This window comes from Amblyraja radiata, chromosome 6, assembly GCF_010909765.2.
Source record: "Amblyraja radiata isolate CabotCenter1 chromosome 6, sAmbRad1.1.pri, whole genome shotgun sequence".
Classification (NCBI taxonomy): domain Eukaryota; kingdom Metazoa; phylum Chordata; class Chondrichthyes; order Rajiformes; family Rajidae; genus Amblyraja; species Amblyraja radiata.
In genome coordinates, this window is record NC_045961.1 from 18,001,598 (window position 1) to 18,213,995 (window position 212,398).

The 212,398-nt window shown below is 45.9% G+C and overlaps 4 protein-coding genes across 12 annotated transcripts; 2 read left to right on the top strand and 2 right to left on the bottom strand.

Moving 5' to 3' along the window:
• Window positions 1–34,376: 34,376 nt before the first annotated feature.
• mrps31 (mitochondrial ribosomal protein S31) lies at window positions 34,377–49,999 on the bottom strand. 2 transcript variants are annotated; one of them, XM_033022251.1, is made up of 7 exons: window positions 49,869–49,998; window positions 48,187–48,498; window positions 42,751–42,909; window positions 38,143–38,289; window positions 37,030–37,103; window positions 35,749–35,892; window positions 34,377–34,916 (listed from the first exon to the last, which is right to left on the bottom strand). In XM_033022251.1, exons 1-7 carry the CDS (start codon window positions 49,922–49,924, stop codon window positions 34,684–34,686), a joined length of 1,125 nt encoding a protein of 374 aa, XP_032878142.1. In that variant the 5' UTR covers window positions 49,925–49,998; the 3' UTR covers window positions 34,377–34,683. The 2 variants fall into 2 exon arrangements, with proteins under 2 accessions (XP_032878142.1, XP_032878143.1); XM_033022252.1 differs by lacking the exon at window positions 42,751–42,909 and having other exon boundaries at window positions 49,869–49,999.
• Window positions 50,000–52,977: 2,978 nt separating this feature from the next.
• Window positions 52,978–88,492, top strand: slc25a15 (solute carrier family 25 member 15). 6 transcript variants are annotated; one of them, XM_033022256.1, is made up of 8 exons: window positions 57,643–57,813; window positions 65,328–65,337; window positions 70,024–70,149; window positions 71,206–71,464; window positions 73,428–73,568; window positions 75,816–75,988; window positions 82,706–82,864; window positions 87,937–88,492. In XM_033022256.1, the coding sequence occupies exons 3-8, from the start codon at window positions 70,080–70,082 to the stop codon at window positions 88,056–88,058; spliced, it is 924 nt and encodes a 307-aa protein (XP_032878147.1). In that variant the 5' UTR covers window positions 57,643–57,813; window positions 65,328–65,337; window positions 70,024–70,079; the 3' UTR covers window positions 88,059–88,492. The 6 variants fall into 6 exon arrangements, with proteins under 6 accessions (XP_032878149.1, XP_032878148.1, XP_032878146.1 ...); XM_033022258.1 differs by lacking the exons at window positions 57,643–57,813; window positions 65,328–65,337 and adding an exon at window positions 52,978–53,092; XM_033022257.1 differs by lacking the exons at window positions 57,643–57,813; window positions 65,328–65,337 and adding an exon at window positions 53,008–53,134.
• Window positions 88,493–89,288: 796 nt separating this feature from the next.
• LOC116974112 (phosphatidylinositol 3,4,5-trisphosphate 3-phosphatase TPTE2-like) lies at window positions 89,289–186,798 on the bottom strand. Of its 2 annotated transcripts, none has more exons than XM_033022253.1 (19): window positions 186,675–186,798; window positions 177,174–177,262; window positions 173,475–173,552; window positions 158,216–158,263; window positions 153,902–154,063; window positions 151,645–151,764; window positions 146,749–146,848; window positions 140,536–140,599; window positions 139,601–139,665; window positions 122,927–122,987; window positions 117,630–117,711; window positions 117,449–117,537; window positions 103,000–103,061; window positions 102,162–102,242; window positions 100,644–100,749; window positions 96,926–97,023; window positions 93,213–93,308; window positions 93,049–93,119; window positions 89,289–90,265 (listed from the first exon to the last, which is right to left on the bottom strand). In XM_033022253.1, the coding sequence occupies exons 1-19, from the start codon at window positions 186,765–186,767 to the stop codon at window positions 90,154–90,156; spliced, it is 1,677 nt and encodes a 558-aa protein (XP_032878144.1). In that variant the 5' UTR covers window positions 186,768–186,798; the 3' UTR covers window positions 89,289–90,153. The 2 variants fall into 2 exon arrangements, with proteins under 2 accessions (XP_032878144.1, XP_032878145.1); XM_033022254.1 differs by lacking the exon at window positions 186,675–186,798 and adding an exon at window positions 182,468–183,122.
• A 3,193-nt stretch (window positions 186,799–189,991) lies between these two features.
• On the top strand, window positions 189,992–208,898 carry LOC116974114 (fibrinogen-like protein 1). 2 transcript variants are annotated; one of them, XM_033022261.1, is made up of 8 exons: window positions 189,992–190,291; window positions 194,102–194,179; window positions 195,255–195,450; window positions 199,929–200,088; window positions 203,069–203,166; window positions 204,911–204,999; window positions 205,082–205,272; window positions 208,328–208,898. In XM_033022261.1, the coding sequence occupies exons 2-8, from the start codon at window positions 194,120–194,122 to the stop codon at window positions 208,515–208,517; spliced, it is 984 nt and encodes a 327-aa protein (XP_032878152.1). In that variant the 5' UTR covers window positions 189,992–190,291; window positions 194,102–194,119; the 3' UTR covers window positions 208,518–208,898. The 2 variants fall into 2 exon arrangements, with proteins under 2 accessions (XP_032878152.1, XP_032878153.1); XM_033022262.1 differs by lacking the exon at window positions 194,102–194,179 and having other exon boundaries at window positions 190,165–190,291.
• Window positions 208,899–212,398: the final 3,500 nt, after the last annotated feature.

A 212,398-nucleotide genomic window follows, 5' to 3' on the forward strand; every position in this document is an offset into this window, starting at 1 on the left:
TGCCAGAAATGTACAGCTCTCTCTGTACTGCCCAGGGCAGGTTTGCTGTATGATTTTACCGGGTTGCATGCAAAAGCCAAGCATTTCACTGTACCTGGGTACATGTGACAATAAAGTATCACTGAATCATCGAATAGAACCAGTGTAAACGGGTGATCGGTGTGTCTCGATGGTTGCTGAAGGGCCTGACTCCATGCCCTAATCTAAAAACTCAATATAAAACTTAATAACATTCACTCAAAATACTGCAGATGCTGGAAATCTGAAATAAAGTCAGAACATGCTGGATATTTTCAGCATGTGTGGAGAGGGAAGAGATAATAGTTTGGATCAGTTAGCTTTTGTATGATGTTGCTATCAGTTGATCTGCTATTTCCAACACTATCTGGTTATATGTGGTTAAGAGGAGAGGGTTTGTTAAAGAAATAAGAGGGGGAAAAGAGATCAGACAAAAACAATCTGGGAGCCATTGCACATGGAAGCATGAGGCAGGAGAGAGGAAGCAGAGGTGGAGAAAACCAGAATTATAGTGAAGTCATCTCGATGGAGGAGATATGGCATTGGAAGCTTCATGGTTCTACATGGGTGCTGACCTCCCCACCATCGAAGATCCATCACAGGTACTGACCTCCCCACCATCGAAGGTCCATCACAGGTACTGACCTCCCCACCATCGAAGGTCCATCACAGGTACTGACCTCCCCACCATCGAAGGGATCTACAGGAGGCGCTGCCTCAAAAGGGCAGCCAGCATCATCAAAGACCCACACCACCCTGGCCACGCTCTCATCTCGCTGCTACCATCGGGAAGAAGGTACAGGAGCTTGAAACCGTGACCTCCAGGATCAAGAACAGCTTCGTCCCAGCAACCATCAGGCTCTTGAACACTGCACAACATTGACCTCAGCAACTATGATCTTCTGTGGACTGTGTCTTTGGTTACATTACGGACTGCAGTTTGTGCATTGTTATGTTAACTTTGTATTACGGTTATACATTTATTGTATATTGATTATTGTTTAATTATCTGTGTTTTATTGTGTCTAAGGGCCTGTTAAGCTGCAGCAAGTAAGAATTTCACTGCCCCATTGACAGTACATATGACAATTAAACACTCTTGACTCGTGAAATCAGACTAGGAGACGACTGCAGACCCAGCAGGTAACAAGGGCTAGGATGAAGAATGGAATCAATGACTGTTCAAGTTCAAGTTCAAGTTCAAGTGAGTTTATTGTCATGTGTCCCTGTATAGGACAATTAAATTCTTGCTTTGCTTCAGCACACAGAACATAGTAGGCATTTCCTACAAAACGGATAAGTGTGTCCATATACCATAATATAAATATATATACACATGAATGAATAAATAAACTGATAAAGTGCAAATAACAGAAAATGGGTTATTAATAATCAGAGTTTTGTCCGAGCCAGGTTTAATAGCCTGATGGCTGTGGGGAAGTAGCTATTCCTGAACCTGGTTGTTGCAGTCTTCAGGCTCCTGTACCTTCTACCTGAAGGTAGCAGGGAGATGAGTGTGTGGCCACTGAGACTTGTGGTTGTATTTCAGTCAGTCCCTTCGGCCCACTTTCTCTGTGTCAACCAAGTTGGCATATGGAGCTCAATCCACTTACTTGCATTTGGTCCATAACCCTCTAAATCCTAACAGTCTATATAAGCTAGGGTACTGTCCGATTCACCTCTATCGCATTGTGGACATTGGACTTTGTCTCTGGAACTGATGCGCTACAATGCTGAGAACTATATTCTGCACTCTGTATCTTCCCCTTTGTTCAACCTAGGTTTGACTTGATTGTATTTATGTCTAGTATTATCTTATCTATTTGATAGGATGCAAAACAAAGCTTTTCACTGTATCTCGGTACATGAGACAATGATAAACCTGAACCTAATCTGTCCAAATGTCTTTTGAAAGTCGTAATTGTATCAGTTTCTACATCTTCCTCTGGCAGCTCATTCCAGATACGGACTACCCTCTGAGTGAAAAAGATTCCCGAGGTCCCTCTTAAATCTCTCCCCTCTCACCTGAAGTCTTTGTCTAGTTTATAATCCTCTACCCTGTAGAAAAAGACTGTGAGCGTTCACTTTATCCGTGCCTCTCATGATCTTGTACACCTCAAGGTCACCCCTCAGCCTCCTACGCTTCAGAGAAAAAAGTCCCAGCCTATCCAACCTCTCCCTGTAAAGGGCCTGTCCCACTTTCACGACCTAATTCATGACTTTGTCCTTGACTCATACTCGCAGCATGGTCGTCACGAGGTCGTAGGTAGGTCGTAGCAGGTCGGGATGCTAGTCTTAGGTACTCGTGGCATCAAGTAGGCCACGGCGTTTTTCTAGCCTGATGAAAAATGTCCACGAGTAAAAAAGGTCATGAATTAGGTCGTGAAAGTGGGACAGGCCCTTTACTAGTGGACATTTTTCATCAGGCTAGAAAAAACGTCCCGACCTACTTGATGCCACGAGTGCCTATGACTAGCATCACGGCCTTCTACGACCTCGTGACGACCATGCTGAGAGTATGAGTCAAGGGCAAACTCGGCAGAGTTAGGTCGTGAATTAGGTTGTGAAAGTGGGACAGGCCCTGTAACTCAAGCCCACAAGCCCAGGTACTGTAACATCCCGGTGAATTCCTTTTGCATCCGTTCCAGCTCAACAACATCCTTCCTGTAGCTGGGTAAGCAGGGGTCAAGGAAAGAGCGTTCACATCGTGGCCCTGTTTCAATCAATCTTTCCACCACCACGCACAAGAAGCACAAGAAGCGACAAGGCAGACGCCATTGTATGCGGATGCAGAGAAGTGTGTTCAGCTCTGGCTGAACAACTTATATTCTTGATGTGGACTCGATAAGAAGAAGAAGCTGGGTAAGCAGAACTGCGTACAATTCTAACAGCATCATAGAGTGGTACATCACAGAAACAGGCCCTTCGGCCCAACTAATGCATGCTGACCAAGGTACCCCATCTGAGCTGGCCCCATTTGCCCATGCTTGGTCTAAACCTCACATTTGAAATAATTGTAATTTATGGTTTAGAGACACAGCGTTGATACAGGCTCACCGACCAGCGATCACCCCACACACTAAAACTATCCTACACTCTGGGAACAATTTACTATTTTTAGTTACCGAAGCTACAAACCTGCATGTCTTTGGAGTGTGGGATAAAACCGGAGCAAATCCCAGTGGTCACAGGGAGAACGTACAAAACTCCATACTGACAGAACCCATAGTCAGGTCTCTGGTGCTGTGAGGCAGCAACTCTACCGCTGCGCCACTGTGCTAGTCTCTGCCTGCAAGCTACACTATTTCTGTACAATGCAATCATGATTTAATAAAGAGTTTATTATTTTAATTGGTGCAGATTAAACCTGCTGCAGCCAACCCCACGTGGGACTGTAGTGGAGTGTGAAATGTCTCTACGGTGACCTGGGCTAAGGGACACATCCAGGTCACAACCCTACCTACACTGGATATTCAGTGGTACCTGGGGGATTTTGAGTATCAAGTACAAAAGTTGGGACACCATGTTACAGCTCATTGGTGAGACCACACTTGGAGCACTGTGTGCAGTTGTGGTCACCCAGCTACAGGAAGGATGCCATTAAGTTGCAAAAGGTGCAGAAGAGATTCACCAGGATGTTACCTGGACTTGCGGGCTTGAGTTGCAGGGAGAGGTTGGATAGGCTGGGACTTTTTTCTTTGGAGCGTAGGAGAGTGTGGTATAGTAGCAGTTATTACAGAGGATTCCATCCTTAGAACACAGGACAGTACAGGACAGGAACAAGGTCCTTCAGCACACAATGTCTGTGCCGATGGTGATGGCAAAACCGACTGTTATCAGCTTGCATGTGATCCATATGCCTCCATTCCCTGCATATCCATGTGCCTATCCAAAAACCATTATCGTATCTGCCTCCACCACCGTCCCAGGCAGCTCGTTCCAGGCACTCACCACGCTCCGTGTAAAATAAAACTTGCCCTGCACATCTCCGATAACTTTGCCCCTCTCACCGTAAAACTAGGCCCCCTAGTATTAGCCACTCTCATCCTGGGCAAAAGGTTCCCACTGCCTACCCTATCCACGCCTCTCATAATTGTTGTATCTACCTCTCTCAGTCTCCCTGTCACTTCTAAGTTTGTCCAATCTCTTGCTGTAGCTAATACCCCCCTAATCCAGGCATTATTCCGGTGCACCTCCTCTACAAAGCCTCCACCCCCTTCCTGTATGGGGCGACCAGAACTGTGTGAAATACTCAAAATACTCAGGTTCCCGACCCCGGGGTCAGATCGCCCGGCACGGGGGAGCTGAGATCCCCCCCCCCCCCGGTGCAGGAGCTTGATCGCCCCAAACGCGGAGGGCACAAACGCCTCCGGGAGTCAAGATCGCCCCGTTAACGGAAGGCTCGAGGCCCCCGAAGAACAAAAAAGGAAGAGATCGAACTTTTTTTCGCCTTCCACCACAGTGAGGAATGTGGAGGATGTTTATGTTAAAATGTGTTTTGATGGTTTTTAATGGTATGACTGTATGGCAAATCAAATTCCCCGTATATGTTGCAAAACATACTTGACTAATAATGTATGACTATGATTATTATGATTATGATGATAATAATATATTTGGAAGGTCGGTAGTGGGAATGGATGGTGGTAGGAGGGAGGGTGCAGAATCTTGAGCTTCTCATTGACACAGTGGGGAGTAGGAGGTGGGTGTATGGAACAAGCTGACAGAGGAGGTAGTTGAGGCTGGTGCTATATAACAACATATAAAAGACACTTCTACATTTGTACAGGAAAAGGTTTAGAGGGACTTGGACCACATGTTGGAAGGTGGAAGAGTCCAAAGAAAAATGTCCCAGCCTATCCAACCTCTCCCTGTAGCTCGAGCCCGCAAGCCTAGGTAACATCCTGGTGAATGGTGGAGGTCCTGGAGCTCCGTGGCCCATAGGGGGAGCTGCCGAGCCGGTTCCCCGCGGCCGAACACAACACTCGGCTGCGGCACGTGCCCCCCAGGCAAGAAGGGGGGTAGGGAGAGGAGAGGGACGTCCATTCACTGGTCGACCCACACACCCAAGGCCCATCAGCAGCCTGAGGCTCGCCTGGAACGGGCACCGCTCATAACAACATCAGCGCAGACTGGAGTTTGAAAATGGCGCCAAAACATGGCGCGTGACTGACTGGACTGACTTGCTGAATGGTTAGCACGCTACGAAAGCTTTTCACTGTACCTCGGTACACGTGACAATAAACTAAACTAAATCAAACTATAGGCAGGATCAGTAGACTTTTTCTGTACACTTGCTTATCGGGAACGTCGTACTTAGGAATGGCAATACTCTGCTGGACTGTTTGTGAGAAAATAATCTCACTGTGCCTTTGCACTTCACCCATATGTCAATAAAACAAAGAATTGACCATTGAATCTTTTCTAATAACGGGAAAAAAGCCTATACTCACATTCTGGAAAAACGCTCCTATACCAACAATAAAAATGTGGATTTCAAATATGTTCGAAACATTACACCTGGAAGATATGAGACTCCTCCTTGCAGGCAAAGCAGACCACTTCCAAAAGATGTGGTCTGCATTTATGGACTTACTACAAGTATAAGGTGCATCAGTAATTTAAAAAATAAATGATGCCAGGATCTGATAACGGGGGATGAAAAATATGGTTGGTATATCCTTTTTTGCGTGGTTTTTTATAATAGAGCGACTGTTTCTCTTTCTTTCTCTCTTTTCTAGGGTCTATTTCTTAACTTTCTTCTCTAACTCTTTTTCTAATGGGCTTTTTTTTCCCCAACACTTTCTTGCACTATCACGACTCTTTCTCACTTTCCTTACTTCCTTTATTTCTATCTTTCTTAAAGCTCAAAAAATGAAGGGGTACAACAAATGTAATAAGATATATGTGGTGTGTATTACTGTAACTTATTGAACTTCTAATAAATAAATAAATAAAATTTAAAAAATAATATTTTCTGCACCTTTTCCAACTTAAAGGAACGGGGTACTGATTGGGGATAATCAGCCATGATCACATTGAATGGCAGTGCTAGCTCGAAGGGCCGAATGGCCTACTCCTGCACCTATTGTCTATTAATGACTTCTGGTGAAGTTGGATGGTGACTTGGATGCTTCGATGGGGCATCTTGGTCAATGAGTTGGGCCAAAGGGCATGTTTCCATGCTGTATCTGGTGGAATGAGGGAAAGATAGGGATTGTCCAAGCCTACAGGAATAGATACTTGTCTGAAGAAGGGTTCCGGCCCGAAACGTCGCCTATTTCCTTCGCTCCATAGATGCTGCTGCACCCGCTGAGTTTCCCCAGCAATTGTGTGTACCTAGGAATAGATACTTTCTTTGTCCATTCACCAGTGAACCTGGTGCGAAAGGAACTGCACCCAGAGAATTAGGAAAAAGGAGAATATTCGATGAAGATAACTACCAGGCAGCTGTGATTGCCACATATGTTTCTAGTTTCAATTTAAAAATAGAAATATGAAACATTACATTTCTTCCTCGTTCTTTGAGTATAACTTTGTTTTAAATGGTGGGACTTTCTTCAAAGGAATAACACCCACGAAAAGATAACAACAGACGAAAATATTATTTTCAAACTGTTAATTTCAGTAGTATTTCCAGTGACATAATAACTTGAGATGGCAACATGTTGTGATAAAAGTGTGAGAATGTCAGAGTGGCCATGACCCCTGACACTAAGTGTTCTTGTTCTTGGCTGTGCCTCAACACAAAGCAATTTGGAGATAGATTGACATATGTTTAGTTTAGTTTAGTTTAGTTTAGAGATACAACCCTTTCGGCCCACCGGGTCCGCGCCGACCAGCGATCCCCGCACATTAACACTATCCTATACCCACTAGGGACAATTTTTACATTTACCAAGCCAATTAACCTACAAACCTGTACGACTTTGGAGTGTGGGAACCGAAGACCTCGGTGAAAACCCGAGCTCTTCGGTCACGGGGAGGACGTACAAATCCCGTACAGACAGCACCCGTAGTCAGGATCAAACCCGGGTCGATGGGGCTGCATTCGCTGTAAGGCAGCAACTCTACTGCTGTGCCACCAAAGCAACACTTGGCCTTCGATCTTACTGCTGAACAATAGCCTGTCAATATGTGCTCTCTCTGCCTATAGTCCTTGAGTCATACAGCATGGAAACAGGCCCTTCAGCCCACGCCGACCAACAAGCCCCATCTACACTAAAGATAGACACAGAGTGCTGGACACAAAATGCTGGAGTAACTCAGCGGGACAGGCAGCATCTCTGGAGAGAAGGAATGGGTGATGTTTCGTGTCGAGACCCTTCTTCAGTCTGAAAGAAGAGTCTTGACCCGAAACGTCACCCATTGCTTCTCTCCAGAGATGCTGCTGGTCCCGCTGAGTTACTCCAGCATTTTGTGTCTATCTTCAATTTTCTTGGCCCCGCTCTGGGAGTAGGAGTGGGGGCAGATCCGGACCGCAACGGCCGAGAGGCCCAGGCTGAGCTGGGCGATCGTTTGCCTGCTTCTGCTACTGTTGGAGGTGAGACGTTGCGTCGCGCCAGGGTCTTGGGCCTGTCCCACTTTGGCCGTCAGTTACGCGACTGGCCGGTAGCGCGCAAAGATTTTGTTTGCTACAAAAATTTCAGAGCCCCGCGCGATCTCGTGCACAACTACATACCCTGCCGCGCCTCTCAGTGGGACCGGCCCCACGCGGCCACACGATGCCCGTGCGCCTCAACGCGACGACGAGGTCGGGTAATTTGCGTGCCAAGAACACGTAAGTGGGACAGGCCCTTTAGTTCTTCGTCGGTCGTGGGCCTCGAGCCCCCGTTGATGGGATGATCCCGTAGCCGGCGGCATTCGAGCCCTCTGCGTCGAGGCGATCAGCTCCCGCATCAGGCGGTTGGGTTGAGAATGGGTGACGTTTCGGGTCACCCATTCCTTCTATCCAGAGATGCTGCCTGTCCCGCTGAGTTACTCCAGCATTTTGTATCTATCTTCGGTTTCAGCCAGCATCTGCAGTTCCATCCTACAACACAAAGTGCTGGAGTGACTCAGGCAGCATCTCTGGAGATAAAGGATAGGTGATGTTTTAGGTCAGGACCCAAAGGGCCCATTTCCATGCTATATCTCTGAACTAGACAATGCACTCCATGCCTTCACTGGAAGGCAGCAAACCTGCTCCAGTGCAAGGACTGAACCTGCACCAGTGCAAGGACTGAACCTGCACCAGTGCAAGGACTGAACCTGCACCAGTGCAGCTGAAGCTACTGAACGTGCAGCTGAAGCTACTGAACCTGCACCAGTGCAGCTGAAGCTACTGAACCTGCACCGGTGCAAGTACTGAACCTGCAGGTGGCTGATTTAGAGCTCCAGGCAAATTCAATTCATGGTAATCGCCAATTAGGCCTGCAGTGCGTGCTAACACCAGGCAGGCCTACATTGCACGGCACTCATTTAGCGCTTGTTTACACTCTTTCATCAGCATAATCCCCGGAAAGAAAGTTATTTTCAGCCGAGACACTAAAAACAGGCATGAGTCTGAACAAATAACTTTGAGAGAGAGAAAAATGAAAGAATAGCAAAATTATTTATTTTTCCAGGGTGCCACGAAAATGGGTCCAAGTCCGGATTTAAGGAAGAACAGGGCAGTTGTGTTGTCTACAGGCATGGCCATAGTGAGAGGGCAATGGAGTAAAATGAAACATTATCTGGGCTGCCGGAATTAGAAGGGGATTAAAACTAAAAAGATTAAAACTAAAAGACTGAGCATTAGAGTCCACACAATGATAAGAAAATCCACAAGCATCAGAAAAAAATAAATAAGGGGAAGGGCATACAGGGGATTTATTGGGATTTTGCCTAGAATTGAAAAACATTGAAGCCGTGTAGCTGGGGTTGTTTTCTCTGGAAAAGAGGAAGCTGAGTGGCGATTTAATAGAGATAGTAAAAGCTACAAGGGCTTAGGATAAATTAAATCGGAGGGACATTTTTTTCCTTTGGCAGAGGGGCGAATAAAACAACAGAGATGATGAATTTAGGTATCGTTCAACGGATTAGAGGGGAGATGATGAAAATTGTGCCAGTGCAGTGTTGGAGTCCAGGGGTCACTGAGAGAGCAAGGGGCAGAGCTGCCTCTACAGTGACACAGAACCTGCCCATCTACCGAAGCGCCCTACACACTGGAATCACTCAGCGCAGAAACATTTCAGTGACAGAAACCCTCATAAAGTTTAGTTTAGTCGTATCCCTCAGGGTAGAGGATTCTAAAACTAGACGGCACAGGCTTAAAGTGAGAGGGGAGAGATTTAAGAGGGACCTCAGTCAGGAGCAACTTTTTCACTCAGAGGGTAGTCCGTATCTGGAACGAGCTGCCAGAGGAAGCTAAAGAAGTGGATACAATAGAAGAGTTTGCCCTCGACTCATACTCGCCACATGGTCGACATTAGGTCCTAGAAGGTCTTCGTAACTTTCCTTCATGCTCGAGAGTAGTCCCCGTGTACTCGAGGCCTCAGCTAGTTTGCGGCGTTTTTTTCAACATGCTGAAAAATGCCCGCGAGTAAAAAATAGGTCGCCACGGGAAAAAATCGATATTTGTTTACTTGTAGGTTTAGTCGAGGTAGGTCGTAGTAGGTCATAATGCTATATCGTAGGTGGTTGAAGGCAATCAAAGGCAAAGCTCGTTGAGAAAAAAAAAGTAAGTAAATCGACCGGTAATGTTAAATGCTCGCTAAAATGGCTTCTTCAAAATGTCTCCACTCCTTCTCCCCCCTACTCCACCCTTCTCTCCCCTTCTCTCCCCTTCTCTCCCCTTCTCTCCCCTTCTCTTCCCTTCTCTTCCCTTCTCTCCCCTTCTCTCCCCTTCTCTAACCTTCTCTACCCTTCTCTCCCCCCCCCCCCCCCCCCCTCCGCGCTCTCTAAAGGACTTACCATAACTGTGCAGCCGTCTTTTATCTTCCTGTTCATCGCGGGTGTGAATTTCAGACAGTGCTCCCCCGCTTTCCCTTTTGCGATGTGTGTGTGTGTGTGTGTGTGTGTGTGTGTGTGTGTGTGTGTGTGTGCGTGCGTGTGCGTGCGTGTCTGTGCGTGTGTGTGTGTGTGTGTGTGTGTGTGTGTGTGTGTGTGTGTGTGTGTGTGTGTGTGTGTGTGTGTGTGTGTGTGTGTGTGTGTGTGTGTGTGATTGTGTGTGTGCGTGTGCTGACCGTCGATCCAGCTCGCGGTTTCATCGCTGACGGTCGATCCAGCTCGAGGTTTTTCAGGCGAGTGCCCTCGAGCTTGAAGGTCGAAGACAGATGCTGAAAAGTCGCGTCAGTGGGACAGGCCCTTTAATGGATTGATTGTAATCATGTATTGTCTTTCTGCTGACTGGTTAGCACACAACAAAAAGCTTTTAACTGTACCTCGGTACGTGTGACAATAAACTAAACTGAATTGAGGTTTATCACCCATGCAGAACTCATTGACTTCATCAACTTCACCAACAAGTTTCATCCTGCACTCAAATGTACTTGGACCATCTCCGACACCTTCCTCTCCTTTCTTGATCTCACCGTCTCCATCACAAGAAATAGACGACTGACTTACGTCTATTACAAACCCACTGACTCCCACAACTATCGCGACTACACTTCTTCCCAACCTGCTTCCTGCAAAGACTCTATCCCCTACTCCCAATTCCTCCGTCTACGCCGCATCTACGCCCAAGGTGAGGTGTTCTATACTAGAACATCCGAGATGTCCTCATTCTTTAGGGAACGGAGGTTCCCCTCTCCCATCATAGATGTGCCCCTCACTCATGTCTCCTCGGTACCCCACAGTTCCACCCTTGCTCCCCCTCCCCCTAGTCGCAACAGAGACAGAGTCCCCCTAGCCCATCAGCCGTTGCATACAACACATAATACTCCGAAATTTCCGCCTCCTCCAACGGGATCCTACCACGAGCCACATTTTCCCTTCTCCACCCCTTATCTCATATTTCGCTTGGGCACCTTACAGGGCAGTGGTATGAATATTGATTTCTCTCACTTCAGGTAGCCCCGGCATACCCTCTCTCTCTATCCCTCCCCCACCCAAGTCGCTTCTCATTTTCACCGTACAAACAGCTAACAATGGCCTGTTTCCTTTATCATCATTACATTTTTGCATATCTTTCATTCATTGTTCTTTATCTCTCCACATCACCGCCTATATATCTGGTTTCCCTTATCCCTCACCAGTCTGTCGAAGGGTCTCGACCCGAAACGTCACCCATTCCTTCTCTCCAGAGATGCTGCCTGTCCCTCTGAGTTACTCCAGCTTTTTGTGTCCATCTGAGGTTTATTATTGTCAGGTGTACCGAGGTACAGTGAAAGGCTTTGTTTTGCATACTATCTAGTCAGATTGGGTAATACCGTACATAAATACAATCATCAAACTCTTAAGGGCCTGTCCCACTGTACGAGGTAATTCCCGAGTTTTCCCGAGTTTTCCCCCGATTCGAACTCGGAGAATGTCCGTAGCGGGTCCGTAGGAGTTCGTGGATGTCTCGTAGCGGCTTGTACGAGTGAAAAGTAACAATATTTTTCATCACGAGTATTTTTTTACTCGTGGACATTTTTCACAGTGTTGGAAAAACGTCACAAGTTTACGGGATTTCCCGAGTACCTACCGTTACTCGTACGAGCCGCTACGGGACATCCACGAACTCCTACGGACCCGCTACGGACATTTTCCGAGTCGAATCAGGGGAAAACTCGGGAGAACTCTTGAATTACCTCGTACAGTGGGACAGGCCCTTAACAATAGGTAGAGCAAAGAGGAATATACGGAGTGCAGAATATAGTTGTACGCAGCAAGTACCTCTAAAGAACTAGATTGATGTACAGCAACTAATAGCGTTGGTGAACTGTTGTATGCATACAGATACCTTAATGTCCACTTATAAAGCACTGGTGCGTAATTCCTATCCAGTCTAGAGAGAAGACACTCCTGTGTAAAAATGTTCCATAATTCTATATTATGCATGTAAGTATAATAATTATAATATGATATATGGGTGGCATGGTGACAGTGGTAGAGTTGCTGCCTTACAATGCCAGACACGGGTTTGATCCTGACTATACAGATGCTACGTTTGCCCTGATTCAAACTCGACGTACCCGCTACGTAATTCTACGTGCTTACCACGAGTTTGATGCGGACTCAGTTGGCTGAAGGGCCTGTTTCCATGCTGTATCTCTAAGCTGAGGTACCTGCAGAAATATCAAAGCGGATTAGGTTCAGACAGAAAGTTCTGGAGTAACCCAGTTGGGAAAGATGTTACAGAAGCTTGAAGGCGTGCACCACCAGACTCAATGATTTAATGATGCTATTTCTATCTTTACATGTACCTCGGTTCAGTGAAATGCTTTGTTTTGCCTGCAACCCATTAAAATCATGCAGCAGACCTCACCTAGGCAGTACACAAGAGCTAACATGTTTTGGCTGCAACAAAGTTCTCCCCCTCTGTTATCAGGATTCTCAAGCTCCTCCCATAAGGCACAGTGTAGTCCCGATCTTCCAACCTACCTCATTGCGGATGCTGGACTTTTTCGCTGTAACTGTAATGCTATAACTTGTGGGACTAGTGTAGCTGGGACATTGTTGGCCAGTGTGGGCAAGTTAGGCCGAAGGGCCTGTTTCCACACTGTATCACTCTATAACGTTGGAACACTGTATTCTGCACTCTGGTATTTTTCTTTTTGCACTCGTATGACTTAATTGTACTCATGTATATATGATTTGACGGGATTACATGCAACAAAGTTGTCTCACTGTACCTTGGTACACCTGGCAACAGTAAACCAAATATTGCAGTTTAAAATAGGGGACCCCATGCTATTTCTGGGAGCTAAGTATTTATGATGGAAAAACCTTAAAATAAATATGAAAAGGCATGAACAAATATAATGAGTTTTCTGTGACAAATATCTAGGGCAGCTCAGTGGTAAAGATGCTGCTTTACCGTGACAGAGACCCAAGTTCAATCCTGACTATGGGCGCTGTCTGTATCAAGTTTGTATGTTCTCCCTGTGACCACTTGGGTTTTCTCCGTGTGCTCCGGATTCCTCCCACACTCCGAAGACAGGCAGGTTTGTAGGTTAATTGGCTCCTGTAAATTGTCCCTAGGATAGAAATAGTGTATGTGTGATCATTGGTGGGCATGGACTCGGTGGGCCGAAGGGCCTGTTTCCACACAGTATCTCTAAACTAAACTAAACTATAGACGACACAGGAACTGCAGATGCCAATTTGGGGGGGGAAACACACAAAGTGCTGGAGTAACTCAGCACGTCAGACAAATCTGTGGAGGATGTGAACAGGAGACATTTTGAGTCGGGACCCATCTTAAGAATGATGGAGTAGGGGGGAGAAAGCTGGAAGAGAGGTGAGGGCGGGATAGGTGGATAGTTTTAATCAAGCAAGTTCTAAAACGGCAAAACCTTTTGTATTGAAGTTTATTATTTGTAAAATGAAAATCAACGCCTACCAAACAGGAGATGAATGCAGACCTAGTTATAACAAATCCGTGCCTGAGATAGACAGTAATGCAGGGGAATAGTTGATTAGTTACGTTTCCCTGTTCAGTACAATCATCTCCTTAAAGCAGGATCTGCTGGGAGAACCCATGACCTTACTGTTCCGACAGGTCCAAGCTCTCTGCTTATAACTCTCACTCACAGAACCGACAAACTCACATCAGGTTTCTCCACGATAACTAATATCAATTTATCCACTAAATCATACAATCATGGGTTGTCATGCAGTGCCCTCCATAATGTTTGGGACAAAGACCTATCATTTATTTAAGAAGGAACTGCAGATGCTGGAAAATCGAAGGTAGACAAAAATGCTGGAGAAACTCAGCGGGTGAGGCAGCACCTTTCTTCTTCTCACATCAGTCTGAAGAAGGGTTTCTGAAGACGCTGTATCTCTAAAGTCTAAAATCTGGACCCTTCTTCACAATGTTTGGATTGGGAGGGAGAAAGTTGGAAAAGAGAGGTGGGGGTGGGACAAAGCCTGGCAAGTGATGGGTGGATACTGGTGAGAGGGTTTTGGTTAGCTGATGGGTGGAGTAAGTGACAAAGGCTAGAGGTGAAAAGGAGACAAAGGGGTCTGAAGAAGGGTTTCGACCCGAAACGTTGCCTATTTCCTTCAATCCATAGATGCTTCCTCACCCGCTGAGTTTCTCCAGCATTTTTGTCTACCTATCATTTATTTATTTGCTTCTGTACTCCACAATTTGAGATTTGTAATTGAAAAAATCACATGTGGTTAAAGTGCACATTGTTAAAGGCCATTGTTATACATTTTGGTTTCACCATGTAGAAATTACAGCTGTGTTTATACATAGTCCCCCCATTTCAGGGCACCATAATGTTTGGGACACATGGCTTCACAGGTGTTTGTAATTGCTCAGGTGTGTTTCATTGCCTCCTTAATGCAGGTATAAGAGAGCTCTCAGCACCTAGTCTTTCCTCCAGTCTTTCCATCACCTTTGGAATCTTTTATTGCTGTTTATCAACATGAGGACCAAAGTTCTGCCAATGAAAGTCAAAGAAGCCATTATGAGACGAAGAAATAAGAATAAAACTGTTAGAGACATCAGCCAAACCTTAGGCTTACCAAAATCAACTGTTTGGAACATCATTAAGAAGAAAGAGAGCACTGGTGAGCTTACTAATCGCAAAGGGACTGACAGGCCAAGGAAGACCTCCACAGCTGATGACAAAAGAATTCTCTCTATAATAAAGAAAAATCCCCAAACACCTGTCCGACAGATCAGAAACATTCTTCAGGACTCAGGTGTGGATTTGTCAATGATCACTGTCCGCAGAAAACTTCATGAACAGAAATACAGAGACTACACTGCAAGATGTAAACCACTGGTTAGCCGCAAAAATAGGATGGCCAGGTTACAGTTTGCCAAGAAGTACTTAAAAGAGCAACTACGGTTCTGGAAAAAGGTCTTGTGGACAGATGATACAAAGATTAACTGATATCAGAGTGATAACAAGAGCAAAGTATGGAGGAGAGAAGGAACTGCCCAAGATCCAAAGCAGACCACCTCATCTGTGAAACACGGTGGTGGGGGGTTATGGCCTGGGCATGTATGGCTGCTGAAGGTACTGGCTCACTTCTCTTCATTGATGATACAACTGCTGATGGTAGTAGCATAATGAATTCTGAAGTGTATAGACACATCCTATCTGCTCAAGTTCAAACAAATGCCTCAAAACTTATTGGCCGGCAGTTCATTTTACAGCAAGATAATGATCCCAAACATACTGCTAAAGCAACAAAGGAGTTTTTCAAAATGGCAAATTCTTGAGTAGCCAAGTGAATCACCCGATCTGAACCCAATTGAGCATGCCTTTTATCTGCTGAAGAGAAAACTGAAGGGGACTAGCCCCCAAAACAAGCATAAGCTAAAGATGGCTGCAATACAGGCCTGGCAGAGCATCACCAGAAAAGACTCCCAGCAACTGGTGATGTCCATGAATCGCAGACTTTAAGCAGTCATTGCAAAGGATATGCCCTGAAATGGGGGGACTATGTATAAACACTGCTGTAATTTCTACATGGCGAAATCAAAATGTGTAAAAATGGTCTTTATTAAAATCTGGCAAGGTGCACTTTAACCACATGTGATTTTTTTTTCTATTACAAATCTCAAATTGTGGAGTACAGAGGCAAATAAATAAAGGATGGGTCTTTGTCCCAAACATTATGGAGGGCACTGTATTGCAGTCAGTCGGGTAACATTCATCCAATCCCCACGTTGTACATAACATCTTTTATCTGGTGACTCAGTTCTAGAATGTAGTGGCAGAGGAGTGGTGCAAGGGAGATGAATCAGGACATTGCCCTAGGCTGCAGAGTTTTAGTTAAAAGAACAGGCAAGAGAGTGCCAATGGTTAAAAGTGTTTCATTGTCATATATCTCAGCAACAGAACAATTACATTCGTACTTGCTGCAGCTTAACAGGCCTGTAAACACAATGAAACACAGATAAATGTACAATAATCAATAATACAATAAATAAATAATCATAATACTCAGTAACCGTAATAGAGCAAAATCAAAGTCCGTAGTGCAATCAAAGACACAGACTGTAGAAGATGCGCAGCACAGTGGAACAACAGAGGAGTTGCTGCTATACAGCGCCAAAGATCCAGGTTCGATCCTGGCTGCAGGTGCTGTCTGTACATAGTTTGTACGTTCTCCCTGTGACCGCGTGGGTATTCTCCAGGTGCTCCGGATTCCTCCCACACTCCAAAGATGTACAGGTATGTGGGTTAATTCGCTTCTGTAAATTGTCCCAAGCGTGTAGGATACAATTAGTGTACGGGGTGATCGCTGGTCGGCACGGACTCAGTGGGCCGAAGGGCCCGTTTCCACTCTGTCTCTCTAAAAAAAAAAATCATACATGCTGAGGTGGCTGGGAAGAAGCTGTTCTTGAACCCGGAGGTCACGGTTTTCAGGCTCCTGTACCTTCTTCCCGATGGTAGCAGCGAGATGAGAGCGTGGCCAGGGTGGTGTGGGTCTTTGATGATGCTGGCTGCCTTTTTGAGGCAGCTGTTAGGCTGGGTCTGTTTGCCTTGAAGAAGACGAGGTTAAGAAGGGGGAAGAACAAGGTGTATAAAATTTATGACAGAAATAGACAGGAAATAGACACCAAATAGACAGAAAAGGACAATTTGTAATGTCCTTTTACAAATAAAATGAGAGGACATAAATTTAAGACAAATGGTAGGTTATTTAAAGGTGACATTTTAGTGCTGAGAGTGGTGAGTACCTGGCGTGCAGAGAGGGTGGTGGTGGAAGAGTAACTGATGGTATCTAAATGTAAAGGCTGAAAAGTACAGCACAAGAGCAAGCCCTTCAGCCCATTATGTCCACGCCAAACATGTTTCTGTGCCAAAAGGCACACAAAAACACCTGAAAAAGGGCCCCCGAACCAAAACACCACCTATTCATGTTCTTCAGAGATGCTGCCTGAACCGCTGAGCTACTCCAGCACTGTGTCCTTTTGTATATTAACCAGCATCTGCAGTTCCTTGTTTCTATGCTGTATGATTCTATGCTATACTTTTCTGAGCTATGCTATTCCATATGATTCTATGCTATGTAATTCCTATGCTGTGTTATAACGTGTGATTTTTGTGCTGTACTATTCCATATTATACTATGCTTTCCAATGCTATGACCTATGCTATATTATTCCGTGCTATATTGCGCAATTCTGTATGATTCTTTGCTAGCTCCTCCGTACAATTCTATGCTATGCTACTCCTTGCTATGCTGTTCCCAATGATTCTGCACTAGGCTACCTGTGCTATGACTCTACTACACTAAGGCGGTCACTGTGCCACAGCGGTAGAGTTGCTGCCTTACAGCGCCGGAGACCCGGGTTTGATCCCGACTACGGGTGCTGTCTGTATGGAGTTTGTACGTTCTCCCCGATTTTCTCCGAGATCTCGCGGTTTCCTCCCACACTCCGAAGACGTCCAGGTTTGTAGGTTAATTGGCTTGGTAAATGTAAAAAAAAATGTTCCTAGTGCGTGTGGGTTAGTGTTAATGTGCGGGGATCGCTGGTCGGCACGGACCCGGTGGGCCGAAGGGCCTGTTTCCGCACTGTATCTCTAAACTAATCCAAACAAGGCGTGATAATGTGGTCACTAGCAAGCACAAGGAATGATCTTTGGACCGATAAAAACTGAAGATCATCAAAGTGTTACAGAGAGAGGGTTGGTGATGTCCCGCTGGGAATGATGGAGGATGGCTCTGCCCGATATGAGACGGCGGCCTGGAGCAAACGCCGATATAGGAAAATGGAGACAAATGATGATCATGATGATGATATTTTATTGTCACTTGGGCCTAGCTAAGTGCAGTGAAATTCTTTGTCTTTGCATACAAAGTACACTAAAGGGTTGCCACAAAGGTGCCGACAAACGCACGGGTACTCATGAACCGGTAACACCGCTTCTCTGGGAACCCCACCTTGTTACATATGAGCCTCCAGCACCTCCTAGTGAAACTTGCCATCTCTCATCCATAACATGAAACGTTACAACCATCCCATGCTACTCACACATAGAGTCATACAGCGGGGAAACTGGCCCTTCAGCACAACTTGTCCACGCCGACCAACATGCCCCATCTAAGCTAGTCCCACCTGCCCGCGTTTGGCCCATATATCTCTAAACCTTTCCAAAGAAAAGGCTTGGAAAGGTTTAGAGGGTAGTCAGTACCTTTGTTCTCAGGGTGGAAATGGGCACAGCTTTAAGGTGAGAGAGGCAAAGTTTAAAGGAGATGTGCGAGGCATGTTTTCCTACACAGAGGGTGGTGGGTGCCTAGAACGCACTGCCAGGGGTTGGTGGTGGAGGCAGATACAGTAGTGACATTTAGGATACTTTTGGATAGGCACACGGATATTCGGAGAATGAAGGGATATGGATCACATGCAGCCAGGGAACAGTTGGTCTTGGTCGCATATTGGGCATGGACATTGTGGGCTGAAGGGCCTGTTCCTGTGCTGTACTGTTCTATGTTCTATGTACTATACCCGATAGTCAGAAGCAGCCTGGAAATTCATGTTGAAGGAGTTCAAGTACGTTGTTCGGACAGCTTTAATCGAGGTGAACATCAAGTCCATCTGTTTCACTCTGAACGTGTGTGAATGCAGACCAAAGGTGTCTGCAGTCTCAGAAAAATAGTTTAGATTATTATATTGAGGTACAGTGAAAAACTTTTCTCAGCTTGCTATCCAGTCAGCGAAAAGACTATGTTTTGTTCAGTTTAGTTTAGTTTATCAATGTCACGTGTACCGAGGTGCAGGGAAAATATTTTGTTTGTGTGCTGCCCAGTTAAAGAAGACTTTAACTGATTCATGATTACAATCGAGCTGTCCACAGTGTACGGATAAAGGATACAACATTTAGTGCAAGATAAAGTCCGATTAAAGATAGTCCGAGGGTCTCCAATGAGGTAGATGGGAGGTCAGGACTATTGAGGGAGTGCAGCGTAGGTTTACAAGGTTTATTCCCGGGATGGCGGGACTGTCATATGCTGAGAGAATGGAGCAGCTGGGCTTGTACACTCTGAAGTTTAGAAAGATCAGAAGGGATCTTATTGAAACATATAAGATTGATAAGGGTTTGGGCATGCTAGAGGCAGGAAACATGTTTCCGATGTTGGGGGAGTCCAGAACCAGGGGCCACCGTTTAAGAATAAGCCATTTAGAACGGAGACGAGGAAACACTTTTTCTCACAGAGAGTTGTGAGTCTGTGGAATTCTCTGCCTCAGTGGAGGCTGGTTCTCTGGATACTTTCAAGAGATAGCTAGATAGGGCTCTTAAAGATAGGGGAGTCAGGGGATATGGGGAGAAGGCAGGAACTGGGTACTGATTGGGGATGATCAGCCATGATCACATTGAATTACGGTGCTGGCTCGAAGGGCCGAATGGCCAACTCCTGCACCTATTGTCTATTGACTGCTCTGTGGTTGGTGGGAGGACGGTTCAGTTGCCTGATAACAGCTGGGAAGAAACGGTCCCTTAATCTGAATCTAAAATGTCAATACATTTCTATGCATAGAGAACACAATCAAGAGACATATGTACTGAATTTATTTCAGGATTTATGTGGCAGGAACCATGTCTTACTGGCCCTGAATAGACTCTGTTTATTGTGGATGCCATTAAAGCTGTCTTTGTCTCCAGCAAGTGATTGAAGAATTTCCCTGTGTACTTAGTGCAGATATAAAGCATCTTTGTCTCTGACCCACATACGCAATTTATTTTTGTATGTGGGAGAGATAGTCACATGTTACAGGTTATCCGTCTAAATGTGTAATTCGATCTAGTGCAAACGGTAGCATTGAGAATGTGTGGAACAAATTAAATTTATCCGCATGTTTATAAATATCCTTGCCTTACAATGAGGCTCTTTAAACAGGAGTGGCTGCAAATAGCCAAAACAACATGAAGATCCCTGTAGATGTCTAAGATCACTTGATTCAATAAAGACAAAAAGCTGTACCCTTGGACGCAGGAACTGCAGATGCTGGTTTTCAAAAAAAGGCACAAAGTGCTGGAGGGACTCGGCGGGTCAGGCAGCATCTCTGGAAAACATGGATAGGTGACGTTTTGGATTGGGACCATTCTTAAAATTGATATCCATGTTCTCCAGAGATGCTCCCTGACCCGCTGAGTCATCCATGTTCTCCAGAGATGCTCCCTGACCCACTTTGTGTCTTTTTAAAGACTACACTGGTATTTTTCATGGGATCTTTCAGATTTCAGAACGTCTACCAAATACTCTACCAAACCTCTCCAGGTGTACGGTAGAGAGCACACTGACTGGTTGCATCACGGCCTGGTTCAGTAACTCAAACGCCCAGGAACGAAGGAGACTACAGAGAGTGGTGGACATGCCTGGTCCATCACAGGTACTGACCTCCCCACCATCGAAGGGATCTACAGGAGTTGCTGCCTCAAAAAGGCAGCCAGCATCATCAAAGACCCACACCGCCCTGGCCACGCTCTCATCTCGCTGCTACCACCGGGAAGAAGGTACAGGAGCCTGAAAACCGTGATCTCCAGGTTAAAGAACAGCTTCTTCCCAGCAACCATCAGGCTCTTGAACACTGCACAACACTAACCTCAGCAACTATGATCTTCTATGGACTGTGTCTTTGGTTGCTCTACATACCAATTTTGCACTGGTATGGCTACCTAGTATTACTGTTATTAATTCATTATATTATTGATTATTATATATTTATCTGTGTGTTATTATGTTTATGGGCCCGTTAAGCTGCAGGAAGGAAGAATTACACTGTTCCTTTCTCTGTATATGACAATTAAACATTCTTAACTGCTCGATGTACTTACAGCTAGCTCATTGCCTATTTTCTTCCCTTGTGATACAATCTCGCAGTGTAGGAAGGAACTGCAGATGCTGCTTTACACCGTAGATAGACATAAAATGCTGGAGTAACTCAGCGGAACAGGCCGCATCTCTGGAGAGAAGGAATGGGTTGAGACCCTTCTTCAGACTCAGTCTGATGTGCAATCTCTCAGTTTGGGAATCAGCACATTGTTCAGGAATAGCTTAGGAAACAGCGGAGTGTAGAGGCTTCATGAAAGGACCGTTAATGGCCATGTACAAAACAAAGGAGGAGTCTTATCCATGACCATACATGACCACAGCCATATACAGCAGGCCCTTTGACCCAACTCGTCCATGCTGTCCAAGATGCCCCATCTATTCTAGTCCCACCTACCCATGTTTGGTCCACATTCCTCTAAACCTCTCCTATCCATGTACCTGTCCAAGTGTTTTTTAAAGGTTGTTGTAGTACATGTCTCAACTACCTCCTCTGGCAGCTCGTTCCATTTACCCACCACCCTCTGTATGAAAACGTTGCCCCTGAGGTCCCTCTTAAATCTCTCCCCTCTCACCTTAAGACTGCGCCCTTTAGTTTTCCCTTGTCCTGGACTTTCTTTAGAATCCTCTACCCTGGGGAAAAAGACTGTGAGTGTTCACTTTATCCGTGCCCCTCATGATCTTGTACACCTCAATGAGGTCACCACTCAGCCTCCTACGCTCCAAACAAAACAGTCCCAGCCTATCCAACCTCTCCCTGTAACTCAAGCCTGCAAGCCCAGGTAACATCCTGATGAATCTCTTCTGCACCCTTTCCAACCTAGTGAGGTAAAAGACAGAAAGAAAACAATTTACATTTTCTTTGCTGGGTTTGGTTTGCAAATGTTAAGTATCAACCGTGGCTTATCATTTCACTTCCCAAATCAGTGCGTTGCAGATTTGAGTTTTACTTTAGTTTCTTGTCACGTGTACCAAGGTACAGTGAAACCCTTATTATTGCTTGCTATCCATTCAGCGGAGAGACTACTTTTATAGGTTCTCAGAGCGGAATAAAGCCATTTGGCCCATTAAGTCTATTCCCCATTCAATCATGGCTTATCTTTATTTCCCTCACAACTATATTCTCTTGCCATCACCCCATAACACCTGACACCCGTATTAATTATGAATGTCAATCTTTGCCTTAAAAATATCCATTGACTTGGCCTCCACAGCCGTCTGTGGCAATAAATTCCACAGATTCACCGCCGTCTGACTAAAGAAATTCCTCCTCATCTCCTTTCTAAAGGTATGTCCTTTTATTCTGAGGCTGTGCCCTCTGGTCCTACACTCTCCCAATAGTGGAAACATCCTCTCTATGTCCACTCTATCCAAGCCTTTCACTATTCGGTAAGTTTCATAGATACATAGATACATAGAAAATAGGTGCAGGAGTAGGCCATTCGGCCCTTCGAGCCTGCACCGCCATTCAATATGATCATGGCTGATCATCCAACTCAGTATCCCGTACCTGCCTTCTCTCCATACCCCCTGATTCCTTTAGCCACAAGGGCCACATCTAACTCCCTCTTAAATATAGCCAATGAACTGGCCTCAACTACCTTCTGTGGCAGAGAGTTCCAGAGATTCACCACTCTCTGTGTGAAAAATGTTTTTCTCATCTCGGTCTTAAAGGATTTCCCCTCTATCCTTAAGCTGTGACCCCTTGTCCTGGACTTCCCCAACATCGGGAACAATCTTCCTGCATCTAGCCTGTCCAACCCCTTAAGAATGTTGTAAGTTTCTATAAAATCCCCCCTCAATCTCCTAAATTCTAGCGAGTACAAGCCGAGTCTATCCAGTCTTTCTTCATATGAAAGTCCTGACATCCCAGGAATCAGTCTGGTGAACCTTCTCTGCACTCCCTCTATGGCAATAATGTCCTTCCTCAGATTTGGAGACCAAAACTGTATGCAATACTCCAGGTGTGGTCTCACCAAGACCCTGTACAACTGCAGTAGAACCTCCCTGCTCCTATACTCAAATCCCTTTGCTATGAATGCTAACATACCATTCGCTTTCTTCACTGCCTGCTGCACCTGCATGCCTATTTTCAATGACTGGTGTACCATGACACCCAGGTCTCGTTGCATCCCCTTTTCTTAATCGGCCACCATTTAGATAAAAGTCTGCTTTCCTGTTTTTGCCACCAAAGTGGATAACCTCACATTTATCCACATTATACTGCATTACCACATTATCAATGAGGCCCCCCTCATCCTTCTAAACTCCAGCGAGTACAGGCCCAGTGCTGACCAACGCTCATCATATGTTAATCCAATCATTCCTGGGATCATTCTCGTAAACCTCCTCTGGACCCTCTCCAAGGCCAAGCATATCCTTCCTCAGATACGGGGCCCAAAATTGCTCACAATACTCACAAAATGTGGTCTGACCAGCGCCTTATAGAGCCTCAGCATTACATCCGTGTTTTTGTATTAAAGCCCTCTCGAAATAAATGTTAGCATTCCATTTGCCTTCCTTACTATACATTCAACTAACAAATGACCTTTTGGGAATCGTGCACCAGCGCTCCCAAGTCCGATTTCTGAATTCTATCCCCATTTAAAAAATAGTCTACGCCTGTATTCCTACTACCAAAATGCATGACTCCACACTTTGCTACGCTGTATTTCATCTGCGTCTTCTCAGCCCATTCTCCCAACTTGTCCAAGTCCAAAGAATATCACTGTGACTTGTCCCATGTGACAATAAAGTATTAATTCATTCATTCTGAAAAGTCTCTGCTTTCTCTTCACCATCTGCCCCTCCATCTAACTTCGTAACATCTGCAAACTAGGCCACTGTTTCAATCCCCTCATTCAATTCATTAATATACAACGTGAAGAGCAGCCCTGCGGAACTCCGCTCGTCACTGCTGCCAAACAGAAGAAGCTTCCCTTTCTTGCCACTCTTTGCCCTCTTCCATCCAGCCAACCTGCTATCCATGCTAGTATATGCCTTCTGATACCATGGGCTCTCATATTCTTTCGCGGCCTCACAAGCGGCACCTTAGCAAAGGCCTTTTGATTGTAATCATGTACAGATTTTCAGAAGGCCTTTGCTAAGGTGCCGCTTGTCCAGTGTATAGATATTGGATAAAAGGAATAACGTTCATTGCATAAAGTCCAGCAAAGTCCGATTAAAGATAGTCCGAGGGTCTCCGATGAGCTAAATGGGAGGTCAGGACCATTCTCTAGTTGGTGGGAGGATGGTTCGGTTGTCTAATAACAGCTGGGAAGAAATTGTTACTGAATCTGCAGGCGTGCATTTTCACACTTCTGTATCTTTTGCCTGATGGGAGGGGGGTGGGGAGAGGGGAGAAGAGGGAGTGAGACTTGTCCTTGATTATGCTGCTGGCCTTGCCGAGGCAGCGTGAGGAGTTTGAATCTTTGCATAGACAAAGCTAGGGTTAAACGTGTAGAGAGTGTTACACAGCCAGTGGTTCTGCCATGTCTCAGCTGACGAGTTAAAGAGAGACCGTGTGTTTATAGTTTAAGGTAGACAAATAAGCTGGAGAAACTCAGCGGGTGAGGCAGCGTCTATGGAGCGAAGGAATAGGCAACGTTTCGGGTCGAGAGTAGTTTAGTTTAGTTTAGTGATACAGCACGGAAACAGGCCCTCCGGCACACCGAGCCTGCGCCAACCAGCGATCCCCGCACATTAACACAAGCACACTAATGACAATTTACACTTGTACCAAGTATCCAAGCCAATTAACCGACAAACCTGTATGTCTTTGGAGTGTGGGAGGAAACCGAGGATGTCGGAGAATCTGTTCACTATTAATCACAAGGCATAATTTTCAGGAGCCATGGGGTTACCGCAGCTGATAATAATCTTTCTTTCGTCACCGCTGGTGCTGAAGAAATGACATTGCTGCAGGACATTGTCTGGTCTTTTCTCCCTTTACAGATGTTTGCCTGTTTTTATTTCAGATCACTAACATCTGACTTGTGTTTTTGCATTATTATCTCACAGTTGCTTGTTGGAGATTGAGGTCCTCAAATTCAAATGTCACATTTACAAAATCACAGCAGAGATTCCTCCTGAAAAGTTGTTTAGAGTCAGTGAACCCCTCTGGGATGTATCGAAAGAGGACTGAAACAAATTGAAGAAACTGGACAAATGCACATTTAGTTTAGACATACAGCTTGGGTTAGAGGCCCTTCAGCCCACTGAGTCCACGCCGACCATCAATCACCCGTTCACACTAGTTCTATGTTATCCCACTTTCTCATCCACTCAACTGCACATTGAAACATAGAAACATAGAAATTAGGTGCAGGAGTAGGCCATTCAATATGATCATGGCTGATCATCCAACTCAGTATCCTGTACCTCCCTTCTCTCCATACCCTCTGATCCCTTTAGCCACAACTAACTCCCTCTTAAATATAGCCAATGAACTGGCCTCAACTACCTTCTGTGGCAGAGAATTCCACAGATTGACCACTCTCTGTGTGAAAAATGTTTTTCTCATCTCAGTCCTAAAAGATTTCCCCCTTATCCTTAAACTGTGACCCCTTGTTCTGGACTTCCCCAACATCGGGAACAATCTTCCTGCATCTAGCCTGTCCAACCCCCTAAGAACATTAGGAGTAGTTTACAGAGGGCCAATTAACCTATAAACCTGCACCTCTTTTGGATGTGGGAGGAAACCGGAGCACCAGAAGGAAACCCACACAGTCACAGAGAGAAGGTGCAAACTCCACACAGACAGCAGCCGAGGTCAGGATGGAACCCGGGCGTCTGGCACTGACTGGCAGCGGCTCTACCCGCTGCGCCACTGTACCGCCCGAATCTTTAGCCGACTCCAACACCCTGTGGATCACGGGCCCTGCCACCAAGGGGCATTGGCAACAGGAATAGTTCAGAAATAAGTTGAAACAACCGTGAAGCACTGTGGTATTTATACTGCTACACATGACAATATTGGAATGTGATATAACTGCAGGCAATTCCATTTCTCACTGTCAATTCTTTAACAAACATCTCTTACTGGACTGAAGATGTGTTTACAAAATCTTTCATTTCCCTTATTGCTTAGTTACCAAATTGATGTGTCTGTTCAGCTAATTCAAGCAAAGAATAACTTATTTATTTTTACCCATCACACTCTTGGTCACTGTATACCATCTCAGGTGCAATAAATAACAAAACCTAGAACAGGGCACAAGGACAGGCTATCCAGTCCATGTTCTCCAGAGATGCTGCCTGGCCCGCTGAGTTCCCCCAGCACTTTGTGGTTGCTCTGGCAGAGGGATGTAGAGTTTCAGCATATCTTGCAAAGTTTGTTTGTTGAAGGCTTTCTGAATATAAGAAATGTACCAGAGGTAATAAAATAGTTAACAGCTTACCATATGGAGCAAAATACAACGTGCTGGAGGAACGTAGCGAATCTGTGTAGGGGATGGACAGATAACGTTTTGAGTCGGGATCCATTACGATATTGTTCAATCCATCTGGGAATAACACACAGTCAAAATCTTGTAGAAACAAGGAGCTGCAAATGTTGGTTAATACACAAAAGGTCACAAAATGATGGAGTAAAGGGCTTGTCCCACTTGGGCATCATTTGCGCGTCACGCAGGTGACGTGCGACGATTTTGTACATCCCAAAATCCTGGGGCGCCCCGCGCATCACCGCCTACGTCACCACGCACCATGCACGCATCACGACACGTGCGTCGTGACGCGTGAATGATGTCATGTAAATGACGCGCAAATGACGCCCAAGTGGAACAGGCCCTTAACTCAGCAGGTCAGACAGCATCTCTGGAGAACATGGATAAGTGACGTTTCAGGTCTGAAGGGTCCTGAGACTGAGTCCCGAGGCAGGAGAATGGTGTTGTGAGGGAAAGATAGAGCAGCCATGATTGAATGGCGGAGTAGACTCGATGAGCTGAATGGCCTCATTCTGCTCCGATGATTTATGAACATCCATGTTCTCCAGAGATGCTGTCAAGGATGTTGAGTTACGCCAACAGTGTGTCCTTCAGAGTCAACATCTTCCTCTCTTATTAATTCCTCCAAATGCATATTCATTATTGCAAAAGGTATTTAAAATTAAAAGCTCTCTCTGTTTCCCTAGTCTCACAGAATATTTCGATAGACTGCAGCTCCACCCTGTGGTCAATAACACTGTGGGGGCAGAACCAGGAAAAGCAAAAAAGCTAAAGTTCTGGATGTCAACAAACACTGTCAAACTTCTCCAGGTGTACGGTAGAGAGCACACTGACTGGTTGCATCACGGCCTGGTTCAGTAACTCAAACGCCCAGGAACGAAGGAGACTACAGAGAGTGGTGGACACTGCCCGGTCCATCACAGGTACTGACCTCCCCACCATCGAAGATCCATCGCAGGTACTGACCTCCCCACCATCGAAGGTCCATCACAAATACTGACCTCCCCACCATCGAAGGGATCTACAGGAGGCGCTGCCTCAAAAAGGCAGCCAGCATCATCAAAGACCCACACTACGCTGGCCACGCTCTCATCTAGCTAGCCATCGGGACGAAGGTACAGGAGCCTGAAAACCGTGACCTCCAGGTTCAAGAACAGCTTTTTCCCAGCAACCATCAGGCTCTTGAACACTGCACAACACTAACCTCAGCAACTATGATCTTCTATGGACAGTGCACTACACAGTTGCACTACGGACTTCGGGGTTTGCATGGTTACCCAGTATTGTGGTTATTAAATCATTGCATTATTGATTATTCTACATTTATCTGTGTTTAATGCCCATTTAGCTGCAGCAAGAATTGCATTGTTCCATACTGTTTATATGACAAATAAATATTCTTAACTGCGCAAAGTACTTACAGCTAGCTCATTGCCTATTTTATTCCCTTTTCCACGATTCCCGTGGTACAATCAGTGTAGGAAGGAACTGCAGATGCTGGTTTACACTGAAGATAGACACAGAATGCTGGAGTAACTCAGCAGGACAGGCAGCATCTCTGGAGAGAAGGAATGGGTGACGTTTAGGGTTGAGACCCTTCATCTGACACGGTTTGATGCACAATCGCTCGGTTTAGGAATCAGCACATGGTTAATAGCTTAAGAAACAGCGAGTATTACAGTTATTAATTTACTGTAATATTGATGGGCAGTAGGCAGGTGCTATAGACCTGCACGGGAAGGTAGGCGCTCCCACCCCCACGAGTCTCGGGCAGATGGGGCTCGTCAGCCTGGGAAGGCAGTCCATCTAGGAGAGGGAAAACTCTGATTTAAATCCTCCACTGCCTTGTGGCCATTTCCAGTCATGGAAAAGGCTCCTGGAGTAAACCTCAAGAAAATCCGGAGTCGGAGCCCCTAAGGCAGTTCGTCGTTGTCTACAACCTCGCTCTGGCAGCTCCTGCAACGGCGCTGGTGCCAAACTGTAACGGCGCTGCTGTTCCCTTGGATCGATCAGCGACGTGGAGAGGGGGGACGTGCTGCATGGGCAACAGCCGGTCCTCCATATGACATCGCCCAGGCTTGCATCCGACCAGGATGTATCACCCATGGTCAGTCATGACCGAAGTGGGCTACTACTACTAATATTGATTATTGTACATGTATCCGTGTGTTATTGCAGTCACATGCCCGTTATGCTACAGCTGATAATTGCATGACAATTAAACCATGACTTGTTGCATCGTCACAGCATCAAGGACAGCCCCACGACAAATTGTAAACTCTGCATCTATTCCTGATCCAAGCCGATGTTCTTTGCCAGTGTGACCATCGAGCAGAAGCAGCCTACATGTGAAAGTGTAGTAGGAATGAGCGTGCCAAGGATTCATCAGTTCCAGGAGCAGTAGTAGGCCATGTGACCCATCGAATCTACTCCGTCACTCAATCATGGCTGATCTACCTTTCCCTCTCAACCCCATTCTCCTCCCCGTGACCCGACACCCGTACTAATCAAGAACCTGTCAATCTCCACCATGAAAATACCCAATGACTTGGTTGCCACAGCAGTCCGTGGCAATGAATTCCCCAGACTCACCACACTCTGACTAAAGAAATTCCTCCTTTCTAAAGGTACGTCCTTTCATTTTGAGGTTGTGACCTCTAGTCCGAGACTCTCCCACTAGTGGAAACATCCTCTCCACATTCACTCTATCCAGGCCTTTCACTATTCGGTAGGGGATCATGACACAAGCCTCCTTGTGGCGATCCCCGGAAAAGACAACACGATGCACTCAGTGAAGCGTCGGGTGACCAATTCTGTCAACATGTTGGATGATGACGGAAGCCAACAGCGAGCTATGCGTCATCTGACACATGAACGAACAAACTATTCGTTAAGTTTCAATGAGGAGGCCCCTCATCCTTCTAAACTTCAGCTAGTGCAGGCCCAGTGCCGTCAAACGTTACACATACATTAACCCAATCATCCCTGGGATCATTCTCGTAAACCTCCTCTGGATCCTCTCCAACGGCAGCACATCCTTCCTCAGATATGGGGCCCAAAACTCCTCACATTACTCCAAATGCGGCCTGAGCACTGCCAGGTCACCAGCAACGCTGCCTTGCTGACAGCGACAATGCTGCTGAACAATGAGAGTGGGGTCAGAGTCAACCTGCAGCCAGACACCACCCTGTCTGGGGGGGGAAGTGTCACTAAATCAACCTGACATCCTATGTATCCACTATGGAATGTCTTCTAGTTCTACATTACTGGTTTACAATCCACCAGGCAGCCTTCAAGTAAATAGACAAGGAGACATTCGTGCAGAAATCTAAAGGGCCTGTCCCACTTGCGCGTAATTTACACTACATCATTTACGTGTCACGACGCACGACGTGCGCATCGTGACACGCACGTGATGCACGCATGGTGCTTGATGACATAGGCAGTGACGCCCGGCCGCGCGCGGCTTCGCAGAATTTTGTGATGTACAAAATCTTCACGCGCCATCTGCGTGACGTGCAAATGACGGCCAAGTGGGACAGGCCCTTAAGTTATGAAAGCCGAGTTTCTAACGTAGAAAGACAGGTCAACGAGGGAGGTGTTACTTTGTCTGTTCTTTCCACGCGCTGCCTGATCTTTCTAAGCACTTTATAGGTTTAGAGCAAGGATGTCAAACTTATTTAAAGTCACGGACAACATGTGACTTCATGCTCGCTGGATCGCGTCGTGCATGGGCGAACGCAGCCAGATCCGCAACCGTGGACAGCTGCAGCCCGCTCTGGCATCGGGGAAATCATCCCGCGGGCCAGATTGGACCCCTTCGCGGGCCAGATGCGGCCAGCGAGTTTGCCACCCCTGGTTTAGAGGAATAAGGGCCAAAAACAAGAAGGCGGGACTTGTGTAGATGGGGGCGTGTTGCTCGGCGTGGGCAAGGTGGGCCAAAGGGCCTGTTTCCGTGATGTATGACGATGAATTCCAGAATTTTGTGTATTTTGGCAGCTGGAGATTCATAGGCGGCCATTCAATCCATCATGATTATGCTAGCCCTGAGAGAGGCCCGTCTAACCCAGCACAATGTTCTCTTCAGATATGGTACACACCCAACTGCCCATTGTCGCTTATTGTGGGATTTGACTCTACCATGTTTTATGTAGTCTAATCCAGATAGCAAATCACTAGTTTAGCGCAAGAGAATTTTCCCCTGCCCAGACGCTCATTTGAAGTAGAGTCCCGACCCAAAGCCTCGTCTGTCCATTCCCTCCACAGATGCTGCCTGACTCACCGAGTTCCTCCAGCACTTGCTTTGCACAATATGATAATGTGTAAACCCAGACCGATTTAATTTTCTCTACGGCACTTTATATTCCACAGCCTTTTCAAACACACCTTTGCTATGAACAAAACACAGTGCTGGAGGAACTCAGCGGGTCAGGCAGCATCCGAGTTTGAGTTTAGTATATTGTCACGTGTACCAAAATACAGTGAAAAGCTTCAGTTGCGTGCTAACCAGTCCGCGGAAAGATAATACATTACAATAGAGCCATCCATAGTGTACAGATACATGACAAAGGAAACACCGTGAATAATGTTTACTGCAAGATAAAGCCAGTAAAGTAGCAATGTTACAAAATTTTGAGATTTTAAAAATCAAGTCTGCAATTTATCCCATCAGATAAAGCATAAAAATAAGTTTAATTTGACACCTAATTCACTTTCATATCTCAAGTATTTAAAAAGTTATGGCCATTTTCATACTCGGAAATGAGCATCTTGTTCCCTATTGATTTTCTATGGACATAACAAAAAAGCTGTGATCGTGAACAGTCAAAAGCCCATAACTTTCTTAAAAATTAAGAGAACTGAATGAAATTTTCAGTTATCATAGATTGAAGCATTCTGAAACAAATATAAAATAATCTTACTTGGATGACCTGAAATTAAAGCATATAATTAGTTAGTTACCTAATTGTAGCTAATTTCAGACTTCAATTACTAGATCTAAACATCTATCCATTTCTTAATAAATGATTAACATTTTTAAATAGTCTAAATGTCCAAATAATATTCACAAATAATTCACAATAAAACATGATTTTTAAATCTCATTTACATTAATTTATAGGCCAAATGGAAGGAATTCAGTGTTTAATTGCTGTAAATAAATGCCCATTTAAATCAGCTTTCTAGTGGGTCCCTGTGGAACGCGCTGGTTTAGAACGTTCACATTGCGGTAGATTTGTACCCTCAAATGCCCAGAAAAATACTGCGGGATATAATGGGGCCAAAATGAGCTACTCGCAATATTAAACTTTGTATAAAGGGATCTTTAGAAGCCCTTTTTAATGTAAAAATATACAGCATACCTTCAGTTGACTGCTTTATGAGACCCTGCGGTTGCTGGTGGTCGCGGGTTTAGAGATTGATTTTTAAACTACTATAACTATTATACGAGGCCTTTAAAACTAATAATAGCTTTTGCGACGGGGTCTTCCAGCGATTTTTCGTTAATAATTAACTAGGCTGAACATCTGCGATTTGAACAGCCTAGAGAAAATCGCGTTTTAAACCCGCCCCCCTCTAAACGGCGCCAAAATCGCGCACACCCGCAGTGACAGATTTTCAGCGACGCTTCAGGTAGGCTTTGCAACATACCTAAGTAAAGTCCAATCAAAATCGGTAGGCGGCGCGACTCTCGTCAGCAGCGGCCTCTGCAGTCCGTCTGCGTTTTTTATTATTTTATGTCTATGTTTTTATGTAGTTTTTGTTATTTTTTGTTGGGGTATGTGTGTGGGGGGGTGGGGGTGGTGTGGGGGGGTTGGGGGTAACTTTTAAATCTCTCCCTGCACGGGAGACCCAACCTTTTCTTTGTCGGGTCTCCGTTGTCGTTGGGGCTGCAACGAGGAGCGGCCTCCAACAGGAAGACCGGGGACTGTGGTGCCGACTACTCACCTCACCGTCGCGGAGCTGGCCGAGTCCAGAGCGGGTGGAGCTGTGGTGGACGCTGCTGCGGCCCGACCCCCGGAGATTCGGTGGCTGCAACTGCGGGTTTGGCGGACGGCGACACCGGGAGCCCGCGGGTCCCTGGAGGGAGTCCGCTTTTCAGGGCTCCCGCAACGGCGACTTCTCCCGCCCGAGTTGCGGGGTTGAAGAGCTCCTGGAGCGGGGCATTACTGCACCGCCCCGCGCGGCTTGGAATGGCCGCGGGAGTTTGCGAGCGCGCGCCGGGGGCTCTAACACCAAGACCCGTTGTGCGGCCTTGCATCACCCGGCGTGGCTTTAATGGCCACGGGACAATTCGCCATCGCCCGCCGGGGGCTTGGACTTTGACTCTGACATCGGGGGGGAGAGTGCAGTGGAGAGATAAGTTTTTTTGGCCTTCCATCACAGCGATGTGATGGATGTTTATGTAAATTATGTTGTGTCTTGGGTCTATTTGTTTGTAATGTATGGCTGCAGAAACGGCATTTCGTTTGGACCTCAAGGGGTCCAAATGACAATAAATTGAATTGTATTGTATTGTATCAAAGATAGTCCGAGGGTCTCCAAAGAAGCAGATCGTAGTTCAGGACTGTTCTCTAGTTGTTGGTAGGATGGCTCAGTTGCTTGATAACAGCTGGGTGGAAACTGTCCCTGAATCTGGAGCTGTGCATTTTCACACTTGTATAGTTTTTGTCCGATGTGAGAGGGGAGAAGAGGGAGTGACCGGGGTGAGACTGGTCCTTGATTATGCTGCTGGCCTTGTCGAGGTAGTGCAAGGTGTAAATGGCATCATTGGAAGGGAGAATGGTTTGCATGATAATCTGGGCTGCGTTCACAACTCTCTGTTATTTCTTGCGGCCTTGCCTGCGATGTTGCAATGCATCCAAACTATACTGTGAGGGAATGGACATACAACGTTTCGGGTCAGGTCCAGACTGCGACAGATTCCAGCATCCACAGATGTACTGCTAATTATGTTACATCTACAATCACGAGTCTTAGCCTCACTCCTTTTGTGCTCTGGCATCAAAGACCTCCTGCTTTTGAAAAACTCCAATAGGTTTAGTCTTGTATGCTTGTAACCTTCATTGTGTCGAAGTTAAGACAATGGTGCTTCTGTGGCAGTACAAGACTGTACACCTCATGGTGCAGGATGACATTTCCAACGTAATGGGTCACTGACTGCATTCAATTCAAGCCAAGTAACTGGATTCTGAAGAAAATTTACCAACTGAACGATTTTGACCATGACATTAGCAAATAATCAAAAGTTGATTTTTTTTTTTAAATGAAAAAATGTGACCTGTTTTAATCTCTGTAGTAAAGAGAACATGTGAATATCATATCCCAGTGTGATTGTTTTCCACAGAGTGAAGCCAATAAGAACATTATTTATGTAACTGAGGTGTACCAAACAGTTAAGGACAGAGAGTGCTGGAGTAAAGGCCCTGCCCCATTTTCCCGAGTTACTCAGGAATTCTCCCGAGTTCTCCCCTTGATTCAAACTCGGAGAATGTCCGTAGCGAGTCCGTAGATATTTCGTAGCGGCTCGTAATGCCAGCCGTAGGTACTCGGGGCATCAGGTAAGTCGGGACGTTTTTTCAGCGTTGAAAAATGTCCACGAGTAAAAAAAAAAAGCGCTGAGTACCCACGGCTGGCTATTACCGTAATTCTCCGAGTTTGTATCAAGGGGAAAACTCGGGAGAATTTGTGAGTAACTCGGGAAAGTGGGACAGGGTCTTAACTCAGTGAGTCAGGCAGCATCGCCGGAGATAATGGATGGCGAAAGTTCCCGGTCGATATCCTTCTTCAGACTGAAAATTATCTGAAGAAGGGTCCTGACCCAAAAACGTCACCTACCCATGTACTCCAGAGATGCTGCCTGACCTGCTGAGCCACCCCAGCAATTGGTGTCTTTTTGTGTATTAACCGGCATCAGCAGTTCCTTGTCGCCACGGACCGAGAAATGACTCGAGTTTATACTTCCCTGCAGTAATTCGGAGAAAGCAAAAATAATTCAGAGATTGTATTTGGATTTATTTCTGCATCGGATGGTTATAACACTTCAAAGTGGTTTATTAACTGGGGAACAATCCATTCCTAACCCAAGTTATTGCATTTACATTGGTTTCCAGTAATATATGATCACTGCACATGAATTCACATACACATTTGCGGAGGGAAGGAAGATTTCTGGCAATCAGTTTACAGTACAACAGCGGTCAAGACCGCACACCTTTCAATGGCGTTATAAAAAGATGCATATCTACCGCAGCAATTCAGGGTGTTACGTACCACCAAGTGTAAACCAGACGCCTGGATTTCAGTTAACGTACACTTCACTTTCAGTAAGAACATCTTGCTTCTGGTGGAAGTACTGGCGAAACCAATCGATGTGTTCAATCTTCCTCTGCACCGATAAGTAGGGATTCTTGCTTAACCCATTGGCGACCAGGTCAATGAAGTGGCGGATCGAACCCTCCTCGGGGAACCCGTGCAAGTGTTTATCCAGGAATACGTGCTCATGGAATTCCACACCTTCCTCTTCTTCCAGACCTGCAATATCAGCGGGAATTTTAAAACTAGATCATTACCAAACTGAACAACAAAAATCTTGCACTAAACTTTATTCCCTTTATCCTGTATCTGTACACGGCTCGAATGCATCAGGTATAGTCCTTTCACTAATTGGATAGCATGCAACAAAAAGCTTTTCACTGTATCTCGTTACACGTGACAATAAACTAAACTACCTCGGCATAAATCTCCTCAAGGTATGCCAACTTTGAAGAAGTTCTCCACCTCTCTCCAACCAAGTCTGAAGAAGGGTTTTGACCAGAGACATCACCTATTCTTTTTCACAAGATGCAAGTACTATATCATTGAAAAGACACTTGGACGGGTGCATGGACAGGAAAGGTTTAGAGGGATAATGGGCCAAAGGCGGGCAGGTGTGACTAGTGCAGATGAGGCATGTTGGTCGGTGTGGGAAAGTTGGGCCGATGTGTCTGTGCTGTGTGTGTGTGTGTGTGTGCGTGGTGGCCCAATAAATAAAAACAGAGAGAGAGAGAGGCAGAGAGGCAGAGGGACAGAGACAGAGACGCAGGGGCAGAGGCGCAGGGGGAGAGGCAGGGGAAGAGGCAGGGGGAGAGGCAGAGGCAGAGGCAGAGGGAGAGGGAGAGGGAGAGGGAGAGGGAGAGGGAGAGGGAGAGGGAGAGGGAGAGGGAGAGGGAGAGGGAGAGGCAGAGACTTTGTGTAGTACTATAAATACCATGTAACGGGTGGCATGCATATTTGTGTGGTGAAGGTTATGTGGCATGAATTAATAAGGGTTAATCTACACATGTGTGTTAACTGGACACAGAATGAGCATGATAAAGGCACGTACCGGCCTCATTGTCGATAGGGAAGTGCCGGAGCTTCCCTTCCTTTGTCCACTGGATCATCTCCTCAAATCCATTGCGAGGCAAGTGCTCAGTGACAGCCGCTATCCGCCCGGCCTGCTCCACATCCCATAGTGACGGCTGCAGCACTAGCCAAACATAATCCAATTACCAAATGGACAGATACCACTATCTCCAGACACCACCATCTCATTTCAGACAAGCAGAAAATATACAGTTATCTGTACTTTTACACTGTTTCAATTTCAAAAGATACAAAGCTATCTTATTACATTTTCCTTGACTTGTCACCCAGGGTAATTGGAGAAATGAGCAACTCACTGCAAAGCAGACCTTCTATTCAAACTTTCTTGCTGCCTGGATGACGGAGTATTAGCTACAGGGAGAGGTTGGACAGACTTGCATTGTTTTCTCTGGAACATTGGAGGTTGCGAGGAGACCAGATAAAATTATGAGGCATAAGTAAGACACTGAGAACCTTTATCCCAGGATGGAAAAAGCAAAGACTAGAGGGCATAGACAATCAGCAATAGTTGCAGAAGTAGGTCATTTGGCCCTTGAGCCAGCACCGCCATTCAATGGCTGATCATCCACAACCAGTACCCTGTTCCTGCCTTCTCCCCATATCCCTTGACTCTGCTATCTTCAAGAGCTCTATCTAACTCTCTGGCCTCAAGGTGAGAGGGGAAAAGTTTAAAGAAGATGCACAGGGTAGATGGTGACGGGGGTCTGAAACATGCTGCCAGGGGTGGTGGTGGAGGAAACTATGATAAGAGACTTTTGGAGAGACATATGGATATGCAGGGAATGGAGGGATATGGATTATGTGCAGGTAGGTAAGAGTTGGTGCTGGCATCATGATCAGTACTGACATTGTGGGCCGAAGGGCCTGTTCCTGTGCTGTACTGTTCTATGACAAGGAAGAGGAATTCAGAAAAGATTTGTTGATATATAAATAACAGATTATTGTGTTTTTGTGTGTTCTTTTCATTGTACCGCTGCTGACAAATTCATTTCAATTGCACTTTATGTGCAAGTGACGAATAAAACTGATTGATTGATTGATTGATTGACATGGAACAAGCTTAGTGATCTAAATGTCCCAACGCACTGGTATTTTTACTCTGCCACCTGGTGAGGAAATGCAACAGATCTATTAGTGACAGCACGATAAGACAGGAAGGAATATCTCCCCATTTAAAGTCGAAATGGTCAAGCATTGATAATAGAAATATGAAAATTAATGCAAGAAAAATGCAACCAACCAATTCCTGGTAGGTTTTCTGATTCCGTTGGTGCAGGGAAGATGTTTAACCTCCTCCCAGTGTAAAGCTCCTTCCTGAATAGAGAAAGAAGATGTGTGGTTTGCGGCCATTCCCAACAAAAACAGAGATAAAATGCTTGCTTCATAGTCCAGTTAGCTTGCTGGCGTTAAACAAAAATATGTTCAAATTTACTATCCCTGGAAATTGATCATTTTGAAATTTGTCATTTAGTTTCAAAAAACCCAAATCGCAGAGAGAAAAAAACAAAACTTTCCTTAACTCAATTTCTCTGGGGCATCACGACATTGATAATAGTAAAGTAGCTTGCTAATGTTATCAGGTCAATACAGTCAAATACAGCAGACCCCACAGATCATCTCTGGCTATCTTGCCCCCACAGTTCCCATCGTTCCCCAGCTCCACACTGCCAGCTTCTATCCCCTTCCACAAAACCCACAAGCAGGACTGCCCTGGCAGACCCATTGTTCCTGCCTGCTCCCTGTCCCGCTAAATTCATCTCCACATACCTCGATTCCATCCCACCCACCCCTGTCCAGTCCCTTCCCACCTCCATCCGAGACACCTCACACTCTGCGATATTTCAATAACTTAAAATTCCTAGGCCCCTGTTGCCTAATTTTTACCATGGATGCCCAGTCCCTTTTACACCTCCCACCCGACGTCAGGTCACACGGACCTCCGGTCCCTCCCCGAATTTACCATGAACCTCCAGTCCCTTTACACCTCCATTCAAAATGCATCTGAACCCGGGCCTCTGACGCTGTAAGGCAGCTGAAGGGACGAAGGACAGGGAATTATGGATGATACTGTGGAGGGTAATGGATAGGGTATGAATGAGGAATTGCAAGCTAGTTAAATAGTGCAGACAGTGTCTCGGATGTAGGTGGGAAGGGACTGGACAGGGGTGGGTGGGATGGAACCGAGGTATGTGGAGACGAACTTTAATCCTGCTTGTGGATTTTGGGAAGGAGATAGAAGCTGGCGCAGTGGCTGACTTGTCTCCGTTTATTTGTCCCCTCACACGAGTTTGAAATCAAAACATTTGTCTCAGGCAAGGGGCGATGTTATTATCAAGATGATTAGTAGAAGTACCTCTTCCTCAGTGCGCTGAGCTCACTAGTAATTCCTGCATGGTGAACGAAGCCTTGCCCATCATCATCGAAGCGGATTTGGCTGGTGGCTCTGGTCGCGGCCCGTGTTCCAGCAGCCCGCCCAATCTTCATGTTTGCAATTATATCACTGAAAGCAGCATCGTTCAAACAAGTTTATTTCAACAAATGCAGGCATGCTTTTTGCTTCTTACAAACCCACAATCAGAATATCTTGTCCTTGTAGATGAAAACGATACAATGCTGGATAATAATTAACAGCTCGGGCCGACTGAGAGAGTTAAGCTGCTTTACCACTGATCCCAAAGAAAACCATGTGTTGTTTCCACGGAATGTACCTAATTCCAGGATTTTAATAACAACAGGGGAACAAATACGTTGAATGGTACTGTTTATTTCAGGGATGCAGCGTGGAAACAGGCCCTTCGGCCCGTCGAGGCTGTGCCGACCATCGATCACCCATTCACACTTTCTCATCCACTCCCCACACAATTTACAGAGGACCAATTAACGCACTTCAATGAGTGGTGTGGTTCTAGAAGGGGCGAGAGGGGAAAGAAAGCCCATCACATTTCCGAGCATTCAGTTGAACAACTGATGAAACAATGCTGACGGAGCTTCAGGCTGCACCAATCCACACTGCTCCTCATAAAACCAAGGCAGGTAGCCTTAGAGCCTTAGAGTAATCCAGCACGGACACAGGCCCTTCGGCCCAATTCCTCCATGCCAACCGAGAAGCCCCATTTAAGCTGTGAACTAGGTAAGTACCCCAAGCAACGTTCATGCAGCCTGACCCGCTGTGTTACTCCAGCACTGTGTCTTTTTTTTTTATAAACCAGCATCTGCAGTTCCTCATTTCTACACTAACGTCTTTTAAATGCTGTTATAATACCTGCCCCAGCTACCTCCTTTGGCAGCCCATTCCATTTTTAGTAAAGCCAAGGCAGGTAGCCTTGCTTAGTGCAATAAGCTTTATTTCTTTGATATATTTAAACTGTACCATATATCCAAACAAATAAAGATTGAAGTAGCTGACCCACCACGGTTTGATCACATTTCTACCATTGTTTATTGTTCAACAGTGTTAAACAATTAACGGTAAATGGACCCACTACAATTCTGGGTTTTCTTTAATAGGCACATTATGTTTCAAAATTATTCTCTCTAATATCTATCACATTTTGTTTCCCAGGAATGGATATTCAAAAGGTATAAAATGTTTCCAGTTCAGCTGAAGGTTTGGAGACTTTACAATCCACACACGCAGATAATTGTTCATAAGTGATGGGAGCAGAATTAGGCCATTCGGCCCATCAAGTCTTCTCCGCCATTCAATCATGGCTGATCTATCTCTCCCTCTCAATCCCATTCTCCTGCCTTCTCCCCATAACCCCAGACACCTGTACTAATCAAGATTCTATCCATCTCTACCTTAAAAATATTCACTAACATGTCCTCCACGGCCTTCAGTGGCAATGAATTCCACAGATTCACCACCCTCTGTCTAAAGAAATTCCACCTCATCTCCTTCCAAAAGGAAAGTCCTTTCATTCTGAGGCTTTGGCCTCCGGTCCTTGACTCTCCCACTAGTGGAAACTTCCTCTCCATATCCACTCTACCAAGATTGGTAGCAAACAGAAATAGCAGAATAGCACAAGGCTCTTTCAGAACTTTATTCTTCATGGACATTCCTTCACTTGGTTGTTTCAGAAGATGTTCAATTTTGAATTATATCAAAGAAGCTTGCCTTTTTAATTATTTATCTTACAGCACGCCAATAGAAAAGGTTTTTTTTAAAATGTAGACAAATTGAATTAATACGTCTGTGGAGACAGTTTTGGATGCATTGAATTCCAAAGAGAAGTCATTTAGATTGCCTGTGTTAATTTGGTCTGCTCCATGGTCGAGACATTGCAATCTGGTGCAGCCAGGATTAGCTATCTAGTTGTTGTTTTTCAGTTGTTATTGGTGGCAGATTGTCAAATAAATCAGGTCATGGCATTATCTACGGAGGCACACACAAGTGATCTGCACTAAACCATGAGTACTGGACACAGTATCTGGCATATGGCAAATTAGACTACTTTAATAAATATTAAGTCACAGTAAAATTAAAAAAACAGCTATGTTTTGTAGTGCAGTGCATTATCATCCACCCGTTATTTTACAGAAAGTCAATCCTGAACTTGATGCAACTAGGAAAACTTGTTCAATCTTTTCTGATTTGAAAGAAATGTTGATGCAAGTGAACACACTCATTACTCTGGGTAACCGTTTGAAAATGATGATATTTCAGTTCTGATTTACAAAAACATTGGGGATTTGCGGTTATCACCAGCTTGCAGTGCTATACTGAATCGATTTGGTACACAGAGGCAGCGGAGAAGGACGACTCGAGATGGCTCTGGATCAGGAGAGGAGGACCATGGGGAGGAGCGAATGCCACCTGAACACAAGTCGTGGTCTGGTCAACCACGGCTGGGTCGCCTGGGTGAGGGTGTCTGATGTTGAAAGACCCGAAACACCCAGGTTACATCACTGATGATGTGTACAGCAGCATCGAGAGATGTATTTTTTTTAGCAGTTCATACAATAAGACTACGTTTCAAATATATCTAAAAAAAAAGCACAAAACACATTTTAGTATAACCCAGTTTTTCTGTAGAATAAATAATGTTTTCACAGAACACCCAAATTTATTCCTCTCTCCTTTGTAGCAACTATTGGCAAAAAAATAAATCATTTAAACACGTCATAGTTTTTTCCCCCCCCACACAGAGCGGCTGGAGGAGGTAGTTGAGGCAGGTAGTATAACAACATCTAAGACACTTGGACAGGTACATGGATAGTGTACCTCCAGTTTAAATTCCAGTTGGAATATTTTGGAGGACCAAGTAACCAAGAACCAAGATAGGAATGGTTTAGAGGGATATGGGACAAACGTGGTCAAATTGGGACAAGTGGAGATGGGGCATCTTGGTCAGCATGGGCCGAAGGGCCTGTTTCCGTGCTGTATGACTCTAAGTGTCAGTCAGAGACAAACAGAGCAGAAGGATCAGCTGACCATTACTCCATGCTGAAATGCCAACAAATAACAATACATTTCTGGCCACTGAAGCACTTCAACTGTCCGCCTCTCCAATGCAATGATCAGGGACTGGTGGCAGCAGATCTGTGCACAAACCTCCCGCTTAGACAGCATTCTCTGGGACTATCAGCACTTATAGTGAAAAGTGGGTAAACTTTATCAAGCCTCATACATTGTCAGTGAGTGAAACTAAGTCCTGGAGTAACTCAGCGGTTCAGGCAGCATCTCTGGAGAACGTAGGTGACTTTTTCAGATCAGAACCCTTCTTCAGTCGAATCTGAAGAAAGGTCCCAATCTGAAACCTTGTCTGTCCATTCCCTCTGCAGATGCTGCCTGACCCACTGAGTTCCTCCTCCACTTTATGTTTTACTCAAGATTCCAGCCTCTGCAGTTCTTGTCTCTCCATTTTGTACGTGGTATAGTTCTCAACCATTTTTTAAAAGGTCCAATGTATCCCACGCACCCACGTCTGTTTGGAGGTGTAGCATATATTACTGAGGCACAAGAAACGGCGGGTGCTGGAGTCTTGAGCAGAACACAAAGTGCTGGAGGGAGCATCTGCAGACTGAGTGGAGGTGATCCATCTACGGACACAGTCTGCCAGTCAATTTCCTCCACAGATGCCCCCTGAACCACAGGTTACTCTGGCACTTTGTGTTTTGATGAGCATATGTGGCTGAGAAGCCTGTCTCCACCCCGCTATTTTTGAAGATGGAAGTCCCGACACACTGAGAATATGATATAGAATGAAGGTGTCACTCCTCGGCCAGGCGAAGCTGCAGATTGCGACCTTTAATAGACATTTGGACGAATATATGGATAGGAAGTGTTTAGGTGGGGGGGGGGATACGAGTCAAATGCAGGGAAATGGGACTAACCCAGTATGCCAACTTGGTCGGCATGTGGGCGGACGGGCCTGTTTCTGTGCTGTAAACCTCCATGACTGCATTACATGAAGACAAACTAGTTTGATGTTAGTGCTCCGGAACATGTGGAAATCAGAGCCCCAGTCATAGCGACTTGTAGATTGAATTTGGAAAAAACCCGTGAGCAGGGAAATACGGGTCATGTTGTGGGGTGAGGGTGGGGGGGGAAGGGTGGGATAGATTGAGATAACCAATCAAAAAATGAACTCTACACACACTTCACACTCTTTAGACTTTAGAGATACAGCGTGGAAACAGGCCCTTTGGCCCACCGTGTCTGCGTCGACCAGGGATCACCTGCACACTAGTTCTATCCTACACACGAGGGCCAATTTATAGAGACCAATTAACCTACAAACCTGCACGTCTTTGGAGTGTGGGAGGAAACGGGAGCTTTTGGGGAAAACCCACGCGGTCACAGGGAGAACGTGTAAACTCCGAACTGACCGCACCTGTGGTCAGGATTGAACCCAGATGCCTGGCGCTGTGAGGCAGCAACTCTGCCACTGTGGTGCCCAGTCCATTTACAGATCACTTCACTGAATGCCCACAGCCGTGTCCTCGTCTCCGGACTTACCCGATGTTGCGGGCATCTCCATGCCGATGTGCCTCCGTTTCCGATTCGTGTTTTCTCAGTTGTTGGAGCAGCTCGGACTCGACCTGCGCCTTGTGGCGAGGCATGGAAGATGCGACCGCAGACGCCGCTGCAGCAAGGTCCCGGCTTACCGTCTCGCCACTGAAACAGACGTACAAACGCGCACCAATTATTCACTCATCGCTCTATGTGGCAACTCCAGAATTATAAAAATTAAACCAAATCTTGCAATGTTATTCTCTTAACTTCTTGCCTGGACAGGTGTCGTTTCTGGCCCCAGGTGGGAATGACGGAGCCACAACAGGCCTCTGTATCTCAGTACATGGAACATTGAACAGTACAGCACAGCAACAGGCCCTTCAGCCCACAATGTCTGTGCTGAACATGTTGCCAAGACCAACTCATCAGCTTGCACATGATCCATATCCCTCCATTCCCTGCATATCCATGTGCCTATCCAAAAGTCTCCTAAACACCACTATTGCATCTGCCTCCACCACCACCCCCCATAGCACATTCCAGGCACCCACCACCATCTGTGTAAAATAAAACTTGCTCTGCACATCTTTAAAGTTTACCTCCTCACCTTAAAGCTATGCCCTCTGGTCTTTGATATTTCCACCCTGGGGAAAAATGTTCTGTATGTCTACCCTATCCATGACTCTCATCATTTTATCTACTTCTATCAGGTCTCTCCTCAACTTCCGGCGTTCCAGATAAAACAAGACAAGTCTGTCCAAACTGGCGCTGTAGCTAATACCCCTAATCCAGGCATGCAACACTCCAAATGTGGCCTAACCAAAGTCCCTTAAAGCTGCAATATGACTTTGTGATTCTTATACTCAATGTTCAGTCCTTTAGTTTAGTGTAGAGATGCCCTTCGGCCCACTGAGTCCATGGCGACTAGCGAGCCCCGTATACTAGCACTATCCTACACACTAGGGCATGGGTGTCAAACTCGCGGCTTGCGGGCTGCAAGGGGTCCGATCCGGCCCGCATGATGATTTCCCCGAAGACAGAGCGGGCTGCAGATGTCCGCGGTGCCAGATCGGACTGCGTTTGCGCTGCGATGCATGAAGTCGCATTTTGCCCGTGACCTAAAATGAATTTGACTCCCCTTCACTAGGGACAATTTACAATCTTTATTGACGCCAATTAACCTATATACTTGTACGTCTTTGGAGTGTGGGAGGAAACTAGAGCACCCGGAGGAACCCAGGTGTTCACGAGGAGAACGTACAAACTCCGTACAGACGGCACCCGTAGTCAGGAATGAACCCAGGTCTCTGGCGAGTGATACATCACTCTACCGCTGCGTCACCGTGCGAGTGATGTATCAAACACGTATGGCAACAAGCCTATTTTGCCACTTTATCTACTTGTATTGCCACTTTGTGAGTGTTATGCAGTACTGCAGGGAAATGTTAGCCACGATTCTCATTTCCTCCTGGAATTATAGAGACGTATCATCAGAAGGCTATTGGGCAGCAAACACAGGAGACCTTCAAGGTAGACACACTTAAGGGCCTGTCCCAAGGACGTAGGCTATTTTTTAGGTGACTACAGGCGCTAGGCTTGTCGCCACATGGTCGCCGGGGTGTGGCCTGTATGGTCGTGAGTAGTCTCCTCAGTCACCCAAAGAGTTGTAGCATCTTTCTGGTCGCCGCTGGATTTTCAACATGTTCAAAAACTTTTGGCGACAGGCGACGAGTGGGTTTGACGCCAATGAGCGTAGCTCGACATCTCCTGACGTAGGTGCTGTGGTAGGTCGTCGTCAGTTGACGTGGGTTGTAGCCGGTGCTGACTTTGGTGAATTCCATTGGCGACTACCTACGTCAACCGGTGACACGTACCGGCGTCAAGGGAAGTCAAGTAGCGACAGGCATTGTCTTCAGTTGCTGCCGACAGGGTCGTACCTTGTCGCGGGTGGACGAAGGTTGACTTTGGTTGTCGCCTGTGTGATCGTAGGATGTCGTAGGTGTCGTCGTAGGTGGACGTCCTAAGTCGTGATGATTAGGTCGCCGGTTGTCGGTAGGTCGCCGTAGCTTGACGTCGACTAGGTGGTAGGTTGTTGTAGCTTGTCGTAGACGTTGTTGTAGGCGGGGGTCCAGTCGCCGCTTTTTCAGCGACCTGCTACGACTACGACAGTCGCTGGGAGTCGCCTAAAAAATGGTCTAAATGGGACAGGCCCTTTAGGGCATGGACAGTTACAGGCACTGGGATATCATGGCTATTAGATACATGGTTGAGGGAAAGGTAGGAGTGACAGCTTGGTGCTCTGGGATACCACGCTAGGTGTGATAGAGGTGGGGATAAGAAAGATGGGGGAGTTGTGTTTCTGATTAGAGAGCACATCAGCAGGTTTCCATTAAATCTTTCCCCTCTCACCTTAAACTTATGGTTCTCGATTCCCCTACTTTGGATAAAGACTCTGCGCATTCACCCCTTCCTATCCCCTCATGATTTTATACGCCTCCATAAGATCAACCCTCATCCTCCTGCGTTTCAAGGAATAAAGTCCTAGTCCCACAGGAAAGCAGTGATCGGATCGGTCAAAGTCAACATGGATTTATGAAGGGGAAATCATGCTTGAATAATCTTCTGGGATTTATTTTGAGGATGTAACAAGTAGAATGGATAAGGGAAAGCCAATGGATGTGGTGTATCGAGATTTTCAAAAAGCCTTTGACAAGGTCCCACACAATAGATTAGAATGCAAAATGAGAGCACTGGGGGTATGGCATTGACATGGATAGAGAACTGGATGGCAGACAGGAAGCAAAGAGTAGGAATTAATGGGTCCTTTTCAGAATGACAGGCAGTGACTGGTGGGGTGCCGCAAGGCTCGGTGCTGGGACCCCAGTTGTTTACAATGTATATTAACGATTTAGACGAGGGATTTAAATGCAACACCTCCAAATTTGCAGATGACACAAAGCTGGGTGGCAGTGTGAACTGAGAGGATGCTATGAGGCTGCAGGGTGACTTGGATAGATTGGGTGAGTGTGCAGGTGCATGGCAGTTGCAATATAATGTGGATAAATGTGAGGTTATCCACTTTGGTGGCAACGGGAAGGCAGATTATTATCTGAATGGTGTCAGATTAGGAAAAGAGGAGGTGCAACGAGACCTGGGTGTGCTTGTACATCAGTCACTGAAAGTAAGCATGCAGGTGCAGCATGCAGTGAAGAAAGCTAATGGCATGTTGGCCTTCATTGCGAGAGGATTTGAGTTTAGGAGCAAGGAGGTCCTACTGCAGTTGTACAGGGCCCTGGTGAGACCGCACCTGGAGTATTGTGTGCAAGTTTGGTCTCGTAATTTGAGGAAGGACATTCTTGCTATTGAGGGAGTGCAGTGTACATTCACCACATTAATTCCCGGGATGGCGGGACTGACATATGATGAAAGAATATGTCATATACATGTAAATAGATTTATTTATTGAAATCATATTCTATGTCGCTCTTCCAGGGAGATGCTAACTGCATTTCGTTGTCTCTGTATTGTACAGTGACAATGACAATTAAGATTGAATCTGAATCTGAATCTGAATCAGAATGGGTCGACTGGGCTTGTATTCACTGGAATTTAGAAGAATGAGAGGGGATCTTATAGAAACATATAACATTTTTAAAGAATTGTCAGGCTAGATGCAGGAAACATGTTCCCGGTGTTGGGGAGGCCAGAACCAGGGGTCACAGTTTAAGAATAATGGGTAGGCCATTTAGGACTGAGATGAGAAAAAAAGTTTTCACCCAGAGAGTTGCGAATCTGTGGAATTCTCTGCCACAGAAGGCAGTGGAGGTCAATTCACGATATTTTCAAGAGGGAGTTAGATTTAGCTCTTAGGGCTAACGGAATCAATGGTTATGTGGAAAAAGCAGGAACGGGGTACTGATTTTAGATTATCAGCCATGATCATATAGCTCGAAGGGCCGAATGGCCTACTCCTGCACCTATTTTACTGTGTTTCTACCCAACCTCTCCTCAAGCCGCTCAAGCCCTCGAGTCCCGGCAACATCCTCATAAATTTTCTCTGCACCCTTTCTACACAACAGCTATTTAAGCTAGTCCCACTTCCAGGAGCTCAGGTAGGGTCATGCATCCTCCAGAACCTTAAATTAGTGTTCATGGAACCAGGAGGCAAGAATTGTCAGAAACACGGACTGAGCCTTATTTACACAACAACCTCCTGTTTTCAAAGTTGAAAAACACTGGACAATGTGAATTCATTGGCATTTGTCTAATCATAACACACACAGTATTTTTCCCCCAGAGTAGGATAATTCAGAACCAGAGACATAGGTTTAAGGTGAGAGGGGAAACATTCAATAGGAATCTGAGGGACAACTTTTTCACAGGGAGGGTGGTGGGGATATGGAACGAGCTGCCAGAGGAGGTAGTTGAGGCAGGGACTATAACAATATTTAAAAGACACTTGGACAGGTACATGGATAGGAAAGGTTTAGAGGGATAGGGGCCAAACATGGGCAGGTGGAACTAGTGTAGATGGTACATCTTGGTCAGCATGGGCAAGTTCACCAGTGTATAAATATGGCTCAGTCCTTTTTCATCGTGACAATTCTGAATTCACGATCCTTCCATAAGCTAGGGTGCTGTCCGATTCACCTCTACCCCATTGTGGACATTGGACTTTATCTCTGGAACTGATGCGCTACAATGCTGAGAACTATATTCTGCACTCTGTATCTTCCCCTTTGCTCTACCTATTGTACTTGAGTTTGACTTGATTGTATTTATGTTGGGTATTATCTGATCTGATAGGACAGAATGCAAAAGAAAGCTTGTCACTGTACCTCGGTACGGGTGACAGGTTTTGGTTTATTAACGCATACTCCCCAAGTCACTCTGCTCCCATGCCCCATGGCCTTCCTTCCAAGCTCTGCCATGCAAAGCCTTCCATGGCCCTTCTCCCAAATTGCAACGAGACATCAGCATCAGACTGAGCCAGGTCGACCTCCTTCTTCATCCAGTGCCACCAGGACAATAATAACCTAACCCTATACCTGGGTACAGGTGACAATATAACCTAACCCTATACCTTGGTGACAATAACAAACCCATATCTTTTCTGGGCGTCTTTAGCCTTTAGAAATACAGCATGAAAACAGACCCTTTGGCCTATCAAGTCCGTATTGACCAGCGATCACCCCGCTGCACACAAGCACTATCTGACACAATTTACAATTTTACAGAAGCCAATTAACCTACAAACCTGCATGTCTTTGTGGAGTGTGGGAGGAACCCAGAGCATCCGGAGAAAACCCATGCAGCCACGGGGAGAACGTACAAACTCCGTGCGGACAGCACCCGTAGGGATGGAACCCTGGTCTCTGGCGCAGTAAGGCAGTAACTCTACCGCTGTGCCACTCTGCCGCCTTCCCTTTAGAGCCTTACCTCTGCGTGCTCCTTTCCTCTGCTGCCTTCTGAAACATGCTACTGGTGCTCTCCAATTCCTCGGGCTCAGCCTTTGCTCTGGCCTTGGCCCTCTCCAGTCTCAGGGCCTGGAACTTCCTCTTGGAGCTGACTTCCACTTTCATGCCACCAATGAGGTTGAGCAGATGGGCTTTGCCGGGCGGAGCAGCTTCCGTTTCCTCGGCATCTTGCGGCTGCACGGGGGACGTAGCCTGCGGCGGTTCATGCTCCTTCCTCAGCGCAGCCGATGCAGTGAAGATCCACCTTCCTCCCGCTCCAGTCAGCAAGAGCAGGCTACAACAACAAGTACAAGTGACATCAGAACTAAGCACAAGGTGTCCTCTCTTATCCCAAATGATTCTTTTTCTGGCCAAAGCAGCTAGGTTCAGGTTTATTATTGTCACGTATACTGAGGTACAGTGAAAATCTTTGTGTTGCATGCTACCCAAACAGATCAGATAATACTACACATAAATACAATTAAGACAAACTCAAGTACAATAGGTAGAGCAAAGGGGATGGTACAGAGTGCAGAATAAAGTTCTTAGCATTGCAGCGCATCAGTTAGTCATCCAACATGGAAACAGGCCCTTCTGCTCTACTTATCCATGTCAACCAAAATGCACCATCTCCGCTAGTCCTACCTGCCTACGTTTGGCCCATATCCCACTAAACCTTTCCTATCCATCTACCCGTCCAAATGTCTAGTAAATGGTGTTGGTGTACCATCCTCAACCACCTCCTCTGGCAACTTGTTCCATACACCCACCACCCTCTGTGTGAAAAAGTTGTCCCTCAGGTTCCCATTAAATCTTTCCCCTCTCACCTCATGGGCAATTTTTTCACTCTGAGGGTAGTCCGGACCTGGAATGAGCTGCCAGAGGAAGCTACAGAAGTAGATACAACTACTTATAAAAGACAGATACATGGATAGGAAGGGTCCATAGAGGGATTTGGGCCAAATGCACACAAGTGGGACCATCCCAGTATACCAACATGGTCAGCATGGACCACATGGGCTGATGGGCCTGTTTCCATGCTGTACAGCTCTGTGACAATAGGACAAGCCAGTATGATTTCATCTTTAAAAGGCAGAGGTGTAGAAACAATTAGAGAACAAAGTGTGTAGGTGTGCGTCACGACAGTTAAAGGCCACACAAGGGCAAAGAAAACGAGATCAACAAACTAACCCTCCCTTCTCCCCAACACCATCCCTACCCCATTCCTATCTCCCCTCCCACACTCCCCATATCCCCCTTTCTGCCCTTGTCCTCTCCCTATCCTCCTCTCATTCCTCTCCTCTCTTCACCCTCACCTTACCTGCTTCCCCTTACATTCACCTTGCTCTTATTTTCCACCCCCCTAACCTCCCCTCATTCCCCCTTCCAGCCTCACACCTTCCCTCCACCACCCTCCTCCCCTCTCCTTCCTTCCTTCCACCACCTTCCCTCTCTCCACCACCTTCCCTCTCTCCACCACCCCCTTCTCCTTCCCCCATCCACCCACTACCCCTCCACTACCCCTTCCCTCTCCTCTACCCACCTTCTCCACCCCTCCTCCTCCTCCCTCCATCTCTTCACTACCCCCTTTCTCCCTCTCTCCCTCCACTGTCCTCTCCCCTCAACCCCTCCCCTTATCTCACTGACCCACCCCTCCCCCCTCACCCCGCTGTCCCCCGGGCCCCGACTCCCAACGCCGCCACTCTCTGCATCGGAACCATGGCGTGACCTTCTCTGTGCGCCCGTCTACCCGCTCCCCCGGACAACGTGACCTTCTCTGTGCGCCCCTCAAACCGCTCCCCTGGACAGCGCTTCCCCCCCAACAGCGGTAGAAACAATACACTGCAGGCGCTGGTTGACACGCGCACGCACACACACACAGACACACACACACACACACAGACACACACACACACACACACACACACAGACACAGACACACACAGACACGCGCACGCACACACACACAGACACACACACACACAGACACACACACACACACACAGACACACACACACACACACACACACAGACACACACACACACAGACACACACACACACAGACACACACACACACAGACACACACACACACAGACACACACACACACACACACAGACACAGACACACACACACACACACACACACAGACACACACACACACACACACACACACAGACACAGACACACACAGACACGCGCACGCACACACACACAGACACACACACACACAGACACACACACACACAGACACACACACAGACACACACACACACACACAGACACACACACACACAGACACACACACACACACAGACACAGACACACACACACACACACACACACAGCAAAACACACACACACACAGACACACACACACAGACACACACACACACACAGACACACACACAGACACACACACACAGACACACACACACACACACACACACACACACACAGACACACACACACAGGCACACACACACACACAGACACACACACACACACACACAGACACACACACACACACAGACACACACACAGACACACACAGCAAAACACACACACACACACAGACACGCACACACACACACACACACACACAGACACACACACACAGACACACACACACATACACACAGACACACACAGACGCACAGACACGCACACACACAGACACAGACACACACACACGCATACACACAGACACACACGCACAACACAGACACACACAGCAAAACACACACGCACAACACAGACACACACAGCAAAACACACACACAGACACACAGACACAGACACTGACACACACACACACAGGGGGGAGGGATGGGGGAAGGGATGGATAAGGGGGGGGGATGGGCTTATCCTTGGTTTATAAAGTCACACACCACGGAAACATGCCATTCGGTCTAGATGCCGACCAAGATGCCCCATCTACACTAGTCCCACCTGCCCACCTTTGGCCCATATCTCTCTAAACCTGTCCTATCCATGCACCTCTCCAAGTGTCTTCTAAATGTTGTTATAGTACCTGGCCCAACTACCTCCTCTGGCAGCCCGTTCCATACATCGACCGCCCTATGTGTGAAGAAAGTTGTCCCTCAGGTTCCTATTAAATCTTTCCTCCCTCACCTTAAACCCATGTTCAAAACCCATCTGGTTCTTGCCTACCCTCCCTGGGTAAAAAACTCAGTGTATTCACCCTATCTATTCCCTATAGCTTCATCCCTCGTCCTGGCAACATTCTCGTAGGGCGGCACAGTGGCGCGGCAGGTAGAGCTGCTGCCTCACAGCACCATAGTTTTGGGTTTGATCCTGACCTCGGGTGCTGTCAGGGTGTGGAATTTGCACATTCTCCCTGTGACCGCGTGGGTTTTCTCTGGGTGCTCCGGCTTCCTCCCACATCCCAAGTATGTGTGGGTATGTAGATTAATTGGTCCTCTGTAAATTGCCACTGGTGTGTAGGAAATGGATGAGAAATTGGGATAGCAGAACTAGTGTGAAAGGGTGATGAATGATTGGCGTGATCTAGGTGGGCCTGCTTCCATGCTGTATCTCTAAACTAAACTAAAACAGAGTGAGGCCCAATGGAAACTGGAGGAACTGCACCTCATATTTCGCTTGAGTAGTGGTATGAACTCCCCTGACTCTGAGTTGAAGAAGGGTTTCGACCCAAAATGTCACCTATTCCTTTTGCCCAGAGATGCTATCTGACCCAGTGAGTTACTCCAGCTTTATGTGTCTATCTTTGGTATGAATATTGATATCTCTAACTTCAAACAAATCTCACCCTGTCCCTCTCCCACCCATTTTCTCCAAGTAGTTTCTCAGTCCTTCTGATTAATTTTACTGTTTGTATTGCCTTGTTGTCACCTTCCCCTCAGTCAACAATGAAACATTCTACATTTCCTTCATCACTATCTGCGTTTTCACACCTTACCCTTCCATACCTCTGGACTCCCTGTCCCCTGACTCTCAGTCTGAAGAAGGGTCTCAACCCGAACCATCGCCCATTCCTTCTCTCCAGAGATGCTGCCGGTCCCACTGAGTTACTCCAGCATTTTGTGTCTAAAACAAAACTAAATTGTCTCTGCACTCTTTCCACCTTAATGGGATATTTTCTTCAGCAAGTTGACCAAAACAGAACATAATACACAGACAAGCAACTCAAAAACAAGCAACAAAATAAGCACCAAATCTATCATAAATCATCCTGAATGTGAAGGACATTTGCAAGTAAAGGTTTACAAAGCAGAACATTGATATTGCGCTGCTTCATTTCTTTATAAGAATTATTTTCTAAGCTGTTTCTGAGCCAGAGAGGGATTTAATCAAGCACCAATCTGATTATAGTTTGAGTTGCCTCCATAATCAACCCTCAAAGACAATCAGTGAGAGAATTTTAAGTCTATCAAAAGGGATTAGAGAGCCACAGACAAAATATCACCCTACACACCTCAATTACTGGGTCTTTTGCAGGTTACTATAGCAACTGCATGCAAAGGAAAAGTAATCAAATAATGAGCAGAAGAGATTGCTACGATGGAGAAATTAAAAGGGAGATTTGAATGGAGTTTTGATTCAGAACACAATATTTGTATACATGTAGTACTGACAGATGAACAATCTGGATTTTTGTGCAACTTTCACTCCCTGTTTCCACTTTTTTCTCCATCTGCCCTCTTCGATGTTATGCTGTTGTTTTTTCCTGTGTCCCTCTTTGCCCTTGACCCCTGCGGCTATGCATTTTATTTATTTTGCTTGTTTTTCTTTGCTTTGACTTTTAATCCATTTAGAGATCTGCTTACACAAGATTCCTGCATCTGCAGCTCCGTGTGTATCTGCCTTAATCAGTTTGTACCCGTCTTTGTACCGAATACTCTCTGGTAAGTTATAAATCTTCAAAGAACAACGCCTAATCTAATGAGGTAACTACTCACATTACTTGCGTTTATAATTCTGTTCTTTGTTATTGGCCTGTAATCCTGGTTCAAATCCAGTTTATAATGTTCATTCCTAGTTCTTCATGCCCGTTTCCCCGGTGTTGTTTTTTGTGCTAATCTGTTGGAAATGTAAAGAATTATCGTCACTCACTTTTAATTACAAACAGATATCCAGATTAGCTAACTAGGAGTGTAATCCTAAACACCACAGGATTGCAGGAATTTAGAATCACAGCCACATGAATATCCTCTTATTCCGCACTTAATCGGACATCCTTAAACACAGGAACAGGCCCTTCTGCCCACGATACCTTATCAGCATTACATCCCTGTTTTTGTATACAAGCCCTCTCGTAATAATGCGTTTGCTTTCTTTACTACTGATTCGATTTGCAGATTAACTTTTTGGAAATCCTGCACCAGCACTCCCAAGTCCCTTTGCACCTCCGATTTCTGGATTCTCTCCCCACTCATTTCTTCTACCAAAATGCATGTCTCCACACTTTGCTACACTATATTCCATCTGCCACTTCTCTGCCCACTGTCCCAACCTGTACAAGTCCTTTTACAGAGCCTCTGCTTTCTCTACACTACTGCCCCTCCACCAATTTTCGTATTGTCAGCAAACTTGGCCACTAAGCCTTCAATCTCCTTGTCTAAATCATTAGTATACAATGTGAAGAGCAGCGGCCCCAGCACCGTGCCATGCGGATCTCTGCTAGTCACTGGTGTTAGTGCATGGGATAATTGATGGTCGGCGCGGACACGGTGGGCGCTGTATCTGTAAACTAAATTAAAACAAAAAACTAAAACCTCCAGCTGCAAGGGGGCTGAGGTAACCCACTGCATCTCACTGACAAGTGGCTGCCAGCTGCAGAAAGTCACCAACTGCTTCCCAACAAGAGTCCAGAGTTCAGCGTTTTCAATTGTCACATGCGCCAGCAATGGAACAATGAATGAACAGAAACCTGTGGAGCAACTGTTTCACACAGAGGGTGGTGGGTATATAATAATAATGGATGGGATTTATATAGCGCCTTTCTAATACTCAAGGCGCTTGAGTATATGGAATGAGCTGCCAGAGGAGGTAGTTCAGCCATGTACAATAACTTTATTTAAAAGACATTTGGACAGACACATGGATAGGAAAGGTTTAGAGGGATATGGGCCAAATACAGGCAGGTGGGACTAGTGTAGATGGGGCATCTTGGTCGGTGTGGGCAAGTTGGTCTGAAGGGCCTGTTTCCATGTTCCAAGGCTAGGTTTGTTTTCCCTGGGGAAACTGGAGGTTGAGGGGACAACTGATAAAACTTGATAAAAAGGCAGTAAAGAAGACATATGGTGTGCTTCATTTGTCGAGGCATTGAATAGAAGAGTAAGGCAGTCATGATGCAGCTTTATAAGACTTTAGTTAGGCTGCATTTGGAGTATTGTGTACAGTTCTGGTTGCCTCATTACAGGAAGGATGTGGAGGCTTTGGAAATGGTGCAGAGGAGGTTTAGCAGAATGATGCTTGGTACTAGCTACAGGAAGAAGTTGCGATAGTTTTATCTGGAATATCAAAGGTTGAGGAGACACCTGATAGAAGTGTATAAAATTATGAGAGGCATAGATAAGGTAGAGAGTCAGAACCTTTTCCCGGGGTGGAAATGTCAAAGACTAGAGGGCATAGCTTTAAGATGAGAGATGACAGGAACATTTTTTATACAGAGGGTGGTGGATACCTGTAACGCGCTGCGGGAGGGGAGGGGGGGGGGGGGGGGGGGGGGGGGGGGGGGGGGTGGGGAGCCAGATACGATGGTAGCATTTAAAGAGGTTTGGATAGTCCAGAGTAATAGTCATACATGGAAACAGGTCCTTGGTTCCTATCTTTCCTCTCTCACCGTAAATCTATGTCCCCTGGTTCTTGATTCCTCATCCCTGAGGAAAATAAATTGTCCTATCAATTCCCCTCATGATCTTATACGTCCAAAAGGTCGCCCCTGAGCATCCTACAGCGAGGAATAAGGTCCTAGGTGTCATGGCGATGAGTCATGATGATGATATGCAAATATCATGACCTTTGTATCAGATGACTAGGAGGTCAGATAGCATGTGCACTGTGTAAGCCTAGGCAGGAGGCCATGGCTGAGTGAGATAATAATCACGGAGACCAAGGAATGTAACCGATAAATATTGTGTCAGTATCATTATTATTCAACATCTGAGGCCAGGATGTGAAATTGGCTACGAGGATATTTTGGATATTTTAGATATTTTGGATTCTGAATCTGTGACTTCGAGCTGGATAACGATTTTTTTTAAATGGAGGTCGCTGGAGCTGATTTCTTAGCTCTTGACGGAGTTCCACACTTTGATCCGACGGGTGATGCGAGTACCGTCAGCGTGAGGTGGAATGCTTGGTTGGAGGAATTCAAGCTTACGCCGACAGTCGTGAACTCTTTCTTGAGGAGAGTACGCTGGGGCAGAAGGCGCAGCGGAGAGCATTGCTTCTTTTCACTGCAGGGCCAACAGTTCGAGAAATGATTAAAACACTCCCTGATACCGGAATGAAGGAAGACTGTAAGATGCATTGAACAGTCATTGTGTGGCCGTGCCAAACAATGCAGGAAGAGGGTGAGAGTGTTCTTCAATTTGTGACGACACTCAGACAGGTGTCTGTAGGATGCAAATATGTGGCTGGTGATGTGGAAAACCAGATATTGGATCAGGTTATCCAGCATTGCAGGCCAGACAAGCTCAGGAGACGGCTGCTAGAAAAAGGGGGTGAGATAAACCTTAATGATGCTTTGTCGATTGCAGCAGCACTGGAAGCTGTTGAGTGACAATTTCACAGCATGAAATGGAAAGATTCAAAGACTGGGCAAGTTAACCAGCTGTCCTACGGTAGACCAAGAAGTATGACTGAACGTGAGATCGAGTGTTACAGGTGTGGCAACAAGGGTCACATAGGGAAAGGTGCATGTTGTCCAGCAAAAGGTAGAACATGTAGGAAATGTGGAGATAAAGATCATTTTGCAAAGAAATGTAAAAGGCCAGGGACAAAACAAGTGATTACAGCAAGAAAGGGAAGTCCAGTGAAAAGAAAGACAGACCTTGGCAGAAAAAGAAGGGTCACGTCCGACACGTAGAAGGTGATTTCGGAGGTGATGAAGACAGTGATGAAGCTGGAGAGCTTTCTGTTAAAAGGAATTATCAGTTTGCATTGAATGAGAGCCATCACGAGAAAGTTGCAGTGACCATCGGAGGTGTTACAATGCCAGTGATTGTAGATTCTGGTAGCAACAGCAACGTAATTGACAGATCACATTGGGAATGCTTGAAACAGCAGAAAATTAAGTGCATGTCAAGGAGGTGTAGTAGGAAGTTATATCCATACACCGTAACAAAACCATTGTAGACCATTGGATGTTTCACAGAGATAGAAAAACTGAAGCAGAATTCGTGGTGATAGAGGAGAAGGGAGAACCTCTGCTGAGTAGAAATACAGCTCGGGAGCTGGGAGCGCTTCACATCGGAGTGCATGTCAATTCAGTGCAGTCATATGATGACATGAGGCAGGAATTTCACACAGTATTCCAAGGGGTTGGAAAATTGAAAGGCCGGCAAGTGAAGTTAGCCACTGATGAAAATGTCAAGCCGATAGCTCAACCGGTGCGGAGAACGCCATTTGGACTTTGTGGAAAAGTAGAAGCTAAAATCAAGGAGTTGATTGATCAGAACATTATTGAACCAGTTGAGCGTTTGACACCATGGGTGAGTCCAGTTGTGATTGTGCCAAAACCCAATGTTGACATTAGACTGTGCGTGGACATGAGGAGAGCCATCGAGGCAATAATCAGAGAAGGACACTGCCGAAGGGCTTCTTGACCACCCTACTGACAGAACAGACAGCACTCGTAGTCAGCATCCAACCCAGGTCTCTGGCGCTGTATGGCAGCAACTCTACCGCTGCGCCACCGTGCTGATTATAGTAGAAACAAGGAACTGCAGAGCCCTTCCTCGGACTGAAGCAGGGTCCCGAGCTGAAACATCACCTATCCATGTTCTCCAGAGATGCTGCCTGACCCGCTGAGTTACTCCAGCACTTTGTGTCTTTTTGTGTATTAACCAGCATCATGGAAACTATATAAGTTGGTTTTGGTGTCATGTTGAGCACAAACATTGTGTACGGTTCAATGCTCTGTGACTATGTGGAAGATTTGTAGACATAATATTTGCCCAAGCTGACATTGTGCAATCTTAGGGGGGGTAAATAAGAATGAGATGAATGTTTTTGCACTGTATGTCCGCTGTATGTTGCTGAGGCAAGATGATAATAAAGGTTGATTGATTGATTGATTTTTGGTACATTGGTCAGGCCACACTCGGGCAAAGATTGGCGTGAACTCGGCCTCTCCATTACTCTAACCTAGCGAGCATGCCGTTTCACAATCGTGCGGGGATAGGCTGCTCGCTGACAAACCTGCCCCCTCCTGTCGGTGTGCAGCCGGCGCCGGCTCAGGCTCAGGCTCAGCACCCAACCCCACAGACAGCATCGACCTCCATTGGAGCCCGGCTGGGAGAGCAACGTGGCTCCGGGACAGTGCGCTCGCTCGCTGTGAGTGGGGAGATACCTGGGGACAGCTGTCCGCGGACATTACCCACCGGGGGTAGGCTGGCATATGTGCAATGTAAACGGGCAGCGTTGGCACAAAGACAGGTGGCGTGGGAAGTTGCTGAGGCTGTGAACGAGAGTGTGTGTGTGTGTGAAGGAGAGAATGAGTGTGAGAGAGTGTGTTTGAAGGGGAGAGAGTGTGTGTGCGCGTGTGGAGAGAGGGTGTGTGTATATGAGAGGAAGTCAGTGTGTGTACAAGAGTTTGTGTGAGTGAATGTGAGAGAGTGATGAGTGTGTGAGAGAGTGATGAGTGTGTGAGGGAGAGTGAGTGAGTGAGTGTGTGTGTGTGAGAGAGTGAGTGTGTACAAGGAGGCAGCGTCTGGGGCTGGGAGCCCAGCTCATGCCACTGACAGGCGGGGAACACCGTCTGCCCACAGAGTTGCCCGGCCCCGGGGGTGGAGCTGAGCTGGGCGGAGGGTGGGGTTGCAGAGGGTGGGGCAGGTGTGAGAGGTGGGCTCTGGCCCCAAGCTGCAGCAGCCGGCGGACACTCGGACAGAAGGAGGGTGAGTTAGGGTAGGGGGGGCCTGTGTGTGATTGACTGAGTGTGGGTTTGAGAGTGAGAGTATGTGTGTGTCAGAGTGTGTATCTGTGTGTCTCGGAGTGTGTGTGTCTCGGAATGTATGTGCCTGAGTGTGTGTGTTGGTGTCTGAGAGTGTGTGTGTGCCACTGAGTGTGTGTTTTGTGTGTGTCACTGATGCACGTGTCATTGAGTGCGCGTGTCATTGAGTGCGCATGTCACTGTACGCGCGTGTCACTACGCGCGTGTCACTACGCATGTGTCACTGTATGCGCGTGTCACTGAGTGCGTGTTTCACAGTGTGCCTGTCACTGAGTGTGCGTGTCACTGAGTGTGTGTGTGCGCGCGTCACTGTGTGTGCGCGCGTCACTGAGTGCGCGCGTCACTGAGTGTGCGTATATCACTGAGTGTGTTTCACTGTATGTATCACTGAGTGTGTGCGTATCACAGTGTGTGCATGTCACTGAGTGTGCGTGTGTCATTGAGTGCGAGTGTCTCGGAGTGTTTGTCACTGAGTGCGTGTGTGTGTCACTGATAGTGTGCGTGTCTCGGAGTGGAGAGTGAGTGTGTATGTTACTGAGAGTGTGTGTTTGATTGTGTGTGCGTTATTCAGATTGGGTCTGAGGTTATTGTATTAAACTATCATGAAAGAGAGAGTGAGGGCCAAGTGCACTCTCCCTGCTCTGAGCCAGCTGGCTCATGGTTTGATTGCTGTGTTATTGATCACCAGCAGGCAGTGATCATTTTCTACTGTGCCGTATTTGTAAAGGGGCTTGGACCTTGCTGTATTGTGTAGCGGGAACAGACAATGTGAGGTTGTACCACTGCCTTGTGAGGGTGCTGATTGCAGCCCTGGCTCTGCCTTGCCTGGGTGAAGTTTGGCAGTTGTTCTTTCTGACCATTTGACAAATACCGATTGAAAATACTGTGGCAAGTGATTGCTGGGTTAACCACAGGGAGATCGTGTAGACAAGAGGAACTGCAGATGCTGGAATCCTGAGCAAAACACAAAGTGCTGGAGGAACTCAGCAGGTCAGTGGAGGGAATGGTCAGATGACATTTTGGGTCGGGACCCTTCTGCAGACCGTCTTTATGTATACTCAGGCAGAAGAATGGCCCCGAGCTGAAATGTCATTTATCCGTGCTATCCAAAAATGCTGCCTGACCCGCTGTTACTCCAGCACTATGTGTCATTTTTTATTGTAATGTTACTCTGAAATGGACATGTCGCGGGGGTGACGCCTGTTTGGTCGTGAGTAGTCGCCCAAAGAGTCGTACCTGTTTCTGGTCGCCGCTGGATTTTCAACATTTTGAACTTTTCGGCGACCTGCTGCGACTGTGACTGGTGCCGGCAAGTGGCCGAAAAAAATCGCGTAAGTGGGACAGGCCCTTAAGTCTGCCTCTTGTACAATGGACCTCCTCTCCCAGTGACCGAAACACAATTCCTCGCTCCAGCTCCCATTTGCCTATGTTTGGATCATATTCCTCTAAACATTCGCCTTATCTATACTACACATGATTTTCTGCACCTCGGCAAGGTCACCCCTCAGCCTTCTGCGCTATAGGGGAAATGCTCGAACCATTCATGTCTCTCCTTATAACTCAATTCTTCCAGATTCGGTTACCTCCATAAATCTTTTCTGCACGCTTAATGTCCAGCTTAATGACCTCCTTCCTGTAGTGGCTCACAGTACTGCATGTGTGCTCTCGCCGATAACTTGTACAGGTTTAGTTTAGTTTAGAGATAACGGCATGGAAACGGGCTTTTCGGCCCACTGAGTCCACGCTGACCAGCGAGTATTAGTTTTATCCTACACACTGGGGACAATTTACATTTGTACCAAAGCCCCCTCATCTTCGGAGTGTGGGAGGAAGCCGGAGCACCCGGAGGAAACCCATGCTGTCACGGGGAGAACGTACAAACTCCGTACAGACAGTACCCATGGTCAGGATTAAACCCGGGTCTCTGGCGCTGTAAGGCAGCAACTTTACCTCTGCGCCACCCATGCCATTACACCATGCATCACGGTGGCGCAGCGGTAGAGTTGCTGCCTTAGAGCGAATGCAGCGCCGGAGACCCGGGTTCGATCCCGACTACGGCTGCTGTCTGTACGGAGTTTGTATGTTCTCCCCGTGACCTGCGTGGGTCTTCTCCGAGATCTTCGGTTTCCTCCCACACTCCAAAGACGTGCAAGTTTGTAAGTTGAATTGGCTTGGTAAATGTAAAAATTGTCCCTGGTGGGTGTAGGATAGTGTTAATGTGCGGGGATCGGTGGTCCGTGTGGACCCTTCGGGCCGAAGGGCCTGTTTCCGTGCTGTATCTCCAAACTAAACAAATAAACAAACTACGGTACTGCAAGCCCCGACCGACGAAGGCAAGTGTGCCAAACGCCTCCTTCACCACTCTGTCTATCTGGGTCCCCATCTTCAGGGCACCATGTACATGTAGCCTGGGTCTCTCGAACTACTACTCTCTCCAGTGTGTATTCATTTGCTAAAACACCTTGCACATCTCAGCGTCAAGCCCCTGCAGCAATCCCTCTGTAACGCACCCCACCTCCAGTGATCTGCTGAGAGGCTTCACATGCCTTGCAGTACCTCCCAGACTTGACAACCACACACTTTATTCTGTCTACCACAACCAACCCGTGCAAAACTTAATGTCTTCCACAAAAGGTCGTAAGGAATAATAGTAGAATTAGGCCATTCGGCCCATCAAGTTTACTCCGCCATTAAATAATGGCTGATCTATCTCTCCCTCTTAACCCCATTCTCCTGCCTTCTCCCCATAACCTCTGACACCTGCAAAAGGTGCAGAGTGCTGGAGTAACTCAGCGGATCAGGCAACATATCTGGAGAACATGGATAGATGACATTGCAGGTTGGGACCCTTCTTCAGACAATCTTCAGTCTGACCCGAAGCATTTGCTGTCCATGTCCTCCTGAGATGCTGCCTGACCCACTGAGTTACTCCAGCACTTTATGTCCTTGTTACTTCTCAGTTTAGCAAATAATGTTCTTATTGGCTTCACCCTGTGGAAAACAATCGCACTGGGATACGATATTAACATGAAGATAGATACAAGAAGCTGGAGTAACTCAGCGGGTCAGGCAGCATCTCTGGAGAAAAGGTATAGGTGATGTTTCGGGTCGAGACCCTTCTTCAGACGGTTCTCTTTAACATGTTCTCTTTACTGCCGGGACATTAAAAAAGGTCGCATTTAAAATGTTTAAACTTTTGATTATTTGCTGAAATAGACTTTTGCTAATATACTCATGGTCGAATCGTTCAGGTGGTGAATTTTCATCTGAATCCAACTACTAGGCGTTTCGTGTCATGACTCTTCTTCAGATTTGGATGCATTTTCTTCCAAATGCCTCATTAAAGTTTCTCTGTTTATTATGTATATCCCAGTTTATTATGGTCACGTGTACCGAGGTAAAAAGCTTTGTTTTACAGCTATCCAATCAGATCAGATAATACTATAGATAAATACAATCAAGTCAAACGCAAGTACAATAGGTAGAGCAAAGGGGAAGATACAGAGTGCAGAATATAGTTCTCAGCATTGTAGCTCATCAGTTCTACAGACAAAGTCCAATGTCCACAATGGGGTAGAGGTGAATCAGACAGTTACCTAGCTTATGGAAGGACCGTTAGCTGATAGCAGAGGGGGAGAAGCTGTTCCTGAGTCTGGTGGTGAGCGCTTTCAAGCTTCTGTACCTCTGCTGGGTGGGAACGGGGAGAAGAACAGGCGGCACCTTGTCGCAATAATAGAGTTGCTGCCTCACAGCGCCAGAGATCTGGGTTCAATTCTGACAACGGGTGCTGTCTGTAAGGAGTTTGTACGCTCTCCCTGTGACCACGTGGGTTTTCTCCTGATGCTCCGGATGCCCTCCCACATTCTAAAGACGTGCAGGTTTGTAGATTAATTGTCTTCTGTACATTGTCCCTAGTGCGTATGAGGGAGCTGGTGTACAGGTGGTCGCTGGTCAGTGCAGACTCAGTAGGCCAAAGGGCCTGTTTCCACACTGTATCTCTAAAACAAAAGACTGGGGTGGGCCAAGTCTTTGATGTTGGCTGCTTTCCCGAGGCAGTGTGAAGTGTGGATAGAGTCGATCATGGGGAGTCTGGTCTGTGTGATGGTCAAAGAACAGATCAAAAGGCCAGTCCAAGATGTAGGTTTAACAAAGGAAACTCTGGAGCTGGGTGTCTGAACGAACTAACAGTAACATGTCTGTCCAGAGTAGATGTGGTGAAGGGGACTGGAATTGGAGGAGTGCCGGGGACTGAAGTTTGAACTTGAGATTGTAGGAGTAAGGAGGGGCAAGGGCATGCAAGGAAAACAATCTTAAAATAGAGGTGGAGCTGGGTGGGGATCAGGTGAACGGGACTTGGATCATTGAAAGGGTTGCAGAATCCTGGCTGTCCTCCAGTGTACATGGGGTGGAATGTGTGAGACTGCTCCTGGCTCCTGGCCCTGGCTAGGAGAGCAGTGTGCCATAGAGCCAGGGCCAACAAAGGCCGAGGCAGAGATAGATGGCATTACTGTCAACAAGTTGTCATGGAGCTGAGGGGGAAGGAGGAAAGAACGCAGAGAAATGTGGCCTCGTGCTGGGCAAGGAGAGATGATCCAAAGAGCAGAAGAACGTGCCAAGGTTTGGTTTGGTGGTCAGAGCCAGTCTGAGCTACAGGGAGAGGTTAGGACATTATTCCTTGGAGTGCAGTAGGCTGAGGGGTGATCTTATAGAGGTGTATAACTTCCTCCCAGCAACCATCAGGCTCTTGAACACTGCACAACACTAACCACAGCAACTATGATCTTCCATGGACGGGCGGACGTTGGTTTTGGACTATTATGGTTACCTGGTTTTATGCTTATCAGATTATTGTATTATTGATTATTGTACATATTTAGGCACAAGGAACTGCAAATGCTGCTTTACAACAACAACAAAAAACACCGTGCTGGAGTAACTCAGCGGGTCAGGTAGCATCTTTGGAGAACAAGGATAGGTGGCATTTTGGGTAGGGTCTGAAGAAGGGCCCCGATCCGTACAGAAACTTCACCTATCCATGTCCTCCCGAGATGCTGCCTGACCCACGGAGTTACTCCAGCACTCTGTGTCTTTTTGTTGTGTTTACAGGCCCGTCAAGTCACAGCAAGTGAGAGTTTCATTACTCTGTTGCTGGTACACATGACAATGAAACACTTCTGTGACTGCTGGTTCGGTGTGGGATGAGCAGAGGTCAGTGTGTATGCAAACAGACAGTAACTCGGCCTGGTAACATAAGCCTGGCATAGTTGTCATGGAAAGTTCCTCGGCCAGTGTTGAAATGTCGACCGGCACACTGCAAAGAGGTGGGGCATGTTGTGTGGGATCTGTGGTCAGCGCAGAGTCACACTGCCTTGTCCCCTGAGGAGAGATTTATTACAGTGCATTTCATTTCATTTGAGTTTGCGAACAATAATTGTCTTGTAGATGTGTTGAACTACCAGCTTTGAGGATGAGTCCTGGGCAAAAGTTAATTGTTTAAAATATTGCTCCAGTTTCGTTTTAGAGATACAGCAAGGAGACAGGCCCGTTGACCCATCGGGTCCATGCCGACCAGCAACACCCGTGCTCTAGTCCTACCCTACACCTTAGCGACAATTTACAGAGGCCCAATTAACCTACAAACCTGACAATCTTTGGAGTGTGGGAGCAAATCGGAGCACCGGGAGAAAACCCACGCGGTCACAGGGAGAACGTACAAACTCCTTACACACAGCACCCGTAGTCGGGATCAAACCCAGGTCTCTGGTGCAATAAGGCAGCAACTCTACCGCTGCGCCACTGTGCCCCCCTGGTGTGGGGAATATCAGTATGTCGCTTAAAGATTTCCTGAGAACTTCATGCGTTACTTTACTGAGCTTTCACTCCCTCTGATAAACTTGCAGTTCCCCACTCTGCTTGAATCTGCCGTTTTAGTATCACATGTACTGGCAACAGAACAAGGGTGGCACAGCTGACAATGCCAGAGACCCGGGTTCGATCCTGACTACGGGTGCTGTCTGTGTGGAGTTTGCACCTTCTCCCTGTGACCGCGTGGCGTTTTCCCCGTGTGCTCTGGTTTCCTCCCACATCCCAACGACATGCAGATTTGTAGGTTAATTGGCCCTCTGTAAAATTCCTCAAAGCTGACCAGCTTTGATAGGGCATCTCGGTCAGCTTGGATGAGTTGGGCCGAAGGGTCAGTATCTGTGATGCGTGACTCTGTGCCTTCCACCATGATGTCATAGAGACATCTCCTCTGCCACAAACACTCAACTGTCTCCTAACTTCTGTGTTGCTAATGTAACATCCACATCCGGTATTTGACTATATTTGTGAATTTACAAGGAATTGCCGATGCTGGAATCTTGATCAAAACACACCGTGCTGGAGGAACCCGACGGGTCAGGTGGCATCTGTGGTCAGGCGACGTTTCAGGTCGGGACCCTTCTTCAGACTCGAGTGGGATTCCAACCCGAAGCATTATCTGTCCATTCCCCCCACAGATGCTGCCTGACCGACGAGAGGGCCTGAAACATCGGGCCGCCGTAGCGGCGACTGCGGAGGCCTCAAATAGGCCCCGACCGTGGGTGAACATGGAGGAAGTGGACTGAACTTTGCTGCCTTCCCTCACAGTGGGAAACATTGATCCCGCTGTGGGGGGATGTTTTTTTATGTTTAATGTTAAATTCTATAATGTTGTGTTTATTTTATTTGTGTGCTGCAATGGCAACTCAAATTTCACTGCACCAATTGGTGTATGTGACAATAAATGTCCTTTGTCCTTTGTCCCACTGAGTTTTTCCAGCACTTTGTACTTTTTTGCAAATACTTGAACATAGTTCCACAGGAGAATGTCAGCTGAAAGTCGTATTTGTGCAGTTTAATGATAAATGTCCATTCTTTAAAACGAAACTTGGCAGTGATTTCCAAATGTAAAGCAAATCAGCAGGTTATACAGCATCTAGGCAGTGGCGTAGATAAAGGATCTAATCTGCCTGATAAAGTGTTTAATCATTACCCCCATTTGCAAGTCTCTGCTGTGGCCTGATTCATGTCATTGGTAGAATGGACAGGAGGTAGCAAAGGCCAAGGGCATTACATCGCAGATCCATATTGTCGTCAGTAATCCTGATCGGCACAGATACCGACCACAGGTCACCTCCGTCTGCATAGAGTCATAGAGTGATACAGCGTGGAAACAGGCCCTTCAGCCCAACTTGCCCACACCGGCCAACATGTCCCAGCTACACTAGTCCCACCTGCCTGCATTTGGTCAATAACTCTCCAAACCTGCCCTATACATACCTGTCTAACTGTTTCTTAAATGTTGGGATAGTCCCAGTCTCAACTACCTCCTCTGGCAGCTTGTTCCATGCACCCACCAGTGTGTGGAAAAAGTTACCCCTCAGATTCCTGTTAAATTTTTTCCCCTTCACCTTAAACATATGTCCTCTGGTCCTCGATTCACCTACTCTGGGCAAGAGACTCTGTGCATCTACCCGATCTATTCCCCTCGTGATTTTATACTCCTCTATAATATCGCCCCTCATTCTCCTATGCTCCTCAGGAATAGAGTCCTAGCCTCTCCCTGTAGCTCTCAGACCCTCGAGTCCTGGCAACATCCTGGTAAATCTTTTCTGAACCCTTTCCAGCTTGACAAAATCTTTCCTATAACATGGTGCCCAGAACTGAGCACAATACTCCAACTGAGGTCTCACCAATGTCTTATACAACTGCAACATGACCTCCCAACTTCTATACTCAATACTCTGGCTGATGAAAGTCAATGTGCCAAAAGCCTTTTTTGACCACCTTATCTACCTGCGACTCGACCTTCATGGAACCATGCACCTGTTCTCCTAGATACCTCTGCTCTACAACATTCCCCAGAGCCCTACCATTCACTGTGTAGGTCTTGCTCTTGTTCGACGTCCAAAAATGCAACACCTCACATTTCTCTGTATTAAATTCCATCAACCATTCCTCCGCCCACCTGGCCAAATGATGGCTCATCGATCGATGATCGAAGCTTTTCATACCAAATTCCGCAGAGAACCTGATTACACAGCTTGCAGGAACACTACCTCCTATTCAACTTTTGTACAAAGTGCTGGAATAACTCAGCGGGTCAGTCAGCAGCTCTGGAGAATATGGACGTAGGTGATGTTTCGGGTCTTGATGCATCCCCGTCTTCAGACCAGAGATGCTGCCTGACCCGCTGCGTTATTCCAGCACTTTGTGTCCTTTTGTGTATTTTTGAAGACGTGACCAAAAAGGTTGATGAGGGCAGAGCTGTAGATGTACATGGACTTCAGTAAAGCGTTCAACAAGGTTCCGCATGGTAGGCTGCTCTGGAAGGTTGGATTGCATGGGATCCAAGGACAGACGGCTGAATGGATAGCAAATTGGCTCCATCGAAGGAAGCAGAGGGTGATGGTGGAAGGTTGTTTCTCAGAGTAGATGTCTGTGACTAGAGGTGTGCCTCAGGGTTCGGTGCCGGGCCCTGGGTACTGTTTGTCATCTACATCAATGATTTAGATGAGAACATACAGGGCAAGATTAGCAAGTTTGCTGTTGATACAAAAGTGAGTGGTTTTTGCAGATAGTGAAGATGGTTGTGAAAGATTGCAGCAGGATCTGGATCGATTGGCCAGATGGGCGGAGGAATGGTTGATGGAATTTAATACAGAGAAGTGTGAGGTGTTGCATTTTGGGATTTCGAACAATGCCAGGACCTACACAGTGAATGGTAAGCCTCTGGGTAATGTTGGGAGAGGGACCTAGGAGTACAAGTGCATGGTTCCTTGAAGGTCGAGTCATATGTAGATAAAGTAGTAAAAAAGGCTTTTGCCATTTTGACCTTCATCAGTCAGAGTATTGAGTATAGAAGTTGGGAGGTCTTGTTGCAGTTGTATAAGACGTTGGTGAGACCACATTTAGAGTATTGTGTTCAGTTCTGGGCACCATGTTATAGGAAAGATATTGTCAAGCTTGAAAGGGTTCAGAAAAGATTTACGAGGATGTTGCCAGGACTAGAGGGTGTGAGCTATAGGGAGAGGTTGAGTAGGCTGGGTCTCTATTCCATGGAGCACAGGAGGATGAGGGGAGATCTTATAGAGGTGTACAAAATCATGAGAGGAATAGATCGGGTAGATGCGCAGAGTCTCTTGCCCAGAGAAGGGGAATCGAGGACCAGGGGACATAGGTTCAAGGTGAATGGGAAAAGATTTAATAGGATTCCGAAGGGTAACATTTTCATACAAAGGGTGGTGGGTGTATGGAACGAGCTGCCAGAGAAGGTAGTTGAGGCTGGGACTATCCCATTCTTTAAGAAACAATTAGATAGGTACATGGATAGGACAGGTTTGGAGAGTTATGGACCAAGCGCAGGCAAGTGGGACTAGTGTAGCTGGGACATTGTTGGCCGGTGTGGGCGAGTTGGGTCGAAGGGCCTGTTTCCACACTGTATGACTCTATAATTATCGAATCATATAACGTGGAAAAAGGTCATTATGGGCCTGTCCCGCTCAGACGACTTTTTAGGCGACTGCAGGAGACAAGGCAGTCGCCACATGGTGGCCACATGTTCGCGGGTGGTTGCCGGGGAGTCGCCATCATGGTTGTGAGGAGTTCCCACATTCTGGGAACAAGTCGCGGCCTCATTATGGTCGCCGTGGATTTTTCAACATGTTGAAAAATTAGCTGCGACTAGAATGAAGCCGCTATGGAGAGGAACGAGAATTCTCGTGCCCTAGTTGGGTCGCCAGGTGGTCCTAGTGGGTTGTCAGGAGGTCGAAGGTTCTCAAGGGTTCTCGTAGGTTGTAGCCGGTGCTGACTGGTGAATTTCATTGGCTCATTAGGGAAAATAAACGTAAGCAGTAGTTTTGAGAACCAAGGATAACCGACCGGTAATGTTAAATGTCTGCCGAACTTCACAGCCGTGTATCTCTGGCTTCTTAAAAGTTGTCTCCACTCCTCCCCCTCCCCCCCCCCCCCCCCCCCCCCTTCCCCTCTCCCCCTCTCCCCCCTCTTTTAAAGGACTCACCGTACACTGTGCTTTAGCTGTCTTAATTACAATAACAACCTCCCTGTTCATCGCGGTATGTGTCTGTACCTCCTTGGCTTTGCTCCTCCGTGCAAATTTCACTCAGACAGTGCTCCCCCCGCTTGCCCTGTCCCCCGCTGTGTGTGTGTGTGTGCGTGTGTGCGTGTGTGCGTGCGTGCGTGCGTGCGTGCGTGCGTGCGACCGTCCGACCGACCGACCGACCGACCGACCGACCGAAACGTCGTCTGTCCATTCCCTCCATCGATGCTGCCTGACCCGCTGAGTTCCACCACCACTTTGTGTTTTGCTTGTGATAATGTGAATGCTTTAAGTACATGACGTATACAAGCAAACAAGCAATCTTAACAACGTGATGGAAGACCCTTTTAATATGTTGGTGAAACTCTCTTCAATTCATCTCTGGAACATTTGTACAATGAATTGGATGACATCAGCTCTATGGGGATCCTGATATACAAATAGACTTTAGTTCAGTAGATGGATGGCTCCAATTGTCAGCCCGTTGGATATCATTTGCTCAAAGGTGCAAGGTAGTCTTGAACCACAAATAGTTAATTCTGACTCGAATCCTGTGGTCGGCCTGTGCAGTGGAGCGCAGTGTCACGTGTAAAGCTTCCTTTGTTGCGTGCATTCCTCTCAGCGGAAAGACAATACATGATTACAAGGAGGTCATGTGTAGCCAATCGAGCCGTCCACAGTGTACAGATATGAGATAAAACAAATCACATTTAGTGCAAGATCTACTCATGTGGCTTGTGTACCTGCCAGTGGTACTTGTGTGTACCAACCCAGTGGCACTGCACTGCGTGCTGATCCAGTGGTGCTGGGGTGTGCTGATCCAGTGGTGCTGGGGTGTGCTGATCCAGTGGTGCTGGGGTGTGCTGATCCAGTGGTGCTGGGGTGTGCTGATCCAGTGGTGTTGGGGTGTACTGATCCAGTGGTGTTGGGGTGTACTGATCCAGTGGGGTTGGGGTGTACTGATCCAGTGGTACTGGGGTGCACTGATCCAGTGGTACTGGGGCGTGCTGATCCAGTGGTACTGGGGTGTACTGATCCAGTGGTGTTGGGGTGTACTGATCCAGTGGTGTTGGGGTGTGCTGATCCAGTGGTACTGGGGCGTGCTGATCCAGTGGTACTGGGGCGTGCTGATCCAGTGGTACTGGGGTGTACTGATCCAGTGGTGTTGGGATGTGCCAATCCAGTGGTACTTTGTATACCAAGCCAGCTAAGAGAGAACTAATACATTGGCCATGCCCCAGTGTATTAGTAAGTTCATTTTTTGCCAGTGTCAGTGTGACCTCTGAATGATTTGCCGTTTTAATGGCACCATGGTCTTCAGTTTTACATTTATTAGGGTCTGGTCACATCAGGGTTGTCATGTACTATTCTATCATTATCTGTGTGTTACTGCGTTTACCGGCTGTTAAGCTGCAGCAAGTGAGAATGTCATTGATCTGTTGCCGGTACAGATGGCATTTAAACAACTCCTGAATTGTGAACGTTAGATCACTGTGTTGTTGCTCAAGCAGGAGGTCATGTGTAGCCAAATGATCATTCCCTCTCTATATTTAACCTTATTTCCCTTGTTCCCCCAGCACGCCACCCTTGGATTTACTGAGCCAATCGTCCTTCCGTTGAATCAAACGCCACCATGTCGCTGGATAAGAAACCTCTGCGGGCAACTGTGCAAGCTGCCATCGACCTCTCGTCTGGGGCAATTGGTAATGGGGCAATGGGGCACAACTAGGGGGTCACATCATACACCACACTCTCGTCTGGGGTAATGGGACATTGGGTACAGAGACCAGGGGGTCACACACGTACACTGCCCTCTAGTCTGTGGTAATGGGGCAATGGGGCACAACTAGGGGGTCACATCATACACCACACTCTCGTCTGGGGGAATGGGGCATTGGGTACAGAGACCAGGGGTCACAATGGAACCATGTGGGCAGACCCCACGCTCTGTATCGTAGGTAGACACGTCTGTAGCTGTCTCCGATCTGACAATCTCTCCATGCAAAGGGTAGACGGTCAGAACCTCTAGCCCAGGATGGGAACATTAGGGGGAAATTAGCTACAGGGAGAGGTTGGAGAGACTTGGGTTGTGTTCTCTGGAATGCCTGAGATTGTGGGGAGCTGGGTGGAAGTATATCAAATTATGAATAGTCTTAGGGCTTGGCTTCAAGTCAAGAGGGCAACGTTTAAAGGAGATGTGTGGGAGTTTTTTTACACAGTGGGTGGTGGGTGCCTGGAGCGTTCTGCCATGGGTGGTGGTGGAGGCAGATACGATAGTGGTGTTCAACTGGCTTTTAGACAGGCACATGCGTATAGTAAGTAAGTAAGCAAGTACATATGCAGGGAATGAAGGGATATGGATCATTGCCTGTGTGTATGTGTACACCCACTGTTCCCAACAGGCGGAGTTGCTTGTGTGTATGTGCACTCCCACTGTTCCCTTCAGGCGGAGTTGCTTGTGTGTATGTGCACTCCCACTGTTCCCCTACAGGCGGAGTTGCCTGTGTTCATGTGTGCTCCCACTGTTCCCTTCAGGCGGAGTTGCCTGTGTTCATGTGTGCTCCCACTGTTCCCTTCAGGCGGAGTTGCTTGTGTTCATGTGTGCTCCCACTGTTCCCCTACAGGCGGAGTTGCCTGTGTTCATGTGTGCTCCCACTGTTCCCCTACAGGCGGAGTTGCCTGTGTTCATGTGTGCTCCCACTGTTCCCCTACAGGCGGAGTTGCCTGTGTTCATGTGTGCTCCCACTGTTCCCCTACAGGCGGAGTTGCGTGCGTGTACACGGGCCAGCCCTTCGACACGGTGAAGGTGAAGATGCAGACTTTTCCCAACATGTACCGCAACGTGGTGGAGTGCGTGACAAAGACGTACCGGGTCCGGGGTGTCCGGGCCTTCTACCAGGGCACCACGCCCGCGCTCATGGCCCACATCTCGGAGAATGCCGTGCTCTTCCTGTCCTACGGCTTCTGCCAGCGACTGGTGAGGAATCTGTCGGGAATGGACAGCAAGGCTGACCTCAGGTGACCGCTGCTTCATAAACCATCCCCTCCTTTGGTCAAGCCGTCATCTAGATTTTACTTCAGCCTTTATGGTTACAGCGTGATAGCAGGCCCTTCGGCCCACCGAGTCGGTGCCGACCAGCGACCACCCCGTGCACTACGCTATCCTACACACGAGGAATGATTTTTACAATTTTTACCAAAGCCAATTATCCTACAAACCTGCACATCTTTGCAGTGTCGGAGGAAACTGGAGCGCCCGGGAAAAACCCATGCGGTCACAGGGAGAACGTGCAAACTCCACACTGATAGCACCCTTAGTCAGGATCTAATCCCGTTCTCTGGTGCTGTAAAGCAGCAACTCTACCACTGCGCCACCGTGCCACCCTTATTTATCGATGAACTCTGGGACTGGACCAGTGTGCGACTTTGGATGACATTGAAAAGGTGGGCCTAAGGGCCTGTTTCTGTGCTATACAGCTCTGTGACCCTGACAATTAAACCTGGGAGAGCAGATGAATGGCAGGTTGACCATAGGCGATGTACACTGCTGCATTTCATTAGGGGGGGGAGCTGGGTGTGGGTTGATTTCTGCCAGACAACCAATTCACTTATCTTGCCTTTTGGCATTACAACGGCTTTTGTGTTGAAGTCCCTTTCTGCAGCAGAAGGAATAGTGGAGCGAAGGCAGTGAAAGTGATATTGAAAGCGGCAGGGGAATTTCCTACACCCTCCCCCCCTGACAGCAGTGTTGTACAAAAGCTTGCTGCCACAACAGGGAGGCACAGTAGCGCAGCGGTAGAGTTGCTGCCCCACAGCCCCAGAGACCCGGGTTCCATCCTGACTATGGGTGCTGTCTGTACGGAGTTTGTACGTTCTCCCCGTGACCTGCGTGGGTTTTCTCCGGGTGCTCCGGTTTCCTCCCACACTCCACAGACGTACAGGTTTGTAGGTTAATTGGGTTCTGCAAATTGTAAATTGTCCCTAGTGTGTAGGGTCGTGCTAGTGTACGGGGTGACAGTCGGTTGGCGCCGGCCTGTATCGCTAAAGTCTAAAGTAAAGTGTAAAAGTGTCACTGAGTTGTATTCATTGAAGGGAAATAGAGTCAAAGTCACACAGCATGGGAACAGTCCCTTCGGCCCTTCACATCCATGCTGACCAAGATGTCCCATCTATACTAGTCCCACCTGCACGTGTTTGGCCCATATCCCTACAAACCTGTCCTATTCATGTAACTGTCCCACGTGTGGGTTAGATATTGCTGTAATAAGCAGCAGTAGCACTCCCTGGTGTAGGGTGTGGGGACACTGGATCAGTCCCAATGATCACTGACCACAGTCCCACTGCCCTGCCACTGTGTGTGTGTCCCTACCTCCGACTGTTCACACCTCCCCATCACTGTGTGTGTGTCCCTACCTCCGACTGTTGTGTGCGCGTGTCAGTATCTCCACCTGTTCACACTTCCCTCCACTGTGTGTGTGTGTGTGTGTGTGTGTGTCAGTACCTCCACCTGTTCACACCTCCCTGCCACCCTGCTGGTGTGTGTCTGTGTGTCAGTGTCTCCACCTGTTCACACCTCCCTGCCACCCTGCTAGTGCTGGTGTGTGTGTGAGTACCTCCACCTGTTCACATCTCTCTGCCACCCTGCTAGTGCTGGTGTGTGTGTCAGTAACTGCACCTGCCCACACCTCTCTGCCACCCTGCTAGTGCTGGTGTGTGTGTGTGTGTGTGTGTCAGTAACTCCACCTGCCCACACCTCCCTGCCACCCTGCTACTGCTGGTGTGTATGTGTCAGTACCTCCACCTGCCCACACCTCCCTGCCACCCTGCTAGTGCTGGTGTGTGTGTGTGTGTGTCAGTAACTGCACCTGCCCACACCTCCCTGCCACCCTGCTACTGCTGGTGTGTGTGTGTTTCAGTGTCTCCACCTGCCCACACCTCCCTGCCACCCTGCTAGTGCTGGTGTGTGTGTGTGTCGTTGCAGTGACCTACAGAAAGCTGCGTCAGGCTCCTTCGCATCGGTCTTCGCCTCTCTGGCCATTTGCCCAACCGAGCTGGTCAAATGTCGCCTGCAAGCCATGCACGAGATGAAGACGTCGGGGAAACTGGCAGAGGGTCACCCCAGGTATGTCACCCCTCAGTGTAAACGAGAGCGAGCATCACAAAGACCAGCAACTAACGGAGCCGTGACCAAAACGCACAGTGCTCGAGAAACTAGGGAACTGTCAGGACCCTTCTTCAGTCTGATGGAGTAGGGGGGAAGAAAGCTGGAAAAGAGCTATCTGAAGAATCTGTCCATTCCCTCCACAGATGCTGCCTGCCCCCCCTGAGTTTCTCCAGCACTTTGTGTTTTGCTCAATTTAAACAAGAATGTGCAAGACACGACTATATACTGCACTCTGGAATTGTATTATTTGCACTACCTGTTGTACTGTGTATCAATTGATTCATAAATTGATGTTATAGGAGCAGAATTAGGCCATTCGGCCCATCATGTCTACGCCATTCAATCATAGCCGGTCTATCTTTCCCTCTCAATCCATTCTCCTGCCTTCTCCCCATAACCCGATACCCTGACTAGTCAAGAATCTATCTACGCCTTAAAAATACCTGTGTATGGTGTGATTTAACAGGACACCATACAGAACAAAGCTTTTCACTATATCTCGGTATCCCTTCGAGCCAAGGGGGAGATAAAGAGTGCAGAATATAGTTCTCAGCATTGTAGCGCATCAGTTCCACAGACAAAGTCCAATGTCCGCAATGGGGTAGAGGTGAATCGGACAGTACCCTAGCTTATAGACAATAGGTGCAGGAGTAGGTCATTTGGCCCTTCGAGCCAGCACCACCATTCAATGTGATCATGGCTGATTATACCCAATCAGTACCCTGTTCCTACCTTCTCCCCATAATCCCCTGACTCCGCTATCTTTAAGAGCCCTATCTGGCTCTCTTTTCAAAGTATCCAAAGAACTGGCCTTCACTGCCCTCTGAGGCAGAGAATTCCACAGACTCACAACTCCCTATGTGAAAAAGTGGTTCCCCATCTCCATTCTAAATGACTTACCCCTTATTCGTAAACCATGGCCCCTGGTTCTGGACTCCCCCAACATCGGGAACATGTTTCCTGCCTCTAGCGTGTCTAAACCCTTAATAATCTTATATGTTTCAATAAGATATCCTCTCATCCTTCTAAACTCCAGAGTGTACAAGCCCAGCTGCTCCATTCTTCTCAGCATATGACAGTCCCGCCATCCCGGGAATTAACCTTGTAAACCTTGCACTCCCTCAATAGTCCTTCCTCAAATTAGGGGACCAAAACTGCACACAATACTCCAGATGTGGTCTCACTAGGGCCCTGTACAACTGCAGAAGGATCTCTTTGCTCCTATACTCCACCTCTTGTTATGAAGGCCAACATGCCATTCGCTTTCTTCACTGCCTGCTGTACCTGCATGCTTACTTTCATAGACTGATGAACAAAGACCCCCAGAACCCGTTGTACTTCCCCTTTTCCCAAATTGACACCATTATGGAAGGGCCGTTCAGAAGCCTGTCGAAAGTGGGGAATAGGTTGACTGTTTATTTGGGAATTGAAACTTCGACAATGCTTTGATTTTACTGTGTGGGAGCTGATCAGTGAAAGTGCAGGTTTGATTCCTCCCATACCCCCGTCCGTAACAATAGACAATAGGTGCAGGAGTAGGACTTTCGGCCCTTCATAGCCAGCACTGCCAGATATCACGGCAAGGTTTAAGTGATCCCGTGCCACCTAATCTTATTAAAGACCTTGCTGAAGTCCGCATGGACAACGTCTATGGCTGGTTGTGAGGATGGCTATGGTTAATATCTGCACCTAGCCGTGCGACTCTCTGCATACTGGTCCCAGAAGTGGTTCTCCAATCTCTCAATACTATCGCTCCCCTCTTCTAAACCTCTATTCCAACAGCAGCTTTTCTTACTACCCTCGGACTATCTTTAATCGGACTTTAGATACAAATTCTGGAGTAACTCAGTGGGTCAGGCAGCATACCGGGAGAAACGGAATAGGTGACGTTTCTGGGTGAAACCCTTCCTCAGACTCCGGGAGAGATCCTGCCTGTCCCGCTGAGTTCCTCCAGCATTTTGTGTCTCTCTTCGGTGTAAACCAGCATCTGCAGTTCCTCCCGACACGTTTAATCGGATTTCACTGGACTTTATCTTGCTCTGAACTGTACCCCCTTTATCCTGTATCTGTACACTGTGGGCGGCTTGGTTGTAATCATGTACAGTCTTCCCGCTGTCTGGGCTGCATGCAACAAAAAAGCTTTTCACTGTACCTCGGTACACGTGACAATAAACACAACTAAACTAAAACACCTTTGCCGTTCAGCACGGTGTGGGCGGTGATCAAAAGTGTCCTGAAGACAGACGGGCCGCTGGGCCTGTACCAGGGTCTCTCCAGCACCTTGATGAGGGAGATGCCTGGATACTTCTTCTTCTTCGGTGGTTATGAGCTGGGCCGCACTTTCTTCACTCCAGCAGGACAAACGAAAGATCAGCTCGGTAAGTACCCCATGCAACGCTCATGCAGCAGGGTGGAGTGGATAATCCTCACAGTCACACAGGCCCTTCCACCCAACTTGTCCATGCCGGCCAACATGCCCCATCTACACTAGTCCCACCTGCCCGTGTTTGGCCCCTATCCCTCTAAACCTTTCCTTTTTTCTTTTTTTTAAATAATATTTTTATTAGAAGCATATGCATATTATAATCAAAACACATTTTGTTTATCAATTACATATTGTCAATAGTTGGGATCCCAGCTAAACTTTTCCTATCCATGTAACTGCCCAAACGTTAGGGAAGGTAGCTGCTTCAACTACCTCCTCCGGCAACTCACTCCTGAAGTTCCTATTAAATCTTTCCCTCCTCACCTTAAACCCATGTCCCTTGGTTCTCGATTCCCCTACTCTGGGTGAAAGACTCTGTGCATTCGCACTACGTATTCCCCTTATAGAGCCTGAGAATCCTGGACTACCAGGATTCCCAAAATGTTAATCTGCAAGTCGAATCGGTAGTAAAGAAGGCAAACTCAATGCTAGCATTTATTTCAAGAGGGCTAGAATACAAAAACAGGGGTGTAATGCTGAGGCTCGATAAGACGTTGGTAAGGCCGCATTTCGAGTATTGTGAGCAATATTGTGAACCATATCTGAGGAAGGATGTGCTGGCGCTGGAGAGGGTCCAGAGGAGGTTTACAAGAATGACCCCAGGAATGAATGGGTTAACATATGATGAGTGTTTGAAGGCACTGGGCCTGTACTCGCTGGAGTTTATAAGAATGAGAGGGGACCTCATTGAAAGGTATCAAATATTGAAAGGCCTGGATAGAGTGGATGTGGGAGGATGTTTCCACTAGTGGGAGAGTCTAGGACTAGAGGTCATAGCCTCAGAATTAAGGGATGTTCCTCTAGGAAGGAGATGAGGAGGAATTTATTTAGTCAGAGGGTGGGGAATCTGTGGAATTATTTGTCACACAAGGCTGTGGAGGCCAAGTCAGTGGATATATTTAAGGCAGAGATAGATACATTCTTGATTAGTACAGGTGTCAGGGTTTATGGGGAGAAGGCAGGAGAATGGGGTTAGGAGGGAGAGATAGATCAGCCGTGATTGAATGACGCAGTAGACTTGATGGGCCGAATGGCCTAATTCTGCTCCTATCACTTATGACGTTATGACCTTTTGATTTTGTACACCTCTACAAGCTCACCTCTCATCCTTCTGCGCTCCAAGGAATTGAGTCCTTGCCCGGCTAAACTCTCCCAGTCGCTCAGGGCCTCGAGTCTTGACAACATCCTGGTAAATCTTCTCTGCACCCTTTCCAGCTGAGTAAGCTGCAGCTGATTGAAACCATTTGTCTGCCGTTCCTATCTGTCTTTGTTGCAACAGTGGAATATTCGTGTTTCAAAGTCGTCATTAATTCCAAACAGGCTGGTTATTTTGTAGTCAATATGTGGGCTCGTTATTTTATTTTGTTTTGCAGTCATTATTCTGAAAACGGCTCAAATACAATAATACATAGAACTTGACCTGTAATATTGGTTCATAAAGTTGGATGGAGGAACATCATTAGAACCAAAGGATGCTATATCCCTGTTGTGAGATGGATGCTGTTATGGTGGAAAGAGTGCAGAGAGGATTTACGAGAATGTTGCCAAGACTCAAGGCCCTGAGCTATAGGGGGACATGGAGCAGGCTAGGACTTTATTCCATGGACAAAGGAGACTGAGGGGTGATCTATAAGTGTATACGATCATGAAAGGAATAGATAGGGTGGATGCACAGTCTTTTATCTATAGGGAAATCAAGAACCAGGGGACATGGGTTTACGATGAGTTAATAGGAACCTGAAGGGCAACTTTTCCACACAGAGGATGGTGGGTATATGGAACAAGTTGCCGGAGGAGGTAATTGAGGCAGGTGCTAAAACAACATTTAAAATAAATTAGAACGGGTACATGGAAAAGAAAGGTTTAGAAGGATATGGGCCATGTGTGGGCAAATGCGAGTTTGGATGGGTACATCAGCAGTCAACTATTCATTAGCCTTTAAGCCCTGTCCCACTGTACGAGTTCATTCAAGAGCTCGCCCGAGTTTGCCCTGATTCGAACTCGGAGATTTACGGTAATGGCCGCTCGCAGGTACTCGGGGCTCTCGTGGACATTTTTCAACATGTTGAAAAATCTTCACGAGTTTTCCCGAGCTTACCGCTTTACGAGCCGCTGAGAGACGTCCCGAGCTCCGACGTACCTGCTGCGTTCATTCTACGTGCTTCCACAAGTTTGATTTTTTTTAAACTCGGGAGAGCTCTTGAATGAAATCGTACAGTGGGACAGGGCTTTTAGGCTCACAATTCTGTAAAACAAGCACGTTATTTATTTATAAATGATGGTCTGAGGTAATGTTTGGGTCAACCTCCAATTGGGGCAGCTGGTAGAGACGCTGTCACACAGCGTCAGAGACCCGGGCTCGATCCTGACCTTGGGTGCCGTCTGTGTGGAGTTTGCACGTTCTCCCCGTGACCACGTGGGTTTTCTCCGGGTGCTCCGGTTTCCTCCCCCACTCCAGAGACGTATGGGTTTACAGGTTAATTGGCCCTCTGTAAATTGTCCCTAGTGTGGAGGGAGTGGATGAGAAAGTGGGATAAGATAGAACTAGTGTGAACGGGTGATCGATGGTCGCTATGAACTCGATGGGCCGAAGGGCCTGTTTCTCTGCTGTACCTGTAAAATGAAATAGTTCCCTTATTGGTAGAAATGTCCTTGACTGCATCTTTTATAAAATATATGCCTATTTCCTTTGCTCCATAGATGCTGCCTCACCCGCTGAGTTTCTCCAGCATTTTTGTCTACCTTAAAAATCTTTTATAAAAGCTGTGACTTGCCAAATTTGTTGCAACAGCTGTGACTTGCCAAATTTGCCTGGTGCTGTTGAACCAGTTCAGCTGGTTGCCCAGGCACAGCACAGAGGTTGGATCTGGGTTACTCGGCATCAGAGTCACAAGGAAATGCATGTGCAGCAACTCTGTGTGGGACACAAAGTGCTGGAGGAACGCAGCGGGTCAGGCAGCATCTGTGGAGAAAGTCAATAGGTGACGTTTCGGTTTGCGAGCCTTCTTCAGACTATGAATCTGTATGGAGCTGTCTGTGTGGAGTTTGCACATTCTTCCTGCGACCGCGGGCTTAGTCCGGGTGCTTCAGTTTCATGTCATAGTAGAAGTAGGCCATTCAGCCCATCAAGTCTACTCCGCCATTCAATCATGGCTGATCTGATGTTTCCTCCCACGTCACAAAGATACATATATAGACAATAGGTGCAGGAGTAGGCAATTCAGCCCTTTGAGCCAGCACCGCCATTCACTGTGATTATGGCTGATCATCCACAATCAGTACCCCGTTCCTGCCTTCTCCCCATATCCCCTGACTCCGCTAGCTCTAAGAGCTCTATCTAACTCTCTCTTGAATGCATCCAGTGAATCAGCCTCCACTGCCTTCTGAGGCAGAGAATTTCACAAATTCACACCTCTCTGTGTGAAAAGGTTTTTCCTCATCTCAGTTTTAAATGGCCTCCCCTTTATTCTTAGACTGTGCCCTGTGCTTCTGGACTCCCCCATCATTGGGAACATTTTTCCTGCATCTAGCTTGTCCAGTCCTTTGATAATTTTATATGTTGCTATAAGAACCCCCTCATCCTTTTAAATTCCAGTGAATATAAGCCCAGTCTTTCCAATCTTTCCTCATATGACAATATGAGGAAAGATATAGTAGGTCATAGTATGTAGGCCATTCAGCCCATCGAGTCTACTCCGCATTCAATCAATCTGATGTTTCCTCCTAAGTCCCAGATACATACATACATAGACAATAGGTGCAGGAGTAGGCCATTCAGCCCTTCGAGCCAGCACTGCCATTCAATGTGATCATGGCTGATCATCCACAGTATCCCGTTCCTGCCTTCTCCCCATATACCTTGATTCCGCTAACCCAAAGAGCTCTATCTAACTCTCTTGAATGCATCCAGTGATTTCAGAGAATTCCACAGATTCACACCTCTCTGTGAAAACGTTTTCCTCATCTCCGTTCTAAATGGCCTACCCCTTATTCTTAAACTGTGACCCCTGGTACTGGACTCCCCCAACATCGGGAACATGTTTCCTGCATCTAGCGTGTCCAATCCCTTAATAAGATGTGCGGGTTTGTATGTCAATTGTCCCTCTATAAAATGTCCCCAGAATATAGAGAGTGGATGAGAAAATGGGATAACATCGAACTAGTGTGAATGGGTCATCGATGGTTGACGTGGGCTCAGTGGGCCGATGGGTCTGTTTCCATGCTGCGTCTATAAACTAAAAGCCATCCACTGACCAGGCGTGCCTTCCGCTGCAGAAGTACAGAGAGCGTGCATCTTTCCCAGGCATAAATGTAGGCTTGAGTTAGCTCTGCCCAGCTCCAGGCTGCCTAACAACAGGAGAAGAATCTCAAACTGTGTTTAGAAAAGCTGTGAGATCAAATTGCTGCAGAAACTCAGCGGGTGAGGCAGCATCTATGGAGCGAAGGAAACAGGCAACGTTTCGGGTCGAGACCCTTCCTCAGACTCCATAAATGCTGCTTCACCCGCTGAGTTTCTCCAGCATTTTTGTCTACCATCGATTTTCCAGCATCTGCAGTTCCTTCTTTAACAAGAGGTCAAATTGCAGTAGTTTCTGACTCAAACTCCCTGAAGGTAAACTATGGCTGGCTGCCCTTGAACTTTGTGAATAGTAGAACCGTTCCCTGCAGTGTTCAAATGCCTCTCAGCGCTATAAATGGGAGCAACATGTTAGGCAGCCACTGGGCAATGGAATGGAATAATGAATAACCACATACGCACTAGTGTGACTGCAGAATCTGCATGAAACACTCGTGAGGGAGTGAGAGGCAGCCAGCACTGTGGAATACCACAGTGGCATGTCCTGCCTTGTTCAGCGGGGAATGCCTTGTCGATTTGTCCTTCCCCCGTGACTGAGTCCAGGGGGGACAACGTGGAACACAAAACACACAGTTTTACAACATGCAGCTTTGATATTGCAATTTATTTTTTCCTGATTGTATCTGTTTCCATTTTCTGTCAATGCAAAGTGTGATCTGAAAAGTGGAATGAACCAGTGTTTAGTGTAGCAAGGAACTACCGAAAATAGACGCAAAGTGCTGGAGTAACTCAGCGGGTCAGGCAGCATCTCAGAACGGAAGGAATGGGTGATGTTTTGGGTCGAGACCCTTCTTTAGACTGGAGATATGGAATGAATGGGTTTTACTCCGGAGATGCTGCCTGACCTGCTGAGTTACTCCAGCACTTTGTGCCTATCTTTAATCGAATTGAATACATTTTATTAGCCAAGTGTGTACACATACAAGGAATTTGCCTTGGTGCTTTGCTCGCAAGTAACAACACGATATACAGGTAACAATTAATATTAAAACATAGTTTAAATTTAAACATGTGAAGAATGAAGCAAAAGGAGGCTACAGATTTTTAGTTATTGAGTAGAACTACTGCTCGTGGGAAAAAAAGCTGTTTTTATGTCTGGCTGTGGCAGCTTTGACAGTCCGGAGTCGACCTCCTGGGGGAATTGATTCAAAGAGTTTGTGGCCAGGGTGAGAGGGGTCAGAGATAATTTTACCTGCTCGCTTCCTGGTCCTTGCCGTGTACAGTTCGTCAATGGAGGGAAGGTTGCTGCCAATAACCTTCTCAGCTGATCGAATAATTCGCTGCAGCCTCCAGGTGTCATGCTTGGTGGCTGAGCCAAACCAGACCATAATGGAGAAGGTGAGGACACTCTATGATGGCCGTATAGAATTGGACCATCATTGCCTGTGGCAGATTGTGCTTCCTCAGCTGCCGCAGGAAGTACATCCTCTGTTGAGTCTTTTTGACTGTGGTGTCGATGGTGGCCCCCCATTTAAGGTCCTTGGAGATGATGGTTCCCAGGAACTTAAAGGACTCCGCAGATGTGACTGTGGTGTTGTTGATGGTGAGTGGGGTGAGGGGAGAGGGAGCTCTCCTAAAGTCTACTATCAGTTCCACTGTCTTGAGAGCATTGAGCTCTAGGTTGTTGCAATGGCACCAGGACACCAGCTGTGTCACTTCCTGTCTGTAGGCAGATTCCTCCTCATCCTGGATCAATCCAATCAGGGTTGTGTCGTCCGCAAACTTGAAAAGCTTGACAGAGGAGTCTGTGGAGGTGCTGTCATTGGTGGAGAGAGGGTAGTGGAGAGGGGAGAGTACGCAGCCTTGCGGTGCACCTATGCTGAGGGTTTGCTTTCGCAGCCTCACATGCTGCTTCCTGTCTCAGGAAGCTGGTAATCCACTGACAGATGGGTTCAGGCACAGTCAACTCGGAAAGTTTGGAGCGTAGTAGCTCTGGCATAATGGTGTTGAATGCAGAGCTAAAATCCACAAACAAAATCCTTGCATAGGTCCCCTGACAGTCTAGGTGCTGGAGGATGAAGTGCAGGCCCAGGTTGACTGCGTCATCCACTGATCTATTGGCCCGGTATGCAAACTGCAGGGGGTCCAGCAGGGGGTGTGTGATATTTTTCAGCTGGGCCAGCATGTCTTTCATGGGTCTTCATGACTACAGAGGTCAGTTTAGTTTATTAATGTCACGTGCAGAGAGGTACAGCAGAGCGATGGTTGGAGTAGCTGTCTAATGAAGCGTTGCTCTTGTGTTTGCTCACTCAGGTCCCATCCCCCTGATGGTGAGCGGTGGTTTTGGAGGTGCCTGCCTGTGGATCGCCGTGTACCCGATAGACTGCGTGAAGTCACGAATACAAGTCCTCTCCATGGCCGGACAACAAGCGGGGTTCTTTAGTACATTCCGAAATATTTTCATGAAGGAAGGCAAGTATAAATACTCTCTGAACGGTATACAACTCAATAGACAATAGGTGCAGGAGTCGGCCTTTCGAGCCAGCACCGCCATTCAATGTGATCATGGCTGATCATCCCCAATCAGTACCCCATTCCTGCCTTCTCCCCATATCCTCAGACTCCGCTATCTTTAAGAGCCCTATTTAGCTCTCTTGAAAGTATCCAGAGAACTGACCTCTGAGGCAGAGAATTCCACAGACTCACAACTCTCTGTGAGAAAAAGTGTTTCCTCGTCTCCTAAATGGCTTACCCCTTATTCTTAAACTGTGGCCCCTGGTTTTGGACTCCCAACATCGGGAACATGTGTCCTGCCTCTAGTGTGTCCAAACCCTGTATCACCTTATATGTTTCAATAAGATACCCTCTCATCCTTCTAAACTCCAGAGTGTACAAGCCCAGCCGCTCCATTCTCTCAGCATATGACAGTACCGCCATCCCGGGAATTAACCTGGTGAACCTACGCTGCACTCCCTCAATAGCAAGAATGTCCTTCCTCAAATTTGGAGACCAATACTCCAGGTGTGGTCTCACTAGGGTCCTGTACAACTGCAGAAGGACCTCTCCCTCCCTACCTTCCTCCCAACGGCTTGTGTGTTAGCGAGTCCATTGGGCACAGAGGGCTCGAGGAACGCAGTCTGCTCTCAAAGTATTTGTCGTACAAAGCAGGACGACTCCCGTTGTGTGTCTCGCCCGCTCCATAACCTGATTAGTGCCTCTCCTTCCCTCCACGTTCCTGTCACTTCACCCCAACATCGAACTAGCATCAATGGTTTCCCACCTATTTCACCCCGCCCACTCCACCCCTCTCCTCCCTCTGGTTTTACAATCCACCACGCTTGCCACCCATCTCACACCTTCCTTTCTTGTCTCTGGCCTTTGTTTCAACCATCTGCCTACCGGCCCCCCACCCACCCCTTGCCGGCACCGACCTTTTATCTGCCACTCTTTATCCTGTCTCTCCCCATTTCCAGCTTTCTTTCCTCCCCAACAGTTAATTTGAAGTGTCCTGACCCGGAACACAAAATTGTAGTGGGGGGGGGGGACTGGGAGAGAGGAGGGGCGGGACAAAGTGTGGCAGGTGATAGATTGATACAGGTGAGGGGGGGGGGGGGGGGGGTTTGAGCGGCTGATGGTTGGACAAAGGCCAGAGATGAAAACAGGTATGAGGCACGAGGATCGAAGAGTTGTGAAGCCAGAGTGCGGAGTGGGGGGGTTGGGGGTTTAGTGGGAGGCGGAGGGGAGAGAGAAGGCTATTTAAACTGGGTTGGACCAGAACTGCAGCAAATCAAGATGGGATAAGAGCAGAATAATGAAACACTCACTGCCAGGAAAGCAAACGTGTGCCATTGATAGACATCACCACGTTTATCAACAAAGGGTGGGAATATGGGATTAGTGAGCTCCGACCACAGACAGTGGGAGGGGGGGGGGGGGGGGGGGGGTTGGGGGGCAACATGCACTGACGGTGAAAGAGGCCAGTGGTAGGCAGGGGGAATGGTTTGACCAGGAACAGTGTGGGTTCAGATCGTTTAAATGTTCCATTGGTGTCATTCACTCACCCTAAACCGCAGCAAGACAACTTGAGAATGAAGAGCCAGTCACATAAGTTTAATAATGCCCTTCACTCTGTACAGCAACAATGCAACAAAATCCATAACCTTCAGACTGGTACAGATACAAAAACCACTTTAGCTCACAGCCCAACCGTGTGAACACTGAGATCTGCAATGTTAGGTGACCTCCTGCTACACCAACCCCCCCCCCCCCCCCATCTCCTCCCCTGTCCCCCACCTGCACTCTCACCTATTTCTCCCCCCTCCCATCTGCTTTCCTCCATCTACCCTCACCATTTGCAACACTTCAAACCTCTCATACCTTCTGCCACCTCCCTTGACATGTCCATCAATTACCTGCTATGCTTTGTCATGGACTCTCCCCCTTCTAGCTTTCTTCACCCCCCTCACTCTGAAAAAGGGTCCCGACCTGAACCGTCCCCTATCCACGTTCTCCAGAGATGCTGCCTAACCCGTTGAGTTACTCCAGTACTTTGTGAGCTTTTTGTGTATTAACCATCGTCTGCAGTTCCTTGTTCCTCCATTTTATTATTAGCAAGTGTTGAAGACATATTTATTGAATAGTTTTGTTAAACACCTAAATCTGGAATTGAAGGTGTATCATCACAAGCAGTCATGATGTTGGTCTGGAGCACTGTACACTTTGGACATGGGGAGAGATGGGAGGATGGTCTACTGGAAGTAGATAGTCATTTATTTTATGTGCCAAGGCTATCAGCAAGAGGGTATGGGTTCAATGTGAGAAGCAATTTTAGAGGAGATTCTAGGAATGAGGTTTTATTTTATATAGTGGTTGATATCTGGATTTTGCACAATGGTAGAATCGGATACATCTACGGTGCTAAAGACGCATTAAGATGATACTTGCAGCACGTTGATATTGAGCAAATGGGATGAGTGTAGATATGTAAAAATGTCAGCATGGAGATGATGGGCTGAAGGGCCTGTTTCAGTGCTGTACAACTCCATGACTATGACCAGGGGAAACTCCATGTTGTAAACAGCCTTTAGGAGGATCTCTCAATACTAAATGCAATTTTTCAGTCAGTTGAAAATTGTCAGTAATTACAGCGTTGACACTTAAACCAGTTGATGTAGACAGCAGGAGGCGGCGCAGTGGTAGAGCCTCTGCCTCACAGCGCCAGGGACACGGGTTCAATCCCGATCTCGGATGCTGTCCATGTGTAGAGTTCGCACGTTCTCCCTGTGACCATGTGGGCTTCCCCAGGTGCTCCGGTTTCTTCCCACTTCCCAAAGTTTGTAGGTGGATTGCCGTCTGTAAATTGCCCCTCGTGTGCAGGGAATGGATGATGAAGTGGGCTAACATGAACAGGTGATCGATGGTCAGTGTGCACTGGTTGGGCCTAACGGCTCGTTTCCATCCTCTAGCTCTAAACTAAACCAGGAGCATGTTGTCCTTGGCAGAATAGATTAAAAGTCTGAAGGAGGGTCCTGATCCAAAATGTTGCTCCAAAATGATGGCCCATCCATTCCTGCCACAAATACTGCCTGACCTGTTGAGTTCCTCCAGCATTGTGTTTTGTGCCTTGAACATTAGGTTTGCCTGCAGCATTTCAGTTCAACAAGTGCTTAGTTGAAAGTGGGCGGAGCACTGGTACAGCAGCAGAGTTGCTGCCTTAGCGCCAGAGACCCCGGTTCGATCCTGACTACGGGTGCTGTCTGTACAGAGTTTGTACCTTCTCCCTGTGATCACATGGGTTTCCTTCCACATTCCAAAGATGCACTGTACTGTAGGTTAATTGGCTTTGGTAAAATTGTCCCTATTGCGTGGGATAGAACTAGTGTACAGGACTCGGTGGGCTGAAGGGCCTGTTTCCACGGTGTATCTCTAAAGTGTATTGAGCTAGGCTGGGGTGATCATCTCTGCTGACAGCTGGGTACAGAATGGCACCAGCTTCCAGAGGAGTCCACATATTTACTCCCTAAAACATGCCCCAAAGCCAAAATGGCAATTATGGTTTGTGTAAATGAGCGCGTGCAAGAGCCTGTTTAAAAAAAAAATATCCATTGAATGTCAAAAGGCAGAGAAGAAAGAGTTGGTCTCACAGCATGGAAACAGGCCATTCGGCCCAACTCATCCATGCTAACAAAGATGCCCCATCTCAGCTAGTTCCATTTACCTGCTTTTGTCCCATTTCCCTCTAAACCTTTGTTATCCATGTGCCTGTTCAAGTGTTTTATCAATGTTATAGTACCTGCCTCAACTACCTCTGAGATTGCCACTGAAATAAAACAGGGGTGGAGAGGAAGCAAAGTTCCAAGGGCAAGGAGTGACTGTCAGCTATTAATAAATTGAGTAATTGAGGGAACTAACAGCAGACAAATCCCTTGAAACAGGTTTGTCTGCATTACAGGTTCTAAAAGTAACTTTGAAGTCATGTTCCAAACTCCTTGGATGCTGGAATGATGCCAGCTCATGGGAAGGGAGCAAATGGAAACATGGCTATTTAAGACCAGAGCAATGATGGACAAGGTAGTGTGACAGGGAGTTTAGAAAATCAAATGGCCAAGCTAGTCTCCATTTGACAAAAAAAATAATCAGGAACTGTACAAGCTTGACCATTTGCAATGCAACACAATACATAGTCCTTGTATCAGCCTCAAAATCGGTCATTCCCAGCTTGTAAACGATACAGGTCCAAGACATTGGTCAGGCCGCATTTGGAGCATTGTGTACAGTTCTGGTCACCCCATTACAGGAAGGATGTGGAGGCTTTGGAGAGGGTGCAGAGGTTTACCAGAAATATGCCTGGATTGGAGGGTATTAGCTATGAGGTTGGATAAACTTGGATTATTTTCCCAAAAATCGAGGGGAAACCCAAGTAGTATATATAATGATGAGAGGCGGAGACCACATTGGTGGTCAGAACCTCTCCCGCAAGGTGGAAATGTCAAAGACTAGAGGGCATAGCTTTAAAGATGAAAGAGGCAAAGTCTAAAGGCCAAATGTGGGCAGGAGAGATGCGTAGATGGAGCAGTTTTTTTTTTAAAGAGGGCAGTGTCTGAAACGCACTAGATACGATGGTGGTGTTCAAGCCTTTTTAGATAAGAACATGGATATGCAGGGATATGGATCACGTGCAGGCAGATAAGAGTTGGTCTTGGCATCATGTTTAGCACGGACATTGTGGAACAGGCCTTTTGGCCCATCGAGTCCATGCCAACCATTGTTCACTCCATACACTAGCACTATCCTACACACTAGGACCAATTTACCAAAGCCAATTAACCTACAAACTTGCATGTCTTTGGAATATGGGAGGAAACCAGAGCACCCAGAGAAAACCCACACTGTCACAGGGAGAAGGTACAAACTCAGTAGCGGCAGAACCCGTAGTCAGGATCTCTGGCGCTGTGAGGCAGTAACTGTCCCACCGCGCTGCCCCATGGGACGAAGGGCCTGTTCCTATTCTGTACTCTGTTGTAAAGATGCTTTTCTCTCCACAGGTATTAAAGCAATATACTCTGGGCTAACACCGACCATGATACGAGCATTCCCTGCCAACGGTGCCCTATTCCTGGCCTACGAACTGAGTCGAAGAGCCATGATGAACCACATGAGTAACTGAAGTGCATTTGGTCGTGACTGTGCCTTACCTCGGGGAGTTTGGTTGTGCTGCAAGAATTGACTTTAGGGCCCATCTAGATATAAAACCTGGATATTCGGTATTCCGTGTGGAAGTGGCAGGAACTGGATTCATTCAAAAGCAGCTGGACTTCAAATTTGAGACACTTAATTACTGCTGACATCGACATTTAAGTTTAAAGGGAAGCCTTGCTCCCGTGATGCATAGGAGAGAGAGAGAGAGAGAGACAGGAATCCAAAGGTCCAGTACCACAAACAAGCTGGAAGAACAACAGTGCCAATTTTTATTAATGTGTCAGGGTGGGTAACAATGAGAGCATTATTTAGCTATATTTGTTAGATTGTGGATTGTCACTTTTCCTCATTTTTGTTTTCCAAATGAATGCCATTAAACTACCATAAAGATACATGTTAAAACGATCTTTATTTTATAGTGAGGACTCCGTGCTGTTAACTTTTGTAGAGTGCCCAATTCCATACCATGACCATAACTAGGTTTTTTTTTTTTTAAATGTGGAACAACTTGTAGAGCCACTACCTCACAGCATCAAAGATCCAGGTTCAATCCTGACCTCACGTGCAGCGGAGTTTGTACGTTCTCTGTGCCGGTGTGGGTTTTCTCCAGGTGCTCCGATTTCCTCCCACTTCCCAAAGATGTGTGCGGTTTTGTAGGTCAATTGGTCCTGGAGATTGCCCCCTAGTGTGTAGGGAGCGGATGAGAAAGTGGGATAACAGAACAAGTGTGGACGGGCAACGGTGAAGTGTCAATGGTCGGCACAGACTCTGTGGGCCGAAGGACCTGTTTCCACGTTGTATCTTTCAGTCAATTCAATGTTGGGCATGAGCAGGTGCAAAGTGGAATTTTCACAACAAACTCTGGTCTAGGCAACCAGGATGCCCAATACACTGAAACCAGGTGACACTCTAAAAAAAAAGACACATCTTTTTATACCCGTCCCACTTGCCAGCCGTAGCATCCACTGACGGAGAGGAGTCAGAAATTAATCTTTTTCCAAAGCTTTTCACTGTACCTCGGTACAAGTGACAATAAACCCTAACCTTTTTCCCCCATCTGTAAACTTCACCAAGGTACATGACAATTCTGCGTTATTCCAGCAGTGTGTCGATCTTCGGTGTAAACCAGCATCTGCAGGTCTTCGCTTCTACAAAGAGTGTTTGCTGCAATGCCCAGGAGGAATATCAAACTAGGAAATTGGCATTTTACTGTTTATTGAGAAATTCAAGAACTCTACAGTGATAGATGCGTTTTATCATAGTTAAACATTACCACCCATGCTACAATCGTGCTAGTGAATCAGACAAGAAATGTACAAAGTTCCATTGAAAGTGATCTAGGCTCGAGGGTCTGTAGCAGGTGGAGTACCACTTCATTAGGCAGATTCGAATAATCAGATCACTCAACAGGATAATGCCAGCGTGGGCGTTTCCTCACACCTTTTCCCCTCCACATGTGCAGTGCTGTGGCTGAGCCCCGAGCCAAAGAGGTCTCTTGCCGGGATCTGAATACTGCACAACGACTGTTAAATACATTCAGGCTACTCGTGCAGAGGGCACTCATGACAAAGTGTAAGGGAAAGAAAACAAAAATAAAAATCAGCTGAAGGGGACGGGGAGCGGAAGATCACATTGTACTAATGCTGTCGTAACATTGCCGATTGTCCGTGTTCTGTCAGACAAAGTAAGCTGTGAACGGGTAAAAATATCAAAGGTTCTTTTTAAAAAAACATCTAATCCAGTCCTGGGATCACTGACAATCAACCCTCTTTGAGGTAAACAACACTGGCAATCTTATGGAAAGGGCTCGGCATTATCAGGGAAGGCTGCCACTTTGACAACATTTGTTTTCCATTCAGTACAAAAAAAAAAGTTTTTAAACTGGAATGTGTTGCAGTAATTAGGAGTTGCCACAATATAGTACCGTGACAATACTATAGTTATAGGGACAGTAATCTCTCCCTCCTCCCCACAGAAGGCAGTGGCACACTTCCCACAAATAATATTTACATCACAAACTGCCTGGCGTCATCTCCACGTCTCTGGCCAGAGGTGGTACGGGATTAACTGGAATCGGGTTCGTCAAAGTTCACCTCAACTGCAAATTTTTCGGTGTAGATTTTCCAGGTTTTTGGCTTGTGGGGGTTATCGAGTTCATCCCTGGACAAGCAGAGCCTGAAATGGATAAGAACACGTTACAGCAGCGAGCAGGCTGGTCGAAGCTTCAACAGAGAATATCACAATCCCCCCCCCCAAAATAGACAGTGTGGAAATAGGCCCTTTGGCCCACTGAGTCCACACCAAGCAGCGATCACCTGTACACACTGGGGACACTTTACAGAAGCCAATTCACCTACAAACCCCACGTGTCTGTGGCATGAAACTGGAGAAAACCAACATGGTAACAGGGAGAATATACAACCTCCGTAGAGACAGCACCCGTGGTCAGAATTGAACTCTGGTTTCTGTACTCCAAGGCAGCAACTCTACTGCTGCACCAGTTTCCCCCCCCCATCCCCCCCATCCCCCCCCACTTTCTTCCCGCTGAGTTACTCCAACACTTTTTTTTTTGCAAACAAACATCCGCAATTCTGTGCCTTCAGTGCTTTTTAAATGCTTTAAACAAATACCAGTGGCACTGGTCATGTTTAAAGAATTGCTCTAACTGTCTGAAGTACACATTTAACTTGCAAAACAAACCTATAGTCTTTTATACAGGGTAGGAAAATCAAAAAAAGATTTACCAGGAACCTGAGGAGCGTCTTTTACCACAGATGGGTTTATGGAACAAAGTGCCAGAGGAGGTGGTCGAGGCAGATACTATAAAACACTTGGACAGGTACATGGATAGGAAAGGTTGAGCATGATATGGGCCAAACACAGGTAAATAGGAGATAGATAGAAAATGCTGGAGTAACCCAGCGGGACAGGCAGCATCTCGGGAGAGAAGGAATGGGCGACATTTCAGGTCACGACCCTTCTTCACACCCAGAGTCAGGCAAGATTATGGAAGGGTACAAAGAACATGTAAGGTGTGAAAAGAACAGATCAAAGTAGACGATGATCAAGGAAATGTAGAACGGTTCATTGTTGGACGAGGGGAAGGTGACAATGAGGCATACAAACAGTAAAATTAATCAAGAGGACAGTGAAACTAGTCAAAGAACTAGGGTGTGGGGGAGAGAGAGGGAAAGCAAGGTTTACTTGATGTCAGAGAAATCAATGTTCATATTGCTGGGTTGTAAGCTGCCCAAGTGAAATATGAAGTGCTGTTCCTCCAATTTACGTTTGGCCTCACCCCGAGTGGTGGACGCCCAGACAGAAAGGTCAAATAGGGCATAGTGGTCAGCATGGATGAGTCGGGCCAAAGAGTCAGCTACTAACTGCATAACTAACTATAGTTTTCCAAACTTCTCATTTGTAAAGCCATGCAGAATAATTAACACCTTTTATTCTTAACTAAACTACTAGTATAGTTTTAGATCAAAGCATCCACTAAATCATAGAATTGTGTACACACTTCAATCTTCAGAGTTTAAGGTTTCACTCAATAATATCGAACAGTAAATTAAAGTTAGCTTCTGTTGCCACCCTCTTCGAAGCTGCTGCACAATCTGCACAGTTCCTCCAGCATTGTAGCTTGCTGCAGATGCAGCAGTCCCTCATCTCCAAGCCAAGCAGAAGACCCAATGAGGAATCCAACCACCATCCCTGCAGCAAGACAAGCAACTGTCCTCTCACCAATTGGAGAGCGGTCATAATCTCCCATCTACCTCATTCGAGAGCTTTGAACCATCATTAATCAGACTTTATCTTACACTAAACGTTGTACCCTTTATCCTGTATCTGTACACTGGATTGTAATCATGTATAGTCTATCCGCTGACTGGATAGCACGCAAAAGCTTTTCATTGTACCTTGGTACATGTGATAATAAACTAAATTAAACTCTTCCAATTCATCCACGTTCTCCAGAGATGCCAGCTGACCAGCTGAGTTACTCCAGCACTTTGCATTCTTTCTGTAAACCAGCACCTGCAGTTCCTTGTTTTATATTTCCAAAGCTTCTTCAGTATGCCAATATCAATTTGTTTTTAGAGATATTCTCCCCCTCCCAATTCTACCCTAAACCCCCGTTCTTTCCCCAGTTGAATAATAACCAGATGATATTGGCCAGCATTGCATCAACTTGTCAAGCACCAACCAGTGTGTGAGTTGGTGGGCACTTTAGGTTGCCCTGTGCCCAGTCACTCTAAAGGAATCACGTTGGCCAGAGAACTGAACCAGTGTTCGCATCTACAATTCCCAAATTGGGGAGGCAGTTTTATAAGTTAGACAAAATATAAAACTACATCTAAACTACCACTTGTATAAGCCAGGAAGCAAGTTGCTGTCTTAGAATCCCAGAGTCATACAGCATAGAAACAGGCCCTTCAGCCCAAGTTGTCCATGCCAACCAAGATGTCCATTCCTCAGTAGACCCTCCTGCTCCCATTTGGCCCATATCCTTTTAAACTTTTTCGATCCATGCATCCAAGACATTCCAAATGTCTTTTAAATGTTACAATCCCCGACTCAACGACCTCCTCTGGCAACTCCTTCCATATACCCACCACCCTCTGAAAAAGATGCCCTCTGGTTCCTATTAAATCTTTCTCCTCTCACACTGATACTATGTCCTCTGGTTCTTAACTCCCCTAGTCTGGGTAAAAGACATTATCCTGAGTAGGGGAATCAAGAACCCTACCTATTGCATTAACCCTACCTATTCCGCTCATGATCATATACACCTCTTTAAGATCACCCCTCAGCATCCTGCGCTCCAAGGAATCAAGTCCTAGCCTACCCAACCTCTCCCTGTAGCTCAGGCCCTCAATATTCTTGCAAATCGTCCTAGCTTTCTGCCTGGTATAGATCGGACTTTTTTCCTTTTAAAATAAACTATATTTAGACTGTACCTATTATTTACAATGAAGGATGTGTTGAACCAGAAGTAGAAAGGACAGTCGTCATAACCTTTAGGTAGGCCCTGGATAGGAAGCAAAATAAAGTGGAAGGTCACTTTTTTGTTTTAATAAGAGTTTATTATTTTATTTTTCAAAAAAAAAATGAATAAACTTACCCCATTAGTTTCAAATCTGACTTTGACATCTCCGCTGACCTCGGGACCGTTCTCCAAACTAATTATAGCAGAGTTGCTCCCGGCATCAAAGAAAAGCTGCACACAAAAACTGTATTACACGTGGAAATCTGAAGATGCTGTGTGATCTCTGACACGGTACAAACAGTGCTTAATGTTTAATTACAACTTGGGATAATTGGCCACCATCAGTTGAAATTTTAAATGATGGCAGCGCAATGTTGCAGCAGTAGAGCTGCTGCCTCATAGCGCCAGAGACCCAGGTTAGATCCTGTCTGTACGGAGTTTGCACGCTCTCCCTGTGACCGAGTGAGTTTCCTCAGAGTGCTCCAGTTTCCTCCCACATCCCAAAGACCGTGCAGATTTGCAGGTTAATTGGCTTCTGTAAATTGTCCCTCGTGCGAAGGAAAGAGCCAGTGGATAGGCCCCCCTCCCCACCCCCACCCCCACCAACGACAGTCAGTCTACCCCATGACAGAAGGGGAGGAGTTGTACAGTTTGATAGCCACAGGGAAGGATCTCCTGTGGCGTTCTGTGCTGCATCTTGGTGGAACCAGTCTGTTGCTGAAGGTGCTCCTCAGGTTGACCAGTGGGTCATGGAGGGGTTGAGCTGTATTGTCCAGGATGCTCTGCAGTTTGAGGAGCATCCTCCCCTCCAAGACCACCTCCCATGAATCCAACTCCAACTCCGCCCCCAGGACGGAGCCGGCCTTCCTGATGAGTTTGTTGATCCTTCACCCTGCTGCCCCAGCACATGGCAGTGAAGAAGATGGCACTGGTAGAACATCTGCAGCATCTTACTGCAGACATTGAAGGAGCGGAGCTTTCTCAACAAGTACAGTCGGCTCTGTCCCTTCTTGTACAGGGCCTCAGCGTTCCTGGAACAGTCCAGTTTACTGTCCAGATACACTCCAAGGTACTTGTACTCCTTGGTAAACTGCACATCCACACCCTTGATGTAGACAGGGGTGTTCCTCTCCTCCCAAAGTCCACTAACTCCTTAGTCTTGTCGGTGTTGAGCTGCAGGCGATTCATCCCACACCACTCAACAAAGTCATTGACTACACCTCTGTATTCAGCTTCCCTCCCCTCACTGATGCAGCCCACAATCGCAGAGTCATCTGTAAACGTCTGGAGGTGGAAGGAGTTCAATGAGCCGAGCTAAAAGCCTCTTAAATACCACTCATATCAGCCTCCACCACCTCCCCCCGCAGTATTTTCTTGGCACCCACCATGAAAAATAACAATGTGCTGCACACATCTACTTTAAACATTGCCCCCTCACCTTAAGGTTTGGTTTAAGTTAGAGACACAGTGCAGGAAGAGGCCTTTTGGTTCACCAAGTCTGCACCGACCAGCAATCACCCTGTACAGCAGCACTAACCTACACACAAGGGAGAATTTACCAAAGCCAATTAACCTACAAACCTGCGCATCTTTGGAATGTGGGACCAAATCAGAGCACCCGGAGAAAGCCCACGCAGTCACAGGGAGAACGTGCAGACTCCGTACAGATAGCACGTGCGGTCAGGATCAGATCTGGGTCTCTGGCGCTGTAAGGCAGCAACTTTACTGTTGAGTCACTGTGCCACCCACAAACACAAATGGCTGGGCATCACAATATTAGAAAGGAGAGAGATGTGTCTCTTTTTTTTGAATCTCCATATCATTAGCAAAAGGAGCAGAGCGGAACTATACTGGAAGCCCACGGTACAAAGCCATACGTTGTTCCTGCTCGGTTACAGACACTCCCTCTCCAGCACAATATCATTGCAACCGGCACTGAAAGCATGCAAAGGCAGCCCACCATCTTCTCAGCAGGTGAGAACTCTACAGTGTGCTTAGCCCAGGAACAACACCTCATGGTTGTTGAGAGCATTATCACACTATAATTGACCCAGTTGGCATGAGATTCATCAAATAGATCATCAAAGACCCATCATTTATTTATTTGCCTCTGTACTTCACAATTTGAGATTTGTAAAAGAAAAAAAAAATCACATGTGGTTAAAGTGCACATTGTCAGATTTAATTAAAGGCTATTTTTATACATTTTGGTTTCACAATGTAGAAATTACAGCAGTGTTTATACATATCAACATGAGGACTAAAGTTGTGCCAATGAAAGTCAAAGAAGCCATTATGAGACTAAGAAACAAGAATAAAACTGTTAGAGACATCAGTCAAACCTTAGGCTTACCAAAATCAACTGTTTGGAACATCATTAAGAAGAAAGAGAGCACTGGTCAGTTTACTAATCTCAAAGGGACTGACAGGCCAAGGAAGACCTCCACAGCTGATGACAGAAGAATTCTCTCTATAATAAAGAATAAATCCCCAAACACCTGTGCGACAGATCAGAAACATTCTTCAGGAGTCAGGTGTGGATTTGTCAATGACCACTGTCTGCAGAAGACTTCATGAACAAAAATACAGAGACTACACTGCAAGATGCAAACCACTGGTTAGCCGCAAAAATAGGATGGCCAGGTTACAGTTTGCCAAGAAGTACTTAAACGAGCAACCAGTTCTGGACAAAGGTCTTGTGGACAGATGAGATGAAGATTAACTTATATCAGAGTGATGGCAAGAGCAAAGTATGGAGGAGAGAAGGAACTGCCCAAGATCCAAAGCATACCACCTCATCTGTGAAACACGGTGGTGGGGGTGTTATGGCCTGGGCATGTATGGCTGCTGAAGGTACTGGCTCACTTATCTACATTGATGATACAACTGCTGATGGTAGTAGCATAATGAATTCTGAAGTGTATAGACACATCCTATCTGCTCAAGTTCAAACAAATGCCTCAAAACTCATTGGCTGGTGGTTCAATCTACATCAAGACAATGATCCCAAACATACTGCTAAAGCAACAAAGGAGTTGTTCAAAGCTAAAAAATAGTCAATTCTTGAGTGGCCAAGTCAATCACCTGATCTGAATGTAATTAAGCCTTTTATATACTGAAGATAAAACGGAAGGGGACTAGCCCCCAAAACAAGCATAAGTTAAAGATGGCTGCAATACAGGCCTGGCAGAGCCTCACCAGAGAAGACACCCAGCAACTGGTGATGTCCATGAATCGCAGACTTAAAGCAGTCATTGCATGCAAAGGATATGCAACAAAATACTAAACATGACTACTTTCATTTACGTGACATTGCTGTGTCCAAAATATTATAGTGCTCTGAAATGGGGGGGGGACTATGTATAAACATTGCTGTAATTTCTACATGGTGAAACCAAAATGTATAAAAATGGCCTTTATTAAAATCTGACAATGTGCACTTTAACCACATGTGATTTTTTCTATTACAAATCTCAAATTGTGGAGTACAGAGGCAAATAACTAAACGATGGGTCTTTGTCCCAAACATTATATACACACACACAGAACTTTTTTTCTTGTTTATTATATTGTTTGCAATTAATTACATTTACCTACTCTGTTGTGCTGCTACAAGTAAGAATTTTGTTCTTAAATCTTCAAGTAAATAGAGGAGCATCGGCTCATAATTTTACAGCCATTTTGCATGCACCAAATGCCACGTTGTACAGACTTGTATTCAAATGCATGCAAAATGGCAGTAAAATTATGAGCCGAGGCTCCTCTATTTACTTGAAGACATGTTACTCTGTTTGAATGAAACCAGTTGTGCTTTTCTGGGGTTTTTTGCTAATCATTGACTACTTTACCTTACAGTTTTCCTGTGTCGCACACACACACTGAAATACCAGCACCTTCTTCACGATGATTTCAACTTTCAAGTCACTACCATTGTTTCGACCAACTCCTGTGTGCGGGGAAAGAAGGAAATAACTTTATAAGTACCATAGTTGTACCAGGCTTGCTAATTCTCAGGATGAAAATCTTGTTTATGTCAAATGAGATTTGTACTATTGCATTCCAAGATCATACAGTACAAATAGAATAGAATAGAATAGAATAGAATCTTTAATTGCCACGCAACCAGGGTTGGTGGTATTTGGGTTCGGTACATGATGGTACACTGCTTTTGTTACATACCACTAATAACACAGATCACCGTAATAAAGTGCATCCATACCACATCACAAATCACAAATCTCACCAACAATACATAGTGCAAAAGAACAAACAAAGACCATAGACAAGACACTGTATACATCAAAAGTCATATTATTGTCTGATTATTGGACGGAATTGAGAGTTCTTATTGCTGAGGGGAAGAAACTGTTTTTAAACCGGGTGGTTTTAGTAGCAAGTGACCTGAGGCGCCTCCCCGAAGGGAGAGACTGAAAAAGGTGATTTGCTGGATGGGAGTGGTCCGAGATGATCTTTTTTGCCCGTTGTGAGGTACGTTGGAGATAACTGGAATGGATTGAGGGGAGGGGGGAGTTGATGATCCTGGAGGCCTTGGAGACAATGCGTTGTATTCTGTGTAGTGAGTGACTATCGGTGTTACCGTACCAGACTGTGATTGAGGAGGTGATGATGCTTTCAATGATTGATTGATAGAAACGGACCAGGAGGTGTTTATCAACTCTGAACTTTTTGAGCTGTCTGAGGAAATATAGGCGTTGTTGACCTTTCTTGATGACGTGGTCTGCATTGATGTGCCATTTTAGATTATTGGAGATATAGGTGCCTAGAAACTTAAATGAGTTCGTGGAGGTTATGGGGTGAGAGTTGACATGGACCGGGGGTTTGTGGTTTTGATTGCGTCTGAAATCTATGATGATTTCTAAGGTTTTTGAAGTATTAAGCTGGAGGTTGTTGTCTGCGCACCATTTGACTGCGCTATCGACTGTTAGATGGTATTGTGATTCTTTGTTGTCTGAGATAAGGCCAATTATTGTTGTGTCGTCTGCATATTTAAAATTTTTAACTGAGCTGCATTGGGATGTGAGGTTGTTGGTGTAAAGTGAGAAGAGCTGGGGTGACAGAACGCACCCTTGGGGGGCTCCTATGTTGAGAGTCAAAGGGCTGGAGAGTTTTTCACCCACCTTGACTCTTTGCTGTCTGTTTGTTAGAAAGTGTAGAATCCAATGGCACATGGCTGGGTGAATGCTCATGTCCAACATTTTATTGTAGAGTTTAATCGGGTGTATAGTATTAAAGGCCGAGCTAAAATCTATAAACAGGATGCGTGCATAGGTGTTCGGTGATTCCAGATGATGAAGGGAATAGTGAAGAGCTAAGTTGATAGCATCCTCAACAGACCGGTTGGCCCTATATGCAAGTTGGAGATCCAGAAATAAAAAGAGAAAAAAAAAGCCCAAAGAAATGACAATAGTTTCCCCCATCCGAATCTCACCAGATGGGATATCAGGCATCCCCAAACAGTCTTGATTAAGGGTGTCAAAGGTTATGGGGAGAAGGGGGTTGAGAGGGAGAGATAGATCAGGCATAATGAATGGTGGAGTAGACACGATGGGCCGAATGGTCTAATTCTGCTCCTAAGACCTGTGAAAATTATTTCACACAAACATATTACAATGAAAGCAATGTCCACCCATTCAATATAATACAAGAAACTGCAGATGGTTTAAAAAAAAACAAACCAAAGTGCAGGAGTAACTCAGCGGGTCAGGCAGCATCTGTGGAGAACATGGATAGGTGATGTTTCGGGTCAGGACCCTTCTTCAGTTCTTTACTCTAACACTTAGCCTTGTTTTAATTCATCCATTCAAGGAGCAAGGAATGGAAGAAACGTCTAATAGAGAAAGATTAGCAGCAAAGATGGTGGTTTCTGAGCACCATGTCCACTAAAGATTAAACAGGAATCAACGGAGGAACTCAGCAGGTCAGGCAGCATCTGCGGAGGCAATGGCCAAATGACACTTTTAGATTGGAACCTTTCTTGGTTTAGTTTGGAATGTGGGAGGAAACCAGAGCACCAGGAGAAAAACCACACGGTCACAGGGAGAAGGTATAAACTTCATAGTGGCAGCACCAGAGGTCAGGATTGAACGTGGATTTGTGGCGTGGAGGCAGCAACTCTACCTCTGTGCCACCCTTCAGCCCAAGAAAGAATATTCAGACTGAAGATTCGCTCTTGGCCTAGGCATTTTTATTTCTTCCGTTTTTAAAGGAGATTCTGGTACTCCGTACCGACAAGAAGAGAAAAATAAAAAAGCACTGTCCCTCAAAAATCTACTCTGGGTCCACACATGGTACATCATTCATCAGTTCAAACAAAACAGAAAAGTTCTCATATTAAAAAACAAAAACAAACACACTCAGATGAAGCACCAAATATTTCACATCCTTACAAAGGAGCAGAATTCTTCACATCCTTACAAAGGAGCAGAATTTATATTAGTTACCTATAAAGAACAGATATGGGATACCGGATAAGAATTGAATTAAGGCAAACTAGTCCTGAGTTAATGTTTAAGTAACATTGATGTGCTCATGTCCGAAGCCCATGTGTGGGTTTCAGAAAATGTAGAAACTTAAAGGCAGATCATTACCAAGTTCCCTGGGATTGCCCTGTTATTAAAGATTTTTGGAGAGAGTTACATGATGCCTTACAAGACATTTTTAGAAGTCATGTGCCCCTGGAGAGTAAGACCATGTTTTTTGGACTCGTACCTGAAGAGTGCTGGAAAAAAGACAAATACTTACTGAATATATTGGTGGTAGCTGGTAAAAAAGCTCTCACAAAGAAATGGTTATCACAGGAAAGCCCAACTGAATGCATGGATGGACATCACAATGGACATTTATAAAATGGAGAAAATAACAGCATATGTTAACTTTAAATTGGATTTATTTGTGTCAAGCTGGGAAAACGGGGTTAACTATGTAACGCCTCATAGGCCAGACTTTATTTGACAAATGTTTGATTATATGGCAAAGAAAGGATCACTCCCATAAGGGCCTGTCCCACGAGCATGTGACTCCATGCAGCAAGCGCGACCTAAAGGGCCGGTCCCGCCAGCATGCGGCAAGTGCGACCTAACTTGGTCGCTTGAGCCGTACGGCCCCGCGGGGCCGGTCCCACTTCGATCGCCGGAGCCGTATGGAGTCGCATGCTCGTGAGACAGGCCGTATGGTCCCAACATCGCGCGGGGCTCCGAAAAACTGACCAGTTTCAAAAATTCCGCGCGGCAACGGCTTGTCAGCCCGCATCCGCCTCGATGCCGTACGCACCGCCTCGACGCCGTACGCCCATCGGACTTCGCTCAAACTTCACGTCACTCACTCTACCTCCGTGCGTACGCCGTGGAGGTGGCTGCGGGCTTCAGGTCGCGCTTGCCGCATGGAGTCGCATGCTCGTGGGACAGGCCCTTAAATATTTGTAGTTTTTACTGTGTTCCTGTTTCTTTATTTGTTTTGTACAAATCTCAAAAAGAGGCAATTCATGTGTGGGTTTCAAACACCACTATTAACTATGCAAAGTAAAGATTTGATATACAAACTAATTACCATGAATTGAATAGATTCTGATACTTTTCATTTTGAGTTTCTTCGGAGGTGGTGGCTGCCGTTTGTACTCGTTCTTCATCACTTCGTAATACCCAACGTATCTGCTCTGTAAAGTAGTACAAAACTTCAAACATTCCCTCTCCTCACACTTAAACAAACTGTATTCAGTTTTAGTCACCATGCTCGAGGAAGGAGTTCGTTAAGCTGGAAAGTTGCAGAGAAGATTTACAAGGATGTCGCCAGGACCCGAGGGCCTGAGCTGTAGGGAGAGGTTGAGAGGGAAAGATAGACCAGCCATGATTGAATGACAGAGTAGACTTGACGGGCCGAATGGCTCGATTCTGCGCCTTTTCATAAGTTCTCAGAGCAGAATTAAGCCATTCGGCCCATCAAGTCTACTCTACCTTTCAATCATGGCTGGTCTATCTTTCCCTCTCAACCCCATTCTCTTACCTTCCCCCAACAACCTTACTAAGGAATCTATCAATCTCCGCCTTTGACTGCCTCCACAGCAGTCTGCGGTAATGAATTCCACAAATTCACCACCTACAGAAATTTACCTTCATTTCCTTTCCTTTGTCCTTTGATTCTGAGGCTATTGCCTCTGGTTCTAGACTCTCCCACAGTGGAAACATCCTCTCTACATCCACTATCCAGACTTTATTCATTGGAGCGCAGAAGCCGAGGGGCGATTTTAAAATCATGGGGACGGGAGGAGAAATAGATAGGGTGAATGCACAGACTTTCACCCAGGGTAGGGGGCCAGAATAAAAATCAAGAACTAGAGGGCAAGGGTTTAAGATAATAAGGTGACTGCACAGATAGAACGCGTGGAGTCTTTCACCCAGAGTAAGGGAATTAGGATTCAGAGGGGAAAAAACTTTAATCAAAACCAGAGGGGCAACTTTTTCCATACTGAGGGCAGCAGGTAAATGCAACGAGCTGCCAGGGGAGGTAGTCGAGTAGTACATTAAGAATATTTTACTGAGTACATGGATACGAAAAGTTTGGAGGGATATGGGCCAAACATAAGCAAATGGGACGAGCTTAGATGGGGCATCTTTTGGTCGGCATTGACATATTGGGCCGAGGCCTGTTTACACACTGCATGGCTTTTTAAATGTAGTGAACAGTATATTTTCCCCTTGTTACAAAACCCTCATCATTACTCAAAAGTTATGGATATCTCTAACATGCAAATGTAAGGGGCCAAATAATGGTTTATCATGTACACATCAAATAATCAGTTAATTAATGTTACAATCAGGGCTTGGTAAACCTCATTAATTTAGTGCAGATGGATTTGCAAATGTGGTCCCAATACAAATCCAACGCAACGTCAACATTGGAGATTGAGATTCAAGAGACAGACAATGTGTAAGTTAACAAGGTTATTTGAGATGATTAACTTGTTGCAAATGCATTGTCTACCCCAGATATTCTAAAGCACACTGGTTGGAATCAAAATCAAATGGGCGTGTAAAGTTGGCACGGTAAAACAAGTGTTGAGGACGTTACCTGGGAAGGAGTTTCCACTCCCTGAAACTTTGAGCTGACACTTGTGTCCGTTCGTCGTTCTCCAAAGTAATCCAAACTTTCCTGTGAAAAGACCACTGAAACATTACTGCATGATTCCCGTTTGGTTTAGAGAAACAGCGTGGACACAGTCCCTGCGGCACACAGAGTCCGCGTTGACCAGCCATCACCCGTGCACACGTTCTATGTTATCCCAGTTTCACTTGCCCAGAGTCGGTGAATCGAGGGCCAGAGGACATGGGTTTAAGGTGAAGAGGAAAGGATTTAATAGGAATCCGAGGGGTAACTTTTTCCACAGAGGGTGGTGGGTGTATGGAACAAGCTGCTAGAGGAGGTAGTTGAGGCAGGGACTATCGCAACATTTAAGAAATAGTTAGGCACGTACATGGATAGGACAGATTTGGAGGGATGTGGACCAAATACGGGCAGGTGGGACAAGTGTAGCTGGGACATGTTGGCCGGTGTGGGAAAATTGGGCCGAAGGGCCTCTTCCCACACTATCACTCTACAACTTCCTACACACTAGGGGCAATTTGTAGAGGCCAATTAACCTACAAACCTGCACGTCTTGGGAATGTGGGAGGGAACCAGAGCACCTGGAGGAAACCCACGTGGTCACAGGGAAAACATGCAAACTCTGTTCACCATAGTCAGGATCGAACCTGGGCCTCTGGCGCTGCAAGGCAGCAACACTTCCGCTGCGCCACTGTGTTCGATGCAATTGGAATGTAATACTAACCGCGCACAATGCAAAAAAAAAATCTCAATATTTAATCAGTCTTAGCCAAGAAAGTTTGTTACCGTATATTAAAAACGTTACCTTTGCATTCTCAAACTGATCGCTGTCAATTAACCAGGTACAGACCATTGTGCCGGTCCTGCCTGCAAAGCAAAGGTGAAAGGTAACGGACATATGGAGGCCCCCTGAAATGTCCCTCCAACACCAACTACCAAAACTACTATCCCAGCCAGTGAGAGAAACACATGTTTAAATAAAAATGGAGACAGCTACACTCACAACCCAATGAGTTAATGGATTAATGCAACCCAAATAGAAGCTAAAGGTTCCATGATCAAATGTTAACTCTCTATTTTGACCCTCCACCAGTGCCATTCTCCACCTGCGACTGAAAAGCATAGAAACATAGAAAATAGATGCAGGAGGAGGCCATTCGGCCCTTCGAGCCAGCACCGCCATTCATTGTGATCATGGCTGATCGTCCCCAATCAATAAACCATGCCTGCCTTCTCCCCATATCCCTCGATTCCACTAGCTCCTAGAGCTATCAAGCATAAGCATCTTATGGTTTCTTCCCCAACACTGTACAAAACATCAACCATTGCTGTTCTCGATTGAATATATTGGGATGATGGCGTTCCAGAGATCCCCAGAGAAACTCTGGACAAGGAGCTCCAAATAGGCACGTGGTACATCGACAACAACTTCCATCAACCTCAAATTTACGTTCCATGTCCAAGTGCTCATGAGATCTGTGAGCAGGGGTTATTTCTTCCACCAATTCACATTGGGGGAAACTGAGCCTTGTTGGTGGGTGAAGATCCACCTCAGTAATTTCCCTCTGATGGGTGGGCAACAACTTCAAGCCTTGATCACTGGTCAGCTCTATTTGCAGCATGTAAATAGCAGCAAAATCGTTCCGGCAAATGTTTAAAACTAGGATGCATGGAAAATATAAACCAATTTCACAAGAACAACACGAAATTATACTCCAATTCTTAATTACAAAAAATCCCCATGTACACTTTCATGCTTAATCCTTCTGTTTTGTCCACCATTGCCGGTTACTGGAAACGGGTCTGAAGAAGGGTTTCGGCCAGATACGTTGCCTATTTCCTTCGCTCCATAGATGCTGCTGCACCCGCTGAGTTTCTCCAGCACTTTTGTCTACGAATGTTTTTGGCCAAACATGTGCCATTGGAACTAGGTTTGTGTAAATTGTGTGTCTTGGTTCTTTTCTTGTTGTATGACTGCAGAAACCAAATTTCATTTGAACTTCATTTGAGGTTCAAATGACAATAAATAATTGTATAATTGTATGGGGCATCTTGGTGGGCATGGACGAGTTGGGTCAAAGGGCCAGTTTCTGTGCTGTGTGACTGCGATTCTAATTTCTCCATTAGGCAATCTGAGCTGCTTCTCACTAGTTCCATAATCATTTAATCCTAACATTTGATACCAAATGCAGCATCTAATACTTTGCACTGTGGTTGAGAACTGTTTAGGGGTGGGGGTGGGGGTTTCTGGAGCACTATTATGGGTGTTGTGGGCCGAAGGGACTGGTTTCCAGAGAGCTAGTATGGACATTGCGGGCCGAATGGATTATTGGGCTGGCAGCTCAGTCACTCAGGCCTGGTGGGCTGGCAGCTCAGTCACTCAGGCTGGTGGGCTGGCAGCTCAGTCACTCAAGGCTGGTGGGCTGGCAGCTCAGCTACTCAGTGCTGGTGGGCTGGCAGATCAGTCACTCAGGGCTGGTGGGCTGGCAGCTCAGAAACTGCCAGAAATTCTGCCCAAAACAGGTGAGAGACTCAGTGAGAGAGAAGGGGGAGAGGGTCGAGAATCAATTTTAGACATTTTTCATCTTTTTCTACAGATCACAGCAATGAAGGAGGAGAGTCTATCCTGGCCTGGATCTCACAGGGAGCCAATGAAAGGAGGGAGAAAAATACTGGGGTGAGGTTTAATACTTACAGGGGGAATACTTAGTGATGGGCTGAAGGGACTCCTTCTGGGCTAGTACATGCCTGATGGACCGAAGGGAATTAATAAAAACTTCTGAGTGAAATCTCAGTGAAAGGCACTTTTTGTGCACTTTTCCTGGCCTGGCACGGGCCTTTTAGGCCAAAATGCTCCTCCTGGGCTAATACGAACATTTTCGGCAAAAGGGACTGGTTTCTGGGCTAATAGTGGCTTTGAGGGCCAAAATGAGTGGTTTCAGGTAGGCCACAGGTGGGCTGGCAGTTCACTCGCTCATTCACAGCTGGTGGGCTGGCATTTCACTCACTCACTCATGGCTGGTGGGCTGGCAGTTCACTCACGGCTGGTGGGCTGGCAGTTGATTGACTCACGGCTGGTAGGCTGGCAGTTCACTCATGGCTATTCTTTGAAATTCAATTTCAAGCAGAGTGCAGGCCGCCAAATTCATTTCATACCATTTCAAGCAGAGTGCAGGCCACCAAATTTCATTTGAACTTCATTTGAGGTTCAAATGACAATAAATAATTGTATAATTGTATGGGGCATCTTGGTGGGCATGGACGAGTTGGGTCAAAGGGCCAGTTTCTGTGCTGTGTGACTGCGATTCTAATTTCTCCATTAGGCAATCTGAGCTGCTTCTCACTAGTTCCATAATCATTTAATCCTAACATTCAATACCAAATGCAGCATCTAATACTTTGCACTGTGGTTGAGAACTGTTTGGGGGTGGGGGGAGGTCTCCTTGACCATATTTTCCTTGGTATGGTAGCGTTTCTGGAGAACTCGGAGCAGTCACGACCTCGAGTAACAACATCCATTGGCCACATATCAGAAAACTTTGACTTCTACACAGATGACAATCCTGCCAGAGCTCAGAAGAGGATTAGGGAGCCTTCTGGGTCAATGAACCCAGATCTGACAGCATTGGACAACTGGTTTACATGTGGGTACACATAAATGCTGGAGAAACTCAGCGGGTGCAGCAGCATCTATGGAGCGAAGGAAATAGGTAACGTTTACATGGTTTACATGTGGCATCTTGCCGCAGGTTCTGCCTGCCCTGCTGAGTCTTCTGCACATCCACTTTTCACCTGGGCAGCACAGTGGTGCAGCTGGCAGAGCCGCTGCCTCACAGCACTAAAGACTCTGGTTCAATCATGACCTCAGTTGTCTGTGTGGAGTTTGCACGCTCGTCAAATATATATGCCAAATACTTTGGTTTGTGCAGTTGCTAAAATAAAATCTCTTTTTAAAATGGTGATCTTCTCAAACTTAGATCTAAAATTGATTTATGCATCTCTTTATTAACATTGCTGGCCATTTTAGGTTGTACACTAAACCACCAAGTGCTGGAGGAACTCTGCAGGTCAGACAGACAGCACCTGTGTGGGGAATGGACAGGGGACATTTCAGGTCAGGACCGCTCGTCAGACTGATCTCACCACAGATGCTGCCTGGCCCGCTGAGTACCCCCAGCTGTTTATCTTGTGCAGGGTGGTGCAGTGGAGCGGCTGGGAGAGCTGTTGCCTTGCAGTGCCAGAGACCCAAGTTCAATCCTGACCTCGGGTGCCGTCAGCGTGAAGCTTGCATGCTCTCCGTGACTGCATGGGTTTCCTCCAAGTGCCCCGTTTGCCTCCCACATCCTAAAGGTGTGCAGGTTTGTAGGTTTATTGGCCTCTGTAAAATTGTGTAGGGAATAGACAATAGGTGCAGGAGTAGGCCATTCGGCCCTTTGAGCCATTCAATCCCCAATCTACAATGGATGAGAAAGAGGGATAACAGAACAAATACAAACAGGTGATCCTGATGGGCATGGACTCAGTGGGCCGATGGGCCCGTTTTGCCAACCTAAACTAAAAAAAAATGTCTTCTATCGAAACAAGGAACTGCAGATGCTGGTTAATACACAAACTATAAAGTGTTGAGTAACTGAGAATATGGATAAGTGACAAGTCTGAAGAAGGGTCCCAACCAGAAACGTCACCTATCCATGTGCGTGCCCAGCTGAGTTACTCCAGCACCGAGTCCTTTTGATATTTTCTTTTACTTTATCTCTAACTTCTGACTCTCAAGAGAATCCTTATTTAAAGCAGCTTGTCAGCAAGCAGTCGGAATGCAAACACAGAACAATGACAAGCAAATCCTACTATTGTCTATTGATTTAAGTTTCAGGAAGAGAAGAAACCAAGACCAGTAAAGTTTTAACTAACAAAAAGTATGAAAACACTTCACAATGTACTCATCCATGTTCCCGAGATGCTGCCTAACCCACAGAGTTACCTCAGTATTTTGTGTCTATCTATTGACTATGGAAGTTGCGATGCATGTTAAAGTTGTACAAGACGTTGGTGAGGCCACATTTAGAGTATTGTGTTCAGTTTTGTTCACTGCTATAGGAAGGAATGCCATTAAGCTCTGAAGGGTACAGAGACGGTTTACTATGATGTTGTCAGAACTTGAAGGCCTGAGCTATAGGGAGAGGTTGGGCAGGCTGGGGTTGTTCCCCTGAGAGTACAGGAGACTAAGTGGGTGAAAGATAGAAAGATAGGTGCAGGAGAAGGCTATTCTGCCCATTTTAGGTTGTACACCGCCATTCAATATGATCATGGCGGATCTAAAATCAGTACCCCCTTCCTGCTTTTTCTCCCATATCCCTCGATTCCTATAGCCCCAAGAGCTAAATCTAACGCTCTCTAAAAAACACCCAGTGAATTGGCCTCCACTGCCTTCTGTGGCACAGAATTCCACAGATTCACAACTCTCTGGGTGAAGAGAATTTCCTCATCTCAGTCCAAAATGGCCCACCCCTTATTCTTAAACTGTGACCTCTGGTTCTGGACTCCCCCAACATCGGGAACATTTTTCCTGCATCTAGCCTGTCCAATACATTAAGAATTTTATATCTTTCTATAAGATCCCCTCTCATTCTTCTAAATTCCAGTGAATACAAGCCCAGTCGACCCATTCTTTCATCATTTGTCAGTTTCCGCCATCCTGGGAATTAGCCTGGTGAATCTACGCTGCACTCCCTCAATAGCAATAATGTCCTTCCTCAAATTAGGAGACCAAAATTGCACACATTACTCCAGGTGCAGTCTCACCAGGGCCCTGTACAACTGCAGTAAGACCTTGCTCCTGAACTCAAATCCTCTCGCAATGAAGGCTAACATGCCATTAGCTTTCTTCACTGACTGCTGTACCTGCATGCTTACTTTCAGTGACTGATGTACAAACACACCCAGGTCTTGTTGCACCTCCCCTTCTCCTAACCCGACACAATTCAGATAATAATCTGTCTTCCTGTTCTTGCCACCTAAGTGGATAACCTCACATTTATCCACATTATACTGCATCTGCCCACTCACCCAACCTATCCAAGTCACCCTGCAGCCTCATAGCATCCTCCTCGCAGCTCATACTGCCATCCAGCTTCGTGTCATTCGCAAACTTGGTATCACATTTAATTCCCTCATCTAAATCATTAATGTATACATTGTAAATAACTGGGGTCCCAGCACCGAGCCTTGCGGCACCCCACTAGTCACTGCCTGCCATTCTGAAAAGGACCTGTTAATTCCTACTCTTTGCTTCCTGTCTGCCAACAAGTTCACTATCCATGCCAATACCCTACCCCCAATACCATGTGCTCTCATTTTGCACACTAATCTCTTGTGTGGGACCTTGTCAAAGGCTTTTTGAAAGTCCAGATACACCACATCCACAGGCTCTCCCTTATCCATTCTACTTGTTACATCCTCAAAAAATTCCAGATTAGTCAAGCATGATTTCCCCTTTATAAATCCATGCTGACTTTGACCGATCCTGTCACAGCTTTCCAAATGTGCTGCTATAACATCTTTAATCATCGACTCCAACATCTGCCCCACTACCAATGTAAGGCTAACTGGTCTATAAATCCCCGTTTTCTCTCTCCTTCTTTTCTTAAAAAGTGGGGTTACATTGGCTACCCTCCAATCTACAGGAACTGATCCAGAGTCGAGAGAACATTGGAAAATGATCACCAATGCATCGACGATTTCTAGGGTCACCTCCTTGAGTACTCTGGGATGCAGACCATGACGCCCTGGTGATTTATCTGCCTTCAGTCCCAACAGTTTACCTAACACTATTTCCTGACTAATGAGGATTTCCTTCAGTTCCTCCCTCCCACTAGATCCTCTGTCCCCTAGTATTTCTGGGAGATTGTTTGTGTCTTCTTTAGTGAAGACAGAACCAAAGTACTTGTTTAACTGTTCTGCCATTTCCTTGTTTTCCATTATAAATTCACCTATCTCTGACTGTAAGGGATCTACATTTGTCTTCACTAATCTTTTCCTTTCTACATATCTAAATACGCTTTTAGTCCGTTTTTATATTCTCCGCAAGCTTTCTTTCATGCTCTTTTTTCTATATATATAGAGTATAAAATCATGAGGGGAACAGATAGGGTGAACGCACATAATCTTTTACCCAGAGTAGGAGAAATTGAACATGAAGGCATAGGTTTAAAGTGAGAGGAGAAAGAGGGGAAACCCGAGGGGCAACTTTTTCCTATATAGATGGGTGTATGGAGCAAGCTGCCAGAGGAGTTAGTCGAGGCTGGTACTAAAACAACACAAGACATTTGGGCAAGTACAGCTGGAAAATGCTGATATGGATTGGATATGTGCCAAGCGGGACTAGCTTAGATGGGGGATCTCGATTAGCACGGAAAAGTGAGACCCGCTTCTGTGCAGCACGACTAATTTCTGCAAAACCATTTGGCCGACAACAGATTTCGTTCATACACCTGGTCAATGCACAATGTCAATGTATTTTTGCACTAATCCTCTTTTATTTGAAATTCAGTTTAGAAAGCCAATATTAACTCTAGGCCATCAAACCCTTCCGCAACAGAACCGCTACGGATTAAACTACTGAGGTCACTGGTAAATCATTGAAGCACAAAACAGATATTTGACTAACCCCACCATGGAGATATGTGCAAGCACCACAGCATTAGGTTCTCATTGGAAATTTTCCTTCATCGCGGACTAAACAGGTACAACGCCGCTCCCCCTTACAACACAAGAGCAGTCTGGAAATGTACAGAGTTGTTCATGTGTCGGGAGAAAGTGCCGTCTTGCTTTTTAGAAGAGGTCAAAATTGAATGAATCTTCCAGCAGCTCTGAGCCCATTTCAATGGGACGAGTGTCAGGTGCAAGAAGATCTCAATGGTTCAATAAAGCACCAATGAATCATCGAGCTCCTCTTGCATCCGACATGTGTCTTATTTGAGAAGGGCTCACAAATGCTTGAAGATTCATTCACCTTTCAGGACTGCACCACGACACTGCAAGTTGCCGCAAAGGCCGGTTTCTCTTCTTGGTTCCTTGGTCCTCCAAAATATTCCAAATGGAATTTAAACTGGAGGTGGTAGTTCATGGTGGTACCCCATCTCCCCCCTCCCCCACACCTCTCTACCCCTCCCCTCTCTCCTCCCCCTCTCCATCTCCCTCTCCTCCCACCCCCATCCCTCGCCCCCACCCCTCTGTCCATCTTCCACCTCTCCCACTTACTTCCTCCAACCCTAAGAAACATAGAAACAGAAAATAGGTGCAGTAGTAGGCCATTCGGCCCTACAAGCCAACACTCAATATGATTATGTTGAGGAGGATATGAGGAGCAACCTATACCTAGCCACTGACACCCTCCTCCGCCTAGCGGAGTTGGTCCTCACCCTCAACAACTTTACGTTTGACTCCTCCCATTTCCTCCAAACACAAGGCGTAGCTATGGGCACACGCATGGGCCCCAGCTACGCCTGCCTCTTTGTCGGGTACGTTGAACAATCCTTGTTCAATACGTACCAGGGCCCCATCCCCGACCTCTATCTCCGTTACATTGACGACTGCTTTGGGGCCACCTCCTGCACCCACACACAACTGACTGACTTCATCCACTTCACCACCAACTTCCATCCGGCACTCCAATACACCTGGACCATTTCCGACACTTCCCTACCATTCCTTGACCTCACCATCTCCATCGCAGGGGACAGACTTCTGACCGACATACACTACAAACCAACTGACTCACATGGCTATCTGGACTACACGTCTTCCCACCCTGCCCCCTGTAAAGACTCCATCCCCTACTCCCAATTCCTCCGCCTACGCCGCATCTGCTCCCAGGATGAGACGTTCCACACCAGGGCATCGGAAATGTCCTCGTTCTTCAGGGAACGGGGATTCCCCTCCGCCACCACAGAGGAGGCTCGCACCAGGGTCTCATCCATACCCCGCAACACTGCTCTCTCTCCCCATCCCCGCACTCGCAACAAGGGCAGAGTCCCCGTAGTCCTCACCTTTCACCCCACCAGCCGGCAAATACAACAAATAATCCTCCGCCATTTCCGCCACCTCCAACGTGACCCCACCACTCGCCACATCTTCCCATCTCCCCCCATGTCTGCCTTCCGCAAAGACCGCTCCCTCCGCAACTCCCTTGTCAATTCTTCCCTTCCCTCCCGTACCACCCCCTCCCCGGGCACTTTCCGTTGCAACCGCAAGAAATGCAACACCTGTCACTTCACCTCCTCCCTCGACTCCATTCAAGGACCCAAGCAGTCATTCCAGGTGCGACAAAGGTTCACCTGTATCTCCTCCAACCTCATCTACTGCATCCGCTGCTCTAGATGTCAGCTGATTTACATCGGGGAGACTAAGCGGAGGTTGGGCGATCGTTTCGTCGAACACCTCTGCTCAGTCCTCAATAACCTACCTGAACTCCCGGTGGCTCAGCACTTCAACTCCCCCTCCCATTCCCAATCCGACCTCTCTGTCCTGGGTCTCCTCCATTGCCAGAGTGAGCAACACCGGAAATTGGAGGAACAGCACCTCATATTCCGCCTGGGTTGCTTGCGTCCGGATGGCATGAACGTTGAATTCTCCCAGTTTTGCTAGTCCTTGCTGTCTCCTCCCCTTCCTTAACCCTCGAGCTGTCTCCTCCCATCCCCCCGCCCTCGGGTTCCTCCTCCTCCCTTTTTCCTTCCTTCTCCCCCCCACCCCCCATCAGTCTGAAGAAGGGTTTCGGCCCGAAACGTCGCCTATTTCCTTCGCTCCATAGATGCTGCTGCACCCGCTCAGTTTCTCCAGCATTTTTGTGTACCCTCAATATGATTATGGCTGATTGTCCAAAATCAGTACCCCATTCCAGCTTTTTTCCCTCTATCCCTTGATTCTCTGAGCCCTTAGAGCTAAATGTAACTCATGAAAAAATCCAGTGAATTGGCCTCCACTGCCTTCTGTGGCAGAGAATTCCACAGATTCACAACTCTCTGGGTGAAAAGCTTTTTCTTCATCTGTCCTAAATGGTCGACCCCTTATTCTTAAACTGTGACGTCATCCCAGGAATTAACCTGGTGAACCTACGCTGCACTCCCTCAATAGCAAGAATGTCCTTCCTCAAATTAAGAGACAAAAATTCCGGTTTGTTGGTTGACATCAGCCAATGCGATTTGGCCAACACACCCTGCTCCAATCTCAATGTCAGTGCTGACTAACAAACTATTCCAAGGCTCCCATCAAATCTCCCAGAATTACAGGCAGTGACTAGTGGGGTACCGCAAGGCTCAGTGCTGGGATCACAGCTATTTACAATATACATCAATGATTTAGATGAAGGGATTCCAAGTAGCAAATTTGCAGATGACACAAAGCTGGGTGGCAGTGTGAACTGTGAGGAGGATGCTATGAGAATGCAGGGTGACTTGGACAGGTTGTGTGAGTGGGCAGATGCATGGCAGATGCAGTTTAATGTGGATAAATGTGAGGTTATCCACTGAGGTAGCAAAAACTGGAAGGGAGATTATTATCTAAATGGTGGCAAGTTGGGAAAAGGGGAAGTACAACGGGATCTGGGGGTCCTTGTTCATCAGTCTATGAAAGTAAGCATGCAGGTACAGTAGGCAGTGAAGAAAACGAACGGCATGTTGGCCTTCATACCAAGAGGTCCTTCTGCAGTTGTACAAGGCCCTAGTGAGACCACACCTGGAATATTGTGTGCAGTTTGTGTCTCCAAATTTGAGGCAGGACATTCTTGCTATTGAGGGAGTGCAGCGTAGGTTTACAAGGTTAATTCCCGGGATGGCAGGACTGTCATATGCTGAGAGAATGGAATGGCTGGGCTTGTATACTCTGGAATTTAGAAGGATGAGAGAGGATCCTATTGAAACATAGAATTAAGGGTTTGGACACGCTAGAGGCAGGAAATATGTCCCCGATGTTGGGGGAGTCCAGAACCAGGGGCCACAGTTTAAGAATAAGGGACAAGCCATTTAGAACGGTGATGAGGAAACTTTTTCACACAGAGTGTTGTGAGTCTGGAATTCTCTGCTTCAGGGGGCAGTGGAGGCCAGTTCTCTGGATACTTTCAAGAGAGAGCTAGATAGGGCTCTTAAAGATAGCAGAGTCAGGGAATATGGGGAGAAGGCAGGAACAGGGTACTGATTTGGGATGATCAGCCATGATCACAATGGGTGGCGGTGCTGGCTCAAAGGGCCAAATGGCCTACTCCTGCACCCATTGTCTATTGTCCTGGAAAGACCAGAGTTGTCCCCTCCATTTTCTAGAGGGTAGCTCAAACCCAAGATGCGAGTCAAATTCCTAACAATTCAGAAGGTCTTTAGACTTGAGATACAGCATGGAAACAGGCCGTTCGGCTCACTAAGTCTGCGTCAACCAGCGATCACCCCATGCACGAGCACCATCCTACACTCCAGGGAGAATTTACAATTTGACCGAAGCCAATTAACCTACAAACCTGCACGTCTTTGGAATGTGGGAGGAAACCGTAGCACCTGGAGAAAACCCACGCGGTCACAAGGAGAGCGTACAAACTCTGTACAGACAGCACTCGTAACACAGGATCAAACCTGAGTCTGTGGCACTGCAAGGCAGCAACTCTACTGCTGTGCCACCGTGATCAATGGATTGAAGATCTTGGGTTGCACAAAAGCATGACCTGTAGATCATGACACATCTCTCTTGTAGTCTTCTACAGGTAGTGCCATTACCATCTTCCAACCCGACCAGATAGAATCTAGATTGCCATTTGTGTGACGGAGAGGGACAGTTCAATTGATGGGGACTCATCTTGATGTCTTTAGATTTTAATTTGGAGAGGATTTGGACATTGTCAATAGGCTGCTCACCCAGAAAATTTTGGATATTAAGTGGAACTGAAGGCAAGTTTCGTGTGGTTACAAGTTTTGACCAACTTTAGATGCTCAGTCTGCCTGAACCTACCTGATCTCCCGGTTGCTAAACACTTTAATTCTCCTTCCCATTCCCACACTGACCTCTGTCCTAGGTCTCCTCCATTGTCAGAGTGAGGCTAAATGCAAATTGGAGGAACAGCATCTCATATTTCACTTGGGCAGCTTACAGCCCAGTGGCATGATATTGATTTATCCAACTTCAAGTAACCCCAGCATTCCCCCCCCCCCCCCTTCTCTTTCTCTCTCCCCCACCCAAGTCACACCAGCCTCTCGTTTTCACCTAACCAACAACTTAAGAGCTTGTCCCTCTTGCCGATTTTTTTCGGCGACTGCCGGTATCATTTGCTGACGTATCAGGTCACCGAATAAGTAGCGGCGTGACGACATATTGACGCGTGGTGTTTCCTCAAATGTCGCAACATTTATTTTGTCGCCGCTGTATATTGAAATGTTCAAAATCTTTCGGTGACCCTGATACGTCGGTCAATGACGCCGGCAGTCACCAAAAAAAAATCACCAAGTGGGGCAGGCCCTTAACAATGGCTTGTTTCCTTTATCTTCGCTACTTTTTGGCACATCTTTCATTCATTGTTCTTTATCGCTCTACATCATCGCCTATACCTTGTTTCCCCCAACTAGTCTGAAGAAGGGTCTCGACCCGAAACGTCACCCACTCCTTTCTCTCCAGAGATGCTGCCTGTCCCGTCGAGTTATTCCAGCTTTTTGTGTCTATCTTCGGTTTAAATCAGCGTCCGCAATTCCTTCCTGCACTTTAATTATACGGTCAGCTGATCCGCAGTAGCACTTAGTGAGATTACACTTCACAATGAAGAGATCTTCAAACCATAACTAATGGTATTTATACTTTCAAACACCTCCCGATCCCCAACCACTGAAAAAAAAACCCTACTCAATGTCAAGCTAATCACTCACCCCTCCCACCCACAACTCCTCCAACAATGACCGCACAGTTAATCTCCCCCTCTAATTCCCCGTTTCAATACTGCATCCCAGGACATAGGAGCTGTGCAGAATTCCGACATTACTCAACTTGATACGGGCACCTTGCATTCAACAAACACCATTGCTCCCGCTTTTAACCTGTTGTTCGTTCCTGATCTTTCCCCCTCCCATTTTCCTTGGGGCCAGATTAACGACAATTTGTAGCATCATTCACGGATGAAGATAGGAGATGCTTTTCCACACCGTGATTGTTACAAATACACGAGGGGACAAAATGGACACAAGCCTCACAGTGCAGCCATGTTTCAGTACCTTGCTGCACAACAATTCTGATTAAAAAAAGCCCAACCCAAAGCTAACTCTCACACACACACATACAGATACTGCCAGATCTGCTGAATATTTCCCATATATTTGGTTCTTATTTCAGATTTCCAGAATGTTTTTTCAATGACATGAGCTATGATTGAACTGAATCGACAGTGTGGTGAAAGGATAAAAGCCACATCTCACAGGAGATCAGTTTCACATCTCTGGTTACAGGTTGATCTGCTCTTCAAAGCACGTTTATTACTTCAAAGTAAATTAAAATTTTTGAAACTGCAGTTGCTGGGAAACTGAAGCAAAACACAAAGTGAAAGAAAAGCTATGCAGACATGAAGTGCTGGAGTAACTCAGCGGGTCAGGCAGCATCTGTGGAAGGAACGGGCAGACGAAGTTTCAGCTCAGGACCTTTCTTCAAGGCTCCAGAGATACTGCCCGACTCACACTGTCTTTTTGTAAACCATCATCTGTGATTCCTTGTATGCTGGTCAGACCAATGATGAACCATCTTTCCACACAATGCTGATGGGCCCATTTTGTTTTTTTCCCCCCAGCATTTTCTATTTATGTTCAGGATTTCTTATTCCACATAAATGCACATAAATCCATTCGCAATACTCAGGAAGAGCATCCTTTCCCCCTCTGTTCTCAGACTACTGCACGAGCTCGCACAAGCCAAGGATGTATTAGACTTTAGAGATACAGCACGGAAACAGGAACTTCAGCCCACCCCGTCCAGCGATCACCCCCCTACACTTGCACGATCCCACACACACTTGGAACAATTTACAAAAGCCAATTAACTTACAAACACGTACATCTTTGGAGTGTGGGAAGTGAAAACTCAAGGTAGATCCAAAATGCTGGAGTAGCTCAGCGGGACGGGAGAAAGCCCACGCAGTCACAGGGAGAACGTACAAACTCTGTGCAGACAGCACCCATAGTCAGGATCGAACCTGGGTCTCCGGCACTGCGAGGAAGCAGCTCTATGGCCGCGCCACAGTGTCTCCAATCCTCCCATACTATATCATTATAGGCCTTGCACTTGTTTGATCTTCAGCTGCAACTTTGCAATCTATTCTGGGTGCTCTCTACACCACTACATATTGTGCTCGTAGTGGTTTGATTTTACAGGATAGCTCATAAAGCTTTTCACTGTACCTCAGTGCATGTGACGATAATACAGTAATCTCACTCACCCTACCACAGACATTGCCTTTGTTCTATACATTCCTCCACCTTGTCCCCCAACTGAAACACAACCTGCATACCTCTTCAATACCAGTCTGAAGATGGGGTCCCGACCCAAAACGTCACTTGCCCATGTTCTCCAGAGATACTGCCCGACCCATTGAGTTACCTCAGCACCGCCTTGTTTTGCATTTCTCTTCCCCATGGGTCAAGGGTTTCAGACCCAAGACAGACTATCTGTAAGCTGATGCTGCCCGGCCAGCATGTCCCAATACTTTTATCATGTCAAATGATCCATGAGCAGAGGTGGACATCTCCCATTTGACCTCAAGGTGGCACCAAGGCCCACACTGTGACCTGCACCAGACATATTGGAGGCCATTTCCACAACCCCTCCATTACTACAGTTCATTAATCTAGCTTATTTGTCACATCTGCAACTGCAGTGAACTTTGGTTTGCATATATTACACATGTAGGTGCCGCTATGTTTGGCGCTATTATTCAGTGCTAAGTCCAGTCAGCCCGCGCGCTCGATATACTGGAGTCGTTCCCGCAAATTGACATCCCTCTCCTCGCCCGGCCACTTTTGTGTCCCGGGGGCACCACCTGCAGGCACTGGAGACATTACCCTGGTTCATCCCTCCCTTATCCTCTCTACTATAAAGGAAGGCTCTTGGACAGAGACTTGTCAATGCAGTCTCCACCTCTTTTTAAATTTGAGATTAATCCATTAACTTTTGAATTTGATTACCCAAAGTATAACGTTCTGAATTTACATGCAAAAGTCAACTATTAAAACTAGAAAATCTCCTACCTTTACCACCTTTGCAATGAATTGCTATTACATTTTTCTCATCAGCTGCCATCCAATCCCGAACATTAGCTGTAAATTTCAGCATATCCCTGATATATATAAAACATTACAACATTTAAATGTTTGTACTAGACAGCAATGCAAGGTTGGTCATTCACCTTAGAGACAAAAAGGAACTTACTCCAGAGCTGGTACATTGTGGTCGTCAATAAACACACGCTCCACTCTGTAATGGAAGAACCTTGGATTGTACCCCTTTTCACCTGCCACAGAAACAGCGCATTACAATCACATACTGTCAGACACTACACTCATCCAGCTCAGGGCAGACATCAACACAGGTCTAAGGTGGGCTCGGACTTTATTACTTGGAGTGCAGAAGGCTGAAGGTTTATCTTTCAGGTCGACAAAATCACAAGGGGAATAAATAGGGTGAATGCACAGATTCTTTCACCCAGGTGAGGGGAATCAAGAGCCAGAGGATGTAGGTTTCAGGTGAGGGGGGAAAGAGTTAATAGGAACCTGAGAGGCAACTTTGACACAGAGGGTGGTGGGCATATGGAATGAGAGGCCGGAGGAGGTTGTTGAGGCAGGCACTACAACATTTAAAAAGAGATTTGGGCAGGTAGATGGAAAGGAAATGTTTAGAGGGATATGGGCCAAATGGGGCATCTTGGTCGGCGTGAACGAGTTGGGCCAAAGATCCTGTTTCCCCGCTGTACTTAAACCAGGACAGCAGCCAGCGATTAATGCTAATTATTTTTTTAAATCATTAAAATCAGAACTTCACAGAATTTAGTCACTCGTGTCAAACACTGCACATCGTTGCATCACAATAAGTAAGGATCAGTAAACACAAATTTACAAGACACTGGAAAAAGATTGGTGAAGTGGAATTTGCAGTATTGCAAATGACCATCATCAGATCAGCTTTTGGATCACTTGGCTTAAATCTGATGAGTTTCTCCATTTTATTGGACAAACACGAGTGGTTTTCTAGAAATGCACATACAACCACAAGATTGGTCATTTCACCTCATCCCTCCTTTCAATTCCCTCCCCCACCCCTTTCTCCCTCAAACTAAATCTTGTGCAGCTGAAGATTCTGTAGTTTAACAGTGACAATTGACAAGGGTTCTGTTTTAGTGGAACCATGGGGCTTTGGCAGTGGAATGTTTTCAGCCACCCCATTCTTGGTCTCTTAACAGAAGACAGGTACGTGGATGGGAACGGTTTAGAGGGCTATGGGCCCAACACAGCAAAGAGGGCTGGCTTAGATGGGGCACCTTGGTCAGCATGGACTAGTTGGTCAGATGGGCCTGTTTCCATGCTGCAGGACTCCATGATGAGTATCTGAACTACAAGCAAAGTTTGTGATGATAATTCAAGACATACAGTGCATTCAGAAAGTATTCAAACCCCTTCACTTTTTCCACATTTTACTTTTTAGCCTTATTTTAAAATGGATTAAAAAAAAAATTTTGATCATCAATCTACACACAATACCCTAGAATGAAGAAGCAAAAACAAGTTTAGAAATGTTTGTAAAGTAATTAAAAATAAATAACTGAAATATCACATTTACATAATTATTCAGACCCTTTACTATGACTCTCAAAATTGAGCTTAGGTCCATTCTGTTTCCATTGATTATCCTTGAGATGTTTCTACAACTTGGAGTCCACCAGTGGTAAATTAAATTGATTGGACATGATTTGGAAAGGCACACACCTGTCTATATAAGGTCCCACAGTTGACAGTGCATGTCAGAGCAAAAACCAAGCCATGAAGACAAAGGAATTGTCCGTAGACCTCCGAGACAGGATTGTGTCGAGACACAGATCTGGGGAAGGGTATAAAACAATTTCTGCAGCATTGCAAGTCCCGAAGAGCACAGTGGCCTCCGGCATTCTTAAATGGAAGAACTTTGGACTTCATAGAGCTGGCCACCCGGCCAAACTGAGCAATGGGGAGAAGGACCTTGGTCAGGGAGGTGACCAAGAACCCGATGGTCACTCTGACAGAGCTCCAGAGTTCCTCTGTGGAGATGGGGGAACTTTCCAGAAGGACAACTATATCTGCAGCACTCCGCCAATCAGGCCTTTATGGTAGAGTGGCCAGACGGAAGCCACTACTCAGTAAAAGGTACACAACAGCCCGCTTGGAGTTTGCCAAAAGACATGAGAAACAAGATTCTCTGGTCTGATGAAACCTAGATTGAACTATTTGGCCTGAATGCCAAGCGTCACGTCTGGAGGAAACCAGGCACCGCTCATCACCTGGCCAATACCATACCTACGTGAAGCATGGTGGTGGCAGCATCAAGCTGTGGGGATGTTTCTCAGCGGCAGGAACTGGGAGACTAGTCAGGATCGAGGGAAAGATGAATGGAGCAAAGTACAGAGAGATCCTTGATGAAAACCTGCTCCAGAGTGTTCTGGACCTCAGACTGGGGCAGAGGTTCACCTTCCAACAGGACAATGACCCTAAGCACACAGCCATGACAACGCAGGAGTGGCTTCATGACAAGTCTGTGAATGTCCTTGAGTGGCCCAACCAGAGACCGGACTTGAAGCCGATCAAACATCTCTGGAGGGATCTGAAAATAGCTGTGCATCGACGCTCTCCATTCAACCTGACAGAGCTTGAGAGGATCTGAAGAGAAGAATGGGAGAAAATACCCAAATACAGGTGTGCCAAACTGGTAGCATCATACCCAAGAAGACTTGAGGCTGTAATCGCTGCCAAAGTAGCCTCAACAAAGTACTGAGTAAAGGGTCTGAATACTTACGTAAATGTGATATTTTAGTTATTTATTTTTAATTGCTTTGCAAAATTTTCTAAACACCCTTTTTCACTTTTTTTATTATGGGGTATTGTGTGTAGATTGATTATTATTTTTTTTTAAATCAATTTTAGAATAAGGCTGTAATGTAACAAAATGTGGAAAAAGTGAAAGGGTCTGAATACACTGTAATTTCACTTTATGGAGATTTGGGCAAGTCATTACTTACAAGAGGGTGAAAGCAGATAGGATAATGGTACTGGAAAATACTTTTATGCAAGATTGGTAGGCAGGAAAGTAAGGAATATGGGTCATACGCAGGCAGGCAGAATAACTTAGCATCATGTCTAGCATGGACATGGTGGGCAGAAGGGCCTATTCCTGTGCTGTTCTACAAAATCTGAAGCATCAAATAAGCTTTTCTGTAAACACAAGAAACTTAAAACCAAATTAAAGTGCACTTAGCAAGAAACACCAAGATAAGAAAATACAGTGACAGAGTTAAATTGTTTTGGAGTTTTAACTGTAATTTTGTTTGCCGTGTGTTTATTTTATTTGTGATCAAACCAGAAAGTTATTACACCAAACAGTTCATCCTGACAACATTGAGCCGTCCAAAATCAACCTTTCATTTCTCAGCAGTATCAAAGCAGCCTTTCTATTTTGTTTAAAAATATTTCTCAGGATGCAGGTGAGAGAGTCAAGCCTGTGTTTGTTGGCGTTTCAATTCAGGGGGGGATTGAGGGGGGACCTCATTGCAACTTACCGAATAGTGAAAGGCCTGGATAGAGTGAATGTGGAGAGGATCTTTCCACTAGTAAGAGTCCAGGACCAGAAGGCACAGTCTCTGAATAAAAGGACTTATCTTTAGAAAGAAGATAAGGAGGTTTTTCCTTAGCCGGAGGGTGGTGAATCTGTGGAATTCATTGCCTCAGATGGCTGTGGAGGCCAAACCTAAGGCGGAGATTGACAGATTCTTGATTAGCAAGGGTGTCAAGGGTTATGGGGCCAAGACAGGAGATTGGGGTTGAGGGAAAGATAGACCATCCATGATTGAATGGCAGAGGAGAATTGATCAACCAAATGGCCTAATTCTCTCCTATAATTTATGAATTCACCCCACAATTATACGTCACCACTGTGAATAGTGGGGCTATCGATCAGAGTGGCTCTACAGGGGGGGGTGGGGGGAGAGAGATAAGAAGCTCTACAAAATTAACCCAGTACGTTGAAGGAATATCACTGCTTCAGAGATGCGATGTGGCGTTTGTGGGGAGACGCTGATAAAATGGCAAATCACCACTACCGGCCATCTTCAGTGACTTTAGAGATACAGTGTGAAACAGGCCCTTCGGCCCACTGAGTCTGCACTGACCAGCAATCGCCCCGTACATTAACATTGCCCTACACACTAGGGATCATTTACAATTTTACCAAAGCCAATTAACCTACAAACCTGTACGTCTTTGGAGTGTGGGAGGAAACTGAAGCGCCCAGAAAAAAACCCCACGCTGTCACAGGGAGAACATGCAAACTCCGTACAGACAGCACTGTAGTCAGGACTGAACACAGATCTCTTGTGCTGTGAGGCAGCAACCTTACAGCTGTGCCACCATGCCGCCCAAAGAGGTATAGGGCAGGGTTATTTTGTAGACAATGGACCTGTAAAAATCTCAACCCTTGCTGTTGGTGTCTATGGTGGATATCCCATAAGCTGCATATGATGTTTAAAGGCCTGAATGCCTAGTTTAATTACATGTTATTTTAAACATTAGCAATCTTTTCATGATATTCAAAATTCTAAATTTATTACATAGTTTAAATTTTTTTATTTTTTTAAAGCGGATGGTAGCTTTAAGCTTTTGTTTAATGATACAGGATTGAAACAGGCCCTTCGGCCCACCGAGTCCATGCCGACCAGCGATCACCCATACACTAGTACTATCCTACACACTAGAAGCCAATTAACCTACACATATTTGGGATGTGGGAGGAAACCAGATCACCCAGAGGAAACCCAGGAGGTCACAAGGAGAACGTACAAACTCCATACAGAAAGCACTGGTAGTTAGGATCGAACAGGGGTCTCTGGCAGTCTGAGGCAGCAACTCTACTGCTGCACCACCCTGCGCTGCCCAGCGAGGGGGACAAAGTTCAAAGGAGATTGTATGGGGCAAGTTTGTATTTAAAAAGTAGCGAGCCCCTAGAATGTGCAGAGAAGCTAACCTAGAATAGGTTTTGAAGGATATGGGCAGGTTTAGTTTAGAGATACAGCACGGAAACAGGCCCTTCGGTCCACCGAGTGCACGTCGACCAGCGATCCCTGCACATTAACACTATCCTACACCCACTAGGGACAATTTTTACATGGACTAGTGTAGATGGAGCATCTTGATCTGTGCGGGCAAGTTAGGCCGAAGGGCCTGTTTCCGTCCTGTACAACAATGACATTACCAAAAAACAAGTTTGCTTCCTACCGTTAAGTGGCCTCCAAACATTAAACATATTATATCAGCACATTGTAAACTAGGTCAATATTCCTGGGCCATCACTCGAGACTCTTTATAGTTTAGTTTTAAGCAAGCACAACATTGTTCCTCTCTCTCCCCTCAATCTCTCTCACTCCACCCCACGTACCACTGGTGAGATCAAATCCCATTGACCAAACATTCTTCTTTAGGAAACATACTCACTGCAGAGGTTGTAAACTTTGTAGTGATCTTTGTGCTTGGTGTCGAAGAATCGTGCAACTTCCTGCAAACAGGTGCAATGTTAGTGACCACCTTTAAAAGCAAAAATCTACAATATTTGAGCTTGTTTGCTCGAGTGTACTGCAAAGTAATATCCTGCTATTGAAATGTGAGAGGAACAGTTACCAGGTCAGTACATGCAGAAGAGATCTCAATACATCGAAACATACAGACTCAATTACACACTTGAATTAGTGAAAGTAATTACATTTAATGATACCCAATCTTTGCAGCCATTTTTTCCATGGCACTGAATGCAATACACTATCTTGAGAAAGGTGAAAAACCAACTGTTGTGGCGGTTCCTAGGGAGTAGGCCACTCCCTGGTTCATCCCCCTCGGCACTTGTTGGACAGGTCCGGGGGTGGCCTCCAGCTACGAAGACATGAGCAGGGATTTTTGGCGCGAGAGCAGCTTTCAGTCTCTCACTGAAGCGGAGAGGAGTGTGCTGTGCTCATTAAAGCTTCTACAGAATTTGCCTGGCTTCTGGCCTTCATTCCGGGCTCTCTCATGCACCCGCTACACTGTGTTTATAATATGGTGGCAACATAATCCCAATGTCTGAACAACATTTAGATACCAGATCTGCATTCTATTTCTATGCAAAAGGCAAAAGGCAAAACGTTTTTTTTTTTTTTAAATCATGGATTGATCTTGGGACCAGTTGGGATGTTATTTTATAGGTGTACAAGACGTAGGTGAAACCCCATTTGGAGTATTGTATCCAGTTTTGGTCCCCCAGCTATATGAAGGATGTCATTAAGCTGGAAGGAGTGCAGAGAAGATTTACGAGGATGTTGCCAGGACTCCTGGGCCTGAGCTACAGAGGATGCGCAGCCTAGAACTTTATTCCTTGGAGTACAAGAGGCAGTGGGATGACCTTAAAGGTGTATAAAAGCATGAGGGGAATAGATAGGGTGAATGCAAGGAGTCTTTTACCCCCAGGATAGGGGAAAGCAAGAACTAGAGGGCATAAGTTTATGGTGAGAAGGAAAAGATTTAATAAGAACCCAAGGGGCAAACTAAGTTTCCAGATACTTATATGGAATGAGCTGCTGAAAGAGTTAGTTGAGGCAGGTACAATAACAACATTTAAAAGACATTTGTACAGGTACATGGATAGGAAGGGTTTCGAGGGATATGAACCAATTTCAGAAGGGGGGTGGGGGAAATAGGTCTTGCCTAGATGGGGCATTGTGGCCAGCATGCACGAGTTGGGCCGAAGGGCCAGTTTCCGGGCTGTATGACTATGGCCTCCTCATGAACCAGTATTGTAATTATTTCTTGAAACCAAAACAAATGGTGGGCATCATGATGAGCTCAGGCCTGCCTTACACTTGGTACCAGGTGAGTAAAACAAGCCAATACCTTGTGGTACGGGGAGAGGAGGAAAGGTTTGTAGTCTATTGTATCCACAAGTCAAATGGTAATATGCACCAACCATAGATCCATGAAATGTTTACTTGCTGCAACTTAGCAGACCTGTAAACACCATGCACAGATATAAATGCACCACCAATAATCCCAACACTAGGTAACTATGATAGTGCAAAACCAAAGGCAGTTGTGGAACCAAACTAACCATCGAACCAACGCCTTCATACGTATACCTGTGTAAGATAATCCCTCAGCCTCTAGCGCTCCAGTTGAGAAAGAATAATGATGATAGCTCTGGATGCAACAGCAGAGAGAGGCAATACCTGGAGCATGATCTGCCCAATTCACCTGGAGGAGTTTGACTCCTTGCACGCAAAGATAACACATAGATCTATAACATCTGGTCCACTATTTGAAAGAGAAAAATCCAGCAGCAAGAAAGCAAGGAACTTCAAACTTGTTCAAAGGTAGACAAAAATGCTGGAGAAACTCAGCGGGTAGGGCAGCATCTATGGAGCGAAGGAATAGGTGACGTTTCGGGTCGAGACCCTTCTTCAGAAGGACCTGAAGAAGGGTCTCGACCCGAAACGTCACCTATTCCTTCGCTCCATAGATGCAGCCTCACCTGCTGAGTTTCTCCAGCATGTTTTGTCTACCTTTGATTTCTCCAGCATCTGCAGTTCTTTCTCAAACTGGTTTGAGATCGCTTTGATATCTGTAGCGTTATTTGTTGAAACGTCATTCTAGTTCTCAACAAAATCAATGGCTTCAAATTAAACTATTGAACCAATTAGATGACTGAAAACAAAAAGTAACATTGAACTAATTTATCAAGCGCATCACACACCCCAATCCTGTTAGTGAGGTTTTCCTGGCTAAAATGTAATCAATTTTTCTCCTACATACAGTGGGAAACTTCGATTCCCCACACATTTTCATTCACACTTCGTGAAAATTCAATGACAATGTGTAGAGGATAACTTCGGACCCATTTATCTAATTCTTGGCTTTAATCAAAATTGCCTACTTGGTAAACAAATCTAAAGAAGTTCCCGACCCGAAATGTCAGCTATCTATGTTCTCCACAGATGCTGCCTGATCCCACCGAGTTAGTCCAACATTGTCTATTTTTGTAAACCAACATCTGCAGTTCCCTGCTTTTACCTACATGAAATATTCTTAAGTCGGAAGTCCATCAATTCTATTTGGAGAAACCCAGAACAGACCTTGGACAATCTTAAAGTAGGATTATTAAATTAAAACACCTTAGGTAGGGACATATGCTTTCTGCTCAGTCATACTCAAACATACTCAGATTCATTTTTTAGCACTTCACATGAAAAAGCAAATCAACATCAAAATACTAGCTTCACGACAAATTCCAACAAATGTAGCTTAGTGGGAGTTAGATTTCAGAATGGAACATCAGAGACAGAGCACAGAAACAAGCCCTTTGGCCTAACTCATACATGGTGAACAAGAAGCCTCATCCACACGTCCCATTTATTCCTATTTGACCCAGAAGTTTCCAAACCTGTTCTACCCAAATGACTTAAATGTTATTGCATCTGCTTCAACTACCTCCTCTGGCAGCTCGTTCCATATGCGCACCACTCTCTGAAAGCTGCCCCTCATGCTTCTATTAAATCTTTCCCCACTCACCTGAAACCTATGCTCTCTGGTTCTCAATTCCCTGACCCTGGGTAAAAGACGGTGGTAGGCGAGCCAGAGAGGAACGTAGGCGATGATCGCGCGGTGCTGCTGCTCTGCAATCTCCGTACAGGACTAGAAAGATCAGTCGCAATAAAGATGCGAGCATTAGTTTGAAGACCGTCTTTGTTCATGACACGGTGAGTTGACGTCTTAGAGTCAGATAAAGCATAAAAACGAACAGCTAGGCCCATTTCATTCAAGCCCTTGAAGTCAGGAAGATTACTGAGCAACCAGCAGAAGATATTGAAGCTAGACTAGATGGGGCATCTTGGTCACCATGTAAGAGTTGGGCCGAAGGGCTTGCTTCTGTGCTCAGTCTGACTTGTTGCATTCTGAGATCTAACTCCCACAAAGCTACATCAAGTGAATATACCCTATCTGTTCCCCTCATTATTTGATATACTTCTAAGATTCCCCCAGCCTCTTGAGCTCAAAGGAATAAAGTCCTCTTCTGCCCAAGATCTCCCTATAGCTCAGGTCCTCAAAGTCCTGTTGACATCCTCGCAAGTCTTCTTTGCACTCGTACCAGCTCAATGACATCCTTCTGAAAGCAGAGTGACCAAAACGAAACACTACTCCAAATGAGCCCTCACCAACATCTTGTACAACTGTAACATAACGCCCAACATTACCTACCCATTTTCGCTAGAAATGCTGCCTGACCCGAGTTACTCCAGCATTTGGTGTTTATCTTTTCTATACTCAATGCTCGGATGAAGACCAATGTACCAAAAGCCTTCTTGACCATCCTATGTACCTGTGATGGCACTTTCAGGGAACTATGTACCTGCACCCTGATCCATCTGCACTACAACACTCCGAACACCCATATGCCAAGCTTGTTACTTCCTTGCACTTGTTCGAGGAATAGAATTAGAGAGACAAGAAGAGTATGTGTGTTGTTTAAGATAAACACAAAAGCACGTTTGAAGATATTGCAGCACTAAATAATCTTTCAATACCAACATCAACTGGGGTGAGGGGGTCCACATTCATAACACAACCACTAAAGCCAACAGATTCATGGCACGTGGTCAATTAGGCATCTGAGAACATATTTTAGAAATAGATTCGAGGCTTTATAGTAAGACAGAAAGCTTCTGTTCAATTATCTGAAGGTCATCAAGTTATTTGTGCCTTTGCATATTGGACAATTCCCAAATTCCGGACGGCAGCGATTCCTCCCGTCTCCAAGGAAAGATGAGAAAAGGTGGGTGGGGGGGGGGGGGAGAAAAAATAAATAAAAATTCTTAGGCAATATGATGACCCAACAAGATCATTTCTACAGCAATGATTTCACAGAGACACAGATTGGGTGTTATTTTCAATAGCATTTTGGTAAATTTCTAAGTGTTTAAGAAGGAATTGCAGATGCTGGAAAATCGAAGGTAGACAAGAATGCTGGAGAAACTCAGTGGGTGCAGCAGCATCTATGGAGCGAAGGAAATAGGCAATGTTTCGGGGCAAAACGTTGCCTATTTCCTTCGCTCCATAGATGCTGCTGCACCCGCTGAATTTCTCCAGCATTTTTGTGTACCTTTGGTAAATTTCTAAGTTAGCTTGAGACTTGATGGATGGAGATGCAGCGAGTCACCCAAAGCCAAAATCCCAACTTGGGATCAAAGGTTGAACATTAATGAGCCTAGTTCGTTAATACGCTTTATCGGACTCTAAGACGTCAACTCACCAGGTCATGAACAAATTTGCACGCAACAGCAGCAACACAAATGTCATGCACTCACATGTGAACATGACAACGACATACATGAACACGAGCAATGACAAAGCACAGGAGGTAATTGAGACAGGCACGAGAACAACATTTAACAGACACTTGGACAGGTGCATGGATAAGAAAGGTTTGGAGGGATTTGGGCCAAATGTAGGGAGGTGGACCAGCGCAGAAGAGCATTCTGGTCAACATGGAGTTGGGTTATACAGTACGTCTCCATGATTCCATGACTATGCCATCAGGCTGCTCCTAATGCCAATCATCGTGCCCATAGATGGGCCTGGGACCTCGTCCAACAGTTTTGAACAATTCTTAGGATGCAATACAGGGAATGTTATGCCCACTGCCGTGGAAGGCGAACCAGAGAGGAACGTTGGCGATGATCGTGCAATGCTGCTGCTCTGCAATCTTGGTACAGGACTAGAACGGTCAGTCGCGATAAAGATGTGAGCATTAGTTTGAAGACAGTCTTTGCGCAAGCAGATTTGTTCATGACACGGTGAGTTGACGTCTTCGAGTCAGATAAAGCGTAATAACGAACAACTAGGCTCATTTCATTCAAGCCCTCAAAGTCAGGAAGATTACTGAGCAACCAGCTGAAGATATTCCACTTAGGCAGTTTACAACCCAATGATAAAGACAGAACTTTCCGATATCAAGTTATACCAACACCTTCTCCCTTTTCCACACATCTTCCCCACCATCTTCACCCCCATCTCCCAGCCCCCCTGCTCCTATCCCCTGCTGCGTATACTCATCGCCCATCTCAGAGTTCCCCATTTCTCTTTTATCCTCCCCCCCTCCCCCTTGCATCCATATCCCTCCCTCTGGCTTTACATTTCACTCCACCTCTGACAGCCTTTTGTCTCAGTTTCACCTCCAGTCTTACTCCACCCATCTACCAATCACCCCCTCACCTGAATCCACCGATCACTCGCCAGGCTTTGTCCCACCTACACATCTCTTTATCAGCTTTCTTCCCCCTACCCCATCAGTCTGAAGGGTCCTGACCCAAAACATTGTCTGTCCATTCCCTCCACAGATGCTGCCTGACCCGCCGAGTTCCTCCAGCACTTTGCGTTTTCCTCAAGACGCCAGCATCTGCAGTTCCTTGGTCAACCAGTTAAAGGTGGCTGTTGAACCACTCCAGAGTTGAGGGCGATGGTGATCATTGGCAAATATTAAAGTTGCCATACTAAGCATTATAACAGCATAATCTTTGTCAGAATCAAACTTGCTTGTGTACCTCTGCTGCAACTAAATGATTGAGATGACCATTCGTGTTCAAGAAGGAACTGCAGATGCTGGAAAATCAAAGGTAGACAATAATGCTGGGGAAACTCAGCGGGTGAGGCAGCATCTATGGAGCGAAGGAAATAGGCAACGTTTGGGGTCGAAACCCTTCTTCAGACTGATGTGAGGGTGAGGTGGACGGGAAGAAGGGAAGAGGTGGAGCCAGTGGGCTGAGGGAGAGCTGAGAAGGGGAGGAGAAAGTAGGAACTACCTGAAATTGGAGAAGTCAATGTTCATACCGCTGGGGTGTAAACTGCCCAAGCGAAATATGAGGTGCTGCTCCTCCAATTATGGTGGTCCTCATTCTGGCCATGGAGGAGGCCCAGGAGAGAAAGGTCGGATTCGGAATGGGAGGGGGAGTTGAAGTGCTGAGCCACCGGGAGATCAGGTTGGTTATTGCGAAGCGAAGCGAGCGGAGGTGTTGGGTGAAGTAATCGCCAAGCCTACGCTTGGTCTCACCGATGTAGATCAGCTGACACCTAGAGCAGCGGATGCAATAGATCAGGTTGGAGGAGATGCAGGTGAACCCCTGCCGCACTTGGGTCTGCTTGGGTCCTTGAATGGAGTCAAGGGGGGAGGTAAAGCGACAAGTGTAGCATTTCTTGCGGTTGGAAGGGAATGTGCGGACTCGGTGAGCTCCCCCTAGTGATCGAATTAGAGGCACTAGAAACTGCAGATTTAGGTCTGGAGAAAGGTCTTGACACGAAACGTCACCCATTCCTTCTCTCCAAAGATGCCGCCTGTCCTGCCGAGTTACTCCAGCATTTTGTATTTATCTCCCGTATAAACTAGCATCTGCAGTTCCTACAGATTAAGTTTAGTTTAGAGATCCAATGCAGAAACATAGAAACATAGAAAATAGGTGCAGGAGTAGGCTATTCGGCCCTTCGAGCCTGCACCGCCATTCAATATGATCATGGCTGATCATCCAACTCAGTATCCTGTACCTGCCTTCTCTCCATACCCCCTGATCCCTTTAGCCACAAGGGCCACATCTAACTCCCTCTTAAATATAGCCAATGAACTGGCCTCAACTACCTTCTGCGGGAGAGAATTCCAGAGATTCACCACTCTCTGTGTGAAAAAAGTTTTCCTCATCTCGGTCCTAAAAGATTTCCCCTTTATCCTTAAACTGTGACCCCTTGTTCTGGACTTCCCCAACATCGGGAACAATCATCCTGCATCTAGCCTGTCCAACCCCTTAAGAATTTTGTACGTTTCTCTAAGATCCCCCCTCAATCTTCTAAATTCTAGCGAGTACAAACCGAGTCTATCCAGTCTTTCTTCATATGAAAGTCCTGACATCCCAGGAATCAGTCTGGTGAACCTTCTCTGTACTCCCTCTATGGCAAGAATGTCTTTCCTTAGATTAGGAGACCAAAACTGTACGCAATATTCCAGGTGTGGTCTCACCAAGACCCTGTACAACTGCAGTAGAACCTCCCTGCTCCTATACTCAAATCCTTTTGCTATGAATGCTAACATACCATTCGCCTTCTTCACTGCCTGCTGCACCTGCATGCCTACTTTTAATGACTGGTGTACCATGACACCCAGGTCTCGTTGCATCTCCCCCTTTCCTAATCGGCCACCATTCAGATAATAATCTACTTTCCTGTTTTTGCCACCAAAGTGGATAACCTCACATTTATCCACATTATACTGCATCTGCCATGCATTTGCCCACTCACCCAGCCTATCCAAGTCACCTTGCAGCCTCCTAGCATCCTCCTCACAGCTAACACTGCCCCCCAGCTTCGTGTCATCCGCAAACTTGGAGATGTTGCATTCAATTCCCTCTTCCAAATTATTAATATATATCGTAAATAGCTGGGGTCCCAGAACTGAGCCTTGTGGTACCCCACTAGTCACTGCCTGCCATTGTGAAAAGGACCCGTTTACTCCTACTCTTTGCTTCCTGTCTGCCAGCCAGTTCTCTATCCACATCAATACTGAACCCCCACAGGCCCTTCAGGCCATCAAGTCCACGCCGATCATTGATCACCCGTTCATACTAGTTCTATGTTATCCCATTTTCTCATCCGCTCCCATCACATTAGGGGCAATTTACAGAGGCCAATTAACCTACAAACCTGCACATCTTTAGGATGTACGAGGAAGCTTGTTTCTATGTTTCTATGAAGCTCTTGCGGTCACAGGGAGTACAAGCAAACTCCACACCTACAGCATGCGAGGTCAGGATTGAACTCTAGTCTCCGAGGCATCAGCTCTACCAGCTATGCCACCCAAAATGTTAGAATCTTGCACAAAACAAAGTGGAGGAACTCAGCAGGCTAGACAGCATGTGTGGTGAGATCAGTCTGAAGAAGGGTCTCAACCCAAAACATCATCTGACCATTCATTCCACAGATGCTGCCCGATCCACCTAGTTCTTCCTGCTCTGAGCTTTAGTGTACAAAATAACATGGACAGAAATGTTAATAAAAAGATATACAATCAAAGTTCGATCCAAGTTTGAGAAGATCACCGTTTAAAAAGTACACGTTATATTATCGACTGCACATCAAGTATTTGGAATAAATATCACCAACTTCACAAAGGACAAAGGACATTTATTGTCACATACACCATTTCTGGTGTAGTGAAATTTGAGTTGCCATTTGCAGCACACCAATAAAAATAAGACACCACATTAAAGAAGAATTTAACATAAAACATAAACCCTTCCTGCGTAGTTTTTCTAATCCAAATTGCGTTTCTAAGTATGAATGCCACTGCATTTGAACTCAAAATGAGCAAAAAGATTGGAGTTCCACAGGCTCTATTTTAAATAAATGCAATAAGCTCTGGTTATTTTCTGTGTGATCGTTTTGATGTGCCAGGATTGGAGACCACATAGTTGTGACCAGCATAAGGTTTGTTTAGACAGCAACCTCATTCAATGCCAGCGTGTTTCAAAATACAAAACTGCTTTGTGTACATCTCTGATCATTTTTTCATAAACATGCACTATATCAACTTGTGCCCTATGAGATAGCACAATTCAGAGAGCTCAGAGTCGCAGTGGAGGAAGAAGGGTTACGATGACAATTTTAAAAGATTTAGTATGGGGGACGCACAACTTTTATAGATCAAACAATCTATATACCACAGGGTTAGATCCGTAATTTTCACGTTCCTGTCCAAATACCTCCGAAACATCCTGATCATCTGCTTCCTACACCCTACCACCCCTCTCTCCAACATCATGCTCCAAACAAAGACATGCCTTGCACATCCCCATTAAACTACCCCTTATTCTCTTTAAATATATGCCCTCTGGTACTTGGCATTTCCACCCTGGGAAAAGATTTAATCTGTCTATGCCCCTCAATTTAATAAACTTTTCAGGTCTCACCCAGAGAAAACCATCTAGGTTTGTCCAACCCCTCCTTGCAGCTAATACCTATCCATACAGGCAGCACGCTCTAAACTGCCCCATAGTCTTCACTCACATCCTTTCTGTAATGGAGCAACCAAAGCTACATTACTGGCAGCACAGCTGGTAGAGCTGCTGCCTCAGTGCCAGAGACCTAGGTTCGATCCAGACCTCAGGTGGCATTTGCGTGGAGTTTGCACATTCACCCCGTGACTGGGCGGGCTTCCTCCAGTTTCATCCCACGTCGCAAAGACGAGCGGGTTTGTAGGTTAATTGGCCTCTAAATTGTCCCTAGTGCGTAGGGAGCGGATGAGAAAATGGGATAATATAGAACTAGTGTGAACGGGTGATCAGTGGTTGGCGTGGACTTGGTGGGTGAAAGGATCCATCCGTTTCCATGCTGTATCTTTCAGTCAAACTTTGCTCCTAGCACCATTCCCTCGAGATCCAAAACTGTGCAATCTGAACACACTGTGCAATGAAGCATCAACAGCCCCCTTGTAGAGAATTCCACAAGGTGAAGAACTCTCATCTCTCCAAAAACAGCTGAACCCTCACCCCTCCAAAGGAAACACCATGCCATTGACTGACATCCTTTCTTCTCATTCTCAACTCAAGAGGCTTAATCTCTCTTTCAAATACAGACTGCCCTTCCAAGAATAATTTCATAAGTAATAAGAGCAGAATTATGCCATTTGGCCCATCAAATTTACCCCGCCATTCAATCATGGCTGATCTATCTCCCCCCCCTCAACCCCATTCTCCTGCTTTCTCCCCATAATCCCCTGACACCCGTACTAATCAAGAATCTCTCTATCTCCATCTTACAATATCAATTGCGGGCCTCCACAGCCATCTATGGTAATGAATGCACAGATTCATCACCCTCTGACTAAAGAAATTCCTCCTCATCTCATTCCTAAAGGAACGTCCTTTAATTATGAGGCCATGACCTCTGGTCCTAGACTCTCCCACTAGTGGACACATCCTCTCCACATCCACTCTATCCAGGCCTTGGACGTAAATATTTTAGCCACGAGCTGAGAGCGATTACGCGTCATGCTAAGGACTTGCTAAATGTTTCATGGTGGGAACACATATACAAGTAGTCCTGGAGACAAGGAACTGCAGGTGCTGGAATCTTGAGCAAAACACTGTGCTGGAGGAACATAGAGCAGTTCTCCTCATCTCCTTCCTAAAGGAACATCATTTTATTCTGGTCCAAGACTTTCCCACTAGTGGAAACATCCTCTCCACATCCACTCCTGCCAAGCCTTTCACTATTCAGTAAGTTTCAATTAGGTCCTCCCTCATCCTTCTAAACGCCGGCAAGTATAGGCCCAGTGCCGTCAAAAGCACATCATATATTAACCCATTCAATCTTGAGGTCATTCTCGTAAACCTCCTCAGAACCCTCTCCAGGTCCAGCACATCCTGATGTACAGTTGATACACCACCCTCAATGCATTTGTACCATTCCCCAGGCTTAGGAGACCAAATAGGCAACCAGGTTCAAGATGCCATCTGACCAGGATCAACACATCCTTGCTCACCTACTCAAATGTTAACCAATATATTGTCTGGCTTCCTCAAAGGCTTGCTGAAGAACATTTGGGTTTGTAACAAGATCTATGTCAGTTGGGAAGATGGGCCCAGGAATAGCAGGTAGAATTTAACTCTGACAAGTGTGAGCGGTGGCACTTTGGGATGTCAAAGTAGGGCAGGACTTGCACGGTACATGGAGGAGTCCTGGAGAGAGATATAGAACAGAGTTCGTGGAGTGCAGGTGCACGGTTCCCCACAAGTGGCGAGTCAGGTGGACAGGGTGGCAAAGGCGGCATTTGGCACACTTGCCTTCATTGGGAGCAGTATTGAATACAAAGATGGAGACGCCACGTTACAGCCGTACAAGTCATTGGTGAGACCACACTTGGAGCACAGTGTGCAGTTGTGGTCGCCCAGCTACACCAAGGATGCTATGAAGTTGGAAAGGGTGCAGAAGAGATTCACCAGGATGATACCTGGGCTTGGGTTACAGGGAGAGGATGGATAGGCTGGGACATTTGTCTTTGCAACGCAGGAGACTGAGGGGTGACCTTATTGAGGTGTACAAGATCATGAGGGGCACGGATAAAGTGAACGCTCAGTCTTTTTCCCAGGATAGAGGATTCTAAAACTGGGACTAGGCTTAAAGTGTGAGAGGGGAGTGATGTGAGGGACCTCAGGAACAACTTTTTCCACTCAGACAGTAGTCTGTATCTGGAATGAGTTGTCAACGGAAGCTACAGAAGTTGATACATTTAGACAGATATATGGATAGGAAGGGTTTAGAGGAACATGGACCAGACGCAGACAAATTGGACTAGCCCAATATACCAACTTGGTCGGCATGGACAAGGTGGGCCAAAGGGCCTGTTGCTGTTCTGTACAGCTCTAGCACCACATGGAGGATTTGCCCATTAACTGTCAGGTATTCTGACACAAGAATACTTATGTCTGTTTGAACACCAGTATTCTTCCCTCTCTATTTATAAAACCTTATTCTTCATACTGAAATGGATAAACTCACATTTTGCACATTTATAGCCCCCCCCCCCCCCCCCTATAAATATGAAATTCCCAATGTTGGGGAGTCCAGAACCAGGGGCCACAGTTTAAGAATAAGGGGCAAGCCATTTAGAATGGAGATGAGGAAACAATTTTTCTTCCTTTGGTGGATACTCAATGACATCATAGAAAAATAGGAAACATAGAAAATAGGTGCGGGAGGAGGCCATTTGGTTGAGAGTTGAGAGTCTGTGGAATTCTCTGCCTCAGAGGGCGGTGGAGGCGGGCTCTCTGGAAACCTTCAAGAGAGAGCTAGATAGGGCTCTTAAAGATAGCAGAGTCAGAGGATATGGGGAGAAGGCAGGAACGGGGCACTGATTGTGGATCTGATCAGCCATGATCACATTGAATGGCGGTGTTGGCTCGAAGGGTCGAATGGCCTACTCTTGCACCTATTGTCCAAGATAAATTGCAGATCTCCTTTGGAGAAGATAAAACTTGGACGTTGCAAGATGGCACTGGAACGTGGCGACTCTCTGCGGGTTGTTCCAGAAGGGGGTCTATTGTAGTCATTTACCGTGTGATCTGATAGCGTGCTGAAGCTTTCACTGTATCTCCGTACTTTACTTCAGACTGAAGGGTCCAGACACAAATGTTACCTGTCCATGTTCTCCAGAGATGCTGGCTGAGCCGCTGAGTTACTCCAGCATTCTGCGTCCTTTTGTGTAAACCATCTGCAGTTCCCCGTTTCTCTCGTCCACACTGTTTACTGGCTCCATCAGCAGCAATCGGGGATGTATTCTATTTTATCTTCTCATCCGAATCACCAACATGCATTGGACTTGCACAGGATTGCAGGCTGCCCAGTCCACCACACAGACCAGAATCCCCACCATCGACTCCATCTACACTGCACCCTACTCAGGAAAGCAGGCAACAGAAACAAGGACCTTTTCCAGCCAAGTCATTCCCTCTTCTCCCCACTCCCACTGTGATTCAATAGACAATAGGTGCAGGAGTAGGCCATTCGGCCCTTCGAGCCAGTACCGCCATTCAATGTGATCATGGCTGATCATCCCCAATCAGTACTACGTTCCTGCCTTCTCCCTATATCCCCCGACTCCGCTATTTTTAAGAGCCATGTCTAGCTCTCTCTTGAAAGCATCCAGAGAACCAGCCTCCACCGCCGTCCGAGGCAGAGAAATGCAGACTCACAACTCTGTGAGAAAAAGTGTTTCCTCGTCTCTGTTCTAAATGGCCTACTCCTTATTCTTAAACTGTGGCCCCTGGTTCTGGACTCCCCCAACATCGGGAACATGTTTCCTGCCTCTAGCGTGTCCAAGCCCTTGACAACCTTTTATGTTTCAAGGAGATTCCCTCTGATCCTTCTAAACTCCAGAGTGTACAAGCCCAGCTGCTCCATTCTCTCAGCATATGACAGTCCCGCCATCCCGGGAATTAACCTTGTAAACCTACGCTGCACTCCCTCAATAGCAAGAATGTCCAGACTCAAATTCTTCAGGATTCAGTTATTCAGATTCAGTTATTCAGATTCAGGAACAGCTCCTACCTCACTGTTATCAGACTACTGAACAGTCATTCCATAAGCAAGGGTGTAGTCCCGATCTTCTACTACATTGCAGACGCCAAACTTTGCCTCTGGAACTTCACCGTACAATACCCAGAACTATATGCAGGTATATTTTGTGTTGTGCTTAAGTACAGATTTATTTTACTCATGTACTGTACGATCCAATTTAATTGGCCAGCATGTAAACAAAGCTTCCCACTGTACAATGGGTCAATAATAAGCCAACTCCTGGACCCCAGCACCAGTCAGTGGCATAGCAACCAAAACGCAACTTTTATTTCTATCCAGCAACCTATCTCAATCTACACCAGTATGTTACTCCGGCGACTGTGCATGTCAGTTGTATTCAGCTCCTTGCTCAAGGACTTAATTCATTGCGGCTTAACTTTCCAGACCACAACCCTGTTTTTGTCAAGGGAACAAGTTTGCCAAAAGACACTTGGGCAGGTACATGGATAGGAACGGTATCGAGGGATTGAGCCAAACACAGGCAGGAGGGACTAGTGTGGATGGGGCATCTTGGACAGCATGGGAAAGTAGGGGCAAAGGGTCTGTTTCCGTGTGGTATGACTGTTTAAAAGCAAACCGTGACTTGCAAGATTCTCAACCTACAAGTCATCTCCAGAAGGTTGGGAAGTTCTATACGAGATGCCAACAATATCTTTCATCAGTTAGGATGGGGGCAAAAAAAAAAAAATCTCCTCAAATTAAATAAAATGGATTGGAAGGCCCAAGGTACAGGGAGAGGTTGGGCAGGCTAGGAGTTTACTCCTTAGAGTGCAGGAGGCTGAGGGGTGACTATATAGAGGTGAAGCACGAAGAATAGATAGGGGGAATGCACAGAGTTTATTCCCTCCAGGTTTAAGATGAGAGGGGAAAGATTTAATAGGAACCAGAGGGGCAACTTTTTCCACTTAGGGTGTATGGAATGAAGAGACAGGGAAGGTATTTGAGGCAGGTAGTATAACAACATTTAAAAGACATTGGGACAGGTACGTGGATAGGAAAGGTTTAGATGAGTTAGGGCAAAGTGCAGACACATGGGACTAGTTTAGATGGGCTCCTCAGACAGCTTGAATTAGTTGGGCCGAAGGGCCTGTTTTCCTGATCCAACTAAACAAACTATCATGGACTTTGATAACAGATCCTGGAAGACTGACCTACTGTGAGATACAAGCTTTTAGATCAGTTTCTGGTAAAATACAATCTTTTGAGTTCTTTCTGTTCAGCTGCTCACATCTATGGGATTTTTTTAAAAGCAAGAAAATGATAAAGTTAAAGTTACTGACCAGACGAAATACTGAAAAAAAGTACCATGTTCCACAGGCCTCATTTTGAACAGTTGGGCCTTGAATAGTTGTGTGTGACAAAACAAAACACTTTCAGACTTTGTATTCATCGTAGAGCTGTACTGGACTGAAAAGACCCTTCAGCCCACCAAGTTGGCATTCTGGGCTAGCCCTATTTGCCTGCATTGGGCACATAGCCTTGGAAACTCTTCCGATATCTGTTTAAATGACTTTTAAGAGTTAAAAATTGTGAAGAGAAGTTGCCCCATCCACCATCGCCCACATGGATCAACACTTCCACGGGCAAACAATAAAGGCATCAAATCACAGATTAAAAGGTAAGTTTGTATTGCCAAGGCAGCATGGGGTGTTTTTTTTTTAATGACAACGTTCTTAATGCATAAAAACACCAACTAGATACATTTTTAAAAAATGTACAAATCCTGCAAAAATATAACCAAAATATTCTACAGTGTTGGCCAAACATTTATACCTCTATAAAGAGGAATAATGAAAAAGGTTTGCCATAATGTTCATTTATTCTTCCTCCTCATCTCCACCACACTCTGCTCCTCAGCAAGGGATTATTCTGAGGGGTTCCAATCCAACACATAGAAAAACATAGAAACTAGGTGCAGGAGTAGGCCATTCGGCCCTTCGAGCCTGTCCAGTCCCTGCCGTGTCCCTGTCCAGTCCCTGCCGAGTTCCTCCAGCACTTTGTGTTTTGTCCAGCACCAGCATTCCTTGTGCCTCCATTTTAAAGTTCTTTCAACACAGCCTCAAAACTTGGAATACCCAAACTCTAACTTAGAACAATTTTCAACGACAATGTTTGTTTTTTTTATTTTAATTCCCAAATTAGTGAAGTTGTTGAACTTGGCCCAGGCAGACCCATTTAAATGGATATATTTGGTCATCAAATATTTTCAGATCTGCTAATGGAAATCCTTTTATTGTGTACACATTGGCATGTATGTATTGTTGTGTGCAATACAACAGTGTCTACACTGCAGAAAGTACTTGATAGCTCAGGAAGCACTTTAATACAACTAGAGAACTCAAATAGAGATGTGGCAACAGGCATTAGAACATTATTTGCCAAGAAAGCATTTTCTTTCACCACGATCGGGTTGCAAATTAGTGCACACATTTTTTAACCAAACGCCCATAGAAATGGAGCCTGTTACTCTTTGCTTCAGTTTTTCAATGCTTGTTCAACATTGCTGTGTTGTACAACTTTAATCTGACAATTCACTGGACAAAGGGCGGTAACAAGAACTGGTGGTCCCTACCTTCCACGCACTCAGTCGGCTGAAGGGGGCCGGGCGAGGAGGGGGACGATGTTTTATGGGACGACTGGATGGAGGAGACGGCTGCAACATGCCTTTATGGCCAACTATAGCAGGGACCGTAAAATGGTTCCAAAACCTGGCGTCTCTTGCATATGGACTCAGTGAGCTGTTTCTATGCATTCTGTACTTAACTGTAATTGTACTTATGTGTGGCAATAATCTTACTGATCTGTATGAAAAAAAAAAATCTCACTGTTCCTTGGTAACATGTCATAAAAAACCCATTGAAGATACAACAATTCAGTAAGTGATCAGCCCACAGGATAATGATAGCTCGGCAACACAGCAGACAGGATGGGGGTTTTGCCAAACATTACAGGTTCATTAGGAAACAGTTACTTTACCTCAATTGGGTTTCTGTACAGCGACTGCTTCCCAGAGGAGGGAAAGGACATGGCGATAACACGATCTGCAAACAGCACACAAGCGCAAATTTAGAACTTAAATGAATGCAGTAACGCTCAAGTTAACACCATGATGCAGAGCACAAAACCATGGTCGCAATGCAGAGAACGGAGAGGCAGATCACACACATTCAATTTTGTGCCTCCCCCCCCTACGTGGAAGGCAGATTCACTCCTGGGCCAGTTATACAACACATCTGCTGTCAAACAACAGCTACAGTTACTCCCAGTCCCCTTCCACCCACATCCATCCCTCCGACTTTACGTTTCAATCCTCCTCCGATGCCCTGGTCTCCTTTTTACCTCCAGCCTTTCTCACTTACTCCACCCATCTTGGTTCTTGGTTTCGTGGTCCTCCAAAATATTCCAAATGGAATTTAAACTGGAGGTGGTACCTCATGGTGGTACCCCATCTCCACCCTCCCCCACACCTCTCTCCCCATCCCCACCCCTCTCTCCATCTCCCTCTCCCCACCCCCATCACTCTCTCCCCCACCCCCCTTCCATCTCTACCCCACCCCCTTCCCTCTCTCTCCCTCTGCCCCCTTCCCCTCTGTCCCTCTTCCACCTCTCCCCCTATCTCCCCACTCTTCCACTTCTCTCCCACTTACCCCACCCCTCTGACAATCTCCCCCCTCACCTGGATGGATCCACCCACTTGCCAGGCTTTATTCCGTCCCCACTCTTTTCCAGCTCCCCCCACCCCATCAGTCTGAAGAAGGGACCTGACCCGAAACGTCATCTGTCCATTCCCTCCACAGATGCAGCCAGACCTGCCGAGTCCATCCAGCAATGTGTTCAGACAAGATAAAAGGCAGCCTTCCCCTCTTCCATCAACTGTAGCTACCAGGTAGAATGTAGCACATTCTACTCACCAGTAATGTAAGTAAGGTCCAAGTCAAACCCATCCTTTTGATAGCGCCTCTTGTTCTCAGACACCTGGAAATAAAGAGGTTTCATCAATCTTCTTAAATTACGTTACTTTCTAACATGTGGCAATATAAAATCATCATTTCATCGTCAACTATACCAGTTCACTCAACGCTCTAACTGCCCCTGTCGTCTTTATACGATTCTCTGGGATGATGGCAAGGATTTTGGGGGGTTGGGGGAGGGGAAAGAAAGGAGGAAGAAAGAAGGGACTTTGCCATTTTACAGAGAAAATAACTTTAGTTAGGAGAGTTCTGTAGTTGTGAATCCACAAGATGACACAGTGATGGTCAAAGGAGTTTGTACCTCTGATTTAAGTCAAGTTAATTACCGGGAGGAATACAAAAGCTACTGAGAAAAAGGCAGGTGATTAAGAAAAGTAGTGTATATGGCAAGTATATAACACCAGTGAGGAGAGTGGTGGACACTGCCCGGTCCATCACATGTACTGACATCCCCACCATCGAAGGTCCATCACAGGTACTGACCTCCTCACCATCGAAGGGATCTACAGGAGGCGCTGCCTCAAAAACGCAGCCAGCATCATCAAAGACCCACACCACCCTGGCCACGCTCTCATCTAGCTGCCACCATCGGGAAGAAGGTACAGGAGCCTGAAAACCGTGACCTCCAGGTTCAAGAACAGCTTCTTCCCAGCAACCATCAGGCTCTTGAACACTGCACAACACTAACCTCAGCAACTATGATCTTCTGTGGACTGGTATTTGGTTACATTATGGACTTCCTGTCAATAATCTCTTAGTGAAGCAATTGGAATAATTGAATTTGAGTTGCCACAATGAAATCTTTATTGAAGTTTTAACTTAAGGAACTCCCAACACATACTTACTGCCCACTCTGTATCGTCCTCTTTGCTCCATCTATTGTACTCAAGTTTGATCATTTATAGTATTTTTGTTTCAAGAGACACAGCATAGAAACAGGCTTTTTGGCCCACCGAGTTCGCACTGACAATCGATCACACGTTCACACTAGTTATCCCACTTTCTCATCCACTCCCTACACATAAGGGGCTATTTACAGAGGGCCGATTAATCTACAAACCCGCACATCTTTGGGATACGAGAGGAAACCAGAGCACCCAGAGGAAACCCACGTGGTCACAGGGAGAAGGTCAGTTGAGGTCAGGATCGAACCTGTGTCTCGGGTGCATGAGGCAACAGCTCTACTACTGTGCCAGGTATATCTGATCTTTTGTTCAGCAGGCTTTGGCAGCAACAGCACGGATGAACTTGAGTGTGAAACGTCAGTGTTTTGTAGATGGTTCACATTGCGGGCAATGAATGCTTAGAAGAGGTAGTCGGATGTCAATTAAGGGAGCTACTTCATCCCCAGGACAGCATTGAACTTTGTGTTGGTGGCTTCATCTACATCTGGGCAAGTATTGTGTTTTTTATTATTATACATTGTGTTATTGCATTAATGGGTCTGAAAAGCTGCAGCTATTATAATAATAATAATAAATAATACAATACTTGCCTGGATGAGTATTATGCCACCAACAGGAAATTCAACACTTATTAGCTTTTCAGATTTAGTCAAGTCCACTTTATTTGTCACCTACACATACAAGATGTGCAGTGAAATGAAAGTGGCAATGCCTGCGGATTGTGCAAAAACTACAGAACAGAATCAGTATTTACACGCTAGAATTTTTTTTTTTTCAAGAGACACAACACAACAGTAACTTAGTACAGTAAGTTAGTCCCTGGTGAGATAACACTTTACAGTCCTAATGGCCTGTGGGAAGAAACTCCGTCTCATCCTCTCTGTTTTTACAGCATGACAGCGGAGGCGTTTGCCTGACCGTAGCAGCTGGAACAGTCCATTGTTGGGGTGGTAGGGGTCCCCCATAATGTTGCTGGCTCTGGATCTGCACCTCCTGGTGTATAGGTCCTGTAGGGGGGGCAAGTGTAGTTCCCATAGTGCATTCGGCCAGAACGCCTTCCTGTCCTGGGCAGAGCAGTTCTCAAACCAGTTTGTGATGTTGCCGGACAAGATGCTTTCTACAGCCCCAGAGTAGAAGCACTGAAATACATGTGACAATCCTCTGCCTCAGAGGGGGGTGCAGGCATGTTCTCTGGATGCTTTCAAGAAAGAGCTAGATAGGGCTCTTAAAAATAGTGGTCATGGGATATGGGGAGAAGGTAGGAACGGGGTACTGATTGGGGGATGATCAGCCATGATCATATTGAATAGCAGTGCTGGCTCGAAGGGCCGAATGGCCTACTCCTGCACCTATTGTCTCTAATAAACTAAAAAAAAAACTGGAGGTACAATGAAAACCTTTTTGTTGCATGTTATCCAGTCAGCAGACTGTCGAGTCATACCGCGTGGAAACAGGACTTTCGGCCCAACTTGCCCACATGTCCCATCTACACAAGCCCCACCCGCCTGCATTTGGTCCATATCCCTCTAAACCTGTCCTATCCATGTACCCCTCTAAATGTTTCTTAAATGTTGCGATAGTACCTGCCTCAACTACCTCCTCCGGCAGCTCATTCCATACACCTACCACCTTTTTCGTGAAGAAGTTACCCCTCGGGTTCCTATTAAATCTTTCTCCCTTCACCTTAAACTGATGTCCTTTGGTTCTCAATTCCCCTACACTGGGTAAGAGACTGTGTCTACCCGATCTATTCCTCTCATGATTTTGCACACCTCTATAAGATCACCCCCTCATCCTCCTGTGCTCCTAGGAATAGAGTCCTAACCTGCCCAACCTCTCTCTATAGCTTACAATGTAATCTGACTGCACACAATTACAATCAAGCTGTCCACAGTGTACAGATACAGGATAATCGGCATCCGACTACTTCTGAACATTTAGTAAGGATTTCATTGTCATGCTTTCAGTACGTATGGCAATTAAATACTGTTGACTCTTAGAAACATAGAAAAATAGGTGCAGGAGTAGGCCGTTCGGCCCTTTGAGCTAGCACCACCATTCAATGTGATAATCTACAATAGTACCCCGTTCCTGCTTTTTACCACATATCCCTTGATTTCTTTAGCTCCAAGAGCTATATATAACTCTTGAAACCATCCAGTGAATTGGCCTCCGCTGCCTTCCGTGGCAGAGAATTCCACAGATTCACAACTCTTTGGGTAAAGATGTTTTTCCTCATCTCAGTCCTACCCCTTATTCTTAAACTGTGACCCCTGGTTCTGGACTCCCCCAACACGGGGAAGATTTCTCCTGCATCTAGCCTGTCATATGTTCTATATGTTTGCAAGTACACATGGTTCCAGGAACACTTGGCTAATGTCTGGTATGCCTTGGGTCAGGAGGAGATTGTTCACCCAGGATTCCCAGTCTCTGACCGGCTTTTGTAGCCTCAGCATTTACACGGATAATGTGGATCAGACTCTGGTCTATGGCGACTCCTGGGACATTGATGGAGCAGACGAGGATATTGCCAGGACTAGAGGGTCTGGGTTATAGGCAGAGTTTTAGGAGGCTGAGGCTATTCCTTGGAGCACAGGAGAATGAAGGGTGATCTTATAGAAGTGCATAAGATCACAAGGGGAATAGATTGGGCAAGAGACTGTGTATCTACCCAGAGTAGGTGAATCAAGGACTGAAGGACACAACTTTAAGGTGAAGGGGAAAAGATTGAATAGGTATCTGAGGGGTAACTTTTTCCACACAAAGGGTGGTGGATGTATGGAACAAGCTGCCAGAGGAGGTAGTTAAGGCAGGGACTATCCCAACATTCAAGAAGCGGTTAGAAAGGTACATGGATAGGACAGGTTTGGAGGGATATGGACCAATTGCTGGCAGGCAGGACTAGTGTAGCTGGGACATGTTGGCCGGTGTAGGCAAGATGGGCTGAAGGGCCTGTTTGCACACTGTATCACTATGACCGATTCAGATCCCATGAGCTTCTGCTGGCTGCTTCAGTTTCTTCTAGCGGTTGGCAAGTGAATTGACCAGAGCAAATCACCCCAAAGCAGGTGGATGGTTCACAAAACCAAAATCAGAGGTTCACGGGCACGAGGGTTATTTACAGCTATTAAAATGTGGAGATGGCATTAATGGCATCGCCTCGTGTGTTTGCATTGACGCAATGGGCCGAATGGCCTCTGAACAACTTAAAGCATCATAACTAAACTATAAACTCCAAACAGTTACATTATACAATGTGTGAGGGGTTGAATGAGTAGCATTTTATGCCATTTCCATTGAAATTGAAAGGATTGCAATTTTGCCACCACAATTACTTTGGCCAGTTAGAGCACTTTACCACTCAAACCAGTCTGTGGGAAAAATCAAACACGTTCAGATGTCCAGAACAAGGAAGCAGAGGTAGAAAGGGCAGGTTAAACAAATTCACCCTATGTTTAGTTCCAACAGCACGGAGCAGTGACACCCAACACCTCTGCCAGAACAGAACCACCAAGCATTGTTCTATCACCGACTGCTCTCATCTCTGGCCTTTGTTACAACTATCTGCCCGTCTATCTCTGCCCATCCATATTCTCCACAGATGCTGCCTGGCCTGCGCAGCTACTCCAGCACCTCTACTCCGTCACACTTTCCACAGGTTTGGGTTCGTTCAAGACTCTGTAGCCAGCTCTACTTGTACACATTGATCGATTGGTGCTTCTCATTGGTAATCTATAACCCTTGCAACCACTTCCGTTTCCCTTTACTCTTCCATTTCAATCCAGTCATAAAATGGCAACATCTTAATGGCCAACGTACGTTTAGATTAATTGAATATTACAACACAAGTACAGGCCCTTCAGTCCATGGCACCTGTGCTAGACATGATGCCATGACCTTCACCCATCTGCTTGAACATGATCCACATCCACGTGCCTATACAAAGCTTTCCTCCATGTGCTCTGGTTTCCTTACACATACAGCATGGAACCTAGCCCTTCAGCCCACACTGACCATCGATCACCTGTTCACACTGGTTCCATGTTATCCCACTTTCTCATCCGCCCCCTACATGCTAGGGGCAATTTACAGAGGGCCAAGAAACCCGCACGTCTTTGGGATGCGAGAGGAATCCAGAGCACCCGGAGTAAACCTTTGTTTGGCACATGGAACTGCAGGGAATGGAATACCCAGGTCTCTGGCGCTGCAAGGTAGCGGTTCTATCGGCTACATCATTGTGCAGCCCCAATCGGAAGTCAACCCAGATAGAATACTTCACAGCATCATTTACAAATTACACGCTTGTTTTACAGAACGGTGAGCTAAAGGCTAATGAACAATTAAACAAAAAAAATGTAAGTTTTCAAACCAGTTACCAGTGCACCAGAAAAGACACAGAGTGCTGAGGGTAGCTGCTCAGGGAACCCGAAGGACCGCAGACTGGAAGGAAGAGGCTGACCAGTGCTTGTCCCTGGAAGACCAGAGACTGGGAGGATGGAGCCAGCAAGGGGAGAAGCCAGTAGGAGAGGAGGGGGAACTGGGGTCTGGCCTACCATGCCCTCCAGTTGGGCTGCAGTAGATGCGCCCGTGGAACAAAGGTGGAGGGGAGAGGAGAGGGACGTCGGTTCACTGGTCAACCCGCACGTCCAAGGAAGGCAATGGCTGGAGGTCTGCAGCAGCCTGGAACTGGCACCACTGAGAACTACAACATGGACTGGACTTGGAAAATGGCAGAAAAACATGGCCCCTGTTGCACGTGGCCTCAGTAGACTATAACTGCACGATTCGCTAATCGGGGATGCACTTGGCTATGGTAATACTTTACTGGACTGTATGCAAGAAAAGAATTTCACTGTGTGTGTGTGTGTGCGCAGCAGTTCAAACATGTATTAATAGAAGCACCACAGAACCATTAACTCGGCGGGTCAGGCAGCATCTCTGGAGAACATGGAGGCAAATGACCCTTCTTCAGACGTCCTCCTGAGATGTTGCTGAGCTCCTCCAGCACCCTGCCTTCTTTTGTAAACCAGCATCTGCAGTTCGAAAGGAGAAGTCTGAAGAAGGGTCCCGACCTAAAACGTCACCCATTCCTTCTCTCCAGAGATGCTGCCTGGCCCACTGAGTTACTCCAGCATTTTGTGTCTACCAGCATCTGCAGTTCCTGGTTTCTAAGAGTGCACCAGTCGTCACCACAAAGAGATCATCCCTTTGCTGCTCTCAGAGTGATCTCTCCTGTTGCAACACTCACCATCCTTCTGGTGGCCTTTTCAAGGTGCTTCTTCTGTGAAGCAAGCCGGAAAATTCTAACCAAGATGACAACTCGTAGAACACGAAAGACAGTCACCACCCTGAAGAACAAGAGAAGTTTATTACTGGAGTTACCCATATATTTTAATCCCAACATTTGTGTTTTAAATGTACAAAATATAATTCAGGCTCAAATAATAATCACCCAAACACAATTCATATATTTTTACTAGACAAATAATTTACCAGACTTTATATTTAAATAGATTAGCTTCTTGCAACTGGATACATATGGTCAAATTGTCACACCCATATTCTCAACACTAATGAATACTAGGGGAAAGAAAATATTTAAAATGGAGTTGGAGGAACAGATTGTTCCTCCAACTCCATATGGGGAGAGGAAGAATGCAGTACTGATTGTGGATGATCAGCCATGATCACAGTGAATGGCAGTGCTGGCTCGAAGGGCCCAATGGCCTCCTCCTGCGTCCATTGTCTATTGTTTTGCTACCTACACCTGAGCTAGAGTGACTCAGGTCCTTGGAAACAAACAGAACAGCGTTGGAGTTTATACTCCCTGAAAGAGAAGTGTGGACAGGGAAGATGGTTAACTTAGAAAGATGGAGGATGGACAACATTCACAGTATCGACACAGCGGGTGCAAAAATATACCAGAGGTGCGGAACCTACAAGTCAGAAAGGGTGATCCCAGAATTACAAAGGGGTACTCATCAGGAACAAGTTAATAGACTTGGGGTTTTGCTTCAAGGTTACACTGATTTGGCCTGATAAAGGACATGTATTGCATAGGCAAGATGTGAGGAGTGTTACCGATTGTAGGTACATCTACTGTAGGACTATAGGCTATAGATGTTAAATGGCATCCAGGAAATGTAACAAGGAAATAAGAAACGTCCAAACAGGTAGGAACTCGGTGCAGCCTGTTATAGAGACAGACAATCGTACAGAGCAGAAACAGGTCCTTCAGACCAACTCATCCATGCTGACCACTAAGCCACTCCCATATCCCTCTAAACCTTTCCTATCCAGGTACCTGTCCAGGGGTTATTTAAATGCTGCTATAGTACCTGCCTCAACTACCTCATTTGGCATCTTGTTCCATACACCCACCATCCACCGTGTGAAAAAGGCGCCTCTCAAGCTCCTAATACATCCTTCCCCTCTCATTTTAAACCATGTCAATAGACAATAGATGCACGAGTAGGCCATTCAGCCCTTCGAGCCAGCACCGCCATTCAACATGATCATGGCTGATCATCCTCAATCAGTACCCCATTCCTGCCTTCTTCTCCCATCTTTAAGAGCCCTATCTAGCTCTCTCTTGAAAGCATCCAGAGAACCGGCCTCCATCACCCTCTGAGGCAGAGAATTCCACACTCACAACACTGTGTGTCCTCTGGTTCTTGATTCCCCTACTCTGGGTAAAAGACTGTGCATTCACCCTATGAATTCCCCACTTTTATACTGAAAGCCAAAGTATCAAAAGCATTCTTTACCACCCTATATACCCGTAACAGCACAGTGTACACCTGCCCCCCTAAATCCCAGAGCCCTACCATTCACTGTGAAGGTCCTGCCCTGGTTAGACTTCCCAAAACACAACACCTTTCACTTGTCTGTATTAAACTGCATTAACTATTCCTCAGCCCACTTGCCCAGCTGATCAAGGTCCAGCTGTAGATAACCCTCGCCATGGTTCTCAATACCACCCACTTTAATGTCATCTGCAAAGTTACCAATCACGCCTTGTACATTCTCATCCATGTCATTGATATAAATTGCAAACAGCAATTGGCCCAGCACTGATCCCAGAGGCACATTACTAGTCTCCAGTCCGAAAAACAACCTTCTACTATCACCCTTGCTTGAAGCCAATTCTCCAACCAGTCAACTAGCTCCTTGGATTCCATGCAATCCAAGCTCTGAGCAGCCTGTCATATGGTTCCTTAAAGGCTTAGCTGATCCATTAGACAATGTCTACAGCCTTGCCCTTGTCATAGAGTGATACAGTGTGAAAACAGACCCTTCAGCCCAACTCGCCCACACCGGCCAACAATGTCCCAGCTACACTAGTCCCACTTGCCTGCGCTTGGTCCATAGCCCTCCAAACCCGTCGTATCCATGTACCTGTAACTGTTTTAAACGATGCGATAGTCCCAGCCTCAACTACCTCCCTCCTCTGGCAGCTTGTTCGATACACCCACCACCCTTTTGTGTGAAAAAGTTACCTCTCGGATTCCTATTAAATTTTTTCCCCTTCGCCTTGAACCTATGTCCTTATTTCCCCTGCTGTGGGCAGGGGAACCTTTATAGTTCAAAAATGTAATCAAATAAATTCACCCTTCATGGTTTTATACCAATTAGTTAGGGATGTGCACAGCTGCACTGGAGGAGATGGTGGGACACACCAGGCTGTAATTTTGGTTCAGTTCTGACCCTCTAGTGCCGTCAAGAACAAGGATCATATATTGGTGGGATAAACATAGCAAGAGGAAGCATCATGTGTTTTAGCGGCACAGAGGTGATGCACTCTCATGGCATGATTGATGCAATGCTGGCTTAGACTCAATGTCCCATTCATTGCAAGATGATACAAGAACAAGAGGCTCATTAGAGGCTAGATCATAGCATGTTTGGTGAAATGCCCCATTCTGTGCTACAGAAACCTTCAAATACTAAAACATGAACAATTCCATTATTTATCAGGAATTAAGATGCAAGAGGAAAAGATGTTACATTAAAGCTATGGCTTTCTTAACCCACCCTTCATCACAAAAACACTCCAGTTCTAGAGGCCTAAATATGGCTATCATCAGATAGAGGCATCAGCCTGCAAGCTCATGTCAAAGGAGCAGAATTAGGCCATTCGGCCCATTTAGTAAACTGCACCATTCAATCATGGCTGATCTATCTTTCCCTCTCAACCCCATGCCTTCTCCCCACAACCTTTGACACCTGTACTAATCAGGAACTAACCTGCAACTGGAGTTCAGACTAAAAAGTAGCAGAGCAGTTATGGAATTATCAATACGCTACATTAATGAAGATAGACACAAAACGCTGGAGTCACTCAGTGGGACAGGCAGCATCTCAGCAAAGAAGGAATGGGTGACATTTCAGGTCGAGACCCTTCTACAGTCTGAAGAGTCTCAACCCAAAATGTCACCCACTCCTTCTCTCCAGAGATGCTGCCTGTCCCACTGAGTTACTCCAGCATTGTGTCTATCTTCGGTGTAAACCAGCATTTGCAGTTCCTTCCTACACATATTAATGAAGGCCATTCATATCAGGAACAAGTTGCCAGATTAAGCTTTAGAAGTCCTAATTGTGCCCGCCACAAGACATTTAAACAGATATGGACAGGAAGTGTTGAGAGGGCTATATGCAGGCAAATGGGACTAGCCCAGTATGCCAACCGAAGGGTCTTTTTCCGTGCTGTACAGCTCTGAGAGTCTGCTTCAACTGCATGACCAGTTGTAGATGCTAGCACCATTGCTTCACTATCAGGAGGCCGGGAGTTGAAGGTTGTGCCGCAGAACCCCATGCGGCTAAACCAAGACCGGCATGGCTGAGGCAGGGAGCTGTGCGGCTGGAAGATGCAGACTGATGAATTACATCCTGAAAGTAGAGGTGTTCCTTAGTTTAACATGGAGCTTCAGGCACCCATTCAGGAGTGTTACAGCATCACACCCCAACATTATCATCATTAAAAATGCACAGCTCCCTTCCCCATCCACTTCCACCCACACCCCTCCCTCCAACTTTACATTTCTCTCCTTATACAACACCCTTACAGTTCCTTTTCAACTCCAGCCTTTGTCGCTTACTCCACCCATCTGCCAATCGCCCCCTCTTCCCTATCCACCTATCACTCACCAGGCTCTGTCTGGCCCCCACCTCTCCCACCCCCAAACACAAAACGACTCCATACGTCTGAAGACTGTCCAGCCCGTACCAGTGTCTGTCCATTCCCTCTACAGATGCTGCCTGACCCACTGAGTTCCTCCAGCACTTGGCATTTTACTCAAGATTCCAGCGTCTGCAGTTCCTTGTGAATCCGACGCAGCTCATTATCCCAATAGCTTCGTTTAGAACTTCATTGACTGCAGTTAGCCGAGCATTCCCACTTTGCACTTGTATTCATTTTAACGGGGAGAAGGCGGGGAAATGTGATTAGGAACCAGAGGTCAGCCATGCTTGAATGGCACTCGATGGGCCGAATGGCCTGATTATACCCCTAGAACGTGTGAACTCACAGGCTCTCAAGAACTTTTAGACTTCAAGGAAATCAGTTTCTTTCCAGGTATCCAAAGTTTAGAAGGATGAGAGGTGATCTCATTGAAACATATAATATTGTTAAGGGTTTGGACACGCTAGAGGCAGGAAACATGTTCCCGATGTTGGGGGAATCCAGAACCAGGGGCCACAGTTTAAGAATAAGGAGTAAGACATTTAGAACGGAGACGAGGAAACACTTTCTCACAGAGAGTTGCGAGTCTGTGGAATTCTCTGCCTCAGAGGGCAGTGGAGGCAGGTTTTCTGGATGCTTTCAAGAGAGCTAGATAGGGCTCTTAAAAATAGTGGAGTCAGGGGATATGGGGAGAAGGCAGGAACTGGGTACTGATTGGGGATGATCAGCCATGATCACATTGAATGGCGGTGCTGGCTCGAAGGGCTGAATGGCCTACTCCTGCACCTATTGTATCATTTAGATCAACACTTGCAGCCCAGGCTCGGGATACAATGAGTAACATCAATAGCAGTCCCTAAAGAAAACACACTTGACACATTTTAAGTTTAAGTTATCCAATTATTAGCATGCCTGTATCTAGCCAAACTGTAGAAAAATTGTCTTTAATGGACATCAGTCTACCTGGGAATGAGAGTTGCACCACTCAGATCAGAGAAGGCGTACACCATAGTAATAACCTGGGTCACCACCACAATCACAGCATCCAAAATGTTGAGTTTAGAATGGAAGTACACACGAAACCTGCAACATAAACATAGAAGATGCAATTTGTACTGAAGGCTGCATATTAGTACTCAGTTCTCATTACACTTTGTGAAGCCTAATGTGATCTCTATAAAACATCAATCTTTATATTCTATGGATCGTCAATAGTTGCACCAAGGACTGTGGTATTTTTTTAACACTAGTAATGTGGTAATCAATTTATTGATTTTTTTGTTATATGCCTGACCTACTGAGTTCCTCCAGCACTTTGCATTGGACTCAAGATTCCAGCTTCTGCAAGTTCCTTGTTAATCCAACTCTGCTCATTATCCCAATAGCATCATTTAGAACTTCACCGACTGCAGTTGGCTGTGTGTACTATGTTTACGGACCTGTTTAACTGCAGCAAGTAAGAATTTCATTGTTCCATTATCGGTACTTGTGACAATTAAGCACTCCAGTCCTCTTCCAAACCTGCCTGAACTATGTTGGATCTATTTATATCATTATTTTATGTTTTAAAACAAATGACAGAGTTTGAATACTAATTTTGACTTGATTACAGTCAATGATGGGGAAATTAGCCAGAGGGTGGCGAATCTGTGGACTTCTTTACCACAGATGGCTGGGGAGGCAAAGTCATTAGATATTCTTTTAAAGTGGATTGACACATACTTGGTTAGTAGGGGTGTCGAGGGTAATGTGGAGATGGCAGGAGAATGGAGTTGTGAGGGAAAGATAGATCAGCCATGATTGAATGATAGAGTAGATGTGATGGGCCGAATGGCCTAATTCTGCTTGCATGACTTATGGACTAATAAAATTGGATTATGACTATGCAGCACATTAATCCACGCAAGGGAAGATATGGAGTTCAGGCCTTCATTCAATCTAGTCATGGTATTGTGATGAAGATAGTTCCAAACCTCAGACCCCAAGGCCTTGGACTTGCTTGAATAGTTGAAGTTTAAAGATTGCCACATCAGGTTTCATTTGTCATGAATGGTCCACGCCATGTTTATCTATTGCTTTACTATTGTTTACTTATGTTTGGGTACTTCAGATATGAAGTTTGTATGTGCATAATAGTTGTATGTATATATATGTCTGTAGGTATTATGGGAAATTGCCTAGGGTAGTATTATTATTATTAATTAATTGATTTTTAAACATGGTAGAAGTGTTGGGGAAAAGGGGTGAGATTTAATAAGTTATTCTTCTTCTCTCCTTTTCGAGCTTGTACAGACACATTGGAACTTTGCTTTTGTTCTTTTCATTGCTTTGTAAATATTGATTGTAATGTCCAATTGTTTGATAAGTTCGATTTTGTTACTATTAATGTCTTTAATGTCTTTACTTGCTCGGAATAAATAAATAAATAAATAAATAAAAAATAAAAATAAATAAACACCCATGGCCACGCAACTTCCAGAAACAGCATCCAAAGATGCAAGACAGACACCAAATGTTGGAGTAATTCAGAGGGACAGGCAGCATCTCTGGAGAGAATGAATGGGCGACGTTTCGGGCCGAGACCCTTCTCAGAGATTCAAGATGGCACCAGAGTGTAGCAACTCTGCATGCTCTTCCCAGAGGAAGATTTACCATCGTCTGATACAAATCGCTCTACACTTTTATATCCCTTTCCCTCCTGCAAGCGCAGATATTCTGCACTGTATATTTTCCCCTTTGCTCAACCTATTGTACTCGAGTTTGTCTTGATTATATTCATGTATCTGTTTGAATAGCATGCAAAACAAAGCTCCTCACTGCCCCTTTCATTTAAGGATATACTGTGGGCAAGTTAGAGGCCAATTAACCTACAAACCTACTCGTCTTTGGGAAGTGGGGAGAAACCCACATGGTCACATGGAGAACTTACAAACTCCGTACAGACAGTACCCGAGGTCAGGATCGAACCAGTGTCTCTGGACCTAGAAGACAACAACTCTACCGCTGTGCTGCCCAAATTATGTTGGAACATTTTTCCCAAATTGGTCTGGTCTAATCTGTTGAACATTATTTCCATGATAAAGCAAGTTAAACATTAACTTCAATAACTTTAATATTTTTCAATAAAGTGTTTGTAATTTAGTTTTAAATTTAATTAATATAATTTTCAAAAATAATTTTAAAATATTGAAATAAAATGTAATATATTTAGAGTGCTTACCCTTCCACAAAGATTCGAAGGAGGACATCAATAACGAAGAAGAAAGATATAGCCAGTGACACGCCTACAATTCCGTGCCTGAAGGGCTTACTTTTATTTGCAGTTGATAAATCCACAATTACAAGAACAACATCAACAATTATAAGAACAATACCAAAAATCCTGCAAGAAACAAAAGCAAAACAGGAAATTAAACTGGTCACATTCCATTCCCCTCAGCAAGGCCTGGCAAAGCACATTAATATCAGGGTACAGTAATATCCCCCCCCCGTCCACACCCTCTGTAGTGTACACATTTCTCCCAGCATCCTAGTCACCCTGCTCCTCCCTATTTCTGCCACCCCTCCAGTTTACATTTCATTTCACTTCTCTTCTTATCCAGCACCATGTTGTCTCCTTTTCACCTCCATCCTTTGTCACTCCACCCTTTGGCCCATCACCCTCCTCCTAATCGGTATCCACCCATCACTTGTCAGGTTTTGTCACTATTCCAGCTTTCCTCACCCCCCTACACCCATCAGTATTTTTCCCCGGATGCCAGTATCTGCTGCTTCTCATTTCTAGAGTAAAACTAATGATCTAGAATACAGCAAACTGTCACCGGACACCAGGTTCTCCGTATGACTGGATGCCATTTCTTTTAAAGGCTCGCCGTTAAATCATTGAAGATGTTACACGGTATTCTAATACATTTGCCAGAGAACCGGTTAAAGAGAAAGGCCCCAGGAGTCAAAAGTAAACACACAAAACCTCCCTTGAACCAAATGCTCAACTATCTGGATATCTGAATGGCCAATTTCGGCTTATTGAAATTCGACAGTAATACAATGTACAAGCCCCAGGGAAGGAAGCATACTTAAGGGGCTGTCCCACTGCGGCAACCTAATTGACGACTTTAGAAGAGTTTGGAAAAAAATGTAATGTTGAAGACCTCCTTCGACTATGTTGAAGACCAGCTTCGACTAACTTATGGAAAAATTGGACACCGAATAGTGGAGAGTGAAGACAACCTCCTTCGATCTTCTTCGACTATGATGAAGACTATCTACGACTACCTTCGATTGCCTACGACTAACATGCCGACCTACTAGGACTAAACCTACGGGTAAAAAAATGTATCGATTTTTCCATTACTCGCGAGCATTTTTCAACATGTTGAAAAATACGCCGCGACCCAGCTGAGACCTCGAGTGCACAGGGACTACTCTCCAACATGAAGGAGAGTTACAAAGACCTCCTACGACCTCGTGTTGACCATGCTGCGAGTACGAGTCGAGGGCAAACTCGCCAGAACTCGCGGATTAGGTCTCCCAAGTGGGACAGCCCCTTTACACACAAACGATGCTAGATGGCCGTTTGGGAGGGGCATAGTCATACAGCATGGAAACAGGCCCTTCGGCCCAGCTCGTCCATGCCAACCAAGATGTCCCAACTACACTAGTCCCTCATGTGGCCCATATCTCTCCGAACTTTTCCTATTCATGTCGGACATGTTTCCCTCATTTACTCGTTTCCTACAAACGGTTTGATCACAACTTCTGTTCATTTGCTTCTCGTTGCAAATTTGGAAGCTCAGTTCCCCACTGATGGATCAAGCATTCAGTACTCAGCTGCCAAGCGAGGTCGGGAAACCACTGGCTTGAACATGGTTATTGATCCTACAGAAATAATTTACACTGCCCAAGAGGCATGTGGGGTCAGTGGGCCAGTTCTGCACAATTATTAATCGGGGGTTGTATGGTGTTACTCAACTGGACTGTGTGTGAGAAAATAATCCATTGACTATAATCTTCATTGCAGGCTGCAGTTTGTCACTCGAGGGATGTGTGTAATATTGCATACAACCAAAATTAATACTGTCGACATGAACACCCCTAAGGGCACAGTAAAGCCCCTGTCCCACGATGCGAGTTCACACAAATACTCTCCAGAGTAAAAAAAAAAAAAAAAAAAGATCAAACTCATGGGACCTCATCACGAGTATTTTTCTATTGTTGAAAAAACTTCACGAGTTTCCGCATTTCCCGAGTACATGCCGTTAGCATTACGAGCCGCTACGAGACATCCATGAGCTCCGGTGTAGCCGCTACGTACATTCTACGTACTTACCACAAGTTTGATTTTTTTTTTTTTTTTAATTCGGGAGAGCTCTTGGGTAAACTCGCATCGTGGGACAGGCCCTTTAGAAAATAGCGTTTTGCATACCAGGTGAACATACTTGGGAGTGCTACAAATTTGGGCAGGGACATTAAAGGCTGATTAGCAGAATTAAGTAGTCACCACTAACCAGGTTCCTAAATGCTATGCAAAAAATAAAGTGCTGGAGGAACTCAGCATGTCCGGCCGGATCTGTGGAGTGAATGGACAGATGACGTTTCAGGTCAGGACCATTCTTCAGAATCAATAAACCCTGTTGGGGTTTCACCATCATCTGCCCACTGTCCTCAGCAGAGTCATTGCCTTTGCACCACTGCACCCACACATCGCGTTCCAAGCCCTGCACGATCGATCTCTTCTTCCATCACCTTTGCACCCATTTCTCCAGCAAAGAGTCCAATACCTGCCCATTGACAACCACCCCCCCCCCCCCCCCCCCCCCCCGTCCATTCCCTACACAGATGCTACTTGACTTGCTGAGCTCCTCCAGCACTTTGTTTTGCATGAGATTCCAAGCATCTGCAGGTCATTGCGTCTCCCTTCCAGAAAATCAGGAGGCTGCAGAATAAATATCAAACCACCAATGGAGCCACTTTAGTCTGTCCCTCACCAGTATCACTGCATGTGGTTCCTGGAGATACTGGTTTTGGTAAAAGCCAGTGACAAAGCTCAAAAAGGGATTTTTCTCCTCAACGGTACAGATTGCCAACTCAATACCAGCTTATCACATCAACAAAGAAATGTCCATTTAAACATAGATCAGCCTAGTCAGTCACCAGTCAGCAAACACCAGAATAGATGAATAGAATGTATTTCCCATTCATCAGTCACCACAATTTGAGAGTATCATAGAACTGTACAGCAAAGAAACAGGCCATTCGGCCCACCTTGTCCATGCCCAGCAAGTTAGCATACTAGACTAGTCTCATTTGCCTGCACTTGGCCCACATCCCTCTAAACCCTTCCTATCCATATATCTGTCCAAATGTCTTTTAAAAGTCGTAGTTGTATCCATCCTATAGCTTCTTCTGGCACCTTGTTCCATATATGGACTATCCACAGAGTGAAAAAGTGAACTGTAATATTAGTTTACGCTGGATTCAAGAACTTTGTTATAAAAATATTCATAGCTTCATTAAAAAATGTTAAATTAATCCAAATAATATTTAAAACAAAAAAATTAACATCCAAATACAAAATACTTTTGATATGAATTGAATGCTTCAACTATTGGCTATTTTTTTTATAGATTCAACGGAAGTGAAAACCTTGCAGATGCTGGAAATCCAACATAAAAGCAGAATATGACAAAGTGCTGGAGTACCTCAGTGGGTTCGGCAGCATCTTTGGAGAACATGGACAGGTGACATTAGGGGATCCCCCCTCCCCCCCCTACAGTCAGTATGAAGAAGGGTCCCAAACAAAAAAGTCACCTATCCATGTTCTCCGGAGATGCTGCCTGACCCGCTGAGTTAAGGGCCTGTCCCACTTGGCCGTAATTTGCGCCTCATATGTAAAATAGGTTGACGCGTTGTGATGCACGGGTAGCACGGGACGGGCGCATGGAGGCATGGAGGAGTGTGGAGTTGCGCGCGGTATCGCGCTGCAGGATTTCGTGCTGTACGAAATCCTCGCGCGCCATCTGCGTGACGTATCGCGTACGCACGCTGACGCATTGGTATCGAGTGGAGACGCATGGTTATGTCACCGTGCGCGCCACAGGGTATTCTAATGATGTCACATGCACCAGACGGCATGATGATGCGTCATTTGCGCGTGATATCGCGCGCAACGACGCGTCGACCTATTTTACATATGACGCGTAAATGAGGCACAAATTACGGCCAAGTGGGACAGGCCCTTTACTCCGACACTGTCTTTTTTTTGTAAGCCAGCATTTGCAGATACTTGAATCTGGAAACAGAATAAGCTGGAAATACACAGTAGGTCAAGCCACACCTGTGGGAAGAGAAACAAAGTTAATCTCAGGTGGAAGATGCAGCCCGACTCAAGTATTTCCATCATCGTTTTATTCTATTGATTCAAGTCAGCTTTAAAAATGCTCTAAAACCTCAGAACCTTTAAAGAAGGGTCCATGTATTATTCACTTCAATGCATTTCTCGAAAGCAATTGTGCGGGATGAATGGTTGACTTACCGAAACCAGAATGACATCACGTAAGGTGCAATCATTTTCTTGACCTGACTGCAACAGAGCACAATTAAAACATTGCATCACACACTAATCTAGTCAAAAACATGCATCAACATCAGCCAAGTTATCAACCATTTGCAAATCCGTACTCTCAAATCGTCCCGATTCACCGTTTGGGATCAGGTGCTGGTACAAAGCCAGCATTTACCGCCCCCTTCATAGCTCCCCTGGTGGTGGTATTGGGGGACATGTTAGGCCACTGAAGATTTACCACAGAGCGGATCTGAAGACCAAATTGTGACAGATTTCCTCCCCTGACAAATACTGGTGCTTTGTGATAATCAGGCAGGCATGATCATCATTACTAAAACTTCATTATTCTTCCCCATGTTACCAACACTTAACTTCCACAGTTACCATAGTGGGACACGAACTTTGCCAATTAGATAGTTGGCCTTGGTATCAGAAAGACCCGGGTCTGGTAAATTAACTGCAGCAGCTCCATCATACGAGGTTCCAGCAAGAAACAAACCTAAAACACTCACACGCCCATTAAATAGAGAGCTGATCTAAAGATAGATCACTTTCGTTTGACCCACCTCAATGCACACCCTGGACTTGTTCCTCTGTAGCTGTAACACTATATTCAACACTCTGGCATTGTCTGCTTGCACTACCTTTTCTACTGTATGGCTCGATTGCACTTGTATACAGCATGATCGGACTGGATAGCATGCAGACAAAAGGTTTTCACTGTATCTCAGTGTACGAGACAATAAACCAACAGCAATAATTTGGGCAGTTTCAGTTTACCATAGGTACGATATCAGATTCAGGATTTCCCCAGAGAATGTTATTAGAAGATAAATACAGGAGATAGTTGCAATAATCGAGACAAGGCAAGCACATTTGAGGGTTAGAGTCTACACAAGCATAAATTTACAATCACACAACTCACCCCAAAAAGAAATTAGTTGTTGAATCAAGGGATCAATTTAACTTCTGATAACCAATTAATAGGGCACTCGAATTTGATACAAAGTCTATAACTGTGAAAAAAACCTTAATGATACACAGTCTTCAATCTGAAGAAGGATCTCGATCCGAAATGTCACATATTCCTTTTCTCCGGAGATGCTGTTAGACCTATTGAGTTACTCCAGCTTTTTATGTCCATCTTCAGTGTAAACCAGCATCTGCAGTTCCTTCCACCATAGTTGCTGGACTCGAGGGCCTTAGCTACAGGGAGAGGTTGGGCAGGCTGGGATTTGATTCCCTGGAGCACAGGAGTTGTGGGATGATATTACAGAGGTGCACAAAGTCACGAGCGGAATAGCTTTATTTTTAGAGATACAGCGTGGAAAGAGGCCCTTCGGCCCATCGAGCCAGTGCCGATCAGCAATCACCCATACATGTTCTATCCTACGCACTAGGGACAATTAACCTACAAGTCATTAGAGTGATGGAGGAAAGCAGAGGAAACCTACGTGGTCACAGAAAGAATGTGCAAACTCCCAACAGACAGCACAAACCGGGTCTCTGGATTGATAGGGTGAATGCACAGAGCCTTACCTTGGGATAGGGAAATCAAGAATTAGAGGATACAAGTTATTTATAGGAACTTGAAGGGCAACCTTTTATGGAACAACCTGCCATAGGAGGTAGTTGAGGCAGGTACTATAACACATAAAAGGATAGAATAGGCAAGGCCGAGAGGGATATGGACCAAATGTAGACAAATGGGACTATTTTAGATGGTCAGCATGGATGGGTTGGGACAGAAGGCTCGTTTCTGTGCAGTACGACTATCTCTATATAACTAAAAGTCTTCATCTTGTTGGTGCCCACGATGTGTCAATCTGGTTTTCCTATCTTCTTCCAAACGCTAGGCCAAAGCCTTCCCATTTTCACACATCCTACTCACATCTTTCCTGTCGTGGTGATAAACATCTTCCCGTCGCATTCCCATTTATATTTCCGAAGTTATTCATCCTTTAAATTTAAAAAACAGCCCCAAAAACTCACCCATTTCGGGGCAAAAATCCAAGTGACGTCACAATGCACTCGCTAGGTAGGACGGGACACTCCGGGAGGGAGGGGCACTCCAGCGCTCGCGGTGAACGAGGAGTGGCGGCGGCTGCCAGGGGGGCCGACTGCTGCCCAGTACCTGGTGGGGAGGATGGTGCTGCGGGCCGAGCCTGGGGACTGGGTCTGAACTGGAGCCGAGCCTGGTGCTGGAGTGAGGACCGAGCCCGTGTCTTGGGATGGGCCCATGACCCGGGCAGAGAAAGAAACCCCTGCTGGAACCAAGGACGAGCCTGAGTCTGTGGTCAGAGTTGAGCCCAGAGATGAAGTCGGGGCCGGCACTATAGCCCCTATTCGAGCTGACGGCTGGAGTCTACGGCCAGGGCCCGGCCGGGCCGAGTACGAGAACCAGGCCGAGTTCCAGGCCCTGGCGCTGCTCTACGACCTGGGTAGGTGCTGGGGCAGGGAATGGGAGTTAGGGGAGGAGGATGAGGGAAATGAGGAGGGAGATGGGGTGGGGAGTGGGGTGGAGGAGGGAGATGGGGTGGGGAGTGGGGTGGAGAGGGGAAAGATCCTGGGAAGGTGAGGAGGGAGATGAAGGGGGGGGGGGGGGAGAAGAATTGAGGGAGGGGAGGGGGTAGGGAGGGTAGTTGCCACGTCTACACTTCCTCTCACCCCCTCCCTCTCCATCTCTATGTACCCTCACTCCTCCCCTCTCCACCCCTCCCACCCCTCCCCCCTCGGGATTGAAGAGGGAGGGTGAAGAGGAGGAGGGAGTGCTGGGGGATGAGGAGAAATGAGCCGCGCCTGCGCAGTTGGGAGCTATGCGTGAGTGGTTGAGTTACTTGCGTTGGGGGAACGGGTGAATGGTGGAATCTTACGTTGGGGTAACTGCACTGGGTTTAGTAACCCACTAAGAATCGCAGTTTATGCAAAACTAACGTTCTCCTCACACGGGTATAACAGGGCACAGATCCTCCCAATCCACTGAATACACAGAATGACCAGATGTACAAGGATCAGCACTGGTGCGAGAGTGCAGCCTCTTATTTAGAACAGCCGTACATCACAGATCGAGGTTGTTCAACACTGTTTAAAATACACCCTAATTCTGTTGACATAATAAGCAGACAACTTCTCACCACAGTCACGTGTTGGTTGACCCAAAGCTGACAACTTTATTGCATGCAATCCCATTTACTGCCACGATTTGTTAGTGAAATAAATTCCATCCTACAATATTCATTGAAATGAACCCCAAGGAAAACTATTCGGAGAGGGAATTTGGGATGACAACAAAAAAAATAAATGTACTATAAGGCATGAAAAGACAAAGTGCTGGTGTAATTCAGCAAGTCAAGCAGCAACTCTGTAGGACATGGACAGCTGACTTCAGATCTTGACCATTCTTCAGACCCACCAAGTTACTCCAGCACTTTTTTTTTTTGTATCTGCAGTTTCTTAGATGTCCTTAAACTTACCCAAACAAATGAATTATTTTATTACATGCATTTATCACTAATCAAAAAACTCACCCTTTAAACCACAAACTATCAAATATAATATACACTAATACAATTTTTTGAATAATAAGATTTTTTTTTAAATACAAAAATGTTTGGGTCGTGCTCCCAGATCATGAGAGATGAATCAAGAATTGCAAACATTTTCAAAATGGTTACATGAAAAAAAAAACATCAACTCTTCAATCTAGAAAATATATGGATCTCAAAGACGAGTTGAAGCAGGGGAATGCATGGAATGATGGGTCCCACAATGAGGCCAAGTGTTCACTAATGGTCAGTGTAGCTTTGCTAAGCACACTTTGAGCAAAAACATTGCTGCAAGGAATTTACCCAACTGGGCAAACTTCTTGCAGCAGTGGCCTACATGATCTCCCAGTTGCTAAACACCAACTCCATACAGACCTTTCAGTCCTGGGCCTCCTCCACTGTCAGAGTGAGGCCCAACGCAAATTGGAGGGACAGCACCTCGTATTTTGCTTGGGCAGCTTACAACCCAGCAGTTTCTCCAACTTCAAGTAACTCTCTCTCCATCCCTCTTCCACCCTAGTTCTCCTCATAGTTTCACTGTCCCCCCCGATTAATTGTACCATTTTTATGCCTTATTGTCACCTTCCCCTCAACAAATAATAAACCATTGTATATTTCCTAGACCATCATCTGCTTTGATTTGTCATTTTCACATCTTGCCCTTCCATACCTCTAGTCTCCCTCAGTCTGAAAAAGGGTCTCAACCCAAAAATGTCACCCATTCCTTCTCTCCAGAGATGCTGCCTCCAGTTACTCCAGCATTTTGTGTCCGAGGGATCTTCCGGTATTCCGTAGCAAAATGAAGAATCAATGCTGCTAGAACACGTTGGAAAAGGTGCTGAAGAGATTCACCAAGATTTTACCCGGGCTTGACTAATAGGGAGAGGTTAGATAGGGTACAAGGTTGCCTAAAGGCTGACCTTATGGGGGTGTACATGTTCATGAGGGACATGGATAAAGTGAACGCTCAGTCTTTTCCCCCAGGGCAGAGGATTCTAAAACTAGATTCTAAAACTAGAGGGCAACAGGCTTAAGGAATGATGGGAGAGATTTAAGAGGGACCTCAGGGACAACATTTTCCAGAGGCTAGTCCGTATTTGAAATGAGCTGCCAGAGAAGTGGATACAATTACTACGTGGACAGATATTTGGATAGGAATGGTTTATTATAGGTTTTGGATGATTTTAATAATGGTTTTGGATAGGAATGGATACAGACCAAATGGTATCAGCGAAGTAGGCATGGACAGGTTGGGGTGGAGGCAGTTTCTGCACTGTACAACTCAATGACCCTACAAATGGCATCAGCTGTCGGCCAAATTAACCAAAGATAGAATGATTATCTAAAAGATGCTGGCAGATATCATCATGGTCACTTCACTGGTCATTTTCAGCCAAGTACACACTGCCCAGGACTAGGGGCAATTGCTTTGTACCTGAACCAGGTAACCAACTGGTAGTTGGCAAGATAGCAACATGCCTTGCAGATTTTGATATTGGAAATTATGCAATAAATTCATTAAGAAAGCTCTTGCTTTACTGTCCAACAAAAAAACCCTTGATAAAAAGTGGTCACATTTGCATTGTTCACTTAGATTGGAATTTCCAACTACCTTACAACATATGCTCCCTTCTTGTGATCTCAAAATGTTTGCATCTTCCTTTCTTAACAAGTGAAGAAAACGTAGGGGGTCTGGTTACTCCAATACTAACTTAGAGTAGCCCATTGCTACTCTATACATTGGTACTGCTATAGTTTAGTAATACAGTGTGGAAACAGGCCCCATGGTCCACAGAGTCCACGCCAACCACCAATCACCCACACACTAGTTCCGTGTTATCCCACTTTTGCATCCGACACACCAGCGGCAATTTACAGAGGCCAATTAACCGGTACGTCTTTGGAACGTGGCAGGCAACCACAGCACCTGGAGAAAACCCATGCAGTCACTGGGAGAACAAACAAATTCCTCGCAGACGACATCCGTAGCCAGGATTGAACCCAGGTCATGGCGCTGAGAGGTAGCAACTCTACTACTGCATCATAGTGCATATATTGCATATTTCCACAACATGAATGCAATTGATAAATTAGGGAACAGTATCTGAATCAAATTGGTCTTAACAAGATTGGAAGTTGTCTATAACAGGAAAAAAAGCTGTCTTCGAATAAAAAAGTTGAGGAAAACAAATGTTTACATACAACCTCCTGCAGTAATCAGATACCATAGTCTCCGAAGAACACCGCAGCTTGTTTCACAGGTTATTGAAGTTGAATGGTACTTGCTTCCATTGATATTGTATAGTGGTGCTCCATTAAACAATGCAATATACAGCCCTTAGTATTTTTAGCTTGTAGTAACAAAAGCAAACTGAGAGCTATTAAAATACCTTCATTTTTGAAATCCCCTTGGTGAGAAACAAACATTTTGTTATTGACAACTCGCTAGCCTCTAACCCCCTTCCCTCACTGCCATCAATTATTTTTATAACAAAGTTTTCTACAAAAAGGTTTCTTAGGAACGCAACCACTGTGTTACAGCAGGACAGCCTGCACTCTACTTCACGGAAGGGCAGGGCCACCACCGGGCAGCGCAGTGGCACAGCGGTAGAGCTGCTGCTTTACAGCGCCAGAGACCCAGGTTGAATCCTGACCTCGGGTGCTGCCTGTACAGAGTTTGAACGTTCTCCCCGTGATCTTGTGAGTTTTTTCCGGTTTCCTCCCACACTCCAAAGATGTGCAGGTTTGTAGGTTAATTGGCTTCTGTAAAATTGTAAATCGTCCCTAGCGTACGGGATAACGCTAGTGCAGGGGGCGATAGCCGTTTGGCAAGGGTTAGGTGGGCAGAAGGGTCTGTTGCCACACTGTATTTCCAAGTCTAAATATAATGGAGCAAGTAGTCTCTGAATATTTCTAATTCAGAGTCTGGTGCATTATTGATATTTGTGCGCTCAAAGTTACTGGTTGATGGTGGGAAAGTGGAGATAGCTTCAGTCAGAACAGCCACGATCCAAGTGAATGGTAAACCATGCCTGAGGGACCAAGCAGCCTCCTTCTCCTAAAGTTTGTGTTCATTTGGATGCACAATTAGCCATTGGTCTCTCTGCAAGTTATTCAAGTTCAAGTTCACATTTATTGCCACAAGGTAGGGTGGAATTTGATTTACCATGCAGCCACACAATCAGAAAGAGCACAATATAGAATACAACATGGACATCCACCACAATGGAATCAACATTCTTCACTGTGGTGGAAGGAAATAACGTTCAGTCAGTCCTCCTTTGTTCACCCGTGGTCGGGGCCATGAACCCTCCGCAGTCGCCACTACGGACGGCCCGATGTACAGGCCCTCGTGTTGGGATGATTGAAACTGACGTCGGGAGGAACGGACCCTCCACGGCTTGGAGGTCCCAAATCGGCCGCTTCCTACCGGATACCGTGGCTTCACGATGTTATAGGCCGCAGGTCGGAGTTCTTCTCCAGCGATCTCCGGTGAGGGATCCCAGACACGAGTCTGGGATGGAAAGCCTACGCCGCACCCGCTGCTGAAGCTCTGGGTTTGATTCCGGGAGAGGCCACACCAATCTAAGCTGTTTGGCCGCGAGGGAGGGCGAAAATGTGACTAGGAAAAAGGTGCATTCCACCGAGGTAAGTGATTTAAAAAGGTTCCCCCTTCCCCCCCATCAATAAAACACACTTTTAGACATACTAAAAACAAAAAAAAGTTGAAAAGTCAAAAAGTTGAACCAATATAGTTGTTGATATTCATTTTGGGTCCCAATAGACTGGATGCTGGACATTGACTGGAATATGGAGGCTTGAACAGCACAACACAGGAACAGGCCCTTCAACTCAATGTCTGTGCAGACCATGATGCCACGTTGACTAACACCATGTGTCTGCACCTCACCCATATGCCCATGGGGCATGTTTGTTTTTGTTTTTTTTGTTTTTGAACACAGAGAGTTGTGGGTCCCTCCATATCCATGTGCCTATTTAAAAGTCTCTTAAACACCACTATTGTATCTGCTGCCACCAGCCCATTCCAGGCACCCACCATGTAAACAACCTGTACCGTACATCTCATTTAAACTTTGCCTCTCACATTAAAGCTATGCCTCTAGTATTTGAGATTTCTACCCTGGGGCAAACAGTTCTTTCCCATGCTTCTCATCATTTTATATATTCCATCAGATCTCCCCTCATACTCCAAGGATCCAGATAAAACAATCCAAGTTTTCCAACCTCTAGTCAGAGTTCAAGTCTGAAGAAGGATCGCGACCCAAAACATTGATTACCTGTCAATGTTCCTCAGAGGTGCAGCCTAACCCGCTGAGTTACTGCAGCACTTTGTGTCCTTTTGTCCAAACTCTCCTTGTAGCCACTTCCCCCTAATCCATCATTCTGGTAAACCTCTTCTGCACCCTCTCCAAAGCCGTTACATCCTTCCTGTAATGGGGCGACCAGAACTGCACGCAATATTCCAAATGATGCAACCTAACCACGTTTATACAAATCGGCTTCATGACTTCCTAGCTTTTAAACTAAATGTCCTGACTCAAGACAAGCGTGCTGTACATCTTCTTTACCAATCTGTCACTTTCAGAGACCTAGTGACTTGCATCCTGAGATTCCTCTGTGAATTAATGCTCCCAAGGGTCTTACCATTAACTGTATACTTTGAACAAGTGTGAGGTGCTGCATTTTGAGAGGTTCAATGCACGGAGAAAAATTAAACATAATCTGCCATTTCTCTGCCCATGCCAGCAAATTGCATGTTTACTAATCACCCCATGTAAATCTTTATCTAAATCATTAACATGCCAGTGGTCCCAGAACTGATCTTTGTAGAACCCCATAGGTCACAGACCTCCAATTAGAGAAACATCACCACCCAATCACATTTTGCACCTTGCCAATCTTCTCGCAACAATTCACAACATGCAAATCCTTTTGAATGAAACCTTGGATGTGTTCATCTCTGGCCTTTGCCCAACCATCTGCCTATCAACCCCCCCACCCCCCTGGCCTATGTTCACCTTTGACCTGCAAAGCTTTATCCTCTCTCCCCCTGCCATCAGTCTGAAAATATCCCCACCCAAAACATCAACTGGCAATGTTCTCTAGAGACGCTACCCGATCTGCTGAATTACACCAGCACTTTGTGTCTTTCCCAGGTAAACCATCATTTTCAGTTCCTTGTGTCTACCCTTTGTCTTCCATGGCCAGGCCAATTTTGAATCCACAATACCAAGTCACAGTGGATCCTATGCATCTTATTCTTACGAATTAAGAAAGTAAGAATTTCATTGTTCTATCTGGGACACATGATCGCTGACTGCAACATCCTGAAACCGCGGTCTGCGGAGATCCTAGTCGCCGGTGCGAAGTGGACTTTCCATCGTGGAGCCGGGTGATCCCTTGCCGGGGATCACCAGAGAAGAGCTCCGACTGCAGGCCTGCGGCTATATCATCGTGAAGCCACGGTCTGCGGTAGGAAGCGGCCGATTCGGGATCACCAAGCCGTGGAGTGTCCGTCCGTCCCAACGTCGGAGTTTCGATCATCCCGACGAGAGGGCCTTTACATCGGGCTGTCCTTAGCGGCGACTGCGGAGGGTTCATGGCCCCGACCACAGGTGAACAAAGGAGGAAGACTGACTGAATGTTATTGCCTTCCACCACATTGAAGAATGTCGATTCCACTGTGATGGATGTTCATTATGCTCTTTTTGCTTGTGTGGCTGCATGGCAAGTCAAATTCCACTGTACTTTGTGCCTCCACCCCATCTATGGTAGTGAGTTGGAAAAACTGCAGGTGCTGGAATGGGTAACAAAGCTGAAAATGCTGGATGGCCTCGAGTTGTGAAGCAGCATCACCTGTCAATATTACAGGTCATGTTAAACTAGTGAAGATTGTAGGGCTGATGGCTTCCAAACCTGAGCCCAGTGAGATGTGACAACCCCCCCCCCCCCCCCCCCCCCCACACCCACCCTGGTCATTCCTCCTTCTTTCTGATTCCATCTGGAAGAACAGGGGAACAGCTTCTTCCCCTCTTTCATCAGGCTTCTGAATGATCCTTCCATAAGCTAGGGTTTTGTCCAATTCACCTCTACCATTCAGGTAGAAGGTACAGGAGCCTGAAGACTGCAACATCCAGGTTCAGGACTAGCTACTTCCCCACAGCCATCGGGCTATTAAACTCAACTCAAACAAAACTCTGAACATTAATAGCCCATTATCTGTTTATTTGCACTTTATCTGTTTATTTATTCATGTGTGTGTATATATTTATATCATGGTATATGGACACACTGATCTGTTCTGTATTCATGCCTACTATGTTCTGTTGTGCTGAGGCAAAGCAGGAATTTCATTGTCCTATCTGGGACACATGACAATAAACTCTCTTGAATCTTTGTGGACATTGGACTTTGTCTGTGGAACTGGTGTCTACAATGCTGAGAACTATATTCTGCACTCTGTATCTTCCCCTTTGCTCAACCTATTGTACTTGAGTTTGACTTGATTGTATTTATGTATAGTATTATCTGATCTGATTGGATAGCATGCAAAACAAAGCTTCTCACTCTACCTCGGTACACGTGACTATAATAAAGCCAAACCTTTATCCGTCTAGCCTTCAGAGAATACAGACCCAATCTCTCCTTGTGCTTTAATCTTAGCATCACAGGAATTCCACCGAAGAACTTTGTTGTAGTCTTAAAGCACGGGAATGGGTCCTGTGGCCCAACTCGTTCATTCTGACCAAGATGCCCCATCTAATCAGGTCCCATTTGGCCTATATCCCTCCAAACCTTTCCTATCCATGTATCCATCCAAATGCCCTCTCTGGAAGCTCGTTCCATATACCCATCACCATCTGTGTGATAAAATTGTCCCTTGGGTTTCTATTAAATCTTTCCCCTCGTCTTAAACTTGTCCTTGATTTATGTTCCTGATTTTCCCCTGCATTGGGGGGGGGGGGGGGGGGGGGGGGGGGGGGGGGGAGGTAGAAAGCGTGCACCCTATCTATTCCCATCATGACTTTATACACCTCTATAAAATCACCCCTTGACCTCCTGTGATCCAGGGAATTAAATCTTAGCCTGCTCAACCTCTCCCAATAGCTTCGGCCCTCGAGCCCTGGCAAGACTCAAGGGGTGATTTTATAGAGGTGTATAAAGTCATGATGGGAATAGATAGGGTGCACGCTTTGTACCTCCCCCCCCCCCCCCCCAATGCAGGGGAAAATCAGGAACATAAATCAAGGACAAGTTTAAGACGAGGGGAAAGATTTAATAGAAACCCAAGGGACAATTTTATCACACAGATGGTGATGGGTATATGGAACGAGCTTCCAGAGAGGGCATTTGGATGGATACATGGATAGGAAAGGTTTGGAGGGATATAGGCCAAATGGGACCTGATTAGATGGGGCATCTTGGTCAGAATGAACGAGTTGGGCCACAGGACCCATTCCCGTGCTTTAAGACTACAACAAAGTTCTTCGGTGGAATTCCTGTGATGCTAAGATTAAAGCACAAGGAGAGATTGGGTCTGTATTCTCTGAAGGCTAGACGGATAAAGGTTTGGCTTTATTATAGTCACGTGTACCGAGGTAGAGTGAGAAGCTTTGTTTTGCATGCTATCCAATCAGATCAGATAATACTATACATAAATACAATCAAGTCAAACTCAAGTACAATAGGTTGAGCAAAGGGGAAGATACAGAGTGCAGAATATAGTTCTCAGCATTGTAGACACCAGTTCCACAGACAAAGTCCAATGTCCACAAAGATTCAAGAGAGTTTATTGTCATGTGTCCCAGATAGGACAATGAAATTCCTGCTTTGCCTCAGCACAACAGAACATAGTAGGCATGAATACAGAACAGATCAGTGTGTCCATATACCATGATATAAATATACACACACACATGAATAAATAAACAGATAAAGTGCAAATAAACAGATAATGGGCTATTAATGTTCAGAGTTTTGTTTGAGTTGAGTTTAATAGCCCGATGGCTGTGGGGAAGTAGCTAGTCCTGAACCTGGATGTTGCAGTCTTCAGGCTCCTGTACCTTCTACCTGAATGGTAGAGGTGAATTGGACAAAACCCTAGCTTATGGAAGGATCATTCAGAAGCCTGATGAAAGAGGGGAAGAAGCTGTTCCCCTGTTCTTCCAGATGGAATCAGAAAGAAGGAGGAATGACCAGGGTGGGTGGGGTGGGTGGGGTGGGGGGGGGGGGGGGGGGGGGGTTGTCACATCTCACTGGGCTCAGGTTTGGAAGCCATCAGCCCTACAATCTTCACTAGTTTAACATGACCTGTAATATTGACAGGTGATGCTGCTTCACAACTCGAGGCCATCCAGCATTTTCAGCTTTGTTACCCATTCCAGCACCTGCAGTTTTTCCAACTCACTACCATAGATGGGGTGGAGGCAATAGCATGAATCTTTAAGGAGAGAGGCAAATTTCTTAATGCTGACACAAAGGGATATGGGGAGAAAGATGTTGAAGAGACTAGACTTGATCACATTGAAAGGTGGAACATGCCCTAAAGTGCGTACTCCGGCTACAGTTTATTACATTTCTATGAAGTTTGTCATACAGCAAGGAAACAGGTCCTTCAGCCCAACACGTCCATGCTAACCAAGATGCTCCATCTAAGCCTATCTCATTTGCCTGTGTTTGGCCCACATCCCTCTAACCCTTTCCTATTCAACAACCTGTCCAAATGCCTTTTAAATATTTTTGTACCTGCCTTAACAACCTCGTCTGGCACATTCCATTTCCTTCCTGAAGGGCCATGACAACCCCAATACAGGGGACACAGTTGCTGCCTCACAGCGCCAGAGACCCAGGTTCAATCCCAACCTCTGATGCTGTCTGTGTGGGGTTTGCATGTCCTCTGTGACCATATTGTCTGGGTTTCCTCCCACATCCCAAAGTTGTACAGGTTTGTAGGTCAATTGGCCTCTGTAAATTTCTCCCAGTATGTGGGGAGTGGATGAGAAAGTGGGATAACAGAACTAGTGCGAACAGGCGATCGATGGTTGCCGTGGACTCAGTGGGCCAAAGGGCCTGTTACTGTGCTGCATCTCCAAGCTCAACTCGGCAAACTTGCAGCATTGAAAATCCAACCCAAAGCGTTTGGTTCACAGCTCAGGCTGCCCCAGGCAAGGAGAGCGGGGACTTCAGTAACTCGGGTGAGATCCAAGACTTGGCAAGTAAACGCAAGTGAAGCAAAACCAAGGACTGTTGCAACAAGCAGCACAATCAACTCCTCGCTCAGTGCAGAGAAAAGTCCCACCATCACACTGTTTGGTGAACTAAGTTACAAAACTTAAGTCAGCACCAGAGACGAGGCGACACTTGTGCACTGCCCAGGTGAGGTAGACGATATGATTTTACCGGGTTGGGTGCAAAACAAAGCATTTCACTGCACCTAGGTACATGTGATAATGAAGTATCATTGAATTGAACATTCATCTACCAGAGCACCTTAACTTGAGGACAGAATATGACACAGCTGACGGGAATTCAGGCGATACTGCGGATGTGGGAGAAAGTGGAAACCTGCATTACAGGTAGAGTCTCAGAGCTGCACAGCAGAGAGACAGACCCTTCAATCCTCCTATTTTCCTGCATTTAGCCCATATCCTTCTATCTAAACCCTTCCCATCCATATATATCGAAATGTCTTTCAAAAGGTGTACATGTATCTGCTTCAATAGCTTCCTCTGGCAGCTCATTCAAGATTCTGACTACCCTCAGTGAAAAAGTTGCCCAAAGTCCCCCTTATATCTCTCCCCTCTAAGACTAGGCCCTCTACTTATAGAATCCTCGACCCGAGGAAAAACCACAGATTGTTCACTTTATCCATGCCCCTCATGATATTTTACACCTCAATAAAGTCACCCTTCAGCCTCCTACGCTCCAAAGAAATAGTCCCAGCACGAATAAAGGCCCTTCGGCCCACCTTGTCGAGGCCAACCAAGATCACATACTGGGCTAGTCCCATTTGCCTGCATTCGGCCCATATCCCTCCAGAGCCTTCCCATCCATATGTCTGTCCAAATGTCTTTAGAAACGTCAGCTTTTTAAATCCTCCACAGGATAACAGCGATCCCATGGCACCAAGTCAGAGAGAAGCTGCGGAGGCTGCCTTCAGCAATTGTTTAATGTTTGTCCACCAACGAATGGAACCAAACAGAAAACACAATAGATGTACAAGCTGCGAACATTGGCACTCCACAGAACACAAGTCGACAATAAATAATTGCTTGCAAGTGTCCCAAGATTGTAAAACAAATACATGATTTTTAATTTTTTTTAAAAATTTTAATTAGCTGTCCATGGATTTGGCCTTTGGCTTCCGACTATGGTTTTGGCCATGGATCAACACAAAGCTAGAGTTAACACGAAATAATTGTTCAGTGGTAAAATACACCAAGACCGACCCGTGACTAACTAAACCAAACCCAGCCCTTTGACAATTTTAATCAAGTTCTTTGATTTAGAATCAGAGTCGTACAGCACAGAAATAGGCCCTTCGCCCCAACTCGTCCATGCTGACCAAGATGCCCCACTTGCCCACGTTTGACCCATATCCCTCCAAATCCATGTACCTGCCTGAACTACTTCCGGCAACTCTTCCATACACCCACCACTCTCGTGTGAAAAAGGTTGCCTCCGAGGTTCCGATTAATCTTTTCCCTTTCACCTTAAACCAATGTCCTCTGGTCCTTGATTCCCCTACTCTAGGTAAAGGACTCTGTGCATTCACCATATACATTTCCCCTGATGATTTTATACACCTCTACAAGATCACCCCTCGGCCTCCAAGGAATTTACTAACTAGCTACACAACTTCCAGCCAAAACAAACTTTAACAGCAACCAAGAGAAGCAGCCCGTGATATACATCAAAGCTGCACAAAATCTTCTGTCATTTGTCTAAGAGTTTTAACAATTATAGATGCTGATAAAGCACAGCTAATAGCAAAACAATCAAAATAAAGGGCTCTTAAATCCAACAAAATGCTGTACAACGTCACCAATCACAGTCTATAGCACTTTGAGGAAATTGTACAAAGACACCAAAATATTCCAAGCAATTCCTCAAAGCATGCATCTTAAATTGGCCGTAACGCAACCCAAATACAAACACTTAAACAATATTAAGCCATGATCAATTCATTCTTTACACATAATTCTCAGCCAGCCACTACGATTTATCAATCCATTCTCCTTACACATTAGGAACCTTTGCTTGCTTTATAGCACGAATGTCCAGGGATTTTTTAGGTTTAAGTTTATTATTGTCAAACGTACTGAAATACAGCAAAGAGCTGTGTCTTGCATGCTATCCATACCGATTAGATACGACATACATTAACATGTCAAACTCAAACACAATAGATCTACACTAGTTTTCATCACCTTTAAGAAGCTGAAAGGGTCTTAAGAAGGGTCCCAACCAAGAACACCATCTGTCCATTTCCTTCCACCGATGCAGCCTGACCTGCCGCATTCTTCCAGCAGTGTTTTTTTGTTTATTTTCAGCTGACTTCATTCACTTAACTCTCACCACCAGAGCTTTGAGAAGCTTTGCAATAGCCGAAGGACAGGAACACAAGGACCGCGTTTCATTTTGGTTCGACAATTCACACTTACTTGTACCAGGTGTCCGGACCGACGCATTCCATTTTCCCATCATCTATTTGTACTTTGGTTTCCATGTCATCACTGAAACTGCGGAAAGATAAAAATCAGCAAAGCAAGACCATTGTTCCTGTCATTCTATATGGCCATCAATATTTAAACACTACAGCATACGCAAAGGTATGTGGCCTGGGTAACATTTGAGATCGGAAATGCCACTTGTGCTGCAAGTTCACACTATCTTTGGACACACACACAGATTGGATTTTAAGCTTGCAAACAAGTTTTTTTTTTTAAATCTTTGCTTATAATGGAATGTTATGAGCAATTAAGCTTCATATCAACATCACAAATGCACTTCAAAAAAACAATTAATCACAAATATATTTAACAGAATACTTTTCAAACCTTGGTCAATAAGTATTAATAGGACTGCAGGTGATCAATTTTTCTTCACTTATACTTGTGACACTGCTAAAATTGTAGACAGATGGCCAGTGTTTTTTTTTGGAGACAAAAAGGTACTGGTACGCATATCGCTCCTTGGTGTTGATGGTGGCTCTTGGTGCTATATATGCTGCTTAAATGTTGAAGGGTCTAACTGTCTAATTTAAGTAATACATTTTTTAAGCTTCAGCATTCTCCTCATATTAAAAATTCTAAAATTTTGCAGAGGTGCCAGCACACGGTGCAGGCACGTATGGTCACCAAGAAAGCACTGACGTTAGTTAAATGGCAAACACAATACTCGCAATGTGAACACTTTCAATACACTAAAGACAATCTATATTGAAAGCTACAGCAATGCATCAGAGCTCAATGTCTTATACACATCACAACAAAGGATTTGAATTACAATCTCACCTTTTAAGTTTCTTGGTTGCGATAGAGTGCTTTAATCATTCAAGTCAAGTCATCAAATTAAGCAAGACAAGGTGTACAATAAACAGAGAGGGTTGGACTTCGTTTGGGGAAAAACACTAAACAGGTGGCTTTTGTTGTTCGTAAAAACTGGGCCACTTGTCCAGCACTGAACGACAGGAGAGGTTGAACCAACTGCTCCGTCTCTGTCCCAGTGCACAGGTAACAATCTCCTCAACAAGTGACAACTGCCCACAATCACTTCAAGCCTTCAGCTGAGGAAGTGCAACCAAGGCAAACTTTTCTACAATTTCCAAACTCACTCACAATCGAGAGAAAAACACACTGAATGGCTTCCACAACAATTCAAGAGACACATTTTGTAATGACAGGAGAGACACACAAAGTGCTGGAGTAACTCAGCGAGTCAGGCAGCATCTCTTTCGGAAAAGGATGGGTGATGTTTCCTGGTTGGGACCCTTTAGACATGAAATGTCACCCATTCTTTTTCTTCAGAGATGCTACCTAACCCACTGAGTTACTCCAGCAGTTTATATCCATCTTTGGGTTAATCCAGCATCTGCAGTTCTTTGTTATTGGGTTCATAATAAAGTTGAACTACATGCCCCTTTTTAGTCACCCCCCCCACATATAATCAGCCTGAAGAAGTGTCCCAATCTAAAACATCACCTATCCATGTTACCCAGACGTGCTGCCTGACCCACTGAGTTACTCCAGCACTGTGTGTCCTTTATAGACTCCACAGAGTAGATGCCACTTCAACTGGTTCAATAGGATACATTTCAGATCAAGACACAGAAAGCAACAGGATTGCCAAAACAAGACAACTGTTATCTTGTTCGAAGATTTACAAGGATGTTGCCAGGTTTAGGTTTAGAGGAGAGGTTTAGAGGGATATGGGCCAAATGCAGGGAAAATAGACCATGGGGAAACTTGGATGGGACTCCTTGGTTGGCAAGGACAAGTTGTGCCTAAGGAGTTGTTTCCTTGTTGACCAAGTTAAACTTGTGGTCCAAAGCACAACTTGTGCCATATAGAGTCTCAAACCAGCATCATCATGAAGTTAGAGAAAAATGCTGAAGAAACTCAGCGGGTGAGGCAGCATCAATGGAGCGAAGGAAATAGGCAACGTTTCGGGTCGAAACCCTTCTTCAGACTGAAGGAGGGTTTTGGGTCGAACCTTCCGCATCATGAAGTTGCTATCTTAATCAGTGTTATGTTCATGAGTGATAGGAGCAGAATTAAGCCATTGGACACAACAAGTCTTCTCTGCTATTCAATCATGGCTGATCCATCTTTCCCTCTTAACCGCATTCTCCTGCCTTCTTCCCATAACCTCTGACACCCGTACTAATCAAGAATCTATCTACCTCTGCCTTAAAAGTATCCATTGATGTCTGCCACAGCCTTCTGTGGCAATGAATTTCACAGATTCATGACCATCTGATGAAAGAAATTCCTCATCTCATTCCTAAAGTTCTGAGGCTATGAACTCTGGTGCTAGACTCTCCCACTAGTGGACACATCCTCTCCACATACACTCTAACCAGGCCTTGGACGTAAATATTTTAGCCACCAGCTGGAGAGAGATTACGAGTCATGCTGAGGACTTGCTAAATGTTTCATGGTGGGAACCGTCATGGAGACAAGGAACTGCAGGTGCTGGAATCTTGAGCCAAACACTGTGCTGGAGGAACATAGAACAGTACAGCACAGGAACAGGCCCTTCAGCCCACATTGTTTGTGCTGAACACGACACCATGGTAAACTGATCTCATCTGCCTGCACATGATCCTTATCCCTCTATTCCCTGCACTTCCATGTGCCTATTTAAAACTTCAAACACCACTACCATATCTGCCTCCACCACCCCTGGCAATACGTTCCAGGCCCCCACAACTGTGTGTAAAAAAAAACTCACACATTTCCTTTAAGGTCTCCCCTCAACCTCCATCATTCCAGCGAAAACAATCCAATTCAGTCCAACTTCTCCCTGTAGCATTGTGGTAAGCCTCCTCGGCACCCTCATCTTCCCTGTAATGGGGGTGACCAGAACTGCACACAATACTCCAAATGTGGCCCATAGAGCTGCAGCATGACTTCCTGACTCTTACATTCAATGTAATTGTATCAAAGGCAGGTGTACCATATGCATTCTTCACCACTCTATCTACTTGTGCTGCCACCTTCACCGAGCCATGAACCTGGACGCCAAGATCCCTCTGCACATCAATGCTATTAAGGGGTAGGAAGGAACTGCAGATATTGGTTTATACCAAAGATAGACAAACTGCTGGGAGTAACAGGCAGCATCTGTGGAGAGAGGGAATGTGTGACTTTTTGATGCCGTTGAGGCTCTTGCCATCAACTGCATACTTTCCCCTTACATTCAACCTCCCAATGTACAGCACCTCACACCTGCTCAGGTTAAACTCATCATCCATTTCTCCACTCATTTCTGCAGCTGTTCTAAATCCCACTGTATCTTCTGACAGCATTGCTCACTGTCTGCAACTCCTCCAATTTCGGTGTTGCAAGAAAACTTGCGCAGCAACCCATTGACATCCAGGTTATATATTTTGGCCTCCAGCCAAAATGTCTACCTTCCACCAGAACCCTCTGTCTTCTGAGGAACTCAGTGGGCCAGGCAGCTTCTGTGAAGGGAATGTCTCCAATCAAAACGTCATCTGGCCATTCCACCCACAGATGCTGCCCATCTTGTTGAGTTCTTCCAGCACTTCATGTTTTTTTTAATTTATTTATTTATTCATTTATTTTTTTAAGTCATGCTTCTTTCATGCAAAAAAAAGTACTAAAGAATCTCCTCACCCAAATTCCATCTCAAATCCTGGGTTGTATCGAGCAGTTGACATGTCGGAGTCACCGAGGCCCAGCATGTTATTTTCACAATCCACACCCTGGTCAGAAGAACAAGAGGTGTTAGGAGATTTACATGCAGAAATGGACAGAGAAAGTGAAAGGGTTATCCAAGGTGGTCTTGGAGGGGAGGATGCTCCTCAAACTGCAGAGCATCCTGGACAATACAGCTCACCCCCTCCATGACACACTGGTCAACCTGAGGAGTAGCTTCAGCAACAGACTGGTTCCACCAAGACGCAGCACAGAACGCCACAGGAGATCCTTTTTCCCTGTGGCTATCAAACTGTACAACTCCGCCCCCTTCTGCCGTGGGGTAGACTGAGACCGACCCACACCCCCCCCCCCCACCCCAAAATCTTTGCACATCCCCAATTCTTTCCACTCGTCATTTTAATTTCATATTTCATGTATTTTGTGTTTTTATGACAGATCAATTTCCCTCCTGGGATAAATAAAGTTCGATCGTATCGTAACAGATCAGAGCGAATATGTATCGCATAAATTAATTGGGCTCCTTCACACCCTGGGCAAGAAATGTCCTTCTTCTTGCGCACGGCTTGCACAGCCTAAAGTTGTAGGACAACTTGTTCTATTTGAGCTTATTTGATTGTGTACGCCGGGTTGATTGCATTCGTCGAAACAGGGCGGACCACGTGAAGGTTGCAATCTTCCACCCCAAGAAATGTCCTATGAATCTTGTACAAATATCTGCCAAAATTGAAAACCAGGGTTTAACGTTCAATTTTCACACACCCAGAATCTCATTGTTCATCAATGATTCACTTAGCCCATAGATGGTCATGAATATGGTGTCCATTTCCAACTATTTAATTGTATACATTTTATTAAAGTCTATATCCAAAGCATCAACATGGGATCATAACAATTCAACATCGCAAGGAGCTCCAGCCAGTTTTACCAGATTATCTCCATCAATAACATCCTTATTAGAAAGCAGTTTCATGTGTGGTTGTAATGTTTAGTGGAACTTTTGCTCCAGTAACAAGCTCCTCTAACAGAGCGACAGGTCTGTCCGTAGACAAAAGGAACGGCAGGTGTTAGATTACAAAAATAAGACATAATGCTCAGTAACTCAGCAGGTCAGGCAGTATAGAACCATAGAAAATAGGTGCAGGAGGAGGCCATTCGGACCTTTGAGCCAGTACCGCCATTCATTGTGATCATGGCTGATCGTCCCCAATCAATAACCCGTGCCTGCCTTCTCCCCAAATCCCTCGACTCCACTAGCCCCTAGAGCTCTATCTAACTCTCTCTTAAATCCATCCAGTGACTTGGCCTCCACTGCCCTCTGTGGCAGGGAATTCCACAAATTCACAACTGTCTGGGTGAAAAAGTTTTTTCTCACCTCAGTCTTAATTGACCTCCCCTTTATTCTAAGACTGTGGCCCCTGGTTCTGGACTCGCCCAACATTGGAACATTTTTCCTGCATCTAGCTTGTCCAGTCCTTTTATAATTTTATATGTTTCTATAAGATCCCCCTCATCCTTCTAAACTCCAGTGAATACAAGCCTAGTCTTTTCAATCTGTGGAACAGCATCCCCCTTCCCATCAGAACTGCCCCCTCCATCGACTCCTTTAAGTCAAGACTAAAATCTTATCTATACTCCCAAGCCGTTCCTGACGTCCACTGAGCGAGGGCTATATGTATGTAGTTTGTTTGTTTATACTATTCTTATAACAAATGTAAAGCAATTTGGCCAACGAGAATTGTTTTTTTTTTAAATGTGCTATATAAATAAATGTGACTTGACTGGACAATCTTTCCTCATATGACAGTATCTCTGAAGAACATGGACTTCAGTCTGAATAAGTGTCCCGACCCAAAACGTTACCTATCCATGTTGTCCAGAGATGCTGCCTGACCCGTTGAGTTACTCCACCACTCTGTCTTGTTTTTTGAAAGACGGGTCTGTTTTTCAGCATCTGCAGTCAGAGCTGTACAGCATGGAAACAGGCCCTTCAGCCTATCCTGTCCATGCCAGCTATGTTAGCATATTGGGCTAGACCCATTGGAGTGTTAAATCTGAATAGTGAAATAAAATGTATTAGCACAACATAATTGTACTGCCATCATATTGCTATGCTATAAATGATCATCCTTACTATTTTGAGTTTAAGGGCATTGTTGTCACATGTACAGAGATATAGTGAAACATTTTATTTTGCACACTATCCCATCAGTCATACAGCGTGGAAACTGGTTCTTCAGCCCAATTTGCCCACACCAACCAATATGCCCCATCTACACTAGTTCCACCTGCCTGCGCTTGGCCGATATCCCTCTAAACCTAACCCATCCTATCAAATCAGATACTATACATTAATACAATCAAGTCGAACAAAGGGGAAAATACAGAATGCAGGATATAGTTCTCAGCATTGTAGCGCATCAGTTCCACAAACAAAGTCCAATGCCCACAATGGGGTAGAGGTGAATCGGACAGTACCCCAGCTTATGGAAGGACTGGTGGTGCACACTTTCAATCTTCTGTACGTACTGCCGGACAGGAGCAGGAAGAAGGAATGACCGGGGTGGGACAAGTCTTTGATTATGTTGTCAGCTTCCTCATGGGAGCATGAGCTCTAATTGGAGCCAATCGGTAGAGTCTGGTCTGTGTGATGAACTGGGCTACATCTACAACTCTTGTAGTCTTGGGCAGAGCTATTCCCAAAGCAAGACGTAATGCAACCAGGCAGTATACTTGATAGTGAATTTGTAGAAGAATCTGTGCTCCAACCAGCCAGAGCGACAAGCAATAAAAAGACAGGTTTAGGAACTGAAAGTCTAAAGGGCCTGTCCCACTGTACGAAGTAATTCAAGATTTCTCCCAAGATTTCCCCCGATTCGAACTCGGAGCATGTTCTTAGCGGGTCCGTAGGAGTTTGTGGATGCCTCGTACGAGCAGGGCCGGTGCTAGGAATTGCGGGGCCCAATTAGAAAACTGATGGCGGGGCCCCTACTCTAGAAAAGTAAACATTTATGTATGCTTATATTTCGTGTAGTTTCGGGAATTTTAAAGCAAGCTGGTTGGTGATTGGATGCACCCCCCTTAGAGACAGCGTTTGATTGGCCGCCAAATAAATTTGTCAAATCTGTAACAAAAATCGCTGGTCGGTGCGAACTCAGTGCACTATCTGGTTGTATCTCCAAACTAATCTGGTTGTATCTCCAAACTAATCTGGTTGTATCTCCAAACTAATCTGGTTGTATCAACCAGACTATCTGGTGGTATCTCCAAACTAAACAGTATAACATGCAGGTACATTCATTTAAAATTAAATTCAGTGATTATTTCACATGATTTCTCACTGTGTAAAGCTCAATATCTGACCAATTTCTGCTTAACACGTTTGGTCTGCCGTGAGCATTTTTCGTTGCATCTCGTTGCATCTCCCCTTTTCCTAATCGGCCACAATTCAGATAATAGTCTACTTTCCTATTTTTGCCACCAAAGTGGATAACCTCACATTTATCCACTTTATACTGCATCTCCCATGCATTTGCCCACTCACCCAGCCTATCCAAGTCACCTTGCAGCCTCCTAGTTTAGAGGGGTTTAAACGGTTTAGAGATGTTTAGAGGGCTTCAGATGGGTTCAGGTGTGTTTACAAATGTTTAGAGGGGAATAGAGGGAAATAGGGGGGCTAGAGGGGGTTTAGAGGTGTTCAGAGGGTCCCAGAGGGGTTTAGAGACGTTATAAGCCCCCCGTGAGAAATTGTAATTCTCTGAAATTGAAGATAGACATAAAGCTGGAGTAACTCCGCAGGACAGGCAACGCAGCGACTCTGGAGAGAAGACCCTTCTTCAGACCGAACTGAACTCGCGTCGATGAGAGTACTTGTGATTGTCTGAAGAAGGGTCTCGACCAGAAACACAACCCTCTCCCCAGAGCCGCTGCCCGTCCCGCTGAGCCAACTTCAACTTCAGAGCCAAACAAAAAACACAGAGTGCTGGAGGAACTCAGCGGGCCAGGCGGCTGCCTCACCCGCAGGGTTTCTCCAGCATTTTTGTCTACTGCAAAACGTCATTCCGGGAATGCTGAGGGGACAGGGTGATAGAGAGGGAGTGGGAGAGCTAGAGAGAGACAATATGGGGAGCGGGAGAGAAAGAGGGAGGGAGGGAGCAAAAGACAGAGAGACACAACCAAAGATCCGCTATAAGATGTTCAAAAGGGAACTGGATCCAAGATCTTTGGACACAACGTGGGTCGGTAGGTGAATGACAAACCTGCACACCAGGAAGAAGCCCCTTCTCGCGGTCCGGGGTCCTCACTCATGATGGTGAGTTAAATGAAATTCTCAACGTGTCACCGATCTACGTTCCTCAGTAAATGTAATTGTGTTTTAAACAAGTATTAATGACGCCGCGTGAATTTTATTCAAAGGAACACGGCGTCATTAATACTTGTTCAAAACACTATAACATTTACTGAGGAATGCGGATAGATGCAGATTCATGACATTGCATAACAAGGTGTTAAGTACTTACCGTTAAGATGTGCTAACAGCACTAGTTAACAAATCGTTTGTGTATGATGGCCGTGCAGCGGTTGTTATACATGTTCGTTTAAAAAAATCCGGATGGCGAATTAAAAAAAATCTTTATTTAACAAAGAGAATTCGTATTTCCGTACGAAATACTGAACATTAGTGCGGGGCCCCGCTTAGGCGCGGGGCCCAATTGGGAGCAATCGGTCAAATCGGCTTAACGCCGGCCCTGCGTACGAGTTAGGTACTCGGGAAATCCGGTAAACTCGTGACATTTTTTCAACACTGTGAAAAATGTCCAGGAGTAAAAAAATACTCGTGATGAAAAAAATTGTTACTTTTTACTCGTACGAGCCGCTAAGAGACATCCACGAACTCCTATGGACATTCTCCGAGTTCGAATCGGTAGAAAACTTGGGAGAACTCTTGAATTACCTCGTACAGTGGGACAGGCCCTTTACTATTCAGATGAAGATCTGCAAGTAAGGAGTCCTGCGATGACAGCAACATTTTCTTTTAAAAAATTGTCCAATTTACCATTTCTCAATATTTCAGCCAAATACCCCTGCAAGCCGCTCACAAACTGGCCACGGGAGCACACGTTTAAACAGGAACTTGAAAGCCTAACTCCAACATTCATGGAAGAAAGAATGCCCATACACATTGTAGAAATTAACAGCTGGAAACCATTAGCTGCAGTGAACAAAAATGTGAAGAATTTTCAGAGTCTTACCCCAGTTTTTAAGTGCTTTCAGCAAATTTCTGCCAGTATCTTAATCAGGAATGTCATCATCCCAGAACCGAATGAATCTGCGCCTTTAATATCGGACATGTCATTGATATTCCTCTGGGAAACTCTCCAGCTGAAACAGAGTTGGTCTTGTGACTGGTTCAGACTTTCAAGAGGTGAAAGGGTGGGAATGAAATCCCTTATTGGACACTTTCTCCGAAGGACTGCCGATGCAGCAGATTTTCCAAAGTGTCAAATCTCAAACAACTCCTCAGTCACGATCACCCCGCACAAGGGCTTCCTTTCCTGCCGTTGGGGGTGGGGGTAGGGGTGGGGGCTGGATGCTAGATGGCGAGAGGGAGAGCTGTGATCTATTGTGCTTGACTGTACACTGTCCAGCTCCTTTATCGATACATTAACGACAGCCACTTTTATGGTGTTCTTGTTTATCCGATTACTTACATAAAATGCTTCAGACCTTACCCGGACTTTTACTGAAATGCCAGACTGCTGCTCACCCAGATTGACAAGCACAGTTTCACAGAGAAGCAGCTGCAAGAGGTTTTAAAAAGCCTGTTACATCAGTAACCCTAGCTTGACAGTTACAACTTCAACAAGCCAGGCAGGCAGACGCAAAGCTAACGACAGCAATCTGTATTACAGGATGTAGAACTAGGCACTGTAATGAAGAGGAAGTTTACCAGAAGTTCGGCTTGAGATTAAGGGGAATGCTGACGATATGAACATTCCATGTTCAACCCTCACCAATTTCACATTCATTCCTTTGGGAAAGCTGCCTTGTCAAAAATCAGGATTAATCCCCTCCATCAGCATAGTTTTCTTGTACAAGCCCAGTAATGCACAAATCCTGCACGGCTGAAAAATCCCAACACCCCAATGTAAATATCTATTAAAATGAATTGTAAAATGTGTTAGTAATGGCGACTTTACAAACATATTTGGCCCACGTCCCACTCCAGAGGCATTTGTAAAGTTGTAATTCTATCCACTTCTATAGCTTCCTCTAACAGCTTGTTCCATATACAATAGGTGCAGGAGTAGGCCATTCAGCCCTTCGAGCCAGCACCACCATTCACTGTGATCATGGCTGATCATCCACATTCAGAACCCCGTTCCTGCCTTCTCCCCATATTCCCCGACTCTGCTATTTTTAACTTTATCTACCTCTCTCTTGAAATCATCCAGATAATTGGCCTCCGCTGCCTTCCGAGGCAGGGAATTCCACAGATTCACAACTATCTGGGTGAAAACGTTTTTCCTCATCTCCGTTCTAAATGGTCTACCCTTTATATGGGCGACCCACTGACCGAAAAAGTTGCCCCCCCCCCCCCCCAAGGTCTCTTTCAAATCTCTCCCGTCACCATAAGTCTATGCCCTCTAGTTTTAGAATCCTCTACCCTGGGAAAAAGACCCTCATGATCTTGTACACCTCAATAAGGTCACCCCTCAGCCTCTTACACTCCAAAGACAAATGTCCATTGAGTTTGTCGAGCTGAACCTTTAATACCACATCACAAAATGGATAGAAAGAGTTTAGAGTGCAAAGAGTCAAATGGGACTAGCCCAGTATGCCACCTTGGTCAGCATGGACAAGATGGGCCAAAGGGCCTGTGTCTGCTGTACAGCTCCATGAATTTCATTGCAAAAAATGCATACCTTATGACTTTTGAAACTGGAGCTTCCAGACAAAATAAGGAAGATAACAAAAATAGGTTTTAAAATGGTTGCCAACATCATACTTTACATTCCATTACCAGTCATAGAGTCTTACAGCAGGTATCAAGGGTTATAGGGAGATGGCAGGAGAATGAGGTTGAGAGGGAAAGATAGATCAGCCATGATTGAATGACAGAGTAGACTTGATGGGCCAAATGGCCTAATTCTGCTCCTATCACTTTATGAACATTAAACAGGCCCTTGGGCCCAACTTGCCCACACCAACCCACATGCCCCATCTACACTAACCCCACCTGTCTGCAGTCAGCCCATATCCCTCTAAACCAATCCTTGACGTATTCAAGAGAGAGTGAAGGGGCTGTCCCACTGGGCAACCTAATTGGCGAGTTTAGAAGAGTTTGAAAAAATGTCATGTTGAAGTCCTCCTCGACTATGTAGAAGACCTCCTTCAACCTCCTTCGAATATGTTGAAGACTAGCTTCAACTAGCTATGACTAACTTTGGGAATATTGGACACCGAATAGTGGAGAGTGAAGACGACCTCCTTCGACCTCCCTTCGACTATGATGAAGACTACCTTCGACTACCCTCGATTACCTACGACTAACATTCCGACCTACTACGACTAAACCTACGAGTAAAAAAGTATCGATTTTTTCCATGGCGACCTTTTTTTACTCGCGGGCATTTTTCAACATGTTGAAAAATACGCCGCGACCTAGCTGAGGCCTCGAGTACGCGGGGACTACTCTTGAGGTCCCCGCGTACTTGTCGTGTCGGTCTTGACGTTTTGGTTCAGACTACTCTTGAGCATGAAGGAGAGTTAAAAGACATCCTACTACCTCATGTCGACCATGCTGCGAGTACGAGTCGAGGGCAAACTTGCGGATTAGGTCGCCCAAGTGGGACAGCCCCTTTAGATTTAGCTCTTAGGGCTAACGGAATCAAGGGATATGGGGAGAAAGCAAGAACGGGGTACTGATTTTGGATGATCATATTGAATGGCAGTGCTGGCTCGAAGGGCCGAATGGCCTACTCCAGCACTTATTGTCTATGTTTCTATCCATATATCTAAATGTTTCTTAAACATTGCAATAGTACCTGCCTCAACTACCTCCTCCAGCAGCTCGACCCATGTACCCACCAGCATTTGTGTGTATTGTAATTCAATAATACTTCAAAACCTTGAGGTTAAATACAAGTGCACCAAGCAGACACTGCGGATAACCTCACAAAAATATGCAATTGCTTCAGCTCTGCTGCTGAATGTGTAAATAGAGGGTACAAAATCCCAGCAAGTGCAGGCAGAATTCAGCCAGACAGGCAGCATCTGTGGAGGGAATGGGCAGACATTTCAGGTGAAGACCCTTCCTCAGACCATACATCACTTTTGTCTGATACTAATTAAACCTACAAATTTAATGGAGCTTGCACATTCTCCCTGTGACCATGAGCGTTTCCTCCGGGTGCTCCGGTTTCCTCCCACATCCCAAAGACGTGCAGGTTTGTAGGTTAATTGGCCCTCTGCAAATTGCTCCTAGTGTGCAGGTGCGGATGAGAAAGTGGGATAACATAGAACTAGTGTAAACAGGTGATCAATGATCAGTGTGGACTCAGTGGGACAAAGGACCCATTTCCATTCTGTATCTCTAAGCAGAACATTATAAACCTAGGCCACAGCTAACAATAACCCATCTCCTTTATCATTACATTCTTTGCATATCTTTCATTCATTTGTTCTATATCACCATCCATATCTCTAGTTTTCATTTCCCCCGACTCTGAGTCTGAAGAAGGGTCTCGACCTAATACATCACCTATTCCTTTTCTCCAGAGATGCTGTCTGACCCACTGAGTTACTCCAGCTTTGTGTCTATCTAGAAGGTTAAACCAGCATCTGCAGTTCCTTGTGCAGGAAGGATGTTATTTTTTCTCTCTTGAGGAGATAGGCACAAAATACTGGAGTAACTCAGCAGGACAGGCAGCATCTCTGGATAGAAGGAATGGGTAAAGTTTCAGGTCGAGACCCTTCTGCAGACTTTCTTCCTACTCATAATCAAGATATCTCTGCTGAATTTGCAGCTGAAATTCTCAATTGGAAGAGATTTACTCCCTCCCCATAACTAACTATTGTTTAGATACATAGAGTGAGTAGAGAAATATATGGTAATCACACACCAAGTAATGCTGTTGGGTAAAATCTGCCTCCTCCCACGAGTGTAGACGGCACCAATTCAAAATATTTCATTGAGCACCTGATACCAATTGGGGAAATGACAGTGAAAGAAAATGAAACCTTTGCCTTTCCTTGTAATCCACAATTTATAAAAGCCCACGCATCAGAGTTAAGGTCCCTCATGACCAGAACTCTAACGCGGGGTTTTGTTTTTAAAGTTCAATTGGAAATTATCCCCCCCACAAAAATGCAGCGGGTGCGAATAAAGGGGCTAGAGGACAAAGAGGAATCTCCACGCCAGGCGTCCAGAGAGAGGGGTGAGAGAGAGATGCTTGCCTTCCAGCGAGCCCACCACATCTTCAGCCGGCCAACACTGGCTGTCCGTTCAATCTCCATCTTGCCCACTTTCTGCATTGGCCGCGCCCCCATCCATCTTGCCGACCTCCTCCTCCTCCTCCAGTGGCCGAGCCGCCTCTTTATCTGGGCTGTGGGCGGCCAACACGTGGTGGGAGGGCGGCGCGGTCAGTTGTCCGGCGATACCGGACTCCCCCCCCCGACTCCGGACAGCGGCCAGTCGCGGCTCAGTGGGACAGATGAACTAGAATGTCTGTGTGTGCAGAAGCTCAGTGGGAGAGATGAACTAGAATGTCTCTGTGTGCAGGACGGAACTGCAGATGCTGGTTTACACCCACCCATAGACACAAATTGCTGGAGTAACTCAGCGGGACGGGCAGCATCTGTGGAGAGAAGGAATGGGTGACGTTTCAGGTCGAGACCCTTCTTCAGACTGAGAGTCAGGGGAGAGGGAGACTTGGGATGTGGATGGGTAATATGTGAAAGCACAGATCAAAGTGGGCGATGATCAATGAAAATGTAGAATGACAATAGGTGCAGGAGTAAGCCATTCGGCCCTTCGAGCCATTCACTGTGATCATGGCTGATCATCCACATTCAGTACCCCTATCCTGTCTTCTCACCATATCCCCTGATTGTTAGCTGAGGGGAAGGTGACAACGAGGCATAGAAACAGTAAAATCTAATCAGGAGGACATTGAAACTAGTCGGAGTACTAGGATGGGGAGGGATGGAGTGCTGGGGTTACTTGAAGTTAGGGAAACCAATATTCATATCGTTGGGTTTTACGCTGCCCAAGTTAAATTTGCCCATTCCTTCTCCCCAGAGATGCTGCCTGTCCCACTGAGTTACTCCAGTATTTTGTGTCCAACACCAGAGACTTGTCAGCCAGTCTGCGGTATGTTGTTCAAGGTGACAGTCCAACACGTTTGGTCTCATGTGTCAGAACTTGGGTCGTTGGAAGAATAGTCTTTTCCATGTGAGAGGAATGTAAGTATATTTTAGATTGGAAAAATGAAAACTAAACCAAAGGGTAAAATATTCTTGCCCTGTTGTGTCACAGCGCCATACAGCACGGAAGGAGGTCCTTCGGCCCAACATGGGTCTGGATCGATTGGATGTGGAATCATTTCCACAAGTGGGTGAGTCTAGGACCAGAGGTCACAGCCTCAGAATAAAAGGACATTCCTTTAGGATGGAGATGAGGAGGAATTTCTTTAGTCAGAGGGTGGTGAATTTGTGGAGTTCATTGCCACAGAAGGCTGTGAAGGCCATGTCAACGAATATTTTTAAAGCAGAGATAGATAGATTCTTGATTGGTACGGGTGCCAGGGGTTATGGGGAGAAGGCAGGAGAATGGGTTAAGAGGGAGAGATAGATCAGCCATGATTGAATGGCGGAGTAGACTTGATGGGCCGAATGGCCTAATTTTGCTCTTATCACTTATGAACGTGGCCATACCGACCAAGATGCTCCATCTAAGCTAGTCCCATTTGCCCAGGTTTGACCCATGTCCATCTAAACCGTACCTGCCCATGTACCTGTCTAAGTGTCGGTGAGAAGATGGTTGAAAAGGAGAGAGTGAAGGATGCAGCCTCAAGACTATGGATAGTTTCAGTGAAACCTGACACATTGTAACGGCTGCAACGTTTATGTAAAAACTCCAGTCATTTCTTCAAACAAAATTTTAAGTTACAAATGTATCAATGAATAATCACAATAGGATAACATAGAACTGTTGTCATGAACAAGAAATCCCAATGTAACTGAGTACCATAGAGTCACCAAGATGTACTGCATGGAAACAGGCCCTCTGGCCCACCTTGTCCATGTTTACATACTGAGCTAGTCCCATTGTACTCCTAGTGTGGTCCAATTAACTCATACAATTATCTATGGATATAATTACATTACATAAAGGCAACAGATTTAATTCAATTCTAGAAAAAAAGGGAAGACTTCAATGCTGGAAGGAAGAAGTACTCCTTCCTGGAGTTGAACCATCTCCATCTAAACCTTCCGTCCCATCTTTGTTCAACTCAGCTATGAATGAGATTGGATCCTACACTTCAGTCTCAAATGCTTCAAGAACTAAGGGCAAAGATGATTTCATCAATATGGTGATGAACATTCAAGTTCAAGATGAAGAGAGTTTATTGTCATGTGTCCCAGATAGGACAATGAAATTCTTGCTTTGCTTCAAAACATTGATGTCAAATATAGAAACAAGGAACTGCAGATGATGGTTTACAAAAGGACACAAAGTCCTGGAGTAACTCAGCAGGTCAGGCAGCATCTTCAGAGAACATGGATAGGTGACGTTTTGGTTCAGACCCTTCAGACATATTGATATCAAGGGTATGGATTCTAAACAGTATCTGAGGTAATTCAAACAGGATTTTGGGTATCGAGTACAAAGGCTAGGACTTTTTTTGGTGGCAAAGTTGGATCAACATGCTACAGCTGTTTAAGTCGTTGGTGAGACCACACTTGGAGCACTGTGTGCAGTTGTGGTCGCCCAGCTACAGGGAGGATGTCATTAAGTTGAAAATGGTGCAGAAGAGATTCACCAGAATGGCTTGGGCTTGCGGGCTTGAGTTAAGGGGAGAGGGACTTCAGTTTAGTTTATTGTCACGTGTACCGAGGTACAGTGAAAAGCTATTGTTGCAGCAGAAAGAAAAAAATACATTACAATTGAGGCATTTACAGTGTATAGGTACATGATAAGGGAATAATAATTCTAGCAGGAGGGTGATGGGTGCATTCAACGAGCTTGCATTGGAGGTCGCTGAGGCAGGTACTGTAACAGCATGTTGGTCAGCATGGACAAATTGGGTCGAATGGACTGTTTCCAAGCTGTATGGCACAATGACTAGTGTTTCTGATATTAGCTTCGCATCCATCTTGGCTGCGGACCAGATTATCCAGTATTAATATGAACTTAAATACCATGACAAATTTTACAATATTATGTGTGGCTTTTAGCCATTCCTTTAAAATGATTAAATGGACACCAAGCCATATTTGTTATGTATTATTCTCATAGAGTTACACAGTACGTGCAAGTGCCTTTTAAATGTTGTTGTTGTATGTGTCTCCACCACCTCCTTTGGCAGCTCGTTCCGTATCTTCATATCCACCCTATCTATTCCCCTCATGATTTTATACATCTTGATGAGACCACCCCTCATCCTGCTGCTGTCCAAGGAATAGAGACCTAGCCTGTCCAACCTCTCCCTGTATCTCAGGCCCTCGAGTCCGAACAACATCCTTGCAAATTTCCCCAGCACTATTTCCAACCTATTCCTCAGTTTATATTGTGCTTATATAATGAAGCCGTGAATCTGTAAACATAGATTTATTCAAAAGACATGAAAAGATGCCCCGCATTTCAAAATGCTACAAATTGGGAGTGGTGTAGTGTGGGGAAAGATCACAGCACGATGATGAAATAACCCACTCTGGGGACTTTAATTTGAACCATCTGAGTGCTTGCAGTGATATCAACAAGTTTGGTGCATTCCTAATCGCTCAACTCTTCAGGCACACGCAGAACCCCAGGAATATCCTCTGCTATTCATTGTATTCCTCTAATTTAGGTGAGTCTTGCTAATGTTTTTCTTTCACACTGCACAACTTGTTATGATTGTCTGAAGAAGGGTCTCGACCTGCTGAGTTACTCCAGCTTTTTGTGTCTATCTTCTTGTTATGAATCAAGCGAGCTGATAAATGGTGCCAGGTGATTGAAATGCAAAGTTTTCTTCTTACTTTATTTTCCATGTCTTTCCATTTCGCTGTTGCAGTTTTGCAAAACTCTCAAGAGATTAACTTTTAGCATGTTAAGAATTCACTTAGGTAAGAAAGTCAAGGATTTCATTTTTGTATGAAACTAGTTTTGCTCAATTAGCAGATGGATATAAAGTGCTGGAGTAACTCAACGAGTCAGGCAATATCTCTTGAGGAAAAGGATAGGTGACGTTTCAGGTCGGGTTTCAATCTAAGTTTGCTAAATTCAGGATGTTTTTCAGATATGTACTAAAAAGTTTCTGTTAGTTTAATACCTGCACTCGTGTGCTTTTAACTTGGTTTATTATAAAGTGACATTTCAAAATGCTTGTGAAAACTAGCCCAATAAGTTTCATGTTGAAAACAAAGAACTGCAGATGCTGGTCAATACCCAAAAAGACACAAAGTGCTGGAGTAACTCAGCGGGTCAGGCAGCATCTATGGAGAACATGGATATGTGGCGTTTTGGGACGGGACCGTTCTTCAGACTCAGAACTAAACTGACATCCTGAGAAACAGAGTGATTTACACCTTAAACGCATCTTCCACTGAGAAACATTCCACTGGAAAAAAAGACCTTTAAAACAAATAATTTGTTGCATGCCAGTCTGAAGAAGGGTCTCGACCTGAAACGTCACCTGTCATCCATGTTCTCCAGAGATGCTGTCTGACCTGCTGAGTCACTCCAGCACTCCGTGTCCTTTTGGAGGTTAATGCAGAAATTGTTTTGTTTTTTATGGTCTTATTTCCCAGAGGGAGATGATTTTAAGGTGTGTTTCTCAGATATTCGGGAATAGTTTATTAATATCAGCTACAAGACAGCAGGCCTGTTATCTTTGCCAATGTAGCTTTTGCTCCGGTTTTGCCTAGTTTGAAACAGAACTTGCACAAATGACAAACCTGATTGTGGCAACAGGTTTATTTAACTAGAGGGTATTATCAGATGAGCTGCAGTTCTCAGCTTTCATAATTAGTGAGCCTATAGAACATTTATTGGTGGAGTTTCAATTCTCTGTTGCCAAAACATTGTCTGAAAAACAGCAAAATAAGAAACAAAAATTAAGAGACGTGTTGAGAATTGTTATCTTTTGAAATATTGGACTGCAAAAGAGTTTGTCAAATAGTTGCAAAGATTAATTTTGTCAAAATCAACTAGCTTTTGAATTGCCTTCTACAACCTTCCTGTGTCTCTTGTGCTCTGCTTATTTTAGATTTATAGATACAGCACGGAAACAGGCCCTTCAGCCCACCGAGTCCATGCTGACCAGCGATCACCCTGTACAGTAGCACTATAGTCCACACTAGGAACAATTTACAATTTTACCAAACCTAATTAACCCACATCATTAATCGGACTTCACTTGGACTTTATCTTGTACTAAACGTTATTCCCAGTATCATGTATCTGCACACTGTAGACGGCTCGATTGTAATCATGTATTGTCTTTCTGCTGTCTGGTTAGCACGCAACAAGAACTTTTCACTGTACCTCGGTACACGTGACAATAAACTAAATTAAGCAAACCTGCCTCTCTCCAAGGAAGTCACTAGATTATGATATATTTAAATGCTATTCTTCGTTTATGAAGAGCAAAGCAATGGTGACTGGAAAACATTCAATCACAGAAATTGTGCAAGTTTTGAAACACTAATCGTTTGAACAGCTGGCCTGGCTCACTGTCCACATGTAGTAAGCTAGCTCGAGTAGAATTAAAAACAGATTTCTTTGTAGCTGCCAACTCTACTCCTAATAGATGTTTACTCTTTAATGCTTCAAGATATTTCAGAGGACATGAGAAACTACAAATGTTGTAATCTAGGGAAAAACAGAATGCTGGAGGAACTCAGTGGGTCAGACAGCGTCTGTGGAGGGAATGGACATACAACGTTTCGGGTCAGGAGCCTTCTTCAGACAGATGGAGTGACAGGGGGGAGGGGGGGGGGGTGCTGATAGACCCAAGAGTTCTCATATTGTGCCAGTCTGTGACCAAGTATTTCTTGTTATAGGATGGACCAAAGCAAGGAGCTTTTTTTCAGCCTTTACTAAAATGCTCAAAGGTTCTCAAAACCTAATGATAAAGGGAGTGTATATATGATCCATGGGCAGTGGGCAGGTGCTATAGACCTGCACGGGAAGGCAGATGCTCCCGCCCCCATGAGTCTCGGGCAGATGGGGCTCGTCAGCCTGGGAAGGCAGTCCATCTAGGAGAGAGAAAACTCTGATTTAAAACCTCCACTGCCTTGTGGCCGTATCCAGTCATGGAAAAGGCTCCAGGAGTAAACCTCAAGAAAATCCGGAGTCGGAGCCCCTAAGGCAGTTCGTCGTTGTCTACAACCTCGCTCTGGCAGCTCCTGCGACGGCGCTGGTGCCAAACTGTAACGACCCCGCTGTTCCTTTGGATCGATCAGCGACGTGGAGAGGGGGGACGTGCTGCATGGGCAACTGCCTGTCCTCCATATGACATCACCCAGGCTTGCATCCGACCAGAATGCATCACACATGGTCAGTAATGACCGAAGGGGGCGTACTATATACTATGTGATCTAATGCCTAACATGTACTTGGAGCTAAAGTTCAGCAAAAAAATATGGAAAGATTTGAAATGAATTATTTCGTTTCTTAATAAGAGATGTTACTAAGTCATAATTGTATCCACTCCAATAGCCTCTGGCAATTTATTCTAGCAACTGACTATCCTCATTATTCTAACTTATTGATAATTCCATAACTTAGTTCTGCAACTTTTCAAACTCAAACTCTGGTTGCAGGCTGATGTCCCTTTCCAGGGATATACGTATTTATTTAGCCCTCTAGAATGAATATTTTTAACTATCCAAATGTCTTTTATGTGACATAGCTGCATCCGCTTCTATAGCTTCCCAGATACGTACTACCCTCTGAACGACAAGGTTGTCTGAAGGTCCCTCGTAAATCTCTCCCCTCTCACCTTAACCCTGCGCCCTTTAGTTTTAGAATCCTCTATCCTGGGAAAAAGACTGTGAGCGTTCTTCACTTTATCCGTGCTCCTCATGATCTTGTACACCTCATTAAGGTCACCCCATCAGCCTCCTACACTCCAAAGTAAAAAGTCCCAGCCTATCCAACCTCTGCCTGTAACTTAAGCCCGCAAGCCCAGGTAACATCCTGGTCAATCTCTTTTCAACTTAATGACATCCTTCTGATAGCTTGGTGGCCAGAACTGCACACTGTGTGCTATCCCTTCAGAGGAAGTTTGGAGAGCATTGTCAGTCATGGTTGACATTGCCATATGGGGTGGCACAGTGGGCAGTGGTAGAGTTGATGCCTTACAGCGCCAGAAACCCAGGTTCGATCCTGACTATGGGCGCTGTCTGTGCAGGGTGTGACCGTGTGGGATTCCTCCGGGTGCTCCGGTTTCCTCCCACACTACAAAGACGTACAGGTTTGCAGGTTGATTGGCTTCTGTAAAATTGTAAATTGTCCCTAGTGTGTAAGATAGAGCTAGTGTACGGTGATAGCCGGTCGGCACGGACTCGGTGGGCCGAAGGGCCTGTTTCAGCTCTGTATCCCTAAAGTTTAAAGTCAGTCAGTAATCCTTTTATGACTCAAATGCATTTGATGATTAAAATATATTTATTTTCAGGGGTTTGCGCTCGATGCCATGCTGCTACTGGTCTTTCTACTTCTCTTCAATCAAAGTTTTGCAAGTCACAGAGCTTTGGTATGTGTGTAACAGCAGCATGCATTTATTTTTAAGAATGCATGTGTTTTCTCTGAAAGGTATTTTAAATTGTACATGAATTAACGTAATGAAAGCTTATTAATAAAAGTTCTCTGGATGTGTACATTGCCACAAGGCCACAATATATTGCCAATCTTTGGTTATCCTCGAGATAGACTCGTGAGTAGAAGTATAGACAACAAGAAAAGAGGAATTCTGTTTAAACTATACAAGATGTTGGTGAAGTGGCGGGATATTATGTCTAATTCTGGTTATCACATCTTTGAAAATATGGAAACATCCTAGTGAAAGTGTAAAAAGATTAACTAAATGGTTCCATGGATGATGTTTTAGCTTGCAGTGAGGAAGGGAAGAGAAGATGTATTAAAAGTGGACAGACTACTAAGATGCTGATATGCAACTCCTGCATCCCCCTCTATCCCAGTGTAAAGGGCCTGTCCCACTTGGCCGTCATTTGCGCCTCATTTACGCGTCATATGTGAAATAGGTCGACGCGTCGTGATGTGCGACGTCGCGCACAAATCACCCGTCAATATGCGTCAGCACAGCTGTCGGGTGCGCGTGACGTCATTAGAATACCCTGCGGCGTGCGGCAGGACGTTGACGTAAGGACGTTGACGCACGGTGACGTAACCATATACGTCACCACATGATACACGTGAGACGTCGGGACGCCAGCGTACGATGCCAATACGTCAGTGTGCGCACCCAATGCGTCAGCGTGCGTACGCGATACGTCACGCAGGTGGCGCGCGAGGATTTTGTTCCTGTACTAAATCCTGGAGCGCCACGCGATACCGCGCGCCACTGCATACGATTCCACGCCTCACCATGCGCACACCATGCGTCATGACGCGTCGACCAAATTTACATATAACACGTAAATGAGGCGCAAATGACGGCCAAGTGGGACAGGCCCTTAAGGTTCACAGTTGCCTCTCTAGACCAATGTCAACAATATAGCAGCTGCATTCATTACTCCTCAGATGTGCTTGACAAGTGCCACAGTTCACTACACAAACTCGCTCCAACATTTTGTGACACTTTTTGACAGGACAATGACACGTGCAAGATTGAAATCGCCAGGCTCCGCCTACAACTGCAAAACATGCAGAATCAGTTCCTGCTTGGAACTTGGCGGCTGAAGTATCTAAAGGCGGACAATCGATACTGGATACATGAACACACCAAAACAAGAAGGAAGGAGCAAGTAGCCAACATTGATCCAAATCTGTTGATGTATCACCATGGTAAATGTCTTAATCTAAACACAAATATACACGCTACCCCACATGAATGGGCAGAAAGAAAGGATGAAAGGAACATCCCGCCCCAAAACGTCCTCTGTCCATTCCCTCCGCAGATGCTGCCTGACCCCCTGAGTTCCTCCAGCACTTTGTGTCCGATGAAAGGGCTTGTTTTCTCAGTGCCAACCATTACAGGGGAACTGCAGACACTGGGAACTGCAGATGCTGGAATCCTAAGCCAAAACACAAAGTGCTGGAGGAACTCAGCGGGTCTGGCAGCATCTGTGGAGGGAATGAACAGATGATGTTTAGGGTTGGGACCCTTCAGACTAATGGACTGTGGGGGAGAAAGCTGAAAAAGAGGTGGGGACAGCGTAGAGCAATGTCTGGTAAGTGATATCAAGAACTGCAGATGCTGGTTTAAATCAAAGGTAGATACAAAATGCTGGAGTAACTCAGCGAGACAGGCAGCATCACTGGAGAGATGGAATGGGTGAATTTTCGGGTCGAGACCCTTCTTCAAACTGAAGAAGGGTCTCGACTCGAAACATCACCCATTCCATCTCTTCAGAGATGCTGCCTGTCTCGCTGAGTTACTCCAGCATTTTGTATCTACCTTCTGGCAAGTGATAGGTGGATACAGGTGAGTGGGGGGATGGTCAGAGTGAGTGACAAAGGCTAGAGGTGCAAAGGAGACAAAAGGCTGTCAGATAAGGAGAGAAGAGGAGGAGTGGAATGTAAAACTGGATGGAGGGATGTGGGTGGAAGGGGACAGGGGGGAGAGGGAAAAAGTGGGGGATAAATGGGAAATACGGGACTCGTGGCTGGGTATAGAAACATAGAAACAGAAATTAGGTGCAGGAGTAGGCCATTCGGCCCTTCGAGCCTGCACCGCCATTCAATATGATCATGGCTGATCATCCAACTCAGTATCCTGTACCTGCCTTCTCTCCATACCCTCTGATCCCCTTAGCCACAAGGGCCACATCTAACTCCCTCTTAAATATAGCCAATGAACTGGCCTCAACTACCCTCTGTGGCAGAGAGTTCCAGAGATTCACCACTCTCTGTGTGAAAAAAGTTTTTCTCATCTCGGTTTTAAAGGATTTCCCCCTTATCCTTAAGCTGTGACCCCTTGTCCTGGACTTCTCCAACATCGGGAACAATCTTCCTGCATCTAGCCTGTCCAACCCCTTAAGAATTTTGTAAGTTTCTATAAGATCCCCTCTCAATCTCCTAAATTCTAGAGAGTATAAACCAAGTCTATCCAGTCTTTCTTCATAAGACAGTCCTGACATCCCAGGAATCAGTCTGATCGGTATGGAGGAGGAGAGAGGGGGGGGGGGGGGGGGCATGGTGAGAGGGGTGTGTGGAGCACAAAGATGAGGTGGGGACAGGGGAAAGAGGGGGGTATTACTTGAAATGGGAAATTTCAAAAATTATAGTAAGGGAACTGTTCATTTAAGTTGGATCGTTAGATAAACCTGAATCTTCACTTAAGTAGTATTGTCCATAACAACTCATTTAGTACCCATGGTCCTGGTTCTCAGTTCAAGAACCACTCAAGAGTTTTGGCCACAAACGTCAAGGCTGACACAGCCCTGCAGTACCGAGGGAGGATTACATTAATGGAAGTATCATCATGTGGATGGATCGTAGGCCGAAGATCCCCCTACTTTCTCAGGCAGATATTTAATCTCCCACGATGTTACCTACGTGCTGGATTTTTGCTGGTGTTCTGGTTAATGCCTTATGACTATTGCATTGGTGGTATAATGAACTGAAGATGCTGGTTTACTAAAAAACAAAGTCACATTGGCACAGTGGTAGAGTTGCTGCCTAATGCCCCTGTCCCACTTAGGAATCCTGAACGTAAACCTCTGGAGACTTTGCGCCCCACCCAAGGTTTCCGTCCGGCTCCCGGAGGTTTCTGTCAGTCTCCCTATCTGCTTCCACTACCTGCAACCTCCGGCAACCACCTGCAACCTCCGGGAACCGCACGGAAACCTTGGGTGGGGCGCAAAGTCTCCAGAGGTTTCCGTTCAGGTTTCCTAAGTGGGACAGGGGCATTACTGCACCAGGGACCCCCGTACAATCCTGACTACTGGTGCTGTCTGTACAAAGTTTGTACGTTCTTCCTGTGCCCATATGGGTTTTCTCCGGGTGCTCCGGTTTCCTCCCACATTCCAAAGACATGCAGGTTTATAGGTTAATTGTAAGTTGTAAATGGTCCCTAATATGTAGGGTAATGTTAGTGTAGGGAGCTCGCTGGTCTGCATGGACTCGGACACAAGGTGGTGGGGCCTGGAACTCACTGTCGGAAATGGTGGTGGAGGTAGATAAAATAGGGGTGTTAAAGAGTCTCGTGGATAGACTTGTGGATCAGTCTGAAGAAGGGTTTCGGCCCGAAACGTTGCCTATTTCCTTCGCTCCATAGATGCTGCTGCACCCGCTGAGTTTCTCCAGCATTTTTGTGTACCTTGTGGATAGACACATGGATGTGCAGGGAATGGATGTATAGAGAGTCATAGTCAGACAGCATGGAAACAGGCACTTCGGCTAAACTTGCCGACACCTAACAACTTGTCCCATCTACACTAGTCCCACCTGGCTGCATTTGGCCCATATGCATCGAAACATTTGCTATCCCTTCACCTGTCTAAATGTCTTCTACATGTTGTGATAGTACCTGCCTCAACTACCTCCTCTGGCAGCTCGTTCCATATACCCACCACCCTCAGTCTGAAAAAGTTGCCCCTCAGGTTCCTATTAAGTCTTTCCCCTCTCATCTTAATCCTATGTCCTCTGGTTCTTGAGACCCTTACTGTGGATAAATGCATTTATTCTGAAGTCTGAAGAAGGTCCTGACCTGAAACGTCACCCAGGGATGCTGCCTGTCCGGTTGAGTTACTCCAACATTTTGTGTCTACCTTTGGTATAAACCAGCATCTGCAGTTCTTTGTTTCTATATTGTACATTTATTCCATTCCCCTCATGATTTTATACACCTCTATAAAATCACTCCACAGCCACATGCACTCCAAGGAATAGTCGTAACCTGCCCAACCTGTCCCTGTAACTCAGGCCCATGCAACATCCTCATATAATAATTATGTGCAGACAGATAAGAGTTGGTCTTGGCATCATGTTCAGCATAAGTGTTGTGGTGAATCTCCTCGCCACCCTTCCAACTTATGCATTAACATGCAGGAAATCAAAGTCAAAGTCAAAGTAGCCTTTATTGTCATTCAGACCTTTTGGTCTGAACGAAATTTTGTTGCCTTGCAGTCATACATATAATAAAATAACAAAACACACAATAAACACAAATTTTACATCCACCACAGTGAGTTCACCAGGCACCTCCTCACTGTGATGGAAGGCAAAAGTCTTAAAGTCTCTGTCTCTTCCCTCCTTGTTCTCCCTCTGCGTTGAGGCGATTCAGGCCTCCGATGTTGTGACCCCACCAGGTGATGGCAAGCAAGTCCCGCGGCTCAACCGTGCTCCACGAACGGGCCGGTTCAAGCTCCGCGGCCCGGGGTGGTCGAAGCTGCCGAAGCTGCCGCTCTCAAGTCCAGCGGACGAAGCTGTTGCCGCGGGAGCTCCGGAAAAACAGGTCACCAACCTGTGACCTGCGAGCTCCCGATGATGTCGTCCACTGGGCCCGCGGCCGAACCTCCGAAGTCGGGTCGCCACCGCCGGAACGCCGCCACAGCCCCGAGTTGGGCCGCCACCAGAACGCCGCCACAGCCAGAAGTCGGCCAGCCTCGCGTTGATAAGTCCTGGCTGGCTCTGCCTCCGGAGCCTCGAGGTCGGTCCCAGTTGGAGGCCGCCAGCTCCGCCATTAGGCCTCAGCGCAGACGGAGACGGAGATGGGGGATACGACAAGAAAAGTCGCACCCCCCCCCGAAGGAAGAGACCAAAAACATGTTTCTCCCACCCCCCCACACACATACACTAACTAAATAAACTAAAATTAACTAGCTAAAACAGGACAAGAAAACAACAACAAAAGAAAGAACAGACATCTTGCATCTTTAGACTTTAGATTCAGCGTGGAAACAGGCCCTTCGGCCCACCGAGTCCACACTGACCAGCGATCACCCCATACACTAGCACTATCCTACACACACACTAGGACTATTTACAATGTTTGCCAAAGCCTATTAACCGACAAACCTGTATGCCTTTTGGAGTGTGGGCGGAAACTGGAGCACCCGGAGAAAACCCACGTGGTCACAGGGAGAACGTACAAACTCCGTACAGACAGCACCCGTAGTCAAGATCGAACCCGGGTATTTGGTGATGTGAGGCAGCAACTCTACCGCTGATTCACCGTGCAGCCCCACTTGTTGGGATAATATGCCGCGGTTGCCACTTCTTATCCGTCAGGAAAGGTTATGTTGGGAATTGTCTGGAAAAGACTGGTTTCTGCCTGGTTGTGAGTTAGCTACGCTGACTGTAACATTTGCTGTGCACAGATTGCTCGGAGGTGTATAACAGTGGCAACACCACGAGTGGGTATTACACACTGAAGCCAGTGTCTGCTGCCGACCCATTCATAGCCTACTGCGACATGTCAGAGGGCGGAGGTTGGACCGTTATCCAACGGCGCAGCAACGGCAAAGTCAACTTTAACAGGTAAATAAACTTGGTTATTGTCAAACTAAGACAGACACAAAATGCTGGAGTAACTCAGCGGGACAGGCAGCATCTCCGAATAGGGGAAGTGGTGATGCTTCGGGTCGAGACCCTTCTTTAGACTGAAGAAGGGTCTCGACCCAAAGTATCATCTATTCCTTCTATCCAGAGATGCTGCCTCACCCGCTGAGTTACTCCAGCATTTTGTGTCTATCTTCGGTGTAAACCAGCATCTGCAGTTCCTTCCTACACTTATTGTCAAACTAAACCAGGCTGGTCCTGTGCGGAGCTGTACAGCACGGAAACAGACCTTTCGGCCCACCTTGTCCATGCTGTCCATGCTGACCAAGCTGGCATACTGGGTCTGCAGAAGAGTCCTGACCTGAAACATCACATATCCATGTTCTCCAGAGATGCTGCCTGACCCGCTGATGTCTATGTCTTTTTTTAGCATACCAGGCTAGTCCCATTTGCTTGCATTTGCCCCATATCCAAACCCTTCCTATCCATATATCTGTCCAAGTATCTTTTAAAATCACAACTGCTTCCACATCTTCCTCCGGCAGCTCATTCCCAATATGGACTACCCTCCAAGTGAAATGGTTGCTCCTGAGGTCCCTCAAATCTCTTCCCTCTAACCATAAGCCTGTGCCCTCTAGTTTTAGAATCCTCTACCCTGGGGAACACAGAAGCTTCCACTTGGAGCTGCCCGATAATCGTCTGGTTCCCCCAACATGTCCTCAGTGATCGATGGACACCACAAGGTGGGCAGAGATAAACCTGCGAATTCATCACTGTTTGGTGGCACTAAATATATGTCAGGTAATCAGTTGGAATTAGCTCCAAACATGTGGTTCTATGCAATGTTGGACGTCGAGATAAGATTCAGCTACTATCATTAATACGTAATTTAGTGCAACTGATGGAAATCCAATTTCTACCCCTTCATTCATTGTTCTTTATCTCCCTACATCATCGTCTATATCTCTCGCTTCCCTTTCCCCTGATTAGTCTGAAGAAGGGTCTCCACCCAAAACATCACCCATTCCTTCTCTCCAGAGATGCTGCCTGTCCCGCTGAGTTACTCCAGCATTTTGTGTCTTTCTTCGGTGTAAACCAGAGCAAATGGAGAGCTGCTACTTGTACTATCTCCTTCTCTCACACGTTTCATCTTTTCCCTTTGTCCACCCTATCTCCAAAACCTTCCTCACCTGTATCCACCTGTATCCACCTATCTGTATCCACCTGCATGGCTTTGTCCAACCCCTCCTCTTTCCAGCTTTCTCCCCCCACCACAATCAGTCTGAAGAAGGGTCCCGACCCGAAACGTCACCTATCCATGCTCTCCAGAGATGCTGCCAAACCCACTGTGTAACTCCAGCACTCTGTATCCCTTGTTGCAAAGCAGCATCTGTTGTGTCTGCGGTTTTTTATTTTATTTTTTAAATGGGCAACACAACTAGGAACAAAAAGCTGGAGTAACTCAGCGTGACGGGCAGCTTCTCTGGAGAGAAGGGATGGGTGACGTTTTGGGTCGGGACACTTCTCCAGTCACCCATTCCTTCTCTCCAGACTTGCTGCCTGTTCCGCTGTAGCATTCTATGTCTACTGTAGCTTTGATTTAAACCAGCATCTGCAACTAGGAACAAATACGCAGAGGTGAGACTCACACGCATTGAATGCTTGAGAACAAAAGGTAATTCTTCTCTGCTTTTTTAGTTCTGCTGCCCATTTAAAAAATAAAATGAGCAACTCCCCTGTAACTCTGGATTAACATTAGATTTCTAACCCTAGTTATGTATACTTGATACCTTTCTTGTATATTCTTGACCGCACCTTGACTCCACTTGAATGGAACCACATTTGAAAGTTGGCAACAGCTTGTCTATGACCCTTTATATCACATCGATAGACCCAGCAACACAGGGAAACATTTTATAAACAACAGACAGCGGTTCAGAGGGTTCTTGAGCTGCCAAGCACAGAAACAGGCCCTTCGGCCCACCTTGTCCATGGTAACCAAGATGGAATCACAGAGCTGTACAGCACCGAAACAGGCCCTTCGGCCCACTTTGTCCATGCTGACCAGGGTCGAATATTGGGCTACTCTCATTTGCCTGCATTTGGCCCATATCCCTCCAAACCCTCCCTATCCACATATCAGTCCAAATGTCTTTTAAAAGTCATAATTGCACCCGCTTCTATAGGTGAAAAAGAGACAAAAGGGTGTCAGATAAGGAGAGAAGAAGAAATGAAATGAAATTAAATTAAATTAATAAGTGTGTACACATACAAGGAATTTGCCTTGGTGCTCCACTCGCAAGTAACAACACGACATACAGTAACAATTAAGAATGACACATAAAACATGAAACGTTAATAATAAAACAGTACAGTTTAAACATGTGAATGAAATAAAATAGCCAGAGCAAAAGGAGGCTACAGACCTTAGGAGTGAAAAGTAAAGCTGGCGGGAGGGATGTGGGTGGAAGGGGACGGGGGAGGGGAAAGAGTGGGGTGAATAGTGAAATGGGGAACTCCGGGATGGGAGATGAGTGGACGGAGGAGGGGAGAGGCACAGAGGGAATGGTGGAGGGGAGGGGATGACACAAAACACAGCAGATGCTGGACTCATGAGCACACAAGGGAATGCTGGCATTGCTGACTGTTTGATTAATTTATAATGAATCAGAGATCACATAAAGTTAATGTCTGGAAAACATTCAAGAAAAATCAAGAAACTAAAATGAAACACAAAGTGCTGGAATAACTCAGCGGGTCAGGCAGCATCTCTGGAGAATATGGATAGGTGAAGTTTCAGGTCGGGACCCTTCAGAATCCGACCCATGTTCTCCAGAGATTCTGCTTGACCTACTGAGTTACTCCAGTATTCTGTGTCCTTTTAGAAATTTAAGCAGGTTTCATTCACAACAGTCTTTTAACTTCACTGCATTAGTTTTCCACCCTGTACTTTCTGCAGAGGCTGGGATGACTACAAATCTGGCTTTGGGTTGTTTCAACGGAGGAATGATGAGTATTGGCTTGGAAATGAAAACATGCACCAGATCCTGGCTCCAGGTAAGAATGTCTCCAACCTTCGTAGAACACAAATGAATACAGTCTGAAGAAGGGTTTCGGCCCGAAACGTTACCTATTTCCTTCGCTCCATAGATGCTGCTGCACCCGCTGAGTTTCTCCAGCATTTTTGTGTACCTTCGATTTTCCAGCATCTGCAGTTCCATCTTAAACACAAATGAATACAGTACAGGAACAGGCATAGACTCCGTGCCGAACATGATGCCATGACCAACTCTCATCTGCCTGCATGAGATCTATATCCCCCCCCCCCCCCCCCCCCCCCCCCCCCCCCCATTCCCTGCATATCCATCTGCCTATCCAGAGATCTTTTAAACACCACTGTCGTATCTGACTCCACCACCACCCCAAGCAGCACGTTCCAGACACCCACCACACCACCCTCTGTGTAAAAAAACATAGATTCATAGATTCATAGAAAATAGGTGCAGGAGTAGGGCATTCGGCCCTTCGAGCCTGCACCGTCATTCAATATGATCATGGCTGATCATCCAACTCAGTAACCTGTACCTGCCTTCTCTCCATACCCCCTGATCCCTTTAGCCACAAGGGCCACATCTAACTCCCTCTTAAATATAGCCAATGAACAGGCCTCAACTACCTTCTGTGGCAGAGAGTTCCATCCCCACACATCTCCTTGAAACTTTGCTCCTCTCACCTTAGAACTATCTAGTCTTTAACATTTCAATCCAGGGGAAAGGCTCTGACTGTCTACCCTTTCTATACCTCATCATTTTATGACTTCCCCCTCCTCCGTACACTCATCTCCCAGCCCTGACTGCCCCATTTCCCTTTTATCCCCCATCTTTCCCCTCCCCCCCTCCCCCCCTCCCCCATCTCCTTCCACCCACATCCCTTCCCCCCCAGCTTTAAATTTCACTCCTCCCCTCCACTCCACCGCCAGTTTAAATTCCATTTGGAATATTTTGGGGAACCAAGAACCAAGAACCAAGACACCCTTTTGTCTCCTTTTCACCTCCAGCCCATTTTTAAATTATTGTCAGGTGTGCCGAGGTGTAGCTTCAAGCTTTTGTTTGGGTGATATGCAGTCAGAGAAAAGTCTATATTCTCACTCTCTCCCCCCATTCTCCCCGCAGCCTCCGGCGTTCCAGAGAAAATAAACTGTGTGTCCAACCTCTTCTTATTGCTTTGAACCGGTGCTATTTGTGCCATAATCAATATAAAGGATAGGACACAAACATAGAAACATAGAAAATAGGTGCAGGAGTAGGCCATTTAGCCCTTCGAGCCTGCACCGCCATTCAATATGATCATGGCTGATCATCCAACTCAGTATCCTGTACCTGCCTTCTCTCCATACCCCCTGATCCCTTTAGCCACAAGGGCCACATCTAACTCCCTCTTAAATATAGCCAATGAACTGGCCTCAACTATCTTCTGTGGCAGAGAATTCCAGAGATTCACCACTCTCTGTGTGAAAAATGTTTTTCTCATCTCAGTCCTAAAAGATTTCCCCTTTATCCTTAAACTGTGACCCCTTGTTCTGGACTTCCCCAAAATCGGGAACAATCTTCCTGCATCTAGCCTGTCCAAACCCTTAAGAATTCTGTAAGTTTCTATAAGATCCCCCCTCAATCTTCTAAATTCTAGCGAGTACAAGCCGAGTCTATCCAGTCTTTCTTCATATGAATGTCCTGACATCCCAGGAATCAGTCTGGAGAAGTATCTTCGAGATATTAATGGTTATTTAATAATTTCCACGCAGGAAAGTACATAATGAAGGTCGACCTGACAGATTGGAATGGAGAAGAGCGATATGCAACGTATGAAAAGTTTAGCATTTCAGATGAAAAGGTGAGAGGAGGTTTGGTTATTTATTGTGCTGGTTGGGTGTCATGGATTGCTTCTCTGACCTGCTTCTGGTACTTGAACCCAGGATAAGTACCGGCTGAGCTTCGGAAGCTACATTGGCACGGCAGGAGATGCGTTGTCGGGAGGCTTGATCCCATGGGAGCAGTGGTCATCTTCTCACAACGGGATGCAGTTCAGTACATCCGACCAAGACAACGACCGGTACACTCAGGGCAGCTGTGCCCACGAAGGCAGAAGCGGCTGGTGGTTTAACAGGTAAATGTCGCAGTCGTTCATACTACCATCCGCCCCACTACATCAATACTCGTTACTTGCTAGGAAGCATCAGCCTGGGTGGAAACTATCCACAGAACTTAGAATAGTACAGCACAAGAACAGGCCCTTAAGTCCAGAGTGTTCTGCAATTTGGGAGGCACAGTAGCGCTGCGGTAGAGTTACTGCCTTACAGCACCAGAGACCCAGGTTCAAACCTGACTATGGGTGCTGTCTGTACGGGGTTTGCACGTTCTCCCTGTGACCGCGTGGGTTTCCTCCAGGTGCTCCGGTTTCCTCCCAAAATCCAAAGATGTGTGGGTTTGTAGGCTAATTGGCCCTCTGTAAATTGCCCCTAGTGTGCAAGGAGTGGGTGAGAAAGTGGAATAACATAGAACTGGTGTATAGGTGATGGATGGGCTTTAAACTAGAGTTTAAACCAGATAAATGAAACTAAACTAATGTCCGTGGGGAACATGATGACAATATAAACTAATCTCCACAGGCTGCTCATGATCCATATCCCTCCATTCCCTGAGTATCCATGTGCCTATCCAAATGCCCCGTAAACACTGCTGTCCTACCTGCCTCCATCACCACCCCCGGCAGCACGTTCCAGGCACCCTCGGTGTGAAAAGCACTTGCTCCTCTCACCTTAAAGCTATGCCCTCTAGTCTTTGACGTTTCTACCCTGGGAAAAATGGAGGAATGGGAGCAAGAAGTGTTGATTACAGATGGTGAAACATTACTCACTAGATTAATAATTCCGACATACACTTATATTGAAAATCCAGTGTACTTCCCTGAGAGTCATCCAGTTTTACAGCATTAATCAGGCCCTTCGGCCCAACTTGTCCATGCCCACCAAGATGTCCCATCTACACTCATCCCATTTCCCCGTGTTTGGCTCATATATGCCTCTAAATCTGTCCTGCACAAATGTCTTTTAAATTTCTTTTTTTCAGCGCAGTTCTTTAATAGGAGTTATGAAATTAAATTTGGGAAAATGTTAAAATGGGATTATGCAAGTTTACACTACACTGATGTGTCGGAAGGAACTGCAGACGCTGGTTTAAACGGAAGATAGACACAAAAAGCTGGAGTAACTCAGCGGGTCAAGCAGCATCTCTGGAGAGAAGGAATGGGTGACGTTTTGGGTCGAGACCCTTCTTCAAACAGAAGAAGGGTCTCGACCCGAAACGTCACCCATTCCTTCTCTCTGGAGATGCTGCCTGTTCAGCTGAGTTGCTCCAGCTTTTTGTATCGATCTACACTACCCTGATCCCAGACATGATTGGGTTAATGTATGATGAGTGTTTGACGGCTCTGGGCCTGTGCTGCACGCTGGAGTTGAAGGATGAGGGCAACCTCATTAAAACCTACCAAATAGTGAAGGCCTGGATAGAGTGGACGCAGGGAGGACATTTTCCACTAGGGGAAGAGTCTAGGCCCAGAGGGTACAGTCTCAGAATAAAGGATCTACCTTTAGAAAGGAGATGAGGAGGAATTTCTTTAGCCAGAAGGTGGTGAATCTGTGGAATTTATTGGTTCAGACAACGATGGATAGCCAAGTCATTGGGTATTTTTAAGGCGGAGATTGACATGTTCTTGATTAGTAAGAGTTTTAAAGGTCACGGGGAGAAGGCAGGCGATTGGGGTTGAGAGAGGAAGATAGATCAGCCACGATCGAATGGCGGAGTAGACTTGATGGGCCAAATGGCCCAATTCTGCTCCAATGACCTACACTTTTAAATTTCTTTCTCCAGGGCAGTTCTTTCATAAAAGTTAAGAAATTTCATTTAAAAAAATGGTAGAAATAGGTTTATGCAAATTTACACTAACTTTATCTCATTGTATATTTTACTCTGGGAAACAACTTGTTAAATTTTGAGACGAAGAATTCCATTCATCCAAAATGCAAGTGGTGAGAACTCTTTCTCCCTGGAAGCAACGAGTGCTAAAGAAGATGGCCAGTTCCACTCTGCTTACCAATGTGGAGGTGCATCAGCAGAGAAAACTTTTGAAGGTAGTGCTAATGAACAGAGTAGGGGAGCACAGAGAGAGGTGAAACTGTATCTAATTAGTATCAATACACAATAGACAATAGATGCAGGAGTAGGCCATTCGGCCCTTCGAGCCAGCACTCCCATTCAATGTGATCATGGCTGATCATCACTAATCAGTACCCCGTTTCTGCCTTCTCCCCATATCCCCTGACTCCGCTATCTTTAAGAACCCTATCTAGCTCCCTCTTGAAAGAATCCAGAGAACCTGCCTCCACCGCCCTCTGAGGCAGAAAATTCCACAGACTCACCACTCTCTGTGAGAAAAAGTGTTTCCTCGTCTCCGTTCTAAATGGTTTACTCCTTATTCTTAAACTGTGGGCCCTGGTTCTGGACTACCCCAACATCGGGAACATGTTCCCTGCCTCTAGCGTGTCCAAACAGTATCCTAACTGCCCGCTGAGTATCTAATTCATATTCAACAATATCCATCCGCTGCTCACTCCTGATGTCTCTCGCCTCTTTCAGCAGAAATAGGTAAGTTCTGCACAAGAATTAAACCAAAGGTATTTCCAGAGTAATACATATTAGCTTTGAATACTTTTAATGAGCAGAAAATAAAGTGTACATTTAAGGAGACAGACACATAATGCTGGAGTTACTCAGCGGGTCAGGCAGCATCTCTGGACAATTATGGGCTCCGCCCTCCCTGAGGTCATCTGTTGCCGGCCCGGATTTGTTCTGGCCTTTTCCTACCTCCAGTCCCCACCACCCTTCCTTCACTCCCGTTCTGAAGAAGGGTTCCGACCTGAAACGACAGCTGTTCTTTTTCTCCATAGATGCTGCCTGACCCGCTGAGTTACTCCAACACTTTGTGTCCATCTCTGGTATAAACCACCAGCTGAGTTCCTTCCTGCACTTTAAGGAATTGTTTTCAAAGGTGACTTTCAGTGTATTGTGATGAATTATTGATAAGAACTAAAAACGTGATTTTTTTGTTGTTGTGTGAGAACGAACTTATTTTGAACAAAATCTCCTCATTGTTAAACACATAGGTGCCACGCGGCCAACCTTAATGGTAAGTATTATCGCCGTGGCAACTACAGCGCCAAGAACGACGATGGGGTCGTGTGGACCACGTGGAGAGGCTGGTGGTACTCTCTGAGGTTCACCAGCATGAAAGTCCGCCCACTCTACTACTTAGCTGGATTGGGAAGCGGGGACTACGACAATATTATTGGCTAATACTTACTCTGAAGCAACTGCATTTCCATCTCATTCTCAAAATTATTTTGTCTAAATAATGAAAAATATATTTGGCAGCCAAACTGTATACAATGAGCCTCGATGTAATGGCTAATATTCTCTATATTTTTTTTACAATAAATTGTTTCTCTAATTTTGATTGCAAAATGACAACCCTTTACAATAGATCGGCCATGATCGAGTGGTGGAGCAGACTCGATGGGGCCCAATGGCCTAATTCTGCTCTTATGTCTTAGTGAGTGGACATGTTCTACAAAAGGACTGTTTGTTAGGGTCATCTTAAAGGCGCAGGTTGGTGCTGTACTGAGAAAAGGAATTGACACATGCCACTTGAAAGAACCGATAACCCACCCCTCCCATCCCAACACACCACCCTCCCCCCACCCCCACCCCCGTGGACACCATGTTGTAGGAAATATGTTGTCAAGCTGGAAAGGGTACAGAGAAGATTTACGAGGATGTTGCCAGGACTAGAGGGTGTGAGCTATAGGGAGAGGTTGAGTAGGCTGGGATTCTATTCCTTGGAGCGCAAGAGGATGAGGGGTGATCTTATAGAAGTGTATAAAATCATGAGAAGAATAGACCGGGTAGATGCAGAATCTCTTGCCCAGAGTTGGGGAATCGAGGACCAGAGGACATAGGTTTAAGATGAGTGGGGAAAGATTTAACAGGAATCACACACATCCTAGCTGCCAGAGGAGGTAGTTGAGGCAGGGACTGTCCCATCATTTAAGAAACAGAGGTACATGGATAGGACAGGTTTGGAGGGATATGGGCCAAACACGAGCAGGTGGGACTAGTGTAGATGGGACATGTTGGCCAGCGTGGGCAAGTTAGGCCGAAGGGCCTGTTTCCACACTGTATCACTCTAAGACTCTATGAACCAGAAATGCAAACATTTTATATTTCCATATATTCGGAAAAGGCAGGAGTGAAAATCACTGAGTCAGTCATTCGGGTTCCAATCCCGACCTCCCCTCCCTAGCCCCATGCTAATTCCTATCCGGTCCACCCTGTGACAGGCCAGGTCCCTGTAGTCTGCCCACGGTGAGGCCACAGCTTGGGATGATTCAGGGCTTCAGACGGGTCCAGACCAGTCATCAAGAGTGGTTCATTGTCAGAGTAGAACGCAAAGTGCTGGAGTGGCTCCGGCAACATCTGTGGAGAACATGGAAGGGTGTGCAACACACTGGTAGAGTTGCTGCCTTATAGCGCCAGAGACCAGGGTTTGATCCTGACTATGGGTGCTGTCTCTGGGGGGGGGGGAGACGACTAAGCCTGGCAAGTGATAGGTGGATACAGGGCGGGTTCATTGGCACATGGGGGGACAACGTCCACAGATGAAAAGGCGACAAAAGGGTGTTGATAGAGAGAGAAGAGGTTTGAAAAAGGAATTAAATGTATAGCCAGAGAGAGGGTTTTGGGTAGAAGGGGCAGGGGAGGGGAATTGTATGTCAACGGAACAATTACATTTGTACTTGCTGGAGCATAACAGGCATGTAAACACAATAACACACAGATAAATGTACCATAAAAAGACAATAAACTAAAACAATGCAAAACTGAATTCCATAGTGCAACCAAAGACACAGTCCATAGAAGATCATAGTTGCTGAGGTTAGTGTTGTGCAGTGATCAAGAGCCTGATGGTTGATGGGAAGAAGCTGTTCTTGAACCTGGAGGTCACGGTTTTCAGGCTCCTGTACCATCTTCCTGATGGTAGCAGCGAGATGAGAGCGTGGCCAGCGTAGTGTGGGTCTTTGATGATGCTGGCTGCCTTTTTGAGGCAGCAACTCCTGTAGATCCCTTCGATGGTGGGGAGGTCAGTACCTGTGATGGACCTTCGATGGTGGGGAGGCCACAGGTCCAGTTTCACAATCAGGAGTATTTAAGTATTGTCTGAAACTTGTATCAGAATGTAACCATGCTTGTGTTAACTTTCTGTGACAAATATGACATTAAAATCAATATTGAGCACTTATCTATTACTATATTTTATCTTTCCTCTTCCCACTTGGCATTTATGAAAATCTTTAGGTTTAAACCTTCATTTTGATATTGCCTTTAATTAAGTTCTTTAATTGAAAATATAAATCATTTATCATTATAACACATAAATAAGCTTTAATGCACTAAAAAACAGGAACAGCTTCTTCCTCTCTGTTATCAAGCATCTGAACGGTCCTTCCATAAGCTAGAGTACTGTCCGATTCACCTCTACCCCATTGCGGACATTGGACTTTGTCTGTGGAACTGATGCGCTACAATGCTGAGAACTATATTCTGCACTCTGTATCTTCCCCTTTGCTCTACCTGTTGTACTGGAGTTTGACTTGATTGTGTTTGTGTATGTATTATCTGATCTGATTGGATTGCAAAACAAAGTTGTTCACTGTTCCTTGGTACACGTGACAATAATAATAAACCTAATCTACGAGTTAGGGCATCCACAAAACGTGTGCTTCTCCAACATTGTGGAGTGTATGTAAATCCACAACCTCATTATTTACAGTTATTGGAAGTAGCAGAGCCTCTGCCTTCTCATTGTTCCCTCTGCCCATTTCTCCAATGGAGCTCTTAAGACAGTGGAATTGATAGTAGACTTTAGGAGAGCTCCCTCTCCCCTCACCCCACTCACCAACAACAACACCACAGTCACAGTCTGTGGAGTCTTTTAAGTTCCTTGGAACCATCAACTCCCGGTACCTTAAGTGGGGGGCCACCATCGACTCCACAGTCAAAAAGGCCCAACAGAGGGTGTCCTTCCTGCAGCAGTTGAGGAAGCACAATCTGCCACAGGCAATGATGGTCCAATTCTATACGGCCATCGTAGAGTCTCTCCTCACCGTCTCCATCATGGTCTGGTTTAGCTCAGCCACCAAGCACGACACCTGGAGGCTGCAGCGAATCGTTCGATCAGCCGAGAAGGTTATTGGCAGCAACCTTTCCCCCATCGACGAACTGTACACTGCAAGGACCAGGAAGCGAGCGGGTAAGGTCATCTCTGACCCCTCTCACCCTGGCCACAAACTCTTTGAATCACTTCCCTCTGGAAGGCGACTCCGGACTGTCAAAGCTGCCACAGCCAGACATAAAAACAGCTTTTTTCCACAAACAGTTGCTCTACTACTTCTTCTTCTTCTTGCGAATGGCGTGCACAGCCTAAAGTTGTAGGACAACTTGTTCTATTTGATCTTATTTGATTGTGCACGCCGGGTTCATTGCATTCGTCAAAACAGGGAAGGTTGCAATTTTCCACCCCGTTGCTCTACTCAATAACCAAAAGTCTGTAGCCTCCTTTTGCTCTGGTATTTTATTTTCATTCTTCACATGTTTAAATTATAATGTTCTATTTTTAATTGTCTGCTGTATGTCATGTTGTATCTTGCGAGCAAAGCACCAAGGCAAATTCTTTGTATGTGTACATACTTGGCTAATAAAATCTATTCAATTCAATTCAATTCAATTATTTATTTGTCACACATGCAACTGCACAGTGAAATTATTTTTGCATATATTACACATGCAGGTGCTGCTATTTTTTGGTACCATTACTCAGAGTGCAAAGTCCGGTTGGCCCGCGTGCTCGATGTACTGGAGCAGTTCCCGCAAACCGACATCCCTCTCCTCTTCCTGCCCGGCCATATTTGTGTCCTCACCGTGAAGGCCCTGCAGGCATTACACCAGTTCCCCCTCATACCGGCCCATTCCTAGAGTCCGACTTCTCCTGCTTCCTCCCAGTCCCACCATCCGACTGGCCTTCGGGTGGGTTCCCGGTCCGATCAAATGAGGAGCGTTCAGCCGGGTCCCGACGAGACTGCATTTGACGAGACAAGAATGTACATGACTGTATTTTGAGG

Bases quoted from the DNA above. Each gene is read 5' to 3' on its own strand.
- LOC116974114 (XM_033022261.1), top strand. From the start codon at position 194,120: ATGCTGCTACTGGTCTTTCTACTTCTCTTCAATCAAAGTTTTGCAAGT. The intron at 194,180-195,254 runs GTATGTGTGTAA...ACTTTTTGACAG, and splicing joins TTGCAAGTCACAGAGCTTTG to GACAATGACACGTGCAAGAT. The intron at 205,273-208,327 runs GTAAATGTCGCA...TTAAACACATAG, and splicing joins AGCGGCTGGTGGTTTAACAG to GTGCCACGCGGCCAACCTTA.
- mrps31 (XM_033022251.1), bottom strand. From the start codon at position 49,924: ATGGTTCCGATGCAGAGAGTGGCGGCGTTGGGAGTCGGGGCCCGGGGG. The intron at 37,104-38,142 runs GTACTTCTACTA...TTCTCTATTCAG, and splicing joins CTCAGCGCACTGAGGAAGAG to GAAGGAGCTTTACACTGGGA. The intron at 34,917-35,748 runs GTACGTGCCTTT...CTGATATTGCAG, and splicing joins CCCTATCGACAATGAGGCCG to GTCTGGAAGAAGAGGAAGGT.
- slc25a15 (XM_033022258.1), top strand. From the start codon at position 70,080: ATGTCGCTGGATAAGAAACCTCTGCGGGCAACTGTGCAAGCTGCCATC. The intron at 70,150-71,205 runs GTAATGGGGCAA...GTTCCCCTACAG, and splicing joins CCTCTCGTCTGGGGCAATTG to GCGGAGTTGCGTGCGTGTAC. The intron at 73,569-75,815 runs GTATGTCACCCC...TTTGCCGTTCAG, and splicing joins CTGGCAGAGGGTCACCCCAG to CACGGTGTGGGCGGTGATCA.
- LOC116974112 (XM_033022253.1), bottom strand. From the start codon at position 186,767: ATGGGGGCGCGGCCAATGCAGAAAGTGGGCAAGATGGAGATTGAACGG. The intron at 117,538-117,629 runs GTAAGTTCCTTT...TATATATATCAG, and splicing joins CACAATGTACCAGCTCTGGA to GGATATGCTGAAATTTACAG. The intron at 100,750-102,161 runs GTAACGTCCTCA...ACTACTTTACAG, and splicing joins GAGTGGAAACTCCTTCCCAG to AGCAGATACGTTGGGTATTA.